The sequence below is a fragment of the Salmo salar genome, chromosome ssa11, assembly GCF_905237065.1.
Source record: "Salmo salar chromosome ssa11, Ssal_v3.1, whole genome shotgun sequence".
NCBI classification, from domain to species: domain Eukaryota; kingdom Metazoa; phylum Chordata; class Actinopteri; order Salmoniformes; family Salmonidae; genus Salmo; species Salmo salar.
In genome coordinates, this window is record NC_059452.1 from 79,740,150 (window position 1) to 80,028,507 (window position 288,358).

Consider the following 288,358-nt stretch of genomic DNA (forward strand, 5'->3'; position numbering starts at 1 on the left):
TCTCCTCATAAGATATATTTCAAGCTAAATGGGCCTCCTACATTATGGGATCAATAACACTAGCCATTGACACTGGCAGAGAGTACATTTGTCTGGTGTGTGCAATGCATTGACATTTTCTGCAGGGTTCTTATTGGCCTGGGGTGACTTTGAAATGTACTGTGTTACTAAAATAAATGCCAGGGCCGGCTGCAGATCGGTGACTGTTATGGCCTGCATGCACAGCCTTCTGTCTTTCTCTCTCATTCTCATATACCTGTCTCCGACCGCTCCTCTCCGTGCCCTCTCCCTGTCTTCAAATCAAATGTTTTGTTACATGCGCCAAATACAACAGGTGTAGTAGACATTACCGTGAAATGCTTACTTTTCAAGCACGTACCCAACAATGCAGTTAAGAAAAACAAGAGTTAAGAAAAATATTTGCTAAATAAACTAAAGTCAAAATAAAATATCAACAAAAAAATAACATGGCTATATACATTTTAGCAGACGCTCTTATCCAGAGCGACTTACAGTAGTGAATGCATACATTTCATTTCATCTCATTTCATAAATGTTTTTTTTCTCCGTACTGGCCCCACGTGGGAATCGAACCCACAACCCTGGCGTTGCAAACACCATGCTTTACCAACTGAGCCACAGGGAAGATACGGGGGGTACCGGTGCTGAGTCAATGTGCGGGGGTACAGGTTAGTCGAGGCAATATGTACATGTAGGTAGGGGTAAAGTGACTATGCATAAATATTAAATTGCAAGTAGCGGCAGTGTAAAAATAAAGGGCGGGGGGGTCAATGCAAATAGTTTGGGTAGCCATTTGATTAGTTGTTCAGCAGTCTTATGGCTTGGGGGTAGAAGCTGTTAAGAAGCCTTTTGGACTTAGACTTGGCGCTCCAGTACCGCTTGCCGTGCGGTAGCAAAGAGTACAGTCTACGACTAGGGTGGCTGGAGTCTTTAGCAATTTTTAGGGCTTTCCTCTGACACTGCCTGGTATAGAGGTCCTGGATGGCTGGACGCATGGCCCCAGTGATGTACTGGGCCGTATGCACTACCCTCTGTAGCGCCTTGCGGTTGGAGGCCGAGAAGTTGCCATACCAGGCGGTGATGCAACCAGTCAGGATGCTCTTGATGTGGCAGCTGTAGAACTTTTTGAGGATCTGAGGACCCATGTCAAATGTTTTCTCCTGAGGGGGAATAGGCATTGTTGTGCCCTCTTCATGACTGTCTCGGTGTGTTTGAACCATGATAGTGATGTGGAGACCAAGGAACTTGAAGCTCTCAACCTACTCCACTACAGCCCCGTTGATGAGAATGGGGATGGGGTCGGCCCTCCTTTTCCTGTTGTCCATGATCATCTCCTTTGTCTTGTTCACGTTGAAGGAGAGGTTGTTGTCCTGGCACCACACTGCCAGGTCTCTGACCTCCTCCCTATATGCTGTCTCATCGTTGTCGGTGATCAGGCCTACCACCATTGTGTCGTCGGCAAACTTGATGATGGTGTTGGAGTCGTGCTTAGCCACGCTGTCATGGGTGAACAGGGAGTACAGGAGGGGACTAAGCACGCACCCCTAAGGGGCCCCCGTGTTGAGGATCAACGTGGCAGATGTGTTGTTCCCTACCCTTACCACCTGGGGGCGGCCCGTCAGGAAGTCCAGGATCCAGTTGCAGAGGGAAGTGTTTAGTTCCAGGGTCCTTAGAGTTTTGAGGGCACTATGGTGTTGAATGCTGAGCTGTAGTCAATGAACAGCATTCTCACGTAGGTGTTCCTTTTGTCCAGGTGGGAAAGGGCAGTGTTGAGTGCAATAGAGATTGTTTCATCTGTGGATCTGTTGGGGGGGTATGCAAATTGTATTGGGTCTAGGGTTTCTGGAATGATGGTGTTGTGAGCCATGACCAGCCTTTCAAAGCACTTCATGGCTACAGACGTGAGTGCTATGGGTCGGTAGTCTTCTTGAAACATGCAGGTATTACAGACTCGGCCAAGGACAGGTTGAAAATGTCAGTGAAGACACTTGCCAGTTGGTCAGCACATGCTGAGAGTACACGTCCTGGTAATCCGTCTGTTGACTGTTGACCCGCTTTAAAGTTCTTGCTCAAATCAGCTACGGCAAGCGTGATCACACAGTCGTCAGGAACAGCTGGTGCTCTCATGCATGCTTCAGTGTTGCTTGCCTCGAAGTGCGCATATAAATAATTTAGCTCGTCTTTTAGGCTTGTGTCACTGGGCAGCTCGCGGCTGGGCTTCCCTTTGTAGTCTGTAATAGTTTGCATGCCCTGCCACATCCGATGAGCGTCGGAGCCGGTGTAGTAGGATTCAATCTTAGTCCTGTATTTACGCTTTGCCTGTTTGATGGTTCATCTGAGGGCATAGAGGGATTGGGGTATGTACGTACGGTCACTGTGGGGACAACGTCATCAATGCACTTATTGATGAAGCCGGTGACTGATGCCATCGGATGAGTCCCGGAACATATTACAGGCTGTGCTAGCAAATCGTCCGTATTAAGCGAGTCACTGGTACTTCCTGCTTTAGTTTTTGCTTGTAAGCGGGAATCAGGAAGATTAGAATTATGGTCAGATTTGCCAAATGGAGGGCGAGGGAGAGCTTGATACGTATCTCTGTGTGGAGTAAAGGTGGTCTAGAGGTTTTTTTCCCCCTCTTGTTGCACATGTAACATGCTGTTAGAAATAAGGTAAAACAGATTTAAGTTTCCCTGCATTAAAGTCCCTGGTCACTAGGATTGCCCCCTCTGGATGAGCATTTTCTTGTTTGCTTTTGGCTCTATACAGCTCGTTGAGTGTGGTCTTAGTGCCAGCATCAGTTTGTGGTGGTAAATAGACAGAATATAGATGAAAACATTTTTGGTAAATAGTGTGGTCTATCATGAGATACTGTACCTTAAGCGAGCAAAACCTTGAGACTTCCTTAATATTTGATTTCGCGCACCAGCTGTTATTGACAAATAGACAGACCCGTCACCCCTCGTCTGATCGGAGGCAGCTGTTCTGTCTTGCCAATGCACGGCTAAACCAGCCAACTGTATATTATCCATGTCGTCGTTCAGCCACGACTCGGTGAAACATAAGATATTACAGTTTTTAATGTCCCGTTGGTAGGATAGTCTTGAACGGAGCTCATCCAGTTTATTCTCCAATGATAGCACGTTGACAAATGGTCGCGTAACTCGAGTAAATCCTTTGCGTCCGACTCGTTAAAGAAAAAATCTTCGTCCAGTTTGAGGTGAGTAATCACTGTTCTGATAACCAGAAGCTCTTTTCGGTCATAAGAGATGGTGGCAGAAACATTATGTACAATAAAAAACATGATTGTTTTGGGCTTACACCCAGAACAATTATTTTGTGTGGAGGTGCTGACTAATGGCGAATAAAATATAAAAATAAAGAGAATCGCACACTCCATATATAAACTCCCAGTAATATATTGGAGTGTTTGACTCTCTTTATTTTATAGAAACATTATGTACAAAATAAGTTACAAACAACGCAAAAAAACACACATAAAACAGCACAATTGTTTAGGACTCCGTAAAACGGCATCCATCTCTTCCGTCGTCATTCTTATAAAACCGTGTCTTTCTCTCTCTCTGTCACTCACACACACACCTCCCCCCTTTGCTGAGGTGAAGTTGTGTGTTACAGCAGGATATCTGAAACCTTTATCCTGTAGATGTGCTGGAGCAGTATTAGTAGTAGTAGACAACTCTGTCTGTCTGTGCCTTGGTACAGTAAACAGACAGACAGACAGACAGACAGACAGACAGACAGACAGACAGACAGACAGTAGATTATATCAAGAATGCATCTCTGGGACATAGACTTGATCTTATCTTAGTTGTTTTCATGCAGGTTGTTTGATTGTGCCAATAAAGCACTTTGATTTGATTGGCTTATTATCTCAGACGCACAAACGGCTCTGGAGCCTCCTTATGTAGCCACATAAACATCTAGCCTATAACTAGAGCTCCATGTTTAGCAAATGAAGCATCTTTATGAAATTATTACAACCCCAGTCAACTGTCGATCAGTGTATTGTAAAACACATTCAGTAGCCTGTGTGGTAGTTGAAAAAGGGAAATGACAGATACAGTGTTACAGAATATGTCATTTGTGCTCAGAATTTACTGTTCTGGCATAATGAGTACCATAACCTGTTCCAGATACAGATTAACTGAAGTGGCAGAATTGGACTCTGTTCACCTGATAAGAAAGATAGGGCTGCTGTGTGCATTGAATGTTTTTCTTGTTTTGTGCTGCCAGTGTGTTAGCAGAAGAAGGCTACAAGCAGGGCTCTAAATTCTCTTTTTCTTTGGTAGCACTGGTAGTTTGGTCCCAGTGGTCCCTGTCCCCTTACCAGGCTCAAACCAGTGGTCCTCTGATCGCAAACACCTGTGGCAGCTCTCCTTGACAACGTACAAACCAGTTTGCTAGCTCCATTGGTAAGATTTCAAGCTAGTGAGATACTATCATGCCAACTCCTTTTGATACCAAACATGACATTGGCATGACAAGGAGTGGCAAGTACTAGAATGTTAGAAAAAACAGACTGGGGTACCCAGGCTATAGCTTTGGTGCTCCCAAGTTCAAGTACTGGTGCTCCAAATTTACAGCCTAGCACTGGTACTCCCAGCACCAAACAGTATAGGAACACCAGAGAAGGAGATTAGGCCTGTCCTATCTTTGAAACACATCTCCTGGAGTAGCTATCCAGCTCCTTTCCTTTCTTCCAAAACCATCTTAAACCATAGCCTACTGGTCATTGGTCACATCACCAGGTTGTTAGCCAGCTATATGACTGGACAAGGTACAAGGTCAACAAATAGTTAGCGGCCCACTAGGAGGCTAGTTTAACACGGCCCACGACATGATTTATGAAATTACAAAATGTGACCCAGTAATATGAATCATAACTTTTGAACAGTTCGCCTAGCCTAGTTTTCTGCATTGCATCTAAGGTCTTCGAAAGCCAAGTTAACAAACAGATTACCGACCATTTCAAATCCCACCGTACCTTCTCCGCTATGCAATCTGGTTTCAGGGCTGGTCATGGGTGCACCGCAGCCACGCTCAAGGTCGTAAACAATATCATAACCGCCATCGATAAGAGACAATACCGTGCAGCCGTATTCATCAACCTGGCCAAGGCTTTTGACTCTGTCAGTCACCACATTCTTATCGGCAGACTCAACAGCCTTGGTTTCTCAAATGACTGCCTCGCTTGGTTCACCAACTACTTCTCTGATAGAGTTCAGTGTGTCAAATCGGAGGCCCTGTTGTCCGGACCTCTAGCAGTCACTATGGGGGTGCCACAGGGTTCAATTCTCGGGCCGACTCTCTTCTCTGTATACATCAATGATGTCGCTCTTGCTGCTGGTGATTCTCTGATCCACCTCTACGTAGACGACACCATTCTGTATACTTCTGGCCCTTTTTTGGACACTGTGTTAACTAACCTCCAGACGAGCTTCAATGCCATACAACTCTCCTTCCATGGCCTCCAAATGCAAGTAAAACTAAATGCATACTCTTCAACCGATCGCTGCCCGCACCCGCCCACCCGTCCATCATCACTACTCTGGACGGTTCTGACTTAGAATATGTGGACAACTACAAATACCTAGCTGTCTGGTTAGACTGTAAACTCTCCTTCCAGACTCACATTAAGCATCTCCAATACAAAATTAAATCTAGAATCGGCTTCCTATTTCGCAACAAAGCATCTTTCACTCATGCTGCCAAATATACCCTCGTAAAACTGACTATCCTACCGATCCTCGACTTCGGCGATGTCATTTACAAAATAGCCTCCAACACTCTACTCAACAAATTGGATGCAGTCTATCACAGTGCCATCCGTTTTGTCACCAAAGTGCCATATACTACCCACCACTGTGACCTGTACGCTCTCGTTGGCTGGCCCTCGCTTCATACCCGTCGCCAAACCCACTGGCTCCAGGTCATCTACAAGTCTTTGCTAGGTAAAGCCCCGCCTTATCTCAGCTCACTGGTCACCATAGCAGCACCCACCGGTAGCACACGCTCCAGCAGGTATATTTCACTGGTCACCCCCAAAGCCAATTCCTCCTTTGGCCGCCTTTCCTTCCAGTTCTCTGCTGCCAATGACTGGAAGGAACTGCAAAAATCACTGAAGCTTGAGACACATATCTCCCTCACTATCTTTAAGCACCAGCTGTCAGAGCAGCTCACAGATCACTGAACCTGTACATAGCCCATCCAACTACCTCATTCCCATACTGTATTTATTTATTTATTTTGCTCCTTTGCACCCCAGTATCTCTACTTGCACATTCATCTTCTGCACATCTATCACTCCAGTGTTTAATTGCTTTATTGTAATTACTTCGCCACTATGGCCTATTTATTGCCTTACCTCCCTTATCTTACCTCATTTGCACACACTGTATATAGACTTTTTCTACTGTATTATTGACTGTATGTTTGTTTTATTCCATGTCTAACTCTGTGTTGTTGTATGTGTCAAACTGCTTTGCTTTATCTTGGCCAGGTCGCAATTGTAAATGAGAACTTGTTCTCAACTAGCCTACCTGGTTAAATAAAGGTCAAATAATAATAAAATAAAAATTGTAAAGGTGCAACCATGACGGAAGTAGCCAAGTACCTCAACTCCACAAAGATTTAATCCACAGAGTTGAGCGCAGACTAGAGTTGAGATGAACCTCAGACACCCTTGAGTCGCTATGCAGTCGATACTTAAAACCATTCAAATCTTAAACCGTAACCGTGTATCTGTTGTTGTTGCATGTATTTTTTTGTTTTCTGAAATACAAACTCTAGTCTGAACTCAACTCTATGGATGAAGTTGAGTCAGACTTGCCCATTCTTATGGTTCTCACAGGTGAAGTGTAAAGGTAAGTGAACACTGCTGCTACCCTGCTCTCCAACCAAGGTGCATGAATTGAGGAGAACAATTCAGCAACTCTTTGAGGACAGTGGAAGTTGATCAAAGTGATTATTGTTTTTAGTAAAAAAAAAAACATTTTGACAGACAGGAAGCAGCGGCGGCGTTTCCCGTACATTTTCCGTCAGAATCATTTTATTCTACTGTCAAAATTGCAAATAGGATAATTGGTCATAAAGTCAATCTCATCCAAAACAGAAGAGTTTTGTGAGACTTGTGGTCGTGACTGCATCACAATGTGAATGAAGGTTGGGTTTGTTTAAACCCTGCCCACAGCTGGCAGCACACAAGTAGTAATCAATTCAGAGTGCCGCTGCATGTGACCCAATCATAATGCCTATGGTCAATTTGGTCAATTTGGGTTTAGATATCTCTATGGGGCTAGTTTGGGACCATCGGTAAATTACACAATTGTACATGGGACAATATGTTAAAATTGCAATAGATCCAAATGTCAATGACTTAAACCTCAAACCAACTATAAATTGTAGAAATTAATTCACAAATATTGAAAGCATTTAATGTGAAAATGTAAAAGGTTTGCAACATTAAAATAGACTTATTTACATTGTGTCATTTATTGACACTCCCTAACTAACCCCAGAGATAGGCTATCCAAAGGCAAACCAACATTTCCACGGTTGCACACCAGCTGGCTGAAGTTACAGTAATTGGCAAAATTATTTGGCTAACTCTTCCCACCTGCGAACACACAACTGAAAACAACTCAGTAATGGCCAATAGCATTTTTAATTAACCAAATCAGGAAGTAAAAAAAAAACATCAAAAATTGCAGTCGCCCTATAAAGAAGCACTCTTATCAAATTCCACTCTCGAGGGTTGTTAAGTTTCCTGTAACTCTCTCAATTTATAGAACCATCTCTCCGGCCAAATATGATACAATTGTAACAACAACCGGAGCGCGTCGGACATAACACACTAAATTGAACGACTGCTTGTTTCCAACACCAAAAATATGTTGCCATTCAATGTATTATGTTGGTAAATATTTTTCTAGGCACACTGATCAAATCAATATTCCAGATCGTACAGTGTTTTTGAGCATATGCGACCAAGAAGGTCGCAATTGGAGCCCAGAGTACAACACTATTGATACCATTTTATTTGTTTTCCTTTTCACAGTACTAGCATATATAGGCTGTCAACACAATGTGTCATGATGACTAGGGGTGTGTTCTTAAATTAAACCTGCAGTGCCAGAGTGCGCTCTTGGCGTCCGTAAATTCTGAGCATTGTCAGATTGTCGGTTTGTAAATTCAGAGCCACACTGGACGCTCAGGCGGAGGAGTAGGGTTACTTCCAGACACAAATGAGAACATCTGTATCCATTTTACTCGTCCGAGCAGAGCTGTTTAGGCTATTTTCATGTTATCCAGATCGTTGGTGACCGTGCTGCTGGCAACGATTTAATGACGCTTTAATATGCTCTGAAGTCGGAGTAGATAGCCAGAGCGAATTTACGAAGGTTTGACAGATTCTCGCTCAAAAGTAAATATTTTTAAAAGTGTGCCCCTATCCCATTTAATGTAACTCCAGGTTTATCACAAGTATAACCTGTGTAAAGTTCAAAGGACACATACATGAACAGGTTGTTGAGACATATCGGGTGACTACTAGAATCAACGAGGTATTAGTTTCCATTGCCTTATGTAAGGTACCATGTGGCTATCGACCACTAAATCGGAGAGGGGTCTGTCTGTTCGTAAGTTGGACACACGCGATATCTCAAGACAACACTGGTCTGATTTTGACGAAACTTGGGTGCGTCTTGGCATAGCGACCCGGCAAACTTGCACTGATTTCCGCCATTTTGAATTTGGTGGGGGGAAAACACATAAACCGCAAATCTTCTGGCACCGAATGACCGATTTGTATGAACTTTCACATGTTATCTGGCAGACCACAGATCTCTCAGTGCAATATTTTCCAGACTAGTACCTAATAAACAGTTTTGTGGTCTGCCACATAAATGCATATAAATCAGTCAAGGATGTTCGTATTGTAACTCAATTTGGTAGACGTTGCAAACACTGTCAAGACTCAACATATGCGAGAACATTCATATCAACCACACGGTGGCGCTATAACGGGCACATGTTTATTTCTGGATCTGTTTGACTGGCAGGATTTTGACGAAACGTGGGTGAATTATGTCTTGCCATAGATATCCACGGGGGGCGCTGCGTCATTCGTGGGGACGACATTCTGCATTGTTTGCTGTTGTATTTCAAGTGAAATTGTATATGTAAATTGTATTTTGTGCCGAATACAACAGCAGGTGCTTACTTACAAGCCCTTAACCAATAATGCAGTTGTGCTGTTGCTAGTGTTTTTTTAATTTTATTTAACTAGGCAAGTCTGTTAAAGTCAAATTCTTATTTACAATGACAGCCTACCAAAAGGCAAAAATAAAATAAAAATATAGGACAAAACACACATCACAACAAGAGACACCACAACGCTTCCCGGGCTCCCAAGTGGCGCAGCGCTCTAAGGCACTGCATCTCAGTGCTAGAGGTGTCACTACAGACCCTGGTTCGATTGCAGGCTGGATCATAAAACACTGTGATTGGGAGTCCCATAGGGCGGTGCACAATTGGCCCAGTGTCGTCGGGGTTAGGGTTTGGCTGGGGTAGGGCGTCATTGGAAATAAGAATTTGTTCTTAACTGACTTGCCTAGTTAGATAAATAAGGAGAGACCTAAGACAACATCATAGCATGGCAGCAACACATGGTACAAAATGTGTCTTCTGTCTGTGTTGTCCATTTTGTCTTACTATTTTATTTATTTTTAATCCCAGCCCCATCCCCACATGAGGCCTCTTGCCATCATTGTAGATACAAATGTATACATAATTGGCTTACCTGGTTAAATGACGGTTAAATTAAAAAAAGGCCTACGGATCTAACGTTAGCCTAATGTTTGCCCACAGGGTGGCAGTACAAGTTCAGCAGCAGCCAACAGCTGCGTTCTAATGACAGACCAAGGGCATTATTAGTCATTCCAACCCTGTTGGAGCAGACGGTGCATATTGCTCCGAAGGTCACCGCCCGTTCTAGGGAAAGAGTTGTGTCAGGGGGGTTATTGCTGCTAAGCAGAACACTGAACAAAAGTCTATATTAATGTACCCCCCTTTATATGGCAGAGGTCCAAGAGGGAAATTTGAATTATTATTCTAATACAATGTTTTACCTCCCCAACTCTCCTCCGGTGAGGGTTGGCTATGATTTGTGTAGAGGCCTCTCACAACAGCGAGGCAGTTAAAGCCTTATTGCGCTCGTATCTTACCCTGGCATGTAATCTTGTGCCGACAGGCTATGCCAATGAGGTGGGGGAGGCCTTCCGTGCCCTGGTGCCAGTGAGCGCTGTATGGGCCACACATGCGGTTGCCACCGTGTATGTCTCCGCTGATGCTTTGGACAAGGGGAAGAAGGCTGCTGTGGTAAGGAAGGACTTTTTGTAAAAGCAAAGCTTTATGGTCTCATGGGGCGGCAGGTAAACTAGCAGTTAAGAGCGTTGGGCTAGTAACCGAAGGGTTGCTGGTTCAAATCCCCAAGCCGGCAAGGTGGAAAAATCTGCCGTTCTGCCCTTGAGCAAGGCAGTTAACCCCCAACGATGACGTCAATTTAAGGCAGCCCCCTGCACCTCTCTGATTCCGAGGGGTTGGATTAAATGCAGAATACAAATTTCGGTTGAATGCATTCGGTTGTGCAACTGACTAGGTATCCCCTTTCGTTCATACCCCATGTCTTCATTTATATTGATGTACACTACCATTATTTTAAGGGGTCATGGAATGTATTCAACCTTTTCAGTTATTGCCCTGTGAAGCATTTATATTATGAACTTGAGATTCCAAACATGAAGAAAACACTGAGTACTGCCAAATGACGTCGTCTTTTTCAACACATGCCAAAGGAAAATGGAACGTTTCCAGAAAATCCATAGAGCATGTTTCATAGAACAAAACTTAATTCCCACACTGAAACATAGTGGTCTGAAGCATACAATGTCATACTCCTGTCTTTGTCTATCCCTGTTCTGTAGGAGCATGGTGACAACCCAGGGAAGAGAACCAAGGTAGCTGCAGCAGTGGTGGACATGTTATGTATGGCAGGCCCTGGCCTCGGTCGCTATCCCAGGCTTCACCATCAACCGTGTGTGCTGCCTCTCTCTACCTCCTAGGAAGAACCAGGCACCTGCCCCTCTCCACCATTCCCTTCATCATCCACCCTATCGACAGGTCAGTGTGTGTGTTGGTGGGGGGTTAGTGTGTGTGTGTGTGTACATGTGTGCCAGATATACACCGAGTGTACAAAACATAATGAATCCAGGTGAAATGTACATGGATTGTGTATGTTTGCCATTCAGAGGGTGAATGGGTAAGACAAAATATTTAAGTGCCTTTGAACGGGGTACGGTAGTAGGTGCCAGGCGCACCGGTTTGTGTCAAGAACTGCAACGCTGCTGTGTTTTTCACACTCAACAGTTTCACGTGTGTATCAAGAATGGTCCACCACCCAAAGGACATCTAGCCAACTTCACAGAACTGTGGGAAGCATTGGCGACAACATGGGCCAGCATCTCTGTGAAACGCTTTCGACACCTTGTAGAGTCCATGACCCAACTCAATATTAGGAAGGTGTTCTTAATGTTTTGTACACTCAGTGTATGTGTCAGAGGCAGTGAAGGACTGTGTATGTTCGAGAGAGAGAGCATGATAAACGTGTGTGAGAAAGAAAGGAGGTAGAGCGAGAGAAACTCTGCGAGTGAGAGGGGGGATGAGTGTGTACTTAGGGACGTTTGCAATTCGATGTTTATGGCCCAAGTGTGCCAAGGTATTAGTTTGCAGTTAAATGTCTCAGCCTGCCTGTGTGTGTGTGTGTGTGTGCCAGTCCATTGAAATGAAAAATTCCCACATCATCTTAATTAACATCATGCCCTTTTTTAAAATGTATGCATCAATTTAAGTGTCATATTAGGAGTCACACACCTTTGCTTCTGTAATAGATAATGTAATAATTTTTTTAGGCTTGGTAGCCTACTTTATGTAATGTTAGATGTGTAGCCACCATTCTTATTTATCTCAATCCATGAGGTGTCATTGAAGAGGTATATTCAGGGTTCAGTTTGTAGGGGGATGGGAGGGATTCCCCCTCCCTGCTTCTGCCATCCCTTTGGACTTCCCCACCCCTGGTATGCATTACATTTATTTAGAAATTACAGGTTATTGGCTTCCTAAAAAAAATAAAAAATGGCTGTTTTTGTTTTATCACTTGAATGCAATTTGTTCAGCCGGGAAACCTACAATTTGGGCAGCCCACAGCTTTTCTCAAACAGCTGATTGTGGAGTTGCGCGGCTGTCAGGAACAGCAGTTCAAACAGCAGACAACATGCGATTGTGGGAAAAACACTGTTTTGAAAGCAAAAGGCCTCTGCTGAAAAGCGGAGAAATTCCAACTTCCTGTATTGACTCCACTGTTTTACAACCGGAGTATCTTGCATGGCTTTGAAATACAGCCTATACAGTAAATGTTGCATTACCTATAGTTGAAGTCGGAAGTTTACATACACCTCAGCCAAATACATTTAAACTCAGTTTCACAATTCCTGAAATTTATCCTTGTAAAAATTCCCTGTCTTAGGTCAGTTAGGATCACCACTTTATTTTAAGAATGTGAAATGTCAGAATAATAGTAGAGTGATTTATTTCAGCTTTTATTTCTTTCATCACATTCCCAGTGGGTCAGAAGTTTACATACACTCAATTAGTATTTGGTGCATTGCCTTTAAATTGTTTAACTTGAGTCAAACATTTCGGGTAGCCTTCCACAGGCTTCCCACAATAATTTGTGTGAATTTTGGCCCATTCCTCATGACAGAGCTAGTATAACTAGTCAGGTTTGTAGGCCTCCTTGCTCGCACACACTTTTTCAGTTCTGCCTACAAATTTTCTATGGGATCGAGGTCAGGTCTTTGTGATGGCCAATCCAATCCAAGGACTTTGTTGTCCTTAAGCCATTTTGCAACAACTTTGGAAGTATTCTTGTTGCCATTGTCCATTTGGAAGACGCATTTGCGACCAAGCTTCAACTTCCTGACTGATGTCTTGAGATGTTGCTTCAATATAGCCACATCATTTTCCTGCCTCATGATGCCATCTATTTTATGAGGTCCCTCCTGCAGCAAAGCACCCCAACAACATGATGCTGCCACCCCCGTGCTTCACGGTTGGGATGGTGTTCTTCGGCTTGCAAGCATCCCCCTTTTCCTCTAAACATAACAAAGGTCATTATGGCCAACAAAAGGATCAGAACACGTCTCCTTCCTGAGCGGTATGACAGCTGCTTGGTCCCGTGGTATTTATACTTGCGTACTATTGTTTGTACAGATGAACGTGGTACCTTCAGGAGTTTGGAAATTGCTCCCAAGGATGAACCAGACTTGTTAAGGTCTACAATTTTTTTTCCTGAGTTCTTGGCTGATTTCTTTTGCTTTTCCCATGATGTCAAGCAAAGAGGCACTGAGTTTGAAGGTAGGCCTTGAAATACATCCACGGGTACACCTCCAATTGACTCAAATGATGTCAATTAGCCTATCAGAAGCTTCTAAAGCCATGACATAATTTTCTGGAATTTTCCAAGCTGTTTAATGGCACAGTCAACTTAGTGTATGTAAATTGTGATACAGTGAATTATAAGTGAAATAATCTGTCTGTAAACAATTGTTGGAAAAATGACTTGTGTCATGCACAAAGTAGAAATTTGTGGAGTGGTTGAAAAACGAGTTTTAATGACTCCAACCTAAGTGTATGTAAACTTCCGATTTCAACTGTATATCATAAAGCCTTATTTCGATGCCCTAATTTTACCCTAACAGTTTTCGGAAATTCCTGGGTTACAGGCCATATCAGGCCTGCAAGTCACAATGTGCTGGCTTGCAAAGTGATGCGTAATTCCTATTGGAATCAATCCAGAGTTAGGATATTCAACAGTTGGAATTTTTATTCACCTGCATTCAGAATGAGAGTCAGGGTTAGGAAACTTGATTTAAAAAAAAGACTACCTAAGCCATTTAAACTGGAACAACCATTTCAGTAACGGGTGCAATAAATCTATCTAACTGATTGGATTAGTTAGAAAACTGTATGTTATTTATCTTTGTGCAGCATCAGATTAATCCATCAATCAATCAATGTACCTACAAAATCCCAGATATTAAAAACAATCCTAAAAAGAATTGAGCTGCAGTAGAGCATGCTGGGAAATATGATAATGATGGGACTGTTTTACACTACAAAGTGTAAAACAATAACTCTGGTTATTAACACCAAAACTGGGGGTTATTTTACACCACTGAGTGTTAATTTCACTCTTACAGAGTGAATTTAACTTCTTAATCAAAACTAGAAATGTTACACTGAAAAATCAACGCTGGCCAATTTGTTGTGTACGCACCCACGGAGTATGGCCATTCGCAGTGAGTGCATAGTTAAATCCATATCTATCGGCCTATATGCACTTGGTAATGGCTGTAGGGAGCCAGGACACTTTATTAACAAATGTTCCCCCTTTATTCTTTCAACATATGGAACTCTGTGTTCATAAGTGGCTTTGTAAATTGTAATGGTCTTCAGTGTCTGAGGTGAGGTCCCATCCTTGCTATCCTCAAACCCTAAAGCCCTTCTCTGTCTCTATGCTCCACAGGGGAGTGGACTTCCTACTGGACTCCAGCCTCCGTAAGGTCTACGGTCAGTCTATAGGAAAACTAATAAGTCTATAGCACAACTAATAAGGACCACATCCATCCTGTAGCCTGTCCTGGACAGGTTAGCTCTACCAGGAAGTTCACCTTCTGACCCAGACAGGACTTCCTCCCAGGCCAGCTGAAACCTCTGCTGATCACTCTACTAACATCACTGTGAAGCCAACACAGCAGGGTTACTCAACTCTAGTCCTCCAGAGTCCACAGTTGTCTATGCCCCTCTCTTTCAACCCTATTGTCATCTTTTTATTTTCAACTCCCAAGTTAGGGGGACTTAGGACTCTTCGGCCCGTCAATTACATTGTATCAGGGAGAATAGAGATCCTGTAGACAGTGTTGCCCTCCAGGACTGGAGTTGAATATCCGTGGCTACTACTGGCCTGCAGTGCCCACCTGGTCATGTTCAGACCTCCACTGGGTGTGTATCCAGGTAGCTCTTGCTGTTAGCCATATTCAGGGAACATTCGGGGCAGTGTCATCATACCTGGCATTGAGAGCCTATTTTCATTACAAGTAAACATTTATCTTCGTTTTTTTGTTTATTACAGAAAGAATGACAATGCATAGTTGTCTGTCACTTTGAATAAAGCTTGACAGAGTATAGTGTGATGCACTTTTCAATGTTCAGTCTTGAGATTAACCTCAGAGCTTTTTTGCCCCTTGTCATTCAATACTGAGTTCAACAGAATATATGTTAAGTTTTTGTTAGCGCTAAAGTTTCAGTTCCTTTGGTGACATTTTAGGTATAGAAGGTATTGTAATAGTTGTGTAACATGGCCTATGCAGAAAGCATATGAAACGATTATGCATAAAATACTGTAATTATTGCCAAGGCTACCCATCAGTATACATTGCTGTGCTGCACTATGCAACAAAACCAAGTCATCTTATACAAAAATGGGAATTGCGATTGGAATGTGTAAATTAATGTGACATACTGGGAAATGTTGCCAATTGTTCATACACCAGAACTAACATTCAGCAATAATTGTTATTTACATTTTGTTAAGTCAATTTCTGTGTTTGTTATATATTGTTTAATTCTTAGTGAATGTGAAAAAGCCAAAGGCACCAAAACACAACAGCTTTGGGATAGTTTGTGAACGTTTTCTCTTTCAGATTATTTGTCCACATAGTCACAAAATCAAATGTCATACTGTATTTCAATGTCATTTTTTAATGTATTTCTTTTCATGCTGGAAACATAAGGGAATATTTAACTGTTGTTTCCACAGCATTTTCCTCAAAGATTTAACATTTTTAAGAGACACTTATTTTATAACATGTTTTATTTCCAATGTTTTAGCCTTAACATTCAAATATGTTTTCAAACCAGCTACTGAAAACATCTGACATTTTCTTTAGTATGAAAAAAAGTTCAAACATATTTTCTTTGACAAAATATAGTAATTTATCATTGAAACTGAAAGATATACTGTAATGTGCCACTATCTAGTTATTCCCTTATTTTGAAACTGTTTTTAAATATACTTTAGAAAAACGACATATCCTATATTGTATAAATGAATGAATCAATGTCTCCGTATTTCTTTCCTCAAGCATTGGTATGTGCAAACAATGTTCTACATATTTTAACAGTTTATAAGATTCTTTGTTTTAATGAATGGGCAACCCTTCATACACAGCCAAAACATTGTTGCAGAGAGGAATTTAACTTTCAAAATCAAAATTTTCCATATCACAGCATAACATTCCTTTTATGCTGCAGTGTCAGAAAAAAGGAGTAACTATGGATGTGTTATGACAACACACTCACTGGCAACAAGTAGCACAGAACTGTCTCAGTAGCATTCCTCTGGAGAATTATGAGTGATAACTCTTGCCAAGAGATATTGTTGAGTGTTTGGGGTTAGTCACTAAGGTCTAACAAGTTGGACAAATTTCTGCATTCATTTTAAACGACATTGGGTGCATTTAGAAAAATATGTGCAGTCAATGGAGAATGTTAGAGGTCTCTAGTGGCCAAAAGGCCATGTTAGCAGGGGCGTGCCATTGATGGCTTCCTCGATGTTAATGTAGTCAACTGGGTGGGACTTCCAATTTCATTGGCTGATCCCTCTTGGTGACCCTGTTGGAGTCATGTCCAACCGGCTCATCAGGAGGGATCTGCCAGTCTTGAAGAAGAAAATGTACTACTTCAAAATGGAGATAGCCTCAATGGCACATATACAAAGATACAGAGTTCTCTATCTCTATGGTGCAGTCACCTCTTTCATTCCCTGCAGATTGTACTGCAACAACGCAACACAACAGAGATTAACCAATAAAATGCCTAGAGTGCCACTGTCAAAACCAATCAAATGAAAGAGCTCAACGAGTTAAACTAGTGTTAGTAATTTGTCCTGATTGAGTAAGCGTTCCACAGCTGACAGCAATTGTTTTGATTAACTGCATTAGCTACTCACATAAAAAGTCCAGGTGGCCTGAGTGCAGGCATGTAGTCAGAATTATGTTGCTTATCCACAGTGCTATGGTTTTGATGCTTGTGGCCACAACTGTGGCCCAAACAGGTATGTCAACCAATTTGATAACTTGCTTAATGTTTATTTAAGTCTGGCTTTACCATTTTTAAAGCTTGTGTTCATTTTCCTTTTGCTAATGTGGAATCTAAGTAATTTTTTTTTTTACAAAAAGCAGTGAAGTTAGGTGTGCCTCTGACCTGTTTCAGCTCTGTTCTTCCCTCCACTACCTCTAGGAATTCCACAATTAAGGTACAGTGTAGACCAGTGGACCATCTCTGTGGAGATTCCACAGACTTATGACTCGGATGAGCTGCAGCCCTATGACTCGGATGAGCTGCAGCCCTATGACTCGGATGAGCTGCAGCCCTATGACTCGGATGAGCTGCAGCCCTATGACTCGGATGAGCTGCAGCCCTATGACTCGGATGAGCTGCAGCCCTATGACTCGGATGAGCTGCAGCCCTATGACTCGGATGAGACTCCTGGTGTAGAGGAACAAGGTGAGTTGATGTCCTCTCACTCATTCAGTAATCACCTTTTAGTGAGTTTGTATAGAAACTGTTTTGATCTGAGGGCCAGGAGTACATCTGTGGTGTATTCATTCTGTTGTGAAATATTTCTTAAATGAACAGGAAGGGACCTAATTTGTCCACTGTACTTCTTTGCAACTGTTTGGCCTAATGACTACACCCCTGAATCCTTGGGTCAATGCTCGGCTGCCATAATGTTGTCAGTGTGGCCCCGGATATGTCTCAACATACCTAAATCAAGGGATGGAAGACAACTCTATAATCCAAACTGACACATTGTAGATTGAAATACTGCTTATTTTTGTCCTCGCGCTAGCTGAAGTTAGGCTATAACAACCCATTGGATTCCATAAGAGCTACCCCAATGTTAGGCGTTGCATTTTCATGTAATCCAATTGGCTACTTTCGCCTAGCATGAGGATGCAAAGGGTAGTTCATCAAAGCTAGCAGTATTTCAATTTGTTCTTTCGGGTAATAAGGCGTACAGAGATCTTCCATCCCTGGACTTGAGGTATGTTTACGAGCCATATTATTGCTTAGCCTTGTTTGTAAGGTCTAAGTAGGCCATTGACTCAATTAAAATGTATTTATTTTTTTTCCAGGTGAACTGAAGGTGTCTTCAGTCTGGCTTTTGTTACTGGTGGTCCCTCTAGTGTTGCTGACTGCTATGGGAGCTTTGTCTGTGGGCTACTACATGTGTGTGTGGAGGGGTGGTAGAATAGGCTACTGGCCCAGCAGAGACCTATTAACAAAATGTTAACATTTGCTTTCCATTCTGATTGGTTTGACAATAAATGATTGCATAAACGTTTCCTCCTGCCTTTGTGAAGTCCTATACTGATGTGTAAATAGATTACATGAAATGTCCACAAGAGGGCCTTGCAATTCACTGACTTGTCAGTGAACTGCTTGCTACTGGGAATTCTATATGCCACAATGCATCTGAAATCTGGACCTAGGAGATTCCAGGCGGTCAGAAAGGTGTTCCTTTGGGTAGTTATGTTCATCTCCCATGTTAGGGATGGTAGTTTGTCATTTAGGACACACTCATTGATCTACACTTGCATACCACCAGGGGTCACATTAACATGTGGTGTGCTCTCTGTGGTAGTATCAATGAGACCATCACTACCCAGGCACAAATCAGAGGAAAGGGGCAATTGGTGTGACGGATGAACAATGTCCCCCTTTTCCCAGCCCCTGTGAATGCCCCATCACATACAGGAAGATTAATTCAATTCCTCAGCTGTCTCCTTTGGCCTCTTAATGCCACCTGATATTGGTCAAGGGTGCCTCATGTGTTTGATCTAGGGCTGGTCCTCTCAACCCTGAATTAAAACCTTACTAACACTGTGTACATGCACTTCTCTTCAACCTCTCAATCAGACCATAGTTCTGATTATGCTAATTCATGGGGAATCTAGACCACAAAAAAATGGGTTAGTGGAAGGAGAAATTAATCTAGACTGGAGAAATTGTTGGTGTATGATGCTATGCTGTTCTGGTGGACGGACTGGGACAATAATTCAGCCCCCCTCGGCAGGCAAACACCCCATCCCTACACATTCACCCTGACCCTACCTAGACAGCCAGTAGTGCTGACACACATTGGCAGTACAGCATAGCGTCTCATCAATTTCTGTACCAGAGCAACTGACAAGACATGATTTTTTTTTAATTTTTAACCAGCTAGTTTAAAACGAATATGTAAAACACGAGCTGCAACTCACCACCAGAACTGTGCTTCTGCTCTAGTCATTTTGTTTGACTCTGTCTCAGCTTGTTCTGTCAACTACTACAGGGCTCCAGACATGTTTTCCACTGGTGCCACTAACTTAGTTGGTGGGACTATTCCATGATTTGGTCAGACCCAAAATTGAGTAATCATATTCATAAAGCTTTAAGAAGCGTGAGAACGACTTGGCATGACTATCATACTCTCCCAAAAATGTTAACTTCTGTTGTAGTGGTGAGGTTAGCATGTCTTTGAGGTATGATATTTTTCTCCATTCACGGTTAATTCAGGACTATCTGTAATGGTATTGTCCACATGAATGTCGAAGTATTTAAAAGCATGTACAATAAGTGACTCGACACCATTTCTATTGGGCACAATATCTGAAACGCAACCAAAACAAACTGCAAATGCAGCTTGTTAGAAGCTTGATGTAAATGTTGAGTGCTATGAATATGGGACCAAATACTTGTACTACTTTATTACACAAGTGAATTTGTCCCAAAGCCTTTGTTACCCTATAATGGTGGGATAAGACTGTACAAAAAGTGCTGTTATTTCTAAACGGTTCACCTGATATGGATGACAATACCCTCAAATTAAAGCTGTCAGTCTGCAGTTACCTCAGTCGTTGTGTTTTAAATCCAAAGTGCTGGAGTACAGACCCAAAACAACACTGTCATTGTCCTAATACTTTTGGAGCTCACTGTATTTTGATGAGCCTATTCTAGTGATTGACATACATTTCGGGTTGACTATTAGACTATAATTGCTATATATTATTGTTAAAATAGGACTCTGAAATTTCCAGACTAGTTTTTTGTTCAATAGAGATGAATTACATCTTCACATCCAGTAAATGTCATGTCCTAAAAAAAGGTTGTAGGCTACTACCCTGAGAACTACAGTATAGGCCTTTGCCCTCGCAGTGGCTGCTGTGCGTTTTGCGTGCACGCACCTCCATTTCTCAGTCATAAATATCTTGTCAATAAATTATATATTATACCTACAGAAAGCTGAAACCATCGATTCTTCAAGGACAAAGCTTCTAAAGCTGTTTTTCACACAATTACATTTTGAAATGTAATATGATCAGAAGTAATTTTGCATGGGGGGAGAGGAGAGTGGCTCGCTCATCACAGCAGCATGCCCCAGCAAAGCAGACACTTCCATTGCATGAGGATAATGCACTTTACTGTTTGACCAAATCATGGTTTTACCTGTCCAAAACAGGCCGTTTTGAGTAAGGTGACAATGTAGAATGTGTCTTTCTACGTAGGCACCCTTTCCCTTTGGCTGTGTAACTGATGACACAATCGGAGCAGGTCTCTTTGCTGATGCCGTGTTTGACTTTGAATGTGAGTTTGCCTGACAGCTCAGCCTATCAGAAAACTGGTCTGGCCCATCTTGGTAGGGGGGTTGGCCGTTGCCCATTGATCAGGCTCATTATAGATTAGTATAACAGAGAAATTGCGCAATAATCATAATTTAAAAAAATTAACAGGCCATGTCATCTTTTTTTTATGTAACAAATATATTTGTGCATGTGTCAATTTTGAGCTGCCCACCCCCAAAAAAACGGATCCAGCCCATCTGGCATTTTCCAGAATTGCCAGATGACCAATCTGACCCTGTGGCCCAATGCACTATTTAGACACTATGTTGGTGTTACCTTTATTTTTAGAGTTACCTGTATACAAAAGCATAGCACCATTTTCATGGCAAAGCATCAGACACCAACCAACAATCAGTACCTGTTTCTCCTTCCCTCTAATCCATTTTCACACCATGGTCTAGATTCCCCTCTTAATGATCATAATCAGAAGTATATTCTGATTGGCAGGTTGGAGCGAGGTGTATCGGTACACAGCGTGATAGTAAGGTTTTAATTCAGGGTTGTGAGAGGACTGGCCCCAGATCAAATACATATACATGTTATGAGGCTGGATCCCTTGAGCAATATCAGGTGGTATTAAGAGGCTGAAGGAAACAGAGAGCTGATGAATTGAATTAATTTCCCCGTACGTGATGGATCGGGGTGTTCACAGGGGTTGGGAAAAGGGGAGTATTGTTCATCTGTCACTCTGATAGCCACATCCCTGTTTGATTTGTGCCTGGGTAGTGAAGGCCACAAGTAGCCAAGAGACCCCCCCCCCCCCCCCACACACCCCTTCAGCTCCCACCCCATCCCCACACCCCAGTCGTCCCACTCATAACAATGCATGAGAGAGGGAACAGTCAAAAACATGAGACAAGCCAAAACAATTATTCAGTACTTTTATTCGGTACTTTTACTTTTATATACTTCCTTTCTTATAGTCACGTTATTTCTTAAGTAGCCTAATATCTAAATGACTAAAACAGAATTTTCTACGAACTTGCAGTACTAAAATTGTACTGATCATTTTCTGCACTAAAGTTATGAGTACTTAATGCTTATGTTAAAAATAGAATATGGCATGTAGAATGAAAATGACTAGCAATCATGTTGACTGATGACCTGTAGTTACTACAGTTAACTGCCAAAATAATGGAAACACTGCTGTCAATACAAAATATATTGACAGCAGGTGCTTCCACACAGGTGTGTTTCCTGAGTTAATTAAGCAATGAACATCCCTTAGGGTCATGTATAGAAATGCTGGGCATGCCGGTATTTTGGCTACCATGGTTATGCCCCCATCCATAGGGCACGATTGGTCACTGAATGGTTTGGTGAGCATGAAAACAACGTAAACCATACAGCGCCTTCAGAAAGTATTCATTCCCCCTGACTTATTCCACATTTTGTTGTATTACAGCCTGAATAAAAATAAAAAAAAAACACCCATCCACACAAAATTCCCCCATAAAGGAAAAAGTGAAAACATGTTTTTAGAAATGTTTGCAAATACAGAAATACCTAATTTACGTAAGTATTCACACCCCTGAGTGAACACTTTGTAGAAGCACCTTTGGTGGCAATTACAGATGTGATTATTTTTGGGAGAAGTCTCTAAGAGCTTTGCACACCTGGATTGTACAATATTTGGCCATTATTCTTTTAAAAATTGTCATGTTGATCGTTAATCATTGCTAGACAGCCCTTTTCAAGTCTTGCCATAGATTCTCAAGCCGATTTAAGTCAACACTGTAATTAGGCCACTCAGGAACATTCAATCTCGTCTGGTATATAACTCCAATGTAGATTTGGCCCTGGGTTTTAGGTTATTGTCCTGCTGGAAGGAGAATTTGTCTCTGAGAGTCTGTTGGAAAGCAGACTAAACCAGGTTTTCTTATAGGACTTTGCCGGTGCTGACAGCTGTTTTTTTTCTGAAAAACGAATCTTTGCCAATGACAAGCATACCCATAACATGATGTAGCACCACCATGCTTGATAATATGAAGAGTGGTACTCAGTAATGTTGGATTTTCCCCAAACATAATGCTTTTTATACAAGACAAAAAGTACATTTCTTTGCAACATTTTTTGCAGTATTACTTTAGTGCCTTGTTGGAAATAGCATGCATGTTTTGGAATATTTTGGTTTTGTACAAGCTTCCTTCTTTTCACTCTGTCATTTAGGTTATTATTGTGGAGTAACTACAAAGTTGTTGATCCATCCTCAGTTTTCTCCTATCACAGCCATTAAACTCTGGAGCTGTTTTAAAATCACCATTGGCCTCATTGTGAAATCCCTAAACAGATTCCTTCCTCTCTGGCAACAGAGTTGGGGAGGACACATTTATCTTGTAGTGACTGGGTGTATTGATACACCATCTAAAATGTAAATAATAACTTCACCATGCTCAAAAGAATATTCAGCGTCTGCTTTTTTTTCTTTCTTTTACACATCTACCAATCGGTTCCCTTCTTTGTGAGGCATTGAAACCCTCCCAGGTCTTTGTGGCTGAATCTGTGCTTGACATTTCAAATCAAATCAATTCAAATTGTATTAGTCACGTTGTGCCGAATACAACAGGTGTAGACCTTACAGTGAAATGCTTACTTACGAGCCCCTAACCAACAATGCAGTTTAAAAAAAAATATGAATAAGAAATAAAAGTAACAAGTAATTAATTAGCAGCAGTAAAATAACAATAGTGAGACTATATACAGGGGGGGTACCGGTACAGAGTCAATGTGCGGGGGCACCGTTTAGTCAAGGTAATTGAGGTAATATGTACATGTAGGTAGAGTTATTAAAGTGACTATTCATAGATGATAACAACAGAGAGTAGCAGCGGTGTAAAAGAGGGGGGACAATGCAAGTAGTCTGGGTAGCCATTTGATTAGATGTTTAGGAGTCTTATGGCTTGGGGGTAGAAGCTGTTTAGAAGCCTCTTGGACCTAGACATGGCGCTCCGGTACCGCTTGCTGTGTGGTAGCAGAGAACAGTCTATGACTAGGGTGGCTGGTGTCTTTTACAATTTTTAGGCCCTTCCTCTGACACTGCCTGGTATAGAGGTCCTGGATGGCAGGAAGCTTGGCCCCAGTGATGTACTGGGCCATACGCATTACCCTCTGTAGTGCCTTGCGGTCAGAGGCTGAGCAGTTGCCATACCAGGCAGTGATGCAACCAGTCAGGATGCTCTCGATGGTGCAGCTGTAGAACCTTTTGAGAATCTGAGGACCCATGCCAAATCTTTTCAGTCTCCTGAGGGGGAATAGGTTTTGTCGTGCCCTCTTCACAACTGTCTTGGTGTGCTTGGACCATGTTAGTTTGTTGATGTGGACACCAAGGAACTTGAAGCTCTCAACCTGCTCCACTACAGCCCCGTTGATGAGAATGGGGGTGTGCTCGGTCCTCTTTTTCCTGTAGTCCACAATCATCTCCTTTGTATTGATCACGTTGAGGGAGAGGTTGTTGTCCTGGCACCACAAGGCCAGGTCTCGTCGTTGTCGGTGATCAGGCTATGCATAAAGGAGAACAACAGAGAGTAGCAGCATTGTTGTGTCATTGGCAAGCTTAATGATGGTGTTGGAGATGTGCCTGGCCGTGCAGTCATGAGAGTGAACAGAGAGTACAGGAGGGGACTGAGCACGCACCCCTAGGGGGCCACTTTATTGAGGATCAGCGTGGCGAATGTGTTGTTACCTACCCTTACCACCCGGGGGCGGCCTGTGAGGAAGTCCAGGATCCAGTTGCAGAGGGAGGTATTTAGTCCCAGGGTCCTTAGCCTATTGATGAGCTTTGAGGGCACTATGGTGTTGAACACTGAGCTGTAGTCAATGAATAGCATTCTCACATAGGTGTTCCTTTTGTCCAGGTGGGAAAGAGCAGTGTGGAGTGCAATAGAGATTGCATCATCTGTGGATCTGTTAGGGCGGTATGCAAATTGGAGTAGGTCTAGGATTTCTGGGATAATGGTGTTGATGTGAGCCATGACCAGCCTTTCAAAGCACTTCATGGCTACAGACGTGAGTGCTACGGGTCAGTAGTCATTTAGGCAGGTTACCTTAGTGTTCTTTTTTACTACCTTACAGATAGTTATGTGTGGGGTACAGAGATGGTGTAGTTATAAAAAAATTATGTTAACCACTATTATTGAACACTGAATGAGTCCATACAACTTATTATGTGATTTGTTAAGCTCATTTTTACTCCTAAACTTATTTAGGCAACCACAAGAAAGGGGTTGAATACTTATTGGCTCAAGATATTTCAGGTTTACATATTTTTTATTATTTTCAAAAATGTTCAAACAAAATTCCACTTTGACATTATGGGGCATTGTGTGTAGATCAGTGACACAAAATCTAAATGTAATCCATTTAAAATTCAGGCTGTAACACAACAAAATGTACAAAAAGGAAAGGGGTGTGAACACTTTGAAGGCTCTGGAGGCCATGGCCATCTTATTTACCATATCTCAAACTAACTGAACATTATGGGAGATTCTGGATCGGCGTCTGAGACAGTGTTTTCCACTAACATCAACAAAACATCAAATGATGGAATTTATTGTGGAAGAATGGTGTGGCATCCCTTCGATAGAGTTCCAGACGTCTTGTAGAATCTATGCCAAGGTGTATTGAAGATGTTATGGCTTGTGGTGGCCCAATTCCCTATTAAGACACTTTATGTTGGTATTTCCGTTATTTTGGCAGTTACTTGTATGTTTTATTTGTAAATTAATTACCCAAAGTGTAATTCTGTTGTTCGTAGGAAAAATAAAGGTCCCTCCTGCTCCCATGAGTTGACCAGGAATCAACAACCGTACCTAAAATGACTGAAGAATATACACAAAGTAGAGATGTTGGCATTTCATATTTTTACAAGTACCACATAGGCCTACCCTGACACAAGATACTAAATCATTCTATGGAGTGGAGTAGGTTAGAAAACATTTTGGTCACGGTAGATTTATAAATGGTTAAGCTCATTGACGGGTCACATTAAGGGCATTAATTAAAGTGTTTTATCCACACTGGTTGATTTATTGAGGTCAGCTGAAGTCTACGTTTGGGTAGCAGTGGCAGTGTATGTGTAGATTGATTTTCATGAATGATTCTCCCTCAGACCAAAAGTGAAAACAAAAAGAAACCGAGCATATCAAATTAAACCATAAAATAAATAGGGGAAGGAAATTAGAAAAATGAGGCCAGAAGTCTAAATTAATACACTTTCAGTTACATCTTTGAAATGGTGACCGAACAAAAATCATCAACTGGATAAGGCTGCTTTGAGGGTACATTGCTTATTCAAGTTATTCAAGTTCATTGCTTATTCAAAAAATGTATAATTATACATACAGTGTATTCGGAAAGTATTCAGACCCCTTGACTTTTCCCACATTTTGTTAGGTTACAGTCTTATTCGAAAATCTATTAAATCGTTTTTTCCCCTCATCAATCTACACAGAAATGTGTGCAAATTTATTCAAATATCTCTTTGGCACTGATTACAGCCTCGAGTCTGCTTGGGTATAACGCTACAAGCTTGGCACACCAGTATTTGAGGAGTTTCTCCCATTCTTCTCTGCAGATCCTCTCAAGCTCTGACAGGTTGGATGGGGAGTGTCGATGCACAGCTATTTTCAGGTCTCTCCAGAGATGTTGGAACGGGTTCTAGTCCTGGCTCTGGCTGTACATTCAAAGACTTGTCCCGAAGCCACTCCTACTTTGTCTTGGCTGTGTGCTTAGGGTTGTTGTCCAGTTGGAAGGAGAACCTTCACTCCAGTCTGAGATCCTGAGCACCCTGGATCAGGTTTTCATCAAGGATCTCTCCGTACTTTGCTCCGTTCATCTTTCACTTGATCCTGACTAGTCTCCCACTTCCTGCCGCTGAAAAACATCACCAGAGCATGATGCTGCCACCACCATGCTTCACCGGAGGGATGGTGCCAGGTTTCCTCCGGACGTGACGATTGGCATTCAGGCCAAAGAGATCAATCTTGGTTCCATCAGACCTGAGAATCTTGTTTCTCATGGTCTGAGAGTCTTTAGGTGCCTTTTGGCAAACTCCAAGTGGGCTGTCATGTGCCTTTTACTGAGAAGTGGCTTCCGTCTGACCACTCTACCATAAAGGCCTGATTGGTGGAGTGCTGCAGAGATGGTTGTGCTTCTGGAAGGTTCTCCCATCTCCACAGAGGAACTCTGGAGCTCTGTCAGAGTGACCATCGGGTTCTTGGTCACCTCCCTGACCAAGGCTCTTCTTACCCGATTAATCAGTTTGTCCGGGCGGCCAGCTCTAGGAAGAGTCTTGGTGGTTCCAAACTTCTTCCATTTAAGAACGATGGAGGCCACTGTGTTCTTGGGGACCTTTAAAGCTGCAGAAATGTTTTGCTTCCCTTCCCCAGATTTGTGCCTCGACACAATCCTGTCTCGGAGCTCTACGAACACTTCCTTTGACCTCATGGCTTGGTTTTTGCTCTGACATGCAATGTCAACTGTGTGACCTTATATAGACAAATGTGTGCTTTTTAAAATCATGTCCAATCAATTGAATTTACCACAGGTGGACTCCAATCAAGTTGTAGAAACATCTCAAGGATGATCACTGGAAACAGGATGCACCTGAGCACTATTTCGAGTCTCATAGCAAAGTGTCTGAATACTTATGTAAATAAGGTATTTCTGTTCTATAAATTTGCAAACATTTCTAAAAACCTGTTTTTTTCTTTGTCATTATGGGGCATTGTGTGTGGATTGACGAGGAAAAACATTAATTTAATCAATTTTAGAATAAGGCTTGTAATAATAATGTAATAAAATGTGGAAAAATTCAAGGGGTCTGAATACTTTCCGAATGCACTGTATATGTACATGTATATAAAAATTGCTGTCATTGTGAGTATACAGTCATTTGTTGCAATTGGAAATGACTGGACATGTACACATACAGTACATCAACAACAATGGTCTTGAACAGAATGTCCAATACCGTACATTTAATCAGAAAATATGTTTGTATCAATAACCAGGAATACAACCATTAACTGCTTAGTAGAGAACAGAATCTAAAAATAGACAAAGTGCTAGGAGTAATACTTCAAACACAGGTGGATCAATATGTGTTAGCTTAATAAATGCCCTCAGAGGTAAGAGCAAAAACAACAGAAAGGGTCAAATGTCAATAATCTGGCTTGGGCTGATAGGGTTAACCATATTGCCTCCATCACAGAACCATTTCGCCTTCATTCCAAGGTGGGAAAAGTGTAACAGATTGAGTTTTGTGATACTATAGTGATAGTTGATTTTTATGCTGTAAAGCTACGGTGTGCCTGGAATGCTCTGTAGGTCTCAGTGTTGCTCTCTTTGTTAAATGTGTCTGGAGAAGTTAAAAAGTGAGCTGGCCATAAGCGTTACATTATGTATGAGGAACTCCTGCTGGATTTTGTTCAGGTGGCATCATAAGGGGCAACCAAGTGGAAATTCTGCCCGTTCACTTAAGGCCCACTATCTGTGGTAATCTCTCTACATAAAAGCAGCACAGCCATGCTTATCATTGTACCTACTCTTTGAGATGGGGATTCAGCCTTTTTCATCTTGCACTATGTCTGATGTGGTTATACAGTACGACTACAAACAGTGGTGTAGTGGAGGGTAAACGCAAGTAAACGCAGTTTACCCACTTTTTTTTTTTCTTGACAGTTTACCCACCTTTAGCAGAAAAATGCATTGTTTGTTTTTTCACCGAGACCAGCGATCAAAGTTTACCCACCATGTTTTTGTTACCACTACATCACTGACTACAAAACATACATTGGTTATCCCATCTCATCTCTCTGTGAAATAGGAGAATTATCATTACAGATTCAGCGTTGCCAAAATACACTACCAGTCAAAAGTTTGAACACACCTACTCATTCAAGGGTTATTCTTCATTTTTACTATTTTCTACATTTGTAAAAAAAAAAAAAAAAAAATGAACTCGGCAAGTCAGTTAAGAATAAATTCTTATTTACAATGACGACTTACCCCGGCCAAACCCTAACTCAGACGGCGCTGGGCCAATTGTGCGCCTAATAGGGACTCCCAATCACGGCTGGCTGTGATATAGCCTGGAATAGAACCAGGGTCTGTAGTGATGCCTCTAGAACTGAGATGCAATGCCTTAGACCGCTGCGCGCCACTCGGGAGCCCCCAACATTGTAGAATAATAGTGAAGACATCAAAACTATGAAATAACACATATGGAATCATGTAGTGACCCAGTAGCCACCCTTTGCCTTGATGACAGCTTTGCACACTCTTGGCATTCTCTAAACCACCTTCATGAGGCAGTCACCTGGAACTATATTTCAATTAACAGGTGTGCCTTGTTAAAAGTTAATTTGTTGAATTTCTTTCCTTCTTAATGCGTTTCAGCCAATCAGTTGTGTTGTGAGAAGGTAGGGGTGGTATACAGAAAATAGCCCTATTTGGTAAAAGACCAAGTCCATATTATGGCAAGAACAGCTCAAATAAGCAAAGAGAAATTACTGTCCATCATTACTTTAACACATGAAGGTCAGTCAATCCAGAAAATGTAAAGAACTTTGAAAGTTTCTTAAAGTGCAGTCAAAAAAACCATCAGGCACTATGATGAAACTGGCTCTCATGAGGACCGCCACAGAAAAGGAAGACCCAGAGTTACCTCTGCTGCAGAGGATAAGTTCATTAGAGTTAATTGCACCTCAGATTTACAGCCCAAATAAATGCTTCACAGAGTTCAAGTAACAGACACATCTCAACATCAACTGTTCAGAGGAGACTGCGTGAATCAGGCCTTCATGGTCGAATTGCTGCAAAGAAACCACTACTAAAAGACACCAATAATAAGAAGACACTTGAGAAACATGAGCAGTGGACATTAGACCAGTGGAAATCTGTCTTTTGGTCTGATGAGTCCAAATTTGAGATTTTTGGTTCCAACTGCTGTGTCTTTGTGAGACGCAGAGTAGGTGAACAGATGAACTCCGTATTTGTGGTTCCCACCATGAAGCATGGAGGAGGAGGAGGACGTGTGATGGTGTGGGAGTGCTTTGCTGGTGTCAGTGATTTATTTAGAATTCAAGGCACACTTTACCAGCATGGCTACCACAGTATTCTGCAGAGATACGCCATCCCGTCTGGTTTGCACTTAGTGAGACTATCATTTGTTTTTCAACAGGACAATGACACAACACACCTCCAGGCTGTGTAAGGGCTATTTGACCAAGAATGGAGAGTGATGGAGTGCTGCATCAGATGACCTGGCCTCCACAATCACCCGACCTCAACCCAATTGAGATGGTTTGGGATGAGTTGGACGGCAGAGTGAAAGGAAAAGAAGCCAACAAGTGCTCAGCATATGTGGGAACTCCTGAAAGACTGTTGGAAAAGCATTTCTCATGAAGCTGGTTGAGAAAATGCCAAGAGTGTGCAAAGCTGTCATCAAGGCAAAGGGTGGCTACTGAATAATCTAAAATATGAAATATTTAACACTTTTTTGGTTACTAGGTGATTCCATATGTGTTATTTCATAGTTTTGATATCCTCACTATTATTCTACAATTTAGAAAACCCCTTGAATGAGTAGGTGTGTCCAAACTTTTGGCTGGTACTGTACATGTATATACTTCGGGGTTATTGGGTTGTTTTTGAAAGCAAATGTCCTAGTCAATGGAGAAAATATGCTTGACATAAACAACCAAATCACATTTAATTTTGAATTCAATTTTCTGTTTGGGGATGGAACAGCTCTTAATTTCAGTTGGAGTCTTAAATACTTTTAACTAGCCTGGAGAAAGAAATTAAGCCATTTTCATAACATATTTCACGACTTTGTTTCGTTTCTGCCAAATAGGGATTACATGAATAATTAAGGGCTTCAGGGAAAAACATTGATGAAGTTGTCAATTTCTTTGTGAATATGAAATATACATGCCTTGTTAAAATATGAAATATGCATACAGAAATAAAGCGAGATAATCAGCCTGAAACTATGACAGTATGTTCTATTTTAATTAAGTCAATAAAAAACACCTAACAAAAGTAAATGATTTCTGCCTCAAATAATCAAGGGTCAAATATGACAGAGCCTACAAGCCATGTCTATGCAGTTCTCTTTGCTGGAATATATCTAACATCCAGTTTGATTAACATAGTTGTTGTCCTTGAAATGGACATGTAATAATGCTTGATACTGTTTTGAATGAACTATCACATGACAGAGCCTACAAAGCCCTTTGAGCTTATCCCTCCAAATCACAGAGAAGCCCATCGACACCACAGCCTAGTACCCTTTCTGATGCAGTATGTTGGTACAAGCCAAACACAGGGGGATGTGTACCAAACCATAACGCTAAAATAAGGCCAAAATAAATTATTCTAAAGCAGTGAATGAGTTATTAAATTGTGTTTCAGTGCTCAAAGACAAAGCTTTCAAGCATTACAGGGGCATGTGGAAAGCACATAAAATCATGGAAGCGCCATATGCTGGAAAATAATGCCAGATTAGGGAGAATTACAGTATATTTGGCACAGTAGACTCATGCAGGGGGAGATAGGACCTTGGCGAGGGTGCTACATTCTTCTCACTAACACAGACACGCATCATATTAATCAGTAGTAGTGCCACATAAACCAGGAAGGGTAAAGGGACCCGGCACATACAACAAAAGAACAGTCACAACACATAAAATATTATGGAACAAATACTGAAGTAACTACTAACATAACTGTATGATGAACATGAAAATATATTACACAGTAATAAATTGACACGGCCAAACAATCAGGCAGGTGCTTGTAGATAATATACGAGAAAACAACAAGGTGACGACAGCCTGCAGAGATATCAGGAGACCTGTAGCCACAGCAGTGCTTGGGGAAGTGGCTCGAATTGTCTATCGCTCTCTCGCTCTCGCTGGACTGCTATAATTTTCTTGGGTGGAATGATGGATGAGCTGGTGTCAGCCTGTGTTCATTATAATGCAGACCATCTATTCTTCTGTGAGACACCCTGTACTCCAGGAAATGCCAGAGAGGTATTGGGCTCGGGAGGGAAGAGAAAATAACGTCTGCTCATAGAGGAATCTGCTGACGCTTTTGTTGATTTACCACCTAGTGATGATCAATCAATCAGTAATGAAGATAGTGTTCTTCTGTACTCTTTTAGGGCACTTAAAGCACAGTCACTATGCCATGATTACAACCCTTTTCAGGGCTCGCTTTACACACTGTGTCACCTTCCAACTAACACAGCCATTACGCTGTTGTGTTTGTCTGAGAGATTTATGTAGGTCATGCCTATAAAACTATTGAAACGATAAATGATTCATGATGGTTTCTCCACCTAAAGCAAAGCTTTTCTAAGAGGTAACGCTTGCAAGTGAAACACAAAGTTCCATGTCTTTATTTGTAGACACAGGTGGCTTAATGTCCTACATTTATCAAAACACAACAAAACGAAAAGCACTTCCGTTCCAATTATTACAGTAGTTGTTGATAGCAGTGAGTCCAAGGATTTATGTCCACTGTCTCTGCAGGTGTTTTTAGGTGTGAGGAGGAAACACACAAACACACCTTAACAAGACTAACAGGAGTCTAGACACAGGTTTAGATGCAATCATTACAGTAATGCATGTTTCCATTCTAATCTAGCTCACGCCACTGAGATACGCTGCCTGTGATTAGGAATGTGTTGTACTGAAATAGATTAAACTAAGTGGATAGCACTTCACTGTATGAGCCGTCTAGCTAGTAAACACAAATGTGTAGTGTAACGCTACATGGGAGAGTCCTTTGGAGGCCTGGAGGAGGTATTGAACGAGGAGAGAAAAAAAGTACAAATGAATTCTGGCTTGTTCTCTAAGCAGGGGATCAATAACAGCGAGGAGGCTGAGCTCTCACCCATCTGATTCATATCTTCGTTTTTTCTGCTCTTCAGCTCGAAACACAAGGCAATACGCCAAAGTGGTATATTTGCTGGCCAGATATATCAGGTGTTTCCTCAACACATGCAGCATGAATAACAGCATGACCAGGCTATTAAACGCAATAGCTATCACCATCTCATGATGTAAACTCCCCTACGTATTGATTTGGACAGTGAAGCTACACCTTTTAATTTGGCTCTATACTCAAGCATTTTAGATTTGAGATCAAATGTTTTATATGAGGCGACAGTAGACTCAACAATGTCCCTTTTTATTTTAGGGTATGTTCATATCTGTTTTAACATTTCGAAATGAATGCACTTCATGTACAGTATCTAGTCCCCCGATGTGAAGGTGTTAAAAGGATTTGGAGAAATTCACTTATAGTGTCTTACATTTAGACAGAAGTTTAATATTCATGCCACCAAAAACATGCAAAACTCTCACCATTACCAATAACAGGTTGAGATTAGCATTTTTTGGGGGGGTGTAAGATTTATGCCTCTGTAACTTCCTCACTCATCATTATTCACAATTCATTCATGATTATTCATAATCATGGTAGCATCCACATTATTGTAGAAGTGTTCTGAAACATATGATATTCTTATTTACAATAAAAGTCACTCAAAAATGACACAAACCATTATTTACTGTTCATTTCTATTGGGCACAACATAATCCAAAACACAACCAAAAGGAACAGCAAATGCATCCAAAAAGTTTGTAAAACTTGATGTAGTCATTGTGTGCTAGGAATATGAGACCAAATACTACCTTTTGACTAAATGTAATACACTTTAAATGAATTTGTCTAAATACTTATGACACCTTCAAATGGGGAGAATAGATACACTATATATACAAAAGTATGTGGACACCCCTTCAAATTAGTGGATTCTGCTATTTCAGCCACACCCATTGCTGACAGGTGTATAAAATCGAGCACACAGCCAAGCAATATCAATAGACAAACATTGGCAGTAGGATGGCCTTACTGAAGAGCTAAGTGATTTTCAACGTAGCACTGTCATAGGATGCCACCTTTCCAACAAGTCAGTTTGTCAAATTTCTGCCCTGCTAGAGCTTCCCCGGTCAACTGTAAGTGGTGTTATTGTGAAGTCGAAACGTCTAGGCCGTGAAGTGGTAGGCCACACAAGCTTACAGAATGGGATCGGCAATTGCTGAAGTTCGTAGCGGATAAAAATCACCTGTCCTCGGTTGCAACACTCACTATGACTTCCAAACCGCCTCTGGAAGCAACATCAGCACAAGAACTGTGTTCGTCGGGAGCTCCATGAAATGGGTTTCCATGGCCGAGCAGCCGCACGCAAGCCTAAGATAACCATGCGTAATGCCAAGTGTAGGCTGGAGTGGTGTAAAGCTCGACGCCATTGGAGCAGTGGAAACGCGTTTGCTGGAGTGATGAATCACGCTTCACCATCTGGCAGTCCGACGGACAAATCTGGATTTGGCGGATGCCAGGAGAACGTTACCTGCCCCAATGCATAGTGCGAACTGTAAAGTTTGGTGGAAAAGGAATAATGGTCTGGGGCTGTTTTTCATGGTTCGGGCTAGGCCCCTTAGTTCCAGTGAAGGAAAATCTTAACGCTACAGCATACAATGACATTATAGACAATTCTGTGCTTCAAACTGTGTGGCAACAGTTTGGGGAAGGACCTTTCCTGATCCACGCCCCTACACCTTTGGGATGAATTGGAACGCCGACTGCGGGCCAGGCCTAATCGCCCAACATCAGTGCTCGACCTCACTAATGCTCTTGTGGCCGAATGGAAGCAAGTCGCTGTAGCAACATTCCAACATTGTAATGGCTCACAAAAAGACGAAAGAGGGGAAGGAATATCATCGGCCAGCGTGCCATTGTTCAAGTCCCTGGCCAGCGCGGAGGGAACATCACAATGTGTGCAGCGATTACCCACCACGGCGTCATCCATCACCATGCTACCCTTGGCCCCTACAACACCGCCAATCTGATCACATTCCTGGACACCCTACACAACACACTCATTCCACCAGATCAGGTAGATGGCCCAGAGCAGCTCAGGTACGTTGTCATTTGGGACGACGTAGGTTTCCACAGGGCTGCTCTGGTTCGTAACTGGTTCACTGCCCACCCAGGCTTTTTAGTTGTTTATCTCCCTCCATATTCTCCAGTCCTCAATCCTATTGAGGAATTTTTTTCTGCCTGGAGATGGAAAGTGTATGACCGAAATCCACAAACGCGTATACCTCTTCTCCAAGCTATGGAAGATGCATGTGGAGATATAGCAGCTGATGCTTTTCATGGCTGGAATCGCCATGCTAGGCGATATTTCCCCCGCTGCTTGGCCAGGGAAAACATTGCTTGTGATGTGGATGAGGTGCTGTGGCCAGACCGCAACAGAAGAGCATAGTTTATTTTTATTTTTTATTTTTTTACTGCAACTGTATACATTAAATTCTTCTGTTTTGTATGTAGACCACTGTATGTGCAACTTTGTGTTGGTTGGGAATGGGATGTACACTGTGTACATTGTTTTTGTGGGAAAAATAAAATATATTTGTTACCGTGTATTTGTGTGTTCTGAGTATAAAAACAATATTCTCAAATATTTTACAACACACTTATGTATGTACTGTCTGTAGTAATGGCAACACTGAACCAAAAAAATGCCTAAGTCATTATGATGAATGGAGAAGAAGTGTTTTCCATTCATCATAGTGTTTTACATTGAGCACATCAGTGTTCAACTGGTTCTTATAAATGTCTATTCATATGATGGTTTGTGTGTGTCATTTGAAAACAAAATACCATTTTGATAAGAAATAACATTGTTTTGAATGTAAAGTTTCATTTTGCTGGAGAATTTAGGGGTTTTGCCCATTGTGTGTGTGTTTTTTGATTTGTGTGTAGAGTTCTGAGAATATGAGGCATGCTTTCAGAAAATGTGTGTAAACAATCGAGAAACTGTAATGTCCATGATATTGGAATGAGATGTTCGACAAGCAGGTGTCCAAATACTTTTGATCATGTAGTGTACATCAAGTGCTTTCATTTCTAAATTGTAAAACAGATATGTATGAATTAACCTCAAATAAAAGGTGACATTCTGTCGCCTCATATAAAACATTTGATTTCAAATTCAAAATTATGGATTTTAAAGTTCATAAATCTGGCACACCTGGCTCATTTGGTTGTGTATTCTACATCACTATAAGCATTTTAAGATATTATTGGGCTACAATGAAATGTCATACGTATGGTCATGCAAAATGTATCGTTGAGTTGTTTGGCGGCCATATTGGAAAAAGGCTTCTGTGGGGTTAATGCACTCGCTTAAGCCTGAACAGTGCCTGCCAGGCAGCACTGTCTCCCAGGCTGCGTGCCTCCCCCAGGACCAGAGCCAGTCACATGCAAAGGACAACGAGCCATATAGTTACATTCAAACAGAGCAAGAAAGCTGAAGAAAGCTGAAGCCTAGAGGTAAGAATGTAAGCTAGGCTAGCATCTTTCACATGTTTTGCTTTATACTGATATATCACTGATATTATTTCAGATTGAGTTGTTGTGGATTAATAATCATTTTGTGTTTGTCAGTTAGATTTTTTAAGGGCTGCTAGCAAGCTCACTTGCCTAGATAGTCTTGTTAGTCATCAAACAATTTCAATGTTACCCTATCAACCCAGGACATCCACATCCGACTTCTTCACTTGCGGGATTGTCTGAGACCAGCCACCCGGACAGCTGATGGAACTGTGGGTTTTCACAACTGAAGAATTTCAGCACAAACTGTCAAAAACCGTCTCAGGGAAGCTCATCGATGTGCTCTTCGTCCTCACCAGGGTCTTGACCTGACTGCAGTTCGGCGTTGTAACCGACTTCAGTGGGAAAATGCTCACCTTCGATGGCCACTGGCACACTGGAGAAGTGTACTCTTCAACTGTACTGGGCAGATGGCAGACAGGCATCGTGTGGGCAAGCGGTTTGCTGATGTCAACCTTGTGAGCAGAGTGCTCCATGGTGGCGGTGGGGTTATGCTATGGGCAGGTATAAGCTACGGACAACAAATATAATTGCATTTTATTGACGGCAATTTGAATGCACAGAGATTCCCGTGAAGAGATCCTGAGGCCCATTGTCATGCCATTCATCCGCCGCCATCACCTCATGTTTCAGCATGATAATGCACAGCCCCACGTCACAAGGATCTGTACACAGTTTCTGGAAGCTGAAAATGTCCCAGTTCTTCCATGGCCTGCATACTCACCAGACATGTCACCAGTTGAGCATGTTTGGGATGCTCTGGATCAACGTGTACTACAGCATGTTCCAGTTCCTACCAATGTCCAGCAACTTTGCACAGCCATTGAAGAGGAGTGGGACAACATTCCACAGGCCACAATCAACAGTCTGATCAACTCTATGCGAAGGAGATGTGTCTCACTGCATAAGGACAAGTGGTGGTTAGATCAGATACTGACTGGTTTTATGATCCACACCCCTACCTTTTTTTTAAGGTATCTGTGTCCAACAGCTGCATATCTGCATTCCCAGTCATGTGAAATCTATAGATTTGGGCCTAATGAATTTATTTAAATTGACTGATTTCCTTATATGAACTGTAACTCAGTAAAATCTTTGAAATTGTTGCATGTTGCGTTTAATCCCTCTTTAGGGTCTTTAACAAAAAGAAGCAGATGTAGTATTATTGAGGATTTGCTGTGAATGATCTGTATGTCCCATTTCTTTCTGCCTGGGTGTAACTGTGTGCATTTGGTCCCTTCAGTCACTCCATACCCAAAGTTGGAGCTCCTCTACTATGCTGAGCCGGGGTTTCTGGAATTCGAAAGGAGTTCTACAGGAGTCCAGTCTACTTACAGCTTGTGCAAATGTAGATTTTGCTTTCATTTCTTAAAAGAGGGACTAGAAATATGGGCTCAATCAGGATATGGACAAGGTCAGGACAAAACACCCATGTTAGCAGCAGATATAAATGATGCTAGAGTAAGACGGGACAAGCCATCATCTTCAACAGTGCATCTATTGTCACAGGTCTAATTCAACATTGCCTCCACAGTGCTTCTATCAGAACACAAGCTGGGAGAAGAAATAACACCAAAATGTACACAAGAACCAGTGTGTTGGAATAGCAAAAAAACAAACAACAGTGCTTAAATAAGCGTTAAAGTGCTACCCATTTCACCAGGAGGCAAATGTAAACAGGGGGAATCCTTTGTAGTCTTGATAAGAAAACTAATCTCCCCAGACCTAAGGCAGGTACGTCCTCAGGCTGGTCTGGGTTTGGGGCTAGGACATACGCCTGAAGAGAAGCACAACAGGACATATGAACATACTGTAAGTGGTGTTAGCGGATAATATTCTAATGCCGATTTTTTTTCCCATGCCTCTAGAAAGAGGGGTTTCGTCACCTCACAAAATTGTCCGATTTTTTTATGGTTGTGTTGTCGGTACTTCTCCAGCCACGTTGGCTTAAAAATAAAACTGCTTTGCTCTGCTAATATAAAAACCCTCTCCTCTAATGTAGTTGGTTTCCAGCATCTTGTCTAAAGGAGAGTATACGTACTCTGAGTCCTCTCTGCTCTTTCAGGGCAACTAGTCATTCCCCTTCTCTCCCCTCTGCCTTGTCCCCTCCCCTTCGACTGGCGCGCTGCCGGCTCCGCCTTCGCTTTCTAATGGATGAAATGGCAAATATGAACAAGAATAGAAACACATCAACTTTAACACAAATAAATGTTATCCATTCTGCCACAGGTCAAGCTCTGCAGCTTTAGTCTGAAGGGGTCACTCGCCCCTCAGCTCTCATTCTGGACCGCTCCCCCTCAGGCAGAACCTTTATCACCTAAAGAACATGGCGAGTGAGATAGAATAGAGTCAAATAACTTGTCCATGCATCTACAGATAAATGCATCTACGGTAAATGTACCTTCTCTGGACTAAAATGTTGTATTGTTGGACAATAACATTCATTGAATTATTTTTGGGAAAATCAACAGTTTACTGAAACATGCACCCATGTTTTCTGTTCTGATTGACATTGCAGCATAAGCACAGCACTGACAAAGCGTAAATGGACTGAATGCTGGACAACTCAATATGTTTACTATAGTTGTGGAGCCTCTCAGCTTTCCCCTTTCTACCAGTGCAGGCTGCTGTGGGGAGGATGGCTTATAATAATGGCTGGAACAGAGCAAATGGAATGGCATCAAACACATGGAAACCATGTGTTTGATATATTTGATAGCATTCCACTGATTCCTCTCCAACCGTTACCACATGCACCTTCTCCCCAATTAAGGTGCCACCAACCTCCTGTGAATTCTACATCCTGTCGCGTAACTTCCGAAGATAAGTTGGTGCACGTTTAACAGTTGAATTAATGAGGGCTTGTAATCAGCACTATCACACCAACTGCTCAAATGGCTTATCATGTATTTTATGCACTACTTTGACATATGTGAATTAGTTACACTCACATCTGGATTTGTCTCGTCATTGGTGGGAATTTCTCCAATGACTATGAATTTGACAGAGGTAAACATTTGTCCAACCTCAGTCTTCAGAATGATGTGTCAGGGCTATTATGTACTAGTAGAATGATGTGCAATATGTTTACATTAGGACTAAGGAGTGCACCATTTAAGTTGAATCAATATTATGTTACACAATATCAGATGCGTCACTTACTGTACTGCAATGCTTCAGTGACACCATTCCTCCTATCACAGCGTTCCCTGCTGATGGAACCCTAACATGTCCCCTCTTGTCTTACTAGCCAACGGTGTATAGCCTGTTACTATTTCTTGTTATGCCTACCTTTTCAGGACTAAATTACCCTTTCAATTGCTTCCAAATGGCAATCACTGTAGTCCTATGTAAACCAATTAGCATGCCAATTAGCCTGGCAAGCATGTTCATATGTAAATATTTCAATTAATCATTGTGATGCTGAATTTTGAAAGGAGGCTGACAGATATTTTCGGGATACTTACTTGTAGTACATGGAACCAGCAAAGTTTCACTGTGGACAGAATTGATTTACTTGGTTTATTTAATGTCACGGTCAACCATCACACATCTAATTAGACAAAAACAAAAGCATTAGTGAAACAAAGTAGTACATCCAATCATTGATTGAAGAAGGACTACAATTAAGGTCAGGTAGCAGTCTTGACCCAATTCGTATGGATAGACACAAAATTGGCTCATGACAAAGCCTACAAGGCATCATCCTAACTTATGAGCCTCTGAGGCTGCTATTGAATCTGATCAGCCTGGAAAGAATAGAGCTCAACCACTGGATCATATACATCAGCCTATAAGGCACTGACTGTTAATATGCCTGCGAGGAGCTTTGCTCATCAAACAGCCTACGAGGCAGCATCTTGACTTATCAACCTCTGAGGCTTCTATTGAATCTGATGAGCCTGGGAAGCTATAGAGCTCACCCACAGGATCATATGCATCAGCCTGTAAGGCACATTGATAGCTAATACTGTATGCCTGCAAGAAGCTTTCCCCATGAAACAGCCTACAAGGCAGCATCCTGACTTATGAGTCTTCGAGACTGATATTGAATCTGATCAGACTGGCAGTAATACAGCTCAGCCACTGGATCATATGCATCAGCCTATAAGGCACTTTGACTTAGGAGCGTTGCTCATGAAACAGCCTACAAGACAGCATCTGGACTTATGAGCCTCTGAAGCTGATATTGAATCTGATCAAGCTCTGAGGCTGAAAGCTAATCTGATCAGCCTGTCAGGAATGGAGCTCTGTAAATATTATCCTCAAAACATGAAGTGTCCCTTATAATTGTTCACATATTAGCTAGGCAAGCTAACAACCAGCATAGATAACTAGCTAGCTTTCTAGCTAGCTAACAAGACAACCTAGCTAACTAGCTCGCAAGACTAGCTAGCCAATTGAGCTTGAAAAGCAGCCCTGCTAGCTAGCTAACGAACATAAAAAGATTGCTCATCTACAACAAACCAGTCTGGCTCTGTTTGAATGTGGCTCAATGGATCGTTGTTCCTTGCATGCGATTGGCTCTGGTCTTGGGGGTAGCACACAGCCTGGGAGACAGCGCAGCCTGGGAGACAGCGCAGCCTGGGAGACTGTGCTGCCTTTCAGGCGCTGTTCAGAGCTTAAATGCCCCACAAACGGTTAATGTGTCAATCCTGTTATGGCTCTACAGTGCAGTCAGAAAGTATTCATACCCCTTGACTTAATGTTGTTGTGTTACAGCCTAAATTCAAAGTTGATTAAATAAATAAAAAATCGCACCCATCTACACACAATACCCCATAATGACACAGTCAAAACATGTTTTGAGGCATTTTTGCTAATTTATCAAACCTGAAATACAGAAATAGCTCATTTACATAAGTATTCACACCCCTGAGTCAATACTTTGTAGAAGCACCATTGGCAGCAATTATAGTTGTGATTCTTTCTGCGTAAATCTCTAAGAGCTTTCCACACCTGGATTGCGCAATATTGTCCCATTATTCTTTTCAAAATTCTTCAAGCTCTGTCAAATTGGCTGTTGATCATTGCTAGACAACCATTTTCAGGTCTTGCCATAGATTTTCAAGTAGGTTCAAGACAAATCTGTATCTCGGCAACTCAGGAACAATCACTGTATTCTTGGTAAGCAACTCCAGTATAGAGCTGGCCTTGTGTTTTAATTGATTGTCCTGCTGAAAGGTGAATTCATCTCCCAGTGTCTGGTGGAAAGCAGACTGAACCAGATTTGCTGTAGGATTTTGCCTGTGCTTAGGTCCATTCCGTTTATTTTTTATCCTGAAAAACTACTTAGTCTTTAACGATTACAAGCATACCCATAACATGATGAAACCACCACTATGCTTGAAAATATGTAGTGGTACTCAGTAATGTGTTGTATTGGATTTGACCCAAACATAACACTTTGTATTCAGGACAAAAAGTGAATTGCTTTGCCACATTGTTTTGCAGTATTACTTTAGTGCCTTGTTTTTAACAGGATGCATGTTTTGGAATATTTTTTTTCTGTAAAAGCTTCTTTCACCATTGGCCTCATGGAGAAATGCCTGAGCAGTTTCCTTCCACTCCAGCAACTGAGTTAGGAAGAACGCATTTATCTTGTAGTGACTGGGTGAATTGATACACCATCCAAAGTGTAATTAATAACTTCACCATGGTGAAAGGGATATTCAATGTCTTTTTTGCATTTTTACCCATCTACCAATTCTTTGCGGGCCATTGGAAAACTTTCCTAGTTTTTGTGGTTGAATCTGTTTGAAATTCACTGCTCGACTGAGGGACCTTACAGATAATTGTATGTGTGGGGTACAGAGACGAGGTAGTCATTCAAAAATGTTAAACACTTTGATTGCACAGAGTGAGTCCATGAAACTTATTGTGTAGGCCAGTGACACAAAATCTAAATGTAATCCATTTTAAACTGTGTCTGTAACACAACACCATTTTGAAAAAGTCAAGGGGTGTGAATACTTTCTGAAGGCACTGTATATCTACACATCTTTTTAATCTCCTGTAATAGCTGTGTGTGTGAAATATGGGGCTTCTTTCACCAAAGTTATAATCCAAAAACATAGCCACCCCACATAAGGAAATCTATGGCTAAGCTTCCAGCATTCTCATGTCAAATTCGCAATTTGAATAATAATAATAATATATTTATTATATATATATATTATATATATATATATATATATATATATATAGCACTTTTATACAGAATATGGTTGATTTTTAAACAACAGTTGTAGCTGGTGCTTTCAAAGTTGGTTATATTATATATAATTTTCCATGACCTTTTCAGAACCACTGATCAAACTAAGTTTAAATGTATCAGTGTCCTTTTTAAAGCAATTTATACAGGTCATCCTGATATGTACCCTAGAGGTCAAAGGTCAACGTTTGGTTGATCTGAACATTCCGAAACGGTGTCTGATGGATAGCTGTGAATCTAAACGTTCCAATGATATATGATGAAAGGATATACAGTACATGAGCAATAACTTGTTGAATACCCTATGGGAAAAATGAATGGGATGGAGGGATGAAAGAAAGAGTGATAACACAGAAAAAGCTGCCATTGCTGCACTGTTACCACACACTTTCCAACTCTAGGGACATAGACATTAAAAAAATATATCTTCTTCCCCCCAGGCGAGCCTGACCGACCCCCCCTGGCTCATGGACTATTATGACAGTATAAATGTCAGCCATTTTGGTGTGGGAGTATGTCAACCATGGTCAGACAGTGATGTGTTACGATATTGTGTAAAACAATACATTTGAAGATGACCTACACATTAAGTGTGTTAGCTAGCTAGCCAGTCAGTTCTAGAGTAATGATTACATACTTTAAAAAAAAGTTAACTGCCAATATGCCAACATTCCATACAAACAGCCACAGCCATACAGTAGCTGGAATCAGTTGATGATAGGCCTTAGACAAGTTGTACATGCAACAACTACTGATACTATGTCATGTTATTATACTCACAGAAAACAAACATTTAGAGATTTATGGTCTGTTTACATATATGTTAGAGGCTATTTTATACGGAAAGTGTGTATAAAACCTGTATAAACTGTATTATAATTATATAACCATATTTAGGGCTGACAATATTTCTATTAAACAATGTCAGATATATCAAATGCCTTACTTTTATTTTACAGTATAAGTAGAAGCAGGAAATGCATTCCAAACCATTTTCTTGGTTTGGCATGGGTCCTCAAATCCTCCAAAAGTTCTACAGCTGTACCATTGAGAGCATCTTGACTGGCTGCATCACTGCTTGATACGGCAATAGTACCGCCCTCGATCGCATGGCGCTACAGAGGTTGGTGTGGACAGCCCAGTACATCACTGTGGCCAACCTCCCTGCCATCCAGGACCTCTATATCAGGAGGTGTGAAAGGAAGCCCTGGAAAATCCAACCACCCAAACCATAGAATGTTGTCTCTGCTTCCGCATGGCAAGCGGTACCGGTGCATGAAGTCTGACACCAACAGGCTCCTGAACAGCTTCTATCATTGTGCCATAAGACTGCAAAATAGCTAATGAGCTAACACAATGGCTACACGGACTGTCTGAGTTGACCCTTGTATTTTATTCTTATTTTTGCACTGTCTCTATGTAATCACCGGGCCCTACACACTCCGCACACTGATACTCCAACACACATACAAACACTCACTATAATTTGCTCACACACACATAATATGCACCTACATTTATAATTACTCTACACACACACACCCCCACTCACATGCTGCTACTGCGTTTATCATATATCCTGATGCCTAGTCACCTTACCCTTATAAGGTGACTAGGCATCAGGCTCCCGAGTGGTGCAGTGGTCTAAGGCACTGCATCTCAGTGGTAAAGGCGTCATTACAGAACCTGGTTTGATCACGGCCTGTATCACAACTGTCCGTCAGCGGGAGTCCCATAGGGCGGTGCACAATTGGCCCAGCGTCGTCCAGGTTATGGGGAGGGTTTGGCTGGGGTAGGTCGTCATTGTAAAATAAGAATTTGTTCTTAACTGACTTGACTGGTTAAATAAAGGTTAAATACAATATATATCTATATATATATATATATACATATGTACCTCGATCCAGTATACCTAAACATTGTAAATATGGTATATACAGGGTCAGTTATTTCTTATTGTATATCTCCTGTGTTTTTGTTCTACCTTGTTATTTTTGGTATTACATTGTTATTGATCACTGCATTGTTGGGTTTAGAGCTTCCAAGAAAGGCATTTCACTGTACTTGTGCATGTGACATTAAAACCTTTGATTGTGACACTATCATGGACGTAGTCATTGGGTGATTCTGATTTCCACTCCTTGTTAATGACATCACCTGGGAACACTGTAAATAGAAGGCTCTGCTGTGAATGGTACATTATGTAATAATCAAAATGCAACAGTCTATTATCAATGAAGGAATTGCAACAGTGATGTAACAATAACATGTGTAGGCCTGGTAATGATTTCATTCATACATTCACTGCAACAGTTCTATTGTTAAGCGTAACAATGTAACAACGCAACAATACACTGTAACAATAGGGGAGATGATGTGTGATGTGGTTAGATGACAGCTGATTGTCAGTGAGAGCCACTGGCGCCTCTAGCGTCGCATCAAGGCCTGTATCAAAGATTTTAATCTAAACAGTGCTGTAATCCCTTGCTTTGATCACGTGAGGACTCTACTTGGCCAAATGGGAAAGCGAGTCTCTCTTAGCCTGCCGGCCGCCATTACATTTCTATGCGTGGTGGGCTGCTGTTCGCGTAAGCACTCAGAAGTACACACTCACATACACACATAGTGAGAGCCACACATATTCATACATACACACACACACACACACACACACATACGCTCACTTACGAATGTTACAGCAAAGACACTGATTGAGACATAAACAATGCCTGGAAAGGGACTCGCTGCTTCTGAATTACTTGATGAGAAACACCGCATATCATCGACGGTTTAATGTCTGATTTTTACATCATAAATCTTGCTTTACGATGGAACACGTTATTTTTCCTGTTTTTTTAGAGGGAGATAAGGAGACTAGACTCATCTGACCAGTGTGCAGCATTTATTTCATAATCATAACGTCAGACAGGGATTGTCACCATTACTGGATTGTCAACGTATTCTTGGATACATTACTGCAGCTATTGTGTTTTCAAGCAAAATAAATATTTCGAGGTCTAATTACTAGGAAACTGGGAGGACATTTCGTAATGATATAAAACAGAAAGGAAGGATGGATTTTTTTTTAAAACCTCGTTCTACTGCTGCCGTTTTCCTTCTGGTGGATTGAGTATACTTTTCGTTGGAAGAAATAAGAAAACGTTTTAACATTGACATATTGAATTGACTTTTTGTTTGCGAGACCATCGACTCTTGCTGTCCACCTTGGGTTACCCGACCAAAGAGCAATATTTTATTTTGCAGTCTGCTGTTATTTGCAAACTGAAACAAGGATTAAACATTCCTGTTCACAGTTGCCTGTTGTGTGTGGCAGGCTACATTGTGAGGGGGACGGTGGTGGTAAGAAAGAAAGCTATTAATAGCTCATGCAATTCTAGAAAACTATCACAACTGGTGCATTAGCTTGTGCGGTTGACGGAATCGAATTGAGATTTCTTGCATGCAATTCGCAGCTGACTGGTCTCCAACAGCTAAACGGTCGATTTCGTGTTCAATTAGGGGATAATAAACGCGTAATAAACTACAGCGTTTTTCTAGAAGTTCTCGGACTAAGCACTCATTTTGATGGGGTTTTACGCTCTGGAAGAAAATAATAGATCGACTTCACATGGATTACACTATTATATATATACATTTTTTTAAATTAATCATTAAAGTAGAGCTATCATCAGAAAGACTGGAATGGAAACGGATTGACATTTCTCTCCATGGATTAAGACACGGATACATTTTAGCCTAGCCTACCTGCTTTCTGCGTTTGACAATGATCGGGTTTGGATCGCCTGAGCTGGACTGTAACAATGTTCTGATTTGCGAACCCACTTGGATGTACGAAAACAAACCATTAGTTTGGTATACAGTCAACGCGGGTTATTGATACATTTTGAATTCTTTCTTTGTTGACAAAATAATTGGGCTACTTGAGGTTAGCTGTTGATCTGTTTGACAATTTCTCGTGTTTTGGCGGTGGCGTGGCAGACTTGTGAGGGAACCGATTTGCCACCACTGCTCGGTTTTGATACCGATCAAGGATTTCGAAATGCCCTACACTGACGACCCGATCGGCGGACGATTATGACTACAGCAGCGAATTGGGTGGCTAACGGGGCAAGCCTTGAAGACTGCCACTCCAACCTCTTCTCTCTGGTACAGTAAAACAAATAATGGGTGCACATAAAGACATGAGCGAGGCGTGAGCGACAAGTCATAAGACCGTAGTAGGCAAGCTTTAGATCTGCACTCGCAGTACAAAGGTGAACCAATTGTCGGGGCCGTTATTAACCAATCATTAACGCGAGCCACTGGTCCAGGAAAACTACTGTATTTTTATTACTAAACGTATTATGATACTATATTATACTTCAGGGGCTTTAACACTAGGCCTACATTGTTATGTAGCTTGTTCAAATATATACAGCCTCATAAAAAATAGTAGCCTAATATTGCCAGTTTATTGTTTATGTCACACTTTAATTTCTAGGCCAATAATTTATTTTAAATTACCCAGATTATGTCACTATTGCTTTTTCTTAGATAACAGCATGGTAGCCTAGTGATGTGACATTGTGTAGATAGATTGAACTAGCAGACATACTTAAAAATCAAGACAGACAAAATAATGAACAATAACTAGGCCTATTAAGACTTACACTAAAATCTGGAACACTTTCTCTGAACTGCACTTCTCAAGAACTCACTTGGAAAAAGCAGTTCCACTGTAGCCTCTCAAGTATTTTTTGAGCTGGTGGAAAAATGTGAGGCATTTCCTGATTTTCTGAAAATCATTTTGTAATAGTAGCAATGCAAAGGCTACCATAGGCCTAGGCTATTGCTCAAACAGAGCACTCAAGAGCAGCAGGTTATGACACCGAAAGGTACTCAAAGCAATTATTATACCTGGATTGATATGAAATAAGAGGTATCCAAAAGCTATTTATTCAACCCTTTACCCCCTGCTCAAAGTGCAGGTGAAGTAATGTGTTCCATACTAGAAAGGAAACATGAGTTTTCTGCCAGTAGCATGTCTCAAGTTAACAACAGAATTTCCACTTTCAAAGTCCTTATTGGAAGATTATATGCAACTTTTGCTCAGACTATCAAACAAACCTTTAATTTCCCATGCATTAGCGGAATTCACAAGTTTCTGTTATTGCCTCGATTCCATCCCAACCCTCCATGTCCCAAACGTTTCTCAACTTCACTGAGTTTGACCCTGCACTCACAGAGTTAGCTGCGTTGCACTACTACTACATGCACTGAAGTGGAAAGGCATGTGGGTTGAGTTTGGGCATGGGGTCAGGAGCCACAACAACAATAGGGGTCTTGGGGGCATTTTAGGTTATGATGCTGGTAGTCATGTTCATCTGTAGTAGCATTGTGCCTCTGTTTGTGAGGGTCCGCGGCAGCAGGTGAACCTTTCCACCAATGCGGCCAGCGAGTGTGGGAGGAGAGGAGGAAAACCTTTGCAGGAGATTTATCCAATGCCGTGCAAATTCAGGGAAGCCCTCTTGATTGATTTAGTGCTCTCTGTTGGTATACATTCATTTAATCAGATCATATCTAAGTGCGTTTAGTGCAGTCACCAGAGCTCCCCTGTCAGGTTCTGTCTTTCAGTGGGCCTGTGGAAACAGAGTAAAACAGTGATTATGTTTTTGGTCAACTTTCTGTGCACAGTGTTTTCCCTCCAAAAGACTCCCCCTGCATTATTATGCTATGCTGTGCAGAGGGCTGGCAAGGCTCCACGCTCTCTCTGTCTGTGTGAACAGAAAGGTGAGAGAGAAGAGGAATGTCTGCTTGTTGCTCTGAATATTTATAAGTGGTTAGAGGCACAGCAGTTAGTTACTGTGGTGGCTGTCAGGAAGTCAAAGTCAGACGAAAACTAATGACAAACCAGTGTCTTGTCAAGGAGGGAGAGAGATGGGGAGATCGCTCACGGCAGAGTGCTGAGGTCAAACAGAAAAGCCGGAATTTAGAGTCATGTTTCACGCTCTATTACTATTGTATTACTACTAATACTTCTATAATGACTATTGTGAAGCATATTTGTCATTGTGTTTACATGGTGACAGTTCCTGTACGTATATTATATTTAAATATGTTTACACCTCGGTCTCAGGGTCATGTATCTGCAGCATAGTTTATGTAAGTTGGTGCTTTGCCAGTGAAAGTAATGTTCTGACAGCCTGTTGAACACCATTCCACTGTGCAGTAACCTTGTCTGAATGATTTACTACATGTTATTATTATTATTATTATTGACCATGTCAATAGAACACCTAAAAGGTTTAGCATTAAGCAGCATATATTCATTAGAAACAGATTACTGTCAGCCTATTTCAACTGCACTGTGAGAGAAAGGCTGTTAAATGTAAAATACTTTCAATCTCAGTATCACCATGACTGGTAGGACCCCAAAAAATCCTAGAAAAAGAACGAACAGGAGCCTAAGAAAGAGGGGTATGAAGAAAGAACTTAAACAGTCTTGTTTGAGGCAGAAGAATCTGTCTTTCTTTCTAGTGCTGGATAAAAGCAGTTAGAGAGTGAACGAGTGGAGCAGGGGAATCTGTTTTCGTTTGAGGGAAGTATTATGTGTGATGTGTATTTCCTGAGCGCTAGCCTCGGCCCATTTGAGAGAAAGAGAAAGTGAGAGAGAGAGCGAGAAAGAGAGAGAGAAAGAGGGAGAGAGATCATGGCTGTCCCTCTATAGTTTGGGCAGGTTCTTTATACTGACTCATGCTTGAGTCACTGCTAAAATATGAAACACAAGGAGCGCACAGCCCATGACGCAGGGAGCAGCAGCATGTACACACACACACACACACACACACACACACACACACACACACACACACACACACACACACACACACACACACACACACACACACACACACACACACACACACACACACAGGGGGAAGCAAACACACACACACGCTTGCAAAAACACACTAACGTATCAGAATATGCTCATAAACATATTTACACACACACACAGGGACATGTACGCTTGTACAAACATAGGTTGGATTTTCTTGCTTTAATTAATGGCGTCCTCCTGTCCCCCAGACAGGGCTGCTCGGAGTGAAACACTGGTAATTAAGTGTCGTCAAGTGGAGGTATAATGTGATCAGCTAAGAGGTGCTTATTAGACAAACTGTATTCCAATAGAGGTCCATGCATGTATAATGATAACCAACCGTGTAAGATGGAGAGAGAGGGGAATAAGATAAGAGATGAGCTGGTTAATACAATTGAACAGGATGACCCACTGTATTTAGGTTACTTAGTGGCCCTGCTCATAAGGAGCTATAATAATGGCCAGTATTCAAATGTTAGAGGATTACTACTATGTGCTCAACCAGGACTTTGTTCTTTAAGTACTAAAAGAGAATCAAGCCAGGAATTCTGGGATGCTAACCCTTAGAAAAAAGGGTTCCAAAAGAGTTATTCGGCTGTCCTACATGGAACCCAAAAGGGTTCTACCTGGAACTAAAAGGGTTCTACCTGGAACCAAAAATGGTTTTTCAAAGGGTTCTCCTATGGGGACAGTCTTCCTTGGCTGGTCTTCTTGCTATAGTGTAGTGACAGTTTGCCCTGGCCTCACTTGGAAAGGCTGTGTGTAGAGTTAGCTAATCTCCCTCTGTCACTGCATGGGGATCCCTGTCATCACAACAGGGCTCAACTCAGTGGGGGCTTGTCCCCCCATATCATCCTTCCAGGATAACATCCTTAGCTCAACACAGACCCACCTTACCCCCACTCCTCTGTCCCAAACACACACACATGCGCACACACACACACACACACACACACACACACACACACACACACACACACACACACACACACACACACACACACACACACACACACACACACACACACACACACACACACACACACACACACACACACACACACACACACACCAGCCCAATAGATTACTCCACTACAAATCAATCTATTAACGAGCCTTCTCACTTTTCACATGGGTGGGGCATGATGATTGAGGTTAGGGGAAGGCAAAGAAAGAGGCCTCTCTTTTCTACCAATCCCTTGATATAAATCCTGGGTGGTGAGCCATAGATCTTGTCTGAGCGGGACCTGTCTCAGCCCTGCCAGAGAGTTGAAGTACGACTGAAAAAGAGAGGAGAGGTAGCCACCTTGGTCCTGTGTGGGACAGGGTGTAGGACAGGGAGATGGGATGGGGACAGAGAGTGGGACAGGGAGTGGGACTGGGAGTGGGACAGGGATGGGGACAGGCAGTGGGACAGGCAGTGGGACAGGGAAGGGGACAGGAGTGGGACAGGGAGTGGGACAGGGATGGGGACAGGCAGTGGGACAGGCAGTGGGACAGGGATGGGGACAGGCAGTGGGACAGGGAGTGGGACTGGGAGTGGGACAGGGATGGGGACAGGCAGTGGGACAGGCAGTGGGACAGGCAGTGGGACAGGGATGGGGACAGGCAGTGGGACAGGCAGTGGGACAGGGTGGGACAGGGCAGTGGGACAGGCAGTGGGACAGGCAGTGGGACAGGGATGGGGACAGGCAGTGGGACAGGCAGTGGGACAGGGATGGGGACAGGCAGTGGGACAGGCAGTGGGACAGGCAGTGGGACAGGGATGGGGACAGGCAGTGGGACAGGCAGTGGGACAGGGAAGGGGACAGGGAGTGGGACAGGCAGTGGGACAGGGATGGGGACAGGCAGTGGGACAGGCAGTGGGACAGGGAAGGGGACAGGGAGTGGGACGGCGATGGGGACGGCATGAATGGGGTAGGCGGGAGATCTTTTGGAGAACAGTGGCTTGATTTTGAAATATGTCAGCCCTGCAGTGCCAGCTGTGTGCTATTCTTAGCCCTCTGGTGTTCCTGCATACAGGGCGACAGAAGGGAGAGTGGGAAAGAGGAGTTGGCAGGAATGAGCAGTAGCGAGGCCGATGCTGTGGCTGCTACTGAGGGGGTGTCTAACATTGTGATGCTCCTCAGCCAGGCCTGCCCTCTTTATCTCCATCAAAGGGACACGAACTGTTTGAGTGACACTTAGTTTTTTCCCTCACACTATTTCACACGGCTCGATAGAGTTTCACCACACTGGTTTCCCACCATAACGCTGGCTTTTGGAAATCTGTTATCATGATTTCCATGATGCGATTTCTCATATGTGAACTTGATACAAGCTTGCTTGTTTGGATATCAACATGCTGTGACTGGGAGAGGATTAGGTGTCATCCAGAGATGCTGTAAGGACGTCTTACAGATGTTGTGGTCTTTGTTACTGCAGCACTGAGAAGCCTTTTGCAATTACCATAATTGACCCAGCAATCTTGATAGAGAGAGCTTTTCCATTTAAAGGAGCTATCTCTCTCGGCTTGTAACTTGGCTAATATTTTTTTGTGCTTCTGACAGCTTAGCCAATATATGGTACTTGGCTGCGATTCAATAACAGTTATACTCAAGTTAAAGGCTGTTTAAAGCCACAGAAGTGTGTCTGGGATAAGAGTAGCTAGGCGAAATACTTGTTGTGCGGTTGTGAAGTCTAATAACGATGCGGTCATGTCCTATTGAGAAATGATCCCCAATGAATCAGCGGTGCACTCTCGAGGAAGCGAACATGCTAGGTCCAGATTGTTGATTTGAAAACCATCGCAACGCATTGATTTGTGCCGTGCTGCTGCCACAAGTGTGCTCTCATCTTAAATTAGCAGACATCCGGCCTTTTCACATGGTAATGAACATTTGCACCACTCAATCTCAGCTCTGGCACACACAGTAAATGGGATTTCCAATATAATGTGGAGACACGTTGGAGTCAATATAGTCAACGATGCCTAGTCATGCAGTGCATATTGAGCCTCAGCGATGATACAAAAAAATGTGCTATCTAGAACCTAAAGGGTTAGATGTTCCCTTATGAACAAGATAAACTATGTATATGTAAGGGAAGCAGCCCAGAGTTGTACTGGAGTACTTGAAGGTCATGTTAGGCTGTGTTAAGATGTTGCGAGAGACAGGAAGTCAAGGCACTCAGTCAGTGCAGTCACTTCTCTGATTCTTCTCTTGAAGGGCTCTGATTCCATGCTGCCACTCCCACTTGGTAAACAAACAGCAGATTACAGGCAGAAGAGAAGTGAGCTGCAGGTCTAAACCTGTTCTGGTGTCAGCGCGTGGTTCTGTACTGCCAGCGCTGCAGACAGAGAGAGGATGTCTGTTTCTGTTGTTTACTTAGTGTAATGAAGCAAGTCATGTTAGGTTCATGGACATAGGACTTGTTCTTTTTTTCTGTAGTCATTCAATTTGAATTCACTTTTAATTACATAGGCTACATCCAATTATTTATATCATATTTCAGACTTTCATTTACATCTGTCCAATTTAAATGTTGAACACATTTCTGCTGCCTCCTTGCAGTGCTCAATGAAGTCAGTACATCTGGATAATGTCAAATTGTTCAAAACAAAAGCACAGTCATAATCTTCAGAGTTACCTTATATACTGAAAAAATATAAACGCAACATGTAAAGTGTTGGTCCAATGTTTCATGAACTGAAATAAAAGATCCCTGAATTTTTCCCTACACACAAAAAACGCATTTCTTTCAAATTGTGTGCACAAATTAGTTAACATCCCTGTTAGTGAACATTTCTCATTTGCTAAGTTAATTCATCCACCTGACAGGTGTGGCATATCAAGAAGCTGATTAAACAGCATGATCATTACACAGGTGCACCTTGTGCTGGGGACAATAAAAGGCCACTCTAAAATGTGCAGTTTTGTCACACAACACAATGCCACAGATGTCTTGAGTTTTGAGTGAGCATGCAACTGCAGGAATGTATGTCCAATATGTCCAACCGGCCTCACAACCGCAGACCACGTGTAACCACGCCAGCCCAGGACCTCCACATCCGGCTTCTTCACCTGCGGGATTGTCTGAGATCAGCCACCCGGACAGCTGATGAAACTGAGGAGTATTTCTGTCTGTAATAAAGCCCCTTTGTGATGAAAAACTAATTCTGATTGGCTGGCCCTGGCTCCCCAGTGGGTTAGCCTGGCTCCCAATTGGGTGGGCATGTGCCCTCCAAAGCCCACCCATGGCTGTGCCCTTGCCCAGTGATGTGAAATACATAGATTAGGGCCTAATGAATTTATTACAGTTGTGTGATTTCCTTATATGAATTGTAACTCAGTAAAATCATTGAAATTGTTGGATGTTGCGTTTTACTGAAAATGTATATTTTTGTTCAGTATAGTTGGATATTAATGTGTTGCTTCTGGTAAGTCAGGGGCTTTCCTGACATTTATATTGTGCTGGATATAGTCATTATTATTATTATTCCAATCAGAGACAGTGAATTCCAGGTGCATAGTAGCCAATGGAGGTGTTACCGGAGAGAGAGAAGGAGGGGAGGGCAAGAGATGGAGAATTACATCCCTTTGTAATTTACAGTCAACGGAACAGACCCCTAAACGGCTTGAAATGTTATCTTTCTGCCGTAACCCTGGAGACAGAATCTTGAAAATTGAATAAGTTGCCGAAGTCTTACAGATGGTGTATGTTGCCTAGCAACTGTTTTTACTTCCCTTTTTCTTCCTGGTGTATTTCTTCTGGCCTGTCACAGTTAATTAAGTTGCACTGGAGACACACTTCTGGTAAATGTATTTGCTGATTAATAATTCACGTTAAGCAGGGCCACTGTTTTAGGTAGGTCCTCTGTTTAAGATTGAACCCAACATCATGGCCCCATGTCTTTGTTTGTCAGCATTTGTTTGCCACACCAAACACTGGCTATGTGCGGCCTCTCTCCCCCTTCTTCATTGGTCTTCCTCCTTCTCATGTCCCGCCCCTCTCTCCTTGCATCAGGTGAGAAGTCAGAGGTTGATTGTAGCTCTCCGCAGTGTGAGCCACAGCTGATTGGCAGGTCCATCCGTCACTCTGCCCCCGGGGACGGGTGTAGCTCTAATTAGGTCGCTTGGCTTGCCTGCCTCCTAGGGCCAGATCCTACAACAGAAACACGATCAAATGGCGCTCCTTCCTTTGTAGGGCCTTGTAGAGGTGCCGGCAGAGGGCAGAATAAAAGCACCTGTTTAGTGCCGAGAGCCTTAGAGGCCATTTTCTGCACCTGTTTGGTGCTTTTGTGTTCCTGTCTTGTCCCCTCTGCTATGCTCATATCTGCAGAGCTCCCTGTGCACTGTAAAATGCAACAGGGGAAAAAGCAGGCGGTAATATGGGTTAATTTGATTTCAATGGGCTAATTGAAGAAGGGGGATCTAGCCTGTTCTGATTTCTCGTAGTCAATCAGACTGATCATTATAGGCTGTCAGCACTTCCAGTGTCTGCCACCCTCCCTGCCCCATGCGGAAAAGAGATTCTTTCTGGTTTTCAAAATAGTTACATTTTTCAACACTGGGCTGCTTTAGAACAGACTACAGGGTAAAGGTAATTTCAATTTCCAAATCAAATAATTTCAGGAGTTGAGCAATAATTTTATGAAAATAATACAAATATTTTCCAATTCATGTGAAATCTATTTATGACTTGAATTTCAGAAAATAGTTTCTACATTTGAGCTAAATGGATTTGACTCTGTAGAGTCTTTTTGGATGATATGTGAGTGTCATGTCTACAGTATTGTAGACCTATCAAACAGCTTGTTAGTTAAACAAACCCCACATATTGGCAGCATGGCAAGTGTCTTCAGATATTTGACGGGCTGAAAATGCCACCCTGACAGAAAGTGTTTCACAGAAGCTTTGATAGGTTAAGCTGCTGATATAAGCTGTCTCTCTATTGCCTAAAGTGCTCTCCTCTGTCCAACTCTATCGCTCTTACATAGCTACAAGAATCCCAGAGTGGTATCTGTGTTGCACTCTCTCATCATTCAGATTGTGACGCTTTGATACCAGGTTCTCATCTCCCAACTGGCGAGGAGACCCACCTGTTTAAGACACCCACATTCTAAAATACTAAATGGCCTTAAATAGTGAGTAAGTTACTTTTTAGAAACTCAAGCTGTTTGCTAAACTGAACTTAACATTCAGATGGAAAAGATAGCGTTGTGTGTTGATAATAAGTCAGAGTGTATGGTGAAGTCCTCTGGGTTCCTGTAGAACTCCACACTGCTTTGTGCTATGTTTCTGTTGTCGCTGCTTACAAAAGGCTGCTTTTTATCAATGGCTACCTGTGGGTTTGTGTAAAGAAACACTGGAGTGCCCTAACAGTGTTGTTTGTCATGTAAGGGGAAGGAAGGAAGTGTTCTCCCCAACTATTCAGTCTTGCCTCTGCGTGTGTTGTCTTGCATGCCCTTGTGTTCAATGCACACCTTTCTGTTCCAGACTGTTGCAGTGCCTTGTGTGCACGAGCACGCGTGTCTTTCAGCATGGAGGTAAAATGGCCTTTGCGGCATGGAGGTAAAATGCGAACAATCCATTCCCTGCTTCTCAAAGAGGTTTTCCGCAACGCTCCAAGTTGCTAGCCCTTTCCTGCAGTCAGATGACCTAGTGACCTCATGGGTGGAATGTTATTTATTTTTTATAATTTCATAATTAATAAACATACTTTCTTTTAAACTGCCAAAATACGGGTATTCTATGTCAAACGGTGTTGTTATATTTCAGTCTTCTGTGATGTATATAAAGTGTAATATTGAGATGCAAATTCAAAATTTAATACATTTCAACTCTATATCTGACATGGTACAGGCATCTTCTTTTTTTTAAGCCCATAACCATGTGTGTGAGGTGGATACTTTTGTTTCAAAGTAGATTTGTTTAAGACTACCAAGAAACACTCTGTGTGACCCTGATTTAGCCCACTGCAGTAAAAGGTTAAGGCAGGACAATAAGCTGAATGTTTTCTCGCTCCACGAGCACTCTTGTGGCTTCACCTTTCTGTCGGTCGCTGACCTCAAAGATGAAGCTTGAGTCAAGTGTGCTTTCCTGTCTGTGTGGAAACCTTTTAACCTGTGTTATGGGGCTTTACCTGTTATTATGTATCTCCTGTTCAGAGTCTATAGGTTTTTATTGGGTTGTGTACACTATGTTTACTGTACACAGCATCCTCACTATCAACATTCTGAGATGTGCTGGTTTGCTGAGGTGTAATACAGTGAACCCAAACCAGTAGATGTAACATCTACATTACTACATTATATAAGTGTGCCTGTACTGTATGTGCCTGACTCTGGACACTACTTGCAATTCCAGCTATGTGTGTGCCAAAGGTTCACCAGAGGAGAAGCTTTGACTCCCATATGTGTTTGATTACAACCAGATGCTTAGTGTTTTCTGTATGACCTCTGTGCAGGATCTTCTATTGGTTGATACCTCAAACACAGATACAGTACTGTGTCATTCAGCTGTCTGTATACTATCACAGATATGCACTGAAAGCTCACAGTTAGATTCTCTCTTCTTCTCCACAGACTAGGGAGAGATTGCACTTCTCACTTGTTGCTGTTGTCAATCACAGGATGTATAATACCATAGGCAGTAGAGGTCGACCGATAATGATTTTTCAACGCCGATACCGATTATTGGAGGACCAAAAATTCCGATACCGATTAATCGGCCGATTTTTATTTATTTATTTGTAATAATGACAATTACAACAATACTGAATGAACACTTATTTTAACTTAATATAATACATCAATAAAATCAATTTAGCCTCAAATAAATAATGAAACATTATTTATAATGAAACACAATTTGGTTTAAATAATGCAAAAACAAAGTGTTGGAGAAGAAAGTAAAAGTGCATTATGTGCCATGTAAGAAAGCTAACGTTTAAGTTCCTTGCTCAGAACATGAGAACATATGAAAGCTGGTGGTTCCTTTTAACATGAGTCTTCAATATTCCCAGGTAAGAAGTTTTAGGTTGTAGTTATTATAGGAATTATAGGACTATCTCTCTATACGATTTGTATTTCATATACCTTTGACTATTGGATGTTCTTATAGGCACTTTAGTATTGCCAGTGTAACGGTATAGCTTCCGTCCCTCTCCTCGCTCCTACCTGGGCTCGAACCAGGAACACATCGACAACAGCCACCCTCGAAGCAGCGTTACCCATGCAGAGGAAGGGAAACAACTACTCCAAGTCTCAGAGCGAGTGACGTTTGAAACGCTATTAGCGCACACCCCGCTAACTAGCTAGCCATTTCACATCGGTTACACCAGCCTGATCTTGGGAGTTGATAGGCTTGAAGTCATAAACAGCGCAATGCTTGAAGCACAGCGAAGAGCTGCTGGCAAAACGAAAGTGCTGTTTTGAATGAATGCTTACGATCCTGCTGCTGCCTACCACCGCTCAGGCAGACTGCTCTATCAAATCATAGACTTGATTATAACATAATAACACATAGAAATACGAGCCTTAGGTCATTAATATGGTCGAATCCGGAAACTATCACGTTTATTCTTTCAGTGAAATACGGAACCGTTACGTATTTTATCTAACGGGTGGCATCCATAAGTCTAAATATTCCTGTTACATTGCACAACCTTCAATGTTATGTCATAATTACGTAAAATTCTGGCCAGGCGGCCCAAACTGTTGCATATACCCTGACTCTGCGTGCAATGAACGGAAGAGAAGTGACACAATTTCACCTGGTTAATATTGCCTGCTAACCTGGATTTCTTTTAGCTAAATATGCAGGTTTAAAAATATGTACCTGTGTGTTGATTTTAAGAAAGGCATTGATGTTTATGGTTAGTTACAGTCGTGCAACGATTGTGTTTTTTTCCGCAAATGCGCTTTTGTTAAATCATCCCCCGTTTGGCAAAGTTGGCTGTCTTTGTTAGGAAGAAATAGTATTCACAGTTCGCAACGAGCCAGGCGGCCCAGACTGCTGCATATACCCTGACTCTGTTGCAGAGGTGACACATTTTCCCTAGTTAAAAGAAATTCATGTTAGCAGGCAATATTAACAAAATATGCAAGTTCAAAAATATATACTTGTGTATTGATTTTAAGAAAGGCATTGATGTTTATGGTTAGGTACAAGTTGGAGCAACGACCGTCCTTTTTCGCGAATGCGCACCGCATCGATTATATGCAACGCAGGACAGGCTAGATAAACTAGTAATATCATCCACCATGTGTAGTTAACTAGTGATTATGATTGATTGATTGATTGTTTTTTATAAGATAAGTTTAATGCTAGCTAGCAACTTACCTTGGCTTCTTACTGCATTCGCGTAACAGGCAGGCTCCTCGTGGAGTGCAATGTAAAGCAGGTGGTTAGAGCGTTGGACTAGTTAACCGTAAGGTTGCAAGATTGAATCCCCAATCTGACAAGGTAAAAATCTGTCGTTCTGCCCCTGAACAAGGCAGTTAACCCACCATTCCTAGGCCTTCATTGAAAATAAGAATGTGTTCTTAATTGACTTGCCTGGTTAAAAAATATTTATATATATATTTTTTTAAATCGGCAAATCGGTGGCCAAAAATACCGATTAACGATTGTTATGAAAACTTGAAATCGGCCCTAATTAATCGGCCATTCCGATTAATCGGTCGACCTCTAATAGGCAGCACTGTCACAAAGAGAGAGAAAAAAGCGAAAGAGACGAGAGAAGAGAAAAGAGAGGTAATGGAGGTTAGAGGAAGGTCCTGTCTGTGACTGTGTTCATTAAGAGATGAGAGAGCAGAGGGTCAGTAAACAAGGTGCATGAAACAGTTCTGTTTTTATTACTTGTGGAAAAAATAGATTTGGAGGAAACTCTGGTTGTTTGCGCATGTTGTGAGTGATTTATGCTCCCTCGATGTATGAGGGATAAAGTGGCACTAGCCCTCTCACTTACGCTCCTTGGCTCCCAGGCTGCACAGCAACCTGCCCAGGGCCTGCACACACACCTCATTATCACATCACGCCTGTTATCATTGGACAAAATGACTCTCGCCGACTGTCAACCAGAAAATGGGCCCCTAAAATTGAGCGCCCTTAGTCTGCATCACAGCTCTGGACTGTGTGCTTGTGTGTGTGTGCATGTGTGTGTGTGTGTGTGTGTGTGTGTGTGTATTTGCGTGTGTGTGTATGAGGTACTGTGCCATTAGATTAGCTTATAGCAGGAGTTTCCTTCACATTTCAATGGGGTCATCATGGGGGTTATTGATATGTGATGCGTAGGGGGAGTCTAGTGCAGTCTCAGCCATAGTAAGACACTACATGGCCTCCCAGTGATCCTGTTTCAGGTTTAGAAGTGACCCCTGTCAGACTCTCTCTAAGGTTTTGACATTCACAGAGAGTGACTCCTCCTCGGGCGGATGTCGGATTTCTTCTCCTCTGCTTTGGGAGAAGCACATCCTTGACCTCCGGCGGGACTATTTCTAGGCCAGATTATCGACGTGTCAATGTTTATATCTCAGATTACACACACTCTGTCATTATAGAGGAGTGGGTTTGTAATTACGAGGTACATTTTTTCAGAAGGGCTGTCTGTGACACATTCGTATGCTATACTGTACAGACAGACAATCACACTTGCATGTACGCATGCACGCATGCACAAACACACATAAACAAACACACACACAAACACACAGTACACACACAGTACACACAGTAACCCCCCCCCGCTATCTCGCCAACCACATAAACACATTGAGATACATTTTTCCAGCCAGGTGCCCCATTTTGCTGCGTGTGCCTGTCCATTTGGCCGGTTCTTCCATCAAACTCCAATAGGACAGATAGTATTATTTTCTCCAAGTTGGCGAGGGGTGGCGTGGTGCCAGCCAGGACGGCGTGCCAAGCTAGGCCCTCACAGCTTGCTGAACACAGGAGAGGAGCCTAGCCCTGGCAGTGTGGCTCACCGAGCGATCTCCCTTATCCTGCCAAATCTGCTTCTGTGGGTATTGAACACAGCCTTTGTGAGATGTTCATTTTCAGCCTTGTTCTTCATAGACACCCACACTGGAGCATAATTTGACGACTCTGTTATTGAGTTGCGTTCAAAAGCAAAATCAATGTCTCTTGTAGGGACTTCAGGGTTTTCAGCCATAACTTCCCTAATGTGGATCAATGACCCCATTGTTTATTGTATTTAAATAAAACCCAAACCACAGAAGGGAAAAGACAGACTGTACACATGACAACAATATTCCACCCAAGCCAGACTGTTTTTCCTGTCTGAGAAAATGTATCCTCGGTGTCATTGGTGTGTCTTCACATCTGTTTAAAGATCCCTCTCCCCGGTGCAGTGGGGAAGCCTTTTTACTGCTCATCGATAGATTGAACAAACGTCCTATTTGACAAGGCTGTCTGCTGCCTCGCTCCCCCAGCCCTCTGATAGACAACATAAATGCGTTTTATTCCATCAAATGAAATTGAGAAGATGTCAGATACTGGCTATGCTGCGGTGATTGACCCTGACACAATTTCTCCCCCCTTCTTCTCTCGCTCTTTGTCTTTCTTTCTTTCTTTCTTTCTTTCTTTCTTTCTTTCTTTCTTTCTTTCTTTCTTTCTTTCTTTCTTTCTTTCTTTCTTTCTTTCTTTCTTTCTTTCTTTCTTTCTTTCTTTCTTTCTTTCTTTCTTTCTTTCTTTTCTTTCTTTCTTTCTTTCTCTGTTGCTCTCTCTTAATCACTCTCATTTTCTCTCTCTCTCACACCTGCTTATTCATTGTCATACTATACAGTATATACATTTGTACAACAGCTCTGGTGAAATTAAAATGTGAATAATGTGAATAGAATAATAGTAGTAGCAGTGGATTTATTCACATTTTACAAGGCAGTATAATCAGAACCCAGGAAGGAAGGCCATAGAGCTCTAGGGTTATATTTAACATTATGTAGCAGCCCATTATTCACTTCACATTGTATACAACTTCATTTGATGTGAAGAGCTACAAACAGGGCATCAGACAAGACCTCAGTTGTCTCAGATTACAAGCATATAATCAAATTAGGGTCTTGTAAAAAAATGTGTCATGTCATTCAATTCTAATAATCAAACGTTTCCAATACTGTTTAGAGAGCATAGTCATTGAGGTGAACATGTTCAATTATAGCGGGACCAATCCTTGGGTATTATATCCTGGTTAGGTCATATTGAGGCTACTCATCTCCTTCATTACAGTAATCCACCACTCAATTACAATTCAACCAACTTTATTGATACTAATTCATTTTTACGATAATACAAAAATAATTACAGTATTCAGATACAATAATTCGAAGCTCTCTGTCTCTTTCTCTATGTGTTCCAATTCAATTCAATGAATATTATTGATACTAATTATGATAACACAAAATAATGACAGTATACAGAAATAATAATAACACACTCTTCCTCTTTTTCTTCTCCAGGCAGAGCTGACGGGCATCAAATGGCGGTGCTACAGCTTCCGCGGCGGTGGCGAGTACGGACCGGTGATCTCAGCGCCGGCACAGGATGACCCGGTACTGCGCAGCTTCATACGCTGTGTGCAGGCCAACCTGCTGTGTGTGTGGCGCCGCAAAGTCAAGCCTGACGCCAAGGAGCTGTGGATCTTCTGGTGGGGCGACGAGCCCAACCTCTCCGACGTCATCCATCACGAGCTGGAAGGTGAGCACGCCGCTGTTGATCGCTGTTGCGCAGTCATACGCTCATCTTCTCCCCCTTTCTTCTGACCTCCCTTGCTCTCCTCTTTCTATCCCCCCATCCCTCCAGTAGGCTACCACCACCCTCTGGGTTTGTTGCATGTGGACCTTGAGAGTGACAGTTGAATAGGCATTTAATTAAAAGTGCTCATGCTGTGCTGTGGGGTCAGTGACTTGGGGGAAAAGGGGCTTTATGTTTAGTGATGTGTAGCGTTGTGTGGTCCGTGTTTTACTGTCTTGTGTTGTGTGGCATTGTGCTGGCTCAGGAAAGTCTCTGTAATGAAGCACACAGTAAGACTCCCTACGTGCAATTTTTCTTGCTGTTGTTTAGATCGTGTGTGTGTGTGTGTGTGTGTGTGTGTGTGTGTGTGTGTGTGTGTGTGTGTGTGTGTGTGTGTGTGTGTGTGTGTGTGTGTGTGTGTGTGTGCGTGCGTGCATTACTGAGAGATATCTCACCTGAAAGAGTGCCACTGTCAGCACTATCTCCTCTATTTATAGAAACATTTGCAATATCTGGCTGCACGCTTGCAGCAGGGAACTAGCTTATTGACTAAGCCAGGGGAAGAGAGAGATAAGAGGGGGAACGAGAGGAAGAAGTGAAAGATTGGTTTATGGAAAGGTTTTCGGTAGTAAAGCAGACAGAGGGAGAAGGGATGAGAGAGGGGGAATGAGTAAAGCAGAGAGTGGGAGAAGGGATGAGAGAGGGGGAATGAGTAAAGCAGAGAGTGGGAGAAGGGATGAGAGAGGGGGAATGAGTAAAGCAGAGAGTGGGAGAAGGGATGAGAGAGGGGGAATGAGTAAAGCAGAGAGAGGGAGAAGGGATAAGAGAGGAGGAAAAAAACTAGTAGAAAGGAGAAGGGGTGATCTAGTGGAGAGATAGAGATGAGAAGGCAGGAGCAGCGAGAGCAATCTTCCTGCTTTCTCGTCTTCATTTGTTAATGGAAGGTGACACTAATGAGTGGGAATGCTTCTGCATGGGTCAGCGTGGCTGGATCTTGTGTGTGTGTCTTCCCGTCTGTGGTCGGAGACCTACTGTTCATATTGAATGCACAGATGTGTAACCACTACTGTTTCAATTGTTGTTGTGGGCTGTAGGAAGTGTGAGTCTATTTGAGTCCCAGAGATATTGAATGCTTCAGTAGATCCAAACTTCAGAAATGTGTCCGTCTTTGAAATGTAGTGAAATGCATTAATATGTGCAAAATTACAACTATTGATATTTATGAGCATCTGGATTATTAGTAACAATTGTGACCCTCTTGACATGCCAAATTAAACAAAGGGTTTGTTGTTGTAGGAGGATTATTTATGAAAATCAAAAGCAACAGAGAGAGAAACATTCACACTGTATCTCTCTCCTGACCCGGAGTTACATAAAACAGCTGAGAGGAGGAGGAGGGAGGCAGCATGGGGCTGGTCCACTAATCTAATCTCCCCAGGCTTGTCATTCCTCGCCACTGGGCCACACTTATCGATTCTCGTCATTGTCCAAAAAAGTGTATGCAGGAGAAAACACTGTGGTGCTGCTGCTGATTGCATAACCTCTGCAAGATTTCACTGCTGCTGATGTTTCTCTACCGCTGCAGAGGTAGTCCGCCAGCGTATGCACTCAGCAGGAGAAGCCTGGATCGTCTGTGTTCACTCTGCAAAACAACATCGGATATGAAGAGTCTGACTAAGGCTGAAGCTGTCATATGGTCGAGATGGTATTCTACACAAAAGAAGCCCACTGTACTTTCCCACTTTCTCACGTTGTCCCTCCAGAGCACATGAGCCAAATATTAAACACTATTTCAGGTTTAAATTCTTAAATTCCTGTAGTTTCTTCACCTCTGTTGTACAGTTGGCACAGCACATGCTCTCAAAGTGAACAGCCTAAGAGGCCAAAGTCACACCTTCTTTAAATTATTTTTGATTGGCTGTTGGTCTGAGCAGGAATTAGCAGGCTGGTGTGTATGTGTGTGTGTTTTATGGCAGAGAACAGGGAGGGAAGGCAGGGCTTCCTGCTTATCAGATAAAGCGTGGGAGAAAAAAAGCAGTTTTTTTCCCCCAGAGTGTAGGACTGCTATACTGTGGCCTCCATTACCAAGACATCCAGTCCCCTCCCTCACTCGGTCACTCACAAACCAAACATGCTTAACCCCCCTCACCCTTCCATTCCTTAGAATCCGCTCTGAACTCACCAAGAGCACGAGGGTTTCTAGACCCTGGGTGCCCCACCATACCCTGTCCCCTCCTCTAACCTCCTCTTTTCCCCCTTCAATTATTCCTGCATTTTCCCCTGGCATGTCTCCACACAGGGACCTCTGTGCAGCTGGCCGGGAGGCACAGGGAGCCAAAGGTCGAGGGAGCTGAATAGAGCACAGGACAAAGACCTGGTTACATTGTAATGGGCTGGCTGGGAGACCTCTGTCTCTGGGAGGGAGAGCACCTCAGAACAGGAACACAGAGACCAGAGATAATGCTTTAAAGGGGAAAAAACCTGACTAACTGACTCGTGTTTTGATGTGGTGTAGCTAAATTTGAGGAGATACGGTGTACCTAAGGATGATGTCATGAAATAAGGTCTAATTCCTTGGCTGCCTGTTATACAGAATATTTTTTACAGTACAATATTATGAAATAATTATATGCAATATTAATTACAGTGATACCATTGCATATGTTCGAGTTTTAATTTTAAATGTGGTATCACATTTAATGAAAATGGCATTATTTCATAGCTTGTGTTTACAGTATGGAGTGTATGGTTTTCAGTAAATATCTAAGTGAAAAAAGAGCTACAGTAATATAATTTCTCTGTTTAATCTGGATTATGCAATCTGCCAGAAGGATTGTCCTCTGACCTAGCCCATGGTCACTGTGTGGTGTGCTGTGAGCTGCCCTTTCCCCCTGAGCACTAAAAACTGATACATACATACTCCTTGTGAGCCAGATGTACTAAGCTTTTACATCACTGGAAAGTTACTGCAAAGGTACCTGAAAAAAATACACTTTCGTGCTTTAGCTCTGATATTCAATTGAGCTGTGTAATCTTTGCTGTGGCAGAACATCTCAATAAATCTGGTACCTCAGACAATAGTCCACACATGCTCCATCTGTGTTCAGGTATCAGTGTCTCAGGCTCTCTCTCAGCCCGGCTCTGTATGCCATTGTCATTGGCTCAATGTCGAACCAGTGGAGTGTTTAAACATCATGCCCAATGCATGTGGCTCTGCGATTAGCTTCCCCAGGGTCCTAAGACCTGGTGGAATTGCCCTATATTTTCACTATCTCAGTAGTACTGCTTTATGAAAATCTCTTATTTCTTTAGTTCTGAGATGACTCTTTTTGGAAGGGTGGTAATCTGATCTAGTTCTGGCCGTTTGCTGTGGAGGAGAAGTTATTTATCAGTATGTGCTGTGCCTGTGCCCTACAGTGTGGGCTGTGTCATGCATGTGCAGTAAGCAGCCTGAGAGGCTGTGACGTGCTGTACTGTAAGATGAGTCAATCTGTGTCCACGGATAACCGGTCAAGACCTCATGGCAATCTGACTATTTTAACCTATGGAGGTACTGTAATGATTACATTTGACTGTGTGGTTATTAGATGGGACTATTGATGTTAGTGTTGTCATGACTACCATAACCCAGTTTGCCCCAGAGTCATGTACAGTATATAGAGAGTTGGGCCAATGCGGATTCTAACTGAACATTCTGAGAGTGCCACTTTTTCCTCCATAGCCGTTGCTAAGCGATAATTGACACTTCCACCTTGTGCTGTTTATTTCTGATAGTTTTCAAAGCCTGTGAAGATGTCCAGTGAAAGCAGATATGCAATGTGTTGACACCACAACACAGTGCCGACTTGGAAACACATTATTCGTAATGCTAATAAATAAAAACATTTGTTCAATTCACATACCCTTTTGCTTGTTTACAGCGGGTCATTTCAAAGGGAATTGTCGGAGGTGTTGTCTTATTGTTGCATCCAATGATGTGCATAAATCCTCAATGGCTGATGCTATTTAATGGCTAATGAAGCCACCGGCCGCCATATTGCTACTCCTCAGAAGGAGCAGTCCTCCATAGGAATTAATGGAATTCTACAGTATTTCAATAAAATGTTTCAAGGACAAAATTACATGTATTTATGCATTTTTTTGATATAGTGCGGACAGTATCATTAGTACTCTCTAAAAAAAGTTTATGTTCAATTCACATAATATAATTTAAAAGTATGCATTAAGGTGTCTAATAGAATATACTAGTTATTTATAAAGCTTCTAAAATCAAATATATTTTTTTACAATGGAGGAGTACCAGAATGGCTGCACGGTGGCTTCAAAACAGTGCCCCGTCTGTCATCTAGGGCTAATACATGTCATTGGTTACCAACATTTAGAGAAAAAAGGTGTTAACATGGCATCCGTTCTAAAACCTGGCCGAGCTCTCTTAAAATTACTCGGGTTTGCCTTATCTGTGACCTAGAACAACTAGGCTCTGCTTTGCCATACCTTGGACTCACATTGTGTATCTGATCCCCTTCACTGGTCCAGGGTCAGATTGGTTGTTTAGCTCATAATGTTTGACAATGTGCTGGTGAGCTACTACAGTGAGGGAAAAAAGTATTTGATCCCCTGCCGATTTTGTACGTTTGCCCACTGACAAAGAAATGATCAGTCTATAATTTTAATGGTAGGTTTATTTGAACAGTGGGGGACAGAATAACAACCAAAAAATCCAGAAAAACGCATGTGAATAATGTTATAAAATGATTTGCATTTTAATGAGGGAAATAAGTATTTGACCCCCTCTCAATCAGAAAGATTTCTGGCTCCCAGGTGTCTTTTATACAGGTAACGAGCTGAGATTAAGAGCACACTCTTAAAGGGAGTGCTCCTAATCTCAGTTTGTTACCTGTATAAAAGACACCTGTCCACAGAAGCAATCAAGCAATCAGATTCCAAAATCTCCACCATGGCCAAGACCAAAGAGCTCTCCAAGGATGTCAGGGACATAATTGTAGACCTACACAAGGCTGGAACGGGCTACAAGACCATCACCAGGCAGCTTGGTGAGAAGGTGACAACAGCTGGTGCGATTATTCGCAAATGGAAGAAACACAAAGAACTGTCAATCTCCCTTGGCCTGGGGCTCCATGCAAGATCTCACCTTGTGGAGTTGCAATGACCATGAGAATGGTGAGGAATCATCCCAGAACTACACGGGAGGATCTTGTCAATGATCTCAAGGCAGCTGGGACCATAGTCACCAAGAAAACAATTGGTAACACTACGCCGTGAAGGACTGAAATCCTGCAGCGACCGCAAGGTCCCCCTGCTCAAGAAAGCACATATACATGCCCGTCTGAAGTTTGCCAATGAACATCTGAATGATTCAGAGGACACCTGGGTGAAAGTGTTGTGGTCAGATGATTTGATTTGATTTGAGATGAGACCAAAATGGAGCTCTTTGGCATCAACTCAACTCGCCGTGTTTGGAGGAGGAGGAATGCTGCCTATGACCCCAAGAACACCATCCCCACCGTCAAACATGGAGGTGGAAACATTATGCTTTGGGGGTGTTTTTCTGCTAAGGGGACAGGACAACTTCACCGCATCAAAGGGACAATGGATGGGGCCATATACCGTCAAATCTTGGGTGAGAACCTCCTTCCCTCAGCCAGGGCATTGAAAATGGGTCGTGGATGGGTATTCCAGCATGACAATGACCCAAAACACACGGCCAAGGCAACAAAGGAGTGGCTCAAGAAGAAGCACTAAGGTCCTGGAGTGGCCTAGCCAGTCTCCAGACCTTAATCCCATAGAAAATCTGTGGAGGGAGCTGAAGGTTCGAGTTGTCAAACGTCAGCCTCGGAACCTTAATGACTTGGAGAAGATCTGCAAAGAGGAGTGGGACAAAATCCCTCCTGAGATGTGTGCAAACCTGGTGGCCAACTACAAGAAACGTCTGACCTCTGTGATTGCCAGCAAGGGTTTTGCCACCAAGTACAAAGTCATGTTTTGCAGAGGGGTCAAATACTTATTTCCCTCATTAAAATGCAAATCAATTTATAACATTTTTGACGTGCGTTTTTCTGGATTTTTTGTTGTTGTTATTCTGTCTCTCACTGTTCAAATAAACCTACCATTAAAACTATAAACTGATCATTTCTTTGTCAGTGGGCAAACGTACAAAATCAGCAGGGAATCAAATACTTTTTTCCCTCACTGTATGTACATCCACGAAGAAGAAACCATATAAATTTAATGTGAAAAACGGCAACTCTTTTCCTCCTGTGCGTTTGTTGGTGGTAGTCGAGCGAGCAAGCATTGTAGTAGTTTTCCGTCATGTGTAGCTAGTGTAGTAATACCCACTTAGTGAAGTAATACCCACAAGGTCGGGGTTACAACTCATTTGTGGCCCAAATACGAGAAGCAAGCTTCGAAGTCGGAACAGTTTGTCTGGTTGAAGCGAGTGGATTGGAGTATGGGAACCATGCACATTTCTACTATATGCGGTGCTCATTTCACCCCAGAGGACTTTGATGGCATAGGATAACCAATGAATGGCAGGATTCAGAATGAGACTGACTGAAACCAGGTGAGCTTGAATGTGAAAGCTGCAACCTCTATTTCCTACCGACCTACCAGTATGTTGCGAACAGTGGCGGTCACTGCCGTTTAAGATGAGGAAGGACGTTTTTTTTCATGAGTATGATCTTATTTCTATTACAGCATATTGGATGACTGTCATTCATATTCCATTCACCCAGTTCAATGTAACATTGATAGGTTTAGGCTACTACATGATACTCAAATTGTCCCTATACCCATCATGAGGTCTCTACAACCTAGCCTATGAATTTAAGTTTACAACGTAGGTGCACACAGGTCGAGAGAAAATTTGAGGTGACATTCAATATCGCCTTGCACACTCTTGCCTGCATCTAGCTGATATAGGGTGTATTCATTAGTCCAACAGTTGCAAACGAGAGTTTCTATTGGACAAATTCAGGTACAGTGCATTCAGAAAGTATTCAGCAATCTACACACAATATCCCATAATAACAAGAAACAGAAATACCTTATTTAAATAACTATTCAGACCCTTTGCTAGGAGACTCGAAACTGAGCTCAGGTGCATCCTGTTTCCATTGATCATCCTTGAGATGTTTCTACAACTTGTTTAGAGTCCACCTGTGGTAAATTCAATTGATTGGACATGATTTGGAAAGGCACATTTTTACATTTACATTTTAGTCATTTAGCAGACACTCTTATCCAGAGTGACTTACAGTAGTGAATGCATACATTTCATGCATCCTTTTCTCTTTTTTTTTTGTACTGGCCCCCCCGTGGGAATCGAACCCACAACCCTGGCATTGCACACACCATGCTGGCGTTGCAAACACCATGCACTACCAACTGAGCCACAGGCAAACACCTGTCTATTTAAGGTCTCACAGTTGACAGTGCATGTAAGTGTAAAAACCAAGCCATGTGGTCGAAGGAATTGTCCGTAGAGCTCCAAGACAGGATTGTGTCGAGGTACAGATTTGGCGTGGGGTACCAAAACCTTTCTGCAGCACTGAAGGTCCCCAAGAACACAGTGGCCTCCATCATTCTTAAATGTGGGTGACAAAGAACCCAATGGTCACTCTGACAGAGCTCTAGAGTTCCTCTGTGGAGATGGGAGAACCTTCCAACCATCTCTGCAGCACTCCCCCAATCAGGCCTTTATGGTAGAGTGGCCAGACTAAAGTCACTCCTCAGGTAAAAGGCACATGACAGCCTGCTTGTAGTTTGCCAAAAGGCACCTAAAGACTCTCAGTTCATGAGAAACAAGATTGGAAGAGTTCCAGTGTTGTGTTGGATAGTCCTAGCTAGTTAGTTGACATAGCATCCTGCTGTTTGAGCAGGGTGTTTGATTAGGCTAAACTAGCTAGCTGCATTTGAGGTGAAACAAAGTGAGAAAAAAAATTCTCTCTCTCTTTTTTGCTTCTCCTTCATTTTGGAAGAAATTAATTTCTTAAAACTGTTCAACTATTGTCTTTCTCTCTCTTTGAGTCAACGACTCACCACATTTTATGCACTGCAGTGCTAGCTAGATAGCTGTAGCTTATGCTTTTAGTACTAGATTCATTCTCTGATCATTTGACTGGGTGGTCAACATGTCAGTTCATGCTGCAAGAGCTCAGATAGGTTGGAGGACGTCCTCCGGAAGTTGTCATAATTACTGTTTAAGTCTATGGAAGGGGGTGAGAACCATGGGTCTCCTAGGTTTTGTATTGAAGTCATTGTACCCAGAGGAGGACGGAAGCTAGCTGTCCTCCGGCTACACCATGGTGCTACCCTACAGAGTGCTGTTGAGGCTACTGTAGACCTTCATTGCAAAATAGTGTATTTTAAATAAATAGTTTAGTGACGTAATTATATTTAGTATAGTTTAACTAAAAAGGATAATTTCAAATGTTTTACATTAAAGAAAATGAAATTCACTGAGGATGGTCCTCCCCTTCCTCCTCTGAGGAGCCTCCACTGATTGCGAGTGTAAGCTGTCATGGAAATTGTTCCAGGAGGAAAGGGGACAGTGCGAGTCATAGGATGCAGATGGCGTTATGTATTTCCAAAACTTTAGTTTAGCAGGCTAACAACCTTGCAAGCTTATTTGTAACATTAAATTCATAAAGCATTTACTTGTAGTTTGGCTGAAAATTTTATTAAAACCAGTAGTAGTGAGTGCAAATGAGTTATACATTTGAAGTTATTTCTGTTGGAGTTGCCATTTTAGGGAATAAGCTGGCTTGCTGGGTCCTCCATATTATGTTACACCCCGCAAATGTTTTTTTTCCAGCATGACTTCTGCATTCTGATCAGTTTTATGTGATAACTTGAAAATAAAAAAGTAAGGTGTAAATTTGCATTGGGATTTTTGATGCGTATTATATTGCAAATCCATATGATACATGTGGTTACGGTTATGCTACCTACCCTGTAAGTCATTTAGCAGATGCTCTTATACAGAGCGACTTACAGTTAGTGCATTCATCTTAAAATAGCTAGGTGCGAGAAGGGGTGCTGTGGGATTATTTAAGATACTCTTTGGAAAGGTAGGGTTTCAGATGTTTTCGGAAGATGGGCTGGGACTTTAATGTCTTAGCTTCAGTAGCAAGCTGGTTCCATCATTGGGGTGTCAGGACAGAGAAGAGCTTTGACTGGGCTAAGCGGGAGCTGCCCTCCCATAGGGGTGGGAGAACCAAGAGACCAGAGGTGGCAGAACGGGGTACTCGGGTTGGGTGTAGGTTTTGAGCATAGCCTGAAGGTAGGGCAGGGCAGTTCCTCTTGCTTCTCCATATGCAAGTACCATGGTCTTGTAGTGGATGCAAGCTTCGACTGAAAGCCAGTTGAGTGTGCGGAGGAGCGGGTGACATAGGAGAACTTGGGAAGATTGAACACCAGGCGGGTTGCGGCATTACAGATACGTTTCTGTGTGAGCTGCAACGCTTTGTGAGTGAGGTAGGGTCGTATTCTACAGATATTGTAGAGCATGAATCTGCAGGAGGGAGTCACTGTTTGCAGAGAATGACAGGGTTTTGTCCAGGGTCGTGCCAAGGTTCTTTGCACTCAGTGAGGGGGACACCGTGGAGTTTTCAACTGTGATGGAGAGGTTTTGTAGCTCTTGTAGCTGGCAGGCCTTTCCCGGGAGGAAGAGCAGCACTGTCTTGTCGAGGTTGAGCTTGAGGTGGTGGGCCGAGATCCAAGTTGAGATATCTGCCAGGCACGCAGAGATGCTTGCCCGCCCCCTGGGTGCCAGAGGAGTAGTTGAGTGTCATCCGCATAGCAATGATAGGAAAGACCATGTCAGGATATGATGGAGCGGAGTGATTAGGTGTATAGAGAGGAGAGGGCCTAGAACTGAGCCCTGTGGGACAGCAGTAGTGAGAGTACATGGTGCAGACACAGATCCTCTCCACCGTCACCTGGTAGGAGCGGCCTGCCAGGTAGGATGCAATCCAAGAGTGTGCAAAGCCTGAGATGCCGAACCCTGAGAGGAGGATCTGATGGTTCATGGTGTCGAAGGCAGCAGATAGATCTAGATCTAGAACAGAGGAGAGAAAGTCCGCGTTGGCAGTGTGGAGAGCCTCCGTGACAGAGAGGGAAGCAGTCTCGGTTGACTGACCCGTCTTGAAGCCTGACTTATTAGGGTCAAGAAGATCATTCTGAGAGAGATGAGAGAGTTGATCAGAGACTGCAAGCTCAAGTGTTTTGGAAAGAAAATAAATACAGGATATCTGTTGTTTTTGATGTGAGAGTGGTTGAGTGTTGGTTTCTTGAGGAGGGGAGCGACTCTAGACATTTTGAAGTCAGAGGGGACGCAGCCAGTGGTCAGGGATGAGTTGATGAGGGAAGTGAGGAATTGGATAAGGACTCCAGAGATGGTCTGGAGAAGGAGGGAGGGGATGGGGTTGAGTGGGCAGGCTGTCGGGCAGCCGGACCTCACTAGTTGCAGGATTTCATCAAGGGAGATGGGAGAAAAGGGTCAAAGCGTACGGTAGTTCTGTGGGAGTGGGACCAGTGGACTCAATAGGCTGAGTGAATGAGGAGCTGATGCCTTCAACCTTCTTTTCGAAGTGGTTGACAAAGTCGTCTGCAGAGAGGGAGGAGGGAGGGGAGGACGATTAAGGTGGGAGGAGAAGGTGGAAAAGAGTTTCCTAGCAGAGGCTTGAAATTTAGAGTGAAAGACAGTGGCTTATACAGAGGAAGATAAGGTGGAGAGGAGGAAGTGACAGGATGATAGGTTCACCCACACCACGTCTCACAAAGACACGGCGGTTGGAAACAAAAATCTCAAATTTGGACTCCAGACCAAAGGACACATTTCCACCGGTCTAATGTCCATTGTTCGTGTTTCTTGGCCCAAGCAAGTCTCTTCTTCTTATTGGTGTCCTTTAGTAGGGGTTTCGTTGCAGCAAGTCGACCATGAAGGCCTGATTCACACAATCTCCTTTGAACAGTTGATGTTGAGATGTGTCTGTTACTTGAACTCCGTGAAGCATTTATTTGGGCTGCAATTTCTGAGGCTGGTAACTCTAATGAACTTATCCTCTGCAGCAGAGGTAACTCTGGGTCTTCCATTCCTGTGGCGGTCCTCATGAGTGCCAGTTTCATCGTAGCACTTGATGGTTTTGCGATTACACTTGAAGAAACCTTCAAAGTTCTTGAAATGTTATGTATTGATTGACCTTCATGTCTCTGGGATATGTGGGACGCTAGCGTCCCACCTCGACAACAGTCTGTGAAATTGCAGGGCGCCAAATTCAAAACAACTGAAATCTCATAATTAAAATTCCTCAAACATACAAGTATTTTACACCATTTTAAAGATAATCTTCTTGTTAATCCAGCCACAGTGTCTGATTTCAAAAAGGCTTTACGGCTAAAGCATACCATACGATTATGTTAGGTCAGCGCCTTGTCACAAAAAAACATACAGCCATTTTCCAGCCAAAGAGAGGAGTCACAAAAAGCAGAAATAGAGATAAAATTAATCACTAACCTTTGATGATCTTCATCAGATGGCACTCATAGGACCTCATGTTACACAATACATGTATGTTTTGTTCGATAAAGTTCATATTTATATCCAGAAATCTCAGTTTACATTGGCGCGTTATGTTCAGTAATGTTTTGCCTACACATCCGGTGATTTTGCAGAGAGCCACATCAATTTAAAGAAATACTCATCATTAACTTTGATGAAAGATACAAGTGTTATGCATAGAATTATAGATAAACTTCTCCCTAATGCAACCGCTGTGTCAGATTTCAAAAAAGCTTCACGGTGAAAACACACCATGCGATAATCTGAGTACAGCGCTCAGCCACCAAAACAAGCCATACAGATACCCGCCATGTTGTAGAGTCAACAAAAGTAAGAAATAGTGTTATAAATATTCACTTACCTTTGATGATCTTCATCGGAATGCACTCCCAGGAATCCCAGTTCCACAATAAATGTTTGTTTTGTTCGATAAAGTTAATCTTTATGTCCAAATACCTCCTTTTTGTTCACGCGTTTAGTTCACTATTCCAAATGCACAAGGCGCAAGTCCAGACGAAAAGTCAAAAAAGTTCCATTACAGTTCGTAAAAACATGTCAAACGATGTATATAATCAATCTTTAGGATGTTTTTATCATAAATCTTCAATAATATTCCAACCGGACAATTCCTTTGTCTTTAGAAACGAAAGGGAACGGAGCTTGCGCTCACAGTCGCGCGCGATCAACAACTAAAGGCTTTCAGCTGAGGCTCTTACTGTGACTGGTCTTATTCGCTCCCCTTTCACAATAGAAGTCTGAAACAACGTTCTAAAGACTGTTGACATCTAGTGGAAGCCTTAGGAAGTGCAATCTGACCAAATTTACACTGTATATTGGATAGGCAATCACTTGAAAAACTACAAACCTCAGATTTCCCACTTCCTGGTTGGATTTGTCTCAGGTTCTTGCCTGCGATATGAGTTCTGTTATACTCACAGATATCATTCAAAGAGTTTTAGAAACTTCAGAGTGTTTTCTATCCAAATCCACTAATAATATGCATATCCTAGCTTCTGGGCCTGAGTAGCAGGCAGTTTACTCTGGGCACGCTTTTCATCCGGACATCAAAATACTGCCCCTTACCCCAAAGAAGTTAAAGTGATGATGGACTGTCGTTTCTTTTTGCATATTTGAGCTGTTCTTGCCATAATATGGACTTGGTCTTTTACCAAATAGGGCTATCTTCTGTATACCCCCCTACCTTGTCAGCGAGAAGCGGAGCGGTCTAAGGCGCTGCATTTCAGTGCTAGAAGCATTACTACAGACACCCTGGATTGAATCCAGGCTGTATCACAATCGGCTGTAATTGGGAGTCCCATAGGCCGGCGCACAATTGGCCCAGCGTCGTCCGGGTTTGGCCGGTGTAGGCTGACATTGTAAATAAGAATTTGTTCTTAACTGACTTGCCTAGTTAAATAAAAACACAACTGATTGGCTCAAATGCCTTAAGATGGAAAAATTTAAATGAACTTTTAAGAAGGCACACCTGTTAATTGAAATGCATTCCAGGTGACTACCTTACGAAGCTGATTGAGAGAATGCAAGAGTGTGCAAAGCTATCATCAAGGCAAAGGGTGGCTATTTGAAGAATTTCAAATATAAAATATACACTGCTCAAAATAAAGGGAACACTTAAACAACACAATGTAACTCCAAGTCAATCACACTTCTGTGAAATCAAACTGTCCACTTAGGAAGCAACACTGATTGACAATACATTTTACATGCTGTTGTACAAATGGAATAGACAACAGGTGGAAATTATAGTCAATTAGCAAGACACCCCCAATAAAGGAGTGGTTCTGCAGGTGGTGACAACAGACCACTTCTTCCTGGCTTCCTGGCTTGATGTTTTGGTCACTTTTGAATGCTGGCGGTGCTTTCACTCTAGTGGTAGCATGAGACGGAGTCTACAACCCACACAAGTGGCTCAGGTAGTGCAGCTCATCCAGGATGGCACATCAATGCGAGCTGTGGCAAGAAGGTTTGCTGTGTCTGTCAGCGTAGTGTCCAGAGCATGGAGGCGCTACCAGGAGACAGGCCAGTACATCAGGAGACGTGGAGGAGGCCGTAGGAGGGCAACAACCCAGCAGCAGGACCGCTACCTCCGCCTTTGTACAAGGAGGAGCAGGAGGAGCACTGCCAGAGCCCTGAAAAAATGACCTCCAGCAGGCCACAAATGTGCATGTGTCTGCTCAAATGGTCAGAAACAGACTCCATGAGGGTGGTATGAGGGCCCGACGTCCACATGTGGGGGTTGTGCTTACAGCCCAACACCGTGCAGGACGTTTGGCATTTGCCAGAGAACACCAAGATTGATGCTCTTCACAGATGAAAGCAGGTTCACACAGAGCACATGTGACAGACGTGACAGAGTCTGGAGACGCCGTGGAGAACGTTATGCTGCCTGCAACATCCTCCAGCATGACCAGTTTGGCGGTGGGTCAGTCATGGTGTGGGGTGGCATTTCTTTGGGGGGCCGCACAGCCCTCCATGTGCTCGCCAGAGGTAGCCTGACTGCCATTAGGTACCGAGATGAGATCCTCAGACCCCTTGTGAAACCATATGCTGGTGCGGTTGGCCCTGGGTTCCTCCTAATGCAAGACAATGCTAGACCTCATGTGGCTGGAGTGTGTCAGCAGTTCCTGCAAGAGGAAGGCATTGATGCTATGGACTGGCCCGCCCGTTCCCCAGACCTGAATCCAATTGAGCACATCTGGGACATCATGTCTCGCTCCATCCACCAACGCCACGTTGCACCACAGACTGTCCAGGAGTTGGCGGATGCTTTAGTCCAGGTCTGGGAGGAGATCCCTCAGGAGACCATCCACCACCTCATCAGGAGCATGCCCAGGCGTTGTAGGGAGGTCATACAGGCAAGTGGAGGCCACACACACTACTGAGCCTCATTTTGACTTATTTTAAGGACATTACATCAAAGTTGGATCAGCCTGTAGTGTGGTTTTCCACTTTAATTTTTATTGTGACTCCAACTCCAGACCTCCATGGGTTGATAAATTGGATTTCCATTGATTCTTTTTGTGTGATTTTGTTGTCAGCACATTCAACTATGTAAAGAAAAAAGTATTTATTTCATTCATTCAGATCTAGGATGTGTTATTTTAGTGTACCCTTTATTTTTTTGAGCCGTGTATTTTGATTTGTTTAACACTTTTTTGGTTATTACATGATTGCATTTGTGTTATTTCATAGTTTTGATGTCTTCACTATTATTCTACAATGTAGAAATTAGTAAAAATAAAGAAAAACCTTTGAATGAGTAGGTGTTCTAAAACTTTAGACCGGTAGTGTATAAGAGAACATGATTGCTCCAGTGGAGCTCACTTCAGACTGGTATTTTATGCATCTATGTTTGACTGTGACCTTTCCAGCTTGCTGTTAAATAATTATTAATTTAAGATTGACTTCATGTGTCCCTGTTGGTAATTTCCCCAACAATGAATTGTCGTGGCGATTCAACACCATGACTTGGAAATTACCTCCAGGGACACGAGAAGTCAATATTAACCTTTTCACATGTAACAACAAACGGGTGTGATCATTCTACAGTGGTTCCTGCATCGTACGCTCAAACCGGTGTGATTAGAATGCTTATATAGAACGTCCAGTTTCAGGTGACGCAACAGTCAGTATTTAAGTTAGCCACACTTTTTTTTCACAGAAACATTTGATAGGAACGCACACATGTCCAAAGTTATTATTCGTAAGGAAATCAACAAGGATGGCAATGCGAGCGCCAGCCAGAAAATGTGCCAGTTCGCGCCAGACAGTGCAAATGTCTGCATACCTGATCTGTGGAAACATTGGTGGAGTGCGTGGGCTCTCCTCGAAGAGAGAAGTTTGTCCGGTTCAGTAATGCCTCAAACATAAATTGTCCGCAACGTTGAAATGGGCTACTTCTATGTGAAGGCGGAACACACCTCAATTCAAACTGTTGTTAGAAAATTAAACTAGTTAGAATATCATTTGAAATTGACAAGTTGAAACATAGCCTATAGATAATTAGCAGGCAGCACGTGTTAACTGTCCTGTTGCGTAACTATCACATTTTGTAAGAGTGAGTGCATTCTGACATCACGTGCATAAAACAACTATTGCTGGGGTGACTTAGAGATATATGGAACTCATGTGTGAAAAAGTTAAATTAATCATCTTTATTATCAGCGCGCTGGAGAGGTTCCAACCAACTCAATGCACCATAGTACACCTGCCGGTCAGGAGCTCCCCCGGGGCAGTCCCGTTAGTTCTCTTATATACCGCTTACACAGACAAGTTATATTTGCATGATTTAGCTTATTCATTATTCATAATTATTTCATCATTAACGTTTGGTTCATGCATGTGACCAACCAATACCTCACAAGGCTTCTTCTCTCTAAGCTGAGACCTTGAAACTGAGATATCCCTTTCGTTCTCAAAACAAGGTTCTGGGCGTACTGCCAAATTGCAGACACTAATAGGGAGGATTCCTCCCAAGCACAATCTATCAGTCACTTGCATGAACCCAATCGATTTGGTTATTAGAAAAGCACAAACATAACATTTCAAATCACAAAGGGTTGTAGCCAAGGGGTGTGGAGCGTCTGTAAAGCCTACAGGGAGTGAACAGGTATAGAAAACACACACACTATCAAGGCGAGACCCCTGGTCGTGGACAGGCAAAAAGGTCAAAACCAGATCAGAGTCCAGGAGGTACAGAGTGGCAGACAGGCTCGTGGTCAAGGCAGGCAGAATGGTCAGGCAGGCGGGTACAAAGTCCAGAAACAGGCAAGGGTCAAAACAGGGAGGATTAGAAAAAGGAGAATGCAAAAATCAGGAGAATGGGAAAAACCACTGGTTGACTTGGAAACATACAAGACAAACTGGCACAGAGAGACAGGAAACACAGGGATAAATACACTGGGGAAAATAAGCGACACCTGGAGGGGTTGGAGACAATCACAAGGACAGGTGAAACAGATCAGGGCGTGACACACACATCGTTGACAAAGCTACAAAATAGCAAAATGAGATCATCTGAAAACAACTAGGTAAGATACTCAAGTGATAGAATGGTGTGGAGCCTTCCACTCTTTCCTTCCTCTAATAACTCAGCAGAACAACTTGGCAGAACCGTCTTTGTTTCGGCGACGAGACCACCACTGATACGACCGGCGCTTACAGCTGCCACTGAAAAAACGGGACTGAAGTACTAAGACTAATTGCTAATTGCCTAGCAGAGGTGAATAGCACACCTCCCAGTACTAATTGCTGATTGCCAAGGAGAGGAGAACCCATTCCACTCATGATGGGTTGCACTGTGTTGGAGGTTCTGGCAGACTGCTGAAGGACACTATGACCTGATGGTTGACTTTGAGCACCAGTCAGTGCTGCTCCTGCACCTGAACAGCATGTGGCCAAGGTGAACGGAGAGGGGGAGAGGAACGCAATGAATCACCTCATCATGTCAGGATCAGGAGCCACATCAGCGTATTCAAGTGTTATGATTCTGGAAAGAAAATCTCATCACATCATTTCATTTTATGTGGTTATTGATTAGGCCAGTGTTACTTTAACCAAATTCTTATGCTCAAATGAAAGTTAATTGTAAATAGACTGTAGTAGACACTACACTTTTCATTATCTGACTGAAACACTCATTCCAGGCTAATCCGGTGTATTTTTATTCCACCACCAATTTTCACTGGAAATGAGAGCAAATTGATAAAGCAGCAAATGGAAAGTAGGTCATGAAAGGAGTTAATAAAGAGAGATTGTTATCAGTAGGATGGGATGGGGTAATAAAGATCTCAACACAACAAGTGGATCAGACTGACAATGTTGAGAAAATAATCTGTGTTAATTAAATCTCTTATAAAGAGAGAGAAGGAATGAACAGAACTGATGTGACTGGAGGCTTGTCATTCACAACAACAGCATGGAAACCTGTGCAAGATAGCAGACAGAAACGTTTCCTCTGTCAGAGCAGAGCGCTTAGGGGCTATGGCCCTCGGGAGAAAGCTGCCTGCCATGCTTTGTGAAGCCATAAGGGATGTGTGTGTGTGTGTCTGTAATTGGCAGGAGTTTCTGTGCTGCCAGAGGTTGTAAGGTTCCCAGGTAATTGTTCACTGAAATTAACAATGCCAAATTTCTGTGTGTACTTGAGCGCTGGAGGAAGCCTCACCTCTGCCTCCACCTGTACTGTCTTACTGTGATCACATAATCTCTTGTGTGTAGTCTGTACTGTACCAAGGTCCTTCCCACCACCTGCTCCACTAGCCAGAATGGCATCAGTGCATATGATTATTTTGGCTATATTTGTTTGTGCTGGCCAGGATTCTATTAGTAGTTAAAAAAAATAATTCTGCCGTCCTGGAATATGTCTCCCTTGAAAATCCTTAGAAAAATTGTTATTTTATCTCAATTGGGATCATCTGTATTTATAAGGGACAAATAAATAAAAGATAAGGTTTCTGTTATTTTTCATTGTTTAAATATTCACTTAAATCTACCCAGCTAGTGTCTCTGATAAAAGTGTTAAGATGGTATAAATATTAGATTTACATAATATACAGTATGGAGGGGTCACAACATTGTTGCATGTTGGAATGTACAGATAGGCGTTGCATTGGTGTCTACACTCTTAGAAAAAAGGCTCCCAAAAGGTTCTTCGGCTGTCTCCATAGGAGAACCCTTTTTGGTTCCAGGTAGAACTCTTTTGGCTTCCATGTAGAACCTTTTAGGGAAAGGGTTCTACATGGAACCCAATAGTGTCTTACCTGGAACCAAAAAGGCTTATTCAAAGGGTTCTCCTATGGGGACACCCAAGAACCCTTTTAGGGTCAAGATAGCACCTTTTTTTCTAAGAGTGTACAGATGTAGGATCTTAATTAGATTACTCATTTGTTGCTGAGAATTTTCCAGCACAGCAGGCTTCTAAAGTTTGTAATGTACACTTTAAAATGTCAGAACGCCCTAAGGAAAAATGTATCAACCCTTACAAAAAATGCCCATTAATTATAATCACATAATAATTCACATTTCCTGTTCCTACTGGATTAAGTTCCCACATTAGCTAACTGTCTCAAATTAAGATCCTACATCTGTATGGACAGAAGGTACATCCCCCAGAGCGTCCCTTATTATTCTCTCTCCATACCTTACTGTTCTGTCCTCCTTTCTCTCCCTCTGTCCTGCTGTCTGAGACATTGCCATTGTTTCAGTGATCTCACTGCCATACATCATGTGCTAAATATAGCTCCCTGAGCGAAAGAAAGAGAGAGCCAATGAATGGAGGGAGGAAGTAAAACACTGGGCTCTTCCCTTTTGACAGTTTTTCTCTCTTTCTTCCCCTCAATGTGTTCTTTTGTCTTTCCATCCACACGTTGCCAGCTAGTTGAATGTTATAGACAGGTGCTGGGAGATGTGACCTAGGCATTATAGAGGTGAAACGCCAGACAGTGTTGCTTTCCCCCTCCTAATCTCCTAGTCATAGCGTGCCGCACTTTATCGGCTGTGTGGTAAATATGATCCTACACACATAGCCAAGGTGGGATTTGATACCCCTAAACAAATTACATTCAGTCTAAACACTATTAACAGATCTTGGATGCACATTGAATGTTTAACAGGGAATGGTGTGTGTGCTTTGGCAGAATATCCTGTTCATGTTTCTGACTGGGGCCTGATAGGGTGTGTGGGAGAGTGATTTCAGAAAAGTGTTGTTGTGTTGTTAGGAAAGCATTTAGTGAAGGTATGACTAGAGTTGCAAAGGGAGGGTGTGTTACTGGACATTTTCTAAGTTTACCAGTAAGCTACCACAATTTTGGTATCTTTCAAGGATTTTATGTAATCGATCACAATACATTTTGTGGTCCTTTTGGGTTCTTCAGATTATCCCAGGTGTCTGTAATTATCTCTGTCCCTCTGTGTGGATTTATCACATGTCAAACATATAACATAATTAAATAAGATGATTCTAAAATAAAACATAGAATGACAAAGCTTTAAAGCGTTATCCTAAAAATAAACCATCAACTTTGTGAATACCATTCATTGGTGTTTAAGCATAATATATATATATATTTATTTTTTTACACACTTTTATTTATTTTGCTATGTCAATATGTATTTGTTTTCAATGTTTTGGCATCAAACTGGTGACAGTTGTGAGAAATTTCAAGAGTTGCATAGTTAATTGAAAATAATGCCATTATTGATTAAATGCTTTTTTTTTTGCAATTCATTAAGCTATTTTCTCTTGAACCATATTGTTTATATAATACAAACTCATGGACAATACGAACACAGATTTAAAATTGTATACTAAATATGCATTTAAAAAAAAAGTTATTAAAGTATAAATTACCAAAGTTACGATAGATTGCCATTTATTTTCTGTTAATTACCAAAATTACTGAAGATTCCGGTAACTTTGGTAAATTACCGGTAGCTTTTCAAGTCTAGGTATGACTTGAGATGTGAAGAGGGGAGTGGAGGTTGGATGTAAGAGATTAGGTCAACAAGGCAACTGTCCAATAGGGGTAAAGAGGGTCAACCCCAGGAAGGGGCTGAAAGGGTTTGGTCTACTGCTGCAGAATGGACAGGAAAGAAACATGTTCAGGATATGCAATGTCTTATTGAAAATGACCACTGTTTGGCAAATGTCCATCAGTGGAAGAACTCTTGTAATTCGATCTCAAGTCCTGTTTCAAGAACTTCCTTTTAATAACAATGACATGTACAGTGTGGTTAGCTTTGTGCTTTGCTTATGCAGAGAAATGAAACTGAAACAAAATGTATGTTTGAGATAGAGAGAAATGCCTATGTTTTTTCATTGTGAACATCTGTTTTTAGTTCTGTATCTATTCATGATAAATCATTTAATTAGTCATCATACACATGAATGACTGACATTCCGTGTCACCAGAGTTCCTGCAATTGTTACAGTCTTTATAGTTTAAAACCCCTAGACCTTGGAAATCCAGATTTAAATTGGTCTCCAAAATGATGTCAGAGTATATAATAAATAAAGGCAATAAAACTATGGTGATAGCTTTAAGGCTGGCATATTCTGCCAGGTTTAAACAACTCCTCAACCCCCTCAGTACCTGTGGACCCCTTGAGTCACCAGTACAGATGTAGTATTTTAATTTGATCACTCTTTTGTTGCTGAGAATTTTCCTGCACAGCAGGAAATTAAACTTGTAGTGTATTGCCTTTTAAAGTTTGTAATTTCCACTTCGAAATGTCAGACTTGATTTGCTCTAACAAAAAATGTACTCTATTAACCTCATACAAAAAAATTATAATCCACATAATGATTCAGGATTATTTTCCTGCTGTAGCAAACTGGCTCAAATGAAGATCCTACATCTGTAGATATACTACTCCATTTTGTTCCTCCTCTTGAGCTGAGGGGAACCCAGCGAGAGACTAGCCCCTTTTAATCTGATTTTAATAAAGGCCTCCTCTGATTAAGTATTGCTCCTCTGACTTTTCTGTGTCAATGAGTTTTACTTGGCATCCATCCACGTGGGCTTCTCTGCCTGCTGATCGTTCCCTCCTCTTTTAGGCTGGTGCTCTTTCATGCTTTCTTTTTCCTCCTCCCTTGTTCTTTGGTTCTCTGTGATGTTGGGGCTTTAAGTGACAGGGTATACTCGGAACAGGGCACCCTCATAACATTTAACAACATGGCCATGTTTGTTCCTGGAGGTTGACTCAAACGTCGGTGACTGTGAGGGGAGCTACAGAACAGGGATGAATAATACCTTGAGTTTGTGCCTGAATTGTGAACTAGGTCTCTCTGACACATGTTACAATGGGACTTTGAGTGAGCAGTCATGTAGAAAAAATTAACTACGGGTAATTGTCCCCAACAAACAGAACCTGCCCGAGATAATTGAGAGCCCCCTGAAGGAATGCACGCTGCCGAGAGGAGTGAATCTGCTGCCTGAAGCCCCAGACTTTTTACAGTTTGGCCCTGGCTAGTGAAAAAATGAGTCACATTTGGAAAATACCAATTCCATGATAGCAAAAAAAGACAGAGTGAGAGGGGGAAGGTGGAGAAGGAGGAGAGAGAGAAGGGGGAGGGAGGTAGGGAGCAAGAGATGGGTATTAAGTGAGCGAGAGGAGTGAGAGGGAGGTAGAGCGACCGAGAGAGAAAAGAAAAGCAGGGAGTGAAAAGAGCAGAGCAAGTTGAGGAAAAACAGCCTCAGTGATGTTTATTTGTACGTAAATTTGCGAGTAGGGACTGTGTCTCTGATTTCCTCCCCCATCCTCTCCTCCTCTCGCAGGCTTCACGGGCGTGGTCTGTGACCCCCTTGACCCCGAGCAGTGTGTGTCTGTGTGAAAGACAGAGAGAGCGAGAGAGAAAGAGGGAGAGAGACAGAGAGAGAATGTGTGTGTGTGTGATGACAAAGTAGAGGGGGAGACTGTTCCCAGCTGCACAGAGGGGGGAGTGTAAATTTTCCCTCCACAAGCCTTCGGTTTTGAAAGAAAAGCCACCAACTGAAAGAATGAGGGCTTTGTGTGTGTGTGTGTGTGTGTGTGTGTGTGTGTGTGTGTGTGTGTGTGTGTGTGTGTGTGTGTGTGTGTGTGTGTGTGTGTGTGTGTGTGTGTGTGTGTGTGTGTGTGTGTGTGTGTGTGTGTGTGTGTGAGAGAGAGAGAGAGTGAGAGCGAGAGCGGGAGAACGAGGCAAAGGGAGTGCAAGTTGGGAGAGGGGAACGGCAAGAGGAAAAGGGGGAGGAGAGAAAGACAGGGAGGAGGGAGGAGAGACGGACATACAGACTGATGGAGGGAGGGAGTGGGAGAGAGCCCACATGGTGGTGTGTAGCTGCTTGTCTACCAGTGTCTGGGTGGAAGTACCGATGTAGTATCTTAATTTGATCACTCTTTTGTTGCTGAGCATTTTCTTGCACAGCAGGAAATGCAAACGTGTAGTGTATTCAAGGTTTTGAAAGGCTTCTAAAGTTTGTAATTTCCACTTTAAAATGTCGACTTGATTTGCCGTAACAAAACATGTATCAACCCGTACAAAAAAATGTAATCCACATGATAATTCACATTTCCCATTGCTGCAGGATTATTTTCCTGCTGTAGCAAACTGGCTCAAATTAAGATCCTGCATCTGTATGTGTGGTCGGGCCCATGTTTACAGTACTTGCTGTACTTACATTTTTTTCTCTCCATGCTCTGTCTTGGAGAGATTGCCAATCTAGAGAACACTTTCTACATCTATCCAAAATGTGCTTAATCTGACAGCAAAGGAACACATTGTGAATGTTTTTGTCATTGTGTTCCTTTTCAGAAATATTACCCATTTATTCTGACAGAACATTTTACCATCAAATAAAACAGACTTCTGAGTGATCTGTCCTCCATTTGATGTGTCATTTCAATGAATCAATCGACTGTGGTTCTCACTGTTTCAAAATGTCATAGGTTTTTAATGTTGTAATGTAGGGTTTGGGTTAGGGTTAGTCCTAACTTCCAATTTTCGCAGAAATCTCCCATTGACATCAATGTATAATTTGTTACAGAATTATTATTGGACAGAGGCGTGATACTGTATACCATTTTACAAGTCCAGAGTATTGTAAGGTTCTGTATTTATTTTCTTAGTCAACCTTGTGTTCTGTTTCTTTGTGTTCTTGAATGTACCCCTGTCTTTCATTTTTGCTCATTGATTTCACCTGTGTTAGTTACTCACCTGGTCTCATCAGCTCCTTATTTAGTTCAGTTCATTCTGTTTGTGCCTTTGTGAGGTATTGTTCGTTTTGACTCTACTAAGCCTTTTCCTAGTTCGTTTGTGAGAACCAGTTATAGCCTTCGGTCCTAGTTTTGATTCGCCTGCCTGTTTGCCTACCTGTGTATGACTATTGCCTGCCTGTGACCACGATTCCTGAAAACATCTGCTGCGATCTGCACGTGAATCTACACCTTTTTCTCCCTGAGTATTCACTACATGTATATATCAGGTGTTAGAGCGTTGGGCAGTTAACTGAAAGGCCACTAGTTTGAATCCCTGAGCTGACAAGGTGACAAACCTGTCAACGTGCCCTTGAGCAAGGCTCTTAACACTAATTGCTCCAGGGTCGGCATTGATAATGGCTGACCCTGGCCATGACCCCACTCTCCGAGGGTGTCTCGGGGGGGATATGCAAAAAAACAAATTTACAGTTCACACATGCGTATAATACACATTTGTACATGTGGACAAATATTATCACCCACCAAATTATTTATTTTATCATTATGTTCTGATACTATCATGTTCAGATTTGTGTATATCATCGCATTCCTCATCATACATTACACAGTGCCAGAGCTACACAATCAATGCATTTGTGTATAGTTATTCTAACAGTGTCCAAAATCAGGAATTCAGCTTCACTGCATTTCCTAGACTCCACCTGCCTTTGATCCCGGTGCAGTGGTCGGCTGCCAGGTGGAGTGGACGTACTGTATAAGCTCTTCAGCCAGAATGTGCCATAACAGCTCCACTGATTTCCCCCACAAGTCAATATTAATGGTTTATCACATAATAAAAACACTTATTCTAAGGCAATAATATCACCAGAAACTATTCTACCATATCAGACTAGTCCCTCAAATATACTGCGGTAATTTGTTAATGAATACAGTAATTACGATAAAGTATATAATTTACACCAATGGATAGCGAAAGCCGACACACTCATGGCTGAGGTTTTATGCTGTAAGTGTGTAATCAGTGGTGCTCTTTAATGCATTCAAACAATTGCATAAGGGTACTTCATTGGTGTCCTTTATGCATTACACAAACAGTGAACATCTAAAGATGTGCCTGCATGTCATGCTATTATTATCCAAGCCAAATCACTCAGCTGTTCATTTTACACCTCAACCACAATGAGCAGCCAGAAATGGGCAAACCCATTTCCCCGAAAAAACAGTGGTAGACAGGCACCATCATTCCTTGCCTGTTGCTGCAGTGCGCTAGTACTGTAGGTGTTTTACAGTACAAGGTTAATGTGAGTGCAGCAGGGAGACCCAGAAGGACCGGTGCTGTCCAGAGAGGTCTATCTGTTGGCTGGTGTTGTCTAAGTAGGCAAGGCCTGGGTCTGGGTCCCGGTCTGGGCAGTGAACATGCTGTGTGTCTGAGTGGATCCTGTCGAGGGGCCAGCTCTCCTCTCCTCCCCTGGCGCTCCGCTCTGCTGGGAATGAGTGGGAGTCTTGGCAAGAGGATAGTACAGCACCTCCCCCCCTTCTCTGTCTCTCCCTCTTTTTCTCCCTCTCTTTCTCTGTGTTTGTCTCTCTCTGTATCCCTCTCCCCTCCCCTCCCTCTCTCTCTCTCTCTCTCTCTGGACCCCCCCCTCTCCTCTTGGCTGAGTTCTCTTGTCGAGCTCCTCCCAGCCATAGTGGAGAGAGGGGAACAGGGAATACCTGTGGAATCACTGAGCTTCTCAATGGCTGCCCTGGTGCCCTTGTGCCCTGGATCACACCTTGAGGCCCATTGTGAGGTAATGAAGGAGTGAAGTGGCTCTAGTTTAACAGGAAGGTTAATGTGGAGGGAGAAAGGGCTTTCCATTACATTGGACTGCAGCACATAAAGCTGGACTGTGTAGCTTAATGGTGTTTCTTTATTATTTTTTTTCTTTAATAAAACTCTATAATGATGTTATTTTCACTTTTTTTTATGACTTTTGTTTCACCATTTAATTTCATCTATGTAAAGCACTTGGAGCACCCTTAATGTCCTGTGCTCCCAAAAGCATAACCATTTTGCAAATTGGCTTATACTCCCCTATCATACTGGCGACCTCACCGCAGAGTTACATGGTCAGGGAGTTAGAGGGCTAACCCTTAGGGAGACAGCCCGACCATACAGCAGACCCAATCTGGTCAGATTGGTATTGAAGCAAAAACAAAAACAAAACAACAGCAATACACTTCTTCATATTTACCAGCATTTACATATTATACTTAAATCTCACTCAATGTCTCTAGCCTTTCTGGCGAGGGTGATCAGGCCTCATCAGAAAGTAAAAACAGAGGTCAGAGGTCATTCAACACCATTAAGTTAGTGTTCTTTCCATTTTTCTTTCCCTGTACTTCAGACTCATTATTTGAAGACATTTCAAACATTCTGTGTACCAGGTTTACATTGGGTTTCTCAATGTATAAATTGTCAGGAGAACTCACGTGAGCAACCAAAATTTGGACAATAGATACTTCAGAAAATGTCATTTGTGTGCCCTTTAAGGTGCACACAAATGTGAAGAACCCACACAATAAATCAGACAATGTATTAACATCACTAACAAATATTCATAATAGGTGGGTTGTGTATGTGTGCTGGCTTGTGTGGTAAAATGTAGGGCAAAAACAAACAAATGTCCAGGCCTTACTTAATTGTGAGCTCCCTTTACGGCTAGATCTGGTTACCTTTATACTTAAAATAGCTACAGAATTTCACTAACTGCTCTCTCAAGGCAACAGCCACGGGAAACATTTCAAAGGGAGAGATAGGGACTCCCTATCCTCTCCTAAAAGAGAAAATTAACATTTTGTTAGTGATTAAGATTTGGCAAAGTGAAAACTAACAGAAAGATTTTAGTTAAAGACAAAACAAAACTTGATGAATTCTGTTCACAGGGAGGCCACAGTCCTCCCTCCTCCCTCCACTCTTTAATCGTTTGTGTTTTAATCCATCCCAACGTTTCCTGTATATACTGTTCCCAATCTCCGTTGGATATTCACTATTTGCTTCACACTCATCAAGACAGATCTACTCATTAAACAACATTTAAAAAATGTAGTACTTCTCTATAACCTATCATACTAGTACACAAGCATCACAATTTATCCATACACACACACACTCTATGGCGTCAAGGCCACTGCGGCTTTCACCCACTCGGGATTTACACTCCGCAGGGAACGCCCTGTTCGGGACTTACCCTTCTGGGATTTACACTCCGCAAGACCACCCTGTTCGGGACTTACCCTTCTGGGATTTACCCTCCGCAGGACCACCCTGTTCGAGACTTACCCTTCTGAGATTTACCCTCCGCAGGGAACGCCCTGTTCGAGACTTACCCTTCTGGGATTTACACTCCGCAAGACCACCCTGTTCAGGACTTACCATTTTGGGATTTACACTCCGCAGGACCACCCTGTTCGGGACTTACCATTTTGGGATTTACCCTCCGCAGGACCACCCTGTTCAGGACTTACCATTTTGGGATTTACACTCCGCAGGACCACCCTGTTCGGGACTTACCCTTTTGGGATTTACACTCCGCAGGACCACCCTGTTCGGGACTTACCATTTTGGGATTTACCCTCCGCAAGACCACCCTGTTCAGGACTTACCATTTTGGGATTTACACTCCGCAGGACCACCCTGTTCGGGACTTACCCTTTTGGGATTTACCCTCCGCAAGACCACCCTGTTCAGGACTTACCATTTTGGGATTTACCCTCCGCAGGACCACCCTGTTCGAGACTTACCCTTCTGAGATTTACCCTCCGCAGGGAACGCCCTGTTCGGGACTTACCCTAAATTTACGACCGGTCGTAACACAATGGGCCTACTGAATAAACTCAGGCTTTCTAGATCCGTATCCTATCATTTGTATTCAGCTTATGACTCTCATCTCCCCAATATGTCAGAATGAATGGTAACAGGTGTAGGAACTGTGCCTACCTTGTTTTTGGTGCCAGCTCCTGCTCCACTGATTCGGACTCTCTAGTTCAACTGTAAATCGTGGTGAATCCTGCCGACAACGCCAACTGTTAGGCTCTTAACAAACTGAGTAAAAACTCAAACTTACAACTAGAAAAATCTCAAACCAAGTTTATTCACCCACTGGGTCATACAGCTGCAAAGACAAGGCATGATTACACAAGCACATATATTAATAACCTTCTAATAGGTGGGCTCAGCAACTTATAAAAGCATGAGCTGGCGCACACCCAGAGAAAATTATTTAGTGTGGAGGTGCTTACTAACGACGAATAAACTAAGCTATAAAAACAAACAGAGTCATACACCCCAAAAGTATAAACACAGTAATTTATTGGGTAAAACACCAATGTTTCTGCATTTTTTTAAATATTTTTTTTATTTCACCTTTATTTAACCAGGAAGGCCAGTTGAGAACAATTTCTCATTTACAACTGCAACCTGGCCAAGATAAAGCAAAGTAGTGCGACAAAAACAACAACACAGAGTTACACATAAACAAACGTACAGTCAATAACACAAATAAAAAAATCTATGTACAGTGTGTGCAAATGTAGAAGAGTAGGGAGGTAGGCAGTAAATAGGTCCTAGAGTCGAGAATAATTACAATTTAGCATTAATACTGGAGTGATAGATGTGCAGATGATGATGTGCAAGTAGAGATACTGGGGTGCAAAAGAGCAAGAGGGTAAGTAATAATATGGGGATGAGGTAGTCGGGTGTGCTATTTACAGATTGGCTGTGTACAGGTACAGTGATCGGTAAGCTGCTCAGACAGCTGATGCTTAAAGTTAGAGAGGGAGATATAAGTTTCCAGATTCAGTGATTTTTGCAATTCGTTCCAGTCAATGGCAGCAGAGAACTGGAAGGAAAGGCGGCCAAAGTAAGTGTTGGCTTTGGGGGTGAACAGTGAAATATACCTGCTGTAGCGTGTGCTACAGGTGGGTGTTGCTATGGTGACCAGTGAGCTGAGATAAGGCGGGGCTTTACCTAGCAAAGACTTATAGATGACCTGGAGCCAGTGGGTTTGGCAACGAATATGTAGTGAGGCCCAGCCAACGAGAGCATATAGGTCGCAGTGGTGGGTAGTATATGGGACTTTGGTGATAAAACGGTTGGCACTGTGATAGACTACATCCAGTTTGCTGAGTAGAGTGTTGGAGGCTATTTCGTAAATGACATCGCCAAAGTCAAGGATCGGTAGGATAGTCAGTTTTACGAGGGTATGTTTGGCAGTATGAGTGAAGGAGGCTTTGTTGCGAAATAGGAAGCCGATTCTAGATTTAATTTTGGATTGGAGATGCGTAATGTGAGTCTGGAAGGAGAGTTTACAGTCTAACCAGACACCTAGGTATTTGTAGTTGTCCACATATTCTAGGTCAGAACCGTCCAGAGTAGTGATGCTAGTCGGGCGGGAGGTTGCGGGCAGCAATCGGTTGAAGAGCATGGGAAAGTTGGGAACGTTGCTGCAGGGGGTGCTGAGATGTTGGCCGTGGTAGGGGTAGCCAGGTAGAAAGCATTGCCAGCTGTGTAAAAATGCTTATTGAAATTATCGATTGTTGTAGATTTATCGGTGGTGACAGTGTTTCCTATCCTCAGTGCAGTGGGCAGCTGGGAAGAGGTGCTCTTATTTTCCATGGATTTTACAGTGTCCCAAAACTTTTTGGAATTAGTGATACAGGAAGGCCTTCTTCAGGGTGTTCATGGCTCCTTACACATCTAGACAACCACTACATCTCTGTTGCTAGGCAGGAATTGAATTGGTTCCTCTCACAGGTGTGGTCACAGATTTGCCTGTTACTAAAAGCTTTGTGGGCATGGAAGTGTATGTGTTAGATAGGACTGTAGTATGAGAGTCATTGGGGTGGGCCTCTCTGACCCCCCTCCTAGAGATTTTTTCTCACTTCCTCTGTTGATTTGACCTCGAGACACATTCCTCGCTCCTCCCTAGTTCTGCAGCCGGCCTGCCTTATCAGAGACGAACAACTGCCCTTCACCTCCCTCCTTAGAAACAGAATATGAACTTTCTACTCTCAGTAACTTTCCATATTCCTAGTTCCCATCTACCCTTCATTAACCCCAAACATATACATTCCTTAAACATGTAAAGTAATTAATGAGTTCTAGTATGATAACATGAATAAGTACACTTCAAGCTAGAATCTAACATCATACTTATGAATATTCATCCTTTTTTGGATTTACATACAGTGAGGGAAAAAAGTATTTCATCCCCTGCTGATTTTGTACATTTGCCCACTGACAAAGAAATTATCAGTCTATAATTGTAATGGTTGGTTTTTTTGAACAGTGAGAGACAGAATAACAACAACAAAAATCCAGAAAAACGCATGTCAAAAATGTTATAAAATTATTTGCATTTTAATGAGGGAAATAAGTATTTGACCCCCTCTCAATCAGAAAGATTTCTGGCACGGCCCAAAACAAAGAAATACAAAAACATAGAAAAAGGAACATAGAACGCCCACCCACTGTAACACCCTGGCCTAACCAAAATAAAGAACAAAAAACCCCTCTCTATGGCCAGGGCATTACACCTGATTACGCATAAAAGTAAGCCTAGGCTTCCTGGCCTGCATGCAAATGTAGGCTTATAAATGTGCCCATTTGGAGATCTGATACTCTTTCTGATTGTCTTAACTCACCACCACTGTGGAGCTTCTCAAAGTCATTTCTTCTTCGCCTCAAACAGCAAGTAAACTAAAGTCTGTTTTTACATCCATTGAGAATGACAATAGTTCCTCAACGTAGCCTATTTGAATAATCTTTCCTGCTCTCTCCCTTTCGATAACCACTGTGTGAAAGGAGAAATATCATGCTCTGATCCGGTGGAAACGTCATAGAAAGGCCTACCTGATTACTTTGTATCCCTTGCGCAAATAGCCTATAGCTGTGTCTGTCTGTCCGGAGCTCACTGGTGCGGGAAACTCTGGAGGGCCCAGAATATTTTATATGTTGTTGCAAGCTTGGGGCCGGACCAAGTTAATAGTTAATACAATGTTTGAAGTTCCTTGCAGACAGCCCATGCGTAGCCAATGTGATGTGTAGGATATTTATTTTTATCAGGATATTTTCTACCTGCAGGCTCCAATATTTTTATTTGTTGGCTTTTTGTAGGCTATTTTTACATATTGGCAATGGCAATAGAAGTTACTTTTAGATTTGTATAATTTTCATTAACCACATGACATTGATTTTGAGATATGAAGACTTTATTATAAATTAAATAAAATTGTTCCACAAAAATTTGCATATGGAAAATATCAGTAGATGATGACTCAGCACACAGATCAGTAGAAATGGTAAGATAACTTGGCACTCCAAATGGAAAAGGTTGCCTGTTACCAGCAACATCAGGAGCGTAACGGCAGAATCTGTAAAAGCCTCTTTAGTAATTTGTGTGTCTTCGTTTTGAATCGCAGTGCTTAAAGCATCCGACAACCTTAGTAGCCTACATATAATTGACTTTATTCAATCATAGGGTGTGTCTATATATGGAAATATACACGTTTTAAAATTGTTCTTGTCTCCTTTTATTATAATTACATAAGAAGAATCTAGAAATATACTGCTCAAAAAAATAAAGGGAACACTTAAACAACACATCCTAGATCTGAATGAAAGAAATAATCTTATTAAAAACTTTTTTCTTTACATAGTTGAATGTGCTGACAACAAAATCACACAAAAATAATCAATGGAAATCCAATTTATCAACCCATGGAGGTCTGGATTTGGAGTCACACTCAAAATTAAAGTGGAAAACCACACTACAGGCTGATCCAACTTTGATGTAATGTCCTTAAAACAAGTCAAAATGAGGCTCAGTAGTGTGTGTGGCCTCCACGTGCCTGTATGACCTCCCTACAATGCCTGGGCATGCTCCTGATGAGGTGGCGGATGGTCTCCTGAGGGATCTCCTCCCAGACCTGGACTAAAGCATCCGCCAACTCCTGGACAGTCTGTGGTGCAACGTGGCGTTGGTGGATGGAGCGAGACATGATGTCCCAGATGTGCTCAATTGGATTCAGGTCTGGGGAACGGGCGGGCCAGTCCATAGCATCAATGCCTTCCTCTTGCAGGAACTGCTGACACACTCCAGCCAAATGAGGTCTAGCATTGTCTTGCATTAGGAGGAACCCAGGGCCAACCGCACCAGCATATGGTCTCTCAAGGGGTCTGAGGATCTCATCTCGGTACCTAATGGCAGTCAGGCTACCTCTGGCGAGCACATGGAGGGCTGTGCGGCCCCCCAAAGAAATGCCACCCCACACCATGACTGACCCCCCGCCAAACCGGTCATGCTGGAGGATGTTGCAGGCAGCAGAACGTTCTCCACGGCGTCTCCAGACTCTGTCACGTCTGTCACGTGCTCAGTGTGAACCTGCTTTCATCTGTGAAGAGCACAGGGCGCCAGTGGCGAATTTGCCAATCTTGGTGTTCTCTGGCAAATGCCAAACGTCCTGCACGGTGTTGGGCTGTAAGCACAACCCCCACCTGTGGACGTCGGGCCCTCATACCACCCTCATGGAGTCTGTTTCTGACAGTTTGAGCAGACACATGCACATTTGTGGCCTGCTGGAGGTCATTTTGCAGGGCTCTGGCAGTGCTTCTCCTGCTCCTCCTTGCACAAAGGCGGAGGTAGCGGTCCTGCTGCTGGGATGTTGCCCTCCTACGGCCTCCTCCACGTCTCCTGATGTACTGGCCTGTCTCCTGGTAGCGCCTCCATGCTCTGGACACTACGCAGACAGACACAGCAAACCTTCTTGCCATAGCTCGCATTGATGTGCCATCCTGGATGAGCTGCACTACCTGAGCCACTTGTGTGGGTTGTAGACTCCGTCTCATGCTACCACTAGAGTGAAAGCACCGCCAGCATTCAAAAGTGACCAAAACATCAGCCAGGAAGCATAGGAACTGAGAAGTGGTCTGTGGTCCCCACCTGCAGAACCACTCCTTTATTGGGGGTGTCTTGCTAATTGCCTATAATTCCGCCCTGTTGTCTATTCCACAACAGCATGTGAAATGTATTGTCAATCAGTGTTGCTTCCTAAGTGGACAGTTTGATTTCACAGAAGTGTGATTGACTTGGAGTTACATTGTGTTGTTTAAGTGTTCCCTTTATTTTTTTGAGCAGTGTATATATATCTAGATCAGGGATTCCCAAAATCGGTCCTCGGGACCCCAAACGGTGCATGTGGTTTTTGCCGTAGCACTACACAGCTGATTTAAATAATAAACTAATCGTCAAGCTTTGATAATTTTAATCAGCTGTTTAGTGTTAGGGAAAAAACAAAACGTGCACCCCTTGGGGACCTGAATTTGGAAAACGCTGATCTAGATCTATCACAGTTTAATGTCCCTCGTCAGTCAAAACAGGCATTTATGTTGCATTGATTTATTTACTGTAAATGGCGAGATTTACACTCAACACCCAGCTCTAGAGGAAATTGGGTCACTCTGGGGGGTGTGTGTGTGTGTCTGTTTTGTCATCTGCGCTGAGCTGGGACAGAGCAGATAAGTGACTGTCAAATGATGTAACCGTGTTGGATAACTCTGTTGGCTTTCCTCTTTTCTGGATTGGCAGGGTTGGCTGGGGTCCTAGGTCCATAGTGGCTCTTCCAGAGAGAGAGAGAGAGAGAGAGAGAGAGAGAGAGAGAGAGAGAGAGAGTCAATCACAATCTCTCTCACACTCCCCCCCTCTCATCCACACTCTCTGTATAGTTGCTCTCTTTTACTGTCTCTGTTCTGCCCTAATATTCCCACTCTCTTTTCCTCCATCCCTCCCTCTGAGTTCCCCCTCCTCTCTTTCTCTCTGACACACACACAGGAGTCAGGCTGGCCTGCTGTATTAACTGTTTACATTAGTGTTTAATCCTTCCATCCCTCTGCTGTTTGTTTAATGCGGTCAGACCTAACTAGATCAGCTAGTTGGTAAGATTACACAGCTCTAAGACTGGCCTCAATGTGGCTGTAATATAGTACTGCATATTAAAAACATTTTATATATTTGCATTTAAGAACAAATTCTTATTTACAATGACGGCCTACCCCAGCCAAACCCGGACGACGCCTGGCCAATTGTGCGCCGCCCTATGGGACTTCCAATAACGGCCGGATGTGATACAGCCTGGAATCCAACCAGGGACTGTAGTGACACCTCTTGCACTGAGATGCAGTGCCTTAAACCGCTGCGCCACTCGAGAGCCCCAACATGGCGGAAATCAGATTGTATCGGAGAGGATCAATATTTGGCACATTTAATTTGACAAATGTTGAATGAGTTCACCGTAGGGTTGTTAATGTTAAGAATCAATGACAAGCTTGAAAAATTGCATAATTATTGGAATGAAGGAATTATTATTATGTATTTTTATGATAAAAATTATGGTACACCAAATATTTTTCTTCAAATATGTGCTGGGTTTGACCTGCGGTAGGTTTATGTTGCTTTAAAATAATAAGCAGAACAAACCATTAAAGCTTCTTGGTAAAATGAAACTGAAAGACTATCAAACATACACTGTAGTCATGTAGAATCCCAGTGAGTGTAGTCCCGCCCTGTACTGTATAAATCTTCTATGTTGTTCTCAATTATACACTTACGCTCCTGGTTTCATGCATGATCTGTGTCTTTTCTGTAGCTATTGTGTAATGATCCTCTCATCGTGTGTGTGTGTGTGTGTGTGTGCGCATGTGTGTGTGTGTGTAATGTACAGCTGGTTGTGCATAATGGATCCCTCCTTTCACATGGAGTGTTCAGCTTATCTGAGGGAGCGAGGGAGTGCTTTCTTTTTCTACTGTAGGAGAATGATCATGGCAGTGTGGATGGTGATATGAATAAAACAACATTAGCTCTTGAAGGGGGACTCCATAGATCTCCCAGTCAGAGGTGAAGAGACCAGGCCCCAGGGGGCCTCTCAGCTAGCCTTACCACACAGCAGCCTGGTAAAATGTGTGTGTGTGTGTGTGTGTGTGTGTGTGTGTGAGAGAGAGGTGATGTGGAAGACCTATTGCTTTGTATGTGTTGTATTTTTTCTCTAGCCTGGTAGGCTTCACATGGCAGCTTTGTAGCCTAGCAGTTCCTTCACGCTGCTTGTTTGGTAAGGGATCTGATCCAAGACACATTTCTCAGTAGGAGATACAACAGATTAACACTAAACGAAACATGGTAGAACAAGGCTCATTCTAGAAGGCAAGGCTAGGTAACATATTTGAGTTAAAAGACTGTGATTTAAAAGCAGATTCAGGCCTGTTGTGTTGACATGGCCTGGATGGGAGCCAGCCACCCCCTTCAACCCCAGCACTGACCCCTGTTCAGAAGGGCAGAGCCAGGGGTTGTGTGTAATGTGACTACCCCTGATCCAGAGTGGTGCCGTGTGGCTCTGAGTAGTGGGTGGAGAGTTAGGAGAGAACAGACCCCCTCCACTTCTCCACTCCACTCTACACCGCCTCACTGACACACAGCTATGTGAGAGCTCTTGCTCGCTCCCCTAATTGACTCCAGATTTCCCCCTCTTTTCCCTCCTTTTCCTCTACCTCCCTCTCCTCCTCGTCCTTCTCCTCCATTATATTGGGTCTTTGTGCCTGTGTTGTGTGTGTGTTTGGGATCTTTGGCTGGGGCACCCACCCTATCCGTCTATAGGCTTCAAAGACAGGGTGAGTGGGGAGAGAGAGAGGCAGCGAAAGACAGACTATAACAAAGAACAAAGAACAAACAACAAAAACATATACATGATCAAATACAAATCTTAGAATCAACAATTAAAGACTACCAGAACCCACTGGATTCTCCAATCACATTGAATGAACTACAGGACAAAATACAAACCCTCCACCCCAAAAAGACCTGTGGTGTTGATGGTATACTCAATGAAATGATAAAATATACAGACAAATTCCAATTGGCTATACTTAAACTCTTTAACATCATCCTTAGCTCCTTAGCTCTTAGCTCATCTTCCCCAATATTTGGAACCAAGGACCGATCACCCCAATCCACAGAAGTGGAGACAAATTTGACCCCAATAACTACTATGGGATATGCGTCAACAGCAACCTTGGGAAAATCATCTGTATTATCATTAACAGCAGACTCGTACATTTCCTCAGTGAAAACAATGTACTGAGCAAATGTCAAATTGGCTTTTTACCAAATTACCGTAGGACAGGCAATGTATTCACCCTGCACACCCTAATTAACAAACAAGCAAACCAAAACAAAGGCAAAGTCTTTTCATGCTTTGTTGATTTCAAATCTTTTTTTGACTCAATTTGGCATGAGGGTCTGCTATACAAATTGATGGAAAGTGACATTATAAAATCCATGTACACAAACAACAAGTGTGCGGTTAACAAATGTGCGGACAAAAAACACACACATTTCTTCCCACAGGGCCGTGGGGTGAAACAGGGATGCAGCTTAAGCCCCACCCTGTTCAACATAAACTCTGCAAAAAAAGAAACATCCTCTCACTGTCAACTGCGTTTATTTTCAGCAAACTTAACATGTGTAAATATTTGTATGAACATAACAAGATTCAACAACTGAGACATAAACTGAACAAGTTCCACAGAAATGTGGAACTAACAGAAAAGGAATAATATATCCCTGAACAAGGAGGGGGGGGGTCAAAATCAAAAGTAGCGGTCAGTATCTGGTGTGGCCACCAGCTGCATTAAGTACTGCAGTGCATCTCCTCTTCATGACCAGATTTGCCAGTACTTGCTGTGAGATGTTACCACACTCTTCCACCAAGGCACTTGCAAGTTCCCGGACATTTCTGGGGGGGAATGGCCCTAGCCCTCACCCTCCGATCCAACAGGTCCCAGACGTGCTCAATGGGATTGAGATCCGGGCTCTTCGCTGGCCATGGCAGAACACTGACATTCCTGTAAAAGGAAATCACACACAGAACGAGCAGTATTGCTGGTGGCATTGTCATGCTGGAGGGTCATGTCAGGATGAGATTGAGATTGCCTGCAATGACAACAAGCTCAGTCCGATGATGCTGTGATACACCGCCCCAGACCATGACGGACCCTCCATCTCCAAATCGATCCCGCTCCAGAGTACAGGCCTCAGTGTAACGCTCATTCCTTCGACGATAAACACGAATCCGACCATCACCCCTGGTGAGACAAAACCGCAACTCGTCAGTGAAGAGCACTTTTGCCAGTCCAGTCTGGTCCAGCAACGGTGGGTTTGTGCCCATAGGCGACGTTGTTGCCGGTGATGTCTGGTGAGGACCTGACTTACAACAGGCCTACAAGCCCTTAGTCCAGCCTCTCTCAGCCTATTGCGGAAAGTCTGAGCACTGATGGAGGGATTGTGCATTCCTGGTGTAACTCGGGCAGTTGTTGTTGCCATCCTGTACCTGTCCCGCAGGTGTGATGTTCAGATGGACTGATCCTGTACAGGTGTTGTTACACATGGTCTGCCACTGCAAGGACGATCAGCTGTCCGTCCTGTCTCCCTGTAGCGCTGTCTTAGGCGTCTCACAGTACGGACATTGCAATTTATTGCCCTGGCCACATCTGCAGTCGTCATGCCTCCTTGCAGCATGCCTAAGGCACGTTCACGCAGATGAGCAGGGACCCTGGGCATCTTTCTTTTGGTGTTTTTCAGAGTCAGTAGAAAGTGTCCTCAGTTTTCATAACTCTGACCTTAATTGCCTACCGTCTGTAAGCTGTTAGTGTCTTAACGACCGTTCCACAGGTGCATGTTCATTAATTGTTTATGGTTCATTGAACAAGCATGGGAAACAGTGTTTAACCCCTTTACAAGGATGATTTGTGAAGTTATTTGGATATTTACTAATTATCTTTGAAAGACAGGGTCCTGAAAAAGAGACGTTTCTTTTTTTGCTGAGTTTATACATCTACGAATTGGCAAGGGCACTAGAACAGTCTGCAGCACCCTTCCTCGCCCTACTAGAATCTGAAGTCAAATGTCTACTGTTTGCTGATGATCTGGTGCTTCTGTCCCCAACCAAGGAGGGCCTACAGCAGCACCTAGATCTGCACAGATTCTGTCAGACCTAGGCCCTGACAGTAAATCTCAGTAAGACAAAAATAATGGTGTTCCAAAAAAGGTCCAGTTGCCAGGACCACGAATACAAATTCCATCTAGACACCATTGCCCTAGAGCACACAAAAAACGATACATACCTCGTCTTAAACATCAGCACTATAGGTAACTTCCACAAAGCTGTGAACGATCTGAGAGACAAGGTAAGAAGGGCCTTCGATGCCATCAAAAGGAATATGAAATTTGATTTACCATTTAGGATCTGGCTTAAAATACTTGACTCAGTTATAGAACCCATTGACCTTTATGGTTGTGAGGTCTGGGGTTCGCTCACCAACCAATAATTCACAAAATGGGACAAACACCAAATTGAGACTCAGCATGCAGAATTCTGCAAATCTATCCTCTGTGTACAATGTAAAACACCAAATAATGCATGCAGAGCAGAATTAGGCCGATACCCGTTAATTATCAAAATCCAGAAAAGAGACGTTAAATTCTACAACCAACTAAAAGGAAGCGATTCCCAAACCTTCCATAACAAAGTCATCACCTACAGAGATGAACCTGGAGAAGAGTCCCTTAATCAAGCTGGTCCTGGGGCTCTGTTCACAAACACAAACACACCCCACATAGCCCCAGGACAGCAACACGATTAGACCCAACCAAATCATGAGAAAACAAAAAGATAATTACTTGACACATTGGAAAGAATTAACAAAAAAACAGGGCAAACTGGAATGATATTTGGCCTTAAACAGAGAGTACACAGTTGCAGAATACCTGACCACTGTGACTGACCCAAATTTAAGGAACAGACTCAGTGAGCATAGCCTTGCTATTGAGAATGGCCGCCGTAGGAAGACCTGGCTCTCCAGAGAAGACAGGCAATGTGCACACTGCCCACAAAATCAGCTGGAAACTGAGCTGCACTTCCTAACCTCCTGCCAAATGTATGACCATATTAGAGACACATATTTCCCTCAGATTACACAGACCCACAGAGAATTCAAAAACAAACCCGATTTTGATAAACTCCCATATCTACTGGGTGAAATACCACAGTGTGCCATCACAGTAGCAATATTTGTGAACTGTTGCCACAAGAAAAGGTCAACCAGTGAAGAACAAACACCATTGTAAATACAACCCATATTTATGTTTATTTCTTTTCGCTTTTGTACTTTAACTATTTGCACATAATATGATGTTTGACATGTCTTTATTCATTTAGAACTTTTGTGTAATGTTTACCGTACATTTTTATTGTTTATTATCTATTCACTTGCTTTGGGAATGTTAACATATGTTTCCGATGCCAATAAAGCCCTTAAATTGAATTAAAATTGAGGGAGAGAGCGAGAGGCAAGAGAGAGAGGTATTTCCCTGTGAAAGGTCTTGACTGTGGGTCAGGCCTGATAGATGAGACAGCCCTTGTATTGGCAGAACAGAACAGAACAGAGCGATCCCTTCCCTGCAGCTCCACGTCAGGCAGTCGCCCCTCTGGCACCCCCTTAAGTCATCTCCCTACGGCTACACTGTTTCCTCCTAAGTCGGAACCATAAAACGATCTGAATGATTCCTATCAAAACTATGTTGTTTATAATTAAACTATTTAGCTAGCCTCAACAGCGCAATAACTGTTTGGAAAATGACAGTATAGCTGTGTGTTATCCCATTCCAGGAAAACTCCCATTAGGAATCACAATCTCTTTTAGAACTGCGACACCAAACTAAAAACATGTGAGAGTGATGTTTTTGTTTTCTACACTTCCGTTGGGTAGCATTGTGGAGTGTCAGAAACGTTATGACAACCTTTCATGCTAGCCAGGCAGCAGTGGGTGGTTGCGGTCCTGGGGCCCGAGGAGGAGGAAGAGAGAAAGAGGGAGAGTAAGAGAGAGAGAGAAGGAAAGAAGGGCAGAGAGAGCGGTTGTTGCACAATGCTTTTGAGAAAAGCTGCAGCCGCAGCAACAACTGGGGGACGAGCCAGAAAGAACAGATGCTCGGAGGAGCTGCTGCTTGCCTGTTTCTGTGGAGAGAGAAAAGAGGGAGAGGGGGAGAGAAAGAAAGACAGAAAAAAAGAGGGAGAGAGGGAGAGATGGTACGAGAGGACAGCTTGTGCTGGGAAGGCTGTGCTGTTGCAGCTGGACATATGTGTCTGTAGTGATGTCAGAGACAGGGGTGGAGGGTGTGTGTGTGTAGTGGGGAGTTGAGGGGTTGCTAGTGGGGGGGAGGACCCTGTGACACCCTGACCTCCTGTCACTGTCACTGTTCACTGTGACAGGTGAGGGGCTGTAGGCAGAGTGTCGGCCACCCCAGTCATCTGGACCACCATCAGACTGCCCTTCATCTCCTCACAGATCGAGTCCAATTTATTATTTTTCTTTATTTAACTAGGCAAGACAGTTAAGAACAAATTCTTATTTTCAATGACAGTCTAGGAACAGTGGGTTAACTGCCTTGTTCAGGGGCAGAACAACAGATCTTTACCTTATCAGCTTGGGATTCAATCTTTCAACCTTTCGGTTACTAGTCCAACGCTCTAACCACTAGGCTACCTGCCGCCCCAATATGCGGCATTAATATGCCAAACTCCCACCTGAAACAAATGCATTGGTGTTTAAAGGGGGCTGCGTCCAAGCTAAAGAGAGAGCTAAAGAGAGATAGAGTCTCTTCATTCGCCGAGGTGCTGGGGGAAAGCCGGCGAGAACTTAAATCCTCAGTTAATTCCTGTTGGAAATTAAAAAGTGGTGTATTTTGGAGGCCAGACAGATCTAAGTGACGTTGTCGTCGTCAGCGCTCCTGGGCATGTGCCAGCAGCCACTGCTTTTTCTCCCTCTCTCTGTCAGGGGAGCAGCGCTCTGTTTGCTCTGCACTCAATTGTTTGCTGGTTTAAGCCTCGCTGCTGTTGAGCTCAGTGTTGAAGAGCTGGTGGATCACACACCGGAGTGGAGACGAGAGGAAAGGAGAGGAGGAGTGGGAGTTCCTCTCTTCTTCTCTTCACCTCTTCTCCTCTCCCTCAGTCTCTGTCCTTTGGCCAGCTTTGCTTTGCGCTCTGTCTCCTTTATAAGTGGTTGTCTGGTGCTTGTTACATCACTGGGCTATAGTGTAACCAGTGACACAGGGCCACTGCCAAAGGGATATACAGTCACTGCATACATTTTTTTCTGTTCGCTCCAACAGTACCTGTGCTATCCTGCAAAGCTGTTATTACAACAGACTGTTCCAACACTGTTTACCACTTTGGAATTTAAAACCACGGATCCTCATTTAACACTGACTAGTTAGTCAGTACAGTCTCAAATAGACATGACGGGTGGATGAAATGTCATATCCATCCATAGACGAGAGATCCTACTCAGGTTAATATTATCTGCTTGATTCATTCATTTTGAACGGAGTCTCAGTGGTCACACATGGTCAACATCCTTTAAAGTTCAGAAGATTGTGCAACAACCCAACCAGATTTTGAGCATCCAATGAGATTATAAGAGAACATTCCGAGCTACAACTTCTCTGTGAAGTCAAAACCCCAGCATGGTGTCACGTCCTGACCAGTAAAAGGGATATTTGTTATTGTAGTTTGGTCAGGGCGTGGCAGGGGGTGTTTTTCTGTGTGTTCTGGGCATTCTATGTCCTTTTTTCTATGTGTTTGTATTTCTTTGTTTTGGCCTGGTATGGCTCTCAATCAGGGACAGCTGTACATCGTTGTCGCTGATTGGGAGCCATACTTAGGTAGCCTGTTTTCCTTTGGGTTTTGTGGGTGGTTAATTTCTGTTTAGTGTTTTGTAGACCTGACAGAACTGTTTGGCTGTCGTTTTCGCTTTGTATATTGTGTTCTCAGAATATATATTAAATGATGAGCACTCACTACGCTGCGCCTTGGTCCTCTTCTTCCAAAGACAGCCGTTACACATGGGTCTTTATCCCAGCGATGGGAAGAGAGAACATTACACACCTGCCAGTGTGCATTGTCTGCTAAAATATGGGATGGCGGATTCCCCTCCCCACACACATGTACACACACTTGGGCTGTGATGGTCATGGAATTTTGCATGACGGCCAGCCAAATGACCACGGCCAGCCAAATGACCATGGTCACCGTAATAACCATTTGAATAGCACAATATATACGGTTCAAATAGCAGGGGATCTAGGTGTTTGAGGGTGTGAGTAGGAAGCAGACGTTACAACTTGCTATCCGATATCCTTGGGATGTCCCTACCCCATTGAAGTTGAAATTGTCAGGGTTAGGGTAAGGGATTAGAGTATGGACATCCCAAAGATTCCACATAGCACTTAGTAATGGGAAGTTTGGATCTTTTTACTGACTCTGATATTTTCGACTCGTTAAGTCAAAAGAACTAGTCTTACGACTCACTTTTCATTAATTTGAGTCAGTAATACCCATAAGAGCTAGATAGAGGAGTCATCTTTGTATCTGTGCCATTATAGCATCTGTGACGGCATGGGCAACACCACAATACATGCATGTTTTGTTCAATCATGTTCATTATTATATCAAAAACCAGCTTTTTACATTAGCATGTGATGTTCAGAACTAGCATACCCACCGAAAATTTCCGGTGAATTTACTAAATTACTCATGATAAACGTTGACAAAATACATAACAATTATTTTAAGAATTATAGATACAGAACGCCTTTATGCAAACGCTATGTCAGATTTTAAAATAGCTTTTCGGCGAAAGCACATTTTGCAATATTCTGAGTACATAGCTCGGCCATCACAGGCTAGCTAATTTGACACCCACCAAGTTTGGGGCAACCTAAACTCAGAATTACTATTAGAAAAATTGGATTACCTTTGCTGTTCTTCGTCAGAATGTACTCCCAGGACTTCTGCTTCAACAACAAATGTTGTTTTGGTTCCAAATATTCCATAGTTATATCCAAATACCTCCGTTTTGTTTGTGCGTTCAGGTCACTGTCCGAAGGGTAACGCGAGAGCACATTTCATGACGAAAAATTTCAAAATATTCCATTACCGTACTTAGAAGCATGTCAAACGCTGTTTAAAATAAATTTTTATGCTATTTTTCTCGTAAAATAGCGATAATATTCCAACCGGGCGACGTTGTATTCATTCAAAGGCTGAAAGAAAAAAATGGAGAATTCACATGAACGCGCATCTCCAGTGTCACTGTTCTCAGCATGACCACTCACAAAATCTCCTGCTGTTTTTCGCCCAGAGACAGGAGAGACGTCATTCCACTTTCTGGCGCCTTCTGAGAGCCAATGGAAGCCTTAGAAAATGTCACGTTACAGCAGAGATGCTGTATTTTTGATAGAGATGCCATAGACGGAGAACAAATTGTCAGACAGGGCACTTCCTGTATGGAATCTTCTCAGGTTTTGGCCTGCCATATGAGTTCTGTTATACTCACAGACACCATTCAAACAGTTTTAGAAACTTTAGAGTGTTTTCTATCCCAATCTACTAATTATATGCATATTCTCGTTTCTGGGCAAGCGTAGTAACCAGTTTAAATCGGGTACGTTTTTTATCCTTCCGTGCAAATACTGCCTCCTAGCCCCAACAGGTTAACCCTTCTTTGGCAGCAATAAACTCAACCAAACGTTTTCTATAGTTGCGGATCAGACCTGCACAACGGTCAAGAGGAATTTTGGACCATTCATCTTTACAAAACTGTTTCAGTTCAGCAATATTCTTAGGATGTCTGGTGTGAACCGCTCTCGAGGACATGCCACAGCATTTTAAATCGGGTTGAGGTCAGGACTCTGACTGGGCCACTCCAGTGTTGACACCATTCTGTTGTTCATTTACTTCTGTGTTTTGAGTCGTTGTCCTGTTGCATCACCCAACTTCTGTTTAGCTTCAATTGGCGGACAGATAGCCTTACATTCTCCTGCAAAATGTCTTGATAAACTTGGGAAGTCATTTTTCCATTGATAATAGCAAGCTGTCCAGGCCCTGAGGCAGCAAAGTAGCCCCAAACCATGATGCTCCCTCGAACATACTTTACAGTTGCGATGAGGTTTTGATGTTGGTGTGCTGTGCCTTTTTTTCTCCACACATAGTGTTGTGTGTTCCTTCCAAACAACTCAACTTTAGTTTAATCTGTCGACAGAATGTCCAGGTGATCTTTTGCGAACTTCAGACGTGCAGCAATGTTGTTTATTTTGGACAGCAGTGGCTTCTCCCGTGGTTTCCTTCCATCAACACCATTCTTGTTTAGTGTTTTACGTATCGTAGACCCGTCAACAGAGATGTTAGCATGTTCCAGAGATTTGTGTAAGTCTTTAGCTGACTCTAGGATACTTCTTAACCTCATTAACCTCATTCTTCTTAACCTCCAACCAAGATGGCGTAGCAGTCGGATGTCTGTTTTGTCTTGTCCCGTCCCGTGTATATATCGTTTTCTTTGTATATATTTTTTATATATTTTTTTCTCAATTTCCATCTACGGACTGAACATACTCTCCTGCAACCCGCCTCACCCAATGTGGTACGGATCTGCTATTTTTTTTACTTTAGAACCGGAAACCCCAATCATAAGCTAGCCAGCTGACTAGCTACTAGCTAGTAGTCAGCCACTGCTAGTGGTCATCACCGTTAACTCAGACATCAGCCAGCCTCAGCCCGGTCAATTCCTGCCAGTCTGCACAGCGTGATATCAACCCAGAGCTTATCGGACTGCTTTTTCTCTACCACATCTCCGGATTCCTACCGCAAGCTCTGAACCTTTACACCGGATTATCGCAGCTAGCTAGCTGCTACCCAAGTACCCTACCCACTCCTGGCTAACGTCTGTGTCCCGAAGCAAGCTGGACCCATCTCCTGGCTAGCCAAAGAGGTCCCTTAGCCAATTCTTGGGCTACAATACCTCTTTTGACAATTGGTCCGGACCCTTTACTGCCGACACGGAGCCCCGTCGATCCATCATGACTGGTCTGCTGACGTAACTGTCCGAGGGGGTTTCAACCGGCTCTTCTGTTGCGACGTCCCCCAGAGGCCCATCTGCTAGCCTGCTAGCCCCAGCCCTCTAGCTGTCTGATTCGCCGTGTCTCCAGCTCGCCTAGCTACTCACTGGACCCTATGATCACTCGGCTACACGTGCCTCTCCCTAATGACAATATGCCTTGTCTATTGCTGTTTTGGTTAGTGATTATTGTCTTATTTCACTGTAGAGCCTCCAGCCCTGCTCAATATGCCTTAGCTACCCTTTTTGCTCCACCCCCCAAACATACGGTGACCTCACCTGGCTTAAATGGTGCCTCTGGAGACAAAACCTCTCTCATCGTCACTCAATGCCTAGGTTTACCTCCACTGTACTCACATCCTACCATACCCTCGTCTGTACATTATGCCTTGAATCTATTCCTCTCACACAAATTATCAAGGAACCTACCAGGTACAAACCTAAATCTGTAACCATGGGCACCCTCTTAGATATCATCCTGACCAACTTGCCCTCTAAATACACCTCTGCTGTCTTCAAAAAGGGATCTCAGCAATCACTGGCTCATTGCCTGCGTGCGTAATGAGTCCGCTGTCAAACGATCACCCCAGAAATAATCAGACACCCATTTTTCAAGCTAGCATATAATGTCACAAAAACCAAAACCACAGCTAAATGCAGCACTAAACTTTGACGATCTTCATCAGATGACACTCCTAGGACATTATGTTATACAATACATGCATGTTTTGTTCAATCAAGTTCATATTTATATCAAAACCCAGCTTTTTACATTAGCATGTGACGTTCAGAACTAGCATTCCCACCGAACACTTCCGGTGAATTTACTAAATTACTCACGATAAACGTTCACAAAAACATAACAATTATTTTAAGAATTATAGATACAGAACTCCTTTATGCAATCGCGGTGTCCGATTTTAAAATAGCTTTTCGGTGAAAGCACATTTTGCAATATTCTGAGTAGATAGCCCGGCCATCACAGGCTAGCTATTTTGACACCCACCAAGTTTGGTACTCACCAAACTCAGATTTACTATAAGAAAAATGTTATTACCTTTGCTGTTCTTCGTCAGAATGCACTCCCAGGACTTCTACTTCAACAACAAATGTTGGTTTGGTTCCAGATAATCCATAGTTCGTGCGTTCAAGACACTATCCGAAGGGTGATGCGCCGGCGCATATCGTGACAAAAAATGTCTAAATATTCCATTACCGTACTTCGAAGCATGTCAAACGCTGTTTAAAATCAATTTTTATGCGATTTTTCTCGTAAAATAGCGATAATATTCCGACCGGGAGATGTCCTTTTCGTTCAAAGACTCAAAATGTAAAATGGACTCTTCACGTGCATGCGCGCGCCCGTCTCATTGTTCTCAGATCGACCACTTACCAAATGCGCTACTGTTTTTCAGCCAGTAACTGCAGAGTCATCATTCAACGTTCTGGCGCCTTCTGAGAGCCTATGGGAGCCTTAGAAAATGTCACGTTACAGCAGAGATCCTCTATTTTGGATAGAGATGACAAAGAAGGCCAAGAAATGGTCAGAGAGGGCACTTCCTGTTTGGAATCTTCTCAGGTTTTGGCCTGCCATATGAGTTCTGTTATACTCACAGACACCATTCAAACAGTTTTAGAAACTTTAGGGTGTTTTCTATCCAAATCAAACAATTATATGCATATTCTAGTTACTGGGCAGGAGTAGTAACCAGATTAAATCGGGTACGTTTTTTATCCGGCCGTGCAAATACTGCCCCCTATCCCCAACAGGTTAACAAACAGATCACCAACCATTTCGAATCCCACCGTACCTTCTCCACTATGCAATCTGGTTTCCGAGCTGGTCATTAGGACCTTCAGCCACGCTCAAGGTCCGAAACGATATCATAACCGCCATCGATAAAAGACATTACTGTGCAGCTGTCTTCATCGACCTGGCCAGGCTTTCGACTCTGTCAATCACCGCATTCTTATCGGCAGACTCAATAGCCTTGGCTTCTCAAATGACTGCCTCGACTGGTTCAACAACTACTTCTCAGATAGAGTTCAGTGTGTTAAGTCGGAGGGCCTGTTGTCCAGACCTCTGGCGGTCTCTATGGGGGTGCCACAGTGTTCAATTCTTGGGCCGACTCTTTTCTCTGTATATATCAATGATTTCGCTCTTGCTGCTGGTGATTCTCTGATCCATCTCTACGCAGACGACACCATTCTGTATACATCTGGCCCTTCTTTGGACACTGTGCTATCAAACCTCCAAACGAGCTTCAATGCCTTACAACACTCCTTCCGTGGCCTCCAACTGCTTTTAAATGCTAGTAAAACTAAGTGCATGCTCTTCAACCGATCGCTGCCCGCACCCGCCCGCCTGACTAGCATCACTACTCTGGTCGGTTCTGACTTAGAATATGTGGACAACTACAAATACCAAGGTGTTTGGTTAGACTGTAAACTCTCTTTCCAGACTCACATTAAGCGTCTCCAATCCAAAATTAAATCTAGAATCGGCTTCCTATTTTGCAACAAAGCCTCCTTCACTCATACTGCCAAACATACCCTCGTAAAACTGACTCTCCTACCGATCCTTGACTTTGGCGATGTCATTTACAAAATAGCCTCCAACACTCTACTCAGCAAACTGGATGTAGTCTATCACAGTGCCATCCGTTTTTTCACCAACGCCCCATATAATACCCACCACTGCGACCTGTATGCTCTCGTTGGCTGGCCCTCACTACATATTCGTTGCCAAACCCACTGGCTCCAGGTCATCTAAAAGTATTTGCTAGGTAAAGCCCCGCCTTATCTCAGCTCACTGGTCACCATAGCAACATCCACCAGTAGCACGCACTACTGCAGGTATATTTCACTGGTCATCGCCAAAGCCAACACTTCCTTTGGCCGCCTTTCCTTCCAGTAGTCTGCTGCCAATGACTGGAACAAATTGCAAAAATCTCTGAAGCTGGAGTCTTATATCTCCCTCTCTAACTTTAAGCATCAGCTGTCTGAGCAGCTTACCGATCACTGTACCTGTACACAGCCAATCTGTAAATAGCACACCCAACTACCTCATCCCCATATTGTTACTTATCCTCTTGCTCTTTTGCACCCCAGTATCTCGACTTGCACATCATCATCCGCACATCTATCACTCCAGTGTTAATGCTAAATTAGAATTATTTCGCCTCTATGGCCTATTTTTTGCCTTACCTCCCTACTCTTCCACATTTTCACACACTGTACATAGATTTTTCTATTGTGTTACTGACTGTACATTTGTATATGTGTAACTGTGTTGTTGTTTGTGTCGCACTGCTTTGCTTTATCTTGGCCAGGTTGCAGTTGTAAATGAGAACTTGTTCTCAACTGGCCTACCTGGTTAAATCATGGTGAAATAAATGGAACATTCTGCACTGTGCTACAACCTACACTGTGAATGTTTAAATGATGTGTTCAATATAGACAAGAAAAATACAATCATTTGTGTGTTATTAGTTTAAGCACATGTTTGTCTATTGTTGTGACTTAGATGAAGATCAGATCACATTTTATGACAAATGTATGCAGAAATCCAGGTTTCCAAATGGTTCACATACTTTTTCTTCCCACTGTATGTCATTAAGGTATTTCTGTTTTTATTATTATAAAAAATCTTGTTTTGTTTATCGTTGTGTTATTATGTGCAGATTGATATGGGGGAAAAATGATGTAATACATTTTAGAATAAGGCTGACGTCTCCAGAGTCACCGAAGGAGCGTGCATTAATACTGATGTAGAATTTATTGTAGCCAGCAAGTCACACGAACGACAAAAATGTACTCAGAAAAATCAGTCTCTGGTTCTCTCCTCTCAGCAGGGCCTCAGCAGAGTCACTCAGAAAAATGCATCATGACTGTCGAGTCAGTAAAAAGAGTAGTTAAAAAAGAATGAATCGTTCGCGGACTACCCATCACTAATAGCACTAATCATTAGTTTACCAGTCAAATTGCCAGGGTTAGAGGTTCCACGCCCGTTCTGTTCATTCTATTTCTATGTGTGCTGCTGCTGCAGGGGAGACTCATTTGCTACAACATCTTGCTTGTTTCAGCAAGGAGCAACAAAGTTTCATCACGTTGTTAAGAGTCCACATTACCACACGAATGAACTCAAATGCCTGAATGCCTGGCCGTCCCGTCTTCAGTCAAATCTTCTTTAAAAAATATGTTTGCGGTTATGACGGTTATTTTATTTCATGACGGTCTTCATCCATAACCGTCAGTTACATGGTTATATGGTAATTGTGCCAGCCCTAACACACACACCGTGTGTACTGTCCCATTACCCTCACTGGTGAGCTGCTCTAATGGCATTGTAGGCCCATTAGTAAATGAGGAGTCACACACTGACACGCGATGACCATGAGATGAGCCTCTCTCTCTCTCTCTCTCTCTCTCTCTCTCTCTCTGCATCTGTTTAGACGTACAGTAGTGTCCGACAGGTCATTGATAAAGCTGCTGTGTGTCACATGCGCACACACACACACACACACACACACACACACACACACACACACACACACACACACACACACACACACACACACACACACACACACACACACACACACACACACACACAGCCAGAGAGATACACAGACACACCGCCAGACACTTGGCTCTATTGATCCAAGAAAAATTTGTGAGGGAGAGAGTCCGAAAGAGCCCACCTCTCCAACGTTCTCCAGGAAACTGCCTAATAGTGCTGTAGTCTGTCTCTCTCTCTCTCTTGCTCTCTCTCACACACACTCTCTCTCTCTTTCTCAATTCAATTCAAGGGGCTTTATTGGCATGGGAAACATATGTTAACATTGCCAAAGCAAGTGAAGTAGATAATATACAAAAGTGAAATTAACAATAAAATTAAACAGTAAACATTTTCTTGTGGCAACAGTTCACTAATCTTGCTTCTGTGATGGCACACCGCGGTATTTCACCCAGTAGATATGGGAGTTTACCAAAATCGGGTTTGTTTTCGAATTCTTTGTGGATCTGTGTAATCTGAGGGATATATGTGTCTCTAATATGGTCAGGAGGTTAGGAAGTGCATCTCAGTTTCCAGCTGATTTTGTAGGCAGTGTGCGCATAGCCTGTCTTCTCTGGAGAGCCAGGTCTGCCTACGGCGGCCATTCTCAATAGCAAGGCTATGCTCACTGAGTCTGTACATATTCAAAGCTTTCCTTAAGTTTGGGTCAGTCACAGCGTTCAGGTATTCTGCCACTGTGTACTCTCTGTTTATGGCCAAATATCATTCCAGTTTGCTCTGTTTTTTTTGTTAATTCTTTCCAATGTGTCAAGTAATTATCTTTTTGTTTTCTCATGATTTGGTTGGGTCTAATTGTGTTGCTGTCCTGGGGCTCTGTGGGGTGTGTTTGTGAACACAGCCCCAGGACCAGCTTGCTTAGGGGACTCTTCTCCAGGTTCATCTCTCTGTAGGTGTTGGCTTTGTTATGGAAGGTTTGGGAATCGCTTCCTTTTAGGTGGTTGTAGAATTTAACGGCTCTTTTCTGGATTTTGATAATTAGCGAGTATCGGCCTAATTCTGCTCTGCATGCATTATTTGGTGTTCTACGTTGTACACAGAGTATATTTTTGCAGAATACTGCACGCAGAGTCTCAATTTGGTGTTTGTCCCATTTTTTGAATTCTTCGTTGGTGAGCGGACCCCAGACCTCACAACCATAAAGGTCAATGGGTTCTATAACTGATTCAAGTATTTTTAGCCGGATCCTAATTGGTATGTTGAATTTTATGTTCCTTTTTATGGCAAAGAATGCCTCTCTCTCTCTCTCTCTCTCTCTCTCTCTCTCTGTAGCCTGGATCAATAGCATCTTTGTGTGTGGACGTTGGACACTCCCTCTAGTGGTGGTGTTCAGCTAATGCAGTCAGACACGCTGGACCAGGCAAGGAGGGGGGAGAGGACGATATAGGGGGAGATTGAGGACAGCGGGACAGAGAGTGAAGAAGAGGTAGAGAGATAGGAAGAGACAGGGGGTGGAATTTAGGTTTATTTTGAATTGTACACATTTGCAGCTTAAAGCTGAATTGCAGCATACATAGGCATTCAAAATAATATGAGATGGAGTATACAATATAACAGTTAAGTAGCATTAAGCAGCCTCACAAAGTAAGGCATAGATAGGGCTGTTGTAGTATCTGTCAATCTGAGTAAGGGGAAGGTTCAGTTTATATAGATGTAATGGTAGCGGGGAGGGGAGAAAAGAGCGGTTGATTGAGAGATTGGGGGGCAGCAGAGCAGCATTGTGGCGAGGGGGGCGGGACGTGTGAAATTAACACGTGTTTGCACTGGGAATGAAGCCATCACGCACTAAAGCAGCGCTCATTCCCTACACAGCACACACTGATGCGCGTACACACACCTGCATGCACGGATAGATGCACACACACATGCAGCCCACACAAATCCACACAACACAAATGAGCCCAGGCACACAGACAAGTTCGCACAACATGATACAAACGCTGCTACACAACAAACAAAGTGACAGTGGTCGCGCACAAGCAAAACAGGTACTCACACTTTCACTCAGTTCAGTTCTTGAGCACACAGAAACACCAAACATGCTTCCTCCCTTTTCTCTCTCATTCTCCTTATCTGTGTCATCTGAGAGTCACACATCTGAGAGCTGCATGCACACTGAAATGGAGAAGTGAAACTAAACTATGCGGCCACCCTGACAACGTTGGCGGTTATCATCCACAGCTGACGTTGTGAGGTGGGGCTCCCTCCACTTCCCAGGAGCCTGACGAGGCCCTGCTGAGGCCCTGCTGAGAGGAGAGGACCAGATATAATGTAACACTCATCTAGATAAGGATCTATACATTTCACCTCACTGTTCCACACATTTCAACTCTTTAAGCACAGCAATCACATACCATGGCGGGGACTTGTTGCTACTTTGCAGATGTTTGTCAAACATAAGCCCACTGTTTCCAGGAAGGATTTGAATAGTTAAATATCTCAGATCAGATTTCACAATCCAGTTTCTACCTGTGTGTGTGTGTGTGTCTGTGTGTGTTTGCGAGTGTGTATGCGTGTGTGTGTGTGTGTGCGTTTGTGAGTGTATGTGTGTGTGTGTGTGTGTGTGCACAAGACAGAAATAGTCACACCTTGTGTTGAAGGCTCGATAAGGTGCAGCTCGAGCTCCTCGGTGACTGGAATGTAAACAATAGCTGTAATGACATTCACGAGGCTCGGGGAGTGGTGAAAGGAATTCCTGATTTTTCTTTTGCAAGTAGTAATCTCGGGAATAGCATCAGTTGATACCTACACTCTGAGGAGCGATGTTTTGCTGTTGTCAGGGTTTTAATCTAAACCAGTCAGAAATACATAACCAACGAGTTGATCACATCAGTTCAGTTTCCTCCCAGAGGTAGGGAGCTCATTGTGTGGCTGTGACTGGATGTGGCAGGGCAGGAGAGAGAATTTCCCCAGGCAGGGTGACTCAAACCTGGGTGAAGAGCGGTTGAGAACCTGGGCGTGCTCTGTGGAGGTGGTGGGTTGAGTGAACGTGAGAGAGGAGGAGAGAAGGGGGAAAGGAGTGGAGGGAGAGGGGGAAGTGGTAGGGTAGATAGATGAAGACGACTGGCGGTGAATTGGCATTGTGAAAAAGGGATTGGAGAGAGAAAGGGGCGAGCTAATGAGCTGGATTTTCTGGAGAGTTGGCATTCCGCTCATGGAGCACTCTTCCCTGTAGAATAGCTGGCTGGAGCTAAGCTTCCTGTTTGAGCCCTGGATCGGGAATGAACGAGGGAGGAGGGGAGGGAGAGACAGGGAGGAAAGGGGGTGGGGGTGTTGGAGCAATAGAACAGATGAAGAAGGAGAGGATAGAAGGAGGGAGGAAGAGAGAGGGGGGGTGTCGGTGGAATTGAATACCGGGGAGCTGTGTTCTCACAGCCAGTGTTGCCATGGTTACCCGGGAATTCTGGCGAGTAAGGAAATTTCATTCACTCCAGTGTGAAAAAAGGGAGGGAAATATCAAAAAAAGCAAGAAAACACAACCCCCAATGAAAAAAGAAATATCATCCTCCATGTGCCCTCCACCCCTCCTCTGTGCTCTGTCGCTTTTTTCCCTCCCCCCATCCATTGCTCCCTTCCCCCGTGTACCCGCCCGGTGCTTTTTGTTTGCCACCACCCTGTAAGTAAACACAACACCCACTCACAAGCCTCCCATCCCTGCCAATCGCCCTCCAGGTAAGGCAGAGAACAAAAAACACTAGAGCTATCTGTAGCCGTTCCTCTTCTGGGAAGAAGGAAGAACGAGGGGACCAGTAGTGGTAGGATCCATCCACTACTCCACACAAGTCACATTTAAGCTGGCTGCTGACATGGCAAGAACTGGAACTAAGCGCTGTCGCCCTGACGACTCTCCTGAGCGCTGCTGGGCTGTCAGGGCTGGCATCTGCGCGTGGTGCTGCCCGCCTCTCCTCTCCTTGTCTCTCCTCTCCTGCCTCCCTGCGTGGCCTCTGGCCTACAGACACACACATACAAACAAACACACACAGACACATACACACACTCTGCAGCACACTGTCTCTCCCAGCGCTGGTTAACTGGAGCTGACAGCTGCACACGGGTTGACAGTGGCGCTGGTGCAGTGGACCTGACAGCTTTACAGAGACACACACACACACACACACACACACACACACACACACACACACACACACACACACACACACACACACACACACACACACACACACACACACACACACACAGATGCAGCGCACGCAAGTGTACTTCTAGGTTCTTCCACAGTGGTTTAACTTGTATGGAAGATACTGTAACTATGGTTCAGGGCATCTGATGAGTCAGTCTGTGGATGGGTGTACAGTACATGTAGATACTTGTGTCTGTGGGTAAAATTCATCTGTTTTCCTAGAAGCCTCCTCTGCTTTTGGCATGCATTACAGTCAATAGAGAATGTCTCCTGTGTGTCTGTGCAATGTGTTTGAGTGTATGAACAGAAATAGAATGAATAGAACGGGCATCCCCATTCAAGTCATAATGGTAATGGGTGGACTGGTGGCCATTGCGAGTGTTCCCATAGGAGCAAAGCATAGAGATAGATAGAGGACTCATTATGGATATAACCCGTTTTAGCATGGACATTGCCATTGAGAGCTTCCACCATGCCTCTGCCATTTTAAAGTAGTTAACATAGTCAACTGGGTGGGGATTCCCAGGGGTTGTAGCCTCAATGGCAATGCCCATGCTGTCACAGACCCATTACTGGCACAGATATAAAGATGAGTCCTCTATCTTTCTCTGTGGAAGAAATTTAGTTCAAAATGACACATGTTAAGACAAGGGGATTCTAATATACCATAACTCTTTGCAAACATGCAACCAACATTGCTAGTTAGTAACAGCACTAGTAGTAGTTATCAATGGCGCTGGTCCAATGAATTTGTTTATTTTCAAACCCTGCCGCCTGGATCATTACATTTTCTTAACCTGTGTTTTTGTTTTTACGTAGGAGCAAAGCAAGAAGTAAATTAGGAAGTGTACCCATCAATCTGTGCTGAGATTTGTTGAATCAACTCAACTGACATGACAAAAAATACATTCCATTGCATGAGCAAATCAGTTAGCGTCATTTGAATGAACGTTCTATATTACCATGGAAATTATTGCATCACCATACCAGGCAGCCATTGTGAGTGTACCCATCTGTTTTCCAGTCAAATTGCTAGGGTTAGAGGTTCCAGGCCCATTCTATTCATTCCATTTCTATGGTATGAAATGTGTTGACTTCACTGTATCCACCAGTTGCTAACCCATCCATGTTCTCTTCCTGTCTTCCAGTGGCTGAGGAGGGACTATGGGAGTGTGGGCTGTCATATGAATGCCGGACCCTCCTGTTCAAGGCCATTCACAACCTGCTGGAGAGGTACAGTACAATTACATTTCCCATGAGCCACTTGGAAAATGACTTGTCAGCTCATCCCATGTCATATATGTAAAGTATCACATAAAGTAAGCTGAATATTCCCATTCTAGTCATAGGCTATTTCTGCTCATATAACCATTTCTACTCCCACCAACTGCTAAGGAAATAATGCTGACAAAAATAGAGACCACCAACGGTTAAAAGACTTGAAGTAATAATCAAATTAAAACCTGAACTGAATCAATAACTCCAGTAAAGCTTCCCCATCTGCTAAATGAACCAGCACATATTTGGTTTCAATTAAGTTAAACATCAATGATCATCATAGGGGGGCAGGCTGAATGAACCTTCTTATTACCTTGAGTCTACCTCCTCCTCTCTTCCAACTCTATACCTCTGCACTATATTGCATTGTCATAAAGCCTTAAATAGAGTCGTCATCTAATGGTACTGTGTAACTCCATTGATGTGAGTGTTCAGGTATGAAAACAAATCTATTCTATTCCATTCTCTGTTCTTCCCTGATTGGGTATGTGTGTGCCAATCTCTATGTACAGTATGTGTCTATGTGCATGTACATTTGTGTGTATATTATATATATATATATATATGTGTATATATACGGTGATACAGATGTTTAATGTCTACCATCCCCCAGGTGTCTGATGGATAAGGACTTTGTGCGGATCGGGAAGTGGTTTGTCAAGCCATACGAGCTGGAGGAGAAGCATATGGGCACCAGGTGAGTTTAACCATCCTTCTCAATCCCGCACACAACCTCCTCACAGCATCGCCGCCACGTTGTTCTGACACGGTGATAACTAGATTGACATTGGGGGGACGTTGCCCCCACGCTGGGTCTGGGGGTGTGACAGACAGGCGGTGTGAATGGTTGCCGTGCGCCGGCTGCTCCCACCCCGCCTGGGATGTGGTGACACCTCTGACTGCCTCGCGGCACCTGGCTGTGAGCCCCTGGGATCATGTCACTGCGCTCGCAGGTGGGAAAGGTGGGAAAGGCTCGTGCTGTGAGACAGACGACGGCTCGGCTCCTGTGTGTGAGAGTGCGAGAACTGGTCCTCCAGACTGCCTGAGTGTCAGACTATTGAGAGAGGGGTAGCGAACATTGGTGAGGTGTGAGAGCTGAGCAGAGGAGGGGTTTGTGGCTGTGTGTGTGTGCGTGCGTGCGTGCGTGCGTGTCAGAGACATACAGCGCAGAGGAGCACAGTAGAGGGGAATTGTTGTTTTAACTCCGCTTTTTGCTTAGCTTGAAGTTTGGTGCATTATTGACGGTTAAAAAAAAAAAACATTATGTAAAATGGATTTAATTCCATCTGTTCATAAATTAGACTCATATTCCTATCTGCTTGGTTACAGGAACGATTTAACTCAACGACATCTCGCAAGAGGGATTGAGATGATCATGACACATCTTAAGTCGTTAATTAGTTACAATTATGCAAATACATTGAGTTGCAGTTTGAGAACTCTCCATATCCATGTTTTTAGGAGTGAGATCCTCTCCTACGGTATGTAGCTGTGGAGAGGTTCCCAGTGATAAAAATGCACGCTGTGGCACAATTCCAAAGGTGTTGAAAGAATTGAGTGTGACACCTTCAAGGGCTAGGACACAGCATGCAGAAAATATGAACTAGAGAGAGAGAGAGAGAGAGAGAGAGAGAGAGAGAGAGAGAGAGAGACCAAAAAGCCCACTCAGCCATAGCCGCGAGAAGTAGGCTACATTAACTCATTTACTTGTGGAACACGCATGCAGTGCAACATGAAATAGATGCATAAAACACACTATCAAGGCCGACTTCAAATACCGACATCAATGTGAAAGTAACCGGAGCATAAAAACAGCTGACTGTGAATGCAAACTATGCCAGATAAATCCTGTAAATGCATTGAAATAAAAGGCATACATCAAAGGGCTTACTTAGGCCTATAATCGACGAGGACACATAAAGACAAACAAACTCGACCAAGGAATGAAGAAAATCATGAAATTCAAAAGGAAAATCTACGCATTAAGGCCGCTGAATGATCAGCGCCTCGATACAGGTAGCCAGCTACAATTATTCCGTTTGTGGGCAGTTAGACATTTTTTGGGGCACAGTTGAGCAGCCTACAATGCTTAGATGAAAATCATAACTGGCATGCAGCTCTTTAGAAAGGGTAGGATCAATTGTAAATTGGCAATCATATGAAAAATGTTGCCAACCCCCTGCTATAGGCTATATGAAGGAATGGCATATACAGTGTACTATGACAATGCCATTGTCTCGTGCGCTTCCTACCAAAATTGGGAAACATTCTGAGAATATTGAAACATTTTGTATCAACAAGAGGTCGAGAATGTTAATATTGCAACATAGTAACCAACACGGAAGGCGGCCGCAAAAAATAAATGCGGGCCATCTTGTCTCTGTCTGATATTATTGTGTTGCGTACGCAGCATCAAGGTGCTCATTATATATACAGTGTATTCAGACCCCCACATTTTGTTACGTTACAGCCTTATTCTAAAATTGAAGAAATTATTTATTTTTCTCATCAGTCTACACACAATACCCCGTAATGACAATGCGAAAACAGTTTTTTTAAACATTTTTGCAAATGTATAAAAAAACAAAACAGAAATTGAGCTCAGGTGCATCCTGTTTCCATTTACATAAGTATTCAGACCCTTTACTCGGTACTTTGTTGAAGCACCTTTGGCAGCGATTACAGCCTTGAGTCTTCTTGGGTATGATGCTACAAGCTTGGCACACCTGTATTTGGGGAGTTTCTCCCATTCTTCTTTGCAGATCCTCTCAAGCTCTGTCAGGTTGGATGCACAGCGTTGTTGCACAGCTATTTTCAGGTCTCTCCAGAGATGTTCGATCAGGTTCAAGTCCGGGCTCTGGCTGGGCCACTCAAGGACATTCAGAGACTTGTCCCGAAGCCACTCCTGCATTGTCTTGGCTGTGTGCTTAGGGTCGTTGTCCTGTTGGAAGGTGAACCTTCACCCCAGTCTGAAGTCCTGAGCGCTCCGGAGCAGGTTTTCATCAAGGATCTCTGTACTTTGCTCAGATCATCTTTCTCGATATTGACTAGTCTCCCACTTCCTGTCGCTGAAAAACATCCCCAGAGCATGATGCTGCCACAACCATGCTTCACCTTAGGGTTGGTACCAGTTTCCTCCAGATGTGTCACTTGGCATTCAGGCCAAAGAGTTCAATCTTGGTTTCATCAGACCAGAGAATCTTGTTTCTCATGTTCTGGGTCTTTTAGGTGCCTTTTGGCAAACTCCTTTTACTGAGGAGTGGCTTCGGTCTGGCCACTCTACCATAAAGGCCTGGTTGGTGGAGTGCTGCAGAGATGGTTGTCCTTCTTGAAGGTTCTCCTATATCCACAGAGGAACTCTAGAGCTCTGTCAGAGTGACCATCGGGTTCTTGGTCACCTCCCTGACTAAGGCCCTTCTCCCCCGATTGCTCAGTTTTGCCGGGTGGCCTGCTCTAGGACGAGATTTGGTGGTTCCAAACTTCTTCCATTTAAGAATGATGGAGGCCACTGTGTTCTTGGGGAGCTTCAATGCTGCAAAAATGTTTTGGTACCCTTCTCCAGATCTACAGACAATTCCTTCGACCTCATGGCTTGGTTTTTGCTCTGACATGCACTGTCAACTGTGGGACCTTATATAGAGAGGTGTGTGCCTTTCCAAATCATGTCCAATCAATTGAATTTACCACAGGTGGAGTTCAATTAAGTTGTAGAAGCATCTCAAGGATGATCAATGGAAACAGGACTCAATTTCGAGTCTCATAGCAAAGGGTCTGAAGACTCATGTAAATAAGGTCTTTCTATTTAAAAAAAGATTTAAAATTGCAAATTTGTCGAAAAACATATTTGCTGCAGCACCCTCAGCACCCCTACTTCCCACGGCTATGCATTTAGCCTCTGTTTGTTGTAATGGTTTTAGACATCCTCTAACTAACCAATTGAGAAAAGGAGCCTCACAAAAGAACACTGGCATTGCCTCGTAGTCATTTGAGCTATGGCAGCTCCACCAATCAATCACAATTCAAGTGTGTGGGAGTCCTAAACTGTCCTGGATGTCTTCTCTAAATCATGTCTTCCTCTGCGCTGCGTTTAGTGCCAACATTGTCTTCATTGTGCCGCAGTTAGTTTCAGTTTTTAATGAGTGAAATTGCGGCGTGCTAATTAATTTGCCTATTAAAACGGCATTGTCTTTGCTTTGACTGTGCAACGAGAAAATGATGAGAGAGAAGAGCGAGAGCGAGAGAAAGAGAGAGAGAGACAGAGAGAGGAGAGCAGAAAAGAGAAAAGAAAAACACTTGCGTGCCTCCGCTCCGGGGAAGAGCTGGACGACAGAGAGGAGGAGGAGGAACTCTGTCACTCTGAAGGAGTGCGGGAGCGGGAGCAAGTAAGTGAGTGAGTGAAGAAGTGAGAAGAAGGAGGAGGAGAGGAAACTGTCCTGAACAAGGGGAATGGTAGATGTGTTGAGTTACAGTGATGGAATCTGTGTGTTGCTGCTGCTGTGTGATGATGATGATGTGTGTCTAGAGTGGAGGGTGGATACAGCTCTTTGAAGCTTTGAAAAGGGGGCTGGAGCTGTGGGGGTTGGACAAATGTGACACCGCTTGACACTCCTTAGAACAATAAGGAGCTGTCTTTTCCCTGAGAAGGGGAGGGGGTTGTGAGGGCGGGGCTGGGGCTTCGAGAGTGCAGGCCTTTCCCAGAGAGACCAAATTTGGTTAACCCCCATGCTGGGCTCTGAGAGGCCAGGGTGTGTGTGTGTTTGTGTGTGTGTGTGTCTCTCTCTCGCTCTCTCTCTGTGTGTGTGTGTTTGCGTACATCTGCATGTGTGTGTGAGGGAGGGTCCTAAGGGGGGCAGAAATCAGCCATAGGAATGGCTAGTGAAGAGGGGACAGATAAGGAGGATAGGGGGGGATTAGCCACTGTTGCACCCACGTGATTCTTCTCCAGTTTGACAGCTTTGTCTGAACACACTGTCAGCTGGCGCACCCCCTGCCAAGCCTGCCCCACTGCCTTCCTGTGAATTATTGAACAGACTGAAAGAAAGAGAGAGAGAGAGAGAGAGAGAGAGGGAGAGTGAGACAGAGAGAGAGACAAAAAAGAGGGGGGGGGACACTGCACCATTCCTCAACATCCAGTCTGAAAGACAGACAGACACACAGCCACAAACACAAACGCACACATCTAGATATACTCACTCTTAATGGTGATCACAAACAATTGAACAATGGCATGTCTGAACATAATAATAAAAAAACATGCACACACACTACTCTCCCCCCTACTCACACACACACACACACACACACACACACACACACACACACACACACACACACACACACACACACACACACATTATTCTCCCCCTACTCACACACACACACACACACACACACACACACACACACATTATTCTCCCCCTACTCACACACACACACACACACACACACACACACACACACACACACACACACACACACACACACACACACACACACACACACACACACACACACACACACACACAGATGCACTGGACATGACCAACCCACAAAACAATTCACAGGGTTCAGCCTTCACATGGCCCATCTATCAGTGACATCATGCACATTGGAGCATTGCTCAGTTGAGCGTGTGCTACTGCTGCTGTCTCCTTTGTGCCTACTCTGCCTTGTCCTGTATACACGTCCACTGAGAAGCTATCCCCTCTCTGTCTCATAGGGGGCGCTAATGGGCTGTATCCGCCTGTCTGCCCGTGTTCCGGGCTTTGGTGCTGGCTTTGTCAGAGTCTCTGGTGTTTATTCCTGTGTGCCTGTAGGGCATGGGAAGGATTGGCAAATCTATGGAGATATGCCCCCCTCCCTTTGCACGGCACACACTCCCTCTCTTCTCTCTCTTTGTGTCTGAGAGTCAGGAAGAGATTGTGTGTTGGTTACGGATTGCATCAGATGCTGAGGGAGAAAGAGAGAGCGAGGGAGTGAGAGAGAGAGGAAGAAAGAGAGGGAGAGAAAGAGAAACAGAGAGAGGGAGAGAGAAGAAGGGAGAGAGTGAAAGGGAGAGATAGAGGGATGGAGAGAGATATCTGTGGAGAGTTAAGACAGATAAGAACGAAGCATTACCAGAGACAGCTGAATGATTGGAGCGTATTGAAGACTCAGGCAGCAGGGCTTCTCCTCCTCTCCTGTACTCTACGCATGCTAAACATAGACGTTTATTCAGTTGCACTACCTTCATTCATATGCATTTCTTTCTGTGCATATGGTGATATGCATGCTGTACAGTATGTTCACGATTCAGTGGTGAGGGGCAAAGTTATTCTCTGGTCCTCTCAACTCACTGTCTGTTTCTGTTTGCCAGACAAAGAATTCCCCTTTTAGGTACTGTACAATGTGGGTTTTGTAGTGTGTGAGAATACATTTTTCTTTGCATACCAACACTGCAAATGTGTGTGTAAATATTGGTGTGTGTGCATGTGCATGCGTGTGTCTTTACAGTGTGTGTGTGTGTGCATGTGTCTTTACAGTGTGTGTGTGTGTGTGTGTGTGTGTGTGTGCATGCGTGATGCTCCTGGTGTAAGGCTGTCTGGATGGCTTCCCTCGCTCCCCTCTCCCCTCGGCCAGGAGGGAGCCAATGACATTGAGACATTAGCCATCTCCCTGGCAACGGACATTTGCTGTCAGGCTACATCACAAGGTCACGCCGCTACCTCAGGAAAGTAAAAAAAAAAAAGAACTCTCTCCCTCCCCTTCTCTTCCCCTCTTTCTCCTCTCCCTCTCCTCTCCGTCCTTCCCAAATCTGTCTCCCAGCTCTCTCCCTCCCATCCCTTGTCTCTCGCCCCTCTGTCTCTCGTCCCTTTCTCCCTCCCTCCCCTCTCTCTCCCACATCCTTCCTCCCCCTCCGCTTCACATCCAGAGAGATGCATCTCAGAGTGGCATGTTAATTGTTTCCCATTGCGTGTGGCTGAGAGGATGGAACAGATCACTGGCAGTTCATTCTGCTGGCTTGACTGCCTCAGTGATTATGGCACACTGCTAAGGGATGAGGGGGGCTCGCTCTGAGATAAGCCTGGCGTGTGTTTGTGTGTGTGTGATCTTGAGTGTGTGTGATCTTGAGTGTGTGTGTACATGTGCAGGTGTGTGTGTAGGGCTCCTGGAGCAGCGCAGGCATGTGCATCCAACGGTTTTCGTGGTGATACACTCGTACACTCTTAGAACAAAAATCGAGAAACTAAAAGGGTTCTTAAGCTGTCCCCATAGGACAGGGGTCACCAACCTTTTCTGACTTCAGATCACTTTCTGTGCCCAAAAGCAAGCCAAGCTCTACCGCTCAGAGTTTTTTAAATCATGACTTAAAAAACAAGCTTATGCAACATTAACATAGGCCCAATAGATTATCACTGCATATTGACCCTGCTTGAATTGTCCTGTCAACGTTGATATTTTCAGACCATTTTGAAATTATATTTCAAAATAATTTTAGGTAAATGATCACACTGGTAATAAATAATTTGTTGTATTACTTGTGAGGCACAGCTGAATGAATGAGCATAATAATTAGCTTTTTAAATTTTACTGGACTGATGGCCTGGATCTGATGGTCAGCCTGAGGGAGGGAGGGAGCAGCGATGAACCTGCCTCTCACCCGACTCACGTCCCTCCTCTCTTCCTCCCTCTGCTAAGAAAAGGGTACACAGTCTTCAAGTTGATGGCGAAACTCAATTCGCAGTGCATTATTTCTGCCTCATGCACCAGTTCATGTTGTTACTCCTAGGACCAGAGAAAGTAAAATATTCCTCAATATTAAAAAAGACACAGCCGCTAATAATAACAACTCAAGCTTATGGAAACACTTTGCAATAGGCTACTCGTTCATTGTAACTGCAGTGCTGGTTGTAGCGTGAGTGGAAGTAGGGAGAACATGCATTTTATGGCTTATAATAGTGTTGACAGTCCTGAATAACAACTTAAACATGAATTTACTTATAAAAACAGCAGCTCTTTGCTGTATTCATTTAGTCTCTCTTTAGTCAGGGTTTAAAAAGTTTTGAAATCTCACAGTGTCAACTTTGCTGTGCGCTCGAGGCTTCTATTTTACAGCCTATGGCTCGAGGAAATTTGCACAGGCATGGTGATTTGAGATATATTTGTTCTCTGGGCCTGCCGAGTATCCAGAGTTCTACCTTCAGACACATGAAATGGTTCGAAATGGGAACACTGACTTTGTGGTGCTAGGGCTGCTGAACCAAGTGCCCCTATCAGCAACAGCGCTAAACAAACAAACAAAAATAGGAATGCTAGGTTTTATCATTGTTGTTTTTTACAGAAATGTTTGGTGAATCACTACGAATGCCTTGGAATGCCTTGGATCGCAATCAACTGGTTGGTGACCACTGCCATATGACAACTCTTTGAAGAACCCTTTTTGATTCCAAGTAGAAGCCTTTTGAGTTCTATGTAGAACCATTTCCACAGAGTGCTCTACATGGAAGTTCTACCTGGAACCAAAAGGGTTGTACCTAGAACCAAAAAGGGTTATCCTATGGGACCAGCAGAAGAACCCATTTGGAACCTTTTTTTCTAAGTGTAGGGTAGAGTTGTGTGGATCAGTCACGACACACGAAGTTTCCCTCCTTTTTAAGCTCTCTTCGTGGGATACTGCTCAGCTTAGCCCATTTCAAGTGGAAGATGACTGAAGAGCATGGAGAGAAAGAAGCAGAGGACACACGATGCCCTTTTCTGCAAGTGATTCACCAACCAGCATGTTGCATACCGCTGCTTAGGAATTCTAGTAATGGCATCATAATTTTCTCTTTATTTCTCTTCATTTGTATGTGAACAGGTTAATTCCTTGTGGTTTACATAAGCATTGTAAAGGATGGGATGAGTGCAGCATAGAAAACACACACTGATTTATTTCTCAAAGAGGATCATGTCAGAGTAATGCCTCGTCAATTTACCACTTAGTGACTTAATGCATCATGATGACTCACAGACATACTACTGTTCAGCTGAACAACAACACCACTGGGGAATGGAACAATACCAGACGATGTGACCTGTGATAACGCTAGACTTGTTTTTGACACCATCAGGGTTGGGGTAAGAATTGTTTCATTTCTAGCAGAAATTCTGGTGGAAATTCTTACATGCAAAATGTGGACAATAATTGTCAGTATTCTTTTCCCGTATCGTGCCCTCGTTGTCCCATGATATGGCCCCTAGCTGCCCACCTACTTCACCACCACACTCTCAATCATTTAATAGGCCCATTTATTGAGTGACAAAAAGCAGAGGGAAACATTTCCTTTATCCTCAGTGATTCTTATAGCGTCAGTAAACACCTCAGTCACTGAGCAGAGAGAGAGGATCAATAGAAATACAAATTATATATCACACCAGCACAGCAGCCACCGCATCCTTGTTTCATAGCTAGGCTCTCCAAATTCTGTCTAGCTTGACTGTAGGCTATTTACCATCTACAGAGACTTTCCTTAAGCCCCTGGTTCCTTTAATATATTGTAACGGCCCTGGGTTTATAAGCGCGGAAATCGACTCTGCCGCTCGAGCATGCTTTTGCGGCACAGTCGATAGCGCGCCGGACTTCGGGCTTGAAGGTCGAGGGTTCGAGACCTGCTCCCTGCTGTTTCATTACCCAGGGTCGTTACAATATTAAATGCAGCATATGATAATGTCTGTTATTCCAGGTCGTACGCTGTCTATCTAAAGCACTGACCACTAAAAACACTAAAATAAAATAGTAATGAGCGTTATTTCCACTTGATATCAATGTGTGGTAGTCTGGGTACCAGTCTTTTTAGCTAACATTTCACTCCTGTCATTTGTCAGATGACAAGAGTGGCAAGGAGTGGAATGTAATAGCTAGCTGAACAGAGATGTAATTTAATGGCTAGCTGAACAGAGATGTAATGTAATGGCTAGCTGAACAGAGATGTAATGTAATAGCTAGCTGAACAGAGATGTAATGTAATAGCTAGCTGAACAGAGATGTAATGTAATAGCTAGCTGAACAGAGATGTAATGTGATAGCTAGCTGAACAGATATGTAATGTAATAGCTAGCTGAACAGAGATGTAATGTAATAGCTAGCTGAACAGAGATGTAATATAATGGCTAGCTGAACAGAGATTTAATGTAATAGCTAGCTGAACAGAGATGTAATGTAATAGCTAGCTGAACAGAGATGTAATGTAATAGCTTGCTGAACATAGATGTAACGTAATAGCTAGCTGAACAGAGATGTAATGTAATAGTGAGCTGAACAGAGATGGCAACCAGGCTAAATGTGTGGTGCTTTTTTTTTATAATTCAAAAGGACACCGGTGTGTGTACTGTGTATGTACATGACATGTACAACTAATGTGTCCTTGAACCAGGAGTCACCTCAATGGACAGCAGCAGCCATATAAATGGCTCTCTGTGTGTTTAAGCGCTAACATTGTGCTAGCTAGCAGCAACACGGGCTAAGGCCACCCACCAGGCAGCCAATGAATAATGCAGAAGGCTGGGTGGCTGCATTCTCCTGATTTCCTTGTTAATATGAGAGGCGTTGGGAAAGGATGGGATGGGAGAGGAGAAAGAGGGCCTTCCTATTGGTCATTGTCAGGTTACAAGCACCAGTGTCGTTCTGTTAGTCTGTAAAGAGGTCAGAGCAGATTGGAGCGGCCCGGTCGTCTAGTAACAGTCATCATCACCCAGATAGATTAGCATAATTCACAATTGAGATTCCGCAGTGGCGCAGAGAGCCAAAGTCAGGTCAGTGAAGTGGTGGAACCGATTAGTGGGGCTCATCGGCTGGAGATTCACATTTCGCTAGTCAGTATAAATGCCCAAGGTGTGCTTAATATGCATACGAGTGTGGATAATGAAATCTAGCCAGAACACAATCTCATTACTCTCCCCTATATGATTCGCTCTCTCGCTTTCTATTGCTCTCTCTCTCTCTCTCTCTCTCTCTCTCTCTCTCTCTCTCTCTCTCTCTCTCTCTCTCTCTCTCTCTCTCTCTCTCTCTCTCTCTCTCTCAGAAGTTCCCACACTCAAAGCCAATCCTTTACATTAAACATCTGCAAGAGAATGGATTGCTATTGATATTAACACAGTGCTCTCTGATGCATTTACTTGCCATTGTTCAGAACCCCCCAGTGGTGCTGGTCCGTGTTTTGTGGCAGGCTGCTCAGTGTGGTGCCAATGTCACAGGAACACATGTTGTCACCTCGTAGACATCATCAGTGGCTCTCGTACGGAACAAAGTCATGCTCTGTGTGCGCATTGAATCATACGTACATGTGTTCAAACAACCTTTGATATGTAGGGCTCTTAGCTAAGACAAATATATGTTGGCGCACACACATGCACATACACACACACACACGCACGCACGCACACACATGCACACACACACGCACACACGCACGCACACACATACACATACACACACACGCACACACACACACACACACACACACACACACACACACACACACACACACACACACACACACACACACACACACACACGGTCCCGGGGGACAGTATATGGGTCATTCCACCAATTCGGTGCCTTTTGAGAAGTGTAACCTAATTTTAGCATTCTATCATAAAGAGCACATGTTCAACCTCATAAAAAACACGTTTTCCCATCTCAAGAGGTCAAAAAAGAATAATACTATAGTAAGTGCCTATTACAGTTTTTTACAATCACTTCGGCACTAATTTCGGAACCTTGATGTCATTTTTCAAAACTCTAGACACAAAACTCACAACCAATGATCAAAATGCAAATTTTGCAAAACTCTAACACTTCTTCCAATTGCTTGCATACAATACACATAAAGCTAAAATCATTTGTTCATTGAACTAAAATCACCTGTTCAAAATGACACAACTTAACATCAAAGTACTACCATTTCAAAATGCAATTCACACATTACATCTGAAAAGACTGTCTATTAATTTCATTACAATGATCTAACTATCAATTGATACAATTGATCAAAATGATAAGTAATTGTTGCATTACTCTTAATGCATAGTTTTATGGAAACTGACAAACAATATTCCATGTTTAGATCATGAAAGTTTCAGGATAACGAGATCCATTGACACCAATTACCGAGGAACATGAACCAATTGGACTACATTATCTATGGATGTAATATTTCATCATCATTCTTTATCAGACACTGTTTCTATGGTCCCATGTACCACTTTTCCAGACCATGTTTTCAGATTTGACATCACTGTACACTCCACCGGCCACTTTATTAGGTACACATATCTAGTACTGAGTAGGACTCCCTTTTTGCCCCCAAATTAAATCAATTCAAATCAAATGAATATATATAGCCCTTTGTACATCAGCTGATATCTCAAAGTGCTGTACAGAAACCCAGCCTAAAACCCCAAACAGCAAGCAATGCATGTGAAAGAAGCACGGTGGCTAGGAAAAACTCCCTAGGAAAAACTCCCTAGAAAGGCAAAAACCTAGGAAGAAACCTAGAGAGGAACCAGGCTATGAGGGGTGGCCAGTCCTCTTCTGGCTGTGCCGGGTGGATATAATAACAGAACATGGTCAAGATGTTAAAATGTTCATAAATGACCAGCATGGTCAAATAATAATAATCATAGTAGTTGTCGAGGGTGCAACAAGCACGTCCGGTGAACAGGTCAGGGTTCCATAGCCGCAGGCAGAACAGTTGAAACTGGAGCAGCAGCACGGCCAGGTGGACTGGGGACAGCAAGGAGTCACTCCACAACAACCGGAATTATTCACGGTGTTGTACGTTAAGAGATGCCCTTCTGCACACCACTGTTTTAAACAGCTGTTATTTGAACATTTGGGGCCTTTCTGTTAGCTTGAATGAGTCAGGACATTCTCCTCTGACCTCTCTCATTATCAAGGGGTTTTGCCCACAGAAATGCCGCTCACTGAATGTGTTTTGTTTATCGCACCATTCTCTCTAAATTCTAGAGACTGTAGTGCGTAAAAATCCCAGGAAGGCAGCTGTTTCTGACATGCTGGAATCACCATATGTGGCATCAACAATCATACCACGATCAAAGTTGCTTAGATTACGCATCTTGCCCGTTCTAATGTTTGGTCGAACAACATCTAAAGCTCTCTACTCTATATACTCTATATATTGAGTTGCAGGCAGCCACCTGATTCGCTGTTCGAATGTAACCTTCCATGATGAGCTAAATCAGGTCTGTAGAGCTGATGGCATGACCTATGTCATTGTGTGGGATAATGTCAGGTTCCACCATGCTCAAACTGTGCAAGCATGGTTTCAGGGCCATCCACAATTTAACACCCTGTACTTACCCCCATACTCTCCTTTCCTTAACCCGATTGAGGAATTTTTCTCCACATGGAGGTGGAAGGTATATAATAGGCACTAGAGGTTGACCGATTAATCGGAATGGCCGATTAATTAGGGCCGATTTCAAGTTTTCATAACAATCAGCAATCGGTATTTTTGGCCACCAATTTGCCGATTAATTTTTTTAATTTTATTTTTTTTACACCTTTATTTAACTAGGCAAGTTGGATTAAGAACACATTCTTATTTACAATGACGGCCTAGAAACGGGGGTTAACTGCCTTGTTCAGGGGGGATTTGTTTTTGCAACCTTCGGTTACCAGTCCAACGCTCTAACCACCTGCCTTACATTGCACTCCACAAGGATTAACAGGCTGACTACCTGTAACGCGAGGGCAGCAAGAAGCAAAGGTATGTTGCTAGCTAGCATTAGACTTATAAAAAACTATCAATCTTAACATAATCACTAATAAACTACACATGGTTGATGATATTACTAGTTTATCTAACGTGTCCTGCGTTGCATATGATCGATGCGGTGCCTGTTAATTTTCATTGAATCACAGCCTACTTCGACAAACGGGTGTTGATTTAACAAGCGCATTTGCGAAAAAAGTACTGTCGTTGCACCAATGTACCTAACCATAAACATCAGTGCCTAACAGGAATATTTAGACTTAGTCACCCGTTAGATAAAATACGGAACGGTTCCGTGTGTCACTGAAAGAAAAAAACGTTAGTTTTTTCGAGATGATAGTTTCCAGATTCGACCATATTAATGACCCAAGGCTCGTATTTCTGTGTGTTTATTATATTATAATTAAGTCTATGATTTGATAGAGCAGTCTGACTGAGCGGTGGTAGGCACCAGCAGGCTCGTAAGCATTCATTCAAACAACCCTTCGCTGTGCTTCAAGCATTGCGCTGTTTATGACTTCAACCTGGGTGGGTATAATTTGTGGAACGTTCCAACAGGAATCTATTCCAAAAACTTCGTAAATAACAAGGTTTTCAAAAAACAACGCATACAAAGTTGTATAGTGGCAGAATAAGATACCGGGTAGGGAGTCGTCTATTTCATTGCGTTTTTCACTCATCACGTTTATTCCGAAAAATGTCTGTCCTCACATGTCTGTTTGCCTATGGACAAACATTAAGAATAAGCTACGTGGTGAGTTGATGCCTATTTGGCAGCTAGTTAGCTAGGTTTGTATGCGTTGCTACTTTGTATGCGTTGTTGGTTGGCAACCTTTTACTTTACGTTTTTTGGAACAGATTCCTGTTGGAACGTTCCACAAATTATACCCACCCCTTCAAGCCTATCAACTCCCAAGATTAGGCTGGTGTAACCGATGTGAAATGGCTAGCTAGTTAGCCGGGTGCACGCTAATAGCGTTTCAAACGTCACTCGCTCTGAGACTTGGAGTAGTTTTTTCCCTTCCTCTGCATGGGTAACGCTGCTTCGAGGGTGGCTGTTGTCGATGTGTTCCTGGTTTGAGCCCAGGTAGGAGCGAGGAGAGGGACGGAAGCTATACTGTTACACTGGCAATACTAAAGTGCCTATAAGTACATCCAATAGTCAAAGGTATATGAAATACAAATCTTATAGAGAGAAATAGTCCTATAATTCCTATAATAATATAATAACTACAACCTAAAACTTCTTACCTGGGAATATTGAAGACTCATGTTAAAAGGAACCACTAGCTTTCATATGTTCCCAGGCACTTAAACATTAGCTTTCTTACATGGCACATATTGCACTTTTACTTTCTTCTCCAACACTTTGTTTTGCATTATTTAAACCAAATTGAACATGTTTCATTATTAATGTGAAGTTAAATTAATTTTATTGATGTATTATATTAAGTTAAAATAAGTGTTCATTCAGTATTGTTGTAATTGTCATTATAAAAGAAAATAGAAAATAATCGGCCGATTAATCGGTATCGGCTTTTTGGCCCTCCAATAATCGTTATCGGTATCGGCGGTGAAAAATCATAATCGGTCGACCTCTAATAGGCACCCTCACGAACAAGCCACCCTTCTCCAGGCCATAGATGACGCATGCAATGACATCACGGCAGACCAGTGTCAGGCCTGGATTCACCATGCCCGAAGATTCTTCCCAAGATGTTTGGCGAATGAAAATATCCATTGTGATGTTGATGAAAACCTGTGGCCAAATCCACAAGACAGGGTTGATGGAAGTACAGTAGAAGTACAGTAATCATTCTTTTTTTTGTTGCTTTTAACAGTAAGCCAGGTGATGAGCTAAATCAGTTGACCTTTAACACTTTTTTCTTTTTTTGTAGCGAATCATTTTAACTTTGATTCAAAGAAATGTATATTGTCATTTTATTGTATTTCATGAATAAATTTCATATTTTGTTCAATGATTCCACTGTGTCTGTAGTATTCTCTCTACTAGTCCTTTTACAGTGATGTATTTACGTGTAGTAGCATAATGAAACATGTATCACATATTTTGTACTACAATATTTAATGATTGTACGAACAACTACACAGTGAAACTATCGGTCTGTTGTGTGTGGGTGATCTAAATGAATTTTCCTATGGTATTTCTTGATAAATGAGTTATTTGAACCAATGATTCTGCAAGTGCAAGGTTTCTTTAAAGATATGAAGGCACAATGCAATGTTTTGAACATTGGACAGCCTGTGTTACAAGTGATGACCGTTTTGAGTTTTGTGTCTAGAGTTTTGAAAAATGACCACAAGGTTCTGAAATTAGTGCCAAAGTGATTGCTAAACTGTAAGTGCCAAATAAAGTAACAGGGTTGACGAGTTCATCTTAAATCAAATCAAATGAAATTTGCCACATGCGCCGAATACAACAGGTTTAGACTTTAACTCTGCGTTGTTAGGAAGGGCTCGTAAGCAAACATTTCACTGTAATCATTTAATTATTTAAGTTACACAAAAGGAGTAAAATACAAATAGCAGTGAATCCCGTTGCGACAGGGGGAATGGAAGCTTGTTTTGTGCAACAGGGTGTGGCAATTGAATGTAACCTTCTATCTATGGGTAACAGTGTTATGCTCAGCCCACTCAGTTTTCCACCACAAAACACTAGAAATGGACAAAAAGACTAGAACCAGCTCACCTGCTTTTACACTAGACATTACTATTAGATGTTCAATGTTTATTTTGAATTTCTTTCAAAAAAAGGAATAGGTTCACCATATTAAAACGAGAGTTCAGTTTACGTAACAGGGTTGACCTTAAAAGGAGTGACAGATGTATGTGAATCACTTATCACATGAAATAAATAATCTTCACAGATTACTTTCTCAAAGCAACAAAATAACAAGGGCTTTACAATGATGGTGAAAACGAGGAGAAACCTTGGGGTCAAGTGGGTTAAAATCTTCCTAGACGTCACAGATGGTGCAGTATTTTGGCAGTTTAGCTTTATTCATATAGAAAATCAGATGGATTTAATTCTACATGTGTTCTATATTAAAAGGCACTTCATTTAATTTAAGAGGCTTTTAAAAATCAATATTGGTGCACAATTTTTACTTAAAATATCAAAGGGACTCAAAAGGCACTCATTTCGTGGAACAACCCAGATGAAGTGGCTGTGTATGGGTCCTATCCTGCTCTGCAGTGTCTGATTGCTTTGAGCATAAAAGCATTAATTGTGCTCACTACCAAGCCATTAAACCTGGCTGTGATCTCAGCTTTAAGTGCGGCGGAATCTGAGAGTGTGTGGCGTTGAATTATTCACCTCCCCCTCTCCTCTTTCTCTCCTTCTCTCGCTCTCGTCTCTTTTTCTCAATCGCTCACCTGTTCTCTCCTCTCTCTAGCGCTCTCTTTCTCTCCTTGCTGCTTTCACTCCCTCTCCGCTCTCTCTACCTCCCTCTCTCTACCTCCAGTGCTGTCAGCCCTGGGGCTAGGCTTCACCATCATTTATTAATACCCGGCTTATACAGCACAAAGCACATCTCCGCCTAGCCTGCCTTCCTGCCTGCCTGCCACTAGAGCATCGTATGGCACACGGTACTGCGTAAGCACCCCCTAGGAAGCAGGCAGGGAACCCAGTGTCCACACACACTGACACACACACGCTTACTCTGCAGGAAAATGTCCTCTGGAAAGGACAGGCTGCATCAATCTCGCGGTTATAACATCCTCTAGTTGTGTAGTTGCTCTCGTGGTCAGTCAAGTGCCATTTTGATCTTGTCGGTCTGGGTTGTTGCTTGAAATGGAGCAAAGCATTATCTTATGATTGTTGTGATTACATGTATTGTCATTATTGTTATCATGCCCCATGTTGTGGAAGTATTTGGTACAGTGTAACAGCTGTATGTGCAGCAGTAAGCGCAGTTAGCCAGTCTGTCTGGGTTGTAGACTTTCAGCTCACGTCCCGCTGCCACGCTGTTGAAATAGGAAAAGACTCAGCCAGTGTTCTGACTGCTGGATGTTTCACTTCCTCAGTATAGACGAGGAGGGAGGGGAGAAGCCAGCTAGTTAGCTGGGCGGTGATATTTTGGTCTGAACATTTTTCATGGAGATTTCCCTCGATCTCCTGCTCTGGCTGTGGTCAGGAGAAAGGGTCATGGGGGAGTCATGGAAAGGACTAATGTCCTTTTGAGTATAAACCGGGAGGTTGACTGTTGAGTAAATAAAATGACCAACGTGAAGAGGTAGTTGTGGGAGCCGCTTACACACACTTATTAACGGTGTGTAGAGGCAGTGGAATTGGAGACACTCCAGAGGTGATAGAAAGTGTATGAGAGGACAATTGTCAAAGTTATAGAGTCTATAGTTTAGAGTTCCATGTGTCTCAGTTGGTAAAACATGGTACTTGCAATGCCAGGGTTTGATTCCCACGGGAACCAGTACGAAAAAGCCAAAGAATGTATGCACTCTGTGTGCTAAATGACTAAGATGTAGATTGTATTTATGATTGGTTGATAAAGTGTTTATTTTCAGTATGTAAAACTAAGGGGAACAATAAAAAATAGTCTATTTTGTCTTAACTATTTTTCATTTGGCCGCTAAGAAAATAGAAATATGAAAACTAGAGGTGACAATTCAGAAGAAGTTTAGCAAATCCACCAAACATTCTTACTGTCATTCATTCCTACATTCCCTACAGTAAGGGAAGTATCCTACAGTAGGGGAAGTATTGTGCTCATACTGCATTATACGGTTCCCTACAGTAGGCGAAGTATTGTACCCATACTGCATTATACTGTTCCCTACGGTAGGGAAAGTATCCTACAGTAGGGGAAGTATTGTGCCCATACTGCATTCTTCTGTACATGACTACATCCCAAATGCCTGTTAGCTGTTGCCCACTCTTATGGATGAGTTCACACTGGTCAGTGATGCACGGTCACCATAGGGAGGCAGCATCAGACAACAAAGCATGCTTTTCATACAGAAGGGCCAATGCTAGGCACAAACCGACTGTGTGTGAGTTTGTGTCTGTGGGTGGGTGTGTGTGTGTGTGTGTGTGTGTGTGTGTGTGTGTGTGTGTGTGTGTGTGTGTGTGTGTGTGTGTGTGTGTGTGTGTGTGTGTGTGTGTGTGTGTGTGTGTGTGTGTGTGTTGTTGGCGGGCTGACTGAACTCTTGACTACAGACTATCCCCCAAAGGCGCCCCTCACAGCTATAAATAGCTCTTCATATGGCATTCAGTGAGGGGGTGGAGGGGGACTCATCTGCTGCAGAGACTGAAAGGATTGAGATGGGAGGTGTAGTACTATAGAACAGAGGCCAGTGGGAGTTTATTGGCCTGATGCAGCAACAGGAAAATCAGGAAATGTGTGGTGTGTGTGTGTGCCTCAGTGTGTGTGAGTCTGGATAGCAGTGCTGGATCCGCCTGCTGTTATGACGCTATGTTTTTCTTGGTGAGCGTGAGGAATGTTTATGTAGGAGAGAAACTGGCCTCTCTCCCCAATCGCTCAGCGCCATCTTCAGGTCACATCAACAGTGAATAACATTACTGTAACAAGATACAGTACCTTCAGGCTCCCTGAGATATTGTCCTTAATTCTATTCCAAAACATTATATTCCAAATTTGTGGCTTTGGTATTGGACAGTGTATTGAATTGATGATCCATTACGGCTCTAACATAGGCCAGTTTCCTCGGGGTACAGAGATATTGCATAGGCACTAGGCAGCAGGGTAATCACATGGAGGTTACATGCTGGGTTTATTTACTGCTGATGTATAAATATGGCTAGCCAGGCGATGGGGTTTATAGATTTAAAAAAAAAGTACATTAATGGAGCAATCTCGTGGTTAATGGTCCAGCCCACCCTCAGATATACAGTAGATCGCAGTAATGGGTTAGCTATTACACATGTGTGATAAAGGAAAGACCACCGTGATAAACTGCATCCAGGAAGTGTTGTAAAGAGTAGAGGCCATACATAAACATTACTACAATCAATCATAGGGAAATTAGGATTTATCCCCACAATAAGGACCTATAGGTTGGAAGATGAACAATAAGCCTATATGCTTTTATGAAAAGCCAAGGTTTTTAAAAGACAAATTATACGTATTTTTTTTTTAACCTACTGTATGTAGAAATCTGTAAGGCACATTTGACTAATATGTACTTTCCATGTATTTCAGTTACCCTAGTTATCAAGTAACTACATGCTATAACAGCAACATGTTGGAAAGTATTTCCAGTAATCTCTGGCCAACATCTCTGGCCAGGAACTTTGCCATGTTACATGATTGTACTTGACAGCTCCGAACAGGTTTCTATGCTGTAGGACTATGACTGATGTTGTCTTTGTGTGTTATCTGTCCCTACAGTGAGCACCTGTCGTGCTCCTTCACCTTCTTCCTGCATGGGGAGAGTAACGTGTGCACCAGCGTAGAAGTCGCCCAGCACCAGCCTGCCTACCACATCACTGACGACCACACCCGCCTGGCCCAGATCTCCTCAGCCCCCGTACAAGGTGAGATACTCAGGGAGGACAGAGAGACATAGGAGCCCACCGACCACTGGATGTCTTTATCCGCCTCTGTTTTAGCCTGAGCATCACTGTCATAACTATGTGTAGTCAAATCTCTGAATCTGAACCTGACAATGGTCCTTTCTGATATACTGCACCTCTGTAGTCCATCTATCTGACTCTCTGTCTGTCTGTCCATCCTTCCACCCATTACCTGTGCAGTGATCCTGAGTCCGTACGGTCTGGCGGGCTCCCTGACGGGCCAAGCCTATAAGATGAGTGACCCAGCTGTAAGAAAACTGATGGAGGAGTGGAGCTACTTCTACCCCATGGTGCTTCAGCGCCACAGAGAAGGGGGTGCAGGCACGGGGGGCATGGGCGCCGAGAGGGAGGGCACTGACCGACCATATGACCCACACAGCCATGTGGCCGTTGAGGTCATCGTAGGTAAGTACAGTGACACTCCAAAAACTCTTGCCACCTTTGCATGTAACTGAATGGACACACTTTGCTGTTTATATATACACTGTATATGAACAATATGCTATAGGTGAGAATAGGCTATTGGTCAAGAGTATTTTTTATTGTGTTACTGAAATGTATTATTGTTATCAGACATAAAGAGGGAACAACAGGAAACAACAGCGATTTTAGTCTCAGCTTCGATTAGCCGTTGTCTGTATGAGGATAAATAGTACTGGAGGTGGTTAATAAGTGGTGGATCCAGAGTTCTTAAGGGACTAGTGTTGTCTCTCAGGGTGCATTGAGGTAAGGAGTAAAGACTAGAGGAGAGGAGGGGAGGGGAGGAAAGACTAGGGGATAGGATGGGAGGAAAGACTAGGGGATAGGAGGGGAGTAAAGACTAGGGGATAGGAGGGGAGTAAAGACTAGAGGAGAGGAGGGGAGTAAAGACTAGGGGATAGGAGGGGGAAAGACTAGGGGAGAGGAGGGAGGAAAGACTAGGGGATAGGAGGGGACTAAAGACTAGGGGAGAGGAGGGGAGGAAAGACTAGGGGATAGGAGGGGGAAAGACTAGGGGATAGGAGGGGAGTAAAGACGAGAGAAGAGGAGGGGAGGAAAGACTAGAGGAGAGGAGGGGAGGAAAGACTAGGGGATAGGAGGGGAGGAAAGACTAGGGGAGAGGATTGGAGGAAAGACTAGGGGATAGGAGGGGAGTAAAGACTAGGGGAGAGGAGGGGAGGAAAGACTAGGGGATAGGAGGGGAGGAAAGACTAGGGGATAGGAGGGGAGGAAAGACTAGGGGATAGGAGGGGAGGAAAGACTAGGGGAGAGGAGGGGAGGAAAGACTAGAGGAGAGGAGGGGAGGAAAGACTAGGGGAGAGGAGGGGAGGAAAGACTAGGGGATAGGAGGGGAGGAAAGACTAGGGGAGAGGAGGGGAGGAAAGACTACAGGAGAGGAGGGGAGGAAAGACTAGGGGATAGGAGGGGAGGAAAGACTAGGGGATAGGAGGGGAGGAAAGACTAGAGGATATGAGGGGAGGGGAGGAAAGACTAGGGGATAGGAGGGGAGTAAAGACTAGAGGAGAGGAGGGGAGGAAAAACTAGGGGATAGGAGGGGAGTAAAGACTAGGGGAGAGGAGGGGAGGGGAGGAAAGACTAGGGGATAGGAGGGGAGTAAAGACTAGAGGAGAGGAGGGGAGGAAAGACTAGGGGATAGGAGGGGAGGAAAGACTAGGGGCTAGGAGGGGAGGAAAGACTAGAGGAGAGGAGGGGAGGAAAGACTAGGGGATAGGAGGGGAGGAAAGACTATGGGATAGGAGGGGAGGAAAGACTAGGGGATAGGAGGGGAGGGGAGGAAAGACTAGAGGAGAGGAGGGGAGGAAAGACTAGAGGATAGGAGGGGAGTAAAGACTAGGGGATAGGAGGGGAGTAAAGACTAGAGGAGAGGAGGGGAGGAAAGACTAGGGGATAGGGGGGAGGAAAGACTAGGGGATAGGAGGGGAGGAAAGACTAGAGGAGAGGAGGGGAGGAAAGACTAGAGGATAGGAGGGGAGGGGAGGAAAGACTAGGGGATAGGAGGGGAGTAAAGACTAGAGGATAGGAGGGGAGGAAAGACTAGGGGATAGGAGGGGAGGAAAGACTAGAGGAGAGGAGGGAAGGAAAGACTAGGGGATAGGAGGGGAGGAAAGACTAGAGGAGAGGAGGGGAGGAAAGACTAGAGGAGAGGAGGGGAGGAAAGACTAGGGGATAGGAGGGGAGGAAAGACTAGGGGATAGGAGGGGAGGAAAGACTAGGGGAGAGGAGGGGAGGAAAGACTAGGGGATAGGAGGGAGGAAAGACTAGGGGATAGGAGGGGAGGAAAGACAAGAGGAGAGGGAGGAAAGACTAGGGGATAGGAGGGGAGGAAAGACTAGGGGAGAGGAGGGGAGGAAAGACTAGGGGATAGGAGGGAGGAAAGACTAGGGGATAGGAGGGAGGAAAGACTAGGGGATAGGAGGGGAGGAAAGACTAGAGGAGAGGAGGGAGGAAAGACTAGGGGAGAGGAGGGGAGGAAAGACTAGGGGAGAGGAGGGGAGGAAAGACTAGAGGAGAGGAGGGGAGGAAAGACTAGGGGATAGGAGGGGAGGAAAGACTAGGGGATAGGAGGGGAGGAAAGACTAGGGGAGAGGAGGGGAGGAAAGACTAGGGGATAGGAGGGGAGGAAAGACTAGAGGATAGGAGGGGAGGGGAGGAAAGACTAGGGGATAGGAGGGGAGTAAAGACTAGAGGAGAGGAGGGGAGGAAAAACTAGGGGATAGGAGGGGAGTAAAGACTAGGGGAGAGGAGGGGAGGGGAGGAAAGACTAGGGGATAGGAGGGGAGTAAAGACTAGAGGAGAGGAGGGGAGGAAAGACTAGGGGATAGGAGGGGAGGAAAGACTAGGGGCTAGGAGGGGAGGAAAGACTAGAGGAGAGGAGGGGAGGAAAGACTAGGGGATAGGAGGGGAGGAAAGACTAGGGGATAGGAGGGGGGGGAGGAAAGACTAGAGGAGAGGAGGGGAGGAAAGACTAGAGGATAGGTGGGGAGTAAAGACTAGGGGATAGGAGGGGAGTAAAGACTAGAGGAGAGGAGGGGAGGAAAGACTAGGGGATAGGGGGGAGGAAAGACTAGGGGATAGGAGGGGAGGAAAGACTAGAGGAGAGGAGGGGAGGAAAGATTAGAGGATAGGAGGGGAGGGGAGGAAAGACTAGGGGATAGGAGGGGAGTAAAGACTAGAGGATAGGAGGGGAGGAAAGACTAGGGGATAGGAGGGGAGGAAAGACTAGAGGAGAGGAGGGAGGAGAAAGACTAGGGGATAGGAGGGGAGGAAAGACTAGAGGAGAGGAGGGGAGGAAAGACTAGAGGATAGGAGGGGAGGAAAGACTAGGGGATAGGAGGGGAGGAAAGACTAGGGGAGAGGAGGGGAGGAAAGACTAGGGGATAGGAGGGGAGAAAAGACTAGGGGATAGGAGGGGAGGAAAGACAAGAGGAGAGGAGGGGAGGAAAGACTAGGGGATAGGAGGGGAGGAAAGACTAGGGGAGAGGAGGGGAGGAAAGACTAGGGGATAGGAGGGGAGGAAAGACTAGGGGATAGGAGGGGAGGAAAGACTAGGGGATAGGAGGGGAGGAAAGACTAGAGGAGAGGAGGGGAGGAAAGACTAGGGGAGAGGAGGGGAGGAAAGACTAGGGGAGAGGAGGGGAGGAAAGACTAGAGGAGAGGAGAGAGGGGAGGAAAGACTAGGGGATAGGAGGGGAGGAAAGACTAGGGGATAGGAGGGGAGGAAAGACTAGGGGAGAGGAGGGGAGGAAAGACTAGAGGAGAGGAGGGGAGGAAAGACTAGGGGAGAGGACGGGAGGAAAGACTAGGGGATAGGAGGGGAGGAAAGACTAGGGGAGAGGAGGGGAGGAAAGACTAGGGGAGAGGAGGGGAGGAAAGACTAGAGGAGAGGAGGGGAGGAAAGACTAGGGGATAGGAGGGGAGGAAAGACTAGGGGAGAGGAGGGGAGGAAAGACTAGGGGATAGGAGTGGAGTAAAGACTAGGGGATAGGAGGGGAGGAAAGACTAGGGGATAGGAGGGGAGGAAAGACTAGGGGATAGGAGGGGAGGAAAGACTAGGGGATAGGAGGGGAGGAAAGACTAGTGGATAGGAGGGGAGGGGAGGAAAGACTAGAGGAGAGGAGGGGAGGAAAGACTAGGGGATAGGAGGGGAGTAAAGACTAGGGGAGAGGAGGGGAGGGGAGGAAAGACTAGGGGATAGGAGGGGAGTAAAGACTAGAGGATAGGAGGGGAGGGGGGAAAGACTAGGGGATAGGAGGGGAGTAAAGACTAGAGGAGAGGAGGGGAGGAAAGACTAGGGGATAGGAGGGGAGGAAAGACTAGAGGAGAGGAGGGGAGGAAAGACTAGAGGAGAGGAGGGGAGGAAAAACTAGGGGATAGGAGGGGAGGAAAGACTAGGGGATAGGAGGGGACGAAAGACTAGGGGAGAGGAGGGGAGGAAAGACTAGGGATAAGAGGGGAGGAAAGACTAGGGGATAGGATGGGAGGAAAGACTAGAGGAGAGGAGGGGAGGAAAGACTAGGGGATAGGAGGGGAGGAAAGACTAGAGGAGGAGGAGGGAGGAAAGACTAGGGGATAGGAGGGGAGTAAAGACTAGAGGAGAGGAGGGAGGAAAACTAGGGGATAGGAGGGGAGTAAAGACTAGGGGAGAGGAGGGAGGAAAGACTAGGGGATAGGAGGGGAGTAAAGACTAGAGGAGAGGAGGGGAGGAAAGACTAGGGGATAGGAGGGGAGGAAAGACTAGGGGCTAGGAGGGGAGGAAAGACTAGAGGAGAGGAGGGGAGGAAAGACTAGAGGATAGGAGGGGAGGAAAGACTAGAGGAGAGGAGGGGAGGAAAGACTAGAGGAGAGGAGGGGAGGAAAGACTAGAGGATAGGAGGGGAGGAAAGACTAGGGGATAGGAGGGGAGGAAAGACTAGGGGAGAGGAGGGGAGGAAAGACTAGGGGATAGGAGGGGAGGAAAGACTAGGGGATAGGAGGGGAGGAAAGACTAGGGAGAGGAGGGGAGGAAAGACTAGGGGATAGGAGGGGAGGAAAGACTAGGGGATAGGAGGGGAGGAAAGACTAGGGGATAGGAGGGGAGGAAAGACTAGAGGAGAGGAGGGGAGGAAAGACTAGGGGAGAGGAGGGAGGAAAGACTAGGGGAGAGGAGGGAGGAAAGACTAGAGGAGAGGAGGGGAGGAAAGACTAGGGGATAGGAGGGGAGGAAAGACTAGGGGATAGGAGGGGAGGAAAGACTAGGGGAGAGGAGGGGAGGAAAGACTAGAGGAGAGGAGGGGAGGAAAGACTAGGGAGGAGCTAGGAGGGGAGGAAAGACTAGGGGAGAGGAGGGGAGGAAAGACTAGGGGAGAGGAGGGGAGGAAAGACTAGAGGAGAGGAGGGGAGGAAAGACTAGGGGATAGGAGGGGAGGAAAGACTAGGGGAGAGGAGGGGAGGAAAGACTAGGGGATAGGAGTGGAGTAAAGACTTGGGGATAGGAGGGGAGGAAAGATTAGGGGATAGGAGGGGAGGAAAGACTAGGGGATAGGAGGGGAGGAAAGACTAGGGGATAGGAGGGGAGGAAAGACTAGTGGATAGGAGGAGGGAGGAAAGACTAGAGGAGAGGAGGGGAGGAAAGACTAGGGGATAGGAGGGGAGTAAAGACTAGGGGAGAGGAGGGAGGAAAGACTAGGGGATAGGAGGGGAGTAAAGACTAGAGGATAGGAGGGGAGGAAAGACTAGGGGATAGGAGGGGAGGAAAGACTAGAGGAGAGGAGGGGAGGAAAGACTAGGGGATAGGAGGGGAGGAAAGACTAGAGGAGAGGAGGGGAGGAAAGACTAGAGGAGAGGAGGGGAGGAAAAACTAGGGGATAGGAGGGGAGGAAAGACTAGGGGATAGGAGGGGACGAAAGACTAGGGGAGAGGAGGGAGGAAAGACTAGGGGATAAGAGGGGAGGAAAGACTAGGGGATAGGATGGGAGGAAAGACTAGAGGAGAGGAGGGAGGAAAGACTAGGGGATAGGAGGGGAGGAAAGACTAGAGGATAGGAGGGGAGGGGAGGAAAGACTAGGGGATAGGAGGGGAGTAAAGACTAGAGGAGAGGAGGGGAGGAAAAACTAGGGGATAGGAGGGGAGTAAAGACTAGGGGAGAGGAGGGGAGGGGAGGAAAGACTAGGGGATAGGAGGGGAGTAAAGACTAGAGGAGAGGAGGGGAGGAAAGACTAGGAGGGACTAGGGGCTAGGGGAGGAAAGACTAGAGGAGAGGAGGGGAGGAAAGACTAGAGGATAGGAGGGGAGGAAAGACTAGAGGAGAGGAGGGGAGGAAAGACTAGAGGAGAGGAGGGGAGGAAAGACTAGGGGATAGGAGGGGAGGAAAGACTAGGGGATAGGAGGGGAGGAAAGACTAGGGGAGAGGAGGGGAGGAAAGACTAGGGGATAGGAGGGGAGGAAAGACTAGGGGATAGGAGGGGAGGAAAGACAAGAGGAGAGGAGGGGAGGAAAGACTAGGGGATAGGAGGGGAGGAAAGACTAGGGGAGAGGAGGGGAGGAAAGACTAGGGGATAGGAGGGGAGGAAAGACTAGAGGATAGGAGGGGAGGAAAGACTAGGGGATAGGAGGGGAGGAAAGACTAGAGGAGAGGAGGGGAGGAAAGACTAGGGGAGAGGAGGGGAGGAAAGACTAGGGGAGAGGAGGGGAGGAAAGACTAGAGGAGAGGAGGGAGGAAAGACTAGGGGATAGGAGGGGAGGAAAGACTAGGGGATAGGAGGGGAGGAAAGACTAGAGGAGAGGAGGGGAGGAAAGACTAGGGGATAGGAGGGGAGTAAAGACTAGAGGAGAGGAGGGGAGGAAAGACTAGGGGATAGGAGGGGAGTAAAGACTAGAGGAGAGGAGGGGAGGAAAGACTAGGGGATAGGAGGGGAGTAAAGACTAGAGGAGAGGAGGGGAGGAAAGACTAGGGGATAGGAGGGGAGGAAAGACTAGGGGCTAGGAGGGGAGGAAAGACTAGAGGAGAGGAGGGGAGGAAAGACTAGTGGATAGGAGGGGAGGAAAGACTAGGGGATAGGAGGGGAGGAAAGACTAGAGGAGAGGAGGGGAGGAAAGACTAGAGGATAGGAGGGGAGTAAAGACTAGGGGATAGGAGGGAGTAAAGACTAGAGGAGAGGAGGGGAGGAAAGACTAGGGGATAGGGGGAGGAAAGACTAGGGGATAGGAGGGGAGCAAAGACTAGAGGAGAGGAGGGGAGGAAAGACTAGAGGATAGGAGGGGAGGGAAAGACTAGGGGATAGGAGGGGAGTAAAGACTAGAGGATAGGAGGGGAGGAAAGACTAGGGGATAGGAGGGGAGGAAAGACTAGAGGAGAGGAGGGGAGGAAAGACTAGGGGATAGGAGGGGAGGAAAGACTAGAGGAGAGGAGGGGAGGAAAGACTAGAGGAGAGGAGGGGAGGAAAGACTAGGGGATAGGAGGGGAGGAAAGACTAGGGGATAGGAGGGGAGGAAAGACTAGGGGAGAGGAGGGGAGGAAAGACTAGGGGATAGGAGGGGAGAAAAGACTAGGGGATAGGAGGGGAGGAAAGACAAGAGGAGAGGAGGGGAGGAAAGACTAGGGGATAGGAGGGGAGGAAAGACTAGGGGAGAGGAGGGGAGGAAAGACTAGGGGATAGGAGGGGAGGAAAGACTAGGGGATAGGAGGGGAGGAAAGACTAGGGGATAGGAGGGGAGGAAAGACTAGAGGAGAGGAGGGGAGGAAAGACTAGGGGAGAGGAGGGGAGGAAAGACTAGGGGAGAGGAGGGGAGGAAAGACTAGAGGAGAGGAGGGAGGAAAGACTAGGGGATAGGAGGGGAGGAAAGACTAGGGGATAGGAGGGGAGGAAAGACTAGGGGAGAGGAGGGGAGGAAAGACTAGAGGAGAGGAGGGAGGAAAGACTAGGGGAGAGGACGGGAGGAAAGACTAGGGGATAGGAGGGCAGGAAAGACTAGGGGAGAGGAGGGAGGAAAGACTAGGGAGAGGAGGGGAGGAAAGACTAGAGGATAGGAGGGGAGGAAAGACTAGGGGAGAGGAGGGGAGGAAAGACTAGGGGATAGGAGGGGAGGAAAGACTAGGGGATAGGAGGGGAGGAAAGACTAGGGGATAGGAGGGGAGGAAAGACTAGGGATAGGAGGGGAGGAAAGACTAGGGGATAGGAGGGAGGAAAGACTAGAGGAGAGGAGGGGAGGAAAGACTAGGGGATAGGAGGGGAGTAAAGACTAGGGGAGAGGAGGGGAGGAAAGACTAGGGGATAGGAGGGGAGTAAAGACTAGAGGATAGGAGGGGAGGAAAGACTAGGGGATAGGAGGGGAGGAAAGACTAGAGGAGAGGAGGGGAGGAAAGACTAGGGGATAGGAGGGGAGGAAAGACTAGAGGAGAGGAGGGGAGGAAAGACTAGAGGAGAGGAGGGGAGGAAAGACTAGGGGATAGGAGGGGAGGAAAGACTAGGGGATAGGAGGGGAGGAAAGACTAGGGGAGAGGAGGGGAGGAAAGACTAGGGGATAAGAGGGGAGGAAAGACTAGGGGATAGGATGGGAGGAAAGACTAGAGGAGAGGAGGGGAGGAAAGACTAGGGGATAGGAGGGGAGGAAAGACTAGAGGATAGGAGGGAGGGGGAGGAAAGACTAGGGGATAGGAGGGGAGTAAAGACTAGAGGAGAGGAGGAGGAAAACTAGGGGGATAGGAGGGGAGTAAAGACTAGGGGAGAGGAGGGGAGGGAGGAAAGACTAGGGGATAGGAGGGGAGTAAAGACTAGTGGAGAGGAGGGGAGGAAAGACTAGGGGATAGGAGGGGAGGAAAGACTAGGGGCTAGGAGGGGAGGAAAGACTAGAGGAGAGGAGGGAGGAAAGACTAGGGATAGGAGGGGAGGAAAGACTAGGGGATAGGAGGGGAGGAGACTAGGGGAGAGGAGGGGAGGAAAGACTAGAGGAGAGGAGGGGAGGAAAGACTAGAGGATAGGAGGGGAGTAAAGACTAGGGGATAGGAGGGGAGTAAAAGACTAGAGGAGAGGAGGGGAGGAAAGACTAGGGGATAGGGGGGAGGAAAGACTAGGGGATAGGAGGGGAGGAAAGACTAGAGGAGAGGAGGGAGGAAAGATTAGAGGATAGGAGGAGGGGAGGAAAGACTAGGGGATAGGAGGGGAGTAAAGACTAGAGGATAGGAGGGGAGGAAAGACTAGGGGATAGGAGGGGAGGAAAGACTAGAGGAGAGGAGGGGAGGAAAGACTAGGGGATAGGAGGGGAGGAAAGACTAGAGGAGAGGAGGGGAGGAAAGACTAGAGGAGAGGAGGGGAGGAAAGACTAGGGGATAGGAGGGGAGGAAAGACTAGGGGATAGGAGGGGAGGAAAGACTAGGGGAGAGGAGGGGAGGAAAGACTAGGGGATAGGAGGGGAGGAAAGACTAGGGGATAGGAGGGGAGGAAAGACAAGAGGATGGAGGAGGGGAGGAAAGACTAGGGGATAGGAGGGGAGGAAAGACTAGGGGAGAGGAGGGGAGGAAAGACTAGGGGATAGGAGGGGAGGAAAGACTAGGGGATAGGAGGGGAGGAAAGACTAGGGGATAGGAGGAGGAAAGACTAGAGGAGAGGAGGGGAGGAAAGACTAGGGGAGGGGAGGAAAGACTAGGGGAGAGGAGGGGAGGAAAGACTAGAGGAGAGGAGGGGAGGAAAGACTAAGGGATAGGAGGGGAGGAAAGACTAGGGGATAGGAGGGGAGGAAAGACTAGGGGAGAGGAGGGGAGGAAAGACTAGAGGAGAGGAGGGGAGAAAAGACTAGGGGAGAGGACGGGAGGAAAGACTAGGGGATAGGCGGGAGGAAAGACTAGGGGAGAGGAGGGGAGGAAAGACTAGAGGAGAGGAGGGGAGGAAAGACTAGGGGATAGGAGGGAGGAAAGACTAGGGGAGAGGAGGGGAGGAAAGACTAGGGGATAGGAGGGGAGGAAAGACTAGGGGATAGGAGGGGAGGAAAGACTAGGGGATAGGAGGGGAGGAAAGACTAGAGGAGAGGAGGGGAGGAAAGACTAGGGGATAGGAGGGGAGTAAAGACTAGGGGAGAGGAGGGGAAGGAAAGACTAGGGGATAGGAGGGGAGGAAAGACTAGGGGATAGGAGGGAGGAAAGACTAGGAGGAGAGGAGGGAGGAAAGACTAGGGGATAGGAGGGGAGGAAAGACTAGAGGAGAGGAGGGGAGGAAAGACTAGAGGAGAGGAGGGAGGAAAGACTAGGGGATAGGAGGGGAGGAAAGACTAGGGGATAGGAGGGGAGGAAAGACTAGAGGATAGGAGGGGAGGAAAGACTAGGGGATAGGAGGGGAGTAAAGACTAGAGGAGAGGAGGGGAGGAAAACTAGGGGATAGGAGGGGAGTAAAGACTAGGGGAGAGGAGGGGGGAGGAAAGACTAGGGGATAGGAGGGGAGTAAAGACTAGAGGAGAGGAGGGGAGGAAAGACTAGGGGATAGGAGGGGAGGAAAGACTAGGGGCTAGGAGGGGAGGAAAGACTAGAGGAGAGGAGGGGAGGAAAGACTAGGGGATAGGAGGGGAGGAAAGACTAGGGGATAGGAGGGGAGGAAAGACTAGGGGAGAGGAGGGGAGGAAAGACTAGAGGATAGGAGGGGAGTAAAGACTAGGGGATAGGAGGGGAGTAAAGACTAGAGGATAGGAGGGGAGGAAAGACTAGAGGAGAGGAGGGGAGGAAAGACTAGGGGATAGGAGGGAGGAAAGACTAGAGGAGAGGAGGGAGGAAAGACTAGAGGAGAGGAGGGGAGGAAAGACTAGGGGATAGGAGGGGAGGAAAGACTAGGGGATAGGAGGGGAGGAAAGACTAGAGGATAGGAGGGAGGGAGGAAAGACTAGGGGATAGGAGGGGAGTAAAGACTAGAGGAGAGGAGGGAGGAAAAACTAGGGGATAGGAGGGGAGTAAAGACTAGGGGAGAGGAGGGGAGGGGAGGAAAGACTAGGGGATAGGAGGGGAGTAAAGACTAGAGGAGAGGAGGGGAGGAAAGACTAGGGGATAGGAGGGGAGGAAAGACTAGGGGCTAGGAGGGAGGAAAGACTAGAGGAGAGGAGGGGAGGAAAGACTAGGGGATAGGAGGGGAGGAAAGACTAGGGAGAGGAGGGAGGAGAGACTAGAGGAGAGGAGGGGAGGAAAGACTAGAGGATAGGTGGGGAGTAAAGACTAGGGGATAGGAGGGGAGTAAAGACTAGAGGAGAGGAGGGAGGAAAGACTAGGGAGGGGGAGGAAAGACTAGGGGATAGGAGGGGAGCAAAGACTAGAGGAGAGGAGGGGAGGAAAGATTAGAGGATAGGAGGGGAGGGGAGGAAAGACTAGGGGATAGGAGGGGAGTAAAGACTAGAGGATAGGAGGGGAGGAAAGACTAGGGGATAGGAGGGGAGGAAAGACTAGAGGAGAGGAGGGGAGGAAAGACTAGGGGATAGGAGGGGAGGAAAGACTAGAGGAGAGGAGGGGAGGAAAGACTAGAGGAGAGGAGGGGAGGAAAGACTAGGGGATAGGAGGGAGGAAAGACTAGGGGATAGGAGGGGAGGAAAGACTAGGGGAGAGGAGGGGAGGAAAGACTAGGGGATAGGAGGGGAGAAAAGACTAGGGGATAGGAGGGGAGGAAAGACAAGAGGAGAGGAGGGGAGGAAAGACTAGGGGATAGGAGGGAGGAAAGACTAGGGGAGAGGAGGGGAGGAAAGACTAGGGGATAGGAGGGGAGGAAAGACTAGGGGATAGGAGGGGAGGAAAGACTAGGGGATAGGAGGGGAGGAAAGACTAGAGGAGAGGAGGGGAGGAAAGACTAGGGGAGAGGAGGGGAGGAAAGACTAGGGGAGAGGAGGGGAGGAAAGACTAGAGGAGAGGAGGGAGGAAAGACTAGGGGATAGGAGGGGAGGAAAGACTAGGGGATAGGAGGGGAGGAAAGACTAGGGGAGAGGAGGGGAGGAAAGACTAGAGGAGAGGAGGGGAGGAAAGACTAGGGGAGAGGACGGGAGGAAAGACTAGGGGATAGGAGGGGAGGAAAGACTAGGGGAGAGGAGGGGAGGAAAGACTAGGGAGAGGAGGGGAGGAAAGACTAGAGGAGAGGAGGGGAGGAAAGACTAGGGATAGGAGGGGAGGAAAGACTAGAGGAGAGGAGGAAAAGACTAGGGGATAGGAGTGGAGGAAAGACTAGGGGATAGGAGGGGAGGAAAGACTAGGGATAGGAGGGAGGAAAGACTAGGGGATAGGAGGGGAGGAAAGACTAGGGATAGGAGGGGAGGAAAGACTAGTGGATAGGAGGGGAGGGGAGAAAGACTAGAGGAGAGGAGGGGAGGAAAGACTAGGGGATAGGAGGGGAGTAAAGACTAGGGGAGAGGAGGGAGGAAAGACTAGGGGATAGGAGGGGAGTAAAGACTAGAGGATAGGAGGGGAGGAAAGACTAGGGGATAGGAGGGAGGAAAGACTAGAGGAGAGGAGGGGAGGAAAAACTAGGGGATAGGAGGGGAGGAAAGACTAGGGGATAGGAGGGGAGGAAAGACTAGGGGAGAGGAGGGGAGGAAAGACTAGGGGATAAGAGGGGAGGAAAGACTAGGGGATAGGATGGGAGGAAAGACTAGAGGAGAGGAGGGGAGGAAAGACTAGGGGATAGGAGGGGAGGAAAGACTAGAGGATAGGAGGGGAGGAAAGACTAGGGGATAGGAGGGGAGTAAAGACTAGAGGAGAGGAGGGGAGGAAAACTAGGGGATAGGAGGGGAGTAAAGACTAGGGGAGAGGAGGGGAGGGGAGGAAAGACTAGGGGATAGGAGGGGAGTAAAGACTAGAGGAGAGGAGGGGAGGAAAGACTAGGGGATAGGAGGGGAGGAAAGACTAGGGGCTAGGAGGGGAGGAAAGACTAGAGGAGAGGAGGGGAGGAAAGACTAGGGGATAGGAGGGGAGGAAAGACTAGGGGATAGGAGGGAGGAAAGACTAGGGGATAGGAGGGGAGGGGAGGAAAGACTAGAGGAGAGGAGGGGAGGAAAGACTAGAGGATAGGAGGGGAGTAAAGACTAGGGGATAGGAGGGGAGTAAAGACTAGAGGAGAGGAGGGGAGGAAAGACTAGGGGATAGGGGGGAGGAAAGACTAGGGGATAGGAGGGGAGGAAAGACTAGAGGAGAGGAGGGGAGGAAAGATTAGAGGATAGGAGGGGAGGGAGGAAAGACTAGGGGATAGGAGGGGAGTAAAGACTAGAGGATAGGAGGGGAGGAAAGACTAGGGGATAGGAGGGGAGGAAAGACTAGAGGAGAGGAGGGGAGGAAAGACTAGGGGATAGGAGGGGAGGAAAGACTAGAGGAGAGGAGGGGAGGAAAGACTAGGGGATAGGAGGGGAGGAAAGACTAGGGGATAGGAGGGGAGGAAAGACTAGGGGAGAGGAGGGGAGGAAAGACTAGGGGATAGGAGGGGAGGAAAGACTAGGGGATAGGAGGGAGGAAAGACAAGAGGATAGGAGGGGAGGAAAGACTAGGGGAGAGGAGGGGAGGAAAGACTAGGGGATAGGAGGGGAGGAAAGACTAGGGGATAGGAGGTTAGGAAAGACTAGGGGATAGGAGGGGAGGAAAGACTAGGGGATAGGAGGGGAGGAAAGACTAGAGGAGAGGAGGGGAGGAAAGACTAGGGGAGGGGAGAAAGACTAGGGGAGAGGAGGGGAGGAAAGACTAGAGGAGAGGAGGGGAGGAAAGACTAGGGGATAGGAGGGGAGGAAAGACTAGGGGATAGGAGGGGAGGAAAGACTAGGGGAGAGGAGGGGAGGAAAGACTAGAGGAGAGGAGGGGAGAAAAGACTAGGGGAGAGGACGGAGGAAAGACTAGGGGATAGGCGGGGAGGAAAGACTAGGGGAGAGGAGGGGAGGAAAGACTAGAGGAGAGGAGGGGAGGAAAGACTAGGGGATAGGAGGGGAGGAAAGACTAGGGGAGAGGAGGGGAGGAAAGACTAGGGGATAGGAGGGGAGGAAAGACTAGGGGATAGGAGGGGAGGAAAGACTAGGGGATAGGAGGGGAGGAAAGACTAGGGGATAGGAGGGAGGAAAGACTAGAGGAGAGGAGGGGAGGAAAGACTAGGGGATAGGAGGGGAGTAAAGACTAGGGGAGAGGAGGGGAGGGGAAAAGACTAGGGGATAGGAGGGGAGTAAAGACTAGAGGATAGGAGGGGAGGAAAGACTAGGGGATAGGAGGGGAGGAAAGACTAGAGGAGAGGAGGGGAGGAAAGACTAGGGGATAGGAGGGGAGGAAAGACTAGAGGAGAGGAGGGGAGGAAAGACTAGAGGAGAGGAGGGGAGGAAAGACTAGGGGATAGGAGGGGAGGAAAGACTAGGGGATAGGAGGGGAGGAAAGACTAGGGGAGAGGAGGGGAGGAAAGACTAGGGGATAGGAGGGGAGGAAAGACTAGGGGATAGGATGGGGAGGAAAGACTAGAGGAGAGGAGGGGAGGAAAGACTAGAGGAGAGGAGGGGAGGAAAGACTAGGGGATAGGAGGGGAGGAAAGACTAGGGAGAGGAGGGGAGGAAAGACTAGGGGATAGGAGGGGAGGAAAGACTAGGGGATCGGAGGGGAGGAAAGACTAGGGGATAGGAGGGGAGGAAAGACTAGAGGAGAGGAGGGGAGGAAAGACTAGGGGAGAGGAGGGGAGGAAAGACTAGGGGAGAGGAGGGGAGGAAAGACTAGAGGAGACGAGGGGAGGAAAGACTAGGGGATAGGAGGGGAGGAAAGACTAGGGGATAGGAGGGGAGGAAAGACTAGGGGAGAGGAGGGGAGGAAAGACTAGAGGAGAGGAGAGGAGGAAAGACTAGGGGAGAGGAGGGGAGGAAAGACTAGGGGATAGGAGGGGAGGAAAGACTAGGGGAGAGGAGGGGAGGGAGGAAAGACTAGAGGAGAGGAGGGGAGGAAAGACTAGGCGATAGGAGGGGAGTAAAGACTAGGGGAGAGGAGGGGAGGGAAAGACTAGGGGATAGGAGGGGAGTAAAGACTAGAGGATAGGAGGGGAGGAAAGACTAGGGGATAGGAGGGGAGGAAAGACTAGAGGAGAGGAGGGGAGGAAAGACTAGGGGATAGGAGGGAGGAAAGACTAGAGGAGAGGAGGGGAGGAAAGACTAGAGGAGAGGAGGGGAGGAAAGACTAGGGGATAGGAGGGGAGGAAAGACTAGGGGATAGGAGGGGAGGAGGAAGAGGGTAGAGGATAGGAGGGGAGGAAAGACTAGGGGATAGGAGGGGAGGAAAGACTAGAGGAGAGGAGGGGAGGAAAGACTAGGGGATAGGAGGGGAGGAAAGACTAGAGGAGAGGAGGGGAGGAAAGACTAGAGGAGAGGAGGGGAGGAAAGACTAGGGGATAGGAGGGGAGGAAAGACTAGGGGATAGAAGGGGAGGAAAGACTAGGGGAAAGGAGGGGAGGAAAGACTAGGGGAGGAAAGACTAGGGGATAGGATGGGAGGAAAGACTAGAGGAGAGGAGGGGAGGAAAGACTAGGGGATAGGAGGGGAGGAAAGACTAGGGGAGAGGAGGGAGGAAAGACTAGGGGATAGGAGGGGAGGAAAGACTAGAGGATCGGAGGGGAGGAAAGACTAGGGGATAGGAGGGGAGGAAAGACTAGAGGAGAGGAGGGGAGGAAAGACTAGGGGAGAGGAGGGGAGGAAAGACTAGAGGAGAGGAGGGGAGGAAAGACTAGAGGAGAGGAGGGGAGGAAAGACTAGGGGATAGGAGGGGAGGAAAGACTAGGGGATAGGAGGGGAGGAAAGACTAGGGGAGAGGAGGGGAGGAAAGACTAGGGGATAGGAGGGGAGGAAAGACTAGGGGATAGGATGGGAGGAAAGACTAGAGGAGAGGAGGGGAGGAAAGACTAGGGGATAGGAGGGGAGGAAAGACTAGGGGAGAGGAGGGGAGGAAAGACTAGGGGATAGGAGGGGAGGAAAGACTAGGGGATCGGAGGGGAGGAAAGACTAGGGGATAGGAGGGGAGGAAAGACTAGAGGAGAGGAGGGGAGGAAAGACTAGGGGAGAGGAGGGGAGGAAAGACTAGGGGAGAGGAGGGGAGGAAAGACTAGAGGAGAGGAGGGGAGGAAAGACTAGGGGATAGGAGGGGAGGAAAGACTAGGGGATAGGAGGGGAGGAAAGACTAGGGGATAGGAGGGGAGGAAAGACTAGAGGAGAGGAGAGGAGGAAAGACTAGGGGAGAGGAGGGGAGGAAAGACTAGGGGATAGGAGGGGAGGAAAGACTAGGGGAGAGGAGGGGAGGGGAGAAAGACTAGAGGAGAGGAGGGGAGGAAAGACTAGGCGATAGGAGGGGAGTAAAGACTAGGGGAGAGGAGGGGGGGAGGAAAGACTAGGGGATAGGAGGGAGGAAAGACTAGAGGATAGGAGGGGAGGAAAGACTAGAGGAGAGGAGGGGAGGAAAGACTAGGGGATAGGAGGGGAGGAAAGACTAGAGGAGAGGAGGGGAGGAAAGACTAGAGGAGAGGAGGGGAGGAAAGACTAGGGGATAGGAGGGGAGGAAAGACTAGGGGATAGGAGGGGAGGAAAGAGTAGAGGATAGGAGGGAGGAAAGACTAGGGGATAGGAGGGGAGGAAAGACTAGAGGAGAGGAGGGGAGGAAAGACTAGGGGATAGGAGGGGAGGAAAGACTAGAGGAGAGGAGGGGAGGAAAGACTAGAGGAGAGGAGGGGAGGAAAGACTAGGGGATAGGAGGGAGGAAAGACTAGGGGATAGAAGGGGAGGAAAGACTAGGGAGAGGAGGGGAGGAAAGACTAGGGGATAGGATGGGAGGAAAGACTAGAGGAGAGGAGGGGAGGAAAGACTAGGGGATAGGAGGGGAGGAAAGACTAGGGGAGAGGAAGCGGAGGAAAGACTAGGGGATAGGAGGGGAGGAAAGACTAGGGGATCGGAGGGGAGGAAAGACTAGGGGATAGGAGGGGAGGAAAGACTAGAGGAGAGGAGGGGAGGAAAGACTAGGGGAGAGGAGGGGAGGAAAGACTAGGGGAGAGGAGGGGAGGAAAGACTAGAGGAGAGGAGGGGAGGAAAGACTAGGGGATAGGAGGGGAGGAAAGACTAGGGGATAGGAGGGGAGGAAAGACTAGGGGAGATGAGGGGAGGAAAGACTAGAGGAGAGGAGGGGAGGAAAGACTAGGGGAGAGGAGGGGAGGAAAGACTAGGGGATAGGAGGGGAGGAAAGACTAGGGGAGAGGAGGGGAGGAAAGACTAGAGGAGAGGAGGGGAGGAAAGACTAGGGGAGAGGAGGGGAGGAAAGACTAGGGGAGAGGAGGGGAGGAAAGACTAGGGGATAGGAGGGGAGTAAAGACTAGGGGATAGGAGGGGAGGAAAGACTAGGGGATAGGAGGGGAGGAAAGACTAGGGGATAGGAGGGGAGGAAAGACTAGGGGATAGGAGGGGAGGAAAGACTAGAGGATAGGAGGGGAGTGGAGGAAAGACTAGAGGAGAGGAGGGGAGGAAAGACTAGGGGATAGGAGGGGAGTAAAGACTAGGGGAGAGGAGGGGAGGGAGGAAAGACTAGGGGATAGGAGGGGAGGAAAGACTAGAGGATAGGAGGGGAGGAAAGACTAGAGGAGAGGAGGGGAGGAAAGACTAGGGGATAGGAGGGGAGGAAAGACTAGAGGATAGAGGGGAGGGGAGGAAAGACTAGGGGATAGGAGGGGAGGAAAGACTAGGGGATAGGAGGGGAGGAAAGACTAGGGGATAGGAGGGGAGGAAAGACTAGGGGAGAGGAGGGGAGGAAAGACTAGGGGATAGGAGGGGAGGAAAGACTAGGGGATAGGAGGGGAGGAAAGACTAGGGGAGAGGAGGGGAGGAAAGACTAGGGGATAGGAGGGGAGGAAAGACTAGGGGATAGGAGGGGAGGAAAGACTAGGGATAGGAGGGGAGGAAAGACTAGAGGAGATGAGGGGAGGAAAGACTAGGGGAGAGGAGGGGAGGAAAGACTAGGGGATAGGAGGGGAGGAAAGACTAGAGGAGAGCAGGGGAGGAAAGACTAGGGGAGAGGAGGGGAGGAAAGACTAGGGGAGAGGAGGGGAGGAAAGACTAGGCGATAGGAGGGGGGAAAGGGGAGAGGAGAGAAAATGAAAGGAGACGAGAAGACAGGGGAGTAAAGGAGAGGAGACTTCAAGGAAGCTCCAGGGAGTGACAGACACACAGCACGGTCTAATCAACCCATTGACTGGCTGCCTGACCCCTCATCATTGATTAGGACTGCTTGAAATCAGACCTCCCAAAGCCCCAGCACCAGCCAGCAACTGTAGGCCATGCAAGGATAAGCTAATACACTGCAGCCCTGGGTGTATAGGCTACAGGAAAAGTATGTGACGTGTATAAGAGTGTATAGGTGTGAGTGTTTGGAGGGATTTTGTCTTCTTGTAGGTGGTGTGAGGATGATCTACCCAGCAGCCTTTGTGCTGGTTGCCCAAGGCGACCTGCCTGTGGAGGAGCCCCCACCTGCACCGGGAGCCCAGGGGGGCAGCAGAGACCCATCCCACTGCAGCATCCCCCTCACACCCCCCACCTCACCTGAACAGCCCTGCTCAGGTACTGAAACACACACACACACACACACACACACACACACACACACACACACACACACACACACACACCCATGTCACCACCAAAAACTCCAGAAATTCACCCTAAATAATTGCATTCCCAAAACGAATAACATAATCTCTGAATCAGCGCTATTTACTCAACAAAACAACTCAATACTGCAATTCATGACTCAACTCTAAATGCAATACAATCCATGTAATTCTCCTCATTACTCAATCCATACGCTTCATATGAAATAACGCACATAGAAGTTACTATATTGATTGCTGTGTGTATTATGGAGTCCTCATCTAGGACAAAGTCTTTGAGAATTGGGCTGAACTTTCAGATATTTTGCTGAAGATGTAAGACCGCAGACAAATGAGATTGGTTTGTAACTCACTGAAACGGAATCCTCAGCATCCTAATCCACATTCAATTAAGTCTGCTTAATGAAAGTCTTACAAATTAGGAGATAAAACAGCTGATACAAACAAACAAACACCGCTATAGCTGCAGAGTAAATCTTGAGTGTCTTATTGCAATTTTCAATAGCTGAAGAGTCCTAGTAAAGTGTCTCCTGCTATGCACTATTAAAACATCCACCCACAGCCTTGCCAAAGGGAGCAAACTCCACTGAATAATGTAATCTGTTGTTTATTTCAGCGGACAGTGGCTTTGTGACAACGGTGTCCAGCGTCCTCCCTGCCCAGGAGAGTGCCATGGGGGTCACCAACAGCCCAAAGCATTCTGGGAAGAAACTGACCAATCAGGTGGTGCATCAGGCGTGGAAGGAGTGTTATCTCAACCAACTGCAACACAAGTGAGTGTCCAGATTGGCTGCTGGCTAACCGGGGCCCTGATCCAGACTCAGCACTATTTATCTCCTGGCATCTGCTGTGGGATTGTTATTGTTGATGTGCGGTGACACGACCTTCGCCCTCACACCTCTCTGTGTGCCCATAGATGCAGTGGGCCCAGTAGCGTGACGCCAAAGAAGGAGGCGCCAAATGGGGTGCCCACCTGGGACTTCACCGACCCAGAGGAGAGGGCACCATGCAGCTGCTCCAGGTTGGCACGGGGGTTGGCATCTGGGGGTAGTGCCCCAGCCGTTTAGCACGGCAGCATGGCACCTGCCAGCTAGACATCTGGGCTTCATTTTTAGGAATTTCACTGCTTTTAACCGAAATTCTGGTGCTACTTATGTGAAGCATATTGAAATAGATTGTGAAGAAATAATGTGAACATGGTGAAAATATATTTATTTGTCTTCTGAATGTTGGTATTTTTTATATGATATGATTCAGATATGTTATCACAAGTTGAACGTGTACAATATACGTAAAGTTTTAAAAACAGCATCCTCACCTGCCACTCCAGTTCTGTCTGCCATCTGATCCTGTTTCTCTTCCTGAAGGTTAAAGCAGCAGAAACAGCAGCAGCAGACCAACACCTCCTCTGCCAACCCTCCGTCTGGTGCCAACACCACCCCCTCCTCTGGCCCGGCCCTCCCTCCTCCCTCCCTGCCCAAGCACAAGGCCACGGACAAGCCTGAGAAAGCCGACAAACAGCCGAAGAGAGCCGCCGCCATGACCCCCTTCCACCACCGCCTCTCTGTGGGCCAGGAGGCCTGCCTGGAACAAGACTCATCTGGAGGGTCCCAGCTCGGCCTAGTCAGCCTGGACCCTCCCCTGGATCCCATGCCCAGCTGCAAGTACCCCAAGCCCCTCTCCGCCGGCAGGAAAGCTCCAGAGTCCCTGCTCCACTCCCCTGTCTCCCCATTACCCCCCACACTCAGCCCCCATCCACGGGGGGGACAGGACCCTGAGGTACCGGACAACACTGTGGGCATGGCCCCCTGTCCGGATGGGGCATCAGGGATGGGGGTGATGGAGCCCAGTGAGACGGCTCTGTATGCAGCCCCTCTGGGGCCCAGGGAGAGGGAGGCTGGGGCAGGCTGGTGGAGGGGCTTCAGGACTCCCAGGGCTGATAAGGCTGAGTTCAGGCCTCCAGAGCTCCCCAGTGACAGAGTGGAAGTAAAGACAGAGACGCAGGCCACTGAGGGAGTTGCACTGAAGAGGTGAGAGAGAGTGAGATCAGTGCATTAATTATTAATTCAAAGACACACACACGCACAGACTTGATCACTCTAAGTTTTCTTTCTTATTTCCCTCCAGACTATTCATGCAGACACAGAAGCGCTTCAAGATCTCGGAGGCGTGCGTTAGGGAACACATCCAGACCCTGGGTCTCCTGCATCAGCCTGGGGACCCCGGGGATGACCCCTACGACTTCAAGGAGGGAGACATCGAGTACAGCTTCCCCACCTCCAAGAGACTGAAGGGCCCGGGCCGAGACCACAGCAAAAGAGGCCCCAAAGTAAGGCTCTTGTTACCAGTGAAAGTTACATTTGTTGATTGACACCCAAGCTAGAAAGGGCGAAGAAACTAAATACAGTATGTCTGTCTTCCAGGGAGAGGAGATCAGCAACGGTGCACTGCCTGATGGGAAAGACGCAATGTCCATCTTTAGCTCTGCTCCCAAAGCTGGTGAGGAATTGAATGTTGACACCATATACAAATTCTATTCTAAATGAAAAATGTTCCCCAACACATTGATCACAGTGTGTGTTCTGAGCGTTGTCTTTGATGGTCTTGTTTGTGCGTTTCTAGATGATGACTCACCGCAGGACGATGATGCGGCGGCCAAAGCCCAAAACCCTTCTCTAACCAGGGAGACTGATCTGGTGGTCCTCATCTCAGACCTGGAGAACATCTTCGACGAGGATGAGGAGGAACTTAGGGTGAGAAACATTCTAAGAATTCCTGCATGTCTAAAATCGGTTCCATTTTCATTCCCGCTTTACACAAAAATGTAATACACTCAACATCACAATAATACATAATATATGTTATTTAGCAAACGCTTTTATCCAAGGCTACTTACATCTGTGTTTTATAATAATGTATAGACTGCTTGCCCCAACCAGCACACAGCCAGGGTCCTGGTATCAGGAAGTGAAGATCGGAGGGAAGGGAGGGTGGCTGTGCCCTATCCTTCAAGTGAGTCCAGCTTTACATGTACACATGTCCCGCAGTTTGTTTGTTATCTTATGCATGTTATCTTAGCTGAGTTTAGCGTGACCTGGGAAAAATAATCAGTTTTTTCTACTCCTTCTATCACATCATCACTCTCTATGTCTCTCTCATCTCTCACTGCCTGTCTCTCGCTGTCCATCTCTCTCTCTCTCTCTCTCTCTCTCTCTCTCCTCTCTCTCCACCCCTCATCTCCTCCCCCATCCCTCTCTCTCTCCATTCAGCAGTAGCAGACCTCCAGCGGATGTTTCCCACACCCCCTTCCCTGGAGCAGCACCCGGCCTTCTCCCCCATCATGACATACCGCGACACCCCCAGCCAGGAGCCCCCAGCCCCCTCAGCGGGCTCCGACCACCCCCTGGGCCCCCTGTCCTCCACCCAGCTCCAGGAGTACCGGATGGAGGTGGAAGAGGGCATGGCCAGTCCCAAACCTGAGGACATCAAGGTGAGGCATCACAGAAGCAATGGGAATGGACATGATTAAGTCTGTAGTATGTGCAGAAAAACTACTGTAGATTACAGACAATTATGTTTTACTTTACAATGTTAAAAAAGAATATGTTTGACTTTGTAAAGTGAGATGAGTCCCATAAAAGTGACACCATGTAATCTATTGATGTTGTCAAATTGGTAGATATGGTTAGTGGTATGGCTAATGATAGAATGGTGAAAAGGCTTAAAGGCCCAGTGCAGTCCAAATTAAATTTTCCTGTTTTTGTATCATATTGTACAACAGGTGATGAAACTAATGCTTACAGTGTGATTTTTTTTACCAGTGTTATTACCTTATAGTTGCTGGTTGAAAATATAATCTACACTGGACCTTCTAATCAGCAGGTTTGCATGGGCGGGAGTTTCGGCTTTCCGTGGTGACATCACCATGCGGTAAATTGGTTAATAAACCAATAACAAAGAGAGTTCCAAACCTCTCCCCATATAACATCTCATTTTCAGTTTTGCCTCACCACTTAGACCACTCCCAGACAGTCTTCTCAAAATTCTTGCTTGAGAAAAGGTTATTTGCTAAAAATCAATTTTTATGGAAATCTATTACAGTAAGGTACTTACAGGTTACCCATAAATTATTTTAAATTGATATAAAAACGTCTGCATTGGGCCTTTAAAATAAAGTAGCTACAGGGCACTATGCAGCCTACCAGTGTTAATGTAAACCTTACTGCCTGGTTTGATCTTGTCTGATGTTGCTGTAGCATGTTTATACTGTACCTGCTGACCTGGCCTGCTAGGGGACTTACTGGTATGTGGAACCAAATACCTGAACCTCTCAATACACCTCAAATCTCACACAGCCTGTTTGAACTCATGACAGTGTTAATTAAGTGCTAATTGTCTCTCATTGTGACCTGTTACTGTGGGGACCCATTTGCAATCAGCTCTCCTTCCCCATCCCCCTCTTCAGGACTTCTCATTTGTGTACCGTGTCCCCTCCGTCCAGCCACAGATGGGCTGCTCCATGTTTGCTCCGCTGCGGACCCTCCCCAGCCAGTGTCTGCCCCCCCTCAAGTTGCCTGACCAGTGTTACTACCGGCCTTCCTGGGCCCTGCTGCCCAAGATGGAGCACTACTCCTCCCTGCCACCCTCTCATCACACCACATTCATCAGAGATGGATATGTGTAAGTACTGTACCAGTTCTATTAAAGGTGGATGGATGTTCATAAAATATTTATTAAGCGTTACCATGCTGAATTTACAGCTATCAATAAACTGTTATGGAGTTTTTATGGACAGTATAATTTGAAGGTTTGGGGATAAGTATTTTGGTCTGTCTGATCACCAATTCCTCTTTGTGTGTTTGTCCTCCAGCAACGTCCCCAGTGTTGGGGACCAGGAGTATGCCCAGTTGAGTGCCAGCGCCCTGTCCGTGGGCACCACCGGTGGCATCCTCCCCTCGCCCTCCCCTGCCACCCCCCCGCTTCTCTGTTCCCACCCCTCGTACCCCCCGCACCCCCAGAGGCGTTGGCACGACCAGCGGGCAGGGCTCGGTGAAGCAGGAGGGCACCGGGACAGAGCTGAGCTCCCCTACCTCCACGCCTTCCACCAGCCTGCCTATGAGCTCCGTAGCTGAGCCCCATACGTCCAGCCCCCCAATACCCGAGGCCCACAGCCTGTACGCCGCCCTGCTCCTCTCTGACTCGGTCCTCAACGTCTTCAAAGACCGCAACTTTGACAGCTGCTGCATCTGCGCCTGCAACATGAATGTGAAGGGCGCTGACGTGGGGCGTTTACATCCCCGACTCCACGCTCGAGGACCAGTACCGCTGCATGTGCGGCTTCAGCGCCATCGTCAACCGCCGGCTGGCCCACGGCACGGGCCTCTTCCTGGAGGACGAGCTGGACATCTTTGGGAGGGGCTCGGAGGTGGGCCAGGCAGCTGAGAGGAGACTGGCGCTCTGCCGCAGAGACCCACCCATGGGAGACCCCCGGGCCAAGCGCCCCCAGGACTCCTCCCCTGCCCCTTCCTCTGTTATGGTGCTCCTCCAGCAGCAGTGCTCCCAGCCCATCTCCTCCCTGGCCTCCATGCACCTCCCTCCTTCCTGCTCCTGCCACGGCCGCCAGGGGGCCCTGCTCCAGAGCTGGATGGCTGATAAGCAGTGGACGGATGGCAGTGATGCGTGTGTGGAGTGTTACAACGCGCTGGTACAGGGACAGCAGTATGTGGATAACCCCGCCGGAGGGAAAGTAGATCCGGCTGTTGTGAGGAGCAGTGCTCTACATTCCTGGCCTCACACCAATAGTAAGGAGGAGTGATCTGGCTGGGATGATAAAAGGATGCCAAGGGATGATACACTCTTAGAAAAAAGTTGCTACCTAGAACCTTAAAGGGTTCATTCAGCTGTCCCCATAGGGTTCTACCTGGAACCAAAAAGGGTTATCCTATGGGGACAGCTGAACCCTTTTGGAACCCTTTTTTCTAAGAGTGTAGTAGTAGGAGGGTGCCAGTGGTGATGTCTATCTGTGGTGAACTGATTGCAGAGAGTTATAGAGACAAATGCCTTTTATTTCTTATCATGGAAAAACAAGCAAGATCAATCCATTCACTCAAAGTTTAAATCCATGTTTCTCTTTGTTAGTTTCGGACTGTTGTGTGATGTGACGTTCAATGTGTATGATGTGTATTTATGTAATGTATGTATTTGTGTGTGTTCTCGTTCGTGTGTGTGTGTGTGTGTCTCCTTGTCTCTCCCCAGTGCTGGACATCAGTATGCTGTCATCCCAGGACGTGGTGCGTATGCTGCTGTCGCTGCAGCCCTACCTCCAGGACGCCATCCAGAAGAAACGGATGGGCCGGACATGGGAGAACATCCAGCACGTACAAGGACCGCTCACATGGCAACAGTTCCACAAGATGGCTGGACGGGGCTCCTACGGTAAGCCACCAGGGACACTGTTCATTTGATGTCTCTAGTGATTTGCTTTGTAGTGTATTTTAGCAGCCACATTAACTGTGGATGTCTTTGGGCCTGATTTTCGTCTGGATTTCAGCATGTGATGTGAGATGTGAATTTAAGATTAGGAGTTTTGGAGTCGACCTGACAGAGTAGGCTCTACGTTATATTATCAATATTGTCAGTACAAAGATATTTGATTTGCAATGTTTCTTAGCAGCCCTTATTATATTGATATTGCCAGTACAAAGGATGACATGAGAAATGTAATCCAATAAGAATTTTAGAAAATTAGACCTCACCTTTAGCTAGTCCAGTCAAGCATCCCATAATGCAGTACATTGTCTCACATGCATCATCTTTCTTCTGACCAGGGTCCGAGGAGTCGCCAGAGCCTCTGCCTATTCCCACCCTGTTGTTGGGCTACTACGACTACTACGACCGTAACTTTCTGGCGCTGTCGCCCCTGGCGCTGCCCTTCTGGGAGAAGCTGCTGTTGGAACCGTACGGGGGACAGAGAGACGTGGCCTTCCTGGTGCTCTGTCCCAACTCTGACACCCTGCTGGCTGGGGCACAAGTCTTCTTCCAGGAGCTCAGCGCTGTCTACGAGGTAGGTCCTGTCATCTACATCTACTGTATCACAACCCTCTCGTCCAGGAAATTCTTACTTGTTTCTTTCAGAATATACAGTTATTACCAATAGATGTTTAAATGTGTGAAGATGTATGAAAACAAGGTGAGATACTGCGTATATGATCTATAACCCTTGACCCCTGCCTGTGTCCATTTTCAGACATGCCGGTTGGGGAAACACAGACCCCTGGCCAAGGTGTCCAGAGATGGCCTGGTGCGTGTGGGGGCAGTGGACACAGAGACAGAAACAGAGAAGGAGAAAGAGAAGGAGAGGCAGGAGGAGGAGCAGGTAGACCAGTGGTTCACAGGGCCCTGGGCTGGACAGCAACACATCGACAACCTCAGAAAACTTAAACTCTATGCCCGAGCCTGCAGAAGGCAGCTAGGTAAGAAACTGTGCTTTATGATTGCATTCTATTCTATTCTACCATTTATGCTACTGTACCTATTAACCCTCCCCTTGTGATGTTTATGTGATATAGACCTAACTCTCTATGGAGACACTATATTTACAAATGTATGTGGATACCCCTCCAAATTAGTGGATTTGGCTATTACAGCCATAGCCGTTGCTGACAGATGTATAAAATCGAGCACACAGCCATGCAATCACCATAGACAAACATTGGCAGTAGAATGGCCTTACCGAAGAGCTCAGTGGCTTTCAACATGGCATCTTCATAGGATGCCACCTTTCCATCAAGTCAGTTCATAAAATTTCTGCCCTGCTAGAGCTTCCCCGGTCAACTGTAAGTGCTGCGAAGTGGTAGGCCACACAAGCTCACAGAACAGGACCGCCGGGTGCTGAAGCGTGTAGCGCGTAAAAAAACCTCTGTCCTCGGTTGCAACACTCACTACCAAGTTCTAAACTGCTGGTGGAAGCAATGTCAGCAGAATAACTGTTTGTTAGGATATTCATGAAATGGGTTTCCATGGCTGAGCAGCTGCACACAAACCTAAGATCACCATGCGCTATACCATGCGTCGGCTGGAGTGGTGTAAAGCTCACCGCCATTGGACTCTGGAGCAGTAGACATCTCTGGAGTGATGAATCATGCTTCAACATCTAGCAGTCCGATGGACAAATCTGGGTTTGGTGGATGCCAGGAGAATGATACCTTTCCCGATGTATAGTGTCAACTCTAATGTTTTTTGGAGGAGGAATAATGGTCTGGGGCTGTTTTTCATGGTTCGAGCTAGGCCCCTTAATTCCAGTGAAGGAAAATCTTAACGCTACAGCATACAGTGACATTCTAGATGATTCTGTGCTTCCAACTTTGTGGCAACAGTTTGGGGAAGGCCCTTACCTGTTTCAGCATGACAATGCCAATGTGTGCAAAGCAAGGTTCATACAGAAATGGTTTATCGAGATCGGTGTGGAAGAACTTGACAGGCCTGCACAGAGCCCTGACCTCACCCCATCAAACACCTATGGGATGAATTGGCACGCCAACTGCGAGCCAGGCCTAATTGCCAAACATCAGTGCCCGACCTCACTAATGCTCTTGTGGCTGAATGCAAAGCCTTCCCAGAATAGTGGAAGCTGTTATAGCAGGAAAGGGGGGACCAACTCCATATTAATGCCCATGATTTTGGAATGAGATGTTCGACAAGCAGGTGTCCACATACTTTTTGTTATGTACTGTATTTCAGGTCTTACTAAATTGGTATTACACAAACTACTCCGTGCATTTCATCTCTAACTTCTCCTCTATGTTTTCCTCCACCCAGGTCCACAGTTGTCTGCCCTGTCTTTGGACAGTAGTCTGTTTATACCCCCCAAGCATCAGCCTCCCTTAGCCCCTACGCCCTCCTCAGCCCAGCCTGCCCCCTCCTCCAGCCAGCCCCCCTCTGGCCCCGGGGTCCCTGCTGAGGGAGAGCCAGCGGCAGCCCCTAGCTCAGGAAGCACCACCACCCCCACGGCAGCAGCCTTGGACCAACCAGGCCCAGCAGAGATTACCCAAGGAGGGGCCGCTGAGGCCAAGACTACCCCCAATGCCACACCACCACCACCCCCACCCAGCCAGCCAGCAGAGACCCCTGAGAGGTGAAAATCTATGCTAGGGCATATATGCTTCTATATTGCTTTTGTATTACTATGTTATTATTCAGTATTCTATGTTATTATTCAGTATTCTATGTCATTATTCAGTATTCTATGTTATGATATTGGGATATTAATCATGTATCCGCCTAATTTACCAGTTTGGCGGAGCGGGAGCGAATCGGCATCCCCACGCTGGCGGACTCAGCCGATAGCCACGCCCACCCCCCAGCCATTGTGATCTATGTGGTGGACCCCTTCCTGTGCTCAGGCGGAGTGAGGGATGGCGGAGGAGGTGGAGAGGAGGAGGAGGGAGAAGAGGTGGAGGCAGGCAGTGTGTGGTTACTAGGGTTGCTGCGTTGCTACACAGAGATGCTACAGACATTGCCGGAGAGCATGAGACCAGCTCTGGTGTTACAGGTTGGTTCATATACCCTACTGTACTCTCTATAGCTTCTGTATCGTTGAATATTATATCATTCCTGTACAGTGCACTCCTCTTGACCAGAGCCCTCAAATTACGTGTACTATATACGGAATAGGGTTCCATTTCAGATGTATTCTGGTGTGTTCTATCAAGGCCAACAGTAATGAATATCTGCCCAGGTCAAGCTGCTCTCATACCAGTGTTCATTCATTCCCTATGTGTTGTCCAGGTGGTGCCTTGTCAGTACCTGCTCCAGCCAGCCAGTGGTGAGAGCCCGCTGTACCTGCAGCACCTGCGCTCCCTGGCCTTCTCAGCCTACTCCCAGTGCAGACGCCTCCTACCCACAAAGACACACATCAAGTCTCTGACCGGTTTCGGCCCCGCCTCCACCCTGGAATCTGTGCTCAAGAGCCCAGAGGTAAGGCTTCAAATCAAATCAAATTGTATTTGTCACGTGTGCCGAAGACAACAGGTGTAGACCTTACAGTGAAATGCTTACTTACAAGCCCTTAGCCAACAGTGCAATTTTTAAGTAAAACATTGGTATTAGGTAAACAATAGATAAGTAAAGAAATACAAAAAAAACTAAATAACAGTAGCGAGGCTATATACAGGTGGTACCAGTACAATGTCAATGTGCAGGGGCACCGGTTAGTCGGGCTAATTGAGGAAATATGTACATGTAGGTAGAGTTAAAGTGATTATGCATATATGATGAACAGAGAGTAGCAGCAGCGTAAAAGAGGGGTTGGCGGGTGGTGGGTGGCGGGACACAATGCAAATAGTCTGGGTAGCCAATGTGCGGGGGCACCGGTTAGTCGGGCTAATTGAGGTAATATGTGCATGAATGTATAGTTAAAGTGACTATGCATGGATGATAAACAGAGAGTAGCAGCAGCGTAAAAGAGGGGTTGGGGGTAAAATCTGTTGAGAAGCCTTTTGGTCCTAGACTTGGCGCTCTGGTACCGCTTGCCATGCGGTAGCAGAGAGAACATTTATGACTGGGGTGGCTGGGATCTATGACAATTTTTAGGGCCTTCCTCTGACACCGCCTGGTGTAGAGGTCCTGGATGGCAGAGAGCTCAGCCCCAGTGATGTACTGGGCCGTACGCATTACCCTCTGTAGTGCCTTGCAGTCGGAGGCCAAGCAGTTGCCGTACCAGGCAGTGATGCAACCAGTCAGGATGCTCTCGATGTTGCAGCTGTAGAACCTTTTGAAGATCTGAGGACCCATGCCAAATCTTTTTAGTTTCCTGAGGGGGAATAGGCTTTGTTGTGCCCTCTTTACGACTGTCTTGGTATGTTTGGACCATGATAGTTCGTTGGTTATGTGGACACAAAGGAACTTGAAACTCTCAACCTGCTCCACTACAGCCCCGTCGATGAGAATGGGGGCGTGCTTGGTCCTCCTTTTCCTGTAGTCCACAATCATCTCCTTTGTCTTGATTACGTTGAGGGATAGGTTGTTATTCTGGCACCACTGTTGTGTCGTCTGCAAACTTAATTTCTGGTGTGGGAGTCGTGCCTGGCCATGCAGGCGTGGGTGAACAGGGAGTACAGGAGGGGACTGAGCACGCACCCTTGAGGGGCTCCAGTGTTGAGGATCAGCGTGGCAGATGTGTTGCTACCCCTAACCCCTTCTAAGCATTGTGTGTGAGACCAACAATAAGTCTGTGTGATTACCGGGGGCTGATTACCGGGGGCTGAGACATGGACACCCATTTAAACAGACACAGGCTTTAGACACATAAGTGTCTACCCATTTATCTAAACATCTCTCATCTATTTTTAACCCTATCAGTCCCGAGACCTCAGCAAAAATAGGCTTTTCGTCCTTATCTGACCTTCATTTATCCGCATTACCAGCTCTTATATTTAGCCTCCCAATGAAGTGTTTTACGATTTTATTTTCAGGAAAAACAGGGCTACCAGTAGAAAACAAAACAACTTGACATAAACAGCTGCATTCGTGAGTTTTAATGGCAAATGTCAATATAAAAATAAGGTTTGCCAAAGCAAAAACCTTATAAAAATGAATGTAGATGAATGCTGTAAGTAGAGAAATTGTTTGCTCACTGGGAAATGAATGTTCAACTAGTCAGTGACAAGTGTTTGGAGTTTGACAGCAACTATGTGAGCTAATTACAGTACTATAGACACTATCCTGGGATTTCCTATGATCTATGTAGAATAACCCCTTCCTTACCTTCTAACCACTCTTGTGTAGCTTGTGAGCATCATAGAGTAGAACATGTTGAACATGAGTCTCAGCTTTTCATAGATAGCTTTTAGTAGTTTGTAGCTCAAACCATTTGGACTCTACAGATTTAGTATAAAATACTCGGCCCCAGGCCCCTTCGGGATCTGCCCTTGTCTCACAAACACAACTCTAGCTCAGCCCCCGGTAATCAGCCCCCAGTAATCAGCCCCCGGTAATCACACAGACTTATGGTTGGTATCACACACAATGTTTAGAAGGGGTTAGAAATCCGGTGGGACTCATTGGGTTAACTTGTAAATAAACACTTCAACTCTCTCATAATCCCACTCGCTTCCTCTCTCTCTCTCTCTCTCTCTCTCTCTCTCTCTCTCTCTCTCTCTCTCCCCCTGTCCCCTCCCCAGCACCCCAGCCCTCTACAGGGCTACTCTCCCCCGTACATCCTAGGTCCTACCCGTGCCAAGATGCCGGAGCCAGGGGAGGTGTGGGCAGAGATCCCTCCTAGGTACAACGTGCTGTTTGTGGGCTACTGCCTGTCCCACGACCAGCGCTGGATCCTGGTCTCCTGCACCGACCAACAGGGAGAGCTACTGGAGACCTGCATCATCAACATCGACGTGCCCAACAGGTACAGTCAGTCAATCAGTCAGTCACTCAGTCACTCAGTTACTCAGGGCCTGGGAGAGTGGAGGATATTTATGGAGAGGTGTGTGCTAGTTGTGATAATGTTCTAGTTGTGATAATGTGCCAGTTGTGATAATGTTCTAGCTGTGATAATGTGCTAGTTGTGATAATGTGCTAGTTGTGATAATGTGCTAGTTGTGATAATGTGCTAGTTGTGATAATGTTCTAGTTGTGATAATGTGCTAGTTGTGATAATGTTCTAGTTGTGATAATGTGCTAGTTATGATAATGTTCTAGTTGTGATAATGTGCTAGTTGTGATAATGTGCTAGTTGTGATAATGTTCTAGTTGTGATAATGTGCTAGTTGTGATAATGTTCTAGTTGTGATAATGTGCTAGTTATGATAATGTGCTAGTTATGATAATGTGCTAGTTGTGATAATGTGAAACATACACTGGGCTTTTTTGTCCTTCATTGTGTCTTCATAGTATGCTAGTCTATATTAAATTGAGTAAAGTCAGACACTATTGTAGCATTTCGCAATCTGCAGGAGAATAGCATGCACCTATTTGGTTGTTGAATTAATACAGGTTATGCTGTGGTAATGCTATGAAGACATTACCAAACGTTCTTCTCCTCTCTCTCTGCTCCTCTTCAGAGTGCGGCGGCCCAAGGTCTCGGCCAGGAAGATGGGGCTGCAGAAGTTATGGGACTGGTGTGTTGGCATCATCCAGATGACCTCACTGCCATGGAGGATCGTGATTGGTCGGCTGGGCAGACTAGGACACGGGGAACTGAAAGGTGAGTTCAGTATAGTACAGTATAGAATGCCTAACTCTGTCTCATTGTCCTTGCTGTTTGCTGTAGAAATCTCCAAGGTGGATCATGACAACGTTTTAAGTTAAGCTGAAGCTGGTGATATTCTTACTGATATTGTTTAGGGCAGATTTTTCAAATCTCTATATTTTCAGCCACATCATTTCAGTTGATCCAGAGGAGATGACAATAGACTGTAGAACCATTCCCTGTATTGACCTAACTCTCTCCCCCTCTCTCCTCCCTTCTCCCCCCCTCTCCCATGCCTCCCTCCCTCCAGACTGGAGCGTTCTCCTGGGGGAGCACTCCCTCCACTCCATCAGTCGCCAGCTGAAGGAGGCGTGTCGTATGTGCGGCATCTCCTCCGCGGACTCCCCCTCCATCCTCAGCGCCTGCCTGGTTGCCATGGAGCCCCAGGGCTCCATCGTGGTGATGCCAGGTTAGCAACAGCAGCATCAGCACACTGGGCCGGCCCATTGATGATGTGTTTAATGTACCTTTCAGATCTAAAAATGGAACAGACATAATTAATAGATGTTTTAGAAGCTCACTCTAAGAGCCCTGGGGTTTCAGATACACCATGTTATGACGCAGAGGTGAACAGTGTAATAGTGTGTTTAGCCCCAATGCACAGTACAGTACAGAGGTTGTACGATCTTAATAGAGATGGCAGTAGTAATCAGGGAACACATTACACTTCCACACATTGAGGGAGCACTTTGAGCTGCCACGCTCACTTCACAGCACACAGTAATGCAGACGTAATAGAGATTGCAAGGTTCTGCCAAGTGGATTTTACAGTACAGACACTCTGCACTGCAGGACATTGTGCACAGCAGTACAAACTTTAGCACACTCAACTGATTTCTTTGCCGACACACCGCAAGCTCTATTGAGGTAAATCACAATGCAACCTTACATAACATATTGATAATAAATTGTTTGTGTGTGCAGATGCGGTTACAATGGGCTCGGTGTTTGGTCGCAGCACGGCCCTCAACCTGCAGACGTCCCAGCTGAACACCCCTCAGGATGCTTCCTGTACCCACATCCTGGTATTCCCCACCTCCGCCACCACCCAGCTGGCCGCCAGCTCCTACCCCACAGAGGACAACGCCGGTAAGGGCTCCACATTAGACCTCCATGTTGCCACTCCCTAACTGGGTGTCATACTGTAGCATAGTGCAGAGTGTATTTAGATGCAAGGTTATTCAATACAACCTAGATGTTAGAGACAATAAAAATATCTAAAACTATATACTTGAGCTGGAAATCGCCAGGTTTAATATCAGTAACTAGGTATTGTTTACTCAGTATCTTACAGTAGCTGTTGCTGGATTTCATATTATGTGCAGTTCACACGTAAGTGCCTACCCATTTATCTACACATATGTCATCTATTTTTAACCCTCTCAGTCCCGAGACCCCAGCAAAAATAGGCTTTTCATTAATGGAACCTTCATTTATCCGCATTACCAGCCCTTATATTTAACCTCACAATGAAGTGTTTTACCATTTTATTTTCAGGAAAAACAGGGCTACAAGTAGAAAACAAAACAATTTGACATAAACAGCTGCATTCGTGAGTTTGTGTCAATATAAAAATAACGTCCGCCAAAGCAAAAACCTGATAAAAATGAAAACCCACCAGGGTACACAATTGTCTAAGGATTGTTTGCATGCTCCCTTTGGAACTGTCACTGCCGTAATGGTTTCAGAAGACGATACACTGGACTACACGGTGTAGACTACACCTCTTGTGTATGACAAGTTACATGTGTACGTCTATAGCTGACTAGATAACAAACTATCTGCTGTGTTTGTCACCAGATGACATGTTCGACCTGCCTTTCCCTGATGAGCTGGAGAATGACATAGGACATGACATTCTCAACCTGCACCCTTCCCCCAACACCTCCCCCGTACCCTCCCCTGGCTCCCCCTCTGGCATGGGGGGAAGCTCACACTTCCAGCATAACAGGGTGAGTTCAGGAACCAGGCTGGGACTCGATTCATTTGAATTATGCAGAACTTTTCCTGATACTGTTGGTGGCCATATGACCTTTAGGACATTGGGATGTTCTAGAATCCTGCTTTAAAATAACAGTGAGGGCCCTATTTAATCTGTATCGCGGAAAATCAGCTTTAGAGTGTGATTCAAATTTGAAGGCAATGTTCCCGCTTTAGCAGAGATTGCATTCACGAGAAACACTGCATATGCAGGCTCAATCGGAAATGACCTTAGATTTCTATCACGGAATCTGTTACGCTTCAGCGGGGTGAGTTTTTGCCTGTGTTATGGTGTGGCGCTATGGTCCATAACTAAAATCCTATGGTGTACTTGTAATGTTCAGTACACAGACATCTGTTATAGTCGAGAATAGAGCAGCTGTGTGGTCTGGTCTTTGGCAGCCCCCAGTATTAATGTTCCGTCTGTCCCATGTGCTCCTCCAGAGTCAGGGAGAGAGGCTTCTGTCCAGGGAGAACCCTCCGGAGGAGCTGAAGCAGCAGCCTCTAGCCCTGGGATACTATGTCTCCACTGCCCAGGCCGACAGCCTGCCTCACTGGTTCTGGGCCTCCTGCCCTCAGGCTCAGAACCAGTGTCCACTCTTCCTCAAGGTAAGGGATCCATGTACTCGTTGATTTTGTTGTGCTTCTGGGGGGCGTGTGTGTGTGTGTGTGTGTGTGTGTGTGTGTGTGTGTGTGTGTGTGTGTGTGTGTGTGTGTGTGTGTGTGTGTGTGTGTGTGTGTGTGTGTGTGTGTGTGTGTGTGTGTGTTCAGCTGCTTACTTTGTGTTTTCCCCCTCCAGGCATCGCTACACCACCACATCTCCATCGCCACAGCCCAATCAGACGAGCCCAATCAGACGAGCTCAGACAAGACCACTAAGAGGACGCCTCACCCTCTGGACTCCAAGACCACCTCTGACGTGCTCAGGTTAGTAAGTCTCTGTTGTATGCCCTGTACTCACTGCCCATCCCATCCTACCTTCTCCTACTGTGTAACACCCCAACATCTCCTCTTCTCTCACTCCGACACGTCGGTTGTCATTGTCACTGACTTGTCCTCTATGGTGAAGTAGTAGCTGAATGCCTGCATCATGTGTAGGCTGTAGAGGACGACACTTCATCTACTATGATGTATGTTCATGTTATGTGTTCTCTAACCCCAAACCCTGGTGCTCATGTCTTGCGTCCTGCTGTAGGTTTGTGTTGGAGCAGTACAACGCCCTCTCGTGGCTGACGTGTAACCCTGCCACCCAGGACCGCCGCTCCTGCCTGCCCGTCCACCTGGCCGTGCTCACACAGATGTACAATGCCGTCCTCAACATGCTCTAGCGATGGGACTTACTAATGGACAGCTGAGGAAACTGAGTACTGTACAATCCATGGCCTCTGAGGTCATGTGTGCCTGCCTGCCTGCAATGCCTCTGCCTGGACACCAGAGAGCGCTGGAGGTCTGTTTCCTTTTGACGAATGAACGCATAGGACGAGATTTATGGACCCCTTTTACACCTGGTGTTATCATGCGATCTGTGATCGAATCGTGGCCATATTTCAGTGGATTGATGGCCAAAATGGTGGCCGGAGAACAACAGATGGTCCTTGGTTGGGAAAACAAACAAACGCCTATGTACAGTACAGAGACTTTTGAACATGAACAGTTTGGTCAGCCGTGAGACCAGCCTAGTGCAATTCTTACCTTTAGAAAACGTCTCTTGTAAGATGTGGTGATGTGCCAACAACCATTGTACATTGAAAAGGCACATACAGCCTGAGAGAGAAGATGGAGATATCCAACTATGCCCTTTTTATTGTCATTTCAGTGTTACACTTGTCATTATCAGATCAGCATTGTTGTACAGGAGGACTTTTCACCTTGTTCCTGTGAGACTGAAGATGTTTTGAAGCCATGGAGGAGACATGTTAAAGGGTGGACTGAATTACAGTATGGTCCTGCATGAAGATTTGGACCATGTCCCTTACCAGCCATGACAGTGATACCCTGGGAGCTATAAAAGCCTCATGTAGGATGGGAGCCTGGGAGTCACGTGCATAAAAGTCCTGTATCTGCCCCACACTGCACAACCAGGGACCCAACTGCCCACAGCAACACAGCAGCTTCTTACCTTCAATTTGACACATTTGTATAGAACTCTGGTTGTAATGGCTCAAAGTTTAGTAATGAAATTCATACCAACATTCATAAGAGGGTGAAGAACACAATTTCCTATGAGGGGAAAAGCATTTGATAATGGCACTTTTTCCTTACTTTTGGAAGTGACGGTTGTATTGCTGTAGATATGAACACACTGAATACTATTTGACAAATCTTTATAGTGTAAAAAAAATTCATTTGCAAAGAATTGAGACTTATTTTTAATATTTAAAACGACATTTTGAACACAGAAAAAGAATCAAGGCCCTTTCCAAATTTAATATCAGTCGCCTTTGGGTCGGAAATGGAAATTGTCCTTTTAAAGGAAATTGTAACAAAAATTGTTAAAATGCCATATTTATACATAGTATATAATGCATATAAATTCAAATATATATATGTATATAAATATATATATATATTACCTCTAAAACAACCACATGATGGTGATGGTGGTGGGGGTTTATACATAACTTTCTTTTTGAAGAGGCAAATACAGTATACATCTTTTATTAAAGACAATGCATTTTAGTTCTATACTTTTAAACTTTTTCAATTATTGAAATGTTGACTTTTAGCCTTTTTATTGAATCAGTTTAAGTTAAGGTTCTTAATACTGCAAAGATATATTTATAAAGTGTCTCTCTTCTCCTGCTAAATAAACTTGAAATAGGCAATAGACTTCAACGGTATGTATTTGAGAGTTACTTGGGTGTTGTATATTTAACTAATATGCTTTACTTCAGTGGTGGTCCCAAATGATGTCAAGCAAACCATCAGAAAAGCCTATTTCTTGAGCTCCTCCACTTAAACAGCCCTGCTATTTGTACAATTCCTAGCATGTTTGTATACACTTTTCAGCTGTGTTTTGGGAATTTCTCAAAGCTGTACATTTCACGCCGGTTTGATTTACTTTATATTAAGTGATTCCTATGAAGTATTTTTTGGCTCTGGCTTTTTCAAATATAAATATATGCATATGAAGTCTCATTCAAATACAGCCAAGGGTGTAATGCCAATACTTGTACACTAAAGTACAAAAGAGGACAAGTTTGCAAATTTGTTACATCTGCCATCACTTTGAATATGAGACAGATCAATCTTGGAGAAGAGATCTGTGACTTTTACACTCTTTTTTTAGTAAATTATTAAAACTCTTGACAAATAAATACCCTTTGAGTGTGTGTGTTCTATTTAACACTGGATTCTTTAATCTTTTGATATCTTTATATGATTTGGGACAGTCCCACTCAGAGCACTCAGAGACAGCCTGTGTGATTAGTCCCAGACATTGATTCCATTGGCATGTTGTCTCACTGATTATATGTCAAGTGGTTGGAATGGTGTGGCGTATCAATGTTCTGCTATCTGCCTTTAAGTAGAAAAGAGGAGAAGGGAGGAGAGGGCCTGTTAGCATGTTTCAACGCTTTCCCTCTGTTCTGTCAATACAGGGGCCTGTGAATTGGATCAACACCTCAGACCTCCTCTCACATCTGCCCTCCATATTACAGACTATGTGGGAGACATGCTGAGAGCTGCCCTCCATATTGGAGACTATGTGGGAGACATGCTGAGAGCTGTCCTCCATATTACAGACTGTGGGAGACATGCTGAGAGCTGTCCTCCATATTACAGACTATGTGGGAGACATGCTGAGAGCTACCCTACATATTGGAGACTATGTGGGAGACATGCTGAGAGCTGTCCTCCATATTACAGACTATGTGGGAGACATGCTGAGAGCTGTCCTCCATATTACAGACTATGTGGGAGACATGCTGAGAGCTGTCCTCCATATTACAGACTATGTGGGAGACATGCTGAGAGCTGCCCTCCATATTGGAGACTATGTGGGAGACATGCTGAGAGCTGCCCTCCATATTGGAGACTATGTGGGAGACATGCTGAGAGCTACCCTACATATTGGAGACTATGTGGGAGACATGCTGAGAGCTGTCCTCCATATTACAGACTATGTGGGAGACATGCTGAGAGCTACCCTACATATTGGAGACTATGTGGGAGACATGCTGAGAGCTGTCCTCCATATTACAGACTATGTGGGAGACATGCTGAGAGCTGTCCTCCATATTACAGACTATGTGGGAGACATGCTGAGAGCTGCCCTCCATATTGGAGACTATGTGGGAGACATGCTGAGAGCTGTCCTCCATATTGGAGACTATGTGGGAGACATGCTGAGAGCTGCCCTCCATATTGGAGACTATGTGGGAGACATGCTGAGAGCTACCCTACATATTGGAGACTATGTGGGAGACATGCTGAGAGCTGTCCTCCATATTACAGACTATGTGGGAGACATGCTGAGAGCTGTCCTCCATATTGGAGACTATGTGGGAGACATGCTGAGAGCTGTCCTCCATATTACAGACTATGTGGGAGACATGCTGAGAGCTGCCCTCCATATTGGAGACTATGTGGGAGACATGCTGAGAGCTGCCCTCCATATTGGAGACTATGTGGGAGACATGCTGAGAGCTACCCTACATATTGGAGACTATGTGGGAGACATGCTGAGAGCTGTCCTCCATATTACAGACTATGTGGGAGACATGCTGAGAGCTACCCTACATATTGGAGACTATGTGGGAGACATGCTGAGAGCTGTCCTCCATATTACAGACTATGTGGGAGACATGCTGAGAGCTGTCCTCCATATTACAGACTATGTGGGAGACATGCTGAGAGCTACCCTACATATTGGAGACTATGTGGGAGACATGCTGAGAGCTGCCCTCCATATTGGAGACTATGTGGGAGACATGCTGAGAGCTGTCCTCCATATTGGAGACTATGTGGGAGACATGCTGAGAGCTGCCCTCCATATTGGAGACTATGTGGGAGACATGCTGAGAGATACCCTACATATTGGAGACTATGTGGGAGACATGCTGAGAGCTGTCCTCCATATTACAGACTATGTGGGAGACATGCTGAGAGCTGTCCTCCATATTACAGACTATGTGGGAGACATGCTGAGAGCTGTCCTCCATATTGGAGACTATGTGGGAGACATGCTGAGAGCTGTCCTCCATATTACAGACTATGTGGGAGACATGCTGAGAGCTGTCCTCCATATTGGAGACTATGTGGGAGACATCCTGAGAGCTGTCCTCCATATTACAGACTGTGGGAGACATGCTGAGAGCTGTCCTCCATATTGGAGACTATGTGGGAGACATCCTGAGAGCTGTCCTCCATATTGGAGACTATGTGGGAGACATGCTGAGAGCTGTCCTCCATATTACAGACTATGTGGGAGACATCCTGAGAGCTGCTCTGTAGTGTTACAGTACCAGCCCAGACACAGCTTTTTCTCTCATTAACACCATATCTTCATCAGCCCTTATCAGAGATGATTATCAGTATGACACCATTGTGCTAACAAATACAGTTCTGTTTCTGACTCAATGAAACAAAACAGAACATGACTGATAGTGTCAGTTGCCTTGCACCTCACTGGTTTCATTCATAAATATATCTGTGTATATACACAGCGCATACTGTACACATATTGTAGATCTGTTTTTCTGTGCCACAGGTCAGGACTTCTGTAACGAGTGCGCTGAGAGTCAGGAAGCTAGTTCAGGTAGTAAGTGTATTAATAAAAAAAAGAAACAATGAACACAAAACACAAACAACGCACCGACATGAAAACAGTCAATAACACCTGAGGAAAGAACCAAGGGGAGTGACAGATATAGGGAAGATAATCAAGGAGGTGATGGAGTCCAGGTGAGTGTCATGAGGCGCAGGTGCGCGAGACGATGGTGACAGGTGTGTGGGATAATCAGCAGCCTGATGACCTAGAGGCTGGAGAGGGAGTATAGGTGACACTTCCTATGTAATTAATGTTTTTGGGGGAATATCTTGTGGTCACATTGACCTTCACATTAGCAGTGACACTCAGAGACAGTTGTCTGTGTCCGTGACAGACTGAGACAGATTGCCGGGGCCCGGGCAGTGCCACACGCTCTGTATGCAAAACAAGGTGTTCCCACATCAATGCCCCATCAAAATGCCAGCTCTTAATCACAACTTACCTAATGAGCCATCTATCAACCCAGCAGAAGGCTACTGTAAGCTCCAGGCCAGCGGAAACACTGAAATTTGATTAAGTCGACCTCGTGCTGATTGAGACGTTGTCCTGCCTTTGCATGTCTTCAACTCATCACACAAAGGAGGGTCCATCGGGGGCAATGCCACGGGGTGCAGCTCAGCTGTTGAAACATGCTTAGTAGCATGTCTATTAGATATATTCTAATCAATCAGATGAAAGGAAAATACCTTCTGTAGGACCAGCTGTTTTCAAGGTGCACACTTTTTGTGTCAGGGTATCTAATTCTTTTAAAGCACCACATCCTATGGCTTTAGAGTGCAGGTTAGAAGGGAGGAGTGCTGTTGTGTTTCGGAGAGTGCAGGACTCAGGAGCATGAGTGCACGGAAGTGTTGCCTAATGATTCTCCCTCCAGCCAGAGTGGAGGTCAGAGAGTCAGGGTCAAATGAAATGTCAAGCTGTAAGGCAGCAGGCACAGGGAGGAGGAGGACAACGAGGTCTGGTAAAAAGCACTGAAGAGTCACTCCTGGTGTGGCAAGGTTGTCTAATGGCCACTGCTCGGCCGCGCCGAGAGGAAGTTGACTAATTGAGTTGTTGCGCTATCCACAGATGGCCTATTAGGACATGTTCATTCACCTGCTACAGTATGTGCTTCACCGCCACTCGCGGCTGCAGTCAAATGGCCTCCAGACTGTACAATACAAACGAGGACCTGCCCTGACAATGTGGCTGTTAGCGCAAATACAATTAGCACTCAATTACATTTTATCCCCTTCTGAAAAACGTCTGCCTAAATGAGGGACAAGTTCTCTATAATGGTACCGTATAGAGGTCACTATAGAGGTTCAATAATGTTAACCCTCTGTATCCTTTCCCCCACCAAAATATGAATCATTTTTTATTTATTTATTTTTATTTCACCTTTATTTAACCAGGTAGGCAAGTTGAGAACAAGTTCTCATTTACATTTGCGACCTGGCCAAGATAAAGCAAGCAGTTTGACACATACAACAACACAGAGTTACACATGGAATAAAACAAACCTACAGTCAATAATATAGTAGAAAAATAAGTCTATATACAAAGTGAGCAAATGAGGTGAGATAAGGGAGGTAAAGGCAAAAAGTAAATACAATATAGCAAGTAAAACACTGGAATGGTAGATTTGCAGTGGAAGAAAGTGCAAAGTAGAAATAGAAATAATGGGGTGCAAAGGAGCAAAATAAATAAATAAATACATTAGGGGAAGAGGTAGTTGTTTGGGCTAAATTATAGATGGGATATGTACAGGTGCAGTATTCTGTGAGCTGCTCTGACAGCTGGTGCATAAAGCTAGTGAGGGGGATAAGTGTTTCCAGTTTTAGAGATTTTTGTAGTTCGTTCCAGTCATTGGCAGCAGAGAACTGGAAGGAGAGGCGGCCGAAGGAGGAATTGGCTTTGGGGGTGACCAGAGAGATATACCTGCTGGAGTGCGTGCTACAGGTGGGTGCTGCTATGGTGACCAGCGAGCTGAGATAAGGGGGAACTTTACCTAGCAGGGTCTTGTAGATGACCTGGAGCCAGTGGGATTGGTGACGAGTATGAAGCGAGGACCAGCCAACGAGAGCGTACAGGTCGCAGGGGTGGGTAGTATATGGGGCTTTGGTGACAAAACGGATGGCACTGTGATAGACTGCATCCAATTTATTGAGTAGGGTATTGGAGGCTATTTTGTAAATGACATCGACCGAAGTTGAGGATCGGTAGGATGGTCAGTTTTACGAGGGTATGTTTGGCAGCATGACTGAAAGATGCTTTGTTGCGAAATAGGAAGCCAATTCTAGATTTAATTTTGGATTGGAGATGTTTGATGTGAGTCTGGAAGGAGAGTTTACAGTCTAATCAGACACCTAGGTATTTGTAGTTGTCCACATATTCTAAGTCAGAACCGTCCAGAGTAGTGATGCTGGACGGGCGGGCAGGTGCAGGCAGCGATCGGTTGAAGAGCATGCATTTAGTTTTACGTTTTGCATTTAGAATGGTGTCGTCTGCGTAGAGGTGGATCAGAGAATCACCAGCAGCAAGAGCGACATCATTGATGTATACAGAGAAAAGACTCGGCCCAAGAATTGAACCCTGTGGCACCCCCATAGAGACTGACAGAGGCCCGGACAACAGGCCCTCCGATTTGACACACTGAACTCTATCAGAGAAGTTGTTGGTGAACCAGGCGAGGCAGTCATTTGAGAAACCAAGGCTGTTGAGTCTGCCGATGAGGATGTGGTGATTGACAGAGTCGAAAGCCTTGGCCAGGTCAATTTGCAGATAGATTTAGTGTATTTAGATTGTAAATGTCCGGGCTGCAGGGAAAACAAGGAAAGACTTCTGAAAAAAGAAAGGGTAACACTTGGATAGTCCTCTACAACTATGTGTCCACTAACCCATACCGTAGCTTCATGTCCGCATCCCAGTTCAACCCTCACCCTCAACCCTAACCCTATGGTAATACATTGTACTTACAGCAGTAATGCCTAAACTAACCCTAACCAAGCTGTTGGGTGTCAACAGATTTGCAGTTAGTGGTTTGTTGATAGTATTATCATCTATAGGACATCCATTGGGGACTGTTCGATTGAAGTGGGACCTAGGTTTATACATGTTACCTACAATAGTGTTTGTTGTCAAAAGCTAGGTGAAGATAAGACAGACTGCCTTGACATCCACATTTCAAGTGTTTTCTTCACAACAACTTTTGTCTCCCTCTTCTCACATTGTACTCCTGCCTGGTACATTGTTCCCAAACAGAGCTCATCAAGCCGTCCTTTCTTCAGCCCGGCAGGCTGTCGCTCCAGATGGTCTGTGAGACTGTTTCAGGTGTGACTTTAGTGAGAGAGCCATGTGCTGTGTTGACATCTCCTCCTAGCTTCACTGTTTTGGTGTGGATATGGATATGGTGTGTGTGTGTGTGTGTGTGTGTGTGTGTGTGTGTGTGTGTGTGTGTGTGTGTGTGTGTGTGTGTGTGTGTGTGTGTGTGTGTGTGTGTGTGTGTGTGTGTGTGTGTGTGTGTGTGTGTGTGTGTGTGTGTGTGGACTCCGTCATGTGGTGAACCTGGGATGAACATGCCCCCCCCGTCACACACACACACACACACACACACACACACACACACACACACACACCACCACACACACACACACACACACACACACACACACACACACTTTAGAGTTGGTGGTCTGTCTGGCTGGCTGGCTGTGTGTCTGTCTGTCTGTCTGTCTGTCTGTCTGTTCAGGACCAGGGGTCTCCCCCGCTCCGGATGTCTGTGTGGCGTCTGTCATGGCCGGGGACAACGTGGTGGGTCCGATTTGGAGCTGAGTCCTGATACTCTGGGGGTCACAGAGAGGTCAGAGGAGGGACTGGAGCCGTGCGGTCGTCAGGGTTGATGCTCATAGCATTTTAGGGGGGCATGGGTAGTCTGGGCTGGAGTAGTTTGGGGGGTCTGTGGGGTTTATAAGGTGACAGGTGCAGACTTTGATTCATCATCAGTTCAACACCAAAGGGCCGCTCACGCACACAGACAGACAGACACACATATACTGAGGCACGGCGTCAGGGTAGCAATGGCTGGAAGGGGGTCTCTGGTCTCTGTGAGTCGCACCCCGCCAGACACCCTGGACTTGACTGCGACTGGAGCTATGATCTGAAGGGTCTGCTGCTTAGGGTCATGGCAGGATTCTCCTCCGTGCTTCACATTGTTTTCATATTTATTGCACAGACACGTTTTAGATGTTGCTGTTCAAAAGCAGTTAGCCCCAGAAGGTCATATTTGAATGGTCTGAAGATTTATGACCACTGTAGAGGGTCAGTCAGTCCCGTTCTGGGGCAGGGGCTGGCCATCACAGGAGGTTGGTGGCACCTTAATTGGGGAGGACGGGCTGACGGTAATGGCTGGAGTGGAATAGGTGGAATGGTATCAAATGCCATTCCATTTGCTCCGTTCCAGCCATTATTATGAGCCGTCCTCCCCTCAGCAGCCTCCACTGCTGGCCATTCACCTCGACCACATGTCTACTATGTGCCTCAGTTACTGATGTGTACAGTTAAAATCATTACCTGTTGTAAGATGGTCAGCCATCAACTTGTAAAGCATCAGCTTAAACGATTAGACCTCGGCATCTTCTATAGCAGGGATCATCAACTAGATTCAGCCGCGGGCCAATTTTCTCCTGAGTGGATGGACGGGGGGCTGGAACATAATTTGCTAATAATTTATAGACTGCAAAAGAAGCCCTAACAGATAACATTTTGACTAAAACATAATAATTTCAAACCTTGCTTACATTTGTATACGATCACGTGTCTGTATTATGTGTGGGAAAACTTGGGAACAGATTTCCAACATTTTAATCAGTTGGAGCTGATATCCTGGTGTTTTTACTGTCTTTTATGCACAGACATGAAAAAATAAATAATAATAAACACACATATATACTTTTTTGGCTCAGAAAACTAGGGGGGGCAAATATAACAACCAGCAGGCTGCCATGGGGAAACCTGTCTATAAACTATAATATGAGAAAAGACTATCAACATGGATGTCTTATTATGATATTTCATCTCTGTAAACTAATTATCCTACGTTTAACTCCCATTGAGTCAGAAAAAGAACAACACACCCAAAATCCTAGTGAAACATCACTATTTTCTAAGAGCAAGTACTGAATCTTATATTAGCCCTAATATTATTTCCTAAGATCGATCTCCAGTCTCCCTGTGTGAGGCTTGCCAGCCAGGCTGTCTAAAGCCTGTGTTATCTTCCAGATGGCTACAAGGACTAGCTCCTGCAAAGCTTCCTCTCCAAGCAGAGAGCCATCAAAAGCTTTTCTTTATAGGCTCCCTGTTGAAGCGATGGAAAATTTGCCAATTTGGCAGCCTGTTGGAAAACATCTGATTTTGTCTGCAAGTGTTTTCGGACTCTGTTCTACATTTGCATAAATGGTTTTTGTTTCCGGGGCCTAAAAGGAGTGCGCAGCGGCAGAGTTGCAGTTTCCCTTCCTGTAAATCTTTCATTCGCAGGCTATTACATCCTTCAGGCCAAATGAAAACTCCACTTAACACTTCAGCCAAAGTAAATAGAGGGAGATAAAAGCACTGGGGACTTCAAAGCCCAGAGTATTAGTCTCTTCTGAGCCAACATCAAATAGGCTCCACGCAAAAACAATCTGTCATTTCCTCTGGGAATAAAATATTGAAGCGAATTACTCCCCTCTGATAATGCACCGAGTGAAGATTTACCTGAGAGCGCTTAGGCAGCTGGGATGTTGAGATTCTTATTGAATGGAATTTGACACATCTGAGGGGAATCTGGGGCTCGGGTTGCACATTTGGCAAAAGAGATGGTTTCTGTTTTCCTGGTGTTATTGAAATGGGTTAAGTGGTAGTCATGAGGGGATGTACAGTATGTGATGAAAAAACCCGCAGGTTAGTGTTTCATTATGAATCTTGTTCTGGAGGCAGCTCTGCAGTGTCCACTAGTTGGCACAGACACAAAGTCATAAAACCTAACCTTAACCACAATGCTAACCCTAATGCCTAACCCTAACCTCAAATGAAGACCAAAAAGCACATTTTTGGTTTTCATGGATTTAATCAAACAGCCGAGCACAAATAATTTGATCAGGATAGTCCTGAGTGTGTGCTCCTGAGATGGGTGAACATTAGGATTCTAGATTAGAGCACATTGTTACAGTAAATCTTTACATTCAACATCCAGCTTTCCACAGATGTTAAGTGAAGGGAAACCCCTCTAAAACTCTGTAAGTCAGTAACAATACAAGGCCTGTTATTAGTAAACAACAGTCAAATACGTTAACGAGCTTGATATAGTTTGGAGTTTGCACTTTTGGGATTAGTCTATTGACACCATTATTCCAGGCAAACTCAATTAAACTCTAGTATTAGAAAGGATTTGACATATGAAATTGGATCCTAAAGGTTATGTTTTTGAGACCACAGGAGGATTTCCTTGTGTTGTACTCCAGCAGTGCTTTATTTCTCCACCAGGGAGAGTTGTTGTCCAACAGATCACACAGAGACAGATGAGCCATTACATTTCTATAAGGCACACTGCAGTAGCTCAGATTCAGGTTATTTCACATTATGTTCTTTCTTAATTAATGGGATCTGAAATTAACAATGGGTGTAACCACACAAACTGTCATGGGCACACACCCATGGGCACACACCCACAGAGCGAGGCACCATTTCAGAGTGCCACATAAATGCAAGGTCTTGCTGCAGGCACTTACACTGCAATCTCCTGAAAATATGTCTCTCTGTCTCTCTGTCTCTCTGCTAGTCCATTCAAGTTTCATTTGAAAACGTGCTTGAAATCAAAGCCAGGATCTTCTCTTGATCATTACATAGATAGGCAACAAGGAAGACATAATGATCTACTAACTAGCTTTCTATCCTTGCATATTCCCCAGAACTATATTTAAAAGATAATCAACTATGCATGACTAAAAGCAGAGAATTTGCATGTTTTATTTCCTCTACCTCATTTGGGTTGGCATTTGGCATTGCACTGTAAAACAACACTAATGTTTGCAAAATAATTTCAACTGATAGACTAATACTGTTACTAGCGTGCCTTGATGACGACAATGACTGACATGCAACCAAAAAATGCATTGTTTCCTTGTGCTATCGGCCCACTGTTTGTCTAAAAGCACTTTAAAGTGGAAGTCTGTACACTCATTACAATAGCGCCACATCCATTTGTCTTTTTCGACAGGTTTCATTAGAGAAGAGCACGTCATCGATAGCAGAAATAGCCGTCCCACGGATCCTGCCTTGTTTCTCATGCTTTCTAGCAGACCACTGTAGCTCCCCTCTCTCTATTCTCTGCCTTCTCTGGTTTTAATTTGGCCTTATTAATCATAAAAGCATCACCAAGCAGCCGTTGCAGGGTAAACTGAGAGGAGAAATGAGCCCCTAAAAATTCCTTTTTCACTCAAGTGGACAAACACAACAAGGAACACAAAGGAAAGGTTCTCTGCTCCCAGATCAAATGGCAAGGAGACAGAAGAGAAACAGTACTGTAGACGTGGTAGCTATGGTTGCTCAAACATACATGAGCTACACACACACACACACACACATGCACGCACACACACGCACACACCTATGCACGGACACACACACACATACACACACATGCACACACACGCACATGTGCGTGCACACACACACACACACACACACACACACACACACACACACACACACACACACACACACACACACACACACACACACACACACACACACACACACACACACCTATGCACAGAAACAGACACTATGTGCATACACACAGACAGACACAGTCCCAGACAGATACACGCTTGATAGATAAGGTACAGTATGCCGTGCACTGAGGGGTAAAGGAGAGACTTTGGAGATTCAAGCTTCTTATCTTGTTCCTGTTGGAGAGTGAGGTTAATGTTTTCGACATCCTACTCTACCATTACGTTCTCTTTTTAAGCTGGCAGCCCCTCTGACTGCCTATGTTTTTAGTCAGCAGTCTCTATTTCTATGCAACAGATGTGTCCCACTGTCAGTAGGGCCTCTGACAAAGGAAGATGGAGAGCGCTCTCTTCTTTTAAACAGTTGCACATGGGGGTTTCTCCTTTCCTCCGGCCGGCCAGGCGTTAGTGAGGAACAGTCACCACTCTAGACTCCTCTGCTCCATTCCATATCTAATTCTAATGGTGGGAAAAAAGGTTTAATTGATGGCTTTTCCATGTGCAAAACTTCCATGAAACAATACCCTGAAAAATAAGAGAAAGAAGAGAGAATTATTATGCTGTCTGTGGCCAGTTTGATGATTCAGTCAAAGAATGTAGACTATCTCCAACGAAGAGGGAATTCTGAGAAAAACGTGAAGGCATTTGATGTTGATTGGAGGGTATTATTGTATGACCCCATAGCTCATAGCAGAGTATGAATTCAGTGTATTTAATGCACATTATATTCATACTGTATATGCAGTGTATACACATGGCCCTGGGTTATTTTGTGGGTCCTCACAACCTGTGGAGAGTGCATGCTGTTGTTAGCTGAGAATAATGTTGCAGGATATGTTTGGCTGTAATGAATGGTAGAACATAAGAGAAGATAGATAAAGGCAAACAGTTTGTTGTTTTGATTTCACCTTGACCTGTTCAGAAAAATAAATCACCATAGGATTTTAACAAAGGGATTGTTTCTACCTGCTGTATACATAACTTGAAAGCCTTCCAAAAAAGTATTATAATATGCACAATTCACATAATTTCACTTCATAGTCTATGTCGTTGTTTCTGTTTCTTTGGTGTGAAAATAGAATAATAAAAACAGATTCAATTATATTTTTCCTACAACTGATTTAGCCTATTTTGCAAGCATCATTTTGAAAACTTTTCACACCCGTATCTCCTAAATGTCTAAACAGTTCAAAAGACGTGGAAGTGATATTAGATACCTGAATGTCTGTGCCGCAATTGATTTTGAAACTGTGGCAGAAAAATCTTTGCTGAAGGCACGCGGACAGAGATAAGCGACTCCAGCATACATTATTGACTTGACAAGAACTACGGGAGCTAAATGATATTCCACGGTGAGATTGTTCTCTTTCATTATCACTAACACTGCTTTCCAATTAAATCAGCTTCAATAATGTAAATATCTATACCATGAAATATACAAGAAAAAATTAAATTAGGCTACACTAGATAGTTGTTGTTCATTTGTAATTGTTAATTCACAGCCTATCATTGAATATGCCTAAACAACGAAATTAAATCATATATTCCTTTGAAATGTAGTTGGTTTTATTTATTTCATCTGTTTATTTTAGACGGACACTTTGATATTTGCTGTGTGAGAAGATATTTCACTGACATTTTGATATCATCACTGTTTATTTATTTAACAGTCAGGATATGCAAAATAAACGAGGAAAAAGTCCTTCATTGGGCTATGCAAAAATAAGTAAATATACAATAGCCTACAATAAAGATGTATAAACATAAATGTTTTTAGAAAAAACGAACAATTAATACATAACGTTATTATATTAGAACATATTACATCAGAAATGAATAAGCATTTAAAAAACGGGTTAAGTAGAACTGCTTGTGTGAAAATGAATACCCAGAGTTGGTGAAACTCCTAGTCAGTCGCCCACCAACACCGCAGCCGTCATTACTTGAAGACCATCTCCGACAGCGTGGCATCTGAACTTGTTCAAACTTTTTGAGAGAAAAAATATATTATCAAAAGGTCTCCTTGAACATTTTCTACTTTCCCCAGCACATGTCTCGTGGAGCTAAAATTGCCTGGGTCATTATATAGGAGGCAGGGGGTTCTGAGTTTTCTTAGCAATTGGCGAGGAGAGCGGAAGTTATTCTAACAATTTTACCTGATCGACCCCATTTTTCTCAGATGGATTTTTTTTTATATAGAGACTTGTAGCTTTTACATTTTCTACATCAATGTAGACTTTTGGGATGAATCAAAGTTTGTTTAGATTATTTTCATGAGACACATAATAACGTAATAACGGACATTTAAATACCCTTAAAACTTGAGAATATGTCAATGGACCAATGCTCTTATTATGATTAACTGAAAAGTGTAGACATTTCACCCAACTACATTACATAGCGTATTTTTCATCAAACAAATAGTTTAAGCTATAGGCTATACTGTCTAAAAATGTACACAAACTTTTGCTAATAAATATTTATTTAGATAGGTCTACATCAGCACGCAATAGATCAAATTTAGAATAGCATTATTAAAGTGAATGAATAAAATGTTATACAATTACACCTCCTATGACAACAGTGAGAAACGGGTTACACACGGTGCTCAATAAATCAACTAGCTCCATGTACAGTAGTCTCTGACCCTCTAGGTTCACAAGTATTTTATTAGAAAATGTATCCCACCACTGCATGGCGCTAAGGCACCGTTTTATCATAATCATATTCACACATATTTATGACAATAGGCCTACACATAGGATATATGAAAAGCATAATAATACTAATTACAATACTGTTTTATAACCTTTAAGGAATCTTATAAAAGTGGCAGAAATGGAGGCAGTCATTGTATAGATTATATAGCCTTTTAAGTTTGATATTTGTTTTTCAAATATTAGGGAATGTTACTGTTTATTTAAACTTGAAATAAAAGCCTGATGGATAATCGAAATTAAACAGTGTGTTAAATAATAGTGTAATTTTGTTCATTGCTGAATTTTTATTTTTTATGTCCCAATTAGGTGTATACATTTCGGCTACGTCCACACTTTTCCAAGTAACCTAATTTGTTAGCTAACATAGCTAGCTACTTTTTAAATGCACTTGTTTGTCAGACAGAAATGTTACGAAGTTGACCCATTTTGGTCTATGTCGAAAAAAGACTAACATCGACTAGTGCAATTTATCAGCATGCAGCTGAACCCAGACGTGTGGTAGGTCAGTGTAGTCCCGTATGCATACTGTAAACGCCATATTTTTCGGACAAATAATGGATTTTGAATTGAATTTACATGACCTTTGATCCTGTTTTTATCTTGACAATGGCAATAATATGATTTGAATCTTATTGATTGTATTGGACATTTATTCTATATTATAGTATTTTCTGAACTTTTAGGCTATTTCTTATTATAGCAGTGACAATATTCAGTACTCATTTAAAGTTGCTCATTCGTTTTTATTGATCATCAAAGTTCTAAATCTCCTTTGTCTTATGTAGGCCTATTGCTATATGACTTTATAAACCAGTCAGGTTTGAGTCACCTCAGAAATCCATTTTAGATGGAGGTCTTTCTCTCAGTATCTGCCTCTCTCTCTCACTGCTCCACAGGAAAGCTTTTATGAGCCAAGACCTTCTCTGCTCTGTTGCTTTGCTGCTGTATAGTATACTGCTCGCCTTCACACAACCACGCACACCACGCTCACACCGAAAAACTAGAATGCCCTCCCCTCTCTAACATCAAAGTGTACAGTGGTGCAGTAACTTTGGGGTGAGAGATATGGGCAAGGTTACAAATCATCTTTCCACAGATGTTATCACCAATACGAAATGGAGTTCCTGGAATTACAATCGTCTGGAATCGCTCTAACTCACTCACTTCCCCTCACATCTCCTCCTCCTCCTCCTCCTCCTCCTCCTCCTCCTCCTCTTCTCTATCCTTCTATTTCTCCTCTCTCATTCATCAAGCTAAGCAGTATGGATCAATATTGGTTACACAGACATTTGCTCTGCCATCACCTGAAAATCTCTCCTGAATGTGACGTGCTTTATGGTAGACTGTCACATTGTGTAGCCTCTCCCAATCTTCTTCAGTAAAGTAACTGTTATTCTCAAGATTCTAAGATAGTAATATTCTGCCAGTGAGAAAAACATGTTGTCCAAGTGTTTCCAAAAAAACTTCCCAATTGAAATGAATAGAGCTCAAGTTTATATTCAGTTGAATTTGCCTCATATATTAGACCCCTGCTAATGTGCTCCAAGGAGGTCAAATCCTGCAATAGGTAAAGGACAATTGTGTAATGTATTGGCTAGGTACCTATATGAAAAATGATGTAGGCCATGTTCACAAGCTACACTTGGCCTGTACAGTTCAGTCCTTTGTTTATGAATAATTTGACCCTTGAACCATAACCAATTTTCATCTGCATAAGGGGTTCAATCCTCCACTAACTGAATGGTATCCCACCCAGCCAGGTCACCCGTTATACAAGTCAGCATTCGACGTCCGTCCATGTCTGAGGACGTCAGGAGATGATGTGGAAACCGGCCACTAGGGGCAACATCGAGCGCTGTTACCTTCAAGAAGGTTTGGGATTTGCTGGACGGGGATTCTGGATGTACGTCAGTATCTGCCTCTGATTCCAAAGGATGCGAGTTCAAATGCAGTGATAGAAAGTGGTTTTTGATATTTCGGGTTTGAAGCCTATTCCAAACAACCCTTACCTTAACCATTCTTATAAGATTTCTTAACCTTAAAGAAACTCGACAATTACAACAACTTTGAAATGTGACGTTTAAGAAACACGGATGAACGTCTAATTCTGATGTGAGACTGTGAGAGCTAGTTGATCCCACTACCAACAAGTGGAAAAAGCTTCCATCAACATGGAAGATATACTGTAATATTGTTACACACGCAACGACAATGCAGTGCTAGAAAGGCAGTGAGAGTGAGAAAAGAGGAGTTCTTCCTAAGTGCCGTGCAGTGTTCATGTGTATAATGACAGACAGGATGTCCTAGCTGTGTTGTGGTTGACAGAGGAGAATCCATGTTGTTGTTATCCTACTCACTGTCTTTCTCTTGACCTCCCTGACTTACTGACTGATTGACACCCAAGGGTTCCTCTACAAGGGACAATGTGGGACACACACACACACACACACACACACACACACACACACACACACACACACACACACACACACACACACACACACACACACACACACACACACACACACACACACACACACACACACACACACACAGAACATGACATATCCCACAAATACACCCTGCACAGTGTGCATATTTTCAAAAACACAAACTCAACTTGAAGTCCCCATTACTTTCTGCACACAAAATCTCAGGTTGTGCTGTGCTTGCTACATCATTGCTTTCTCCCTTCCCTGTTTTCTTGGAAGTTGCTTGGATTATGTAGTGACAAGTCACAATACACCCCCTCGGAGGAAAACCTAGCCAGGACTTTCATCCTTAGAAGTACTTATTGTTCTGTCTACAGACATATCATCACCCAGGATTTAGGGACCGTGAACTGCCACTCCCAAAAGCCTCTGTCCAAATCTGATTATTCTTGTGTTTCATCAGGTTGAGAGATCTGGCTAGAGTGTGTATTGGCATTTGACTCCTCCTTCATACTCCTGTACACAGTCCAAAAGCTAGCACCAACAATACAAATAGCACTTGTTTCATTAAAACATATGCAAAGTACATCATCGTTTTTCAATCTCCTAGTTTGTTTGGGCCCTACCAATCAATCCTCTCATTGGGATTATTGTTGTCATGCTGCGCACTGATTTATTATAGAGATATTACTGGACTGGACTAGACTGCCTTAGCGGGGGCAGCCTCTCCCCCCTCCCCACTTCTCTCTCTCTCCCTCTCTCTCTCTCTCTCTCTCTCTCTCTCTCACTCTCGCTCTCTCTCTCTCTTGCTCTGTCTCTCTGTCTCTCTCTCTCTTTCTCTCTCTCTCTCCTTCTCCCCTCCTTCACCTGGTAATGAAGAAAAACTTGGCACATGGAAGCGGTCTTGTTGTGCTGTGAATAAGACTGCAGGATACACGTGTCCAGTGCTTTGGCCCTCTTGTCATAGTTTGTATTGTGTGTGTGCATTCATACCTTATACCATAAGTATGGAGGTACTGAGATCTCTCTCTCTCTCTCTCTCTCTCTCTCTCTCTCTCTCTCTCTCTCTCTCTCTCTCTCTCTCTCTCTCTCTCTCTCCCCCTTCTATTTCTCTCCCACTACTTTCTCTTGCCTGACTTGCATTAAAAAGCCTGTCATGAGGAGGTATTCAACACTCCCAGCCTGCCTGACCCCCAATACCCCACCCATATGCCAAAGCAGGGCCACACCTCAGCCTAGAGATGAACATCCAGAGTGGATGGGTGGGAAGGAGGAGAAGAAAGGATAGAATGTGACAGGGGAATGGAAACTCTTAGGCAGCCTTAAGAGATGGACCATGTTAAAAAAAGCATTCACCCCATAAAATAATGCCTCCACTGCGGGCCGTGCAGTGAAATGTTTAATCTCCTTCAATGTCATCCCACTTTCTGTGATCATCCACGGTGGCCTTTATTGCATTCTCTCCTGCCATGTGTGTTCTCCTTACCATCAGTGAAAAAAACTATCAATTTGTGTTGAGGGCGACTGAAGCTTTGTGTGGGGCGGCATTGTGAGGTAGGTAGGCTCAGTCCTTGGTCTGTGAACACTAGGTCCATCTATAATATTCCCCTCAATAGGATCTCTATCCAATGTGTGTGAGTGTGTGTGAGTGTGTCTGAGTATGTGTAGGAGAAGAATGATTCAACACCCTCCTCATCACTCCAGCACTTCAATACACCATTCTATCTCCCTCTGCTTTCCCAACAAAGAAATACGCTTTTATGTACCATATTCTATATCCTCCTTCATCCTTTACGAAATCAAACAGTCCCCCACACTGTCTCCCGTCAGCAGCATCACAGATCAAAGTCCCAGTGAAGTTAGAGTGAAATTTATAACAAACACCCGGCATCACTAAACCTTAAGTGTGTGTGTGTGTGTGTGTGTGTGTGTGTGTGTGTGTGTGTGTGTGTGTGTGTGTGTGTGCGCGCACACTGCAGGGCTCTTTATTTCAGCCAAAAAAACAACCTTCAGCTCTTTGGAGCTGACTCTGTCACTCTGCCGCTACACAAAGACACGCTAAAATAAGTGCAGGGCTTTTTCAGACAGAAATCAATTAGAACAGCTCTGTCACAGCATAATTGAAACAACGCCACTGCACTTACCACTACCTTGCGCATGCACATGAACACACAGACACAGACACACACACACACACACGGAGCGTCATGCCAGGCGTAGATTATCATCAATGTCAAATTCATGATCAAATGCCCACAGAACATGTTTTCCTCATGCACTGCATTAGCATGTAGCATGTCATTGCACTGGCAGAACCAGCCAAGAAACAGTATGATATGATCAGGGATGGATCACTTGCTTGATGTTTATGTTCAAACACTACTTTTCACCTATCTAGCAAAAATATTCATTATAGAGAACACTCTCTCCCTTTAGTATTTCAGTTGACTTCATAGTGATGGGAGCATTCCAATCCGTGTTAGTACGGTTCCACAATGAAGTGGTCACAGTGGTGAAAAATTTGACAATAAAACTGTCAGTGCCGATCGTACCCTGTTTTACCAGTAACACTGAATGTCAGCGAACGCACACTCACATATAAAGAAATGCGGCATGTGTATGATAGTAAACTTACGGCCTCTGTCATGCAACAAATCCCACGGACTTGGCCTCCATCACGATGGAAATGCTACGGCGCTCCGTTGCCAGGGCAGCTGATGGGGACTGAACACTGCACATTTTCAACAGCCCGCTTCAGACCAATTCATATGGCTCCTAAAATGTTACAGGACTCCATTGTGCGTTCACAAAGCATGCATGCAATTAAATTTCCGCTCTGTGTTTCATGTTCACCCATGAATTGGCCCTGTTACGGCCTGAGTTTCCATTCGAGAAACCCCCGCTCCACCCCCTTGGCTGGGACCCACCCTGGCCTTTAGCTCTGAATGGTTGGCCTTTTGGTGGGGAGTATTGGGGACGTCAAAGCAGCGCATGCCATCTGAGCCCCACAGGGACATGGGTACTGAGAGAGGTAGCCACTGATCAGGCTGTCAGCAGGTGAGTGTGACTAGTATTCAAACATAGAGTCTTATTACCACAGTAATGGCATGGTGGTGGTGTAAATCACAGCGATAAATTATGTTAGAAAGGATTTAAAAGGGGTAGAGATAATGATCTATATTATAATACAGTAAGCCACATACTTGCAGTGGGGTCTTCTCCTACAACTTTGTGCCAATTTTCTTCAGTTTATGTTCAAAAGAAGATTGTTGTCCGGGGACATCATTATATTCCTCTGTTTTTTGTGTTATTTTCCCGTTTTTTTTCTGTTTATGATCGTTGTTATGGGTAACCGTGCTTTCATGGCCAATTTGTAAACTCTAGAATGACTACATTACCCATAATTCTCTTTGACTGAACTTTCTATTTTCTATTTTTTTATTTAACCTTTATTTAAGAACAAATTCTTATTTACAATGATGGCCTACCCCGGCTAGCGCTGGGCCAATTGTGCGCCGCCCTATGGGACTCCCAGTTGCGGCTAGATGTGATACAGCCTGGATTTGAACCAGGGACTGTAGTGACACCGCTTGCACTGAGATGCAGTGCCTTAGAGCATTCCAAATTGCAATTATGCAACACATTAGTAATTTTTATGTCAATGGTGAAGGGCCTTCCATGGTGTAGTAGGCAGCCACATGATTTTACGCGCAGGTCCAGATGCAGGCTTTCATGGTCACACAGCATGGCACCTGGGGATACAAAATGAGTAGCCTAACAATTATTTACATGACCTCAATTGCATTTGCAACCAAATCATTTTCTGTGCCAATTCAAAATGAAATGGTTTAGCCTAAAGATTTGACCTTGCCCTGCTACAGGCATGTATTAAGTTGTGGGTGACATGGGTTCATGGTAGGCCTATCAAATGATCGAATTTCCAAGGGAAAGCATGATCCCGCAGGAAATTATTATTATTATTTTTTTTAATGCTCTGGAGTTGAGAAGATTAGCAGCATAGACCAAATTTAGTTTGTTATTTGGTGGTAGCTTTACTGTCTGTCCTAACATATTTAACTACATTGAATCAAATTAGCGCCTGTAAGGGCTGGTTGCCGTTAGTAGAGTCTTATTACCACAGTGATGGCTTACTGATGTCATAGTGATGGCGCAAATCACAGGGATAAATGACTGTAAGGATTGGAAAGGAGTTGACATCCTGATTAAATTAAATGTCAGATTTAATTTATAGGGAGCATCTTTTGTTTACAAACAAAATAAATAACTATACTTTTGATGTAATAAAGCTTTCTGTGTAAGTTGAGGGGAGATGGTACTGTTTGGGAGTAATATTAAATCCAAATTACATGTGGAATTTTTCTGTCAAGTATTTCTGCCAGGAAAATGCATGCCATGCTTACCAATGGTTTTATGGTACCTGTACTTGAACTGCACTTCAAGATGACAATGCATTTTATTGATTCATTTAAATGCGGTTCTTCTCTTGGATATATGAATGTTTCAATAACAGAGAATCTCCACCATCACAGCCCCCCTACCACAGAGACGTCTCGTGCACCACACCAGCACCACTACTCCCAGCACTACACTACACTACAGGCGTCTAATGACAGGCGGAGTGAGAGATGGGAGGATGAGAGTAAAGAGGAGCAGAGGGCAGAGGGGGTAAAGTGGCTGAATGGCGGCTCCCGCCTCTCTCTCTGCGCCCCCGGGAGCTAATGAGGGCCCTGTGCTTTAGGAGGGAAAGATAAACATTATTTCTGGCATATTGTGGCCGCCAGCAGCTTATTTATAGCCTGGCTTTTGTGTGCTGGGAGCAAATAAGGCTTCAGAGAAACCAGTAAAGCAGGAGCCCATGCAGCCATCCCTGGCTCTCCTAGCCTCACCACCACAGCAACCACTCCAGGGGGACATCAAACGCTCGCCCTGCCGGCCCTGGCTAATTGTACACCTATTGTTCCTATGTAGGACCCTAAGAAGCAAAAGAAGGAGAAAATGGAGGGAGAGAGAGTGGGGGAGAATAGGGCTTTGGTAATGAGGCTCCTGCAGCTGAATAAATATGGTCTAAAACAATATGAACTGTTTTGATGCCTCCCTCTGGGCCCACTCGGCCAGTATACTCATTACTCACCTTAATGACAAATAAGGCCTTATTAAAATCAGCCTTGTTACAAGGATAGGGCACGCATGAATGCTATGGCCAAACCCAGGCTCTTTCATTAGTTGAGGTCGAGAGTAAGAGAGTGTTTATGTGTGCATTTGAAATAAGTCTGTGATCCACAATTGCTCAGGGAGTCATGTATGATACAAAACAACCTCATACTTTCCTCATCTTTATGATACAGGAAAAAACAATGGCTGTGATTTGACAGGAGGCCTGCTAATACGATACAGTTTTGAAGAGTCTGGGATGCTGTGGTATGACTGTGGTTTAACATTACTGGGGTTATGGTCTGTATACCGTTTCTCAATGGGGATTGTCTCCAACAATTGTGGAGAATAATCTGGCAGAGACTCTCAGTAATCTCCAATGGGAATACAGTATCCAATGTTTAGTATTGCAGAATGTTAGAGTTTGTGTTGAAGAATTGCATGCTTTCGCATTATACATGGGCATGGAACCTGAATGTGATTTTCTCAAATGTCATGTATTTTGATATACAAATAATATATAAATACACCTTTCCCTAAGCATTAAAGACCAAGTGGAAAAAAGAAATACCAATATCTGAAAGGTTACTTGTGATGTTACCATGAGTACCTCAGCAAAGGACTGTACTCACAACTGACATGTTAGAGAGTTATCACTGGACCTGTACATCGCTCCTCTCAGAGTAGTCAGACAAAGGGTCAGACGCATACAGCTGACTCTCTCCTCTGTTCCCCTGCTCCCCAGGTAGTCAGGCAGTCAGACAGGCAGACCCCATTGGGCCAGGCTGCCCTCAACGACTAGACGTAACATAGTAAACGTAAATCTGTGACACTCAAATGAGTATGATGTTATGTTTGGTATGGTTATGTAAGACAGAAGGTTACTTAAGCCAAAAACAGAACAAGGGAAGTTGATGTGGGAGGATGGATGGGTGTATAACGTGAACGTCTAGTAACCCAAAGGTTGCGTGTACGAATCACATCACGGTTAACTTAAGGATTTTAGCTAATTAACAACTTTGCAACAACTTACTACATTTGATCTAATTTGTAACTACTTACAGTGAGGGAAAAAAGTATTTGATCCCCTGCTGATTTTGTACGTTTGCCCACTGACAAAGAAATTATCAGTCTATAATTTTAATGGTAGGTTTATTTGAACAGTGAGAGACAGAATAACAACAAAGAAATCCAGAAAAATGCATGTCAAAAATTTTATAAAATGATTTGCATTTTAATGAGGGAAATAAGTATTTGACCCCTCTGCAAAACATGACTTAGAACTTGGTGGCAAAACCCTTGTTGGCAATCACAGAGGTCAGACATTTCTTGTAGTTGGCCACCAGGTTTGCACACATCTCAGGAGGGATTTTGCCCCACTCCTCTTTGCAGATCTTCTCCAAGTCATTAAGGTTTCGAGGCTGACGTTTGGCAACTCGAACCTTCAGCTCCCTCCACAGATTTTCTATGGGATTAAGGTCTGGAGACTGGCTAGGCCACTCCAGGACCTTAATGTGCTTCTTCTTGAGCCACTCCTTTGTTGCCTTGGCCGTGTGTTTTGGGTCATTGTCATGCTGGAATACCCATCCACGACCCATTTTCAATGCCCTGGCTGAGGGAAGGAGGTTCTCACCCAAGATTTGACGGTACATGGCCCTGTCCATCGTCCCTTTGATGCGGTGAAGTTGTCCTGTCCCTTTAGCAGAAAAACACCCCCAAAGCATAATGTTTCCACCTCCATGTTTGACGGTGGGGATGGTGTTCTTGGGGTCATAGGCAGCATTCCTCCTCATCCAAACACGGCCGAGGTGAGTTGATGCCAAAGAGCTCCATTTTGGTCTCATCTGACCACAACACTTTCACCCAGTTGTCCTCTGAATCATTCAGATGTTCATTGGCAAACTTCAGACGGGCATGTATATGTGCTTTCTTGAGCAGGGGGACCTTGCGGGCGCTGCAGGATTTCAGTCCTTCACGGCGTAGTGTGTTACCAATTGTTTTCTTGGTGACTATGGTCCCAGCTGCCTTGAGATCATTGACAAGATCCTCCCGTGTAGTTCTGGGCTGATTCATGATCATTGCAAGCCTTGTGTAGGTCTACAATCTTGTCCCTGACATCCTTGGAGAGCTCTTTGGTCTTGGCCATGGTGGAGAGTTTGGAATCTGATTGATTGATTGCTTCTGTGGACAGGTTTATTTTATACAGGTAACAAACTGAGATTAGGAGCACTCCCTTTAAGAGTGTGCTCCTAATCTCAGCTCGTTACCTGTATAAAAGACACCTGGGAGCCAGAAATCTTTCTGATTGAGAGGGGGTCAAATACTTATTTCCCTCATTAAAATGCAAATCAATTTATAACATTTTTGACATGCGTTTTTCAGGATTATTTTGTTGTTATTCTGTCTCTCACTGTTCAAATAAACCTACCATTAAAATGATAGACTGATCATTTCTTTGTCAGTGGGCAAATGTACCACATCAGCAGGGGATCAAATACTTTTTTCCCTCACTGTAGCATGTTAGCTAACCCTTCCCCTAACCCTAACCTTACCCCTAACTCCTCAGCCTAACTTGAACCCTAACCTTAACCCTAACCTTAACCCCTAACCCTAACCCCTAACCCCTAGCCTAGCTAATGTTAGCCACCTAACCACCTAGCTAATGTGATGATGTTGAATCAATGTGCAAAACCGATTGGATGTGTAAAAAGTCATCAACATAAAGGAATACATTTTTTCCAAAGATTTTTTGTTGATTTCATGTTGAATTCACATTAGTGGACAACTCAATCAAATGAAACATAAAAACTAGACACTGAACTGATGGGACATTAAGGAGGTTAGCAGGCAGGCAGTTAGCAGGCAGGCATGCAGGCAGTCAGGAAAGAAGTTAGGTAGTTAGTAGGTAAGCAGGCAGACAGGCAGGCAGGCGGCTGGACCAAGGTGACTAGGAGTTCAAAGGGCAGAGTTCAGAGTTGACGCTTTCCAAGGTAAACCAACCCCCAAGTGGGCCATATTTATGAGGTGTTATTTTTATGGAGCGGCGGGCAACAACAGGTTTAAGAGGGCCAGTGTAACCTTACTGGGGCCAGGCCTGACCTGGACCCGGGGTGCAATAATATCTCAGGGCCACAATTAGCACGAGGGCCGCACTGAGTCAGCCATCGCTGCATCAGACCCCCTCGGCCTCCACTGGGCCCCCACTGCTGTCTGGCCCTCCCCTCCCTGACCCCCTCCTCCTGCCCCTAGACCTCATGTTCTTCATGCTCCAAGGGCAGGTGAACGCTGGCATGAAGCCAGATGCTACCACACGGCCAGCCTTGAGTTGTCTCATATAGCAGGAGGACAAAGGAATGGACTAGAGAAGATGGGTTTGGATGAAAAGACTTATAGACTAATTGCATTTGTCTGATCCAGTAGATTCAAAGACAGTTTTTCTTGCAACAAATGCAGTTGGTTGTAACCTAACCCTGCTCAATTCTACTTATGTTATGTCTGTTCTTGCTGTAATGACACCACCGCAGCCCCTGGTTTGCGTGCCCACTGCCCAGGTATGCCAACTTCCTGTTGATGCATGTGGGCATCTCAGATGACAACTGACAGTATCTTTTTAGTTCAGCTTTCATCACCTAGATGGCTGTAATGGTGTTGCAGATCTGTTGTGGCTTTTTTCACTGTTCTTTCTGACAGATGTTTCTGTCAAGTGTAACCCCCCCCCCCCACACACACCATCATCTATAAGTCTATCCAGTCCTATTGAATCACCCTGTCCATCCCCATGCCTGTTTCCATGTCCCCTCCTTCCCTCCCCACACTGTCTCTCCCTGCTGAACTGTGTACTGTGGTACCCCGGCCGGCTCCGCCGCCTGCGCAGCGCTGACAGATGCTGCGATGCTGTTAGACAGAGTGAATATGCAGCAGGAGCTCACTGGCTCCAGCCACATATACTGTCACTACCACTTAGCCTCAGCCTCCAAACTAGCAATTAACTCCCAGAGCCCCCATCCCCAATGCTGGCCTCTGTGGCCAAACGCAGAGCCTGGGCCCCGGGGCACGGTGACCCCCACTCTCCCCTCCCCGCAGTAACCCTCTACCCCCCACTTCCCCACTCCACCCTCCCATCATCTACCCATGTCCCCTTAAGCCCCTCCGCGACACACACATGCTCAAAGACATTGTGCCTTTGTGTGTGTCAGGCTTCTGAACTTTAGAAAAAGAAGATAAAGTCAATTTGTCTGTATTTGTTCTTCAGAACAGATTGTGGTCTTACAGGGAGTCAGCTCGGTAACAGGGTGAGACATTTGTCTGCTTCAGGACTGATACGGGAGAAACATGCAGGGTCCAGCAGAGAGGTTGACAAACCATGGGTGAGCCATCACTTGGTCAGTATCCATCTCCCGTACTGCAAATGAATGTATAACAGTTACATTCATAATGGCCATTTTTTGGGGGATCTGTACTTTATTTTACATGACATCAATGAAGCATTGCACTTTTCAGGAAAAAAACATCTTCTTACTGTATGTAGGGAGTGTTACTGGAAGCTTGCCAACTTGAATCAATCATTTTTGCTATCTCTTATGATATTTGTTTGGTCTTTAAATCTTATTAGGTAACAGTAATTTGGCCTGTGTGCCTAACATTAATCCACAGCTTTCTCTGCTTGTCAAAATGAAGATGTTTTGTTGGCTCATGAATTGATCATAAATGTAACCTGCTCTCACCTTTGGAGATATCACTGCACATCTACAGTACATAATACATTACTATACCAAGAAGGAAAGGAATTACATTTATTTATAAACCCTATATTCCTCTGTGACCATCCACAATGCAGTTGTGACACACATAGGCTCATGAGACCTGGAAGTGGAGTGTTTGACCTAATGTCTAATGAGCAATGCGACTCCCTCATCATAAGAGTCCACAGGGCTTTGGTAGAGTACCCCCCACCTCCTCCACCCCACCCTCACCCCCTCCGAGGCCCTACTCCTCTCTCTAATGACAAGTTTGGATGAGAGTCCCTATCACCTTCAGTCTTTGGCCATTAAGTTACAGGCCCCTATGCCACTGCACTCATATCCTGCCTTTTGTTTACCTCTGTGTGTGTATGTGTGTGTGTGCGTGTGTGTATACATGTGGGTGTGTATGACCCTGTTTGTGAGTGGAGGTTACTCAAAGGCTGTTGTTCAGGATCTGTCTGGTGAACTGGCATTGGGTACAGGGCTTTTGTGACATCACTCATTAACCAGGTTTATACTCTCATGTTTATGCTCTGTCGTTGGAGAACAAAAGCCTAAATGAGGGACAGGGGAACCACTTGAAAGGGCTGCTATAAACAGATCATGATGTTTTTCCCGCTATTAAGCTTCTTTGCTCGTTAGACCAATACATTTTAGGCATAACGTTCTAATTTACCCTTATTAAATGTTCAAGAAAGCTCAGGTTTCGAGGCAAGATTTGAGCCCATTGTTTCTCAATGGATGATGACAAACAAAAAACAACCATTCCGTGAAATAAGGCAGACTCACCAAATGTCCCGCTAGTTGCTTATCAGTGCGTCTCTCTTGCTAATTCAGTCAGCATGCTACAATGACTACACAGAGGAAACTATAAAGACATTTATAAGTGGCAACATTGCAGCGGTATTACCCAAATGCAAAACATTTCTATAATCCGTCACAAACGTCCCCCGTATAAGCTCTCATCAAAGGGTTCAGGAAGTGATGTCGTGAACTGTGCCTGTGCAGACACACAACGTCCTTGGTTTCACAGGCTTCAAGGGCGTTTCTTTCGAGCACAATGGCGTGATGGTCACTCTGTGATGCTAGAGGGAGTGAGACTTCTCTCTGCTTAGCTGTCAATTGCTCCATCGCTCTTTGTTGCCCACAAACTCTGAGGCATAAGGCCAGAGTGAAGGGCACTGGAGAGTAGTGTGTGTATGTGGTGGAATAGGAAAGGACAGATGCTGGTAAAATAAAGGTTTCTGAGGACAAGGTCAAATAGATTCTATAGATCAGTTTGATGGCGAGGTCATAGTACAACAACAGATGTACAAGGTCAACATTACATGTACAGTGCCTTCGGAAAGTATTCAGACGCCTTGACCTTTTTCACATTTTGTTAGGTTATAATTAAAGACTTATTTTAAAATGGATTAAATTGTTTTCCCCGCCTCATCAATCTACACACAATAACCCATAATGACAAAGCAAAAACAGGTTTTTAGAAATGTTTGCTAATTTATAAAATATGTAAAACACTCAGTATTACATTTACACAAGTATTCAGACCCTTTACTCAGTATTTTGTTGAATCACCTTGGGTATGACACTACAAGCTTGTCACACCTGTATTTGGGGAGTTCCTCCTATTCTTCTCTGCAGATCCTCTCAAGCTCTGTCAGGTTGGATGGGGAGCTTTGCTGCACAGCTTTTTCAGGTCTCTCCAGAGACATTTGATCAGGTTTAAGTTCGGGCTCTGGCTGGGCCACTCAAGGACATTCAGAGACTTGTCCCGAAGCCACTGTGTGCTTAGGGTTGTTGTCCTGTTGGAAGGTGAACCTTCGCCCCCAGTCTGAGGTCCTGAGAGCTCTGGAGCAGGTTTTTCTGTAATTTGCTCCGTTCATCTTTGCCTTGATCCTGACTAGTCTCCCAGTCCCTGCCGCTGAAAAACCTCCCCACAGCATGATGCTGCCACCACCATGCTTCACCGTAGGGATGGCGCCAGGTTTTCACAGACCAGAGAATCTTGTTTCTCATGGTGAGAGAGTGGGCTGTCATGTGCCTTTTACTGAGGAGTGGCTTCTGTCTTGCCACTCTACCATAAAGGCCTGATTGGTGGACTGCTGCAGAGATGGCTGTCCTTCTGGAAGGTTCTTCCATCTCCACAGAAGAGCTCTAGAGCTCTGTCAGAGTGACCATCGGGTTCTTGGTCACCTCCCTGACCAAGGCCCTTCTCACTCGAATGCTCAGTTTGGCCGGGTGCCCAGCTGTAGGAAGAGTCTTTGTGGTTCCAAACTTGTTCCATTTCAGAATTATGGAGGCCACTGTGTTCTTGGGGACCTTCAATGCTGCAGAAATGTTCTGGTACCTTTCCACAAATCTGTGCCTCGACAGAATCCTGTCTCGGAGCTCTACGGACAAATTTAATACATTTGCAAAAATGTCTAAAAACCTGTTTTCGCCTTGTCATTATGGGGTATTATGTGTAGATTGCTAAGGAATTTGTATATTTAATCCATTTTAGAATAAGGCTGTAACCTAACAAAATGTGGAAAAGTCAAGGGGTCTGAATACTTTCCAAAGGCACTGTACAAGATATTGTGGCCCTGTCAAAATCCACACTGTTGCCCTAACTACACCGCTTCGCAAATGATGCGCATGATCATACAAAACGTTTACACTAACTGAGAAATAAATCTAACATACCTTGTTCAATTTATGAGATTAAACTCACTTGGAAAAGACTTCCGCATAAGGCCAAGGCAACTTTGTCTTAAATCATCTAACACAAAACACTGCGGCCAGCCGATGAACCACAGATATACAGTATGATGAGGTGTTTTGTCATAAATGACCTCCTCCACTGAGAATAAGACAATGGAAAACAGATTTTACCCTACGACCCAAGATATATGTGAGGATCATGAGCTCTCCTCTTGTCACCTCCTGTTCTTCTTCCCACAAATCACCTGTTCCCTCACGCCGCCGAGGGGTGAAAGGTCAGATTCTCACGCTTGTCCGTCATGGCGTCGTCTGAGGAGGTTCAGTGCTGTGGGCTGTGAACCAACAGGAGGAGCAGGGCGAGAAAAAACAACAACCTGCAACTAAAAAGGGAAACAGGAAGTTGCATACAATAGAGGGGACCTTTGATCCATAGCTGGGGGAAGACTTCCCCTCGAGTGCAATGTATTAATGTGAAAGTGACTCTGCCCGGCACACATTTGTTACTTCAAATAATGGGCCTAAAATTAGCACACAATGGCAGGCAGACGGGCGACACTCGCACCCAGCCATGCGCAGGAAGGGAGAGGGAGGTAATTGTATGAAAATGAGTGATTTGCTGGGGCAGAGACTTGTTGGGAGCGCCGGCTGCCTTTCCACGCCACCTCTGAGGGAGTAGCTGGAGACTAGGTCTGGCGCTGGTGGTGTCCCAAGGTCGCACTGCCGTGAACAGAGCCTGTGTTAATCTGCTGCCATGGCTGCTCTCTGTGTGTGTGTGTGTGTGTGTGTGTGTGTGTGTGTGTGTGTGTGTGTGTGTGTGTGTGTGTGTGTGTGTGTGTGTGTGTGTGTGTGTGTGTGTGTGTGTGTGTGTGTGTGTGTGTGTGTGTGTGTGTGTGTGTGTGTGAATAGGGGGTGGGGGCCTGTAGGAACCATTAGTGTTAGATCCATAGGGGGAGTGTGTTTCTGGATTCAGTACACCCAAGGTCTGGATTTATTAAGCGCCGTTGGTGATTGGATGAGACATAAATGTGCCTGTAGCTCTAGGTGCTAATCCCTAAGAAGGAAAATGACTACCCAAAACACAGCAGGACAGTGAAGGTCTGTGACTATAGTTTCTAAACTAACTGAGTAAGTAACTGAGTTGTGATGAATGTGGAGTGGATTTCTTTCATGTTTCTGTTTTTGCTGTAAGAGGGAATATTTGGTCAAACAAATATCTCAAGGATGAGTATGAGATGAACTAGTTATGTGAAATTGTACAATAGTATTTTGTGTACAAAGGAATACAAAAGAACGTTGTCAAATCAATGTAACGTTGTACTCTCATATTGAGGGCCATGCCGACGTATAACCCCAGAGAGACAATGTTTTAACATACTCTATAACCCCCCCACCCCAGAGCCAGTGTTTTAACATACTCTATAACCCCCCCCCATAGCCAGTGGTTTAACATACTCCATACTCTATAACCCCCCCCCAGAGCCAGTGTTTTAACATACTCTATAACCCCCCCACCCCAGAGCCAGTGTTTTAACATACTCTATAACCCCCCCCCCATAGCCAGTGGTTTAACATACTCCATACTCTATAACCCCCCCATAGCCAGTGTTTTAACATACTCTATAACCCCCCCATAGCCAGTGGTTTAACATACTCCATACTCTATAACCCCCCCATAGCCAGTGGTTTAACATACTCTATAACCCCCCCCTCCAGAGCCAGTGGTTTAACCTGTTAGGGCTAGGGGGCAGTATTGACACGGCCGGATAAAAAACGTACCCGATTTAATCTGGTTACTACTCCTGCCCAGTAACTAGAATATGCATATAATTATTGGCTTTGGATAGAAAACACCCTAAAGTTTCTAAAACTGTTTGAATGGTGTCTGTGAGTATAACAGAACTCATATGGCAGGCCAAAACCTGAGAAGATTCCATGCAGGAAGTGGCCTGTCTGACAAGTTGTGTTTCATCTTGGCTCTTTTTATTGAAGACTGAGGATCTTCGCTATAACGTGACACTTCCTACAGCTCCCTTAGGCTCTCAGAGCCCGGGAAAAAGCTGAACGATATCGAGGCAGCCTCTGGCTGAAACACTTTATCGCGTTTGGCAAGTGGCCGATCAGAGTACTATGGGCTTAGGCGCGTGCCCGAGTCGACCCCATGCTTTATTTTCTTTTGTCTGTTTACCTAAACGCAGATTCCCGGTCGGAATATTATCGCTTTTTTATGAGAAAAATGGCATAAAAAATTATTTTAAACAGCGGTTGACATGCTTCGAAGTACGGTAATGGAATATTTAGAATTTTTTTGTCACGAATTGCGCCATGCTCGTCACCCTTATTTACCCTTTTGGATAGTGTCTTGAACGCACGAACAAAACGCCGCTATTTGTATATAACTATGGATTATTTTGAACCAAACCAACATTTGTTATTGAAGTAGAAGTCCTGGGAGTGCATTCTGACGAGGACAGCAAAGGTAATAACATTTTTCTTATAGTAAATCTGACTTTGGTGAGTGCTAAACTTGCTGGGTGTCTAAATAGCTAGTCCTGTGATGCCGGGCTATCTACTGAGAATATTGCAAAATGTGCTTTCACCGAAAAGCTATTTTAAAATCGGACATATCGAGTGCATAGAGGAGTTCTGTATCTATAATTCTTAAAAAGAATTGTTATGCTTTTTGTGAACGTTTATCGTGAGTAATTTAGTAAATTCACCGGCAGTGTTCGGTGGGAATGCTAGTCACATGCTAGTCACATGCTAATGTAAAAAGCTGGTTTTTGATATAAATATGAACTTGATTGAACAAAACATGCATGTATTGTATAACATAATGTCCTAGGGTTGTCATCTGATGAAGATCATCAAAGGTTAGTGCTGCATTTAGCTGTGGTTTGGGTTTATGTGACATTATATGCTAGCTTGAAAAATGGGTGTCTGGTTATTTCTGGCTGGGTACTCTGCTGACATAATCTAATGTTTTGCTTTCGTTGTAAAGCCTTTTTGAAATCGGACAGTGTGGTTAGATTAACCTGTTATGGCTAGGGGGCAGTATTTTCACGGCTGGATAAAAAACGTACCCGATTTAATCTGGTTACTACTCCTGCCCATTAACTAGAATATGCATATAATTATTGGCTTTGGATAGAAAACACTCCAACGTTTCTAAAACTGTTTGAATGGTGTCTGTGAGTATAACAGAACTCAAATGGCAGGTCAAAACCTGAGAGATTCCTTTACAGGAAGTGGCCTGTCTGACCATTTCGTGAACTTCTTTGCCATCTCTATCTTTTACAAAGGATCTCTGCTCTAACGTGACACTTCCTACGTCTTCCATGGGCGCTCAGAGCCCGGGAAAAACCTGAATGTCGTCATCCCAGCCCCAGGCTGAAACACATTATGCCTTTCTCAAGTGGCCAATCAAGGGACTGTGGGCTTAGGCGCGTGCCCTGGCTGCCCCCGTCTTTGTGATTTTTCCTCTGTTTGCCGAAATGGAGATTCCTGGTCGGAATATTATCGCTTTTTTACGAGATAAATTGCATAAAAATTGATTTTAAACAGCGGTTGACATTCTTCGAAGTACGGTAATGGAATATTTAGAATTTTTTTGTCACGAATTGCGCCATGCGCACGACCCTGATTTACCATTTCGGATAGTGTCTGGGACGCACGAACAAAACGCCGCTATTCGGATATAACGATGGATTATTTTGGACCAAACCAACATTTGTTATTGAAGTAGCAGTCCTGGGAGTGCATTCTGACGAAGACAAACAAAAGGTAATCAAACTTTTATAATAGTAAATCTGATTTTGGTGAAGGCTAAACTTGCCGGGTGTCTAAATAGCTAGCCCGTGATGGCTGGGCTATGTACTTAGAATATTGCAAAATGTGCTTTCACCAAAAAGCTATTTTAAAATCGGACATATCGAGTGCATAGAGGATTTCTGTATCTATAATTCTTAAAATAATTATGCTTTTTGTGAATGTTTATCGTGAGTAATTTAGTAAATTGTTAGCAAATTCCCCGGAAGTTTGCGGGGGGGGGGTATGCTAGTTCTGAACGTCACATGCTAATGTAAAAAGCTGTTTTTTGATTTAAATATGAACTTGATTGAACAAAACATGCATGTATTGTATAACATAATGTCCTAGGTGTGTCATCTGATGAAGATCATCAAAGGTTAGTGCTGCATTTAGCTGTCTTCTGGGTTTTTGTGACATTATATGCTAGCTTGAAAAATGGGTGTCTGATTATTTCTGGCTTGGTACTCTGCTGACATAATCTAATGTTTTGCTTTCGCTGTAAAACCTTTTTGAAATCGGACAGTGTGGTTAGATAAAGGAGAGTCTTGTCTTTAAAATGCTGTGAAATAGTCATATGTTTGAAAAATTGAAGTTTTTGTATTTTTGAGGAATTTGTAATTCGCGCCACGCCTATCATTGGATATTGGAGCAGGTGTTCCGCTAGCGGAACGTCTAGATGTAAGAGGTTAATTAACGAGAGTCTTGTCTTTAAAATGGTGTAAAATAGTCATATGTTTGAAAAATTGAAGTTTTTGCATTTTTGAGGAATTTGAATAACGCGCCACGGGATTACACTGGCTGTTGAGTAGGTGGGACGCAAGCATCCCACCTAGCCCATAGAGGTTAACATACTCCATACTCTATAACCCCAGAGAGCCAGTGTTTTAACATACTCTATAACCCCCCCCTCATAGCCAGTGGTTTAACATACTCCATACTCTATAACCCCCCCCCCAGAGCCAGTGTTTTAACATACTCTATAACCCCCCCCCCCAGAGCCAGTGTTTTAACATACTCTATACCCACCCCATCCTCCAGAGCCAGTGTTTTAACATACTCTATAACCCCAGAGAGCCAGTGTTTTAACATACTCTATAACCCCCCCCCAGAGCCAGTGTTTTAACATACTCTATAACCCCAGAGAGCCAGTGGTTTAACATACTCTATAACCCCCCGAGCCAGTTTTCCCCCCAGAGCCAGTGGTTTAACATACTCTGTAACCGCCACCCCCCAGAGCCAGTGGTTTAACATACTCTATAACCCCAGAGAGCCAGTGGTTTAACATACTCTATAACACCCCCCCCCCATAGCCAGTGGTTTAACATACTCATTCTATAACCCCCCAGAGCCAGTGTTTTAACATACTCTATAACCCCCCCTCCAGAGCCAGTGTTTTAACATACTCTATACCCACCCCATCCCAGAGCCAGTGTTTTAACATACTCTATAACCCCCGAGAGCCAGTGTTTTAACATACTCTATAACCCCCCCCCCAGAGCCAGTGTTTTAACATACTCTATAACCCCAGAGAGCCAGTGTTTTAACATACTCTATAACCCCCCCCCATAGCCAGTGGTTTAACATACTCACGAACATACTCTATAACCCCAGAGAGCCAGTTAACATACTCTATAACACCCCCAGAGCCAGTGTTTTAACATACTCTATAACCCCCCAGAGCCAGTGTTTTAACATACTCTATAACCCCATCCTCCAGAGCCAGTGTTTTAACATACTCTATAACCCCAGTACTCTATAACCCCCCCAGAGCCAGTGTTTTAACATACTCTATAGCCCCCCCCAGAGCCAGTGTTTTAACATACTCTATAACCCCAGAGAGCCAGTGTTTTAACATACTCTATAACCCCCCCCCATAGCCAGTGGTTTAACATACTCCATACTCTATAACCCCCCCAGAGCCAGTGTTTTAACATACTCTATAACCCCCCCCAGAGCCAGTGTTTTAACATACTCTATACCCACCCCATCCTCCAGAGCCAGTGTTTTAACATACTCTATAACCCCAGAGAGCCAGTGTTTTAACATACTCTATAACCCCCCCCAGAGCCAGTGTTTTAACATACTCTATAACCCCAGAGAGCCAGTGGTTTAACATACTCTATAACCCCCCCCAGAGCCAGTGTTTAACATACTCTATAACCCCCCAGAGCCAGTGGTTTAACATACTCTGTAACCGCCACCCCCCCAGAGCCAGTGGTTTAACATACTCTATAACCCCAGAGAGCCAGTGGTTTAACATACTCTATAACACCCCCCCCCCCCCAGAGCCAGTGGTTTAACATACTCTGTAACCGCCACCCCCCAGAGCCAGTGGTTTAACATACTCTATAACCCCAGAGAGCCAGTGGTTTAACATACTCTATAACCCCCTCCTCCAGAGCCAGTGGTTTAACATACTCTATAACCCCAGAGAGCCAGTATTTTAACATACTCTATAACCCCCCCAGAGCCAGTGTTTTAACATACTCTATAGCCCCCCCCAGAGCCAGTGTTTTAACATACTCTATAACCCCAGAGAGCCAGTGTTTTAACATACTCTATAACCCCCCCCCCAGAGCCAGTGTTTTAACATACTCTATAGCCCCCCCCCAGAGCCAGTGTTTTAACATACTCTATAACCCCAGAGAGCCAGTGTTTTAACATACTCTATAACCCCAGAGAGCCAGTGTTTTAACATACTCTATAACCCCCACCCCCCAGAGCCAGTGTTTAACATACTCTATAACCCCAGAGAGCCAGTGTTTAACATACTCTATAACCCCCCCCCAGAGCCAGTGGTTTAACCCCCAGGAGCCAGTGTTCTAACATACTCTTAACCCCCAAGAGCCAGTGGTTTAACATACTCTATAACCCCCGAGAGCCAGTGGACTAACATACTCTATAACCCCCCCAGAGCCGGTGATTGTAGGTCAGTGGTTCTGGCTGGTTGACAGACATGCTGCTCTGGAAGCCTTCATGACCACTCAGCTGCTACCCCCGTTTCTTTAAAGAAAACGGACAATTACATCGCTCTGATGGAAAGAGGAATTGGTGTGCAAAGGTTTTACAAGGCCAAATGGAGAAAGGGCGTCTGTTGTGCATTAACTTTTTTGGATTGCAGGGAATCTGTCCCAGGTGCTGAGGTATTCCAGAGACTGTGATGGGAAGGGCCAGGAGGAGAGAAGGGGTGGAGGATGAGGTGGAGGGCTAGGGTGGGGTCTAGTCTTCATCGCGGGCAGGCCGGGGGAACAGACGAAGGCAAGAGAGAGAGGGAGAGGGTTGATATGAGTGCAGCAAAAGCCCCCCTGTCGCCACTGCAGTAAAAAGCATGACCCCCACTTGTTCCTACTCGCACTTTTAAGAGAGGCACGAAGAGCAGGGATTACAAGATCTAATTTCCAGCGAGCACTGTTCCTGAAAGTGTCTTTACGTGTCCCAAAAAAGAGCCTGCAAGTAGCTTGTTTATGTTAGTCGACTGAGAGCTGTTAAACATTTAAGTCCCGGTAACTGAAGCCAAGGGCTGGCTGTGAGTACAGTACCATGTGAGTTCCAGGCTTCTCTGGCTGAGAACAGCCTCGGGGTAGACAGGCCCCTACTGAGAAAACTTTGCATGACCTCCTGTAATGAGAACGGCGAAGTATTTCGTTCAGGGGGGGGAAACCGACAACAGGACTGTTGGAGATCGTAAAATATGTATGCCAGGCCAAGGAGGAAGAAAGCAAATTTGCAGGTTTGTGTTCTTTTCCCCTCTATCGATTTGTGCTTCTTTCTTTTTTTTTAAGCATGTGAAAACAGAGATATGGGGCGTTCTTTTTTTTCCAGGCTGACCCCATCAAAGGGCATTCTGTTTTCAGGAAAATCCAATTTAGTATCACTGGTATTATCGCTGTTCCTAGAACCATTACCCTTTCCTTATAGTACCTTTGGCAGGAAAACAAGGGGCTACAGCCTTTAACACAACACTGCAAGGTTACTTGGAACAAAAAGTAGTCAACAGATTACGCACATACTGCTTGCCATTTCTATTTGTAATACATTGAGGTCATTCTTGATGCAAAGCCCTCCAATAAAATGACAGTTGTAAACAGAAGTACCTCTTCGCAACAGTGACTTCAATAGCGACATTGTAGCTGCTACAATAACCCCAACTATGAAACAGGGAAACAGGTATTTTCAGCACCAAAGTGGCCACGCCATCACTCAATTACTCATGGTGCCCCATTGACTGTGACGTGTTCTCCAGTCAACCATCCTCTCTGTCCAGTCCACACAGCTAACAGCCAAACAGCCTCGCTTTCTCTCTTTATTCAAAGCCATCTGATTGAGTGAGACCAAACTGTCCAGCATGGGGTTAAGGTGGGCTGTGACGGACACAGAAATATTATTCTAGATGCTGTCTGCCCGACCAGTCCCAGCTGGTTCTAGGTATTTAATAAACATGTAAACACTCTAGTTTCCCTCATTAGGTGATTGCAAAAGCTCATGCTGTCCATAAATCAAGGGCCAGGTTATCAAGGCCTGTGATCTTAACTGTACAGGGCGCCCAGCTGTCTACGCCATAGAGACCGGGAACAGCAGGCTACAAAGAATTCAATTCCCTCCGACCTTTTCTCTCATCTTTCACTCAAAGGGTACACACGACAGTCAAAGGTAAACACACAAATAGATAGTGGAACAAAATAAATGGTTTGTTTGGTATATGCGATAGATTCTAGATGACGGCATGTAAAAAAGTTATGTGTACTGGGTTCTACGGCTTACTAGCATAGATGAATCATGTTAACTTGCTCAACAGGCTGGTCTTACCAGCAGTTTGTCATTTTGGATGTTATTTTGGGACTATCTGTTTCCTAAAGCATATGGAGTGTAGACTCCAGAGGTTCCGTAGTGAGTGAAAGACGAAGGTAAGAGACTGAGAAACGGCTGAATGTTCACTGTACCTCTCTGTTATCCCCCTATAAAGGTTAGTACATGCAGAGTTCATGCACACTATCATTCTCCTATTTCCTAATGTAAAACAAACTTGAAAGGTTATGTACTGTACATGCTAAATGCTACTGAAGCTTCCCTCTGCTTTTCTCAATAAAACTATCTCTCCTGCTCAATGCTAATTCAGTACAATGAATGAGTGTCTTCCGCTGTATGTGACATGACTAAATTACACACACACACATATATATATATATATATTTATGTTGGAAACACACACACATATATATAAAGAAAGAGATTGGTGTGTTTCCCCCCATCTAATCATGGCATGCAGTTGTTAAATGACAGATGTATTTGTTTGAAACCTACCACTAGATGATTTCATTTCAGAGGGAAAAACAATCAAATTTTGTTGCAAAACAAGATATATCTGCCTCACTCTCAGAGAAAAAAGTAGCACTGCAAGGTTTCACACAGTCAAATTTGACAAATAATTACACTTTTATTAAATAACTGGACAAATGATTCACATTTGTGACATCAATATAAAAATCTATATTTAAAATAAAATCAATACAGTAATATGATATCTGGGGTCTGGCCAAAAGTAGTGCAATATATAGGGAATAGGGTGTCATTTGGGACAAGGTCTATCTCTAACTAAACAGTATAGCCCTCAAACTCAACTCTGGACCTCGAAGCCAGTTCCACTGCTTTTTTTTCATTGTTCCCCTCTAATCAGGGACTGATTTGGACCTGACACACCAGGTGGGTGAAATCTACTTTCAGGTAGAACATAAAACCAACAGGCTCCGGACCTCGTAGGGTAAGAGTTGAATACCCCTGCACGATAGCATGAGGCTGGATTTATGATGGGTTTCATTTATATGATAAATATACAGCATATACAACATCCCATTCCAGCTAAAAAATGGATATAGCGTTTTGCAACCGATTTTAATACACTTCTAAAAGCTATGAATTCCAAATCTGAGAACAGTAATATATTACATGCACGTAAAGGTACCCATAAGCAATCATTTCTGATGCAAAAAACCCAAATGTGAAAAATTGGTGGATATACCATTTTGGAAATAAACTCTTCATTTGTAGACAGCATTCTCAATGCTGTCAGGCACAAGACACGCACACAAGTAAATCTAATTGGACTAGTGTCACGCCCTGACCAGGTGAACTCTTCTATTTTGGTCAGGGTGTGGCATTTCTATAGTTTATTTTCTATGTTTTTGGTATAGCCTTGCTTTGGGGCGTATTTCTATGTTGGGTTCTGTTGATTCCCAATCAGAGACAGCTGTCACTAGTTGCCTCTGATTGGGGAATCATATTTAAGTTCCTTTTCCCCCCACGATGTTTGTGGGTTGTTGTCTCTTTTTGTTGGAGCAGTAGCGATACGTTTATTCTCTGTTTTGACCGTGTTATTTCAGTCTGTAATAAATAACATGAGTTCGCTCCCAGCTGCGCCTTGGTCCACTTCTTCCTTCCTGCACAACGATCGTTACAACTAGTTTATTATAATGTACGAGAAAATCTTTAGCCCAAGAGGGAATATAGTATGTATATAGTATATTTAGGGGATATATATATATATATATGTATACTTAGGGAATATAGTATATATATATATATATATATATATATATATATATATATATATATATATATATATATATATACACACATACTATATTCCCTAAGTATACTATATATATAGAATATTTAGGGAATATAGTCTACTTGATCTGCATTCTACATGCTGTCCATAATTATGTGTTTAAAAAACTATGATACAAAAAGTGCCATTTTGTGAAAGAACATATTACGAAGTCACAGAACTCAATGCAGCGCATTGGGATCGACTAGTATTAATATCAAACAAACCACAAACGTTCAAATATCATTACATTTTCATTTAGTTCCATTTCTAATTTATTCCTGTTGTCAAGTGTGTTTTCTCCTCACACAAAACACCAGAACTACAAAAAGGAACTGGACTGGATTCTCCCCATGTAGTTTGGCAGAAGAAGCCAGAACATTCCTCTCCTTAGCTGGTGCTGCTATGTCATGCTGTCTTTCAGGCCTCGGGTATTGTGTGTTGCCTTCAGGGATGGACTACAGATACTGCCTCAGAGAGATCTCGAAGCAACACCCCTGTCATAAAAATCCTGTGAAGTATGATTTTATGGAAAACACATGGTTGTTTGAGCTGAGAATCTTTATGGATGCACTATTCTTCATCCCACTCCTCCATACGTAAACACCTTTTCATGCAACATCTAGATAAAGTAGTAGGAGATGTAGAGTCTATACATATGTTATGATGATCGGTATGTATCATTTCCAATGATCTCTTTATCGTGTCATCATCATTGTGATGCGAGTACATTGCAGTTCATCAGTGCTAAATGAAATAAATCACGTATGCTTGACTTGCTTTGGAAAACGGCATGCTCCGGTTTCGTACAGGCATTTACGACCAGAGACCTTGCATTTATCAGGAGTCAATTGTGTATGAGATCTGGGATGAAAGACAGACATATCTTGTGGCCTTGCTACTTCTTGAACCACACTCATTGTGGCAATATGGACACATTTCTCAGGGCTGGAATTATGTAAGTGTCATTGTTGTATTGTTTAGTTGATGGCTGAGCACAGACGCAGCTGAAATGAAGAGTTAGGATTCTAATCTAGGCCTCTCATTACTCACAAGGCCCTGGAGAGATTCTGGTCGAAACAAAGCCGCTGGGTTTTGAACCTATGCCATACACGCTGGACTGAGAAGGGCTGATTGCACACTGTCAAGTTTGGTGAAAACCTATCAATTCAATGCATTTCAAAAAAATGTTTTGTTGCAAATACTAGTATTCACATTTAGCAAATACTGTACTTAACATGATTATAAAATTTGAACTATTGATATGCGTGTCAACTGTAAACTGTCAAATGAATGACAGCTAGGCGTTATGTTTCAGATGGAAAATGGTTCGTGGGTGGTGGGGACAGAGAGACAGGCTGGTCAGAGCAGCATTGAGGTGAGTCTAACTGTTATTGACAAGCTGAGTGGGCCATGGCCACTCTTCACCTCTAATCAGTCAAGTCTTTAATCATGTCGGTGATGGGGGAGCAGCTCAACTCAACTTATTCTCCACTATTGAATTACCTCAGGTTCTGATCCCACCATATGGGGCATGCTAGTTTGTGGCCACATACGACAAACACAGTCATATACACACCACAGGAGGTTGGTGGCACCTTAATTGGGGAGGACGGGCTCATAATAATGGCTGGAGACAAATTAGTGGAATGGTATCAAACACATGGTTTCCATGTGGTTTGATGTCATTCCATTTGCTCCCTTCCAGCCATTATTATGATCCCGTCCTCCCCTCAGCAGCCTCCACTGATACACACGTGCATATGCACACTCGCAACACACACGCACACACACACACACACACACACACACACACACACACACACACACACACACACACACACACACACACACACACACACACACACACACACACACACACACACACACACACTTACTGTTTTTCAGCGAGGAAATGGGTTAAATATTATCTCACACTGGGGAAGTATGTAATGTGTCTAATTTGGGCCCTGCTGGAGTGAGGAAGCAGAGAATATCCTGGCAACATCTTTAACCTATTCAGGCAGGATGATGTCATGATTAGAAGAGGAAATTAGGATCCCTCCTAAACCTAAACACCCTGAGGCAGTCGAGCCTCTTCCCTGGCAGGCAGATGGCTGGAGGGAGAGAGAGAGAGAGAGATATATTTCTGACCCGCGGAGCTGAGATCAAAGCACAGCGCCACTCGGCTGACACGGAGGGGCACACTTCAGGGGGATGTGTGTGAGTGTGTGTGTGTGTGTGTGTCAGCCAAACTCCAGGAATCCCCACCATCCTCCTCCTACATCAGCCAGCCCCCATGTCAAACATAACGTTCCAGTAGAGATATGTGGTCCCATCTCATCCCTCTCTCCCACGCCCACCACACCACACACTCCCCTGCTCACACATCACCCCTCCTCCCTTTCTCCCTCCATCTCCCCACCACACACCCACTTCCCTTTCAACTCTGAACCCCTGTCCGCTAAATAAACCAGGCTGCGATGCTCCATCCGCTTCCTTACCTTCCCTCCGATGAGAGAGAGAGAGAGGGGTGATGAGGTGAAGGAGACAGAGAGCAGAGAGAGGAGGGGAGAATCGCGCTGCTCCGCTCCACACACATGCTGATGCTTACTCATGTGGCTCCCTCCACGGTACACAAAGAGACAGAGCACAAGGTACTTTTACATCCACATACTCACATGTAGCTCCATCTCTCCATGCCAAAACCCCAGGGCTTCTAAATGTTCCAAATGAGAGGGTGTGGGGATGAAGGGGTGATGTATGGTTCCTGTTTGGTGCGTTTTGGGAGAGGTCACTGTCTACCATGCCTGGGACATGACTTGTAATGACTCCTCATGCCTCCCATTGTAATTACCGGGGTTCTTCTTCACTCTGGAGAGGCTCCAAGACAGGCACAAGATCCTCAGCCAGCAGACAGCACAGCCCGGCCCTGGGACTGCCTGAGAGCCCATAGTGCACATGATTGTTTCTCTAGCCTAGCACCACTTCACTGGGTGTTTTCCCAGTCCCATGTGCATGATGGATTATTTTATTATTATTCCTTTTTACCAGACCCTCCAACAAGCCACAGCGTTGGGAGATACTCAGGCTGCTTGGCAGGAAAGTCCCTGGTCTGTTTTCTGCATCATTAGCTTTTGTCTCAGAGAGGAGAGTGTGCACACGATTTACCTCTGAGGTCATGTCCCCAATGTGAACTTTGAATCGGTGGAAGTACAGTCAGGTTATTCACCAGACAGCATGTACACTTAGTTAATAAGCTACTGTACTCACAGGCGGCGTACAGCTAGTTAGAAGACTATTGTTGTTATGCAAGTGACATCTGCTAGTTTAACCCAGACTCATATCTCAAGGCAATTCTCACAATATGGTCAGGTTATAGCAGGTGAATAATTACTTTGGGTTTATTTGGGTTATCACTGTAGAACAAGCAATTAATGACAATATAACATTAACATATGTGAGGAATTTACATGACATTTTTTATTATACCTTCCCAAATTAAAGGGCATGCTAGTGGATAAATCTCTTAGCTCGACTGCGATGCACTAGAACTACACGTTAAGCGTTTAATTAAATGCAATTTGGGTTTACAAGTTAAGGTCTCACCGTACACCACACAAATCACTTTGTTTCCACGTCTTCCCTTTGTCCCTCTATAGTGTGTTCAAACAAGCCTTGCCTGAGGCCAGCAGGACAGTGAGGGAATCACTTCAAAAGGTTTAAAGGCTCACATTTCCTCCCCTCACGACACATAACTCACCCTGCCATGTCACCTTCACAGCGCGGAATATGTTCTCGCCCCAAACTAAAACAAACAACACATAATTCACCATCAACATCATCTCCAACAGACAGAACATGGAGGCCAGGAATTAGGGGAAGAGAGGTGAATCCCTTTGCAGCCAATCAAATCTCTCTAGGGGCGGAGTGAACTCAGGTGTTAGATATTTCAATTAGAAAAGGATTTACGCAGCGAAAAACTACGTTTTCTGACTTCTTCTGTAAATAACAATGATTTTTTGACAGGAGTAATGATTTAGCACTTTAACAGGGTGATGATTATAGGATACACAGGACAAATATATACAGTAACTTGAGGCACACAAGAGGCTATAACATTAACCAACAATGCAGTTTTAATAAATAAGTGTAAAGTAAAGAATGGATAAGTAAAAAATAAAAAGTATTACAAATAGTTAAAGAGCAGCAGTAATATATCAGTAGCGAGGCTATGTACTGGGGGTACCAGTACAGAGTCAATGAGCGGGGGCACAGGTTAGTCGAGGTTATTGAGGTAATATGTACAGCTGAAGTCGGAGGTTTACATACACCTTAGCCAAATACATTTAAACTCAGTTTTTCACAATTCCTGACATTTAATCCTAGTAAAAATTTCCTGTTTTAGGTCAGTTAGGATCACCACTTTATTTTAAGAATGTGAAATGTCAGAATGATATTAGAGAGAATGATTTATTTCAGCTTTACATTTCTTTCATCACATTACCAGTGGGTCAGAAGTTTACATACACTCAATTAGTATTTGGTAGCATTGCCTTTAAATTGTTTAACTTGTGTCAAACATTTCGGGTAGCCTTCCACAAGCTTCCCACAATAAGCTGGGTGAATTTTGACCCATTCCTCCTGACAGAGTTGGTGTAACTGAGTCAGGTTTGTAGGCCTCCTTGCTCGCACACACTTTTTCAGTTCTGCCCACAAATGTTCTATAGGATTGAGGTCAGGGCTTTGTGATGGCCACTCCAATACATTGACTTTGTTGTCAGTAAGCCATTTTGCCACAACTTTGGAAGTATGCTTGGGGTATTGTCCATTTGGAAGACCCATTTGCAACCAAGCTTTAACTTCTTGACTGATGTCTTGAGATGTTGCTTTAATATATCCACATAATTTTCCACCCTCATGATGCCATCTATTTTGTGAAGTGCACCAGTCCCTCCTGCAGCAAAGCACCCCCACAACATGATGCTGCCACCCCCGTGCTTCACGGTTGGGATGGTGTTCTTCGGCTTGCAAGCCTCCCCCTTTTTCCTCCAAACATAACGATGGTCATTATGGCCAAACAGTTCTATTTTTGTTTCATCAGATCAGAGGACATTTCTCCTAAAAGTACAATCTTTGTCCCCATGTGCAGTTGCAAACCGTAGTCAGTTTTTTTATGGCAGTTTTGGAGCAGTGGCTTCTTCCTTGCTGAGCGGCCTTTGAGGTTATGTCGATATAGGACTCATTTTACTGTGGATATAGATACTTTTGTACCCGTTTTCTCCAGCATCTTCACAAGGTCTTTTTCTGTTATTCTGGGATTGATTTGCACTTTTTGCACCAAAGTACGTTCATCACTAGGAGACAGAACGCGTCTCCTTCCTGAGTGGTATGACGGCTGCGCGGTCCCATGGTGTTTATCCTTGCGTGCTATTGTTTGTACAGATGAACAATGGCGTTTGGAAATTGCTCCCAAGGATGAACCAGAATTTTTTCTGAGGTCTTGGCTGATTTCTTTTGATTTTCCCATGATGTCAACCAAAGAGGCACTGAGTTTGAAGGTAGGCCTTGAAATACATCCACAGGTACACCTCCAATTGACTCAAATTATGTCAATTAGCCTATCAGAAGCTTCTAAAGCATGAAATCATTTTCTGGAATTATCCAAGCTGTTTAAAGGCACTGTCAATTTAGTGTATGTAAACTTCTGACCCACTGGAATTGTGATAGAGTGAATTATAAGTGAAATAATCTGTCTGTAAACAATTGTTGGAAAAATGACGTGTGCCATGCAAAATGTAGATTTCCTAACCAACTTGCCAAAACTATAGTTTGTTAACAAGAAATTTGTGGAGTGGTTGAAAAACGAGTTTTAATGATAATAACCGGAGAGTAGCAGCAGCGTAAAATATTGGGTGGGGGACAATGCAAATAGTCTGGGTAGCCATTTGATTAGCTGTTCAGGAGTCTAATGGCTTCGGGGTAGAAGCTGTTAAGAAGCCTTTTGGACCTAGACTTAGGCTCAGGTACCGCTTGCCGTGTGGTATCAGAGAGAACAGTCTATGAGTAGGGTGGATGGGGTCTTCGACAATTTTTAGGGCCTTCCTCTGACACCGCCTGGTATTGAGGTTTAGATGGCAGGAAGCTTGGCCCCAGTGATGTACTGGGCCGTACGCACTACCCTCTGTAGTGCCTTGTGGTCGGAGGCCAAGCAGTTGCCATACCAGTCAGTGATGCAACCAGTCAGGATGCTCTCGATGGTGCAGCTGTAGAACTTTTTGAGGATCTGAGGACCCATGCCAAATGTTTTCAGTCTCCTGAGGGGGAATAGGCTTTGTCATGCCCTCTTCACGACTGTCTTGGTGTGTTTGGACCATGATAGTTTGTTGGTGATGTGGACACCAAGGAACATGAAACTCTCAACCTGCTCCACTACAGCCCTGTTGATGAGAATGGGGGCGTGCTTGGTCCTCCTTTTCCTGTATTCCACAATCATCTCCTTTGTCTTGATCACGTTGAGGGAGAGGATGTTATCCTGGCATCACACGGCTAGGTCTCTGACCTCCTCCCTGTAGGCTGTCTCATCGTTGTCGGTGATCAGGCCTACCACTGTTGTGTCGTCTGCAAACTTAATGATGGTGTTGGAGTCGTGCCTGGCCGTGCAGTCATGAGTGAACAGGGAGTACAGGAGGGGACTGAGCATGCTGAGGGGCCCCCGTGTTGAGGATCAGCGTGGCATATGTGTTGTAACCTACCCTTACCACCTGGGGGCGGCCCGTCAGGAAGTCCAGGATCCAGTTGCAGAGGGAGGTGTTTAGTCCCAGGGTCCTTAGATGTGTGATGAGCTTTGAGGGCACTATGGTGTTGAACGCTGTGTCAATGAATAGCATTCTCACGTAGGAGTTCCTTTTGTCCAGATGGGAAAGGGCAGTGTGGAGTACAATAGAGATTGCATCCTCTGTGGATCTGTTGGTGCGGTATGCAAATTTGGGTGGGTCTAGGGTTTCTGGGATAATGGTGTTGATGTGAGCCATGACCAGCCTTTCAAAGCACTTCTTGGCTACAGACGTCAGTGCTACGGGTCAGTAGTCATTTAGGCAGGTTACCTTAGTGTTCTTGGGCACAGGGACTATGGTGGTCTGCTTGAAACATGTTGCTATTATAGACTCAGTAAGGGACAGGTTTGTATTTGTATTTGTATTTATTGTGGATCCCCATTAGCTCCATCCAAAGCAGCAGCTACTCTTTCTGGGGTCCAGCAAAATTAAGGCAGTTTATACAATTCTAAAACATTATAATACATTCACAGATTTCACAACACACTGTGTGCCTTCAGGCCCCTAATCCACCACTACCACATATCTACAGTACTAAATCCATGTGTATGTATAGTGTGTATGTTATCGTATGTGTGTGTGTGTGTGTGTGTGCATATGCACCAATGTTTGTGTTGCTTCACAGTCCCCGCTGTTCCATAAGGTGTTTTTTTAATCCGTTTTTTTTAAAATCTAATTTTATTGCTTGCGTCAGTTACTTGATGTGGAATAAAGTTCCATGTAGTCATGGCTCTATGTTGTACTATGTGCCTCCCGTAGTCTGTTCTGGACTTGGGGACTGTGAAGAGACCTCTGGTGGCATGTCTTGTGGGGTATGCATGGGTGTCCGAGTTGTATGCCAGTAGTTTAGACATACAGCTCGATGCTTTCAACATGTCAATACATCTCATAAAAAAGTAGTGATGAAGTCAATCTCTCCTCCACTTTCAGCCAGGAGAGATTGACATGCATATCATTAATATTAGGTTGAAAATGTCAGTTAAAACACTTGCCAGTTGGTCAGCGCATGCTTGGAGTACACGTCCTGGTAATCGTCCTTGTGAATGTTAGAGTACCTCTCCATGAAAGCGGCAGTTCTACCCTTTAGCTCAGTGTGGATATTCCCTGTAATCCATGGCTTCTGGTTGGGGTATGTACTGTACTTACGGTCACTGTGGGGACGACATCATCGATGCACTTATTGATGAAGCCAGTGATTGATGTGGTGTATCCCGGAACATATTCCTGTCTGTGATAGCAAAACAGTCCTGTAGCTTAGCATCTGCGTCATCTGACCGCTTCTTTATTGACCGAGTAACCGGTGCTTCCTGCTTTAGTTTTTGTTGTAAGCAGGAATCAGGAGGATAGATTTATGGTCAAATTTGCCAAATGGAGGGTGAGGGAGAGCTTTGTACGTGTCTCTGTGTGTGGTGTAAAGGTGGTCTAGAGTTTCTTTCCCTCTTGTTGCACATTTAACATGCTTGTAAAATGAGGTAAAACGGATTTAAGTTTCCCTGCATTCAATTCCCTGGCCACTAGGAGCGCTGCCTCTGGATGAGCATTTTCCTGTTTGCTTATGGCCTTATACAGCTCATTGAGTGTGGACTTAGTGCCAGCATCAGAATGTCGTGGTAAATAGACAGCTACGAATAATATAGATGAAAACTCACTTGGTAAATAGTGTGGTCTACAGCTTATCATAAGATACTCTAACTCAGGCCAGCAAAACCTCAACACTTCCTTAATATACAATTTTGTGCACTAGCTGTTGTCTACAAATATACACAGACCGCCACCCCTTTCTTACCAGAGGCTGCTGTTCTATCTTGCTGGTGCAGCGTAAACCCTGGCAACTGTATTTTATCCATCTCATCGTTCAGCCACGACTCTGTGAAACATAAGATATTACAGTTTTTAATGTCCCGTTGGTAGGATATTCGTGATCGTAGCTCGTCTATTTTGTTATCCAATGATTGTACGTTGGCTAATAGGACTGATGGTAGAGATAGATTGCCCACTCGCCTTCGGATCCTTACAAGGCACCCCGACCTACATCCCCGATATCGCGTCTCTTTCTCCTGGGAATGATGGGGATGTGGGCCTTGTCGGGTGTCTGAAGTAAATCCTTCGAAGTAAATCCTAAAGAAAAAATCTTCATCCAGTACAAGGTGAATAATCGCTGTTCTGATATCCAGAAGCTCTTTTCGGTCATAAGAGATGGTGGCAGAAACATTATGTACAAAATAAGTTACAAGTAACGCGAAAAAACACACACAATAGCACAATTGTTTAAGAGTCCGTAAAACGGAAGCCATATCCTCCGGCGCCATTCATGGCAGAGTAGCTGTAGCGTTTCAGGAGAGCAATGAGCTCAACTGTTATTACGTAAAAAGGAGAGCTTGTCTGTAATGTGACTGATCTGGGCTTGAGTCTGCTACACTGATCTCCAGGGAAGATATTTAAGCAGTACTGAATTTAAACATTTGAGGCAGTCATTATGTTTTAGCTTTCTAACACATACATTATTTGAATGATTTCCCCCATTAAATTATTATCAAAAATTGGAAGTAAAAGTCCTCAAATGTTAGTGCAGTGTGTAGCATTGCAGAGTCATCCTACTTCACCTTGTTCACCTGTTCAATATGGATCCACTTCAGCGTGGCACCCAACCCCCTAACTACAGCCCATCATCAGGACTGATTTGATCCTCAGTGGAAGCAAAGCTCTGAAGCCCCACACTGCTCAACATCCTGAGTTTGTTTAGACCAGACCCCTGACTTCCTCTTCCTGTAAAGAAGGAGGGATGATGGGAGAGGGGGAGGGGGTGTATAGTACAGGATGACCCCCTCTCAGCCTCACCAATTTTATCTGACCTCTGGATGAGCTCTCACTGGGAACTAATTCCTTCGGCACATGCAGCTCTGGAAGCCATTTTCCGTCAATGAGCGAGAGTGATTGGACCTGGTTGTGGCCCATGAGTGGCTGATCTGTCAGTCAGACCAATTGGGCAGAGGATGGAAGAGGAAGGTGTGTTTGGAGTTAGCTGGGCTGGCTAGACTGGGCCAGGGCAGGCAGGAGGGGCGGGGCCACTGGTGTCAGGGATGATTAGAGGAACCGCCTGCCTGGTCCCCAGACGCAGCACACATCACACACACCAGACACAGCCGGGTGCCAAGGGGCCTCACGGGGAAGCAATCTGCAGACAATGATCTCATCAGGAGCCGAGTGGTCAGATGTGACAGCGGGGCGGGGAAAAGGTTCCTTGGGATTCAGGCTTAGGAGCCTCTCCATGCATCCTAATGGGAGAAGAGATGGATCCTGGGAAGTGTAGGGAGAGGCCAAGGAGGGAGAGTTAGGAGGGATTTCTCTTTGATTTACTGCAGATTCCCTGCTAGTGAGTAGTGCTGCCAGTACTGTCAGAAAATGACCTTGACCCAAGCTCCCTCCTAATATGGAAGAAAGAAAAGGATCTAATGTCTCAGGAGCACACTTTTTGTCAGAGAATCACAGAGAGATTTTTGGAAAATGTGTCATGGCTGCCAAGTGTAATTTCACTCCAACACACTACTGTAGCATGGCTCTGCCGTTAGCCCTTCAAAAGCCCACATGATCACACTAACTGCGATTATATAAGACATAACTGTCATTCCTGGTCAAACTTTAATCAAAAAGGAATTTCATTCACCTCTGAAAGACTCAGGAGGTAACCGATGGAAAGATTTTTAAGGTGAGAAAGTATTTTGAGGTGATTTACTAAGTATAACATGAGCGGTGACGTACTGTAGTGCAGGGTAATGTTGAGATAGCTTGGTAAATATAGCACATTGTTGAAGACGTGGTTTTAGGGAATGTGAAGATGAATGCACATGCTTGTAGTTTTGACAACATGTTGATCAGAGACCAAGAGAACCAGCATGTGACTTATAGTTAACATAACAGTTCCTATTGATTTTAGAGAATGGGGCCGGTGGGGATGGCCACCGTTTTACGGGCTCCTGAACTCTGCGTTGTTGGTTATGGGCTCGTGAGTAAGTATTTCATGGTAAGGTCTACACCTGTTGTATTTGGCTCATGTGACAAATAATTATTTGACTTGATTTCATATTGTCTACTCTTTCATGCATTAATAATGAATTGATTAACCAGATGTACTTTTAACGAGTGGGAACAATTCAAGTTACAAAGGATGTGCTTAAAATTGTAAGAGCATTTGAAAGTCATACATTGCCAAACATACCTGGAACCTGATGACCGCTGGTACACCTAAGCCACAGACATAGCGGTGGGGTGACAGGGCCTGGAGAGAATTGTGTGTGTGTGTGTGTCGTCTGCATGCGCATCCGTGCATGTGTGTGTCTGCCGTGTATGTGTCTGCGTTATTGTGTGTGTGTGCATGCCTGTCTTTGTATGTGTGTGTGTGTGTTGTCACATGATGTGTGTTGAGGTTGTCTGGGAGATTCCTCTGGGCTGTAAAGTGGGCGCCATGGCTCTCCTAAGACCCTGAGGAGCTGTCAGTCAAAGACATGAAATATTCAGCAGGCCCTTATCTCCTTCACCGGGGGGCAATGGGCAGAGTGAAGGCGCCAAACTACCTACCTACCTCTCTCTCTCTCGCTCTCTCTCAATCTGTTTATCTCTTTCTACCTCATTGTTCTCTGTCTTTTCTCTCTGTCAGTCTCTCTTAATACCTATTTTTGTCTCTATTTCTCTACTTCTTGTCTTTTTGGTCATTTTACCCCGATCTCACCCTCCTCTCTCTTTCACTCTCTTTACCCCGATCTCACCCTCCTCTCTCTTTCACTCTCTTTACCCCGATCTCACCCTCCTCTCTCTTTCACTCTCTTTACCCCGATCTCACCCTCCTCTCTCTTTCACTCTCTTTGCCCCGATCTCACCATCCTCTCTCTTTCACTCTCTTTGCCCCGATCTCACCCTCCTCTCTCTTTCACTCTCTTTGCCCCTATCTCACCCTCCTCTCTCTTTCACTCTCTTTACCCCTATCTCACCCTCCTCTCTCTTTCACTCTCTTTACCCCGATCTCACCCTCCTCTCTCTTTCACTCTCTTTACCCCTATCTCACCCTCCTCTCTCTTTCACTCTCTTTGCCCCGATCTCACCCTCCTCTCTCTTTCACTCTCTTTACCCCGATCTCACCCTCCTCTCTCTTTTACTCTCTTTGCCCCGATCTCACCCTCCTCTCTCTTTCACTCTCTTTACCCCGATCTCACCCTCCTCTCTCTTTCACTCTCTTTACCCCTATCTCACCCTCCTCTCTCTTTCACTCTCTTTACCCCGATCTCACCCTCCTCTCTCTTTCACTCTCTTTACCCCGATCTCACCCTCCTCTCTCTTTCACTCTCTGTACCCCAATCTCACCCTCCTCTCTCTTTCACTCTCTTTACCCCTATCTCACCCTCCTCTCTCTCACTCTCTTTACCCCATCTCACCCTCCTTTCTCTTTCACTCTCTTTACACCCATCTCACTCTTCTCTCTCTTTCACTCTCTTTACCCCTATCTCACCCTCCTCTCTTTCACTCTCTTTACCCCTATCCCACCCTCCTCTCTCTTTCACTCTTTTTACCCCGATCTCACCCTCCTCTCTCTTTCACTCTCTGTACCCCGATCTCACCCTCCTCTCTCTTTCACTCTCTTTACCCCTATCTCACCCTCCTCTCTCTCACTCTCTTTACACCCATCTCACTCTTCTCTCTCTTTCACTCTCTTTACCCCTATCTCACCCTCCTCTCTTTCACTCTCTTTACCCCTATCCCACCCTCCTCTCTCTTTCACTCTTTTTACCCCGATCTCACCCTCCTCTCTTTCACTCTCTTTGCCCCTATCTCACCCTCCTCTCTCTTTCACTCTCTTTGCCCCTATCTCACCCTCTTCTCTCTTTCACTCTCTTTCTCCTTGTGTGGCTTCAGGGCATTAGGAGAGATGTGGTTTTGTGTGTGTGTGCACTTGTGTGTGTGTCTGTGGTATCTTGCAAACCATGAGTGTGTGTGTGTGGCCAGGGCCCATTCAGTCAGGCAGTGTGTGAGATCCCTCCACCACAGACCGCCACCACGGAGCAAAAACAACAGCCTGAGGTGAGCAGATAAAGGCAGCCTCCCTCCTCCCTCTCTCCCTCCCTCACTTTCGTTCCCCCCTCTCTATCTCTCTCGCCTTTTCTCTACCTCCCTCCATTTCTCTCCCTCTCCATCCCTCCCTTGTTGTCTGTGATGGTATCTATGCATGACTGTCAGGCACCATGGAACATAAAATTGGGATTTTACTGGGGACTACCTCATATAGAAAGGTATGAGGCTTAGCTCTGACAAATGGGGATTAGAGAAGTGCTACTGTTGTTATGACAGAAGCCATATTCTTGTTGCCAGTTAGTCTCACACAAAATCCTGGCATATTTCACATGGAAAAAACAGACAGATAAAATTGTACAGACTCATTATTTCAGCCTGGCCTCAGAGACATACAATATGTACTTTATGTAATAGTCTAGTTACTATTAAAAATTAAAGTAGGGAGGATGGGTTGGTGTAATCCACTACCGTCTAACATGTTCCACCTGCTATGTAAATTGATTGAATATTTGTTGTTTTAATTCTCCTAACCTTTGTCATTAGTTCCACTAACGGCCAACGTAATTTTCCCCATAATTCTCATTTGTTATTACGGCAACAAGCAACCTGGTCTCCAATTCACATGCTATTGTACAACAGGGTAAGATGTATAATACTATACGTCCTCTAATTGGTATGATGTCGTACGACCGCTATTCCATTCATAATGTAACCTAACATAACGTAACATATCATACTCAATGGAGTGTTACAGATTTACATACAGAATGATACGAATTGCCCTGAGACCACATTGATTCTTTAGACTCAAACAGATTTGCCATGTATGTAGTATAATGTACAGGGATCCCACCCTCAATTTCTTTATGGATAACTACACCTCTTTACCCCAAAGGACATGACCTTCATGGGCAAGTTTAACTGGTATTAATTGATATTAATTCCATAGCTCTATGTGCTGTAATTTGATCAGGCTTTACTGTGCTGTAGCCAACAGTACGGGATCAGCTAGTCAGTTACTGCACATATAGCAGTAGAGGCAGTATGCGCTGAGTACTCAAATCCAGGAGAGTCTATGGATGGCGCCACCATTAGTCCAATCTCCCCCAGCCCCTACCCTCTGTGGAACACTCAGGCCCAGGGTGCCGGAATTACACCCAGCACCCAGCGAGACAACAGATCGATGGGCCGATTGGGCAGCTCTTCCTTGTATTGATAGAGCCACTTGGGCTCCAGAAGTGGCCATTAATCCCAGCAGTTTATCAGCCGCAGGACCCTGCCGGCTACAATCTAGACACATCTACACAAACAGACACACAGGCAGCTACCCACTTGCACACACACACGCACATGCATGCGCACGCACACGCACACGCACACACACACATACATACACACACACACACACACACACACACACACACACACACACAGATGCAGACATGCATGTGCGCACACACACATGCACATGCAGACACCCATGCACCACACACACACACACACACACACACCTCTCATCCCTTTTCCAGAACGCGGCGTCAATTGCATTACCTCGGGTGTTAGTGTGGCTATAGAGTTGCCTTGTTTTAGCCGCGCGGCTGTAATCGTATCCAGTGGCCTGCTTGGCCCGGGCTGCTATGGCAGACATTGAGTCTGACCGGAGCGTGGCATTGATTCTAATGGGCTTTTTAGGGCCCTAATGATGGGAATCTGTTCACGCCTCACTTGTCACGCCTAATTAAGCTGCAGAAACAATGACTCCATTCACACTGGCTCATGTTACCTTTCTCCCCTATGCTTCTATTTCTTCTCACCCCACCCCAACACCAGCCCAGCTCCCAGCCCAGCTCCCAGCCCAGCACCCAGCCCAGCCCACGGCCCAGCCCAGCACCCAGCCCAGCCCAGCCCACGGCCCAGCCCAGCTCCCAGCCCAGCTCCCAGCCCAGCACCCGGCCCAGCCCACGGCCCAGCCCAGCTCCCAGCCCAGCACCCAGCCCAGCGTCCAGCTCCTGGCCCAGCTCCCAGCCCAGCTCCCAGCCCAGCACCCAGCCCAGCGTCCAGCCCAGCGTCCAGCCCAGCGTCCAGCCCAGCGTCCAGCCCAGCTCCCAGCCCAGCTCCCAGCCCAGCTCCCAGGCCAGCTCGCAGGCCAGCTCCCAGCCTAGCTCCCAGCCCAGCCAGCCATCAACAGAATGGGACTCTGGAGCCACTACCATCCCCAGCTGTCGTCTATGTATTTAACAACTCAAAACGCTGTTGGTGTTTTCATTTCTCCAGATATTTTTGTCTTCAAGCACTTTCCGTTGAACAACACCCCTGGTTGGTTGAAACGATTCCACAATTTCCTCCTAAACTGTCAACTGTAACTTATTGTCTCTATTCAAATTCTTCCATAGGTGATTCACTTGGAGATAAAGGCCTTGCACCACATTCCACTCAGGGATGTTTGTGTACATATGCTTTTAGCAGGGCACTTAACTCACAGGGTTAGATCTATAGCACGATAATGGCTGGGCGGGTGAAGGCAATGGTTCCTGTGACTTTAGATCAACAGAGATAGATACCTTTACTTTGTCTGGGGCTGGGCCATAGGAGTGTGAGCGTGGTAGTGTGAAGGCACTAACACATTACCTGTTGTGTTCTATAAGGATGCCTGTTCGTTTTTGGATGAAAGGTGTCTGTCTGATGCAAAAGAGCCCCAGTAAATATTGACTAACTGCATGACGTGCACTCTCCTACTGACGCATTCATTCACCCTTACACTTTTTTGCTTCTTCCTTCCCTTTTCTATCACCCTATTCTTGGGTTGCTGTTGATCATCTAACAGAGTTTACCATCACTAAGGGCAGTTCATATGTAGTCAACGTGACATGGCAGTGTCTACAGAGTAGGGTTCAAAAGGCAGTATAATTGGAGATGACAAACTACAGCTACTAAAGTATATACTGTTTACTGAATGTTAACAGCTCAGCCAATGGGTGCTTTTGCATGAACACATACAGTACAAGGAAGCTTTCCGCATTTCTATTTGGGTCACAGTACATGGTAAACTGTCAGTACTCAGACAAATATAAAACTTGATCATTGGTGCACATGACAAGATGCTAGGCTGCTCAACATGTGGATGTACAGTACATGTGTACAGTGCAGTCTGTGTGTGTGTGTGTGTATTTGAAAGTGTGGTGTCATCCCTTGGTGTCAGCTGACCTGATACCAACACCGGTTGATATATGGGCGAAAGAGACGTTGTGATTGGTCAAAATGCACCGACTGCAGCCCCGTTTGGGGCTTGACCGTAACTTCAACCCTTTTCCCCTACAAGCCAGGATGGGGAAGACTCTCAGCTTGAGAAGAATGTCTTCCAGTGACAGATACAAATGCATCAGGCCTGCAGCTATCATTAAACTTTTCAGTCACCAACAAAGACTGCCATTAAACCATGGATGGAGACTTAGATAAATAGTCATGCACGGAGAGGGGAAAGGGTAAGGGCGCTGTGCGTGTGTGTGTGTGCATGCGCTTACATTTCGGGGTGTGTACATGCCGTGCATGTGCGTGTGTGTGTGGGCCTACAGGCATGCATGTTTCCATGTGTGTGTGTGTGTGTGTGTGTGTGTGTGTGTGTGTGTGTGTGTGTGTGTGTGTGTGTGTGTGTGTGTGTGTGTGTGTGTGTGTGTGTGTGTGTGTGTGTGTGTGTGTGTGTGCTTGCATGTATGTGCTTGCGGGGGAGTGTGTGTGTGTGTCAGAAAGGAAGGGCATGGTGGGGACATGACTCGGAGAGGGCGAACTCCTCCAAGTTCACACTCACCGTGAAGCGGCCCTAAGACACTGCGGCCTGATCAATTGAGAGACTGTTACAGCCTCTGGAGAGTGTCCAACAGATGTTCCTGATTGCGTGGCTTGTCTTTCCCAAGAGGTGAATTGCCTGGTTTGAGGCAGAATGCTCACAGCACACAACTTTTTGACACTCTGGAGGCGTGAAGCTTTGCCTTACCGCTCTAGTTACAGTCTACGTAAAGTGAATAGGTCAAACAAACCAGTGATCCGTCTATAATCATTATGATACTTATATTGAAATGATATTCTACTACCTTTTATAATCTAGTAAGCAGTATGTGATTGACAGGTGTCGTGATGATTTGAGATGGCCATGGTCTTTCTTAAGTCCTGATATCCTGATACTGTACATCCAGTTTCTGCTTTTTTGAAAGGTTTTTAAGGTTTTGTAAAAAGTACTCAATTGTCGTACTTGAGTAAAAGTAAAACACCTTAATAGAAAATGACTCAAGTAAAAGTCTACTTGAGTAAAACTCTAAAAGTATCTGGTTTAAAATGTACTTCAGTACAGTGGTGGAAAAAGTACTCAATTGTCATACTTGAGTAAAAGTAAAAAGTACAAGTAAATGCTACATATCAAATCCCTTATAATAAGCAAACCAGACGCCATGATTTTCTTGTTTTTATTGTTTTATATTCAGACAGACAGGAGCACACTCTGTAAGGGTTGCGTAACTGGTGGCAGGGAAGTCAGACGCAGGAGAGCAGAACTAGGTAATAGCCGGAGCAGTTTAATATCAAAACCAACGGCATCAAGAAAATAACAACTTGGGTACAAAACCCGACGCGCAGCAGTAAACATGTGCACAAGCACTTACAAACAAACAATACCACACAAAGACATGGGGGGAACAGAGGGTTAAATACACAACACGTAATGAGGGAATGAAAACCAGGTGTGTGGGAAAACAAGACAAGACAAAACAAATGGAAAATGAAAAATGAATCGGCGATGGCTAGAAGACCGGTGACGTCGACCGCCGAACACCACCCGAACAAGGAGAGGAACCAACTTCGGCAGAAGTCGTGACACACTCCAACACTCAGAAATAATTTACAAACAAAGTATTGTTATTTAGTGAGTCCGCCAGATCAGAGACAGTAGGAATGACAAGGCGTTATTTTTATAGGTGTGTGAACTGGACCATAATTCTGTCCTGCCTGAGCATTCGAAAAGTACTTTTTGGTGTCAGGGAAAATGTATGTGAGTAAAAAGTACACCTTTTCATTTCAATTGTAATGGAATTAAAGTAAAAGTTAATATATAAATAGTAATTGAAAGTACAGATACCCCAAAGAACGACTTACGTAGTACTTCAAAGTATTTTTAATAAAGTACTTTACATCACTGGTTTTTATGTATCTAAGATGATTTCCTTCTTCTTAATATAATTGTTTGCAATTTCAGATAGTGGTAATCTTATCTGAAAGGGAAGGAAACATTGGAAAATGTAATCTAAACCCTAACCCTAACCCTAACCCTAACCAAATTTCATGTCATTGTTATTCACTGATAATGAGTGGGTCCTAAACCAAATAGTTGTCCTTTACCTCTACACAACCTCTCTCCAGACCCTAACCACTGCACTACAGAGACCTCAGCTCATCACGAAGCCCTAATCATCTCTCAACAGAACACACAATAACAGCAATTTGTAGTCCTGCCATTTCCAATGAAAGACCAAAAAAAATGATTTGAGCCATGATAGGTTTTTGGTAAGCCATCTAAACAAAGGATTTCAATACCCTCTTTGAAATTAGAGGCCAAGTTACAAAGGCATATTTTGCAATCCCCCACTGTCATGAGAAGCTCTTATAAGAAACACATTTTTCAGAGCAGAACAAGTCTGTTAACCCTGGACAGCTAAAACAATCTGCTAATCAGCATGAACGATGGTTAGCCACCAATCTATCTATTAACGTCAATGGTACCTCAGGCATGGTAACAGACTGTCAGAGAAGATGATGGAATCAACAACGTGCTGCCAAATACTGTACCAAGACTTTCCACTCTGTACCTTGCCTGATCTGGGTTTGCTCTCGTAGCATGATACGTCATTATTAATTCTCCAATGTACTTTTTGTTATCCAACAAGTGAAAACAGCAAAATAACATTGTGGAGAAATTGTCATGAAAAATACTACAACAAATCTGTCTCGAAGGAGGATAGTTTTGGGTCGGCAGGTAGCCTAGTGGTTAGAGCGTTGGGCCCGTATCCGAAAGATCGAATCCCCGAGCTGACAAGGTATAAATCTGTCGTTCTGCCCCTGAACAAGGCAGTTAACCCACTGTTCCTAACTGACTTGCCTAGTTAAATAAAGGTTAAATAAAAAAAACTATAAAAAAACAAAGGTGTAGTCTATCAGAAATACCAAAACAAGTATTTCTACGTTCTATGTTATTTGTAAAGATTATTAAACATCATGGCTTCAGTGCTTCTGTTGTGTGTAAATACTCTTGACAGTGTAAAGAATACACACGTCGTACATCAGATCGTGGGCTGTGGCTGTCCTGAGCTGTCTGGGAGGAATACATCAAAGGGGTGGCGCCCGTGTTGACGACATTACGTCTTGTACTACCTCTGACAGCTCCTGGTTTCTGTCACCTCCCAGCTGTTCTGCCTGCCTTCATAACCTGTTTGACTCTCCTCATCGCTAGCGGCCTCACTCTCCTCATGTCACAGGGCTGCAACGCTACATGTCAGCTCAACCGCCGCCCGTCTGGCAACTCGCTTTCATCACTGTCACGCACTCGCATTCCAACGCAAACTTCACCCCATCACATGATTTACAGAAGAATGGCCAACTTCAGGAGACGCTGGTAGAAATCTCCCTCTCACTGCTCTCATGTTGACATATCTGCTCTGTGATTAATTACACCTCCCTAAACTCCCTAACCTGGTGCAATTTGTATGTTTTACTGTTTCTATTGGTAGAATAATCCCCTGGTAATCCTAACCAATTACGACCTCAGCTCCACCCTCCCCCTCCTAAACTCCCTGGTAATTGGTGGAGAAGGAAGCGTGTCGTTCTGTTCGTTTAGACTGGATGCTAGAGGGCTTCTAGAATGTCTTTGTGTGGAACCTCCAACCAGCTCAATCAGGGTCATCTAATGGCTGACCCCGGTTGTTCTCTCCCTGCTTGAACTGCAGCTATGTGTATTGAGGGTGAGGGGGCCAAGCCTCCCACAGACAGCAGACAGACTGCATGGTGACAGATAAGGCAGGACGACTAGCCCCGGCAGGTCACAACTCTTCACACACAATCTTTTCACACACCATGACACTTGATGGAGAAGAAGTGGCTATGCGGACGCGAAAAACACACATAGGCGTGTAGGCACTCCAAAAACAAGCCACTCCAAACACAAAAGGGGAGACTTTTCGGTGACTAAACAGGGCAGTTACTCAAAGGGAGAATAGTCAAGTAGAACACAGCAGAAAAACTATCTCCCTCCCTTCCTGGCCCCGGATTGTAGGCCAATGCTTTGACTGTGGTTGTGGTTGTGGTGGTAGGTTGTTTTCTCTTGCATGTTTAGATGACTTCTAAACATTTAGGAGACCCAAAGATTACTTCTCTTTCGACCACGTCTTTTCTTTCCTCGTATGTTTTGTGTCTTCACCCATCACTGGTTGATTTATATACAGTTTACATTTACAGAACCAGCATTATGAAGATCCACAACTCAGTGTGTATCATGTTCAAACCCCAGGATTATGGCTTTGTTTGTTTACGCTGCGTTTTATTTATTCACATTCTACGTGTCTCTAGGCACATTGGAGTCAACATTACAGGGGTTAGGAGTAGGCCATGTCCTCGTGTTAACTGGCGGTACGTCTCACATGATTTCCCCAATGTGAATAGGGGTCATTGTTGGGATGGGTCAGGGATGGAGCTTTAAGGGGATTTTTCTATGTATTTTTAAACTAGGGTGAGAACATATTCCATTTATTGAAGCAACAACAATTTCATGATTTACAAAGGCTGATACAGAGCAGTAGTGATTTTTAGACATCTGTTTTACTGGGCAGTGCCAGTGGGCACAGGGGAGATCCATATGAAGTGTGTCTTGTTTTGTTTTCCAACACTTACATTGTTGTCCGATGATTCAATTTTGGTTGGAAGTGGTGTTTCCTGATCTTTTGATTGGGTGTAAGGTTACAGGTCCTGAGAAGTAACCTTGGCAGGCTACAGCCCCACAGTAGATCACAGAGGCTGGAGCTGTATAGCTGTCCAGCTGGCTGAGTGCACTGGGCCATTTTGCTCAATGAGATTGCATGTAGACCATTTGATTTATTTGCAAAGCACTGAGTGGAGTTGGAAACAATGGAGTCATATTGAAATTATCAACAAAGTCCAAAAGCTGTAAATCCTTGAATAGATTTTTATCAAGCATCGCTAAACAGATTTATAGTATTAGGGCTCTATTCAATCCGCATCATGGAAATTCAGCTATACAGCGTGATTGAAATTTAAAGATAATGTTCCCACTTTAGCAGAGATTGCATTCACGGTAAACACTGCTTATGTCGGCTCAATCGGAAATTACCTTAACATTTCGATCCCAGAATCTGTAACGCTTCAGCGATACAGATTGAGTAGAGCCCTTACTATATGGGGTTTGCATTGCCTATTCAACTCACTACTTCAGAGTCAGAAGTGTGCAGAGAGATATTTTGGCACATGTATTGAGACAGTAACATTGATTTATATAGATGGTGTGTTTATGGGGTTTGGCCTTCTAATTACCTCTAGCAACACGTCGAAGTTGAAAAGAATACTTGTACATGACCAAATCAAAGTTCACTCTCCATGTTTAAAATGGTTGCCACCTGTATGGCTTCGCTGTATCACTCACATACAGTATTCATCATCTATTTTTCACTTAAAATGTACAGAAGCACACTGAAATATGCTTTAGACTCTAAATAATAAATACATATAATTGATCAATTATTGTAAGAACAATAATGTCACTAACGTCAGCAGCCATCCTGTATTTGAGACCCATCACCTAGGGCAATGTTTTGCCAGCAGCCAGCATTGTTCACTGGGCTCCCCAGCAGTGCTCTGTCCCTCCAGAGTCCCTCTCACTGATCTGGGCCCAGGAGGATGGTCAATGAGAAATGCAACTGTTAAAGGATGTAGCTGTCATAGCAGCTTAGCCACGCCTGTGGATGAGGCCCAGCGGGAGCTGTCATTTCTGGGCCAGTGGAGCCCAATAAAGACTGCTGGTGCCGTCTGGAGCCTCCACTACACTGGTGGCTGGATAGCTTGATGCATGGTGTTAAAAGACCAACTCCACCATGTTCCCTAACAGGTTTCTCTGAGAATTCGCACCCTGATGTACAACTGGCTTTTCATTCTCTTGGCGCCCCAGTGTTGGGTTGCAGAGGGAGGGAGACTTGCTGGAGATATTTCTGTGTGTGTTTCTATTCCAGTCAGTGGGGTTTCTGTGGTTCAGTGCTGGCGGGCTGTGTTGACCCTGTTGTGGTTCTTCAACACCATGTTTTGGTAAGACCCAGGGGCCTATGATTTCAAATTGATTTCACTAAGAGAAACTCAGTACTGAAGGGCCTGTACTAAGTGGTATTGGAACTTGACTAGTGATTAAAACTTGTATCTCGATCCAAAAGACCAAATCTAAGCCAAAACTGTAGTATTACAACCCTTTATACAGTACAGTAAGTTCCTTGTAAAGGAATCTTGTACACAGCCTGTGTGTATCTTTGTGTGCATTTATATCCCTTTGTCTACACTTTATTGGGTGCTTCTTTGTTTTGGGTTTTTGAGCGAGAGAGAGAGAGAGAGAGAGAGAGAGAGAGAGAGAGAGAGAGAGAGAGAGAGAGAGAAGACACGGAGAGAGAGAGTGATTAGTTGCCGGTGTAATTACAGGGTATACTGAAAATCTTAAGCTCCGAGCACCAACAATGCAGGTCAAAGTGATATTAAAATAAATGTATGTAATAATAAAGAATATAAATAGAAACGTGTTTACCATACTATTGTCCCCGGTCACCTTGCCGGTATCACATCAGCCATGCATTTTTGGCATATTCGGCATATTCACTGATGTTATTCACTGATGTTCACTGATGGCATATTCAATCCCGCAATGCCCTCTGACGAATCATCAAACAGGCAAAGGGTCAATACAGGACTAATATCGAATAGTACTACACCAACTCCGACGCTTGTCGGATGTGGCAGGGCTTGCAAACTATCATAGACTACAAAGGGAAGCACAGCCGAGCGTTCCCCAGTGACACAAGCCTACCAGACAAGCTAAATAACCTCTATGCTTGTTTCGAGGCAAGTAACACTGAAACATGCGTGAGAGCATCAGCTGTTCTGTGTGATCATGCTCTCTGCAGCCGATGTGACTAAGACCTTTAAACAGGTCAACATTCATAAGGCCGCTGGGCCAGACGGATTACCAGGATGTGTACCCCGAGCATGCGCTGACCAACTGGCAAGTATCTTCACTGACATTTTCAACCTCTCCCTGTCTGAGTCTGTAATACCAACATGTTTCAAGCAGACCACCGTAGTCCCTGTGCCCAAGAACACTAAGGTAACCTGCCTAAATGACTAGCACTCACATCTGTAGCTATGAAAGGCTTTGAAAGGCTGGTCATGGCTCACATCAACACCATTATCCCAGGAACCTTAGACCCACTCCAATTTGCATACCGCACCAACAGATCCACAGATGAAGCAATCTCTATTGCACTCCACACTGCCCTTTCCCACCTGGACAAAAGGAACACCTATGTGAGAATGCTATTCATTGACTACAGCTCAGTGTTCAACACCATAGAGCCCTCAAAGCTCATCACTAAGCTAAGGACCCTGGGTCTAAACACCTCCCTCTGCAACTGGATCCAAGACTTCCTGACGGGCCGCCCCCAGGTGGTAAGAGTAGGTAACAACACATCTGCCACGCTGATCCTCAACACGGGGTACCCTCACGGGTTGCGTGCTCAGTCCCCTCCTGTACTCCCTGTTCACTCATGACTGCACGGCCAGGCACGACTCCAACACCATCATTAAGTTTGCTGATGACACAACAGTGGTAGGCCTGATCACCAACAATGATGAGACAGCCTATAGAGAGGAGGTCAAAGACCTGACCGTGTGGTGTAAGGACAACAACCTCTTTATCAATGTGATCAACACAAAGGAGATGATTGTGCACTACAGGAAAAGACAGGGCTATAGTGGAGCAGGTTTAGAGCTCCAAGTTCCTTGGCGTCCACATCACCAACAAACAAGCACCAACAAACATGGTCAAAGCACACCAAGACAATCGTGAAGAGGGCACGACAAAACCTATTCACCATCAGGAGACTGAAAAGATTTGGCATGGGTCCTCAGGTCCTCAAAAAAGTTTTACAGCTGCACCATCGAGAGCATCCTGACAGGTTGCATCACTGCCTGGTATGGCAACTACTCGGCCTCCGTCCGCAAGGCACTACAGAGGGTAGTACGTACGGCCCAGTACATCACCGGGCCAAGCTTCCTGCCATCCAGGACCTCGATACCAGGCGGTGTCAAAGACTCCAGCCACCCTAGTCATAGACTGTTCTCTCTGCTACCGCACGGCAAGCAGTACCGGAGCGCCAAGTCTAGGTCCAAGAGGCTTTAACAGCTTTTATCACCAAGTTATAAGAGTCCTGAACGGATAATCATATGGCTACCCAGACTATTTGCACCCCCCCCCATATACTGCTGCTACTCTGTTATTATCTATGCATAGTCACTTTAATAATCCTACCTGCATGTACATAATTACCACAATTACCTCGACACTGGTGCCCCCGCACATTGACACATTGTCTCTGTACCGGTACCCCCTGTATATAGCCCCGCTATTGTTATTTACTGCTGCTCTTTAATTAATTGTTTTTCTCATCTCTTACTTTTTAAACATTTTCTTCTTAAAACTGCATTGTTGGTTAAGGGCTTGTAAGTAAGCATGTGACAAATACCATTTTATTTTATTTGTTATTCCCAGAGGCAAACCGGAACATATTCCTGTCCACGTGATCAAAACATTCTTGGAGCGTGGATTCTGATTGGTCGGACCAACACTGTGCAGACCTGACCACCGGGACTTCCATTTTGAGTATTTGTTTGTAGGTGGGGAGAAGCAAAATGGAGTCGTGGTCAGATTTGCCGAAAGGAGGGTGAGAGAGGGCCTTACCCACGTGTCGAAAAGGCGTGTAGCAGTGGTCAAATTACTTTTGTTAAAGTCCCCCGCAACAATTAAGATCTTTGAGAGCATTTTAGGTGTCGACTTGGGGTGGGATGTACACAGCCATGGCTATAATCCCTGAGAACTCTCTCGGAAGGTAAAAAGGGCGACATTTGATTACCAAGTATTCCAATTCGGGAGAGCAGAAGTTTGCAAGTTCCTGAACGTTTCCCCGGTCGCACCTTATGTTGCTGGTCATAAAACAGAGCTCACCACCTTTGTCCTTGCCAGAGAGAGCCCGCTCAAAAAACTGTAAAACCCGCTGTTGATACATAATCTGCTTGGATGTCAAGTCTCAGAAAAACAGAGTAAGTTGCAGAATCTGATGTCCCTCTGGAAGGAAATCCTCGCTCTGAGTTTGTCAAGTTTATTTATTAATGATTGAATATTGGCGAGTAGTATGCTCATAATGGAGGACCGGGGGCTTGGTGTCTTAATCTCACTAAGCCCGCCACGTCTGTCCCTATGTCGCTGTCTCCGAGTGAGTGAGTGAGTGAGTAAGAGAGTGAGAGAGAGAGAGAGAGAGAGAGAGAGAGAGAGAGAGAGAAAATAGAAAAAGAGGAACCAAAGGAATACCATCAGTTTCATTCCATCAAATCAAATCGTAAACAACAATTGTATACTAACAGTAATATGCTTACTTATGGGCCTTTCCCAACAACGCAGAGAGAAAGGAATTAGATAAATAATAATAAATAAACAATGAGTAATGATAACTTGGCTATATACACGGGGTACCAATACTGACTCAATGTGTGGGGGTACAAAGTAATTGAGGTAGATATGTACGAACATATAACTAGGAATAAAGTGACTAGGCAACAGGATAGATAATAAAGAGTAGAAGCAGTGTATGTAAAGAGTCAAAAACAGATAGTGCGAAAAAGGTAAATGCAGATAGTCTGGGTAGCTATTTGGTTAACTATTTAATTAACTACTTAGCAGTCTTATGCCTTGGGGGTAGAAGTTGTTCAGGGTCCTGTTGGTTCCAGACTTGGTGCATCGGTACTGCTTACCATGCGGTAGTAGAGAAAAAGTATATGACTTGGGTGGCTGGAGGCTTTGATAATTTTTAGGGCATTCCTCAGACACCGCCTGGTATAGAGGTCCTGGATGGCAGAGAGCTCAGCCCCAGTAATGTACTGGGATGCACGCACTACCCTCTGTAGTGCATTGCTGTTGGATGACAAGCAGTTGCCACACCAAACAGTGATACAGCACATCAAGAACATATAACATTTTGAGGAGCTGAGGGCCCATGTCAAATCTTTTCAGCCCTCTTCACGATTGTGTTGGTGTGTGTGGACCATGATAGCTCCTTAGTGACGTGGACACCAAGGAACTTGAAGCTCTCGACCCGCTGCACTACAGCCCCGTCGATGTGAATGGGGGCATGCTCGACCCTTTGTTTCCTGTAGTCCACGATCAGCTCCTTTGTCTTGCTGACGTAGAGGGAGAGGTTGTTGTTCTGGTACCACACTGCCAGGTCTCTGACCTCCTCCCTATAGGCTGTCTCATCGTCGTCAGTGATCAGGCCTACCACAGTCGTGTCATCAGCAAATGTAATGATGTGTTGGAGTCATGCAGTCATGGGTGAACAGCGAGTACAGGAGGGGACTAAGTACGCACCCGTGAGGGGCTCCTGTGTTGAGGGTCAGCATGGCAAATGTGTTGTTGACTACCCTCACCACCTGGGGGTGGCCCGTCAGGAACTCCAGGATCCAGTTGCAGAGGGAGGTGTTGATGTAAACCAGCCTTTCAAAGCATTTCATGACTACAGATGTGAGTGCTACAGGGTGATAATCATTTAGACAGGTTACCTTGACGTTCTTGGGCATAGGGACTATGGTGGTCTGCTTGAAACATGTAGGTATTAAACACTGGGTCAGGGAGAGGTTGAAAATATCAGTGAAGACACTTGCCAGCTGGTCAGCGCATGCTCTGAGTATGCGTCTTGGCAATCCGTCTGGCCTTGCAGCTTTGTGAATGTTAACCTATTTAAAGATTTTGCTCACATCTGCTATGGAGAGCGTGATCATAAAGTCGTCCAGAACAGCTGGTGCTCTTATGCATGGTTCAGTGTTGCTTGCCTCGAAGCGAGCAAAGAAGGCATTTAGCTCAGCTGGTTGGATAGCTTCACTGGGCAGCTCGCAGCTGAGTTTCCCTTTGTAATCCATGATAGTTTGCAAGCCCTGCCTCATCTGATGAGCATAGTAGGATTCAATATTAGTCTTGTATTGGCGCTTTTACAGTTTGATGGCTTGTAGGAGGTTGTAGGGGCACTTCTTATTAACATCCGGATTAGTGTCCCACTCCTTAAAGTTCTAGTCTTTAGCTCAGTGGGGATGTTGCCTGTAATCCATGACTTCTGGTTGGGATATGGACGTACGGTCACTGTAGGGACAACGTCATTGATTAGCTTATTAATGAAGCCATGACTGATGTGGTAAATTCCTCAATGCCTTTGGATAAGTCCCGAAACATTTTCCAATCTGTGCTAGCGAAACAGTCCTGTATCTTAGCATCCATTTCATCGGACCACTTCCTTATTGGGTGCATCACTGCTACTTCCTGATTGAGTTTTTACTTGTAATCAGGAATCAAGAGGATATAGTGATGGTCAGATTTGCCAAATGGAGGGAAAGGGAGAGATTTGTATGCATTTCTGTGTGTGGAGTAAAGGTGATCTAGAGTTTTTTTTATCTCTAGTTGCACATGTGACATGTTGTCACCTCCAATGCTTCTGTATTCCACTCCTTCCTTATCTCTTAATGTCTTCCTTGCAGAACAGGTGCAGCAGGATGCATCCTAGATCCCAGAGGAGACACACTGGACTTTGTGCAAACTGGAAACCGCATATCCTGAGGAAAACGCTCCTGATATTCTATCAACACATTTCCATGTCCAACGTGAGTAATTCATTTAAGTGTGATAACTTCCGCAAGGCTGTCGGCCCAGACAGCATTCCAAGCCGCGTCCTCAGAGCATATGCACAACACCTGGCTGGAGTGTTTACGGACATATTCAATTTCTCCCTATCCCAGTCTGTTGTCCTCACTTGCTTCAAGATGTCCCCCATTGTTCCTCTACCCAAGGAAGCAAAGGTAACTGAAGTAAATGACTATGGCCCTGTAGCACTCACTTCTGTCATCATGAAGTGCTTTGAGAGGCTAGTTAAGATTGATGTCACCTCCACCTTACCCAAGACCATAGACCCACTACAACATGCATACCGCCCCAACAGATCCACAGACAACGCAATCACCATTGCTCTGCACACTGCCCTATCCAACCTGGACAGGATGGAATACCTGTGTGAGAATGCTGTTCACTGACTACAGTTCAGCCTTCAGCACCATAGTGCACTCCAAGCTCATCACTAAGCTCAGAGCCCTGGGTCTGAACCCAGGGAAACTGGGGTCCTAGACTTCCTGACTTCCAGGTGGTGAAGGTAGGCAATCAGCCATGCTGATCTCCACAGGGGTGCATGCTCAGCTCTCTCCTGTGCTCCCTGTTCACCCTTAACTGCGTGGTTACGCATGTCTCCAACTCAATCATCAAGTTGCTGACAATAGAACAGTGGTAGGCCTGGTTACCACCAACAATGAGACAGCGTACAGTGAGGAGGTGAGAGCCCTGGCAGAGTGGTGCCAGGAAAATAACTTCTCCCTCAATGTCAACAAAACGAAGGAGCTGATCGTGGACTACAGGAGACATCGACAGGGCCACAGTGGAGAGGGCCAAAAGCTTCAAGTTCCTCAGCGTGCACATCACTGAGGACCTGAAATGTCCCTCCACACAGACAGCGTGGTAAAGAAGGCGCAACAGCGCCTCTTTAACCTCAGGAGGCTGAAGAAATTTGTCTTGTCCTCTAAGTCCTTCACAAACTTCTACAGATACACTATTGAGAGCATTCTGTTGGGCTGTATCACCGCCTGGTATGGCAACTTTACCGCCTGCACCCAGAGGGTGGTGCGGTCAGCTCAACGCATCACCAGGGGCACAGTGTGTGCCCTCCAGGACATCTGCAGCACCCGGTGTCAAAGGAAGGCCAAGAAGAACATCATGGACCTAAAGACTCTCATACCATGAGAAACAAGATTCTCTGGTCTGATGAAACCAAGATTGAACTCTTTGGCCTGAATGCCAAGCGTCATGTCTGGAGGAAATTTGGCACCATCCCTACAGTGAAGCATGGTGGTGGCAGCATCATGCTGTGGGGATGTTTTTCTGTGGCAGGGACTGGGAGACTAGTCAGAATTGAGGCAAAGATGAATGGAGCAAAGTACAGAGAGATCCTTGGTGAAAACTTGCTCCAGAGGGCTCAGGACCTCAGACTGGGGTGAAGGTTCACCTTCCAACAGGACAACAACCCTAAGCACACAGCCAAGACAACGCAGGAGTGGCTTTGGGACAAGCCTTTGAATATCCTTGAGTGGCCCAGCCAGAGTCCAGACTTGAACATGATCGAACATCTCTGGAGAGACCTGAAAATGGCTGTGCAGCAAAGCTCCCATCCAACCGGACAGAGCTTGAGAGGATCTGTAGAGAAGAATGGGAGAAACTCTACAGGTTAGTACAGTGGTGAACCTATAGGTCTTCAGTGTGTGACAGGTTTGTGATTCTGAAAGGACAGCAACCATAAAATCAGCGCACTCATGTAGGAGAGTGCACTTTTTGTAACACACAAAGGGTCAGTGGTGTAGTGGAGGGTATATGCAGGTATAAACCGTATATCCACTTTTTTCCATTGGGCATTGCTTATACTCATTTCTTAATCCCTACTGATACGTACCAAAGTTGTCTAGTCGAGTTATACGACTTATCAATTATGTAGTTAGTACAATAGAGAAATCATGCACAAAGTAGCCTACACAATCGCAAAGCATGTGAAATATATTCACATGCGTACCACACACAGCCTAGTTTCAGTGGAATAGGGTAGGAAATATGATTCAACTTATGATATCTACCAGTAAATGCTAACTAAGGTAACAATGGGTATACAAACCAGGTATTTAAAAAGTTTAGTCCGAAGTGTTGGTTCGTAGGTATTTGTGACGCGCAATTGTCATCATTCCTGTTTGCATCAGTGTGATTTTGAGAGTGAAAATCTGAAAAATATCAAGGAAAACTCATAAAAACTTAATTAAGAAAACAGGATTTTTCACACAGGGTGACTTTCCTTCGCTGGGGGGCCGTTTGGGAGTTCATTTGCAAAATTACAGTATACTCACTTCTCCAGGCACCACTACACCACTGCATAGGGCCGATAGAAAGACAGAAGTCACACACAGCATGACGTTAAAGGATAAGCAGTCCATAAACTCTGACATAATAAGCCAGTAGATTCCAATCATAAGAATATAAAAACACAACCATTAAGCATTTCCCAATTTACAACTATTATGTTCCATTGCAAAAACCACTTCATGTTTAGCACACAAAGTAACCGGTGACCTAACGTTTAAAGTGGAACTGACAGCGTTTTAACTACTTTGCAGATATGAAACAAACAGACAATCATAATATCAGTAAAAAATATAAAATTCCACATGTATGCTACAAAACCAACTTTACAAGAGGTTTAAAAATAGGCTTAAAAATAGGTTCTATTTGACTCAGCGTTCTGTGACGTACACTAAGGCATTGTTGGTAGAATAGATGGATGCAGTTCAATGTATGATTCATATAATTCACCAATACATTTCTTGGTAGTGCAAAAATACTGCTATCAGGTTGTAGATTACAGCTGTCCTAGTACATTGTTTTCTGCCTCCATTTGGGATGCACAGTTTTAGTTTCAATAACTCAATATTCTGGACCATAACTGACGAATGTAACTAAGGCTGGAAATGTCAATACAATCAAACTAGCAAGGGCAATGATCCCAAGTCAGGCATAACGTGGTTAATTGGCTAGCGTATCTGTTTATGTAGCAAGCTAAAAACACAAAGCCTAACATTAGCTAGATAGCTACTGTAGCTAGCTAGCGGCTACGAGGATGTCATGTCATGCCATTGGAGGAGTAGGTGAGAGACTGACTTTTTCCCAACATATCATTTTTCATCTTGCCCTGGCTAGCATTAGTTGTTGATCTTGTTGTTGTTGATGTGCATAACTGAAGGAGAGAGAGCCTACCTTTTCATTGTTGTTTGATCAATAGGACAATAAAGTTCCCAAATGTAAGAGGACTCCTGTGGTGTTTACATATTTGCAGAAATCCATTCAAATCCATTCAAACAACCCCACATACAGATTGGCATAATTCAGTGCCATTTTACTTCCCATAGCAGTTCCCTTCTGTTGAATGAACGTGTCATGTTCAAACATGAACATGTTGTTAGAAGAATCTCAGCAACATTACAGTTAGTGCTAGGGAGTGTACCAGTGGGTCGTTGACGAAGACAGTGTGCCACAGCTTCCAGGCCTCCCTGGTGGGTGATATTTTTATACAGGAATTCAACATCAAAGCAAGCCATAAGCATCTCTCCATCTCTCAATTGTGCATTGTCTTAAGGGTGTTAATCATGTCCATAGAATTGCCACACTGGGTTTTTAGAAATAAATATTTTCAGTCAATGAGCCAATGTAGGCCACAGTAGGTCTACCTGGAGGCTTATCTAATCGCTTGTGGATTTTTGGTAAGGCATGGATAACGCTTGCGATTGGATTGTCTACTCATGAACTCATATTCTTTTTGCATAATGTCTCCACTTCCAACAAGAGACTTCAGCTTGCAGTGAATCTCATCTTTGAACAGTGGTGTGGGGTCACGTGACAGTTTCTGATAGAAAATGGTGTTGTTCAATTGTCCCCGGATCTCATTCACATAGTCTTCAAGGTTTACCAACACCACAGCTCCGGCCTTAACAGCATTACACACTCCAAGTGGAGTCATTTTTATTCATTCAATGCTTGCCTCTGTTCTTTAGGGAAATTATTTTAGAATCTATAGTCTTGTTTCTAATTCAGAATCTGATTCCACCAATCTGCAGTATGTTTCTAGGGAGGGATTTCTGTATCTGGGCAGACAAAAGGTGGATTTTGCTCGAAAAGGGTTTTTCGTTCTGCAGTAAATGTCATTCTCTATTGTTTGACTATGTGCAAAAGTGAATTGTTTCCACACCCACCATGTGTCATGTGCAGTGAAATGTATATATTTTGGGAAGTGAGCATTAGCAATCAATCTGTTTGACTAGATAACGATCTGTCTCGTATCGAAACATAGTCAATAAAGCGGTGAATTGGCAGCTTAAACAGTGTGCAGAATTTCCTGTTCTTTACATATTGTTTTACCCACATATTCTAGTCACGGCTCATCCTATATGACTACTGCTGTACACACCTTATTCATATACTGTGTGCATGGTGTGAAATGGAAATGTGATTGTTGCACATCCAAGCCATTATTGACAGAGACCCTAGAGCAATTAGGGTTAAGTGTCTTGCTCAAGGGCAGATTCACTGATTTCTCACTTAGTTGGCTCGGGTATTCAAACTAGCAACCTTTCGGTTACTGGCCCAACGCGCTAACCACTACCTGCTGCTCTCTAGGCAGTGGTGATCAATCAGTGTATTTGTCTGATTGAGTGGTCAGTCTGCATAGCTGTTGAGGCTAACTCTCGTCCTCTCTGCAGTCTCTGCAAAGTGCCTCCAGTCGAAGAGGTCAATATCAACATATTACTGAGCTCTGACAGACAGACCCGCAGACAGGCAGCAATGAGACAGGATCAGCAAGTCAGCTGCACCTGCTTTTCTCAGTCCACACACACACACACACACACACACACACACACACACACACACACACACACACACACACACACACACACACACACACACACACACACACACACACACACACACACACACACACACACACACACACACACACACACAGCCCACCCCAGCCTAATCTAATCAAGTGCGATGGCTAGCTCGATTAATAAAGCCAGCTATTGACTTCTAATTGGCGCCGCTCTGCTCTGCTAATTTCCTGGGACAAAATTACACTAATGCGGTTTGCCTGATGGAGTACTTATAGTCATCTCCCAGGAGACACAGGTCTCTGAAACGGATAGATAACAGGGAGGGAGGAGGGAGGGAGAGCGATAGAGAGACAGAGGGAGAGAGAGAGAGAGAGAGAGAGAGAGAGAGAGAGAGAGAGAGAGAGAAAGAAAGAAAGAAAGACAAAAAGAAAGGGGATGTTAAACTTTGATAAAGATCAGGGTCTGTTGTTTCAGGGCAGACCATTTTCTAATCAGCAGCCTGCTGTCTTTGGAAATGTCATCCTGCAGTATTGCTTACCGCATTAGGCCAGGGAGAGACTAGGACAGGGGCTGAGCTGCAGACTTTCACTTGAGGAGTGTAACACTAGCCACCTGTCTACACGCTAATGAATTCTCTCCAAACCATTCACCTCTGAGGCTCTCACTGTTGTATATACACTACCAGACTGAGCCCATTATGAATTTGACCAGGCTGCTCACACTGCATTGGAGAAACCCATACTGCACCTACTGTATTGGGAATATGAGTAACATCAGAAACACACACAGTAGTGTTAGATACAGAGTAGTCATGAAATCAGCCCTCTTTTCTTTCCTACCCTGCCTCAGGTCCTTTGACTCCCCTTCGGCTTAAATCGGTTCTCACATCCAGGATATTTATGCCACGGCACACTGCCGGATTATCTCACAACTGTAGCACTGTCCGCATCTTATCTATATTTGTAATCTTGCGTCCTATCGTTCTGATTTTTAGCTCTGTTCACAATCCCTTCAACACATGTTTACTCCTGGACTGACACTGATCTGTGTGGCTTCAAGCAGCTGTTCCTTCAGTGTGACAAGACAAGACATATAGCAATTTGAGGCTGGTTGCTTTGTTGCTCCAGTCAACTCTCTGAAACCTGACATTTTAAACACAATGTTTTTAAATCAGAACTGTCTATTCATCATGCTGTATGTGAGTTCATGTGCATGTGTGGTTGAGTTATTATCAGCAAGAGTCATTTCAGTTTTAGCCCCAATGAGTCTGAAATGATTATCTTTGCTATACATTTACAATATAAATGGAATACAGTAAATTGATGAATATATTCATAATTTACATTTGAGGGAGGAGGTTCGATAGCCAAAAGGATACCAATATTCAAGTTTTTATTTTTCTCTCCTGTAGGGAATCTGAAATGTTCCTTCCAGTGCTGCGTCTTAAAAAAATATATATGTTAAACCTTTATTTAACTAGGCAAGTCAGTTAAGAACAAATTCTTATTTACAATGACTGCCTACCCCAGCCAATTGTGCACCACTTCATGGAACTCCCAATCACACCCAGATGCAATGCAGTCTGGTATGGAACCTGGGACGACAGTGACACCTCTTGCACTGAGATGCAGTGCCTTAGACCGCTGCGCCACTCGGGAGCCTCTGACCTGTATAGTGACAGTCAATTGTTTTAATCCTGTGTTAAGATCCAATATTAGAAAAGGGATTCTGTGTCTTTGATGCAATAGATGACCAGTAATCTTGTTTTTCAGATTTTGGAGAGATTAAAAACTCAGGTACTTATTGAAGCCCAAAGGAATCAGTTTCCTTCTCAAGAAGTAGAGCCCCTTTCAAGATATTGAAATTGAAATAAATGTAACACCGATCAATTTCTTGTCATATATTTGAAATAATTTAATCCTGCTGTCACATTCGTAAACAAAACAAAATATTTCTGTAAAGATTAAGACCTGAGCATTCAAAACACCATATTGTGGCTGATTTGTTTGTTTTGTCACATCTGCTATAATTTCATAAATGTACGATTAATAAACAAGTCATAAATAATCTGGGATTTTTTTTAATCAACCTTTATTTAACTACGCAAGCCAGTTAAGAACAAATTCTTATTTACAATGACGACCTACCCCGGCCAAACCCTAACCCGGACGACGCTGGGCCAATTGTGCGCCACCCTATGGGACTCCCAATCACAGCCAGTTGTGATACAGCCCAGGATTGAACCAGGGTCTGTAGTGACACCTCTAGAACTGAGACGCAGTGCCTTAGACCGCTGCGCCACTTGGGAACCAAAAGTCCTATTGTTTAGAGCACACAATGATTCACTGAAGACTAATTCTGTCATTTACCTTCTTGCTGTGGTGGTTTTTCAGTCTGATGGTGTTAAATATAGGGAATAAATTGCATTATAAGTACAAGAAAAAAAGAACTGAAACACATTATTAAAAGTAACGTACATTATACATTTCCTTGGCTGGAAGATCCAAGAGCGTAAATTCAGCAAGGGTAACTAAAGTCTATACAATGAATCAAAGAATGTGCTGAGGACACACACACAACACACAAACCTCACTCGTCCGGAGGCGAGACGACCAACGACCAGCTCCCTCACCCCACTCAACACCTGAGGGAGAACAAAGAGTAATGTACTGCCTCAGTCAGTCTCCATTGTAAGGCAAACCAATACACACAGATTGAAGAAACCCAGCTCAGTCTGAACCCCTTCACGAGACACGCTGTCAATTAGGAGGACGCCAGAGAGACATCAGTGTGACCTCACCAACAAAAGACACAGGGGAGACTTCAACTGTTAAAGGGGAAACGTGAGCTAATAATATTATTGCAATTATAAAAAACATTTGTTGGGGTGACACCTGAGTGTGATGACGTACAGCTGGGACAGGTGAATGGTATGGCTGGGAGGGGAAGGGCCAGAGTTAGTATGTATAGTGAGCTGATTGTTTGAAAGGCTCAGCACACCCAAGCCTGGTCACTGGAGATGGCTGTATCATAGTACTGTAGCTGGGAAGCTTTTGTTTCTCTTTTCAAAGGGCTTCCACTGTGCAGTACAGCCTTCTCCAATCAAGACCTGGCTCCTATTCATCAATGAGGGCCACCTTCTGTCAAACCCTATTCAAATAATATGCAGTGTAGAATGCAATTTAGGAGCATATGTACAGTGATTTTAACACAACATACATTGCTAATGTCATCAACTGCAATTACCTGTAATGTTGTCCTTGATTCTCATGTGGTAGATGTGAATAATAGCTAGTATGAATGACATATGATTGCTGTAATGTAAGGTTTGACAATATATTTTGGTATCACACAGGACTTCACTGTACTACATGTGTTAAACAGTATTATAAACTGGGTGGTTCAAACCCTGGATGCTGATTGGCTATGACAAACATTTATTTTTACTGCTCTAATTATGTTGGTAACCAGTTTATAATAGCAATAAGGCACCTCGGGTGTTTGTGATATATGGCCAACATACCACGGCTAAGGGATGTGTCCAGGCACTCCACTTGCGTCGTGCGTAAGAACAGCCCTTAGCCGTAGTATATTGGCCATATACCACACCCCCCAAGCCTTATTACTTAATAAGGAGCACCGATATACAGAATGTGTTCTAACGTAGTAATCCCGGGCCAGTACATACTGTATGTACAGTATAGTCAGGGAGCTGATGTCCTGTACACTAGGACTGGCCTCACTCTTACAGTAGGTGTCACTCTTCTCTCCTCCCCTCTCTCAGAGAGCACTGAGCTCTATAGCTTACATATACTTTACCCTGTCAGGATGCTATTAAACACATACACACACACACACACACACACACACACACACACACACACACACACACACACACACACACACACACACACACACACACACACACACATCCTTACACCTCACTGACTACACTTGAATGGTAGCTCTAAGAAATCCCTCTGCACGGCAGCATGCTCTGTGACAGCAGTAACAGCAGCAGCAGTCCTGCAATAGTTGTGGTTAGTGTCATACAAGAACGACAGTTATTGAAACGTCAATGGACCAGGCCAGGCCTGTAACCGACTGACTGACTGACTTCTGGGTGTCGGCTTTCCCCCAGCCTGAAAGTGAAAGCCTTTCATCTTGAACACCATAGCTCAGGCACACACACTCCAACCCAAATCACACCCAAATCACACACGCACGCACGCACACACACACACACATACGCACACACACACACACACACACACACACACACACACACACACACACACACACACACACACACACACACACACACACACACACACACACACACACACACACACACACACACACACACACACACACACATAAAAAAAGGCATGGCCACAAAGCCACAGGCCAGTATCCAGTTGAAATAGGCCTGCTAGAAAACAAGGATCAACCCCATCCCCACTGTCCCGGCCATGAGGTATTCACCGTCAAAACCCTCAACTTAATATAGGGTGGGGGTGTAATGTTAATGTATGGCCTTTAATATTTGATTAGGCATCCTTGTCATCTTGATGCCTCCAGGCGATGTCACAGTTGAGACTTAAAGTTGCAATACGTAACTTTTTTGGCGAGCCGACAAAATGTAAAATTTATAGATCTGTCTTTATCATTGAAAGCAAGTCTAAGAAGCGGTTGATCTATTCTCTTTGCACTATTTCTATGCTTCCCGTTTTTAAGTTTAGTTTTTGCGTGTTTTACTTTCGGTTTTGTACACCAGCTTCAAAAAGCTGAAAAAAAAAAATTGGGTTATGGAAAATATATTTCACAGCGGTTTAGATGGTACAATGATTATCTACACTACACATTGCTTGGTTTTTACATAAACTGAATTTCACCAAACGATTAGATTTTTAGCAACTAGCTCCGCTATTTCTGCATAGAGCATCTTTAAGATTACAGATTTTTTTTCAATCAGTAACCCTTATGCTCCTTTCCAACTAAAGTATAGCCTTGATGTTAATTGTCATGGTAGGTTGTCAGAATAACAACAGAATTCACACAGGCCTGAAGCGATTTTTTGCCCAGGTATTGAAAATGGTCTTCCCAGCTTTCATTTAATTTCCAAATCTCTCATCTCCAGCAGGCTAACCTGATCCAGCCCCAGGCGGAGATCTCTCCATTTCCTGGTGTCCACGTAATGATTGTTAATGATGTCATCCGATCAGGAGGAGAGCGGCACGGCGTGGGTTGGGGAGGATGTGTGTGGGGATTGGAGGGTGGTGTGTGTGTGTGTGTTTGGGAGTGGTGGTGGTGGTGGTGTGGTATGTTATGATGAAGGAAGTAAGGGGATGGGGGCAGAGGGGTAGGGGGCGTCAAGGACAATGAGCCCTAGTGTTCATAGCTATCATGATCCTCAGCCTGGATGTCTTGCTCTTCCTATACCCAGACCAGACTGAGTCTCTCCAGACTGAGAGAGACGGAGAGAGAGAGAAAATGAGAGAAAAAGAGAAATAGAGAGAGAACCATTGTGCTGCTGCCTCACCAGGCATCTCCCCTCCCCCATACCAACACCAGTCCTGTCCCCCACTCCCTTCATTAAGACCTGGGGCCCTCCAGAGAGCCATCTCCCAGTGCAGAGTGCAGGGGTCAGACAGTAATTATTGCTAGACCTCCTCCCCTTTAAGACCTAATCCATTCCAGCTTCAGGACAGGAGAGGAGGCAGAGACAGTGACAGGGATCTTGACCTGTGACCTTACCAATAGCCAGAGAGACTACTTAAAGGGGAGGGTCCTAACATCCACAGGAAGGGCCTATTGTCTGGTGGCACTAATGATATTCACATTTTGAATTAGAATTTTACAGGTACAGGGAAATGAAGTGGCTTGAGTATAAAAAAAAATCTTAAAGTACTAAACCGTTATCTCTCTTACACTCTCACTCTCTCTCTCCCAGGGGCGGCAGGTGAGTAGAGGTTAGAGCGGCGATTCAGGAGCTAGAGGGTTGGCAGGTTGAATCCTGGGTCCGACGGGAAAGATCTGGCGGGAAGTCAGTTGGTAACAGTAGGGTTGCTGGTATCAAATCCTAGATGCCATTGCCTGCAAAGGCATTTAATCCCCTCACAAAATCAGCGCACCTCTCCAAAACCTATGTGTGTCTTTCGGTTGGGTTAAAAAGGGAAGTCAAATTTTGGTTGGACCTTGTGTTTAATTAACCAATAAAGTGATCTTCATCTTATATACACTACATATACAAAAGTTTGTGGACACCCCTTCAAATTAGTGGATTTGGTTATTTCAGCCACACTCGTTGCTGACAGGTGGATAAAATCAAGCACACAGCCATGCAATCTCCATAGACAAACATTGGCAGTAGAATGGCCTTACTGAAGAGCTCATTGACTTTCAACGTGGCACCATCATGGGATGCAACCTTTCCAACAAGTCAGTTTGTCAAATTTCTGCCCTGCTAGAGCTTCCCCGGTCAACTATAAGTGCTGTTATTGTGAAGTGGAAACGTCTAGGAGCAACAACAGTGGTAGGCAACACTAGCTCACAGTGCTGAAGAGCGTAGCACACTCACTAACGAGTTCCAAACTGCCTCTGGAAGCAACATCAGCACAATAAATGTTAGTCAGGAGCTTCATGAAATGGGTTTCCATGGCCGAGTAGCTGCACACAAGCCTATGATCACCATGTGCGATGCCAAGCGTCGGCTGGAGTGGTGTAAAGTTCACTACCATTGGACTCTGGAGCAGTAGAAACGCGTTTGCTGGAGTGATAAATCACGCTTCACCATCTGGCAGTCCGATGGATCTGGGTTTGGTGGATGCCAGGAGAACGCTACCTGACCCAATGCATAGTGCCAACTGTAAAGTTTGGTGGAGGAGGAATAATGGTCTGGGGCTGTTTTTCATGGTTCGGGCTAGGCCCCTTAGGTCCCAATGAAGGAAATCTTAACGCTACAGCATACAATGACGTTCTAGACAATTCTGTGCTTCCAACTTTGTGGCAACAATTTGGGGAAGGCCCTTCCCTCTTTCAGCATGACAAATCCCCCGTGCATAAAGCGAGGTCCATACAGAAATGGTTTGTCGAGATCGGTGTGGAAGAACTTGACTGGCCTGCACAGAGCCCTGACGTCATCCCCATCGAACATCTTTGGGATGAATTGGAACACCGACGGTGCCCAACCTCCCTAATGCTCTTCTGGTTGAATGGAAGCAAGTCTTAACCTCATATTAATGCCCATGATTTTGGAATGAGATGTTTGATGAGCAGGTGTTCACATACTTTTGGTCATGTAGAATAACGTATTTCTACAACGTTTGAACTATGTTTCATTGTTATTACTGTCACGGGTGTCGTAGGGTAGAGACCAAGACGCAGCGGGAAAATGTACACTCATCTTCTTTTTATTAGGTGAAGAAGGAAAACACATACAACGTATACAAAACAAAAACGAACTTGACAGTCTCGTCAGGCAAAACAGCTAAACAAGAACAATCTCCCACAAAAACCCATGAAAAACAAACTCCTAATTATAGGACCCTCAATCAGAGGCAACAATAACCAGCTGCCTCCAATTGAAGGTCCAACCCCAATTAACTAAACATAGAAATACACAAGACTAGATAGAACATAGAAAATATACTAACATAGAACAATCTAACAAACCCCGGACTAATAAATCAAATACCCCTCTACCTAAACACATACACAAAGCACACCCTGAGCCACATAAATCAAACACCCCCTGCCACATCCTGACTAAACTACAATAACAAATAACCCCTAAACTGGTCAGGACGTGACAATTACCCTATATGACGTGAAACTAGGTTGTTTGTTATAGATGAATGTAAAATCTGTGTCACTCGCACTCTGGCTGTGATGTTCCATGATTACCTCCAGAAACATCCAGGACGATGGGCATGCTCATCATAACTACTGATAGTGCTAATGCAGTGCTGTAGTGACTGATAATGGCCCGGCTCTCACTGTGATAAGTGATGCTTATCATCTTCACTCCGGCAGGATTTGTTTCACTTCTTTATTTCCCCTCCAGTACATTAACAGATAAAGCTAGCCAACGCCCTAATGTCCTCTATGATGCCTCTATGTTTGTCTGTTACATCAACCCTCCCTCCCCCTCTTCTCTTCTGTCTCCCTCCCTTTCCTCCATCTCCCCTTCTCTAAACGTTATTATCTGATGATTGCTCCATTGTCTGAGGGGTCAGTGGGTAACAAAGGTGGCTCTTGGCCCCTGTATGGGAACCCATGTCTGAGGAGAGAAACACATAACGCTGGGGTCCCTCTCCGTCCTCCACTGCAGCAGCCAGGCTGTAATGACATGGTCAGATCAGGCTTTGGACTCTGGGGGAATGACCTCTGGTGACCCTTGGTTCCAGAACATGACCTGGACACTGTGGCGGGGGCTCTGTCTGACTGTGAAAATGCCCAGTGTAGTGACCTTTGAACAGGCCACAGCTGATGACCAGCCCTCTCGGATAACCCATCTGTTATGCTAGCGCACTGCATCACACTCCAGGGGTGTGATGGTGGACTGGAAACCTCCATGGTAGAGCTGAAGCCCATAAGGCCGGAGATGGGATCCTAAAGAACCCTATAGGATATGCATCATTTCACATTTCATAGTGATATTGTGGCTGTTAATGTTCCATGAAGGACAATGGACTTAAATAAGCATGTTGAATGTTACATTACAGTGTGGATAGAATTGAGTTTAATCTGTGATAGCAATGTTTACACTGTCTTTGTTTACAAACTACCACCCAAGTGAACACGCGTCGTTCTGAAAACTGGAAACATCTACCTATAAGAGGTGTCTGCTTGGTAATAGTGTTTTACGGTACCCAAAACCATTCTGTGGGTCTTTTTGTTTGACCATGTGATAAACAGTTAACATGTAAACATCCCAATGCTGTTTCTATTGAATTGAAGCTATTATCCTCCCAAAACATGATCCAAGAAATGTTCAGTAACAATCTTGATATGAACGTCTTTTAATCATTGCCATTAATACACCAATACTGCTTTTTAAGTATTGTTTAATACCCCACATACTTCTCTAACCCTAGACTGAGGTAAGTGATCAATATCCAGATACAGCGTGTTTTGGAGGGGAAAAAGGCTTATGCGAAGGTAAATGGAGACAAACTTTCTGTCAAAGTAGTAAAATACATGTAGAAAATGTGTGGCAAATCAGTCGCAGATGTGTATGTTTATAAAGATAAATTGAATTAAAGTAAAGTCGTACTTGCGAGCGGGCCCTGGGTCCTGGGTCTCTCTCTCTAATCAGGGCGCTGGTGATTTAACTGGCTTCAACAGGTAATGCTATTTAAGAGGAACCACGACAGGCTCCAGGAAATGAAACACGGCCGTCGAACATGGTTTGGAGTGGAGGACTTGACTGTTTTCCTCTCAAATCCCCCCTTTCAGCCCCCCCCCCCCCAGATTTTCCTACTCAGAACTAACTAGAAAAAAACTAATTAAGAGTCTGAATGGAATTCTCTCTGTGGAATGTCCCCTGTATCTGTTACTTGGCTAGCCGAACCTGAGCCCCCTCGCCAACGTGGACACACACACACACACACACACACACACACACACACACACACACACACACACACACACACACACACACACACACACACACAGACCCTGGCAAAAGGCTCCACCATGGCGCCTCACCTGATAGAGGGTGGGGGGACATGAAAAGGACCACCCCGCTCAAGAGGGACCTCAAGACCACACGGCATCTTCTGCTCCAGTGTTTTGCCATTGTCAAATCACTAATTGGATGGCATCTCATTGAGATCATTTTTATTCACTTCCTTATCAGAGCAATTATGAGAAATGGCCTTGCTCTGTCTTACGTCCCAGCTGTGGACACATTTGACTCGTGTTTCCTAGCTCCTTAGGCTCCATGAGGAGACACTGATGTTTTGATGCCCAACGGATTAATGCAGTTTTCATCTTCAACTTCATTTCAGGTGAATTAACTCTTAATGAAAACTCATTTGGTCATGGTTTACGGGTATGATTTGATATGGAGGAATTTACTTTCTATGACTCACAAAAATGTAGTAACATTTTCTGCAGTCTGGTTGCACGCACGCACGCACGCACACACACACACGCACACACACACACACACACACACCCTTTCCATCTTGGTTATGGGAGGGAAGAGGGAGAGAGTATCTCCTCTCTGGCTGCTTCCTGGAATTCTTCCCACTTTTGAACTGAGCAGGCCTGTGCCTCTGCCGGGGGGATGTGGACCTGGGGTCATTATAAATAGTGTGGGATCCTCACTCAGCAGCTCAGAAGCCCAGCAGTGCTAACTCATTGTTCCTCCCAGAACCACAGGTCTCTCCACAGTGATACAGTGGGTCAGAGAGGCACCATCCAGCTTTCACGGTTTAAGAGAAACCACTATCACCTGACCCAGGCAACCCTAGCCACCCCAGCTAGCACAGCCACTAGGACCCTCTCACCTCTCCCCTCCCCTGGCTGGCCATGCCCGACGTGGGGAAAGTCCTTTATATAATGCCCGGTCAGGTCAGCCATTTTTCACCTTTGTCTAAAAATACAATGGGGGCCTGAAGATAGAGAGTTCTCTCAAGAATCACCGGAACAGGCATCTGTGACGGCGGCTAAAAATACTGGGTAGTGTGTGAAGAAGATAAAGGCTATATGCGACAGGCCTGACAAAGCTTTGCTGACTTTCAAGTACAAGAACAATTGAGCAAGCACTTTCAGGGTGGTTTGATACACACTGTTCGCCGGTGGATAGACTGTGAAACAGGATGTCAACAATCTTTCTTCATTTGGACAACTGCGGACTGATATAATTCAGCACAAAAAATAAATGATAACATTTGGAGAACTAATTTGGGCTAAAGACCACCTTGTACTTGTGTCTGTTACATTACATGTATCTAACTGTCACTCTGTAAGAAAGTGAGAGAGAGAGAAAGAGAGTGCAAGAAAGAAAAAGTAAGAGGGAGCGAGTGAGACCAACCGTGTGCAAGAGAGAGTGAGAGAGAGAGAGAGAGAGAGACTGTGTATATGAGAGAGTGCAATGTGAGCTTGTGACCTGTGACCCCTCATCTCATCGATTCAGACAAGAAGAACTGGAGTTAATTACATTCAATTTTCTCCCAGCCGTCACTCTTCAGTTCTCTCCCGGTTGATCGTCTCTCTCTCTCCCCTTCATTCTCTCCACCAGAGAGGAGGTGTATGTATTCAAGGCCAAACTGTTTATGGTAGTTGTGGTGCTAGCCAACCAGGACTCCACCATCTGTAATCTGATTTCAATAGCTGTGTCTTTAGAGGGGCTGTATCGCATTAGTGGAACCAAGCCTGTTCTCAGGGCATATCTGCCGGTATTCACTAGCAAAAGTGAATTTTCATAGCAGGTTAGGAGAATTAACGTTCCAGGTTAGGAGAATTAGCTTAAGGTTAGGAAAAGGGTTAGGTAAAATGCTAAAATTATCCCGAACACGACTCAAAGAAATCTAGCAACAACTAGACTTGCCATGAGAACAGTTGTGTAAAAAATACTAAATTGTTATACTTGAGTAAAAATAAAGATACCTTAATAGAAAATGACTCAAGTAAAAGTGAAAGTCACCCAGGAAAATTCTACTTGAGTAAAAGTCAAAGTATCTGGTTTAAAATGGACTAAAGTACAGTGGTGGAAAAAGTACTCAATTGTCGTACTTAAATAAAAGTAAAAAGTGTAAGTAAAGGCTATACATTAAATTCCTTATATTAAGCAAACCAGATAGCATTTGTGTTTAGTGAATCTGTCAGATTAGAGGCAGTAGGGATGACAAGTTGTTATATTGATAGGTGTGTGTTTTGGACCATATTGTTGTCCTGCCTGAGCATTGGAAATGCAACGAGTACTTTTGGGTGTCAGGGAAAATATATGGGACCAAAAAGTACATATTTTCTTTAGGAATGTAGTTTAGTAAAAGTAAATGTTGTCAAAAATATAAATGGTAAAGTACAGATACCCCAAAAACTACTTAAGTAGTACTTCCAAGTATTTTTACCCAAGTACTTTACAACACTGGGGGAAGGGGTGGAGCCATGTCAGGCAACACTGGGTGTTTCATCCAATCGACAGGTGATGTTTCGTTTACACTAGAGAGCTATAAGGCACCAAAATAAAGCCAAAGTAGGATGATCAACTTCAACAGCTATGATGGTGTTAACTAAAGCTGCAATGTGTAACTTGTTGGACAATCCGACCAAATTCATATGAGTAACAGATCTGTCATTCTCATTGAAAGCAAGTCTAAGAAGCGGTAGATCTGTTCTATGTGCACTATTTCTATGCTCCCGTTCTTAAGTTTCTGAAAATACAATATTTTTGGTTATTGAAAACATATTTCACAGCGGTTTAGATGGTAGAATGATTCTCTACACTTGCTTGTTTTGTTACATAAACTGAAATTAGGCAAACTATTTTAATTTTAGCAACCAGGAAATGGTGGAGCAATTTCTACATATTGCAAATTTAATGTCACCTTCGTGGGTTCATAACCCAGAAACGAAACAGCAATCAGGTGATTCATAATGAGGTGTTCTGAAGAAGGAAGTGGAGAAAATGGAAGAGGCCATCTTACTATACACACCCTGGCTGTGATGATTATGAAGAACACAAGCAAATAAAGAGCCTAGTGCTTTTCAAATCGACTGTGTTGGCTGACCGTTGGTTGGGGGGACCTCCCTTTCCGTGAATTAAGCGGACCCCACCCCCCCACCCCAGCGGCCTGGCGGTGATGTTACTGTGTTTACTGTAATTAATGTCACTTCATTTACAGCCTACTGACCCAGAGTGACCCTTAGCTCTGACATGACATGGACAGCCAGCACCACTACACTACGCAACACAGGAGCTGGGGGAGAGGAGGGAGGGTTCTAGGTAAAGAGTGTGTGTGTGTGTGTGTGTGTGTGTGTGTGTGTGTGTGTGTGTGTGTGTGTGTGTGTGTGTGTGTGTGTGTGTGTGTGTGTGTGTGTGTGTGTGTGTGTGTGTGTGAAGGCAATAGAAGTGGTGGAGGGAGGGCGGAGGGTGGGTATGTAGGGTTATTGTGCTGGACTTCAGAGGCCAAACGTCTCCAGCTTCCTCTTGGAGGCAGTGGGTTAAAAATAATGTGGTGTGCAGTGTGCGCGGGGAGAGAGGCGCAGACAGCCAGGAGCCAGAGTCGCTCTCACACATAGACAGCCCTCAGGAAGAGAGCTCTCTGATATGCACAGCAGCGGATGGATTTTTGATTTGATTTTCTGGATGTCTCACTCCCGGGCCTAATATGCCCATAAATGTCCCGTATTGAAACAGAAGATGGTCATCAGTTTACCCTCGGCTCATCCTGAACAGTACCACGGACACTGCAGAGAGATTTCTCTCTTCCTCCCTCCTTCTCTCCATCCTTTTGTGCTTTTTTGTGTTTTTTGAAATATGATGAGTGAAACCAGACAAGGTCTTTGCTGTTGTACTTTGATGTAGTGGTTTCTGTATTGAGAAGAAAATCAAGGCGAGATCATGGAAGAGTTTTTAGTTCACAATCATTAGCGCGATATCATTCTCTTTCTGTCTATCATAATGATCTTCCAGATCAGCAATCTTGACATAAATATAACTAGTGTCAGGAGTTCAGGGTCATTCATACACACGCACACACACACACACACACACACACACACACACACACACACACACACACACACACACACACACACACACACACACACACACACACACACACACACACACACACACAGAAAGCAATGGAACTGCTAGCATTTCTTCGCTAAAGGAGGTATAGAAACACCTCCATACACAAGGTGGCACTGAGACATCATGGGTGACTAAGTGAGCCTTTGACACCCAGCGTGTCTGTGTGTGCGTGTGTTTGAGGGAGAGTGTTTATGTGTGCGTTTGTGTGTACGTGTGTGTAGGTATATTGCGGGGGCAGGGGCGGTGACTCACAGGTGATCAGCTCCCTCCCTCCTGCCCTCCCTCTTCAGGGTGGGGGAGTGTTGTGTGAGGAAGCCGGGTGGCCACTACCTCTCTCCACCCTGTAGATAAGGCTGTCTCCAGCCGGCCTCGCACACCTCCTGTCATCCGTCTGTTCCTTATCACACCAGTGTTGACAGCCTAATTAGCCTGACGCTAGTCCCCAGTCCCCCCCACTAACACCCCAACCCCCCACCGCACCCCCACCCACCCTTCCGTCTGCTCTACCGCCCAAGGGCCAAGGGCCCAAGGGAGGCTTACCTGCCTAGCCTCCGGACCCTGGATCCTCCAGACCCCAATGTCTGGATGCATGACGGTGGTGGATAAAGACTAGGCGACAGGTTTGGTGGCTCCCCTAATCACCATCTTTCAATGTAAACAAAGCCCAATGATTAGAGTTGATGTAAGGTCTGTTATCTCCATACAATAACTTCAACTCAACTAGGATAAAACCTATCTGTGACTCGGCTGTTTATAGTAAATGCGTAAAGTGAAATGTGTCAATGGAAGCATTTGCATAATAGCTTTCAGAATTAAGACGGCGAAAGGAAATGTTTATTCAATTATTTAATGTGATGTTTTAAAGCTGATGGAGACTGAAATGTTGCTAAAAGGCGGTAAATAGAGCGATCTCATCACATTAAGAGTTCCACTCAACAGCTCATATTAATGGGGAGTAGTGCACTTCTCTGACAGAAGGCACACAAACACTCAACACTTTTCTATTATCTATTTCAAGTGTTTACAAAGTGGGAGTGGTGGTGGACAAAGTGTACTCTCTGATTATTCTATGCCACGATCGATCTGACCAAACTCCCACACACAACGTTTGACTTGTGTTGAGGACATAAAAACGATATTTTCACACCTTGCTCATTTCTTATCAAAGTGCGCTTTCCCCTATAGATACCATCATTTCTAGGTCGAGGTAGAACCCAGACACATACAGATATCATGGAACCAATATCTCTTCCAATAGGGCATATGGGTCTAATCATTCTGGTAACCAGAGCAGAATCCTTATTCGCTTCATTACAGACAGCTCCAGACAGTATATCTCCCCTGCAATGTGTTTGATAAGGACCATTGATAGGTATCTTTAGAGACAGATAGCCTCGAGACAGCTCCATGTTCCATGGAGAGGAATACTCATAAACCTTTATGAGAGTCATTAAACTTTGCTTAGATGTTAGATATGCCACTCACTGATTGTGTTGTGGGCCCTGCTAGTGATCTATAGCCAGCTGTGGCATTGCCTGAGTGACGCCTGCGATGACTCATGGCTGTCTGAGATGCGCAGACTGGCTCATACAGTCATATAGAGGCAGGGTTGGAGATAAAGGAGTGAGTGGGCTCTCCCTGGGCCTCAGGTGAATGGAGACAGGACAGTCCTGTCTTGAGTTAGGACTGTAGAGGTCTGATTCTTCCTTGAAGTTTAACAACTGGACAGTCTGGCCTTTTTCACCTAATTAGGCCCCACAATAAGACATTGTCATTCTAATCATTTGGAGGTTTTGTATCTATTAGGGGCCTAATTTTGAGTCAACAAACTACTGTTCCCTTTACACTTACCGTACTGTGCTGATCTCATAACCATGTTAGTCCAATGATTCTGTTCCAGACACTACAGTACTACTGTCCATACGGTCAACACAAGGTCTTACACAGTTTACAGTGCATTCGGAAAGTATTCAGACCCCTTGACTTTCTCCACATTTTGTTACGTTACAGCCTTATTCTCAAATAGATTAAATTGTTTTGCCCCCTCATCAGTCTACATACAATACCCCATAATGACAAAGCAAAAACAGGTTTTTAGACATTTTTGCACATTTATAAAAAATGTAAAACTGAAATATGACATTTACATAAGTATTCAGACCTTTTAATCAATACTTTGATGAAGCACCTTTGGCAGCGATTACAGCCTCGAGTCTTCTTGGGTATGACACTACAAGCTTGGCGCAACTGTATTTGGGGAGTTTCTCGCATTCTTCTCTGCAGATCCTCTCAATCTCTGTCAGGTTGGATGGGGAGCGTCGCTGCAGGGATATTTTCAGGTCTCTCCAGAGATGTTAGATCGGGTTCAAGTCCGGGCTTTGACTGGGCCACTCAAGGACATTCAGAGACTTGTCCCCAAGCCACTCCTATGTCTTCTTGGCTGTGTGCTTTGGGTCATTGTCGTGTTGTAAGGTGAACCTTTGGCCCAGTCTGGGAGCTCTCTGGAGCAAGTTTTCATCAAGGATCTCTCTGTACTTTGCTCCGTTCATCTTTCCCTCAATCCTGTCTAGTCTCCCAGTCCCTGCCTCTGAAAAACATCCCCAGAGCATGATGCCGCCACTTCGATGCACTTCGAAACTCACCACTATGCTTCACCGTAGGGATGGTGCCAGGTTTCTTCCAGACGTGACGCTTGGCATTCAGGCCAAAGAGTTCAATCTTGGTTTCATCAGACCAGAGAATCTTCTTTCTCATGACCTCAGAGTCCTTTAGGTGCCTTTTGCCAAACTCCAAGAGGGCTATAATGTGCCTTTTACTGAGGAGTGGCTTCAATCTGGCCACTCTACCATAAAGGCCTGATTGGTGGAGTGCTGCAGAGATGATTGTCCTTCAGGAAGGTTCTCCCCATCTCCACAGAGGAACTCTGGAGCTCTGTCAGAGCAGCCATCCGGTTCTTGGTCACCTCCCTGACCAAGGCCCTTCTCCCCCGATTGCTCAGTTTGGCCAAGCGTCCAGCTCTTGGAAGAGTCTTTGTGGTTCGAAACTTTTAAGAATGATGTCGAACTCTGTGTTCTTGGGGACCTTCAATGCTGCAGAAATGTTTTGGTACCCTTCCCCAGATCTGTACCTCGACACAATCTTGTCCCGTAGCTCCAATCAAGTTGTAGAAACATCTCAAGGATGATCAATGGAAACAGGATGCACCTGAGCTCAATTTCAAGTCTCATTGAAAAGGGTCTGAATACTTATGTAAATAAGGTATTCCTGTTTTTAAGTTTGGTATATTTGCAAACATTTCTAAAAACCTGTTTTCATGTTGTCATTATGGGGTATTGTGTGTAGATTGATAAGGAAAAAAAATAATTTTAGCAATTTTAGAATACGGCTGTAACGTAACAAAATGTGGAAAAAGTCAAGGGGTCTGAACACTTTCCAAATGCACTGTTTTCAACATATGACTTTGTTATTGTTCAGACCTCAATGTGACAATGCCATAACTCTCAATCAACTCTCAGTGCTTCCATTCAGGCATTAATACCCATTCAATATTGAAACCAGCAGCCACTACCTCAGAGCCACACACACACACACACACACACACACACACACACACACACACACACACACACACACACACACACACACACACACACACACACACACACACACACACACACACACACACACACACACATACATCTCTCCAACCCCTGCCTGGATCCCACATAATGCCATTAAGAATAATAGCACTGTGAGCAAATAGCACTTAACTCTGTTAACGGACAAACGTACCCACCTTAGCATATGCGAGCGTATGTCATATTTATGAATACATATTAGCAGACGCTCAGGCAAGGAATCCAATTTGTCCAATCAAAGATTTTTTACTGCATGCCACCGGGCCCTCACTCACTCTCTCTCTCTCACACACACACACACACACAGACACACACACACACATACACACACACACCACCGTCATGTCACAGGTGCCAGTTGTTTGCCTCTGACCTACGAGGTGTGCGTCTGCTGCCCCGGACTTCCTTTTACCCCGATTACGGGGCAGCGAGTAATGTCGCCTTGCACTCTCCTGAACCCTGGCAGTAAAAAAACACTCATTTTTTGGGGTGCTTCGATTTCGCTGCCATAATATATAAGACCAGAGGGGCCTTGGCTTCCCAGTGATACTGACCTCCTTACCCTAACCCTTGACCCCCTGGGCTGCCGGGACAAAGGTGGGCTTTTCTTTTCATTCTGTTCTGGGAGGGTTATATGGGCCTGACCTCATGCTCTTCTTAACCTCTCAACCCCTGGCCTTATTTAGGGCAAATTTCATTACATGCATTCTCTGGGTAAGACATGACAGTGGGATGTGGCTCTATAACAACTCAGCCTAATGAAGACATGGGTTAGAGCATTTACACAGAGGAGTGAGACACAGCAAGACTGTCTGATGTGACTGACACGGTTTCAGATCCACGCTCACTTTCGCTTGGCCAAGACACACTTTAGAAAAAAACGAAAATGGAATGAAAAATGAAAATGTAAAAAATGTGTAGCATATTCATTTACAAAAATGCATTCATTAAATGTTTTATTTATTCATGTTTTTTTATTTTTTATTATTTACTGTTGGAATATACAGAATTTGTGTTGTGTAGATACAGGTAACATGACCCAGGCCTTTCACACAGCTAGTGTAATAGCTAGTATACCCAACACAAGTATCACAGCATAGAAATGTGTTTAAAAGGTGAATCGATAATGACTGGGGGAGAATGTCAACACTGAAGACCAAAGAACGTGGAGAAAGGGAAGACTTTTAAGAATGGCTGCCATGATGAAAGCCTATCCTACCAGTATGTATTCATGTGTTACATGTTTCTCCACAATATTGTTTAGATTTCATTTCATTTTAGTCCTAATTTGGGCTAATCTTCCAAGGGTCCTTAACATCCCAAACATTCGTTTTAGGACTGATGCCCGTCTGAGAATTGTACTCAATCCATTGTCAATGACCGCTGATGAAGATTTAATCGAAAGTGCATTAGAGTGGCTTGGAAATACAATGTCATTTCAAATATTATAGTTGTAGGAAAACCTTTTGTCATCATTTTGATGTCGCCAGATTGACTTTAGATGCAGTATAGCATTAGCTAGCTAGCTAAGATGAGGGGAGAACCCGGATTTTAGCTAGTTAATGTTAGCATTGCTAGCTATTTTTGACAAACTTTGCTAGCTAATGACAACATTGCCGTCCGTCTAAAGTCAATTTGACGATAAGATTATGATGGCAATGTGGTTTCCTACAAAATGTTTGCCTACTTTAGCAATGTCATCGTATTTCCAGGCCACTATAGTGTAATTTAGACAAAACAGTCATTATCCTCGGTTAAGAATGACTGGGCTTATCACAACTTTTGGGCTTATCACGAAGGTGCAACCTATGAATAGACAGCCATGTTCCTGACAGGATGACACTGTCAGCCCCACCATGCTGGGGCCTGTTGGAGCTAGGAGCGGCTGGCAAGGTGCTGGAGGAGCAACACAATGCAATGAACGTGAATGGAGAGGCTGGGCGGGCCGTGCTGGAGCCAGCCGGGGAGAGACAGACAATAGGGGGGCCTGAGGACTGTGGCTGAAACATGAAGCCCGGCATGGTATTTTAAGAGGCCTGAGTGGCTCTGGAGCCAATTGTCAATCAATAGGTGCACGCAATCACGCAAAAAAACGGGCAAGAAAAGACACTGATGTCGACGGACAAAGAAATATATATATATATTGACAGATTTTTTACGGCACATTGATGGACAGATCTTCAGCCTCACCTTTGAGTTTTCAAGCTAGCTCCTCCTTTACCCCTCCATCCAGCCTTCTTCTCTGCCTTTTTCAGATTTCAGGCCTCATTGTCTAAAGTGCACAGAAGGCGCTCCCAGAAAAATAAAATCATTAATACTATATCTAATGCGTTCACCAGCCCAGGGAAACAGTTTGGTCTGTGTGTATGTGTGTGTGTACGTGTGTACATGTGTACGTGTGTGTGTACCTAGCCAGCTGTACTTGGCATTCACGCGCGTGTGTCATAGGCAGGGACTGGAGCCAGATCGGATGGCCTCTCCTCTTATTTTCACACAGAGGTGAGGCGTTGTATTATTTTGTCAGGAAGGGCCCTACTCTCCTCCAACACCTCTCAGACATCTGAGGGTGTGGCACGGTTTGATGATGACTGGGGAGGCTCCGAGGCCAAGCCCTGACAGTCTGGAGTGACGCCAGCCTGGTCTCATAGACTTGACGTAGTCTATGATAGTTATGTAAATCCAGGACATTCAAATTAGTATGATATGTTTGGTAGTGTGACATAAGACAGTTGGTTATTTAAGGCAAAAACATGGGGTGGTTGGTCTGAGTGGGTGCACATATAAAGTGATTGTCTAGCAACCCAAAAGTTGTGTGTTTGAATCTCTTGACGGGCACTTTAGCAATTTTGCTAATTAGCTACTTTGCAACTACTTAGTATGTTAGCTAACCCTTCCCCTAACCCTAACCTTAACCGTTAACCTTAATCATATCCTTAACCCTAAACTTAACTTCTAATCCTAACCTCTAGCCTAGCTAACATTAGCCACAACAAATTTGAAATTGTAACAGATATGCTTCGCAAATTCATAACGTATTGTAATTCGTAACATATGTATCATACGAAATGGATGATGGACCTCCACAAATGAATACATACCATACTAAACATAACATATCATACTAAATTGGAGTGTTTCAGGATTTACATTTACTATGTTACGTCTATCCCTGAGTCCAGGTTGATGACACGCTGTAATTGGCCCGGAGAAGATCTGCCACCTCCATAGCTGAAGAAGTAGGCTCAGATTCCTGCACTTCAGACCCATTTCAACAGCTCCTTTAGGTCAGGTAGAATTACTTGCTGGAGATAAATGCAGAGAGAAGACAGGGGAGAGAAGGGGTATAAAGTGTGGAGAGAAGGTGGGAGAAGGGGGGCAGGTGCGATTTTCTGCCCTTGAATCACGCCCTCTTTTGTGTTGTCATCTACACGATAGAGCAACTATTCGAACAGACTTTGTGCCTTGCAGAGCTCACAAGGGGTTGGTATAATCATACCCATAGGCTACGGCAGAAAACCAGAATATTTGTGTTTGATTGAAAGTGTAAAGGAATTTTGTTATGTTTGGTAACTAGTATATGCAGAAGTAGCATGGTTAAATGTTATAATTTACTCCCCACTAACACAGTATATAAATAATCCACACAAAATGTATAAGTCCAACCTTTCCGTTTGCAGATGATAGGCCTACACATTACACTGAGAAATATTCAACTTTACATACTTCCACCGGGGATGTGTTGGGAAACTTCCTGGCTGTAAGATGCAGATTAGAAGTGACCAGTGGCTCTATCAAGTGCAGCACGTGCCAATTGTTTGTCAGTGAAATATTGAGCCAGACACATCTGCAAGCATTTGAAATGTGCCTGTTCTGGAGCTTTCACTCCTGAGAGGTCTAGAAGGGTGACGTGCTGATGCTGACCTTATTGTGCACTCCCTGTCACTTAACCTGCATGTTAGATGTCTGTTCCCCTGCCGCCACGGGTCATTCTACAAAACCTAACACTCAAGTTCTGACTCAGCACATGGAGCGACATGGACCATTAAGTCATGACCTAGAACTTTACCCAGGGAATAGAAAGAAAAACAGTCGCAGACCAACTCGAAGGGCGAACCGCTTAAATCTTTCCATGAAACATGTGGAGGAGAATAGTGAGGAGAGTCTCTGTAGAATAATGGCGCGGCCTGTTCTGCAGGTTTCAACACCTGCAAATGTTCCAGGCAATTGCCTTGGGCTCGACAACAGATGAGGAGAGATGTAGATACAATACAGAGGCAGAGGACTATGAAACAGCGTGAAACCGACAACAACCCGACAACTCCTAGGTGTCACCAGACGATACCGTTGTCTCTCACGCAACAGGAGTTAGATAAAACATCAGCCAGGAGTTATGGAGTACAAATGCATCAGGAATATAATTCATAATGAAGATAAATCTAGAACTCACAGCCTCCGATTCCTCTTTCCAAGAGGTTATCGTTGTAGTCTTTGAAATTACGCGATTGCTGTTATAAATTGTTAGCAGTGTAAACCTGTCTGTGTGTGGAGTTGAGGGTATACAGACAGTTGATTTACAGTATCCAGATGGGAGATTACAGAACTGTGGTTCATCCCACTGAATAAATCCCCTTTGACGAAGAGCTTCCTTGTCCTCACATGAAAACAGAGAACCCTTCAAACAAACAAACACAAGTACAAATGACAACACAGGCCAGGGACTTCAAGAAAGAAGATGTCCTCAATGACATGTATCTGTCTTCTACTTAATATCAAAATGATTTCAAGCATAGACACATCAAATGCTTCGTTATGTCCGACTTTCTCAAGACTACTGATTCAAAACACCTGGGTAATATATATATTTTTACCAAAGTATAGCTAAAACAGTTTATTTCCTATTCTTTGATTTTGTGCTCGGTGGCATGGTAAAGTTGTTCTCTCCACTCCTCACCATTGTGATCTCAGTACTAGACAAAAGTACTCTTAAACAACATTGCTTGAGAAAGTCCAGTGAGACAATCAGTCAGAGGGAGCCCAATGTGTCCGTACCACTCTGGTCTAACGAGACCTCTCTCCTCTCTCCTCCCTGGAGGCTGGGCTCAGGGTGAGTAAACAGTGATCTCGTGTTGCTCCGTGGAACATCAGCATCAGGAAAAGGTCACCCATTCCTGTTCAGCTGCATCAGGTCATGGTGGGCAGCAGTAAATCGCGTAGGCCTGGAGAATATGTTTCCAATAGCCCCTCGTCAGGCCACGTTAGCGTCTGTGGACCGCCGCTGTGCACCGCTGGGGTCATGACCCACCACTTCCCTTTCCCCTGTCCCCCAGTCGGCAGGCCAGGTCAGCAAGGTCAGGGTGGGAGGGAGCCGCTCCACTTCCCCCATCGCTCCCCCGTCGCTGGGGTCCATAGTCAGGCCTGGCAGGGTCACTGTCTGCTGGAGAAATCACACCAGGGCCCAGGGGCTGGCCAGGCGAGTGAGCCGCAGCAACTCATATCCTCAGAGAGAGAATAGAAGTGGAAGAGCATGCCATTTACATGGACATGAGCCCTATCACTGCAGGCACCATGTTGATCGCTGTGGTGCCAGAGCTACTGTCTGTGATGATCACTAGTTGTATATGGCAGGCACATCCTAAACACAGAGAGACCACTGAGACCTTTCCACTGCCTCCACGTGGAGTTAAACACCACATGGTAACATTCGAAGTGATAACAAGGACCAGTGGATTGCGAGAAATACAGCAATCATCTCACAAGCTGTCTCTTTAATAGAAGTCTGACATTGACTGTTTGCTATTGTGTAGTAGTAGTTGGCACTCAATAGTCCTCAGACACACAGTAAAACTGATAAAGCTCACACTGCATTCCAGATCAATACTGTTTCTCAAACTTCTTTACTCACTTGTGCAGTAAGTGCATGAGTTCCAAACGTCCTCCATTTTTATTGGATACAGTATGAGTTACTGCAGATCAGCCTAATGGTATGGGAAGTGTTTGATACATGCCATAAGTGGCCCTCTAATAAGCTAGATGAGCAGAGAATGTTCTCTTTCATATGCCTCCATTATCCGTTGTCGATGCAACTCATTGATTGAGTGGTAGAGAAGTAGATGCTGAATGATGCAGTTAAACCATAGAAGTAGTGATAGATTAGAATGCACCCACTTAAGAGTCATTGTGGTATGTACAACAAGATTACATTACTTTTTACAACTTCTGTGGTAAATTTGACTTACTGAGTCTTGCCAGAGGAAAAAGGAGAACGGAGAAGAGATAAAGGGAAAATAAATGGTGAGACCTTCAGGGCTAATCAAAACATTTTCATACTCAATAATGCAAATGAAAAAATCACAAATGCTTTCACAAAATTAGAGCATTCACCCCCTCTGAGTACCCTTATCGTGTTACAATTTGTTTAGTTTTAAGGTTTAAATAGTGGTTTGCCATTTAAAATACCAGCCTGGTCCGATAGACTAGACGTAACATAGTAAATGTATATCTGGGACACTAAAATGAGTATGATATGTTATGTATGGTAACATAAGACAGAAGGTTATTTAAGGCAAAAACAAAAGTAGGTTGGTTGGTTGGTTGGGGTAGATGGTTGAGCATATCACATGAACGTCTAGCTACCCAAAGGTTGTGAGTTCAAATCTCATTACAGACAGCTTTAGCATTTTTGCTAATTAGCGACTTTTCAAATACTTACTCCTTTTTAGCTACTTTCCAACTACTTAGCATGTTAGCTAACCCTTCCCCTAACCTAACCCTAACCTTAAACCTTTTAACTAAAACGTTCCCTAACCCTAATCTTAAGCCTTTAACCTAACTCCTAAACTTAACCCTAACCTTAACTCTAAACCCTAATAGGCGACCACACCGCTCACGTCGTGTGCGCGAGCATTGCAAAATAAATTTAGAAATCTATGTTATTCAATTATTGCACCCACACTGCTCGCGCGCGTCAACGAGCGTCTGCGTTGCCAAGGGCTAAAATAGAACTCCTTTCTATTTCTGACACAGATCGTGCAGCAAATCCTGCCTCTCCCATCTCCTCATTGGTTTATAGAAGCAGGTACCCACGTGCCATCTTCTCATTGGTTATACCCACGTGGGTGATTGAAAGACGAACTGTGTTGCCGGTCGGTGTATTAATACTATGAAAGTTTAGATGCCAATCACCACATAAGTTCAAAGATGAAAAAGCCTGGGAGGAGAGATGACTAGAAACAATCGGTTGACCGTTTTATGTGTGGATTAGTTGTCGGAGTAGAGGACCTTGTGCATTTCAGGTAAAATAACAACTCAATGTTTATATCCCAGGACAAATTAGCTAGCAACAGCAAGCTAGCTAAATAGGACAAATTAGCTAGCATGTGCAAGCTAACTAGCTAAATTGCCATAAATGTTTAATGCTTTTCGAGCTGTTCCCAAATTAATATAATTGGTTCAGAGTTTGTTTTGATATTTTAACCTGCGTGTCGTGATCGCGTTTGGTGTAGGGGGACAAAATACATTTATGCACGATGGCACACGATGGCGCACGCGCGCAGCCGGTTTGGATTCCGTGTGACCCCTAGCCTAGCTAACGTTAGCAACGTAGCTAGAATTCATAACATATCATACGTTTCAAATTCATAACATGTTGAACATTATGCAAATTCGTAACATATAATACGAATTGTAATTCATAGCATATCATACAAAAAGGGTGATGGACATCCACAAATTAATACATACCATATGAAACATAACATATCATACTATATAAACAGAGGGTCTCGGATTTCTGGACAGAATCAAATTAAATGCTCTCAGACCAGGTTAAAAATAAACATAATCCTCCTTCCCTGATATAATCAGTAAATACTATAATGACAATTTGGGTAAAAAAAAAAAAGGTTAACATGTAAAGCACACAAAACACAGATTCTTCCGCTTGACAGAGGATAAATAAATATTCATTAGAAAGGAGCGCCTAATTTAATTTGTTATATCGTTAACGGAATAAGGCCTCTGCCTGTTTTCCCATGCATTATCAGAGAAGAAAGGAGGGAGGGTAAAAAGGAGAAAGGGAAAACATCCCTGGTTAATATGAATATAGTCTTATTAGTCTAACGACCAGAGTCTGTGATCAGTACTCATCAACATTAATGCCACCGTTGTGCGTTGCTCTGATGGCCCAAGGCTCGACTTTTTAACCCTAAGCCCACATTCAGCTAGGGAACCAACTCATTTTTCCCTTTCTCTACACATGAAATGTGACATGGAAACTAATGTATGTGGAGAAGGATGGGAAGTAGGGAGTGAGACACTCTGCATTCCTCCTCGTGCGGTTAATGATATGACATGCCGCACGGAAAGAAAAGCTCCTTTCTTTGAAGCAGCGATAAGCTCTGAGGCATGATTCTATTAAAAATACTCTCTAAATGTTCTAAAAGGTGGCCTAACGAGCTTCTGCTTCATCCTGCTGCGTCCCGGCCCATATTGACCGCATGCTCGTGCTTATCAAAATGATGAATGCAGCATTAAGTTCTAATGAGTTGGAAGATTTGGAAGGGAAGAAAAGTCGTATTTATCGTTGCATGATTTGGTCCAGTTTTCTGCTTCACATTGCACAAGGACTGCTTATTATTTTAAACGCATGTTTTGTATTTCTGTCATTGTGTAATAAGAGTATAACCTAAGACAAGTAGGCCATCCTCATGGAGATGCACAGTTATAAAAGCTTTGGAAAATGTAGGGAAATAATGGGGAGAGAAGCATAGGGAGCAAGACAACAAAGATGATTATCTTGAAGAAAGAAGACGTGGGGTTGTTTTTAAGACACACAAACCTAACCGTAGACCGGAGGTTGCATTCATTCCATTTTCTAAATTCTGTTTTCCTTTCCTGACCTTGTGCACAGGCAGCCTTATCATCTTCGTAGTGAAAGTTAATTATATGAATGCTTCCTTGAATGCAACCTAGTCTCTGAGAGATTGAACATTTTAGCATTTGTTATAAAAAAAAAAATTGTGCATGAATTCTTTCCTATATTATAAAACTTATTTCACTATGGCAGCTTTTATTATGCTCCATTTCCCTGCCAACAGCTTTCATTTCGACCTAGTACAGCTGAGATAAGAGATACACTGTCAAGGGCAGAGAGAACTGCAGTGACATTATAATATTAGCAGATAATGCCAGTCTGAAAGTATTACACTCTGTTCCCATGAAAAAGGGGTAATAAGGCACATTATACATACAGTCTAGCTCGTTCATGAAGACACATATGTCAACAGTGACAAAAATGCAATACAACAAAGCAAACAAGTCACACGTTGTTGTTCATTCATGCCCGTATGAGACGTGTTGCCACTCTGCCAGACAAAGTGCCACAGCTGGCAGAGAAAAGAGCAAGAGCGGGTACAGTGTTAAATAACCCAGGGAAGTGAACAACCTTGGTGACTGGGGAAGGCCAGGACTAATTAGAGATCCTCCATTTTGGCCGTCAGGGTCCTCCCATGGGTCCCGCCGGGGTCGTCCTCCCCACCCCCCTCCACTGCCCTAAACCTATCCACCCACACCCCCCCAGGAGAGTTGTCGCCCCTCTCCCTCCCCTCCCTCCCTCACTCCCAACCACCATAACCCCCATGATAATGAACAATTGTTTTGTGAGGAGTGACCAAAAGTGTCATGCTAACACCCCCTCAGCATCATTACAAACACGTCTTAATGCTCCACTGATGAATCACATTGTTCTTTTTCGTTACTCACATGTTGCAAAAAGTACAGTACATGACTCACTGTATGGAGAATTATACATTGTAAATCACATGACAAGTATATGTCAACCAGGTAATTGCAATTTTAGCCTAAAATGTACAGGTAACTGCCAAAATAATGGAAACTTTTGAGTAAGTATATTGAATATTGAAAGCAGGTCCTTCCACACAGGTGTCGTTCCTGAGTTAATTAATCAATTAACATCCCATCATGCTTAGGGTCATGTATAAAAATACCGGGTAGGCCATTATTTTGGCTACCATGGCTATGCCCCCATAGGATGACGATGCCCCCATCCACAGGGCACCAGTGGTCACTGAATGGTTTGATAAGCATGAAAATGATGTCAACCATATGCCATGGCCGTCTCAGTCACCAGATCTCATCCCAATTTAGCACTTATGGGAGATTTTAGAGAGGCGTCTGAGACAGCGTTTTCCACCACCATCAACAAAACACCAAATTATAGAATTTCTTGTGGAAGAATGGTGTCACATCCCTCCGACAGAGTTCCAGACACTTGTAAGATCTATGCCCTATTACGTTGGCATCTCCTTTATTTTGGAAGTTAACTGTACTTGCTGAAGCTGATGTTTCAGGAAATCATGCTTGAAAAGCAGTGGCTCCTTACAGTACTATGGACTAGTCTGTAAAGCTAAAACAAAGGGCACAGCTGCGTTTTCCTCAAACAATTTTACTGAGCTCACTGCCAAACTGTCAATCAATCTTGACAGAGGCCGGGACTCAACCTGCTTATGATTCTCCCAACTCCAGGCCAAAGACGAGGAATATAGATTCATCGCCGACAATTTATGGATTCATTTATCACCAGTGTCTTATCCATCTTTCTAATCTTCCCTACAGGGTCATAAAATCCCGGTCTCCCACCAGTCCTTTGAGTTTTTCTCCTTTTCACACAGGCCTAGTGTTAATGCCCCTGGCCAAGTTCACAGATTTGAGTGACTGTGGACTTAATGCCACTCGCCTTGTTTTCAGCACTTGTCCCTCCAGATTTGCCACCATGGCTGCACAATTTCCTCCAATTCTAATTATTCATCAGCTCGTTATGCCCCCGCCCGGGCGCCGGCCTTAATTAGAGGCGACGCGGGGTTTCATTACAGACTACCCTGGAGTGAGGAAACCAGTTCAGAACCTGTCCAGCGCGCTCGGTCATGTGGGTCTGGGTGACTTCCAGCTCTGATGAGAAGGGCAGCCCTGACCAGGGACTGGCTGGCTTGACAATGTCCACCCAGCCCGAGATAGGGTTGCTTTTGCCCCTGTCCCCTTGTCCATTGTTAAATCTTTGTTAGATGTTGAAGGGGAGCTTTTAACAGGGACACCGTTGGTGTGGCGAAGACTCCTTGTGTGGCATGTTTCGTCACATTCACTCGGGGATGGTGTGGGGTTTTGAGTGTGTCCAAAGTTAAAGTCATAGCCTCAGGGCAGTAAGGAGTGCCAATGGGCAGGGCATAGAATTATCTCATACACTTACGGTATGAGACTAATTCATGAGCCCAAGCATAAAAGAAGTGCGTGACTGGAGTGTGGTGGTTGTGGGTGCCCTTGATGGCATATGGAAATCCCCTTACTTTCCTGGAGTGAACCATTGGAGCTACATGGAGGGTGTGTGGGTTGGGGGGGGTTCAGAGTGGGATGGGGGAGGTGAGGGGTGTATGATGGTTGAGTTTATGGTGCCACATTAACATTATCCCAAAGATGCTGGACCCCAATACCTTTTGGGTTTTTGAATTGTATGTGGGTTCATAATGCTCTTTTGAGACAGTGGCTTTAGCTTTAGCTACAGATGGCTGGCTAGTCATCAACTACGCTGGGATAATAGCTGAAACAGGTACATAGAGCACACGCTCCATCATGTGAAAAGGCACGCCTTCAATAGAGACGTTTTAGCTACTGTAAAACATGGAGTCGAGATGACAGTGACTATGTAACACCTGAGAGCATGTAGTTGGACAACGGTCTGGAGTTTGTCTAAGGACAGATGCATGTTGCCATCACAGCACATGGCATATTATTGCTAGCAGGAGAACAGCATACAGGTGATTATACTCTGGGTGGTTCAAGCCCTGAATGCTGATTGGCTGACTGCCGTGGTATATCAGACCGTTTACTACGGGTATGACAAAACAGTTATTTTAACTGCTCTAATTACATTGGTAACCAGTTTATAATAGCAAAAAGGCACCTTGGGGGTTTGTGATATATGGCCAATATACCACGGCTAAGGGCTGAGAACAGCCCTTAGCTGTGGTATATTGGCCATGTACCACACCTCCTCGGCCTTATTGCTTAAGTATAGACTGGTCATAGAATCTTGGGAGGTTGCTCAGACGAAAAGAACCACACAATAACTGCTGTCATGACGGAAGTACTGTAGGAGAGCTGTCTTTTGACTAACGAGCAGCCTTAACAAACAATTTCATCTTGCAATATTTCATGAAAAGCTCAACTCCATTGTCCTGGATGTGTTGTTTGAAAAGCCTTGGAGGATGTGATTAATGATGGCATCTGTATGAATTCCCCACTGGTGGCCTAAGCGGTCTCAGTGTGAGCCTGTGGTGTGTGGGCACGTCAGCTGTTTTGCACATTAGCTGCCACTGTTAAGGTTGATTCTCTGTCTTCTTCTCACCTTTTCTCTCCTGTTTCCCTCTCACACCCCTCCTGCCCTTCCTCTCCCTGTCAGCCCTTTACCTCGCCTGGAGTGAGAGGGACATTGAGTAGAGAAATGTGTTGGGGACAAGGGTAAACAGAGAGTAAATGCTTATGCTCACACACTCATATCTATATATCTATCTATCTATATAAATATATAGCTATTATATACGCACACACACACACACACGCACACACGCACACACACAGGCAAACAGACACACACACACAGGCAAACAGACACACACACACACACACACACACACACACACACACACACACACACACACACACACACACACACACACACACACACACACACACACTAGTGCTAATTAAAGCCTTCAGTGCGAGCAGAGAAATGTGTAATCCTGACATTTAGTCAAGGGAGATTTGGGGAGATGAGGAGAAATTCTAGCGCTTGGGTTGAGCCAGGCCCGGGGCTAGCTGGCAGACAAAAGGACAGTGGCAGGCAACGCTGGGTAGGAGCTGCGGAAAGGTCATCTCTGTGAAAAGGCTAACGTGTCACTGCTTTTGTTCCTGGCCCTCTGAACATATGTTTAGCTCTCCTCTATCTCCGCCCCTATCTGGGTGAAATCTAACTCCCTGTGTGACCACAGCCCTAGTTCTGGACAGTGGCTATGTTTCTCTGCTGGAGTTGTTTTGGGGCATTATAATCGAACTCCCCCTCCCACCAACGTCCTAATAGGAAACACCTGTCTATAACTTTGAACTGAAATCAAGATAAGAAACGCACAAAGGCACAACTCCCTGTGTTGCTGATTCTTTAATGGTGAGCTATGCAACAGTACACATGGTCTGTGATTCAGAGGCAATGGACTTGTACACCTATTATACCTACCTCAAGATATAGAAACCATGTTGAAACGTGTGTATGTATGACGTCAACAAACCTTTTTGATATTAAGAATGTCCGATTTGTGAGAGGGCCTGATAGGAAGAGGGTGTATTTTATAACCTGAAGGCATTGAATCCAACCTAGATCACACTGAACTGTTACCCTTGACCCATTGATTCATAAACGTTACTCATCACATACTTAAGGACATTTCCCAACAGGAAACATATGCCATTTGACTCCCTCTTTTGCCAGCCGAGTATATAACAGACAACCTCCATTCTCCTTGACCTTGATCACCCTTCCCCCTCCCCCTCCCCTGACACCTCCATCCTCCATCACTCCCTCCCTACCCTGACGGATCTGACTACATATTAACATGAATTAGAGGGGACTTCGAAAGAAAGAGCCCTGTTACCATGACAACTACACTGGGACTCCAAGCAAAGCTGGCATTTGTGTCTGTGTTTATGTGTGTAAGCCCTATCTCCCAATCTAAGCTTGATGAGGCCAGAGGGGTCAAAAACACTGTTATAGTAGGGGAGGGTGGTGATGAGTTTGTATGTGTGTACGATGCTGGGGGGGGGGCATGGTGGCTGAGGACAGTCTGGTGGCTCACACGCCAGCCGTCGACTCGGTGACGCTACCCAATCAGCACGGGCCCCGAGGGCCATAGATGACAACGTGTTTAAAGTAGACGCGGCCCAGATCTGCCCACCCAATGCAGGGTGACGGTGGTGAAAGTGCTGAGGCTGGAGCCTGGCATGGAGCTAGCTGCTCCAAGCACTGCTGACACGCCAGCTTCACTTGGGGCTAACGCTAATTGGGGCTCCAATGCCTCAATCCAGAGACTGGCTGCCCTGCCTGAGTAAGACAGCCTGGGCTGGAACCACCACTCCTCTTGTCTGCCTGTGACTTTGTTTATATTAGCCCTGAGATGTGACTGTGCTGCAGAATCCCAGGTCAGGGACAGGCAGTGACAGAGGGACAGAGGGAGATGTGTTAGTGAGAATGACTGGAGATTTTCAACTGACACTATGGAGGTGGCTTTTGTCTTGTCATTTTTTTAATATATAATATCAAACAAACACCATAGTGGATAAAGCTCATCCCATGAGTGTTTCCTCTTTATCACCTCTGCTTGCTCGTGAGGGGTTTAAGCTGGGGTTGCTTGCTGTTATGCATTTGTGACTATGTTATTTATTGTTAAACGCAATAAATGCAAACAGTATTGATTCATGATCTTGATCCTTGCCACTGGAGATTCATCCATGCTGTCTCCCTCCCTGGGTATGAGTACAGACACGTTTCAAGTTTTAATGTCACATGCACAAGTAGATTGAAATGTCTTTCTTGCAAACTCAAAAGCAAACAACGCAGGAATCAATTACAATGTATTACTAGAAAAAACACAAGAAATAAGAATAAGAAATATGAAATACACACTTAAGTAAGTAAGTAAGTAAGTAAGTAAGTAAGTAAGCATACTGAATACAGGAAATATTTTCATAATAATGGCCGGAACTGAACAAGTGGAATAACATCAAACACTTGGAAACCATGTGTTTGATGTTGTTGATACCATCTCACTGATTCCGCTACAGTCATTACCACAAGCCCATCCTCCCCAATTAAGGTGCCACCAACCTCTTGTAGTTCCAATACCATATTTACAATGACAAAATAATCACAAAATATCTAAGTTGGGTTGGAGCTTGCAAAACGGCGGCCATCCAGTACGGCGTACATCTTCACTTTTCAGTGAGCTAAATGATACAGTAGATACATTATACACGGTGGCCCCACAACGGCAGCAGCAGAACCACTACAGTGCATTCCTGTCCTGGTAGTGCTAATGGAATTTGCTGGTACATTACCCACCAGGCTTGTTCTTTGGGTGGCCTGGGCCCACGCCCCTAATAAGCCGTCCGGGCACATCGGGAGGGTCGGCGATGACAACAAGCTGAACTGTTGTGAGTGCTGTCTACTCCGTGACAGCCTGTCCTGTGAGGAGCGAGAGACGCAGAGGGAGGAGGAGGTGGGTGGGGGGGAGGAGGGAAGGGTGGAGGTCCCTCTCGTAAGTGACAGCATGTCTGTTTGAGATGGACGGCGGTTGCCGAGTCCCCCGTGCCCCCCCGACCTCTCTCACCCCATGCCACCGCTTACCCTCGACCCCCCTCGCCATTCATCATCCCCCATCACCCCTCATCACTCCCTCACCCAATCATGTCACCGCTGCCCCACTCTCCCTCCCCTCCTCCTCTGCATGTGGCACACTGATGACCTACATTAGCATATCCACGTTGCCGTTGTCAACAATTACTCTGTCCTTTATTCTTAGCACCGGGGTCAACACTGCCCAGTCAGCACAGTCTGATGAGAGTGTATGTGCACGAGAAGATGAGGTGTCATTGGTGAGAGGTGAGCAGTGACGTCAGTAGAAAGGATGCAGAAAGGAAGCCATCTTGTCTTCTTCCTCTATGTGCTTACAAGTTCCTTCAGGCCTTAAAAGTGACATCTCCGTCTACCATCAGAAAAGGGTGGGATCAAAATGCAGAGAAAAAAACGTGAAGAAGAGATGAATAAATAAATGATGGTGAGGGGAAAGAGTGTGAACGTGAGGGGGCTGAGAGAGAGGGGAGAGGTTGAGAGTGATTAGGCAATGGGAGCCATGTGGTGATGTAGAGAGTGGTGGCTCTTCCCCCAGGTCTCCTAGGAGCTAAGAGATGAGGCTCACCCAGTGGCAGACATGGCATCCTCTCAGCCCACATCAGCCTGTCAGAGCTGTGATGGCCACCCCAGAGACCACCACACTGGCTGGATATAACACAAGAACACGCTCAGAAAAGCTTTTATTGCCGCAGATGTTTTCTGCTCTTTCTTCCTCAAAAACTGTCAGCTCAGGGCTTGTCGTTTGGTAGCTGCTGCCTAAAATGAAATTGTAAAAAGCCATAAAAAATGATCTGCAAGGAAGTCTGCTGTCGTGATTTTCCCTTGCCAGTAAAGGCATAACGAAGATAGTAACATGTAATATACAGTACTAGTCAAAATATTGGACACACCTACTCATTCAACGATTTTTCTTTATTTGTACTATTTTCTACATTGTAGAATAATAGTGAAGACATTTATTTTGTATTTTAACCATCCTTTGACTTGATGACAGCTTTGCACACTCTTGGCATTCTCTCAACCAGCTTCATGAGGTAGTCACCTGGAATGCTTTTCCAACAGTCTTGAAGGAGTTCGTACATATGCTGAGCACTTGTTGGCTGCTTTTCCTTCACTCTGCGGTCCAACTCATCCCGAACCATCTCAATTGGGTTGAGGTCGGGTGATTGAGGAGGCCAGGTCATCTGATGCAGCACTCCATCACTCTCATTCTTGGTCAAGTTGCCCTTACACAGCCTAGAGGTGTGTTTTGTGTCACTGTCCTGTTGAAAAACAAATTATAGTCCCACTAAACGCAAACCAGATGGGACGGTGTATCACTGCAGAATGCTGTGGTAGCCATGTTAAGTGTGCCTTGAATTCTAAATAAATCACTGACAATGTCACCAGCAAAGCACACCCAAACCATCACAACTCCTCCTCCATGCTTCATGGTGGGAACCATAAATATGGAGATCATCCGTTCACCTACTCTGCATCTCACAAAGACAGGGGAGTTGGAATCAAAAATCTCAAATTTGGACTCATCAGACCAAAGGACAGATTTCCATCGGTCTAATGTCCATGTTTCTTGGCCAAAGCAAGTCTCTAATTGTTATCCTTCAGTAGTGGTTTCTTTGCAGCAATTCAACCATAAAGGCTGATTCACACAGTGTCCTCTGAACAGTTGATGTTGAGATGTGTCTGTTACTTGAACTCCGTGAAGCACTTCTTTGGACTGCAATCTGAGGTGCAGTTAACTCTAATGAATTTATCCTCTGCAGCAGAGGTAACTCTGGGTCTTTCTTTCCTGTGGCAGTCCTCATGAGAGCTATTTTCATTATAGCACTTGTTGGTTTTAGCAACTGCACTTTTCTTTTTTTTAACTAGGCAAGTCAGTTAAAAACAAAATCTTATTTTCAATGACAGCCTAAGAATAGTGTGTTAATTGACTTGTACAGGGGTAGAATGACATATTTTTACCTTGTCTGTTCAGGGATTCGATCTTGCTACTTATCGAGTACTAGTCCAACGCTCTAACCACTAGTCTACCTGCCACCCACTTGAAGAAACTATCAAAGTTGTTTAAATTTTCCAGATTGACTGACCTTCATGTCTTAAAGTAATGATGGATTTTTGTTTCTCTTTGCTAATTTGAGCTGATCTTGCCATTATATGGACTTGGTATTTCATCAAATAGGGCTTTCTTCTGCATACCACCCCTGCCTTGTCACAACACAACTGATTGGCTCAAACACATTAAGAAGGAAAGAAATTCCACAAATGAACTTTTAACAACTTTTAACAGTGGTTAGAGCGTTGGACTACTAACCAAAAGGTTGCAAGATCGAATCCCCGCGCTCATAAGGTAAAAATCTGTTGTTCTGACCCTGAACAACATTAACCCACTTTTTTGTTTCCTAGGCCGTCATTGAAAATAAGAATTTGTTCTTAACTGACTTGCCAAGTTAAATAAAGGTAAAAAAAAACAAAAAGTAACCTGGTTGAGAGAATTCCAAGAAAGTGCAAAGCTTTCATCAATGCACTGGGTGGCTACTTTGAAGAATCTCAAATATAAAATATATTTTGATTTGTTTAATACTCTTGTGGTTACTACATGATTCCATACGTGTTATTTCATAGTTTTGATGTGTTCATTATTATTCCACAATGTAGAAAATAATAAAAATAAAGAAAAACCCTAGAATGAGTAGGTGTGTCCAAACTTTTGACTGATACTGTAAATGTGTGTGTGTGCATGTGCACGTGTTTTATGAACACTGGCCATGTTGCTCCCCACACGGCTTCTTAAGATATGCTGTGATGACGTGTGGCCAACATTGGAGCGAGTCTCACAATCAGGGCGTGAAATGCTAAAAAAGCTCCCAGCCAAGAGGTCTGGTTTTTACTCTTCGCTGCTGTTCATTTGACATTTAGTAAATCATTACTACAGTCATACCCGCAGGGAGTCTCTGTCCCCAATCCCCTGTCCCCCCCTCCAACACCCCCTCTCAGAGGCTTAAGAATTAACAGTTAGGCGACCTGCCTTTCTCCAAATGTGCAAGGCCTAATTTTGTGACACATCCAGAGATGTGTTGTGCAAAGCCCTGCCCTGGATGATTCCTGTCGTTATCTTGCTTAGTTACATTGTTGGAGTCAATGGTAGACATCCTAGATAGAACAAAGAATCCACAGCTTTTAATAGGGTCTCACATCTCCTTGGTTCAGGCTTTGGTGATCAAACAATACATCAACATTGTATCCTAAAATATTGTTCACTGACCATTGCAACCAAACATCAGCATAAGTCAATAATATAATATCTATGATAATGTTTTATCTATGTATCTAAGACACACAATAACAACACACACCCCAGTCTCAGAACAGTGTTATCAGTTAAGTGACGTGGGTGGTGGCTGGTGTTTGGGCCCTGTTAGGGCAGAGGGGGCAGAGGGGGCAGCAAGGGCAGCGGGGGCAGCGAGGGCAGAGGGGGCAGCGAGGGCTGCGGGGGTAGCAGAGGGCAGAGGGGGCAGCGGGGGTAGCAGAGGGCAGAGGGGGCAGTGAGGGCCGCATCGGTAGCAGAGGGCAGAGGGGGCATTGAGGGCCGCGGGGGTAGCAGAGGGCAGAGGGGGCAGAGGGGGCAGCGGGGGTAGCAGAGGGCAGAGGGGGCAGCGAGGGCCACGGGGGGTAGCAGAGGGCAGCGGGGGGTAGCAGAGGGGGCAGAGAGGGCAGCGGGGGCAGCGAGGTCCGTGGGGGCAGCGGGGGTAGCGGGGGCAGCGAGGGCAGCGGGGGCAGAGGGGGCAGTGGGGGCAGCGAGGGCAGAGGGGGCAGCGAGGGCAGAGGGGGCAGCGGGGGCAGCGAGGGCCGCGGGGGCAGCGAGGGCCGCGGGGGCAGCGAGGGCAGAGGGGGCAGCGAGGGCAGAGGGGGCAGCGGGGGCAGTGAGGGCCGCGGGGGCAGCAGAGGAGAGAACACATGGCGCGGTGGGTTGATGGTCCTGTCACTCTTTCACACATCACGGCCGTGTGCTAAACTTCCTGAATGGTTTCTAATCACCGCTTAACAGGGGGACGGACAGGATGATAAAATAACAAGATGATATGACAGCGGTGCGTCTGTCTCCAGTGGTCTCATCTCGTCTCGTCCCCACAGTGTCAATGGCTGACGGACAGTTGATGTGTGATTGACAGCAGACAGGAGAGGAATGGCCTCACACACTGTAACATGGACGCACAGGGCCACTGTCCTACAGTCTCTTCTCATTGAGAGATGGCAGCTGCGTAGCTTTAAAGCTGAGACCCAACATAGGCTGCTAGTCAGAGAAGAAGAGGAAAAATGGAAAATAAATCCTCCCCTGAAATACTTAATTTGACCGCAACATCTGACCACTTTCAGATTATTTTTCGGAAGCCATTTCTTACATGAACAATTTCTCAATTCATATGTTGATTATCCTCACTGCTTTCAAAAGGATGTTGAGTCTGGCCTGGCTCTGTCAACATACAGTATTGCACAAGACTCCCCCAAGTCTATTGTCTAGATCAGGGTTATTAGACAATAAAAAGCTCTTAATGATGCCTGTTCTAGATCTGAGACAGCAGCATTCTTTTAATCCTCTACCTCATAACTGTTTTACTTCTGTTGGAGGGGAAATTTGTTAAGACTACAAAAGCACTTTTGTAGATACAGACTCACACTGGTTGAATCAACGTTGATTCCACGTCATTTCAACCAAACAACTCAACGTGATGACGTTGAATCAACGTGGAAAACTGTTTGGATTTACAAAATGTTATCAACGTTTTTTCACTCAACTTTTAACCTAAATCCAATAACAATATGACATTTGGGGTTGATTTCACATTAAATTCACATTAATAGACAAGTCAACCAAATGTGAATCAAAACTAGACTGTCACGACTTCGGCCGAAGTTGATGCCTCTCCTTGTTCGGGTGGTGTTCGGCGGTCGACGTCACCGGTCTTCTAGCCATCGCCGATCCATTTGTCATTTTCCATTTGTTTTGTCTCGTTTTCCCAGACACCTGGTTTTCATTTCCCAATTACTGGTCATGTATTTAACCCTCTGTTTCCCCCATGTCTTTGTGTGTGATTGTTATTAGTTCAGGTCGGTATGGTCCGGCTGGTTTGTACCGGGTGCTGTTTATCACCCATGCTTTGCGGCAACCGTTCTTTTTGCACTTTGTAAATTGTTTACTTTGTGCTGTGGAGTAAAGTGTGTTGTTTCACTCATCTCTGCTCTCCTGCTCCTGACTTTATACACCAGCTACACCCACCAGCCTGACATAGACGTTGAACTGACGTCTCTGCCCAGTGGGCAAGGAGCTATAGGCTGAGGAGGGGGAGGGAAGTCGGAGAGTGGAAGGTTGAGAGAGGTGATGTTATTATCATCCATAAAACATGGAAATATTTTATAGGGGGACATAGAGCTAATGTAAGAGGGAAAATGTATAGTACTTTCTTTTCACATGTACAGTATGATTGTATGAGGAACAGAATCTGGACTGTAGAAACGCACATACCTATGAGGGGATGATGATTAGCATTCAGTGTATGTTTTTAACATTCTGCCCTATTCTTTCTCTAAAGAAATGACCCTAACACCCAAACACAGTCAATCAGCCAATGTGTACGATCCCTATGGCCTACAGGGCTTTAAAAACCCAAGATTGTGTCTCCTAAATGTGCTTTCATAGACATGATATGCCCCCTTCCTCCATGTTGCCCCTCTCCTTTCCGTCCATACCTCGATGCTAGCGATCACTCCTCTCCTCCACTGTGCACACCATCTGCTCATCCCTTTGGCTCAGAGACAATCCCCTGAGATGACTAAGTCTGTCCAGGCAGCGCTGCTACTGCTGCAGCCACACAACATGACAACAACACGCTCATTTGTGCTATCACTCCACATCTTGCCAACACTCTCTTCTATGTCCAAGGTTACCTAAGACGTAGAACAGAGCAGGGTCCGTGTCCCTCCAACGCCTGGAGGAGGAGAGGAGACACACAGAGGAGTGGAGAGGTAGAGGGGACAAGAGGAGAAGAGAGGCAGAGGCTCATATGGGTCCTGGGGTACCCTCAGGGAAGCTTTACGAGGGGTTTGGGGGGGTGGGGGTAAGGGGGGGTTAAAGGCAGCGTCCGTCTCCGCTGTGGTGGAAGTAAGCTAGGCCGCCCGGGAGGGGCATTAAGTTTATGCAGTAGAGGGAGAGCAGGCGCCCGGAGCCCTGGGTCATACGGCACTGAACCATAAGGAGGCTCAGGAGAAACATCACACTGAAAACTAAGAGTGTGGCGTATCTAAGCATTTAACTGTGTATGTTTTTGGTGGTCGCAGAGGATGACACAAAATATTTCCACAACATCTTACTTCGGGGCCTCGATGAGCAAATCTAGTTGATCCATACTTAGGCTCGTCTAAGTAGCTTGGAGCATACATAAATGATCTCCTCCTATAGGTCCACTGTGTCCTATATCACCATTAGACGCATCATATATGCTCAGGATAACGCCTCTCATGTCATAGCCGGTCACCCAAAACCAATGGCGTCACAATCCATTTCAATTCCACATTTTCCTCTCAGATGGCTGAATGTGTATTGAGGTGGGTCTTTGCCACCCATAAAGGGTCCTGGCTGGCCAGTCTGTTCATGCACATTGATGTGTCTGCATGTGAGATAAGTCTGATGGTTTGTTCTGATAATGGTTGTAGGCTGTTCCAGGCTGACTACTCTGGCCTCTTCCCTGACCCAATCAGCAGAAGCTCTAGACTTGGGGGACTGCTCACTTCCTGTCTGGGAATCAATGGCTGTCTGGATTCTCCTCCTCCACCAACACACACATCTGGCTATCCTCTACTTATTTTTATTCTTAATTTATTTTTATTTAACCTTTATTTTAACAGGGAAAACATATTGAGATCGACAGTGTATTTTGAAAGTATTCAGACCCCTTGACTTTTTCCACATTTTGTTACGTTGCAGCCTTATTCTGAAATTGATTAAATCATTTTTTCCCCCTCATCAATCTACACACAATACCCGATAATGACAAAGTGATAACAGGTTTGTAGACATTTTTGCTAATTTATTCAAAATATAAACAGAAACCCCTTATTTACATATGTAGTTGACAGTGCATGCCAGTTCAAAAACTAAGCCATGAGGTCAAAGGAATTTTGTTAGAGCAATTCGGTGCATTAAAACTAAAAGCAGATTTACCTAGCTTGGCGGAGATCCTAGGAACTTTAAGTGTTAACCAATCCTGTGAACGGGTTAGGCAACTCAGGTGTCTATACTTCAACAGCAACGTTAGATAAGATGGAAGTTTATGAAGTAGGGCCGTGTAAACAAAAAGGGAATAATGTAAAGATCTACAGGTCTTTAGCAAAGTCCAGCCAACCTTTTGATACAGGATACAGTGATGAGTATCAAAACTGTCTCCTGTAACAAAACGAAGGGCACTATGGTAGATGGCATGCAAAAGTTTGAGAGTAGTAGCAGCTGCATTTTGATAAATAATATCACGCTAATCAAGAACAGATAAAAATGTTTACTGAATTATCTGCTTTCTACTGCTTAGAGAAAGGCACGATCTGTTATCTGTAGAAAAAGCTAACTTTAAGTATTAGCTTATTAACCAGGTCATACACAGTGCATTCGGAAAGTATTCAGACCCCTTGACTTGACAATATTTTTATGTTACAACTTTATTCTAAAATGGATTAAATAAATAAAACATCTCAGCAATCTACACACAATACCCCATAATGACAAAGCAAAAACAGGTTTTCTAGAAATTTGTGCAAATGTATTCAAAATAAAAATAACTTATTATATAAGTATTCAGTAAAGGGTCTGACAACGTATGTAAATGGGATATTTCTGTTTTTTATTTTTAATACATTTGCAAAAAATTGTAAAAAATGTTTTTTGCTTTGTCATTATGAGGTATTGTGTGTAGTAGATTGATGAGAGAGAAAACAATTTCATACATTTTAGAATAAGGCCGTAAAGTAACAAAATGTGAAAGGTCAAGGGGTCTGAATACCTTCTGAATGCACTGTATATGTTTTTTAAATGTCAAATCCAGAGCACGTTTGATTGGAGAACTGTCTAATGAGTGAACATGTACAGTTGATGTCGGAAGTTTACATACACTTAGGTTGGAGTCATTAAAACCCGTTTTTCAACCACTCCAGAAATGTATTGTTAACAAACGAAAGTTTTGGCAAGTCGGTTAGGACATCTACTTCGTGCATGACACAAGTCATTTTACCAACAATTGTTTACAGACAGATTATTTCACTTATAATTCACCGTATCACAATTCCAGTGGGTCAGAAAATGTACATGCACAAAGTTGAGTGTGACTTTAAACAGCTTGGAAAATTCCAGAAAATGATGTCATGGTTTTAGGAGCTTCTGATAGGCTAATTGACATCATTTGAGTCAATTGGAGGTGTACCTGTGGATGTATTTCAAGGCCTACCTTCAAACGTAGTGCCTCTTTGCATGACATCATGGCAATATCAAAAGAAATCAGCCAAGGCCTCAGAAAAGAAATTGCAGACCTCCACAAGTCTGGTCCATCCTTGGGAGCAATTTCCAAATGCCTGAAAGTACCACGTTCATCTGTACAAACAATAGTATGCAAGTATAAACACCATGAGACCATGCAGCTGTCATACCGCTCAGGAAGGAGACGCGTTCTGTCTCCTAGAGATTAACATACTTTGGTGTGAAGAATGCAAATCAATCCCAGAACAACAGCAAAGGACCTTGTGAAGATGCTGGAGGAAACAGGTACAAAAGTATCTATATCCACAGTAAAACGAGTTCTATATCGACGTAACCTGAAAGGCCGCTCAGCAAGGAAGAAGCCACTGCTCCAAAACCGCCATAAAAAGCCAGACTACGGTTTGCAACTGCACATGGGGGCAAAGATTGTACTTTTTGGAGAAATGGCCTCTGGTCTGTTGAAACAGAAATAGAACTGTTTGGCCGTAATGACCATTGTTATGTTTGGAAGAAAAATGGGGAGGCTTGCAAGCCGAAGAACACCATCCCAACCGTGAAGCACGGGGGTGGCAGCATCATGTTGTGGGGGTGCTTTGCTGCAGGAGGGTCTGGTGCACTTCACAAAATAGATGGCATCATGAGGATGGAAAATTATGTGGATATATTGAAGCAACATCTCAAGACATCAGTCAGGAAGTTAAAGCTTGGTGGCAAATGGGTCTTCCAAATGGACAATGACCCCAAGCATACTTCCAAAGTTGTGGCAAAATGGCTTAAGAACAACAAAGTCAAGGTATTGGAGTGGCCATCACAAAGCCCTGACCTCAATCCTATAGAAAATGTGTGGGCAGAATTGAAAAAGTGTGTGCGAGCAAGGATGCCTACAAACCTGACTCAGTTACCCCAGCTCTGTCAGGAGGAATGGGCCAAAATTCACCCAACTTATTGTGGGAAGCTTGTGGAAGGCTACCCGAGATGTTTGACCCAAGTTAAACAATTTAAAGGCAATGCTACCAAATACAAATTGAGTGTATGTAAACTTCTGACTCCCTGGGAATGTAATAAAAGCTGAAATAAATCATTCTCTCTACTATTATTCTGACATTTTAACATTCTTAGAATAAAGTGGTGATCCTAATTAACTTAAGACAGGGAAGTTTTACTAGGATTAAATGTCAGGACTTGTGAAAAACTGAGTTTAAATGTATTTGGCTAAGGTGTATGTAAACTTCCGACTTCAACTGTAGTTAATCTCAAACATTCTTACGGGAGTTTAAAAATAACATGTATTTTGTTTTGCCGTGTTAAGCACAAGGCATAGCTATAAAATCTGACTGTAGTTTTGACACAGCCAGATCAACAGTCCGGCGAATAGCCTACATAATAGTAACATCTGCATACAAACAAAGTTTACAATTTTTAACAGATTGACCAATGGTGTTCATATAAATAGTGAAGAGAACAGGTTCCAAAATCAACCCCTGTGGCACAATTTCATACTTAACCCCATCCATCACGATGGCCTGAGATCTCTCACCAAGATAAACATGAAACCAAGAACAGGAGTCAGAGCTCAGGCCTATCGAGGAAAACTTATTCAATAAAATAGCATGATCAACAGTATCAAAAGTTCACAAACACTTGCAGCACATTTCATTGTAGTGTCTAAAGCATTGATAAGATAAATAACCCCTAAAGTCGTAGCTGTAGTAGTGCTATGCCCAGGCCTAAACCCTGATTGATTTTCTTTTCAACATTTCTCAGTCAAAAAAAGAGAAAAGTTGTACATTTGCCAAGAATTCAAGAATCTTAGCTAGACAAGAATGTTTTGAAATGGGGCGATAATTCTGAAGAGCTTATGGAGTGGCAG

At 44.5% G+C, this 288,358-nt stretch overlaps 3 protein-coding genes across 3 annotated transcripts; all 3 read left to right on the forward strand.

The window, feature by feature from the left end:
- Window positions 1-8,635: 8,635 nt before the first annotated feature.
- LOC106563346 (mitochondrial fission process protein 1) lies at window positions 8,636-16,320 on the forward strand. Its single transcript, XM_045688888.1, is given in 6 exon segments — window positions 8,636-8,678; window positions 10,292-10,419; window positions 11,025-11,078; window positions 11,080-11,135; window positions 11,137-11,220; window positions 14,684-16,320. Coding segments are annotated over 6 exon segments (441 nt in total). The 3' UTR covers window positions 14,760-16,320.
- A 28,819-nt stretch (window positions 16,321-45,139) lies between these two features.
- LOC106563289 (mediator of RNA polymerase II transcription subunit 13-like) lies at window positions 45,140-173,955 on the forward strand. The gene is given in 33 exon segments (XM_014128759.2): window positions 45,140-46,740; window positions 61,911-62,148; window positions 116,380-116,464; window positions 117,123-117,206; window positions 136,653-136,798; window positions 137,018-137,242; window positions 155,198-155,362; window positions 156,029-156,185; window positions 156,329-156,433; window positions 156,780-157,442; window positions 157,540-157,741; window positions 157,836-157,911; window positions 158,035-158,165; window positions 158,334-158,424; window positions 158,682-158,902; window positions 159,878-160,092; window positions 160,283-160,376; window positions 160,378-160,695; window positions 160,697-161,213; window positions 161,668-161,847; window positions 162,240-162,475; window positions 162,659-162,884; window positions 164,230-164,545; window positions 164,704-164,962; window positions 165,199-165,387; window positions 167,592-167,815; window positions 168,471-168,613; window positions 168,909-169,067; window positions 169,583-169,747; window positions 170,459-170,610; window positions 171,083-171,247; window positions 171,438-171,565; window positions 171,834-173,955. Coding segments are annotated over 33 exon segments (6,480 nt in total). The 5' UTR covers window positions 45,140-46,668; the 3' UTR covers window positions 171,967-173,955.
- Window positions 173,956-174,393: 438 nt separating this feature from the next.
- LOC106563345 (dynein heavy chain-like) lies at window positions 174,394-176,092 on the forward strand. Its single transcript, XM_045688889.1, has 2 exons — window positions 174,394-175,812; window positions 175,934-176,092. Exons 1-2 carry the CDS (start codon window positions 174,394-174,396, stop codon window positions 176,090-176,092), a joined length of 1,578 nt encoding a protein of 525 aa, XP_045544845.1.
- Window positions 176,093-288,358: the final 112,266 nt, after the last annotated feature.

What these genes read in the sequence shown, in the direction of transcription:
- LOC106563345 (XM_045688889.1), top strand. Translation starts at nt 174,394, where the DNA reads ATGCTGAGAGCTGTCCTCCATATTACAGACTATGTGGGAGACATGCTG. An exon ending in TCCTCCATATTGGAGACTAT is followed by an intron (nt 175,813 to 175,933) that starts GTGGGAGACATG and finishes TCCATATTACAG; the next exon opens with ACTGTGGGAGACATGCTGAG.